Source organism: Carcharodon carcharias, chromosome 6, assembly GCF_017639515.1.
Source record: "Carcharodon carcharias isolate sCarCar2 chromosome 6, sCarCar2.pri, whole genome shotgun sequence".
Lineage (NCBI taxonomy): Eukaryota > Metazoa > Chordata > Chondrichthyes > Lamniformes > Lamnidae > Carcharodon > Carcharodon carcharias.
The window spans coordinates 3418839-3688967 of NC_054472.1; the positions used below are offsets into that span (position 1 = coordinate 3418839).

A 270129-nucleotide genomic window follows, 5' to 3' on the forward strand; every position below is an offset into this window, starting at 1 on the left:
GCACCCTCTCAAACCCCAGAAACTGTCCGAACTGCACCCTCTCCAACACCAGAAACTGTCCGAGCTGCACCCTCTCCATCCACAGAAACTGTCCGAACTGCACCCTCTCCAACCCCAGAAACTGCCCGAGCGGCACACTCTCCACCCCCAGAAACTGTCCAAGCTGCACCCTCTCCACCCCCAGAAACTACCCGAGCTGCACCCTCCCCACCCCCAGAAACTACCCGAGCTGCACCCTCTCCAACCAGAAACTATCCAAGCTGCACCCTCTCTAACCAGTAACTACCCAAGCTGCACCCTCTCCAACACCAGTTGCTACCCGAGGTGCACCCTCTCAAACCACAGTAAATACCCGAGCTGCACCCTCTCCAACCAGAAACTATCCAAGCTGCACCCTCTCCAACCAGAAACTACTCGAGCTGCACTCTCTCCAACCCAAGAAACTACTCCAGCCGCACAGTCACCATCCCCAGAAGCTACGCGAGCTGCACCCTCTCCAACCCCAGAAAATACCCGAGCTGCAACCTCTCCAACCAGAAACTATCCAAGCTGCACCCTCTCCAACCAGAAACTACCCAAGCTGCACCCTCTCCAACCCCAGAAACAACTCCAGCCGCACAGTCACCATCACCAGAAACTACACGTGCTGCCCCCTCTTCACCCAGAAACTACACGAGATGCACCCTCCCCAACCAGAAACTACCCAAGCTGCACCCTCTCCATCCCCAGAAACTACCCGAGCTGCCCCCCTTCACCCAGAAACCGTCCGGGCTCCACCCTCCCCAACCAGAAACTACCCGAGCTGCACCCTCTCCACCCCAAGAAACTACCCGAGCTGCACCCTCTCCACCCCAAGAAACTACACGAGCTGCACCCTCCCCAACCAGAAACTGCCCGAGGTGCAACCTCTCCATCCCCAGAAACTGTCCGAGCTACACCCAATCCAACTTCAGAAACTGATCGAGCTGCACCCTCTCCATTCCAAGAAACCAGCCGAGCTGCACCCTCTCCAACCCCAGAAACTACACGAGCTGCACCCTCTCCAACCCCAGAAACTGTACAAGCTGCACCCTCTCCAACACCAGAAACTGTCCGAGCTGCACCCTCTCCATCCACAGAAACTGTCCGAGCTGCACCCTCTCCAACCCCAGAAACTGCCCGAGCGGCACACTCTCCACCCCCAGAAACTGTCCAAGCTGCATGTTCTCCAACCAGAAATTACATGAGCTGCACCCTTTCCAACCAGAAACTACCCGAGCTGCACCCTATCCATTCCCTGAAACTACCCGAGCTACACCCTCTCCAACCCCAGAAACTGTCCGAACTGCATCCTCTCCAACACAAGAAACTGTCCGAGCTGCACCCTCTCCATCCACAGAAACTGTCCGAACTGCACCCTCTCCAACCCCAGAAACTGCCCGAGCGGCACACTCTCCACCCCCAGAAACTGTCCAAGCTGCACCCTCTCCACCCCCAAAAACTAACCGAGCTGCACCCTCTCCAACCAGAAACAGTCTGAGCTGCACAGTCTCCATCCCCAGAAACTACCCGAGCTGCACCATCCCCACCCCCAGAAACTACCCGAGCTGCACTCTCTCCAACCAGAAACTATCCAAGCTGCACTCTCTCGAACCAGTAACTACCCGAGCTGCACCCTCTCCAACACCAGTTGCTACCAAAGGTGCACCCTCTCCAACCCCAGTAAATACCCGAGCTGCACCATCTCCAACCAGAAACTATCCAAGCTGCACCCTCTCCAACCAGAAACTACTCGAGCTGCACCCTCTCCAACCCAAGAAACTACTCCAGCCGCACAGTCACCATCCCCAGAAACTACCCGTGCGGCCCCCTCTTCACCCAGAAACTACACGAGATGCACCCTCTCCACCCTAAGAAACTGTCCGAGCTGCACCCTCTCTACCCCCAGAAACTGTCCGAGCTGCACCCTCTCCATCCCCAGAAACTACCCGAGCTGCACCCTCTCCATCCCCAGAAACTATCCGAGCTGCACCCTCTCCATCCCCAGAAACTACCCGAGCTGCACACTCTCCATCCCCAGAAACTGTCCGAGCTGCACCCTCTCCAACCAGAAACTGTACGAGCTGCACCCTCTCCATCCCCAGTCACTACCCAAACTGCACCCTCTCCAACCCCAGAAACTATCCGATCTGCACCCTCTCCAACCCCAGAGACTACCCGAGCTGCACCCTCTCCACCCCCAGAAACTACCCGAGCTGCACCCTCTCCATCCCCGGAAACTACAGGAGCTGCACCCTCTCCATCCCCAGAAACTACCCGAGCTGCACCCTCTCCAACCTGAAACTACCCGAGCTGCACCCTCTCCATCCCCAGAAACTACCCGAGCTGCACCCTCTCCATCCCCGGAAACTACCCGAGCTGCACCCTCTCCAACCCCAGAAACTGTCCAAGCTGCACCATCTCCACCCCCAGAAACTACCCGAGCTGCCCTCTCTCCATCCCCAGAAACTACCCGAGCTGCCCTCTCTCCACTCCCAGAAACTACCCGAGCTGCACCATCTCCACCCCCAGAAACTACCCGAGCTGCACCCTCTCCATCCCCAGAAACTACCCGAGCTGCACCCTCTCCAACACCAGAAACTGTCCAAGCTGCACCCTCTCCAACACCAGAAAGTACCCGAGCTGCACCCTCTCCATCCCCAGAAACTACCCGAGCTGCACCCTCTCCATCCCCAGAAACTGTCCAAGCTGCACCTGATCCATCCCCAGAAACTACCCGTGCTGCCCCCTCTTCACCCAGAAACTACACGAGATGCACCCTCCCCAACCAGAAACTACCCAAGCTGCACCCTCTCCATCCCCAGAAACTACCCGAGCTGCCCCCCATCACCCAGAAACCGTCCGAGCTCCCCCCTACCCAACCAGAAACTACCCGAGCTGCACCCTCTCCACCCCAAGAAACTACCCGAGCTGCACCCTCTCCACCCCAAGAAACTACACGAGCTGCACCCTCCCCAACCAGAAACTGCCCGAGGTGCAACCTCTCCATCCCCAGAAACTGTCCGAACTACACCCACTCCAACTTCAGAAACTGATCGAGCTGCACCCTCTCCATTCCAAGAAACCAGCCGAGCTGCACCCTCTCCAACCCCAGAAACTACACGAGCTGCACCCTCTCCAACCCCAGAAACTGTACGAGCTGCACCCTCTCCAACTAGAAACTATCCAAGCTGCACCCACCCCAACCAGAAATTACACGAGCTGCACCCTCTCCATCCCCAGTATCTACCGAGATGCACCCTCTCCAACACCAGTTACTACTCGAGCTGCACCCTCTCCAACCCCAGAAGATACCCGAGCTGCACCCTCTCCAACATCAGAAACTACCCGAGCTGCACACTCGCCAACCCCAGAAAATACCCGAGCTGCACCCTCTACAACCAGAAACCACCCGAGCTGCACCCTCTCCAACCCCAGAAACAACTCCAGCCGCACAGTCACCATCCCCAGAAGCTACCCGAGCTGCACCCTCTCCAACAACAGAAACTACCCGAGCTGCAACCTCGACAACACCAGAAACTATTCGAGCTGCACCCTCTCCAACCCCAGAAACTGTACGAGCTGCACCCTCTCCAACTAGAAACTATCCAAGCTGCACCCACCCCAACCAGAAATTACCCGAGCTGCACCCTCTCCATCCCCAGTATCTACCCGAGCTCCACCCTCTCCAACACCAGTTACTACTCGAGCTGCACCCTCTCCAACTCCAGAAGATACCCGAGCTGCACCCTCTCCAACCCCAGAAACTACCCGAGCTGCACACTCTCCAACCCCAGAAAATACCCGAGCTGCACCCTCTACAACCAGAAACCACCCGAGCTGCACCCTCTCCAACCCCAGAAACTACTCCAGCCGCACAGTCACCATCCCCAGAAGCTACCCAAGCTGCACCCTCTCCAACCCCAGAAAATACCCGAGCTGCACCCTCTCCACCCCCAGAAACTACCCAAGCTGCACCCTCTCCAACCCCAGAAAATACCCGAGCTGCACCCTCTCCATCCCCAGAAACTATCCGAGCTACACACTCTCCATCCCCAGAAACTGCACGAGCTGCACCCTCTCCATCCCCAGAAACTGTCCAAGCTGCACCCTCTCCACCCCAGAAACTACCCGAGCTGCACCCTCGACAACACCAGAAACTACCCGAGCTGCACCCTCTCCAACCAGAAACTACCCGAGCTGCACCCTCTCCAACACAAGAAACTGTCCGAGCTGCACCCTCTCCATCCACAGAAACTGTCCGAACTGCACCCTCTCCAACCCCAGAAACTACCCGAGCTGCACCCTCTCCATCCCCAGAAACTACCCGAGCTGCACCCTCTCCAACCCCAGAAACTCCCCGAACTTCACCTTCTCCACCCCCAGAAACTACCCGAGCTGCACCCTCTCCATCCCCTGAAACTACCCGAGCTGCACCCTCTCCAACCCCAGAAACTGTCCGAGCTGCACCCTCTCCAACACCAGAAACTGTCCGAGCTGCACCCTCTCCATCCACAGAAACTGTCCGAACTGCGCCCTCTCCAACCCCAGAAACTGCCCGAGCGGCACACTCTGGACCCCCAGAAACTGTCCAAGCTGAATGTTCTCCAACCAGAAATTACATGAGCAGCACCCTTTCCAACCAGAAACTACCCGAGCTGCACCCTCTCCATCCCCTGAAACTACCCGAGCTGCACCCTCTCCAACCCCAGAAACTGTCCGAGCTGCACCCTCGCCAACCCCAGAAACTGCCCGAGCGGCACCCTCTCCACCCCCAGAAACTGTCCAAGCTGCACCCTCTCCACCCCCAGAAACTAACCGAGCTGCACCCTCTCCAACCAGAAACAGTCCGAGCTGCACAGTCTCCATCCCCAGAAACTACCCGAGCTGCACCCTCCCCACCCCCAGAAACTACCCGAGCTGCACCCTCTCCAACCAGAAACTATACAAGCTGCAACCTCTCTAACCAGTAAATACCCGAGCTGCACCCTCTCCAACACCAGTTGCTACCCGAGGTGCACCCTCTCCAACCCCAGTAAATACCCGAGCTGCACCCTCTCCAACCAGAAACTATCCAAGCTGCACCCTCTCCAACCAGAAACTACTCGAGCTGCACCCTCTCCAACCCAAGAAACTACTCCAGCCGCACAGTCACCATCCCCAGAAGCTACGCGAGCTGCACCCTCTCCAACCCCAGAAAATACCCGAGCTGCGACCTCTCCAACCAGAAACTATCCAAGCTGCACCCTCTCCAACCAGAAACTACCCGAGCTGCACCCTCTCCAACCCCAGAAACAACACCAGCTGCACAGTCACCATGCCCAGAAACTACCCGTGCTGCCCCCTCTTCACCCAGAAACTACACGAGATGCACCCTCCCCAACCAGAAACTACCCAAGCTCCACCCTCTCCATCCCCAGAAACTACCCGAGCTGCACCCTCTCCATCCCCAGAAACTACCCGAGCTGCACCCTCTCCACCCCAAGAAACTGTCCGAGCTGCACCCTCTCTACCCCCAGAAACTGTCCGAGCTGCACCCTCTCCACCCCCAGAAACTACCGAGCTGCACCCTTTCCTACCCCAGAAACTATCCGAGCTGCACCCTCTCCATCCCCAGAAACTATCCGAGCTGCACCCTCTCCAACCAGACACTAAACGAGCTGCACCATCTCCCACCCCAGAATCTGTCCGAGCTGCACCCTCTCCAACCAGAAACTGTACGAGCTGCACCCTCTCCATCCCCAGTAACTACCCAATCTGCACCCTCTCCAACCCCAGAAACAACCCGAGCTGCACCCTCTCCAACCCCAGAAACTACCCGATCTGCACCCTCTCCAGCCCCAGAAACTACCCGAGCTGCACCCTCTCCACCCCCAGAAACTACCCGAGCTGCACCCTCTCCATCCCCAGAAACTACCCGAGCTGCACCCTCTCCATCCCCAGAAACTACCCGAGCTGCACCCTCTCCAACCTGAAACTACCCGAGCTGCACCCTCTCCATCCCCAGAAACTACCCGAGCTGCACCCTCTCCAACCGGAAACTGTCCGAGCTGCACCCACTCCACCCCCAGAAACTACCCGAGCTGCACCATCTCCACCCCCAGAAAATACCCGAGCTGCACCCTCTCCACCCCCAGAAACTACACGAGCTGCACCCACTCCAACCCCAGAAACTACCCGAGCTGCATCTTCTCCATCCCCAGAAACTGTCCGAGCTGCACACTCTCCATCCCCAGAAACTACCCGAGCTGCACCCTCTCCAACCTGAAACTGTCCGAGCTGCACCCTCTCCACCCAGAAACTACCCGAGCTGCATCTTCTCCATCCCCAGAAACTGAGCTGCACCCTCTCCATCCCCAGAAACTACCCGAGCTGCACCCTCTCCAACCTGAAACTACCCGAGCTGCACCCTCTCCATCCCCAGAAACTACCCGAGCTGCACCCTCTCCAACCGGAAACTGTCCGAGCTGCACCCACTCCACCCCCAGAAACTACCCGAGCTGCACCATCTCCACCCCCAGAAAATACCCGAGCTGCACCCTCTCCACCCCCAGAAACTACACGAGCTGCACCCACTCCAACCCCAGAAACTACCCGAGCTGCATCTTCTCCATCCCCAGAAACTGTGCGAGCTGCACCCTCTCCTCCCCCAGAAACTACCCGAGCTGCACCCTCTCCAACCAGAAACTACCCGAGCTGCACCCTCTCCACCCCCAGAAACTACCCAAGCTGCACCCTCTCCAACCAGAAACTAACCGAGCTGCACCCTCTCCAACCCCAGAAACTGTCCGAGCTGCACCCTCTCCATCCCCAGAATCTGTCCGAGCTGCACCCCCTCCAACAAGAAACTGTACGATCTGCACCCTCTCCATCCCCAGAAACTACCAGATCTGCACCCTCTCCAACCCCAGAAACTTCCCGAGCTGCACCCTCTCCACCCCCGGAAACTACCCAAGCTGCACCGTCTCCACCCCCAGAAATTACCCGAGCTGCACCCTCTGCACCCCCAGAAACTACCAGAGCTGCACCCTCTCTACCCCCAGAAACGACCCGAGCTGCACCTCTCCACCCAGAAACTACCCGAGCTGCACCTCTCCACCCAGAAACTAACCCAGCTGCACCCACTCCAACCCCAGAAACAGTCCGATCTGCACCCTCTCCAACCCCAGAATCTGTCCGAGCTGCACCCTCTCCAACCAGAAACTATCCAAGCTGCACGCTCTCCAACCAGTAACTACCCGAGCTGCACCCTCTCCAACACCAGTTGCTACCCGAGCTGCACCCTCTCCAACCCCAGAAACTACCCGAGCTGCACCCTCTCCATCCCCAGAAACTACCCGAGCTGCACCCTCCCCAACCAGAAACTACCCGAGCTGCACCCTCTCCAACCCCAGAATCTGTCCGAGCTACACCCTCCCCAACTAGAAACTATCCAAGCTGCACCCTCTCCAACCAGTAACTACCGAGCTGCACCCTCTCCAACACCAGTTGCTACCCGAGCTGCACACTCTCCAACCCCAGAAACTACCCGAGCTGCACCCTCTCCATCCCCAAAAACTACCCGAGCTGCACCCTCCCCAACCAGAAACTACCCGAGCTGCACCCTCTCCATCCCCAGAAACTACCCGAGCTGCACCCTCTCCCCCGCTAGAAACTAACCGAGCTGCACCCTCTCCAAACAGAAATAGTCCGAGCTGCACAGTCTCCATCCCCAGAAACTACTCGAGCTGCACCCACCCCACCCCCAGAAACTACCCGAGCTGCACCCTCTCCAACCCCAGAAAATACCCAAGCTTCACCCTCTCCAACCAGAAACTATCCAAGCTGCACCCTCTCCACCCAGAAACTACCCGAGCTGCACCCTCTCCATCCCCAGAAACTACCCGAGCTGCACCCTCTCCATCCCCAGTAACTAACCAAGCTGCACCCTCTCCAACCAGAAACTGGCCGAGCTGCGCCCACTCCAACCCCAGTATCTTTCCGAGCTGCACCCTCTACACCCAGAAACTGTCCTAGCTGCACCCTCTACAGCCCCAGAAACTGTCCGAGCTGCACCCTCTCCATCCCCAGAAACCACCCGAGCTGCACCCTGTCCATCCCCAGAAACTGCCCGAGCTGCACCCTCTCTAACCCCAGAAACTACCCAAGCTGCACCATCTCCATCCCCAGAAACTACCCGATCTGCACCCTCTGCAACCAGAAACTATCCGAGCTGCACCCGCTCCACCCCCAGAAACTACCGAGCTGCACCCTCTCCATCCCCAGAAACTACCCGAGCTGCACCCTCTCCAACCAGAAACAGTCCGAGCTGCACAGTCTCCATCCGCAGAAACTACTCGAGCTGCACCCACCCCACCCCCAGAAACTACCCGAGCTGCACACTCTCCAACACCAGTTGCTACCCGAGCTGCACCCTCTCCAACCCCAGAAAATACCCGAGCTGCACCCTCTCCATCCCCAGAAACTACCCGAGCTGCACCCTCTCCATCCCCAGAAACTACCCGAGCTGCACCCTCTCCATCCCCAGAAACTACCTGAGCTGCACACTCTCCATCCCCAGAAACTGTCCGAGCTGCACCCTCTCCATCCCCAGAAACTACCCGAGCTGCACCCTCTCCAACCAGAAACTACCCGAGCTGCACCCTCTCCAACCCCAGAAACTACCCGAGCTGCACCCTCTCCATCCCCAGAAACTGTCCGAGCTGCACCCTCTACACCCCCAGAAACTGTCCGAGCTGCACCCTCTCCATCCCCAGAAACTGTCCGAGCTGCACCCTCTACACCCCCAGAAACTGTCCGAGCTGCACCATCTCCATCCCCAGAAACTGTCCGAGCTGCACCCTCTCCATACCCAGAAACTACCCGAGCTTCACCCTCTCCAACCCCAGAAACTGTCCGAGCTGCACCCTCTACACCCCCAGAAACTGTCCGAGCTGCACCCTTTACACCCCCAGAAACTGTCCGAGCTGCACCCTCTCCACCAGAAACTGGCTGAGCTGCACACTCTCCATCCCCAGAAACCACCCGACCTGCACCCTCTCCACCCCCAGAAACTACCCGAGCTGCACCCTCTCCATCCCCAGAAACCACCCGACCTGCACCCTGTCCATCCCCAGAAACTACACGAGCTGCACCCTCCCCATCCCCAGAAACTACCCGAGCTGCACCCTCTTCACCACCAGAAACTGCCCGAGCTGCACCCTCTCCAACCAGAAACTGTACGATCTGCACCCTCTCCAACCCCAGAAACTACCCGAGCTGCACCCTCTCCAACCAGAAACTGTACGATCTGCACCCTCTCCAACCCCAGAAACTACCCGAGCTGCACCCTCTCCACCCCCAGAAACTACCTGAGCTGCACCCTCTACACCCCCAGAAACTGTCCGAGCTGCAATCTCTCCATCCCCAGAAACTGCCCGACCTGCACCCTGTCCATCCCCAGAAGCTACCCGAGCTGCGCCCTCTCCATCCCCTGAAACTTCCCGAGCTGCACCCTCTCCAACCCCAGAAACTACCCGAGCTGCACCCTCTCCATCCCCAGAAACTACCCGAGCTGCACCCTCTCCATCCCCAGAAACTACCCGAGCTGCACCCTCTCCATCCCCAGAAACTACCCGAGCTGCACCCTCTCCATCCCCAGAAACTACCCGAGCTGCACCCTCTACACCCCCAGAAACAGCCCGAGCCCTACCCTCTGCATCCCAGTAACTGCCCGAGCTGCACCCTCTCCAACCAGAAATTCCCCTAGCTGCACCCTCTCCAATCCCAGAAACAGTACGAGCTGCACCCTCTCTAACCCTAGAATCTACCCGAGTTGCACCGTCTTGAACCCCAGAAACTGTCCGAGCTGCACCCTCTCCATCCACAGAAACTTTCCGAGCTGCACCCTCTCCATCCCCAGAAACTCTCCAAGCTGCACCCTCTCCACCCCCAGTAACTGGCCACTAAGACTTCTTCCAAATCTGCAGCTTCTACCACCAGAAGGGTAACAGCTACATGGGAACACTACCACTTGCACGTTCCCCTCCAAACCTCACATCATCCTGACGTGGAACTATATCACCGTTCCTTCAGTGTCACTAGGTCAAAATCTTGCAACTCCCTTCCTAACAACACTGTAGGTACACAGTGGGTGTATCCACATCTCATGGACTGCAATGATTCAAGAAGTTGGCATACCAGCTTCTCAAAGGCAATTAGGGATGGGCAATAAATTTTGGCCTCGCCAGCAATGTTTACAAATCTTCCTTTCAACTTTTCGCATGTTGCTACCACAATGCTGGTTAATAGCCTATCAATCAACCATCATTGTCTTGGATGTGGTAGGTTGTTCTGCAGTTGCATGCCATTCCTACCACCAAACATTCCCCATTGATCCAGATTGGAAGCTGGCACCAATATATGCTGGGTTGCCTGCACCAGTAGTTGCATTCTTTCACAGAAAACAAGTCTTGGGGTGGGATTTGAACTCAGGACCTTCAGCTCAGAGGAAGAAGTAGTATCAACTGAGCCACACCAGCTCTTACAATACTCATATCCCATGAAAGAATAATGTAAAAAAAAGCCACAAGACAGGCTACCTGTGATGTTATTTATAGCTGTTGATAAGAGTCTTATGTCATGTATAATCTATCACTTTGCCAAGATGGCACCGTGGGATTATGAGACCACAAGCTTAAATAAGCACAGCATAGGGTCATTTAGAGTTTAATTGTTTGATAAGGGAGGTGTGCAGATTGGCAGGAGCTGGTCTATTTCAGCCTGCAGGTCAGAAGCATTCTTTAAAAAGACGCTTTGCATCTGTAATGTGCTGCAATAGCTGAAGTATAATGGAAACATGACAGACGCAAGATTATGTGATGATGATGATGGATTCTCCCATTGCTTTGACGGATGAGTGTTCAGCAAGAGAAAAAATAACGGTTTACAGTCTATGTTGCCCTTCATATACAGGCTGTTTATAAAATCCTTGTGAAGTCTTAAAGTTTCGTAACTTTCGATGCACACATTATAAAAGTAAACTCTAAATGGCATATGAAAACAAGAACAGTTTTTGATGCTCATGCTGTTAATGGTGTGTTAGGTTTTATTTTTTTTAGATGCTGAAAATGATTGAAAAAGGCAGCTGTTGAAGAAAAAAATGAACTGTGTGATATGATCACCAGAACTGCAGTTTATAAGTACTTTCTAAATACTACTTTCATAAACCATTTAATAACCTTTATTTTACATCACCTCTCCTCATCCTTCCTACCAAAATGAATCATTTCATACTTCTCTGCATTAAATTTCATCTTCATGTATCTACCACTCCCATCAGCCTGTCTATGTCCTCTTGAAGTCTATCACTATTCTGATCACTGTTCACAATACTTGCAAATTTTGTGCATCAGCAAATTTTGAAATTGTGCCATGTACACCCAAATAAAAGTCAAAATCATTAACATATTCAAGAAAAGCAGTCTTAGTACCAATCCCTGGGAAACCCTGCTGTAGACCGTCCTTCAGTCCAAAGCAAGCCCTTCCCACTACGCTCTGCATCCTGTCACTCAGCCAGTTTCATATCCATGCTGCCACTCTTTTATTCCATGACTTTCAACTTTGTTGGCAAGACTATTATGTGGCACTTTATCAAATGCCTTTTTGAAATTCATGTACACCACATCAACTACATTACCCTCATCAGCCCTCTTTGTTAACTGAACAAAAAACTCAATCAAGTTAGTTAAACACAATTTGCCTTTAACAAATCCATGCAGGCTTTCTTTAATTAATTCACACTTGCCAAGTGGCTTTAACTTTGTCCTGGATTATTGTTTCTAAAAGCTTTCCCACCACAGAGGTTAAACTGACTGGTTTGTAATTCCTGGGTTTATCCTTAAACTCTTTCTTGAACAAAGGTGCAACATTTGCTCTTCTCCAAGTCTCTGGCACCATCCCAACATCTCAGGAGGATTAGAAGATTATAGCCCTGACTCCACTATTTTCTCCTTTCCTTCTCCCAGCATCCTTGGGTGCATCCTATCTGGTCCTGGTGACTGACAATAAGTACAGATAGCCTTTGTAATATCTTCACCTTAACCATTTTTAGCCCATTCAGCATTTCAACCACCTCCACTATGACTGGAGCAGCATCATTTTTCTTGGAAAAACCAGTTGCAAAGTACTCGGGTAGTACCTTTCTGCCTCCATGCATAAATCCATTTTTTGGTTCCTAATCAGCTCCATCCCTCCTCCCACTACCCTTTAATTATTTATATGCCTATAGGTGACATTAGGGTTCCTTTTTGAAAATAATTTAAGAATAACGTTCACAAAGAAAAAGTTGGCAGAATTATTTAACTGGTTTGTGCAGTGCACTCAGCACAATAGGATGACAATAATATGCTTTGATGTTACAGGCAGTGACAGACATTGACAAAATATTTCCTGATTATGATGTCATGTATTTTGCAGGCTGCCTAGCAACAAAATATTTCAGTTCAGAGTTTACTGGAGAGGAGCTTGATCAGTTTAATTTGATGGTTTGAAAATGCAGGTTCACATTACATTGTCATTGAACTGTGCCATCTTGGGATCTCAGTCACAAGAAGCTTGGTGTAGGGTTGGAGAAGATCGAGATGTGATGAGCTTTCACTCCATCGGTGATGACTGCCAGATCCCTCAGCACAGGCTGCTTTGGAAACATTGACCAGACAATTACAAATCCAGGATTTTCTTTTGAGAGGTTTCAGGTTTGTGTAGCTGACCCACTGTTTAATGCTTCTCAGAGAACAATGGTAAATGTTTGGTGAGATAGTTGATGCATTGGTTTTAATTTTCCAAAACTCCTTAGATTTGGGGAAGGTCCCATTAGATTGGAAGGTAGTAAATGTAACTCCATTATTCATAAAGGGAGGGAGACAGAAAGCTTTAAGCCAGTTAGCTTAACATCTGTCATAGGGAAAATGTTAGAAGTTATTATTAAAGAAGTTATAGCAGGGCAGTTGGATAAGCTCAAGGTCATCAGGCAGAGGCAAAATGGTTTTGTGAAAAGGAAATCGTGTTTAACCAATTTACTGGAGTTCTTTGAGGAGGTAACATGTGCTGTGGATAAAGGGGAACCAGTGGATGTACTGTACTTCAGAAGGCATTTGATAAGGTGCCACATCAAAGGTTATTGCAGAAAATAAAAACTCATGGTATGGGGGTAACATTTTGGCATGGAGAGAAGATTAGCTGGCTAACAGGAAGCAGGGAGTAGGCATAAATGGGTCTTTTTCAGGTTGGCAAGATGTAACGAGCGTTGTGCCACAGGGATCAGTGCTGGGACCTCAACTGTTTACAATTTATATAAATGACTTGGATGAAGGGATGGGTTGGTTGCCAAATTTGCTGATGACACATAGATAGAAAACTAAGCTGTGAAGAGGACATAAGGAGGCTACAAAAAGATATAGATAGATTAAGTGAGTAGGCAAAGATCAGGTAAATGGAGTATAATGTGGGAAAATGTGAAATTGTCCATTTTGGCAGGAAGAATACAAGAGAAGCTTATTATCTAAATAGTGAGAGATTGCAGAGCTCTGAGATTCAGAGGAAGCTGGGTGTCCTAGTGCATGAATCACAAAAGGTTGGTTCGTGTGCAGGTACAGGAAGTAATTAGAAAAGCTAATAGAATGTTATCATTTATTGCGAGGGGAATTGAGTACAAAAATAGGGATGATATACTTCAGTTATACTGGGCACTAGTGAGACCACATTTGAAGTACCGTGTACAGTATTGGTCACCTTATTTAAGGAAGGATGTAAATGATTTGGAAAGAGTTCATAGAAGGTTTACTGAACTAATACCTGGAATTGGAGAAAAGGTTGGACAGACTAGGCTTGTATCCACTGGAGGTTAGAAAAATCAAATGCGACTTGATTGAAACATTTAAGATCCTGAGGGGTCTTGACAGGATGGACATGGAGAGATTGTTTCCTCTTGTGGGAGAATCTAGAACTAGGGGTCACTGTTTGAAAATAAGCAGTCACCCATTTAAAACAGAGATGAGGTGAAATTTTTTTCACTCAGAGGGTCATGACTCTTTGGAACTCTCTTCCTGGAAAGGCGGTGCAAGCAGAGTCTTTGAAAATTTTTAAGGCAGAGGTGGATAGATTCTTGGTAAGCAAGGGGGTGATAGGTTATTGGGGATAGGTGGGATGCAGATTTCAGGTTACTATTAGATCAGCCATGATTGTATTAAATGGCGGAGCAGGCTCGAGAGGCTGAATGGTCCACGCCTGCTCCTTGTTTGTATGTTCGTATACGGTTAATCTTTAGCTGAGGATCAGCACCCGGAAGCTGTTGTGGAAAATTTTAATCTTTTGCTAACCATTGTCCAAAATATTACCAGCAGTACAAGTGTTAAATTATGACGCAAGATTGTATCTAATCCTAGCTTGTATTCCCTGGAACATGGAAAGTTAAGTGGTGATTTGATTGAGGTTTTTAGGATTTTGAAAGGAATTAAAAGGGTAGATCAGGGGAATCTTTTTTTCCACTGGTAGGGCTGTCTTGGAACATAACCTTAAAATCAGAACCGGGCTGTTCTGGTATGAAGTTAGAAAACACTTCTTCCTGCAAAAGTGCGGAACTCTCTCCCAAAGAAAGCTAGCTCAATTAATCATTTTAAATCTGCGACTGATAGATTTTTAAGCCAGCCAAGGGTACCATGGAGACAAGGCAGGGAAATTCAGTTAGGGTACCAAATAGCCATGATCTAATTGAATTGCACAGCAGACTTGAAGGGCTGTATGGCCTCCTCCTGTTCCCATGTTCCTTTCTATATTCTTATGTTTTGGTCCATGTAGTGAAATGCATCACAGCCACAAGAATGACTTCAGGTTCCCTTATATTAATCTTTTCCCTCCTCTCCTGAAAACATTGGATCAGCTGTGGTATAGTTCATGAGGTACCAGCAACATTCACCTCTGAACATTGACGGTAGATACTGGAAATCTATCTCACCGTATAGAGCAACACATCCAGGCTTTTGACAGTCCACCCTCAACATCTACCCACATGCATTTTCCAGCAGGAATGGCTGGATAACAATCAGCAATGGAAACCCTTGCTGATTTTTGCACTTATAATTCAGTGGAGAGCAGAGAATTATGCAGCTCACTTCAAGCTGGAACTTGCTGCAAAATCTGACTGAGTACAGTCCACTCATACACTGAGCCATCTGGAGAGAGGCAAACACAAGTATACAAAATTAACAGACAGGAAAAGGCCAGTTGGTTCATCAAGCCTGTCTCATACCAGGGTGTTTGGAGCATCACAATGAAGTCTCACTTTGAAGGCTTAAATCACCTGGTGGCAGAGCACATCAATATAACAGTGCCACACACCAAGGTGCCACACTTGGAACCCTACTTGATGATGAGTTAGTTCTCTATCTCATCCAGGTTACCAATGTAGGAGTGTCAAGTATAGGCACTGATTAAACATGGAATTGCTAGATAAAAAGAGACCAAGGTGCATGTAGTTCACTGTCTACCATCCTGGACATTGCATGACACAGCAATAGCGTGATTGTACACGCAGTTTCACAGCACTCTTTCATCCGGATGGATCTGGGGACATACATAGTCCTTTCTAGAATAGAGGAACTTGCTCAGCACAGGTGAAAGAAATCAAGCAGAATTTCAAAGCAATGAAAAAAAGCAGCTACTTTATCCATAGAAGCTTCAATCGGGCTATCTCAGCACCCTTCCTTTCCTGATGTTGGTTAACATTAGTTAAAAATTACTCTTGTATACTAACAAATACCAGCATCTTATCAGCTAGTGGTCCCTAAATTAGATGTTATCTTCCTACAACCTTGATAGTTTCTGCGTGAAAAATGAGAGAGAGTCTGTAATACTGTCTGCAGGGACCAGGCAGCTAGCTCATTAAAGTTTAGGAATGTTATATTAACCTTATTTAGCTAGAAACAATCGGTATGATTTTCATCCCCTCCTCAGTGAAACTGTGAGCCCAAGATTTACTGTCCTCCCACTGATGTACAGGTCTCTGCCAATTTCGATGAGGTCCTTAAAATGGACTGCCCAAGAGATGCCAGAAAACAGGCAGGAACCTCACTGGAGCATGCAAATCAGGATTCCTCAGATGTCAATAAGATCCTGATGCAATTGTGGAGCACGAGTGGATGGACCACGTGCTTTGCCCATTGATAATTGGCAATGAGCAGCTTAATCAGCGGGTGCTTAAAAGGACTGTTCAGCACCAAATATGACCTGTTACATTAAGAGGATTTCTAGACTGTTCAAAGAAAGCAGAAAAAATGTTTTTTTTAAATAATTTTTGTTGACTCCTTGCTGTCCTCCCCCAGTATCCAGCACTCCATGGCCAACAACTTAGCTGCACTGGCTGAGTTCCATGGTAGATCTCCCAGATATCCTGCTTCTTCCAACCAGCAAGCTGCTCCAAAAACATACAGAGTTCAACAACAAAATGTAGATGTGGTTCAACCATGAAAGTAGTTGAGCACTTCCTTTTGGCAGGTGGGATAATCACCTTGCACTTCTCTCACATGATGACACCCAGCACTACCTCTTTGTTGTCTCTGTGTTGTCAGACTGATTATTTGTTATACACTCTTGGATGAGTCAGTTAAACATTGGGAAGATCAAAACCATTGTCTTCAGCCATTGCTACAAATTCAATATCCTCACCTCTGATTCTATCCCCTCTCTGGCCAAACCAGACAGATTGCTGGGGTGACATGGGCAGAAAGCCAATGTAAGTAGATCTTGGGAAGGGGTGCAATGAGGGGGTGGGTGTGGCACTGAGTGCAACCTCTGTAATCCCAAGGATTGCAGTCCAGCGCTACAAAAACACTAATGATCAACAGAACTAGCATCCTCCTCTTTTCACTTTAGTACTATGCAACACCCTTCTTAAATGGAATGACAAATCATCATGTACAGTCTAATTCTTCCACCTGGAACATGCCTCACATGCTTTTCTTGAATGTGCCCCTTTTCAACTCCAACCTCTCAGGACAAAGGGTCTTTCCAGCATGTATCCTCTCTATTATACCAGCTGTCTGCTGACACCTCAGAGATATTCTCAAATCTTTACCTTCTCCTTGTGTTAATCTTATTCTAGGAGAAACCAGCACATAATGCAAGAGAAGCAGATCATCAGCAAGACGTACCTTTATCATCACCTGCTGAGGAGGCACTCTTCTTTAGTTGTTGGCTATGATGAGGTCAGTCAGTCTGTGCCAGGTGGAGGTGAGTGTGAGGAGTATGTTTTCCTATTAACTGATTGATGTGTTCCCCTGGCAATGGGGGACAGTCTCCTCCAAGTCAGGAACCACTTGATGTTGGGCTGCTGGTTCCTCAGCCTTGACCGCTAGCATAAATTGGGTCTTTCTCCTTCAGGGATTGTATTTCCAGTCCTTTCTGAATGTGAAAGTTGTGTAGGGCACAGCAAGCAACCACAATGCCCATTCAGCATTGTACTGCAGTTTCCTTCTTGATCTATCAAGGCACCCAAATCTTCCATTCAGGATCTCAGAAACCTCTCTGATTGGTGAATGGGCCTCATTATAGTAATCTTCAGTTGACCAGTATGCCACTCAAAGTCACGAGCTATGGTAACTAGGGGGTGTGTTATCACTCAGAATCCATGCTGACATTTGTCTTTTCCTGGATAGAGCTGGGAGGTTGCAAACACATATGACGATCTCTTAAAGTTATTTGCAACACCTCGCTGAAAATTTGTCATTAACATAAAGGATTCACTGCTCTTTCTTAGTGAGTGAGTGGAATCTCCTACTCCACTGTTCAGGAAATTCCGTGTATCTCAAGCATGAGTCTGCAGTGCTGTGTAGGTGACATTATTGTCCCATGAATTTTGGGGAAACCAGCAGGGTGTTGAACTGAATGGTACTATTATACTGCTGCCTTAAGTCAGACCAAAATGGATTAACTTGACCTAGTGAATGCAGGACTGGATGGAGCCCTGGGTTATATTGCAAAAGTATGTATTTGCAGCCCGGAATAGAGATAAAGCCATAAAGGTGAAGAGGTGTATTAATTTTGAAAGCTGCTGGGCATGCTATTAGATCATCTAACCTGGGCTGCATCTGAAATATCAGTTTTATACTGGTGGATTAGCAAAAGAGAATGCTCATAATAATATCATAAGGACACAAGAAATAGGAGCAGGAGTAGGCTATCCTGCCCTGTCATTTAATAAAATCATGCTTGATCTGACTGTGGTCCTAACTCCACTTCCCTGCCAGTCCCTCACCCTTGACTCCTTTGCTGTTAAAAATTTGTCTAACTCAGCCTTGGATATATTCTATGACCCAGCCTCCACTGCTCTCTGGGGAAGACAATTTGAAAGATTAACAACCCTCTGAGAGAAGAAATTCCTCATCTCCATCTTAAGTGGGAGACCCCTTATTTTTTAAACTGTGCCCCCAAGTTCTAGATTCCGCCATTCTCTCAGCGTCTATCATTAAGCCCCCTCAGAACCTTAAACTGTATATAATCATTTTAAAGTTGAATTTTTGAGACACATTTTTTTGGGCAAAAAGTTAAGTTGGCAATTTTTACAAGAGTAATGTTTTCAAGGGGCTTGCTTTCAACTAAAACACACGACTGACACACTTAACATGGTTCTCAAAAGGATCCAAAGGTAATGGGGAACAAAGTGCCCACACCAGCCATTTACTGTCTTTCTTTCTCTTTGCTTTTATTAAGGAGTTTTGTCACTGATGGCAAACGTTCCTGTTCTACATTATGACTTTTCTCATCACACAGTAACAGTTGATGTTTGGCTCGTAACTCCTCTAGTTGCATCTGTACATCTGTCACCTTGGCAGTCATCTCTTCTTGTCAAGGCTGAAAAATTTCTTAATTTTTTTTGTCGTCTTTTGTAAATAGTTATCCTAACATGGCTCTCAAAAGAATCCATAAGGTATGGAGGAAGTGGTGAAGTGGTGCCCTCGCCAGCCATTTATTAGCTCCCTGTTATGACATGGCAGGTGATGTGTGACAGGTGGATCAAATCCACCAGGGAAACTTGATCACACGGTCACAACAGTTTTGCAATTTGTATTTTATTTTGAGATGTGTGCCCTGAATTCAGTAGTAATAAGACTACCATGGCTTCAGATGTTTTTAGAAAACTAAATTAAACATTTGTTAACAAAAATAAAGATTTCAGGCACATACATAAGTCTACAAATTACTATTATAATAACTCCTAAAAACCCATAATTAATCTGACTCCCAGTTACACCCCCGTTATGGCAAAAATAAAAATAGATTTAAACAGACTCAGGCAAAGCACACAGTACTCTGGACGGTGAGTTTCAAATTGAGTTTTCTCAGCTTTGGTTCCTGTAGACAGCAACTTGATGCATAGAGGCTGGAGGCTTTTTACAATTATTTTAGATCTTAGAATTCCTTCTCATCCTATACATTCTTTATACATGTTTCTCCCATTTTAATGCAAATTCCATTGTTCCAATATGTTTTTGGAACTTTACCTTTCTCATAATATAAATTTTTTCATAGTATTAATTTTATCAGTAAGATTTGGGAAAAATAAACACACTGGCTTCTGGCTAGGTGTAACATCTTACCGTCTCTTTGAAATTCAAACTAACTTGATTTATCTAAAAATACAAACGTTCCTTACACCTCACATTCTAAAACTTCAGCCATGTTTACATATTTGGTATTTCAAACCTAGCTTCCCTTTTGATAACTCAAAGCCTCTCGACCAGCTGTATCCAATTCAATTAAATCCCGCCCCCCCCCCACACACACACATGCACACAGAGAAACTAATCGAAACCCCACTATTGACCCACTTTTATAATAAATCATAATAATATTATGCAAATTATTATATTTCATGACACTCCCTCCCTCTGTTTTTATTATGGACCCTCCCCCAACCACCACCACCCTCCCCAACAACCCAGGAGAGAAGGCGGCAGCAGCGGCTGGGCCTGCAGTTTCAATACTGGTCAGGGGTCACAGGAAAGGAAAGGGAGGGCCACGCCATTGAAAAATTTCACGCTGATGGCTCCCAGCCGTTGACTTAAGCCTTGGTGCTGGGGGACTGTGCTGAGCCAGCATTCGCAAGTACTGTTTTAATGAATAATGAATTGAGCTATTTGAAAAATTAAGGATTTTTTGGCCAAAAGTTGGGGGTTTACTTTTACATGAAATCGACTATTACTCGAGTATATACCGTGTGTTTCAACAAGATCATCTTTCATTCTTCGAGGACGGGATATTCCCCTCAATGGTCAGGCACAGCGGGCAGGCCTGGGAATGGCTGTGAACGGACCATCGCCCGTCATTGGGCTCCGACCACAATGTCACACTGGTGGGCCAATTGTGGCTTGCCCAGCGTGAAACGCGGCTCTGCACTGGCCAGGAAGGGACTGGCGGGGGCGGGGTGGGGGGGGGGGGGCTGGGGGGCGGGGAGAGTTGGTGAGTTAGTGAGGTGGGGGCGGGGGGGTGGGGAGGTGCTGAGGTGGTGGTGGGCGGTGGGGGTGAGGCAGGGCCCTGTCGGCCACCGGGCCCGATGGTGACCCAGCAGTCAGTTTAAGAGCAGCCCAGGCAGCCCCTGGAAGGCTGCCATGGAGGACATCCCCTGAAACTTTGCGATGGACCCGAGTGCGGCTGGACATGGCAGGTCGGGTGGGCACTCGGGCCTCCGCTTTTCTGTTGAGTGCCTCACACCGTCCTGCTGGAGGAGGGCGCTGCCAGGAGGGACACCCTTGTCCCCAGAAATGGGAGGAGGAGGCCACTACACCTAACCAAGAGGGCATGGGAGGAGGTGACAGCAATGGTGAGCAGCCGTGATATGGTGCAGCGCACATGGGCGCAGTGTTGTAAGCACTTCAAAGTCCTGTTGCATTCAGGAAGGGTGAATACTGTGTTGGTGTGGGGCAGTGTGCAGATGTGTTAGGGTCTGGCCATCCCCCTGTGGAGCTCAGGGGTGTTAGAGTCTGAGCGCCAACTGTTAATCACACCAGAGCTGGCCAAGGGGGTGAGACCTGGCTGCTTGGACTGAAGGCCTTGCTGCTCGAGGGCCATGACTCGGATGTGCCCTATCAGGTGTCCCTCAGCTGGGGTTGGCCAGGCTGCAATGGGGCTGCAGGTACAGAGTGGACTATTCAATGCTCCTCTGTTGTTTCAGGAGAAGACGGCCCACAACAAAATAGAAAGGTCACAGACCAGTGGCGGCGCCGCTAGCCTCCTAATCCTCTCGAGGTATAAGCAAGATGCCCTGGAGCTGGAGAGCCAGCATGCCCCACGTGTAACAGGGAGTGAAGAGGCGGGGGTGCCAGATGAAGGTAAGAGTGCAGTGCACAGATGGGAGACTTTCGCATTGTGCAACCATTCTAGTGTAGTCTCTTCAATTGATGTGAGCCTCGAACCTGGAGTCCCCATTGATCATTGGAAGACGAGGGCACCATGATGCAGATCTCCACCGTCTCACCAGGGTACTTGGCATGCACTGTGACAGTGTGATTATTTTAACTAATGACATGTCCTTATTCTTTCTTTTAGGTTCACCAGCAGGCGTTCGCTCTCCGGACCCTGAGAGTGCTCAGGACGCTGGCAATCAGAGGACTGCTAGGGACCAGGATGATGCTCAGTCGAAGGCTGATAATGGGCCTCTGGAGTCATCCATTAGGCGGCAGATGCTGGATGTCCAGTGAGATGTGCGGGAGGACCTGGCAGAGATCCATGAGGGTATGTGTGCTGTGGTCTCTGTTGTGGAGGAGTCCATGCGGAGCATGAGCACTGTGTTGACTGTCATGGTCGAGCACACTGCCTCCTCCACTAAGACAGTGGCAACACTCATGGAGAGGCAGCTCCAAGGACAAAATTAGGGGTCCTTGGGGTTGCGCTTGGGCCTGCAAGCCCTCACACAAGCACTGGCCTCAGGTGGTCAGTGTCAGTGTGGGAGGTCAATGAACCACCCAGTATCCCAGCTAGGTGCCTGTCCATCATTGGTGGGCAGGGAGGTCCAGATTGACCTCACGTTGACACATGAGCTGCCTATCACCTCTGCGGCTCCCCTCAGGGCGCTCTGGATGATGGCAGCAGCTCCTCCATCCCTCCACCAATGACCGTGGCATCTGATGAGGCTGCAGTGACTGGGGAGGTGCCAGCCATGGGACTGGCCAGAGCGGGGCCAGCACAGACTCCAGTGGCCAGAGGACAACCGTCAAGGCCAACAAGACAGCAGGGTCAGCAGGCTGTCTCCAATGCCATTGCCAGCGAGAGGGGCACACTGAAACGTAGCACTTGCAAATGTAAGTTAAAGGCACCCTGAGAACAAGAGGGACAGTTCACGGGGGATTTTATGTTCACCTATGTTTACTTTATCTATCCTGGTCTGGGAGTGAAGACCAGAGAAGTTGATGTAAATAGTTTGGAATTGTCAAAATAAGATAAACCTTGCTTTAGTCGCCATGACCTGAGTATGCTTCACCTTTTTATTTTATCGGTGCAGGGTACGCCAGTGTGTAATGTCAGACACAAGTGGCTCTGAACTTTATTGCACAGACACTGAGTGTTCTTTGTGTTCAAATAAAAAGATTCTTTCAGACATCTGGGATGGAGGTGGCAGCCCTGACATGCAGTAGAAGCTGATCTTTGGCAGCCTAGTTGAAGGAGCCTAGCTGGATCAAGGAGTCCCTGGTGTCCCTGCCTCCCTGGAGGTTACTGAGGTCTGCCTCCACATCCTCAGCGTGTTCCTCACCATGCTCCTCTTCTGAATCACTACTAGATTTATCATCTGTGGCCTGTGGAGCTGCGCCAAGATCCTCTTCCTCCTGTGGGTCCCCCCTTCCCAGTGCCCGATTGTGGAGAGCGCAGCATGAAATCACCATCAGTGACAGCCACTCTGGGGGGTATTGTAGTGCACCCCCTGAACAGTCAAGGCATCAGAAGTGCACCTTGAGAAGACCTATATTCCTCTCTACCACCACCCTTGTGGAGGCATGACTCGTATTGTAACACTTCTCTGCCTCTGTCCTTGGGTGGTGGAGAAGCGTCATGACCCACCACTTCAACGGATAGCCCTTGTCATCCAGCAGCCACCATCCAGTCGGGCTAGAGGACTGAAGAGCCTCAGCACCTGGGAGTGTCTCAGGACGTATGCGTCATGGGAACTGCCTGGTTACCTCGCACAGACGCAGAATCAGCATCCTGTGGTCACACACTATCTGCACGTTCATGGAGTGGAATCCCTTATCCCTTCCTGTTGACAAAGGCACCCAACTGACCCACTGGCGCCTTGATAGCTACATGTGTGCAGTCGATTGCACCCTGGATGTGGGGGAACCCAGTGATCGCAGCAAAGCCTCTGGCTCACTCAGCTTGGCTGGTCTTGTCCATATAGTAAAGAATAAAGGTCAGTACCCACCTGAATAAAGCATCTGTCACCTACTTGCTGCAACTATGGACAGCTGATTGGGAGACTCCACACAGATCCCCCACTGACCCCTGAAAAGAGCTGGAGGCACAGAAGTTGAGGGTCACTGTGACCTTCCGAGCCACTGGCATGGGGTGTCCATCCACACAGTTGGAGGTGATCTCAGGCCCAATCATCTAGCAAATGGAGGTCACGCTCTCCCTTGAGAGGCGGAGCCTCTTTTGGCATCGCACCTCGGACATATTGAGGTAGCTGCATCACTTCCTGTAAACCCTGGCAGCAGGATAGTGGCGTCTTCTGTGACCCCAACGCCTTGGACAACCTGTTGACCCTGTGCCCCTTGTGCCTGCGCCTCTCCTCCCACAGGTCCCTCCCCTGGAAGCTGCACAGGGACAGCTGGCCTTGTCTCCCTTCTGCCCCTCTCTTCCTCCCCAGAGGAGGTGTCTCCAGCGGAGACCACAATCCCCATTACCAGAGTAAGGGAAGGCTGTCTGATATCTGGAAAGGTCCACATGGTCTGAATCCTCCGAGGGCTTTGCAGACAGCAAGGAGTCCTGAAATGAAGCCTGGAAATGCTAAGAATGAAGCCCCAAACAGAGATGTACCACCAGGGGCCAAGTACCAATAAGCAACCAGCAGCAAATTATCTCCAAAACTCCTCACTACTCATACTGGCAATGCTGCTGACCCTTTTTACCCCACCCTTGGGTGAACTTTTTTGAAAATGTCGGCTGGCTGCCTGCCCATTTTGCTCATGCGACGAGCTGGAAATCACATCTCTTCCTACACCTGACCTTTCAGCATCATTCATATTTCAAACCAATGGTTGCAGGAATTAGACACCACAAAGAATTATTGTCCCCTCTAGCATCCCCACAACCACGTACAACTGCCAAATCTATTCATTGCCTCAGGAAACTGCCCATCATGTCGATCCACTTAGCATGCTATGCAATCGCAGATAATTAATAAGTCATTCTACCAACAGATTGATACCAATGACATTGAATGGAATAAACAGAAACCAAGCTTCAGGTGCATATTAATGCTTTTAGCCTCTCAGACTGTAATGTATATTCAATCAACATTAGTATATTAGTCTGCCTTTGTTTGAATGAAACTAAGCCTTAGGTAAGCATTAATACCTTTGTCCGTAATGTATATTGCTGGCTGCTTGAATGATTTATTATTCACTCAGCCCTAAAGGGCTTTTTAAATACTTTAAAGTAAATTGAAGATCAAATAGCAATACCGTAATGGTGCTTAGAAACTCTTAGAAAGGTAAAGTTTACCCAGAGTAAAGCCAGGTACAAGTGCTGAAACTGGAGGAGAAGCTCTTTCCTATGGTCAAAATAATAAGATGGTATTTACTTGTCTTCTCTCAACCTACCCTCTTCTTTCCTGCTCTGATATTGAACTGTTAGCTGTAACTCAGCTGGTTGCACTCTCACCTCTGAGCCAAAAGGTTGTGGGTTTGAGTCCACTCCAAAACCCTGGGTTCCAGCAGTACAGCACTACTTCACTAAAGGGTTGCCTAGATTATGTGCTAGAGTTAGGTTAATTGAATCATGTTAGATAAGATCTCAAGGCCATTTAGGGATGTGCAATAAATGCTGACCTTGCCAGCAATGCCCACATTCCAAGAACAAATCAAAAAATAATTAAGTGGAATCACAGAAATTATAACACAGGGAGGCCATTAGGTCCATCATGCCTGTGCCAGTGATAGCACTTCAAATGGACCTGCCTGCTGTCATCACATATCCTAGCTCTTTCCCACAATTTTTCCATAATTTCCATGGACGATGTGCACTGCTCTTTCACAGTTCACTTAGAGGTCATTAGAACCGACACTGATGGGATAAGATTTCTCTCCTTACTGCTGATTGACAGTGATGTACAGAAATGACCTTGGCAGTATCAAATCAGTTAGGAATAGGCCAACTGGACAAGATGGAGTTTAACTGAAGAGCAAAGAAGGAAAAGGAAAAAATAAAAGAGAATTGTTGGAAATACTGTCGGTGAGGCAGCAGATGTGGAGAGAGAAACAGAGTTAACATTATAGATCAGTGACCTTTCATCAGAACAACCACAACAACTTGTATTTATGTAGCATCTTTAACATAACAAAATAGCCTAAGGTGCAACACAGGAGTGTGAGAAACCAAAATTTAATATTGGGCCACATAGGGTCAAAGAATTAGGTTTTAAGGAACATCTTAAAAGAGCAGAGGTGTAGTAAGGTGGGGGGGGGAATTCCAGAGCTTAAGGCATAGAGAGCTGAGGGCACAGCCATCAATAGTGGAGCAACTATAATTGGAGATGCTCATGAAGCCATAATTAAATGAACTCAGAGATCTTGGAGGGTTCTAGGGGCTGAAGGAAATGGTTGAAGTAAGGACACAAGCAACAGAGTTTGGATGACTCAAGTTTACTGGGAACATCACTCACCTTCAGGATGAGGCGCGGAGAGATGGACCTGCGGGAGATACTCATGGAGCTTCCGAGATTCCGGGAGCGCGCTGAGTTTGAAATAAAGTGAACAGTGATGTCACAGGAAATCCATAAGTCGATTGACTTCTGAGTAGCTGCTCTTGGGGAGGGTGTGGAAATGTAAAGTTTGAAATAACCATTAAGTAGCTAAAGTGTGTTAAGGATTGGTCGAATTTACCAGTACTAGTAAGGGTTATCACAGCTGTAGGTTTATTAAGTTAAGACCAAGTGAAATAAGGTTAATATAAGTAAACCAAAGTGAAATAAAGTTAATATAAGTGAGGTAAAGTTAAGGGATGGCAGGACAGCTCAGTCGCATTGAATGCATCTCCTGTAGGATTGGGAAGTCGTGGATGCCACCTGTTATCTACATGACCACATGAGCAGCAAGTGTCACCAGTTGCAGAAACTTGAGCTCCACGTTTCAGAGCTCGAGCAGCGGCTGGAGTCACTGCGGCGCATCCGCGAGGCTGGGAGCTATGTGGTTGCATCGCAGGCTAGGAGCATGGAGGCAGAAAGGGAATGGGTGACCACCAGGCAGTCCAAGAGAACCAGGCAGGTAGTGCAGGAATCCCCTGAGGTCCCGCTTGCTAATCGGTTTTCCATTTTGGATACTGGTGAGGGCTTTGGTTCCTCAGAGGAGTGCAGTCAGAGCCAACTTTGTGGCACCACGGGCAGCTCAGCTGTATGGGAGGCAGAGAAGAGCAATCGTGATAGGGGATTCGTTAGTTAGGGAAACAGACAGACATTTCTGTGGCCATAAACATAATTCCAGGATGGTATGTTGTCTCCCTGGTGCCAGGGTCAAGAATGTTACAGAGCGGCTGCAGGACATTCTTCTTGGGGTGGGTGAACAGTCAGAGGTAGTGGTCCATGTTGGTACCAATGACCTAGGTAGGAAGGGGGAAAAAGATGTTGGAAGCAAATTTCTGGGAGCTAGGAAGGAGATTGAAAAGCGGGACCTCCAATGCAGTAATCCAGTCTCACGTGCTGCTGAGCATAGAAATAGGAGGATTAAGCGATTGAACATGTGGCTGGAGAACTGGTGTAGGAAGGAGGGCATCAGATTTCTGAGGCATTGGGACTGGTTCTGGGGCAGGTGGGACCTGTACAAGATGGATGGGCTGCATCTTAGCAGGTCAGAGACTAACATCCTCGCAGGGAGATTTGCTAGTGCTGTTGTGGAGGGTTTAAACTAGATTGGCAGGGGGATGGGAACCTGAGAGGGAGATCAGATTGGAGGAAAGCAAAGCTGGCAAAAGGAAGTAAGAAAGTAGAAAGCAAAAACAGAAGCAAAAACATTTGCAGCCATCAAATAGGATCAGAATAGAGAATGAAGTTAAAAAAGCAGAATTAAAGGCACTCTATCTGAATGCATGTAACAATCGCAAGAAAGCTGATGATTTGAATGCACAAATTGAGGTAAATGGGTATGATGTAATTGCCATTATGGCAAGATGTGGCTGTAGGGTGACCAAATTGGGAACTGAATATCCAAGGATGTGTGGCATTTAGGAAGGATGGGCAAGAAGGTAAGCGGTGGGGTAACACTCTTAATAAGGGATGACATCAGTACATTGGTAAGAGAGGATCTAGGATTGAAGGGTCAAGATGTAGAGTCAATTTGGGTGGAACTAAGAAAAAGCAAGCCACAGCAAACATTGGTGGGAGTTGTTTATTAGCCACCAAACTGTAGTGGTAATACTGGGCATGGTATAAATCAGGAAATTAGAGCTGCATGTAACATGGATAATACAGTTGTAATGGGCAACTCCAGTTTACACATAGACTGGGTTAACCAAATTGGCACTAATGCTGTGGAGAATGAATTTCTGGAGTGTCCATGAGATGGGTTTCTGGAGCAGTATGTTGAGGAGCCAACTAGGGATTGGGCTGTTTGAACTTAATGTTGTGTAATGAGAAAGGGCTAAATGATAACATTTCTTTGAAGGAGCCTTTGGGAAACAATGACCATAATATGATAGAATTTTGCATTAAGTTTGAATGCGATATAGTTCATTTTGAAACAGGGTCTTAAACATGAAGAATGGAAATTATGAAGGAGTGAGCTGGCTATGGTGGATTGGGAAAATACCCTAAAAGATTTGGCAGTAGGCAGGCAACAGCCAACTTTTAAAGAAATACTACACGGTCTGTAACAGATATACATTCCTCAAAGGCACAAACACCCAAAGTGAGAGGTAAATCAAATATGGTTAAGAAAAGAAGTTAAAGATTGCATTAGATTAAAGGGAGTGGTTTATAAGGTTGCCAGAAAAAGTGGCAAGCCTGAGGATTGGGAACAATTTAGAACCCAGCAATGGAGGACCAAAAAACTGATTAAGAAAGAGAAAAGAGAATACGAATGCAAAATAGCGAGGAATATAAAGGCGGACTGCAAAAGCTTCTTCAGGTATATGAAAAGGAAAAGATTATTAGGACGAATGTGGGCCCATTAACAGGTGGGGCAGTAGAATTCGTCATGGAGAACAGGGAAATGGCGGAGAAACTAAAGTTACTTTGAGTCTGTCTTCATGGAAGAAGACATAGAAAGCCTCCCAGAAATTCTAGGCAACCAGGGGACTTGTGAAACTGAGGAACTAAAAGAAATTAGTATTAGTAAAGAGGAGTACTTGAAAAGTTAACGGGGTTGAAGGTTGATAAATTTTATTTATTCGTTCATGGGATGTGGGCATCACTGGCTAGGCCAGTGTTTATTGCCCATCCCTAATTTCCCTTGTTCAGGGGGCATTTAAGAGTCAACCACATTGCTGTGGGTCTGGAGTCGCATGTAGGATAGAACAGGTAAGGATGGCAGATTTCCTTCTCTAAAGGACATTGGTGAACCAGATGGGTTTTTACCTTGGACCAGGTGAGCTTCATCCTAGAGTGTTGAAGGAGGTGGCTAAAGAGATAGTGAATACATTGGTGGCTATCTTGCAAAATGTTATTGATTCTGGAAAGGTTCCTGCAGACTGGAAAGTAGCAAATGTAACCTCACTATTTAAGAAGGGAGGAAAAGGGAGAATGGAGAACTACAGACCTGTTAGTTTGACGTTAGTAGGGAAAAATATTAGAATCTATTATAAAGGATGTGATAACTGAACATTTAGAAAAGAATAGTAAAATTGGTCAGAGTCAACATGGACTTATGAAAGGAAAATCGTGTTTGACAAACTTGGAGATTTTTGAGGATGTTACCTGTAGCATTGATAAAGGACAACCAGTGGATGTGGTGTACTTGGATTTTTAGACTGCTTTTGATAAGGTCCCACACAAGAGGTTAGTAAATAAAAGTAGAGCACATGGGATTGGGGGGAAAATGGGGTACTAGTGGGGTACCACAAGAATCAGTGCTATATAAATGATTGGGGTGTGGGGACCAATTGTAATATTTCCAGATTTGCTAATGACACCAAACTGGATGGGAATGTAAGTTTTGAGGAAGATGCAAGGAGGCTTCAAGAGGACTTGGACAGGCTAAGTGAATAGGCTAGAACAGGACAGGTAGAATATAATGTGAATAAGTGTGAAGCTTTCACTTTGGTAGAAAAAACAGAAAGGCAGAATATTTCTTAAATGGTGAGAGGTTGGGAAGTGCAGATGTCCAAAGGGATCAGGGTGTCCTAGTTCATGAGTCACTAAAAGCTAAGAGGCAGGTGCAGCAAGCAATCGGGAAGGCAAATGGGTATGTTGGCCTTCATCACGAGGGGATTTGAGTAGAGGAATAAGGATGTCTTGCTGCAGTTATATAGAGCCTTGGTGAGACCTCAACTGGAGTATTGTGTACAGTTTTGGTCCCCTTATCTAAGGAAGGATATACTTGCCATAGAGGGAGTGCAATAGAGATTGACCAGAAAAATCCCTGGAAAGGCGGGATTGCCTTATGAGCAGAGATTGAGAGGACTGGGTCTGTGTTCCCTAGAGTTTCAGAGAATGAGGGGTGACCTCATTGAAACTTACAAAATTCTTACAGGAATTGACAGGGTGGATGTAGGTAAGATGTTTCCCCTAGCTGATGAGTCTAAAACCAGCGGGTTTTTAGGCAGGGGGTGTCATGAAGCTATTAATGTATATATTATTGGAAATGTGTTTTTAAATAGAGAGTTAGTCTGCGGGTGTGTCTTAATTGTATTAAAACCAGCTAGTCTAGGTGCTTTGATGTATACTAGTTTTGAGGTGTAAGAGAGGTAGAGCGCATTTGCATTTTGTTGAATAGAGCATTCAAGAAGGGCAGAGGCATGTAACATCAAGCCAGCTTCACCCGAGGGAATTTCAGACCGACAGCATCGAATCTCTGTGAACTTTAATTTTTCTTTCTTTCTAGGAGTTATTTCCATCCACCCGACTCTGCAAAGACTACCTGTATGTCTCGTGTTTGTCCGTGTGTGTGTGTATCTGTGTCTGTGTGTGTGTGTGTGTGTGTTCGTCTGTATGTGTGTGTGTGTGTGTGTGTGTGTGTGTTTGTCTTTGTGTGTTTGTGTATGTCTGTGTGTGTTTGTCTGTGTCTGTGTGTGTGTGTTTGTCTGTGTGTGTGTGTGTGTTTGTCTGTGTGTGTTTGTCTGTGTGTGTGTGTGTGTGTTTGGCTGTGTGTGTATGTTTGTCTGTGTGTGTGTGTGTCTGTGTGTTTGTCTGTGTGTGTTTGTCTGTGTGTGTGTGTGTGTTTGTGTGTGTTTGTCTGTGTGTGTGTGTGTGTGTGTGTGTGTTTGTCTGTGTGTGTGTGTTTGTGTCTGTGTGTGTGTGTTTGCCTTTGTGTGTATGTGTTTGTGTGTGTGTTTGTCTTTGTCTGTGTGTGTGTTTGTCTGTGTGTGTGTATGTGTGTGTGTGTATGTGTGTTTGTCTCTGTGTGTGTGTGTGTGTGTGTGTGTGTGTGTGTGTGTGTGTGTGTGTAGTGGGGAAGTTGAAAAGCATTAGTTAGTCACACATCCAGATTATAATTGTGTGTTAACCGGTTCTTGAAACTTGTTGAAAAGGAGTTTTGTTTTATAATAAGTTAATAATTCTGAGTTTATTGAAAGAAGCCTGGTCAGAGTCTCTTTTCTTCTGGGTACGAGAAGTATAGTTAAACAATTGGCCATTTTGGTGAGAAAATTAAACAATTAAATTAATGGTATGGCCCGTGGAGTAATGGGGCTGGAACATACGCACACTCCTCCCATCCCAGTTGTAAAACTGTCCACTGCAGCTTCTGGTGCTACAGGGACTAGGGAGCTGCTGGCCATTCTCAGTGGCTAGTAGCTCTCTAAGGCAGGCTGTTCAGATGGCAAGATGGGAAACCTCACCGTCCAAAAAATCCTGGCCCGGGGTCATAACCTCAGGATAATGGTAGGCCATTTAAGACTGAGCTGAGGAGGAATTTCTTCACTCAGAGGGTGGTGAATCTTTGGAATTCTCTACCCCAGAGGGCTGTGGAAGCTCAAGTACGTTCGAGACAGAGATTGATAGATTTCTGGAGACTAATTACATCAAGAGATATTACAGATTTACAAGAATGTTGCCAGGGCTTGACAATTGCAACTATGATGAGAGATTGGATAGACTGGGGTTGTTTTTCTTAGAACAGAGGAGGCTGAGGGGTGACCTAATTGAGGTGTACAAAATTATAAGGGGCCTAGACAGGAAATACTTGTTTCCCCTAGCTGAGGGGTCAATTACCAAGGGGGTATAGATTTAAGGTGATTGGTAGAAGGATTAGAGGGGACGTGAGGGAAAATGTTTTCACCCAGAGGGCAGTGGGCATCTGGAATTTGCTGCCTAAGTTGGTGGTTGAGACTGAAACGCTCAATTCATTTAAAAGGCACCTGGATCTGCATCTGAAGCGCTGTCACCTGCAAGGCTACGGACCGGGTGCTGGGAAGTGGGATTAAAATGAGCGGCTGGTTTCTGTTACCTCTTTTTGGCTGGAGCAGACACAATGGGTTGAATAGCCTCTCTGCACCCAAACGTTTCTACAGTCCTGTGTGGAGATAGTGCAGGAAAGTGGCTTTGAGGTAGATGTTCAGCCATGGTGTAATCGAGTGGCAGAGCAGGGCCGAATGGCCTATGGATGTTCCTATGTAATAGATGTGACCAAGAGTGCACGGAATAGTCGATTCTAGAGGTAAGGGCATGGATGAGGGTTTCAGTAGCAGATGAGCTGTGGCGGAGCAGAATCAGGCAATGATACAGAAATTGAAATAGGTGCTCTTAGTGATGGCACCAAGATATTGTTGGAAGATCATTTAGGAGTCAAGTATGACATCAAAGTTACAAACAGAGTGGTATAGTCTCAAATGCTGCCAAGAAGGAAGATAGGGGCAGAAGATAGGGAATGGAGTATGTGAAGTCAATGGCTTCTGTCTTCCCGCTAATTAACTGGAGGAAATTTCTGCTCATCCAACACTAGATGTCGGACAGACATGAGCAGTCCTACCTAGCTAGATGACAGTGCAGTGCATTTGACTAACTTGGTTGAATGCTTTGATGGCATAGCATAGAGGGTGGATGAGGGCAGTGCAGTTTATGTTGTGTATATTGTAGTATAAGGGTGTTCAGCATAGCAAGGCTTAATCTGGGAGTGGGGAAGCAGTACCGCCCACAGTATGATATACAGAGTCACATAATAGTGGACTGAGTACAGTAGAGTCTAGTAGAAGCCAGCATGGAGATAGTACCGAGTTAGGGCTATACCCTGGAAGTGTATATAACTATGAGTTATTAATGTTAAACCACACAGACTTCTTCATGAGATACAGAACATGGTGGCAGCTAATGTGTGAACCCAGAACCCTGAAGCCGGTGAAGAATCCCAGAGAATGAAAAACTAAAGAAATTGAAGTCCTGACTTGACTGAAGTGCACCTGAACTGAAGACACATCTGGAAATCACCTAAAAAGTAGATCCATTGCCAAATCTGATCGAATGCAGAGCCAAAGGACCTAGCCAGGTCACAAAAGGCTGAGCAAAATTCCAAAATGACAAAAAGGCTAAAAGGCAAATAAGAATCCACTGTACAGATGAAAAGCCAAACCTGATCCGAAGGAGAGCCAATAGACCTAGTCAGATCACAAAAAGGGTAAGCAAAATTCACTAAAAGGCTGAACTAACCTTTTAAAACTCATTAGGGCACTAATTAGGCAGACCATACCGATTGTTTACCCAGCACAGCTGTGAGAACATTACAGTCAGTGCCATATCACGTGGCGGCCAAGATTGAATGATTGAAAAAAAAAGTTTTTAAATTGGCAGCTATAACCTAAAATCACCCTCCTATCGAATTTGCAAGCTTAAAAAACCAAGTCCCTGGCCTGGGTAGCTTGTTTGAAGAGTTGCTTTGGAGAATCGGGCCTGCGATTGCTGTGGGAGCCAGTGAAGGCCCGACAGGAGTGCAGGGAAGAAGTGAAAGGCTGGTTACAGCAGCACCATCTTGGAAGAAAAATGATTTAAAACTGTACTCCCTGCTATAGAAAACGGCCATGGATGGTAAATTAAAACTACCAGACCAATTTGGGCTGATGCAAGAGCCAAACCAGATGCAAAATTGGGCAGCATGGACAAGAATATTTTTAAGTTACAGGAGTACATCAGGGTTAGGTAGGAAATCAGAGGAAGTCCCACTTAATATGCTTTTATACTTATTTGCTAAAATTGTCAATTAAATAATGCTAATGAAAGTTATTGATGAAACCTCAGCCAGCTTTGATGAGATACTAAATACCTTTGACAAGTATTTTAACCTTCGCATTGTTAAGCACACAGAGCTTAAAAGGGGGGATAGAACACCCCAATAAAGCAACGAAAGGGCAAAATACAACCCCCAAGCAAACCACAAGATGGTGGCAGACCATGTCAGTGCAATGAAGTGCATAAGCTGAAGAGTTTAGTGCAGAGGAAAGATGAGGCTGAGAACCACCCAGAAGGCTTTAACATAGATCTTTTTGAAAAGGCTGGCACATTACCCAAATTGAAACAGCAGGTGGCAGTGCTGAGCCATCTGCCTCTGATCAAAGATAAAGGAGTAGAGTAGTAGCAGCATGATTACAGAACTGAAATAGTGAAGGCTTCACCAAAGGCAGATCTGGTCAACAGTGAAACCAAAATAAAGAACAATGACAAAGCTCCTCTGCAGGCGGAGAAAGAAAAGACAAAATAAGATCGGAAAATGTCCTTATCAACGCAAAATTGGAAGACTTGGAACACAAGATTCAAGCTAGGTATGTACCTTTGAAAATGCATAATAAATGAAAATCTTCAATAGACCAAACTGTTCAACATCTGACCAAACAAATTTCTGATGTGTCACACAGATACAAAGAGGCTTTGAAGGAAACAAAAAGGCTGAATGTTGTGAAGAATGGAATAAGCAAAAATCTGAATTGTGTGCAGACTCAGTACGTATCACCAGCAAAGCACAAGGTGGAAATAACATCACTGAATTCCACTGTTGGCAAATTGAAGAGAGAGCTGGAAGGACTCAACGAGGAATATGGCCAGGCACAATAGCAAATTGAAGAGAGAGTTGGAAGGACTCAACAAGAAATATGGCCAGGCACAGCAGCAGGCAGAATATATAATCAAAGAATTTGCTGCCCTGAAAGACTCTTTGAATAATCAATATGTGTGCCTGAAAAAACATGAGGGGCTAAAAAAGATTTTTTACTTCAGAAAAAGCTGCATTGGAGCTATCAGTAGCAACGAAGCAATGCACTGAAGCGCAGAGTGAAATGGCAAGAGCTGAACAAGAAAATAAACTGTTGAAAGAATAAACGATTGTCCTTCAGGGTCAAATGCAAAAGGAGTACATAACACTTCAGCGGCGTTAAGAACTGAAGACTACCTTGAACAGCAGAATGGAGGAACAGCAGAACAAAGTTAAGACTCTGTTGAATTACAAGAAAACTCAAGATGAAGCAATTGAACTTTGCAAAGAAAAGAAAATCCTGTTGAAGGACCTTCGCATGTTACCAGGATCCCTCAGGTCAAGTTTGTTCCTCTGGAAAATTATGAAGAGAAGCAAAATGAATTTAATGTCACTCTGAAAGAACTGAAGAACCAGTTGGCAGAGAAGACTTGGCAATGTTCAGTATTCCTGGAGGAAGCCAAGAGGTGCAGGAAAGAGACTGCAGAGCTGATGATGAAGGAACTAGAAGGAAAGTGCTGAATTCCTCAAAGTTACTGGGAACCATCAAACCACTGAAAAATGAAATGGTTGAAATGAAAATCAAGAACCTAGAATGGCAAGAGAGTAGAAGTTCCCACAAAAGAACATGAAGAATCTCAGAAAGAATTAGCAGAAGTACAATTCCAGAGTGTGAGCTTAAAGGATAGCACAGAAGAATTAGACTCTGCTAAGGAAAAACTGATCAGTGTAGAGAAACAACTTTCATCCCCATAAAGGAGAACTGTTGAAAACACTGGAATGTCACTCACAAGAAGTAGAACACTTGAAAGAGGACTTGACATTTGGGAACACCACCACCTGGGAGTTCCCCTCCAAGCTACACAGCATCTTGACTTGGAAATATATTGCTGTTCTTTCACTGCCGTTGGGTCAAAATTCTGGAACTCCCTGACAGCACTGTGGGTGTACCTACAACACATGGACTGCAGCGGTTCAAGAAGACAGCTCAACACCACCTTCTCAAGGGCAACTAGGGATGGGCAACAAATGCTGGCCTAGCCCACGACACCCGTATCTCATGAATGAATTTTTTAAAAGACCAAATGATAACCTTGGGGAAGCAAATTCAACAAAGAAAGGTCTTCAGTTAGATCTTGATGAGCTTCAAGTATCAGATGTCTCTATTAAGTATCATGAAAAATGCCTGCAACAGGAGAAGGAAGTGCTGATGAATCAGAAAAGTTGGCTGAGTGCGGAATTAACAACACAAACTAATGAAACTCTTGAATTTCTTGAGCAGGCTATTTTAGATCTAGTAATGTATAATGAGGTAGGATTAATAAGAGATCTCGTAGTTAAGGATCCTCTAGGGGGTAGCGATCACAACATGGTAGAATTTGAAATTCAGTTTGAGGGCGAGCAACTCGGGTCTCAAACCAGTGTCCTCAACTTAAATAAGGACAATTACAGAGGTACGAAGAAAGAGGTGTCTAAAGTGGGCTGGGAAAATAGACTAAGGGGAAGGTCAGTGGATGAGCAATGGCAGACAATTAAGTAGATATTTCATAACACTGAGAAAAAATTTATCCCAGTCAAAAAGAAGGACTCATTGAGAAGGATGAACCACCTGTGGTTAACTAAGGTGGTCGAGGAGACTATCCAATCAAAAACTAAGGCATACAAAGCAGCGAAAACTAGTGGTAGGCCGGAGGATTGGGAATTTTTTAGGAACCAGCAGTGGATGACTAAAAAGCTAATAAAAAGGGAGAAAATTGACTATGAAGATAAATTGGCAGGAAATATAAAAACACAGCAAGAGCTTCTACGAATATATAAAAAGAGAGTAGCTAAAGTGAGCATAGGACCCTTGGAGGATGCAACTGGAGAATTGATAATGGGGAACAGGGAAATGGCAGATAATTTAAACCAATATTTTGCATTGGTCTTCACAGTGGAGCACACTATAAACATCCCAAAGATATCAGATAAGCAAGGAGCTAATGGGAGGAAAGATCTTGTAACATCTCTATCACAAGGGACAAAGTATTTGACAAACTAATGGGACTAAAGGCAGACAAGTCACCAGGTCCTGATGGCCTGCATCCAAGGGTTTTAAAGTAAGTGACTGCAGAGATAGTGGAGGCATTGGTCAAAATATTCCAGAACTCACTGGATTCCAGGAGGGTCCCAGAGGATTGGAAAACCGCTAATGTGATGCCTGTGTTCAAGAAGGGAGGGAGACAAAAAGCAGGAAACTATAGGCCAGTCAGCCTAATATCTGCAGTTGGGAAAATGCTACAGTTCATTATTAAAGGAGAAATTGCAGGACATTTGGAAAAGCTTAATGCAATCAAACAGAGTCAACATGGTTTTGTGAAAGGGAAATCATGTTTGACAAATTTGCTAGAGCTCTTTGAGGATATAATAAGCAAAGTTGATAAAGGGGAACCAGCAGATGTAGTGTATTTGGATTTCCAGAAGGCATTCGATAAGGTGCCACATAAAAGGTTATTGCACAAGATAGGAGCTCACAACATTGGGGGTAATGTATTAGCATGGATTAAGATTGGTTAACACACAGATGACAGAGAGTTGGGATTAATAGGTCTTTTTCAAGTTGGAAAGATGTAACTAGTGGAGTGCCACAAGGATCAGTCCTAAGGCCTCAATTATTTACTATCTATATTAATGACTTGGAGGAGGGGGCAGAGTGTAATGTATCCAAATTTGCTGACAATACAAAAATAGGTGGGAGGACGTGTTGGGATGAGGACATAAGGAATCTGCAAGGGGATATATATACAGGTTGAGCGAGTGGGCAAAGACTTGGCAGATGGAGTTTAATGTAGGAAAGTGTGAGGTCATGAACTTTGGTAGGAAAAATCAGAAGGCAGACTATTATTTAAATGGAGAGAGACTCCAAAAAGATGCAGCACAGAGGGATCTGGGTGTTCTTGTGCATGAAACACAAAAGGTTAACATGCAGGTGCAGGAAATATTTAAGAAGGCAAATGGAATTTTGGCCTATATTGCTAGGGGGTTGGAGTTTAAAAATAGGGAAGTCTTGTTACAACTGTACAGGGTGTTGGTGAGGCCGCACCTGGAGTACTGTGCACAGTTTTGGTCCCCGTATTTAAGAAAGGATATACTGACATTGGAGGCAGTTCAAAAGAGATTCACTAGGATGATTCCTGGGATGAAGGGGTTGACTTATCAAGAACAGCTAAACAGGTTAGGCCTTTATTCATTAGAGTTTAGAAGAATGAGGGGTGATCTTATTGAAACGTACAAGATTTTGAGGGGGCTTGACAGGATAGATGTTGAAAAGATGGTTCCACTAGTGGGGGAATCTCAATCTAGGGGACATAGTTACAGAATAAGGGGGCACTCATTTAAAACTGAGATGCATAGGAATTTCTTCTCTCAGAGGGTAGTGAATGTCTGGAATTCTCTACCCCAAAGAGTTGTGGAGGTGAGATCACTGAAAGTATTTAAAGAGGAGCTGGACAGATTTTTGAAATATCGGGGAGCTGAGGGCTATGAGGAGCTGGCAGATCAGCCATGATCTTATTGAATGGTGGGGCAGACTTGAGGGGCCGAATGGCCTACTCCTGCTATTTCTTATGTTCCTACGTTCTTGATCTGAAGAACATGAAAGATGACTTGCGCAGAAAATTGTAAGAAATAGATTGAGAATCTAATGAGTGAATTGAAAGAGTTTAAGGAGCAGTCAGTGACCGTGGAAGAAGGATTCCCAAAGAAACTGAATGACCAAGTGAGGTGGTTAAGCTTGTATAAGAATTCAGCAGAAAACTCTGAAACATGAGAGTAGTTGCTGTGCTGAGTGAAAAGATTCATAAGCTTGAAAAAGAACAGGAAAATAAGAGAGTCAACAGATATTTGGGTGAAATTGTGAAACCGGGGGAAATGAAGGTTCCATCTCTGAAACATCAACTTCCAGCAAGATCATGGCGGACCCCTTGGAAAAAGAAAATCCGGCTCCACTCTATGAATGAACGGAATGAACATTCCCTCCGCAAGGAATGGGACAAACCCATGGAGTCCAAACAAAGGAGACAGGTTGGCAATAAGGAGAAACTCAACTCCAAGGAGCACAAAAAATGAATTAGACGGAGACAACCGAGTGCTTGAAATGCAAAATACTAAGATTTCAATTCCGAACCTAGAAAATCTGCCCAGAACAACTGAGCATTACACTCCTCCAAGTGTGACCAGAACAAGGTCTGGAAGAATTGTCAAGCCTCCAAACCATCTGAATTCATAAAGTCAGAGGCTTAAGGGGGAGAGAAGAGGTAGTATGGAAAGATTGTACTGTAAGAATGTTGGGTATAAGCTTGGGGTGGTGTAGTATAAGGGTGTCCGGCAGAGCAATGTGGGACTGGTAAACAGTAACTCCGACAGCATGATGTAGAGAGTCACATGATCATGGACTGAGTACAGTAGAGCCTAGCGGAAGCCAGCATGGAGATTGTACTGAGTTAGGGCTCTAGCCTGGAGATGTATATAGTTATGAGCTGTTAATAAACACTTAATGTTAAACCTCACAAACCTGTAGGCCTCTTTGTGAGACACAGAACAATTCCTTACAACACATATGGATTTTCAAAAGGCATTTGTTAATATTAGGCTTGTTAGCAAAATTGAAACCCACAGGATAAACAGGGCAGTAGTAGCATGCCCTTGACATTGAAAATTGACATTGGAATAGAAAAGCAAGAGTTGTAGTGAATGGCTGTTTTTTGACCAAGAGGGAGAGAGACAGAGGAGTTCCCCATGGTTTAGTACCAGAACCACTGCTGATTTTGATGCGCATTAATGACTTGGATTTGTTGGTACATGGCATAATGTAAACATTTGCAACGACAATGACACAATGAAAATTCATTGCTCCCCACCCTTACCACTCTCTCCCCGCCTCTTGCAACTCTCTCCCACCTCACCATTCCCCCCCCCCGCAACATCTCTCACAACATCCTCCATCCCTCCCCCACTCTGACAGCTTTCCCCCATGCTCTCACAACTTTAAACCACACCCCTGCTACCCCCACCACAGCTCTCATGTGGCCAATCCTAATTTTCCAATATCACAATTGATCCTTACTATTTTTATAAAAAATACCACTAAGTTAAACAGTATAATTTTAAAGGAGATGCTTGTGCATAAATCTTTGAAAATAGCAGAACAGGTTAACAAAACAGTTAATAAAGCAAATGGGATCCTGAGCTTTATAACCAGGCATAGACTACCAAAGCTAAGAGGTTTTGCTGGACCTATATAAAACACTAGTTCGGCCCCAACTAGAATATTGTATCCAATTCTGTGCACCTCACAGAAAGGACATGAAGACTTTGGAAGGGGTGCAGAAGAGATTTACTAGAATGGTTCCAGAGATGAGAGATTACAGTTACATGGACAGACTGGAGATGCTGGACCTCTCCTTAGAGCAGAGAAATCTAAGAGATTTGATAGGTGTGTTCAAAGACATGAATGATTTAGATAGAAGAAAAAGAAACAGTTTCCAATGACTGAAGGCATGGAGATGATGGGCCGAATGGTCTCTTTCTGTGTGGTAACCATTCTATGGTTCTATCATCACAGGGTGAAGATTTAAAATGATTGGCAAAAGATCCAGTGATGGGAGACATGAGAAAAACTTTTTATGCAATGAGTGGTTAGGATTTGGAATACATAGCTCAATTGTAGGGTGGATGTAGATATAATACTAACCTTCAAAAGGGAATTGGATACATATTTTGAAGGGGAAAAAAATTGCAGAGATATGGGGAAAGAGCAAGAGAGCGAAATTAACTGGATTGCCCAGTGCAGACACAATGGGCCAAATGGCCTTCTTCTGTCCTGTACCATTGTGAGATTCTATGTAAAGATGGGTCCAGGCTAGGTGTAGATAGTTACTGTATTGCTTGAGCTTGCTGTCTGAAAAAATGGGAGCAGTGGTTGTGATCCAAAGCTGTTCAACTCAATGCCGAGTCTAGAGGGTGTAAAGTGCCACATCGAAAGGTGAGATGCTGCTCAAATTCCCACTGAGCTTCACTGGAATAGTGCAGGAGGTCAAAGAACAGGTCAGAGTGGGACAGGGATTGGCAATTAAAGTGGCAAGAAACCAGAAGCCAAGGGTCTCGCGGTGTTCGGTACAGTGATCATCTAAACTGTGTTTGGTCTCGCCGGCACATTCTCCATAACCCTTTGAAACATGTTTTTTTCAAAATCTCCAATAATGTGCAAAGAAATGTAATTTAGTTAGAGGTACCTCAACAGATGATGCTAACTTGTGGCGGGCATTTAATCCTTTCAGGCTCAACATAACTGACCTTCCATGAGCACCGGGGGGAGCTATAGCTGCAGTATTTAGTCAGTCAACCTAGCAAAACTATTTCAGGGCACTTGAAGAATAAAAACAAAAAAACTGCGGCTGCTGGAAATCCAAAACAAAAACAGAATTACCTGGAAAAACTCAGCAGGTCTGGCAGCATCGGCGGAGAAGAAGAGAGTCGACGTTTCGAGTCCTCGTGACCCTTCGACAGAACTTGCGTTCGGACTCGAACGCAAGTTCTGTCGAAGGGTCACGAGGACTCGAAACGTCGACTCTCTTCTTCTCCGCCGATGCTGCCAGACCTGCTGAGTTTTTCCAGGTAATTCTGTCACTTGAAGAATAACTCCACTGAAATCTATGACAGCAAAGGGCTATGCAGCCGGCCTGTGTGTATTTAACCTGAGTTCACTTGTAACTTAAGGTAAACAGGAAAACCACTGCCAAATGATTTCAGGACACAGCCCTATTTTCAGAATGATTTTCCCCATCAGGTCAACTCTCTGTGGCCATTTAACTATATATAATGATTTGTATTCCTGAATTGTGCACTTCCTCAGACTTAGAACGATAGAAAAATTATGCCACAGAAAGGGCCTGTCAGCCCATCGTGTCCGCGCTGGCTGAAAAAAACCAGCTGCCCATTCTAACCCCACCAACCAGCACCCGGTCCGTAGCCTTGCAGGTTACAGTACTTCTGGTGCAGATCCAGGTCCATTTTAAGGGTGGGAGTTGAGCGTTTCAGCCTCAACCGCCAATCCGGGCAGTGAATTCCTTACACCTACCACCCTCTGGGTGAAAAGGTTTTTCCTAATATACCCTGTAATCCTTCCACAAATCGCCTTAAATCTGTGCCCCCGGTAATTGACCTCTCCACTCGGGGAAGCAAGTCTTCTCTGTCTAGTCTATCTAGAGCCCTCATAATTTTGTATTTGTCAATAAAGTCACCCCTCAGCCTTCTCTGTTCTAAGGAGAACAACCTTAGTTTACCTAATCTTTCCCCATAACTACAATTTTCCAGCCCTGGCAACTTTCTTGTAAATCTCCTCTGCAGTCTCTCCAGGCCAATGATGTTGAAAAGGTGAAATATTTCTAAAGTTGTATGGCGTAATGGATAAGCCACTTTGTGAAAAACATTCAGAGAATCAAAGTTGTTTTGTAATTTACTTGCTCTTGGGATGTGAACAACACTGGCATTTATTGTCTTTCTCTAGTTACCCTGAGGGCATTGAGAGTCAATTGCATAGGGTGGGACTGACATAGACAGGCAAGTTCCCTTTCCTGAAGGATATTAGTGAAACAGGTGAGTTTTTAGAACAAAACAGCAGCTGTCAAGGTTATAAAAAAAAGTCAAAATGCTGCGGATTCTGGAAATTTGAAATAAAAACAGAAAATGCTGGATAAATTCAGCAGGTCTGGCAGCATCTGTGGAGAGAGACACAGAGTTACCACTTCCAGTCCGTATGACTCATATTCAGAACTCTCATGGTTCTTATTTTCTCCCTGGTGCCATGAGATGAGTCAATTCAGCTTTACAGTTTACAAGGGTGGGATTTGAACTCAGAACCAGAGATCTAGATGGAGCGCCTCACTTATATAACTGTAAATAGTCCCACAGGAGTCAAAAGAGCTTGTGTGGCATAACTTTTAATTCCAAAGCCAAACTACATATTTTATTTCATGTTTTCATCACCTGGATAATTTTGTGCTGCTCACAAGGAACCTCACCCATTGGCTGCACATAATCGAAAAATTGTGGGCACTTTGCAATTAATTTATGATTTATGGGGAAAGGGAAGTCATGGTCAGAAATACTTCCTATTTAATTGTTTTTTTTTGGCAAACATAGAATGGTTATAGCACAGGAGACCACTTGGTCATACATGCTTGTGCTGGATCTCTGCAAGAGCAACTCAAAAATCCCACTCCCCACCTTTTCCCCACAGCCCTGCAAATTTTCTTTTCCTTTGAAGCCTGCCTTTTAATATTATATAATTCTATACATATTTTTTGTTTTGTTTCATTCTGGTGCTGAGTACTAGATGTGAGATTGGAGACATTAGAAAGAGTAGTCTGTATATTGGAAATAGTGTTGAGTTCTGAACCATGTAGTACCCTGCGTGTTCCTGATTGCCGATTCGCTCTGTTTCTAATGGGCACACAACGTCAAAATTGTCCCTAAGAATTTCAACCTGTGGTTCTGAAAGGGATTGGCCTGTTTTGAGTGAGAGTGGCTGATCCCCTGACTTTGCAGAAATGTTCTGCTAGGTTTTTCTGAGGTTGTGATGGGGAGGCCGATGTTTAGCCAGACTGGCTGATTTAAGGTGTTTGAAGTAACATTCTGATGCAGATCTGCCGGGTGGCTAGCGTCTGAAGGGGCAGGATGTCTCACAGAATGTGGTTTACAACGGTAACAGAAAGGGTAGATAAGAAACAAGAGTTACATCCTATAGGTACACCCTATAGACCACCAAGTGGGAACGATACAGAGGAGCAAATTTGTAGGAAAATTAAAGAGAAGTGCAAAAACTATCAACTAGTTTTAATGGAGGATTTTAGTGTTTCTAATATAGATTGGGATAGTAGGGTAAAGGCAGAGAGGGGGAAGAGATCCTGAGTGTGTTCAGAAGAGTTTTCTAGATTAGCATGTTTCTGGTCCTGGACCAATGAGGAAGGAGGTATTGCTGGATCTAGTTCAAGGGAATGAGGTGGGTCAAGTTGATCAAATGTCAGTTGGAGAACATTTAGGAAACAGTGATCATAGTATCAACAAGTTTTGGTTAGCTATGGAAAAGGACAAGGAGTAATTCAGAGTAAAAATACTTAGTTGGAGGAGGGCCAATTTCAGTGAGAACAGATCTGGCCCAGGTAAATTAGAACCAAAGAGTGGCAGGCAGAACTGTTACAGAACAACAGACTGCCTTTAAAGAGGAGATGGTTCGTGTACAGTCAAGGTACATTCCCATGAGGAGGAAAGATAGGGAGGGCAACTAAATCCAGAGTTCCCTGGGTGCCAACGCGATAGAGAGTAAAATGAAGCAGTTAAAGAGTGCATATGACAGATGTCAGATTGATAATACACGTGAGAACCAGGGTAAATATAGAAAGTTCAGAGGGGAAGTGAAAAAGGAAATAAAAGCAGCAAAGAGAGTATGGGAAGAGACTGGCAATCATGCTTCAATACAGGGGTGGTTCCAGAGCAATGTAGAATTGCAAATGTTGCACCCTTAGTCAAAAATGGGTTTAAGGATAAACCCAGCAACTACAAGCCAGTCAGTTTAAATTTGGCGGTTGGAAAGTTTTTAGAAACAATACTCTGGGTCAAAATTAACAGCCATTTGGACAAATGTGGATTAACTAAGGAAAGCCAGCATGGATTTGTTAAAGATAGATCATATTTAACAAACTTGACTGAGTTATTTGTTGAGGTACAGAGAGAGTTGATGAGGGTGTATATGGACTTCCAAAAGGCTTTTGATAAAATGCCACATAACTTGTCAGCAAAGTTGAAGCCCAAGGAATAAAAAGAACAGTGGAAGCGTGGACATAAAGTTGGCTCAGTGACAGGAAACATTATTGGTGAATTGTTGCATTGGAGCGGGTTCAGAGGAGGTTCACTAGATTGATTCCAGAGATGCAGGGCTTGTCTTAAGAGGAGAGATTGAGCAGTTTAGGCCTATGCTCGCTAGAGTTTAGAAGGATGAGAGGAGATCTAATTGAGATATATAAGATGCTAAAGGGGATAGACAAAGTAGACGTGGAGCAGCTGTTTCTCCTTGTGGGGCATTCTAGAACGAGAGGCCATAGTTTTAGGCTAAGGGGTGGTAGATTTAAATCAGAGATGAGGAGGAATTACTTTTCTCAAAGGGTCGTGAATCTGTGGAATTCACTACCTCAGTGTGCAGTGGATGCCGGGACACTGAATAAACTTAAGGAGGAGATAGACAGATTTTTAATTAGTAACGGGTTGAAAGGTTATGGGGAGAGGGTGGGAAATTGGAGTTGAGGCCGAAATGAGATCAGCCATGATCGTAATGAATGGTGGGGCAGGCTTGAGGGGCTGAATGGCCTACTCCTGCTCCTAGTTCTTATTTTCTTATGTTGCATCTCAGACTGGAGGAAGATATACAGGGAGGTTTCCCAGCGGTTGGCACTTGGACCATTACTTTTCTATATATAATATATATATTAATGACATAGGGCCATGACTTCTGAGCTCCAGGACAGCGTAACTGGGGGGTACTTCAAAGATGCATTGGGGGAACACCCTTCCTGTCGTCAGAGGTTCCCAGGTAAGGTTTACGTGACAATGGCCTGGGAAGTGCAAACTTCCCTTGAGTAATTGCCCTGCACTGGGAACCAACTGAAAATGTGATTTAAGTCACAAACCTCAGATGGTTCCAACTGTTACATCAATAGTTACCCGGAAAAAGTTAGGATTAAGACCACTTCTAATTTTTGGGTAACTACTGTGCAGGTCCACACTGACCCCCCAATAGATTACCCCCACACCCCAAACCCCCAGGGGATTCTCCCCACCTCCCCTAGCTATCCCCCACGTGGACTCCCAACTCCTAAGGGACTCCCCCATTATGGGACACTCCCCCCCCCACCGCAGAACTCACCCCTCCCAAGGAATTCCAACCCAACCATGTGCTTCCAACCCCCACCATGAAACTCTTCCCTTCATCCCCCACCATCAGGACTTCCCCAATAATGGCCCAAGTCTCGACTTTCACTGCAACTCCTCCCAAGGCCCAACTCAACTAGACACCCACTCCCCCACTCTGAGGTATGACCCAACACCCAACCCAACTTGAAACTTCCCCCCACCCCCGCCACCGCTGAGGCCTGGCCCGACCTGACCTGACCATCTACACCGAAGCCAGACCCAACCCCACCAACTGGGGCCCGACCTCTAACTGAGGCCTGACCCAACGGGACTCCCCTGAGGCCCAACTCCACCCCCACCAGGGCCCGACCTGACCCCACCACCTCTCCCCCAACTGACCCCCACCCCAGTCCCCGCACCACCCCCCCCACCACCAAGGCTCGGCCTGACCCAACCACCCCACCCCCAACAAGGTTCGACCCGACCCAGCCCCCCCACCTGAAATCTGACCCAATCTGACCCGACATGACCATCCCCCCTGCAAGGCCCGATTCTACCTCCTCCCCCAACATTGAGGCAAAACCAGCCCCCAGCCCCCCTCCCCCCCTCCAATCCCGCACCACCCCTCCAAATCCTACCTACTTACTGGATACACTTGACTTCTCCCTGGCCTGTTAAGAACCTTTAAACTTGGCTGGAACTTTAACTTACCTGGCTTACAGCAGCTAGTGCCAACAAAAAGGGGCGTGGCTTCCTTACATCCAATTGAGCTCCCTCAATATTAGACCTCAGGGACGTGCTGCACTGCCTGCACCTTGTCTGGCCTGAGTCAGAAGGTTGGGCCGGATAGGATCCAGAAAAATTTCATGTAAGAAAGTAGGAGTGGAGTGGCAATGTGGCTCTGATTGCCACTCTGCAAAAGTTCAGGCCCATAGACTTGGGTGTACATGGCACAATTTCAAAATTCGCTGAAGATACGGAAGTTGGAAGCATTGCAAACTATCAGGAGGATAGTGATAAGTTTCAGGAGGACTTACTCAAGCCGATGGAGTGGGTGGAGATGAGGCAACTGAAATTTAGCACAGGGAAGTGTGAAATGATACATTTTGGCAGGAGGAACTAGGTAAGGCAACATGAAATAAAAGATGCAAATCTAAAGGGAGTGCAGGAATTGAGAGACCTGGGAGTAGGTGTGCACAAATTGTTGAATAGGGCACATTGAGAAGGTTATTAAGGCGTATGGGATCTTGGACTTGAAAACAGAGGAATAAAATACAAAAGCAGGGAAGTTATGATGAACCTTTATAAAACAATGGTTAGACCTCAACTGGAGTATTGTCTCCAATTTTTAAAAAAACATTTTCACACAGCAAATGGTAAGGAACTGAAAATATGCTACCTGAGGGTGTATTGGAGGCAGATTGAATCATGCCTTTCAAAAGGGATTTGGATAAGTACCTGCAGAGAAAAACATGCAGGGCTATGGGGAAAGGGCAAAGGAGTGGGATTGACTAAATTGCTGTTGCAGGAACCTGGCACAGAGAAGCTGGGCTAAATGGCCTGCTCCTGTGCTGTAACCATTCTATGTTTATATTCTATGGTGTAGTAGATATAAAATAATTGCATTTCTAAAATGCCTTTGATAAGGCATTGGTAAAGTCTTAAGAATATTACAGGGTTTAATTTAGATGATATTGCACATTAGATGAGTACCAGGATCCATAAATATTAGCATCGGCGGAGAAGAAAAGAGTTGACGTTTCGAGTCCTCATGACCCTTCGACAGAACTAGTTCTGTCGAAGGGTCATGAGGACTCGAAACGTCAACTCTTTTCTTCTCCACCGATGCTGCCAGACCTGCTGAGTTTTTCCAGGTAATTCTGTTTTTGTTTTTGTTTTGGATTTCCAGCATCCACAGTTTTTTTGTTTTTATCCATAAATATTAGGCAGCCACGAATAGATCCAGTAGGAAATTTAGGAGAAACTTCGTTAGCCAGAGAGTGATGTGGAACTCATTACCATCAGGAGTAATTGAGGCAAACTGTGTAGGTGCATTTAAAAGAAAGCTAGATAAGCACATGTATCAGCATGGATCCATGGTCCAAATGGCCTGCTTCCGTGCTGCAAATATTTGGTCATACAACAATACTCATTCTTTTCTACCTATCCTTACTGTGAGACAAAATGGAAATCACCCATTTGCAGGAACATATTGACTCTTTTACAATGGTTTTCTCCCCCATAGTCAGAGCCTGACATAGGAACGTTCAATGAGTGTTCAAATGGAACGTTTCAATTCAACAATTTTAACATATAATAGCTGGACATAGACTGTGTCAAAGAGAAGTAGAGATAAAGTGACGCAGAGACAAGATGTCATTTGAATCATTAACATATTTTTAAAGTTTTGATACATAAGTGGATCAAACAGCACAGGGCCTTGGAAAACTAATTCCCCTTCCCTGTGGGAAATGTTAGTGCAAACTATGGGCAAGAGATGATGTTTTTTCCCCTTCATCTGTGTTTAACAACATGTCTATGAAGTGCAGTAATTGCATCAGTGAATGGGAAAATGGGTCAGCCTGGTGTTGTACTGAATTAAAATGCTGCATTTGCTCCACACAATGGGCATCAAGCTGAGCTGAAAGGCTGTCAAGTATTAAATTTGCTGTATGTTTTGGGTGTTACTTGCCCTGTTGTGCACACAATGCAGCAGAAGTGAAGATACTGCAGCAAGATTTGCAGCATTCCTGAATTGTCAATCATAGCCGGTTTGATAAGAGCACAAATTAATAGCTCTTGCTCAGGTGAATTTTATTTTCATTTTTGTGAGTGTGAATTGCAAGGATTTTATAAGCCACATGAACATGAGACAACCAAGTCACAAGGATACTGTATTTTGACCTCCCTCCACCCACAGTGAGGGCTTCTCAGGAGGAAGAATGTCAGTCCCTCTGTATGCAATGATCATGGTGGACAAACAGAAGATGGTGGATGAAAGGATAATGAGGCAACGTCTGGGGACTCTTACAGCATTCATGCACCCCACAAGCCACAAAGAGCCTGCGAAGAACAAGTGAGGAGCTGTTCATTGGAAGACTGTAAACCAAGATTTCTGTGCTCCTCTGGCCTCTTGCGTATCCACTAATTTAGTCGCTCCACCATGAGTGCCCGTGCTTTCAGCTGCCTGGGCCCTAATCTCTGGAATTCCCTTCCTAAACCTCTCCGTCTCCCTCTACTCCTTTAAGAAGCTCTTTTAAAACCTAGATCTTTGAGCAAGCTTTTGGTCAGCTGTCCTAATACCTCATGTGGTTCAGTATCAAATTTTGTCTGAACACTCCTGTGAAGCACCTTGGCGCGTTTTACTACATTAAAAGTGCTATATAAGTTGTTGTTGCTAATGAAGCCGTCTGGAACTGGACCAGCTACTGTACTGCATGAACACCCGCAGCCACAGTCAAACTGCCTGTATAGCTCTGTCTGCAGCTGCTGCAAAGGTTATGGATGCACTCAACCTTTATTTCAATGAGTCATTTCAGGCAGCTATGGGGTTTCTGTGTGATATCACCCTTAATACGTGTACTCTTCATAGTTATTCATTATTAAGAGACAGCAACTAGCAGAGGAGTACGCAGACACACAGGGACAAAATATCAGACAAAGAGAGATAAAGGGAAAATGTACCACTGGAACAAAGCATAGACTGTAAATATGATTTATATTGATAATGACTAGTTTCAGCTAACATGCTGCAGAATGTGATATTTATTCCACAAAACAAAACAGATTTTGCCTAATCATTGAATAACAAAGATAATTGTTACTGCTAGAGATCTGAAAGTTTAAATAACAATAAAAAGTCCAAGCAATTTTCCTGTCCTGCAGCTATTTCCAATGACACTCTGTAACTGGAAGCAATCATATGTGCAGCACAAAATCAATGGTACAGCTTGTTAAAGCACAGAGCCAGGGCAATGGATTGTACCACTAAATATGGTGTTATTAAGAGGAAAGAGAAGGAATCTATCAGTATGGAAATGTTTATTGATTGGTATTGGATGTCCTAATCGAGGAACAAGAACCCTGTGGGGCACACTTATGGGATTATCAGTGGTAGAAGTACTGGCAAAAATAGGCCTGGTATAAGCCATGAAATCCATTCCTCCCTCAAACAGATTGGTCTGAAGAGCAAGATAGATCCAGCTACATCAAGGGCAGGGTAAGCCTACATCAGCACGTCAGATTTTCACCGTGTCAGGAGACCTGCCAATTCTCGGCAAACGACTCTCTTCGAGGACAGAGGACGTGGAGTGGGCTGGTCACAGTGATGGAGATTGTGGGCTGCACAAAATGGAAAGCATGGCTTGGAAACTCTACACACCCTGAACATTGAATTGGACAAGAATATGCCTGCATGGCACTGGGAATGTTTTTTTTAATTCAATTAGGGGATGTGGGCGTCGCTGGTTCAGCCAGCATTGATTGCCCATCCCTAGTTACCCTTGAGAAGGTGGCGGTGAGCTGCCTTCCCGAGCCGCTGCAGTCCATGTGGTGTGGGTGCACCCACCGCGCTGTTAGGGAGGGGGGGGGGTTTCCAGGATTTTGACCCAGCGACAGTGAAGGAACAGCCGATATGTTCCCAAGTCAGGGTGGTCAGTGGCTTGGAGGGGAACGTGCAAGTGGTGATGTTCCCATGTGTCTGCTGCCCTTGTCCTTCTAGATGGCAGCAGTCTGGGGTTTGGAAGGTGCTGCCTCAGGAGCCTTGGTGAATTCTTCCAGTGCATCTTGTAGATGGTACACACACCGCTGTTACTGTGCGTCAGTGGTGGAGGGAGTGAATGTGTGTGGATGGGGTGCCAATCAAGCAGCTGCTTTGTCCTGGATGGTGTCGAGCTTCTCGAGTGTTGTTAGAGCTGCACTCATTCAGGCAAGTGGGGAGTATTCCATCACACTCCTGACTTGTGCCTTGTAGATGGTGGACAGACTTTAGGGAGTCAGGAGGTGAGTTACTCATTGCAGGATTCTGAGCCTCTGACCTGCCCTTGTAGTCACAGTATTTATATGGCTGATGCTGGGGACCTCTGGAAAAGGCCAGTAATTAGTGTCTGAGTCTTCTTGTAAAAAAGGGTTGAAAGTGAAAGTAGCCATTGTCAAAACAAGAGTAAGGAATTTTTGGTAAAATCTAATATATAGAAGAATTTTGATGTATTTTTAGGTAAAATATATTCTGCTCACCTCATTTCATCGTTGAGATGGCTCTCCCAACCAACTGCGACATTCTAGATTTAGAGAAGAATAAATTTAAATACTTAAATTAGGTTCCTCAGGACAGTGTGCAAAAGGATGCAACTTTTTATCTTACCAGCTTTTAGCTGAGTTAACAATAAAGTCCCACTTAATATCTAATAGTTTTTTTTGGTATGGCCTAAAGCCATAAAAGCTGTTAAATATTAAAGTATCTATACAGACTAAACAAAGCGAACAGGAAAGTACAATAAAGACTAATAGCGTAGTGTTTTGTTCGGCAATACAGGTGGTCTTGTGGGAGAAAATCAAGTACTGTCATGGACTAAGCAGGCAGAAAGTCCGATCCCAGTCCCTGGCCCACCATTAAGTGTTGGCTGGCCTATCAAAAGTAGCCCCATATCGGTCATATGGGCATGCCAGCTAGACGTTTGGGTGACTGTCAAGAACCAAGCAGCACACAAAGATTCAGCAGAGACTGACAGGATGGGTGTATGCATAAGTGGAAGTAGGCCATTCGGCCCATCAAGTCACTCCACCATTCAATGAGATCATGGCTGGTCTGATAATCCTCAATTCTACTTTCTTGCCTTTTCCCCACCACCCTTGACTCCCTTACTGATTAAAAATCTGTCTATCCCAGCCTTGAATTAGTGGGATTAACCCGCAGGACCATCCAAAAGTCTAACCACTCAATGAGACTCAACCACTAAATATCAGCCATGGCTCAGTGGGTAGCATTTTTACCTCTGAATCTGAAGGTTGTGGGTTTGAGTCCCATTCCAGGGCCACTGTCAATCCAACTCACCCTGGACAACACTGAGAAGGAACTGAGCTGTTGAAGAGTCCGTACTGAGGGAGTGTCACACTGTTGGATGGTCAGTACTAAGGGAACTTTGTAATATCAGAGGTGCTGTCTTTCAGATGAAATATTAACTAGGGCCTTCTCAGATGGATGTAAAAGATTTCATAGCACTACTTTGAAGAGCAGGGGAGTGCTCCCTGGTGTCCTAGCCAATATTGATTCCTCAACCAAAATCAGTAGAACAGATTATCTGCGTGATACAAGGACACAAGAAATAGGAGCAGGAGTAGACCATATGGCCCATCACGCCTGCTCCATCATTCAATACAATCATGGCTGATCTTGGGCTCCAACTCCATTTTCCCACTCGCTCCCCATATCCCTTAATTCCCTGAGAGATCATAAATCTGTCTATCCCAGCCTTAACTGCATTCTACAATGGAACATCCACAACCTTCTGAGGTAGAGAATTCCAAAGATTCACAACCCTTTGAGTGAAGTAGTTTCTCCTCATCTCAGACTTTTTTTTAACTCATTCATGGGATCTGGGCTTCACTGGCTGGTCCAGCATTTATTGCCCATCCCTTAATTGCCCTTGAGGAGATGCTGGTGAGCTGCCTTCTTGAACCACTGCAGTGTATGTGTTGTGGGTAAACCCACAGTGCTGTTAGGGAGTTCAGGACTTTGACCTGGTGACAGTGAAGGAACGGTGATATATTTCCAAGTCAGGGTGGTGAGTGACTTGGAGGGGAACTTCCAGGTGGTGGTGTTCCCATCCATCTGCTGCCCTTGTCCTTCTATATATTTGTGTTCATGAGTTTGAAAGATGCTGTCTAAGGAGCCTTGGTGAACTCCTGCAGTACATCTTGTACACACAGCTATTACTTACGTCAGTGGTGGAGGGAATAAATGTTTCTGGATGTGGTGCCAATCACACGGGCTGCTTTGTCCTGGATGGTGTCAAGCTTCTTGAGTGTTGTGGGAGCTGCACTCATCCAGCCAAGTGGAGTATTCCATCACACACCTGACTTGTGCCTTGTAGATGGTGGACATGCTTTGGGGAGTCAGGAGTGGAGTTACTCATCGCAGGATTCCTAGCCTCTGACTTGCTCTTGTAGCCATGGTATTTATAAGGCTAGTATAGTCCAGTTTCTGGTCAATGGTAACCCCTAGGGGTTGATAGTGGGGGATTCAGTGATGGTAATGCCACTGAACATCAAGGGTGATGGTTAGATTCTGTTGTTGGAGTTAGTCATTGTCTGGCATTTATGTGGCATGAATGTTACTTGCCACTTGTCAGCCCAAGCCTGGATATTGTCCAGGTCTTGCCACATATGGACATGGACTGCTTCAGGATCTGAAGAATCACGAATGGTGCTGAACATTGTGCAATCATCAGCAAACATCCTCATTTCTGACCTTATGATGGAAGAAAGGTCATTGATGAAGCAGCTGAAGATGGTTGGGCCTAGGACACTACCCTGAGGAACTCCTACAATGATGTCCTGGAGCTGAGATGACTGACCCCCAACGACCACAACCATCTTCCTTTGTGCTAGGTATGACTCCAACCATGTTTTAGATTCCCAGCAGAAACAATCTCAGCATCTACCCTATCAAATCCCTTCAGAATTTTGTAGGTTTCAATGAGATCGCCTCTCATTCTCCTGAATTCCAGAGAATATAAGCCCAATTTACTCAGCCTTTCATCATAGGGCAATCCCTTCATCCCAGGGACCAATTTAGTGAACGTTCACTGTACCGCCTCCAATGCAAGTATATCCTTTCTTAAATGACAAGACTAAAACAGCACACAGTATTCCAGATATGGTCTTCTCTTCTTTATTCTTGTATTCAAATCCCCTTGCAATAAAGACCAACATGCCTTCCTAATTGCTTGCTGCACCGACATGCTAACTTTCTGTGTTTTTTGTATAAGCACACCTAAGTTTTCTTGAACATCAACACACCTTTCACACCATTTTAAAAATATTCTGCTTCTCTATTATGACCAAACAAATAACTTCACACTTCCCTACATTGTACTCCATCTGCCATCTTCTTGGTCGCTCACGTTACCTGTCAAATCTCTTTGCATCCTCTCTACAGCTTACCTTTCCACTTAGCTTGGTACCATCAGCAAACTTTAATTCATTACTCTGTCTCTACATCCAAGTCATTAATATAGATTGTAAAAAGCTAAGGACCCAGCACTGATCCTTGTGGTACTCCACTATTCACTGCCTGTCAACTTGAAAAATCCTCATTTATGCCCATTCTGTGTTAGAATCATATCCCTCAAGACTAATTTTTTTTTACAAGATGTGGCATTATCTGTACATTTTGTGTGCTAACCTGGGATTTTTTTAACGAGGTCATAAGTTCACTCTAGAACTATCAACAAACAGGCCTCTTTCAAGAAATCATCTGGCCTTGATGGTTCTTGAGGAAGATTTGGTTGTTTGTTTTGAACAGCAATCATTTTAATTGATGGGGGAAAAAAACTGAAAAGGCAAAGGTTGGTAACTTGCTGGAAATCACATGGGTGAGAGAAAAAACTTGAGTTGTGAAACCTGCTGGTTTTGAGGGCAGTCTTGTTGGGGAGCAAGCTGAGGAAAGGCTCTCCTAACTGGCTCTCTACCTACCTTGCCTGCAATTGTGTGTAGCTATCAACACGTAGCCAGAGAACCCTCAGCTGATCGTAACCAGTCTGCATTTGGACCTGCAAAGCTGACACCAGTGGTGAGAACTTACAGACATCTGCAGGTACCAACAGCCTGTCTTCACACAAGAGAACTCCAGATTGACAGCGTTGAGACCCTGCGGACTTTATCCTTCATCTTATAATGCCAATCCCTCAAAGCCCATCTCTGAAGAGAGACTCTGCCTGTTCGTCCTTTGTTGGTCTGTGTGTGTGCTGGAGGAATTCTTTGGCAAGCAATAGGTAGTTAAAATTCTTAATTACAACTGTGTGTTAACCAGTACTGGCAACTTGTTAAAAAGAGGTTTTGTTTTATAATAAACAATCGTTCTGAGTTTATTGAAAGAAGTCTGGTTGAAGACTCTTTTATTCTTGGCAGCAATAGGGAAAATAGACGATTGACTATTTTGGTGAGAAAATTAAACTTTTAAATTAATGGTACGGCCTGCATAGTGAGGCTGGACCATATGTGCACTTCTACCATTCCAGTAGTAACACAGTGCTTTCTATCCATTTAACCAATCCCAACCCATGCTAATATTACCCCCAACTTCATGAGCCCTTATCTTCCTTGGCACCTTATCAAACGTCTTTTGGAAATTCAGGTATACAACATCTACTGGTTCCCTTTTATCTACTACAAGAGATATATCCTCAAAAAGCTCTCACAAATTTGTAAAACAGGATTTCCTCTTAGTAAAATCACGTTGACTTGTTTTAATCATACTATGCTTTTTTTTAAGTGCGTTGCCAAGACTCCCTTAATAATAGATTCCAGCATTTAGGTCCTAACAACTGACGTTTGGCTAATTGGCCTGTAGTTCACTGTCTTCTCTCTCCCTTCTTTCTTGAAAAGTGGTGTAACATTCCAACTTGCAATCTAATAGGGCAGTTTCCCAATCGAAGGAATTTTGAAAAATCATTGCCAGCACCCCCATTTTTTTTTCGGCTTTTCTGCAGCCAGCTCCTTTAGAATCCAGGGATGTCAGGTTTTAGTCCCTCAAGTCTAGTCAATACTTTTTTCTATTACTATGACATGGCTGCCTGTAGGAGCTTGCTGTGCGTAAATTGGCTGTCACGTTTGTCTTACTATATTTGAACCAGTCCTCCCTTGTCTGTGAAGGGCTTTGGGACGGTGGTGGTGAAAGGCGCTACAGAAATGCAACTTATTCGCTCAATGCCACAATGTACCAACTGAATCGTGTCGAGTCAATATTACATGTGATTTCTTGTAAAACTCCGGGATGATGAGGGTGGGGGGGGTAAATGGAAGAGTCTCAACGCACATTGAATTCCTTCTCCTTTCATCACCATCCACCGTGAAGAGGACACCGAAAGGTTAGTTCGATCCGCCATTACTCATGAAGGCGGCGCGCAGGCGCGTCCCAGCCCACCAACCACGCCCCCCCCCCCCCCCCCCGCCCGCCCCGGGCCGCCCGCCAACCAATCTGCGCAGGCGCACGTCCGCCGAATTTGGCGCGGAGCGGACGGCGGGCGCGCGGGACGCCGGGGATTGTAGTCCCTTGGGTTCCGGAGTCACGTGCAAGCAGCTGCCGACCTGCCAGCGGCAACTACAATCCCCAGGCTGCTTTGCGGCCGGGGGGGGGGGGGGGGGGGGGGTGTGTGTGTGTGCTGAGGTCCCGCCTCGGCCCGGGGAGTTGTCGCGAGGTTTGGCGGGCCGGCCGGGCGGGGATGTAGAGCACAATGTCGGGCTGTGACAGGGCTTCAGCCGGCGGCATGGGTGAGTGAGCAAGCGGGTGGCCGCGGGAACCACGGGACCCCGGGCACAGGCAGCTTCCCCGGGGAACGGGGCGCGGCGCGGATGTCGCCGACTAGGGAGGCATCGGCCCCGGCCGCGATTTCCGACCAGCCCCGGGAGGAGCGGAGCCCGGCCCCAGCCCCAGCCCCAGCCCCAGTCCAGCCTCGGGCCTGGGTATTCTCTCCCCCCCCCCACCCCCCCCCCCCCCCACCTTCCCCCACCAACAACCCCTCCCTGCTGTCTCCGATTGCCTTTGAATGGCCGGAGCTCCGGGCCCATTGATCAATGGACAGACCCTGGTGGGTGGGGGCGGGGGAGTGAGCGACAAGGCGGCGGCAGTGGGGTGGGGGACCGGCAGAGGGTGGGGGTCTGGGTGGGGGTGGTGGTGGTGGGGTTGTGTCTGGGTGGGGTGGGGTGAGGTGTGGGGGGGAGAGGGTATGTCTGGGTGGGGTGTGGGGGGGAGGGGATGTCTGGGTGGTGGGTGGGTGGGTGGGGGGGGGGGGAGGGGATGTCTGGGTGGGGGGGGGGGGGAGGGGATGTCTGGGTGGGGTGGGGGGGTTGGGGGCCTATTGAATAACGTGTGTTTGTGGCCGAGTCGCTTCGCCTCTCGCAGGCTCTGGGATCCGGGACCCACCCAAATCTCCAGCCAAGGTCTGAGTTTTAACAGCTCACCCTCGCCCTGGCCCAGATTCCCAGTTAAATGTTACATCCAGCTCTCTGTCTTGACACTGCAATCCAGCAGCCACTGTGCAAATGGTTCAGGAGAATATTGAGTGTGGAAGGGGGTGGCCATTTGACCCATCGTGTCTGTGCTGGCTCTTTGACGGGCTAACTCCCCACCCGCCCACATTTTCTCCCGTCCTGTATTTAGCCAGTTCCTTGAAAAAAAAAGCCTGAACCAGCTTCGGAATTTTTTATGGATGTTTGTAAAGTATTAGAGGGTTTGTTATCAATGGACTATTTTTTTCTTATGCAATAACTAACCCATGGAAAATTTGTGACTGAATTAGTCACTTAACAGTATGTCTAATGTCTTAATGGTTGGGAGGAGATATGTTATTTAGCCATGACAAAGTAGGCATATTCAGTCTTTGTTAGTTTTTGTGCTGGTGGGACTGAATAGTATTTGGTATTCTCATTGCTTGTAATTTTATCAAGGGGAAGAAATTTGGATGGATTACTATTGAATCTTTTTGTCCATTGAATCTGGAAGCGCAGAAGGAGGCCATTTGGCTCATCATGTCTCTCTCTTAGATCTTTGAAAGAGCTATGAAATTAATCTCTCTCCCCGTGCACTTTTTCCATAGCTTTACAAATGGTTTTTCAAGTGTTTATCAGATTCAGAACTTGTGGCATAAATTAAAGTCCTCACCTCTCTTCTAGTTCTTTTGCTAATTTCTTAAATTGATGTCCTCTGGTTGCAGACCCTCCTGTTGTAGAAATGGTTTCTCCTTATTTAATCTATCAAAACCCCTCATAATTTTGAGCTTTTCTATTACATTTCCCTTAATCTTTTCTAAGGAGAGCAATGCCTGCTTCTCCAATCTCTCCATCTGACTAAAGCCCTTCGTTCCTGGTACCAAGTAACTCTCTTCATCCTTTCTGGCCTTACTGTCCATTCTGAAGTATGATAACCTCAAATTGGTCCCTCGACTCCAGTTCAGGCCTAACCAGTAATTTATAAAGGTTTAGCGTAACTTCCCTTTATTTGTAAAACCAAGGATTCTGTATGCTTATTTAACTCCATCACCATGTTCTATCATCTTGAAAGATGCCATATATTGGGGAAAGTTAGATTTAATGCATTGATGATCCATATAATTGAATTCACAAAATATATTTTTAAACTCTTCCATATCCTCCCCCTCAAGTAATGTAAATGCAGGTTTCCGTGGAGGTGGAGAGCTACAGAGCTGTGAAACCTCAGCCAAACGACCCAGACAAGGCAAGCTACATGACTTCCTCCTGTTCACCTATCTCTCAAAGCAATCTCTTACCATACTAATGTAGCTACTTGTTTTTTTCCTGGCCTCTGAGTGGAGCTTTATGAATTTTTTTCATACATCAGCCTCTGCTTGAAGGAGATGCAGGTCACTTGTTTAATAATTCATTTTTTGGCCAACTTTATTTTGCAATGCCATTCCATTCTCAGCATAGGTACTTACTGATAATTGATTTCTTAAAATGCCAGAACCCTTGGCTTTAATTCAACCACATGTTGATTTAATTAAGCCTTTTTTGTATCTGGTACTAACATTCAAATATTCAAAATGATAGAATTGAAAAAGGAAGGTTTTAAAATTGACTAATTATAAATTAGTCAATGTATTTGGAATGAGGGAAAACAGTAGTTTGTTGGCAGTGCTTTTTTGTATGACATGCAATTCAATCTATGACAATTATTGAATTGATTTCAATTATTGCATTGATTTTTTTCATGGTAACTTGTACTTTGCACCCAAAAACATCAAAAAGTCTGGTAATTTAATAAGTACAAACTGTAGAATGCAGGCATTAAGATTGGGCAGTTGACTACAGTTTACAGAAGAGTATAGTGAGTGTTTTAGTGTTCAATATGGAGCTAGCCGGTGTGTAACTTCCATTCAGGTGGTTGTGGTTTTTCATTTTAGTTGAATTGAACAGGAAGTGATACCAGTTCACGTAGTTTACGGACATTAACATAACATTTGTGTAGGTTTGCAAGATCATCAGATTTGTGACCCTCACCAAATGCCAATATGTTTTGATAAAAGCAAAAAACTGCGGATGCTGGAAATCTAAAACAAAAATAGCTGGAAAAACTCAGCAGGTTAGACAGCATTTGTGGAGAGGAATACAGTTAATGTTTCAAGTCCATATGACTCTTCATCTGAACCAAGGAAATATAGAAATGAGGTGAAATATAGATTGCCAAAGACGTCTTGGACGAAAGGATAAAGGGGTGTTGACAGTGATGATATTAACTAAGGAATGCGCTAATGGTAACATTAAGGGTAGAAAGCAGGACGAGCAAGTGACAAATAACCCTAGTGGGGGTGGGGTGGGAGGACGGGATCGAAATAGGTTAAAACGTGGAGATAAAACAATGGATGGAAATACATTTAAAAATAATGGAAATAGGAAAAGAAAAATATATTTAAAAAATTATAAATTAGTGGAAAAAGGGGGATCGGAATGGGGGTGGGGACGGAGGAGAGTTCATGATCTAAAATTGTTGAACTCAATATTCAGTCCAGAAGGCTGTAAAGTGCCTAGTCGGAAGATGAGGTGCTGTTCCTCCAGTTTGCACTGAGCTTCAATAGAACATTGCAACAGGCCAAGGATGGACATGTGGGCATGAGAGCAGGGTGGTGTGTTAAAATGGCAAGCGACAGGGAGGTTTGGGTAATGCTTGTGGACAGACCAAAGGTGTTCCGCAAAGTGGTTACCTAGTCTGCGTTGCCTCCCCAATGTAGAGGAGACCGCATTGGGAGCAACAAATGCAGTAGACTAAATTGAGGGAAGTGCAAGTGAAATGCTGCTTCACTTGAAAGGAGTGTTTGGGCCCTAGGACGGTGAGGAGGGGGGAAGTAAAGGGGCAGGTGTTGCACCTTCTGCAGTTGCATGGGAAGGTGCCGTGGAAGGGGGTTGAGGTATAGGGGGTGATGGAGGAGTGAACCAGGGTGACCTGAAGGGAATGATCCCTGTGGAATGCTGTTGGGGTGGGAGGGGGGTGAAGAGAAGATGTGTTTGGTGGTGGCATCATGCTGGAGATGGCGGAGGATGACCCTTTGAATGCGGAGGCTGGTGGGATCATAAGTGAGGACAAGGGGACCATATGTTTTGGTTGGCTTAGCATTTCTCTGTGGCTATATGTATGTGAGGTATGTCAGAATGTAGCAAAATGCTTCCTGCATTTATAACACTCATAATTTAGGTTTTTTTGAGTTTGGAGGTTTCTTAGAAAATCCATGTAGGCCAGGATGAAGTACAGGAAGTAGGTGCATGAGTGATGTCTTGTGGACCAGCAGTTCAATTGCTGCACTGTCTTTGCGAAGTATTTTATTTTTCTGTTCGTCTGTTGCACCTTTTACTTTCAATTGTTGTGAGATTTAAAAGTCTCAACACTTGAATTGGCTTAAATAAGCTCTCCAAAGCTGGTTTCTCTATTTTGAGTAGCATCTAGCCTGCTGAGGTTCCTTCTCATTAACATGATTCAGTTTGGAATTCATTTCTTGCTGCAGGTTCCACTACCTGAAATGCTTGTTAAAACAAACACTTGGGCAAACAGAGCAAATAATATCTCTGTTGGGGAATGCAGCATTTGCATATTGGATATCTTGTTTGTTAGAGCAAGGACTTCCCTGGTAAGCTGATGTTAATCCAGATTCCTTGCTTCTGACTGTCAGTGATTATTGAAGTTAAAAGAAGAGCATATTTTACTGCACTTCAAGATGCAGCAGATAACAGTAAGGTGAATGACCAAAACAAAAACAGAATTACCTGGAAAAACTCAGCAGGTCTGGCAGCATCGGCGGAGAAGAAAAGAGTTGAAGTTTCAAGTCCTCATGACCCTTCGACTGAACTGAGTGAATCCAAGAAAGGGGTGAAACATAAGCTGGTTTAAGGTGTGTGAGGGGAGAGAAGTGGAGTGGGTTGGTGTGGTTGTAGGGACATACAAGCAGTGATAGGAAAGGTGAATGACCAGGTCATCTGCCTTTGGTGATGGAGAGAAACATGTTGGCCAGGACACTAGGTGAGTTACTTCCCTACTCTTGAATAACGTCTACATGTGAACAGTGGGGAGGTACCCGAGTCTAATGTTGTGCAAAGGCAGCACACTCTTGGTATTGGGGTGTATTATGGCTCATGTCCAAGAGTGGGCCTTGAGCTCGTGATCTCGTGAATTAGAAATGTTGACTGCAGTATTTGTACTGAAAGCAAAAACAAAAATACCTGGAAAACTCAGCAGTTCTGGCAGCATCTGCAGAGAGGAACCCAGTTAACGTTTCGAGTCTGAATGACTGTTCATCAGAACTAAGGAAAAATAGAAAAGAGGTGAAATATAAGCTGGTTTTAGAGTTGGGGTGGGGGCAGTGGGACAGGTAGAGATGGAGAGAGGGCCAGTGATAGGTGGAGATAGCCAAAAGATGTCATAGACAAAAGGACAAAGAGGTGTTGATGGTGGTGGTATTAGCTAAGATATGTGCTAATGTACTGAAAGCCAGTTCAGTCTTTATCCATATATGTAAACTTGGTATATAACTGACACTAGACAAGAAGTAACACATACATTGACTTGTTACTCTAGTTAAGCTAATGAGGCATTGTGTAACAGAATTGGGCAAAGTTTGATTTAACATTAAAGGCACTATATAAATGTAAATTGTGTGTTTTTGTTGGGCTAGCAGTCCACACATGAAATCAAAGCGTGACTTCGGTTTGTATTAGTTTTCATCATGAGCCACATGGGAGCCTCTTCTGTGGCAAAAAAAACTGGAATAAATGGATCTAGTACAGTAAAGTATGATCAATAGCCTCTCTGAATTGCTGCAATTAGGATTGATTATCTGGGGAAATAGTGAAAATTTCCCATTGATTGTTAGGAATTTAAAAAAAATTGCAGTCACCTTGAGTTATAAGAGCTAACGGGTTTTGGTTTATATTTTTCAATCTGGCAGAATAACCAGCATGGCAGGTGAAATGTTTTCTTTCTGTTGCTCAGTGCCAGTCTGACATACTTCCAGTTTGGTTAAAGCAAGGGTTTGAATCGGCATCGTTTGGCCATGATAACGTTCGAAGTCTGCCTAAATCAAGCACATCTTGATTCTATTTTCCATACTGCTCCATTTTGCATGAGTTGTCACAATTGTGTTGATTCTCTTATCAGCTCTAAAGCATATGACCACAAACCAGTTTGAGGCTCACTGCTGAGACTGGATTTAAATGAAAATCAACTGTGATGTGCCATTTTAGTCCAGTTAAAAATCTCTTGTATATCACAAAGTGATTGGAGGGTGAGTGTTTGTTTATCCTTTGTGCATCATATTGAATATTTGTTGAACTGGGCATTGATACAAGGGAAGGCAAATGGTGTATGAGCCTTTAATATAAAAGTGACAGGTTAAGGAACAGATTCGTCTCATGGGTGACTAGGAGCAATTTGAATTTACTTTGAAATTCTGAAAGCTTTTGGATTTCATTCCACAATGTGGAGGGGGAGGGGTAGTAAGGAGGGGATGGTTGATAGATAAGCAGATGTTTTGTATGCTTCAGTGAGTTACATTTTTGAATTTGATTTAATTTGTGTTTATTCTGATACGTGAAAGTTCCTGCTGAAATGAAGTTTGAGCAGTCTTGAGTGGCCCCTACAGAGCCTTGAGTCACAGAGATGGAGGTGGAAGGGAATTATTAACAATGTAGCACTATGTAGACTGCCACTCTCCATAAGGATGGCTGCTGTGGAGAATAATAGATTGGCGCCATACAGGACAATTGTCTGACAGATATCAGTCATTTACGATGCAGAAAGAAGCCATTTGGCCATCAAGCCTATGTTGGTTCTTTACAAAGCATACTAGTCAGTCCCTTCACCCTGCTCTACAACATAGCCCTGCGAGTTAACTTCCTTCAAGTGCCTATCCAATTTCCTTTCAAAATCATGTGTTTATAATTTTTTATGAAGTCTTGTAATCATTGAAGATGTTGCTGAGCAATTGAATTTCTGCAGGAAACAGCCAGTGACAATATAGGATGTTTCCTGTTGACGTAGAATGAATGAGCATTGTGCAGAATAATACTCAATCCTCATCTTCCAAGACCCAACATTGGAGTGTGGCATCAGTGTGACATTTGCTTCCATTCTAGCTAAGCTTATGACTGCTGAATGCAGCTCCAGTCTGCCAAACTGTGGACATTGGGTTCTGGGTTCATATGTACTAGAAACTGAGTTGGGAAACTCATTTCACTCAGTCCTTGAGCCTAATCTTGTCAATTGTGCACGTTATCATCAAGGACAGCAGTGGCCATTGAATAGCAATCAGAAGTGAGAGCCCTCGTACTCCAATCCCCACAAGGTCATTTTAAGCTGATTATTGTACCCATGACTTAACCTCAGCCGATTCAGAGCAGACAGGTTATCAAACATGGGGTATGTGATGTTGAATCTTGTTTTAAGACAGACCTGCTGATGGGAAATTTCTGACCTTAGAAGTTTCAATATTTTGATCTGTTTTAAAATTGACAAACTAGTTTCCACTGTACCAAATTCTGAGATATATAGAATGTCAATCTACTAAAGCTCCCACGAAAGCTCTTAAATAGATATAGAATTTGAATTGCATATCAAGTTTTGAAAGGGCATTTTTTATTGAGCCAATGAATTTTGTTCAAGCCACCATGTCTGTGCAGCCAGTACATACCTCCTTCACCAATGTTTGCTTATCTGTAACTTATCTTTGGACATAGATATGATGGAAAATGTTTTTATGAGCTTTTTCAGTTATCCGCTTTAGCAGAGATGAGCAAGTGTTGAGATATCTTTGGCCTTAAACGTTGGTTGGTCTGTAGAATAGGTGTTAAAGCCTTGTGAACCAATTAATCTTAACCATTAAAAAGTGGGGTCTCCATATAAAAGATAGCATCCCTGCTTACTGACTCCCTCCATGATATATTCCTGCTCACTAAATTGCACCTCAAACAATTTTACCATACTTATGCTAAATAAAACATTAATTTTTTTTTATATCTATGTTATCTAACAATTGCACAGGATGTAGGGCACTAAAAAGGCCATTTAGCCCAACAGATCAATCCCAGTATTTATGGTGCAAATGAGCCTCCTCCCACCCCCTCTTCACCTCACCCTATCAGTATATCCTTCTATTCCTTTTTCCCTCATGTTTATCAAGCTTCCCCATAAATACATCTATACTATTCATCTCAACCACTTCCTGTGGGAGCAAGTTCCACATTCTCACCACCCTCTGGGTAAAGAGGTTTTTCCTGAATTCCTTATTGGATTTATTAATGACTATCTTATTTATAATCTCTTGTTCTGGTCTCTGCACAAGTGGAAACATTTTCACAGTCAAACTGTTTCATAATTTTAAAAACCTCTACCCAGTCACTCTTTGAAAAGGCTGAAGCACTCATCTCCAGCAGACACCAAAGGCTGAGAGAGATTGATCTGAATTATGAAGAAGGACTGCAGACTTAATGGCTTTTTAGCTTTGAAAAATGATCTCGGAGATGTACAGATTATGGAAGTGGAAAAATATCAGAAGACTAGTTTAAGTTCTGAGAGTCGGTAAGGAACTGCAGGTTGAAGTTGGTAAATGGTACATTTAGCACTGATGTCCTAGGATTCTATACATACAGTGGTCAAAAGAAATTACTCTTCAGGCAGAGCTGTGGAAACTAAAACTCCTGGAATCCTATAAGAAACAGCTGGATGCTAAAATGGGAGGACTTCAGGATCTCTAGGTAGATGAATTGCAATGAGCCAAATGACCTTAATGATTATCTTCTGATCTTTTAAATTTACTACTTTTGGATAATGCATATGGTATCTGGAGTGTGTTTTCAGCTTTAAATCTTGTTTCTCTTGCTTGCAAAAGTTTTGATCTCTGGTAAGAGTTTCTTCAGTTTTCTTTTAATAAGGTTAGAAAGATGATTAACTGAAGCTGAGACATCCAGTGGTTAGTTCGTGTCATGGATTGTTTTGAGTCTTTCACTTTTGTTTGCATTGATGCCAAAGTCTAGACAGAGCTAAGAACCTCCTCTTGCTGGAGGGGTTCAACAGGGACATTACAAACATATATATAGAAATAACAGCTGAACAAGAAAGTTGTGCAATTTAACTTCTACTGTCTTCAGACAGCTGAGTGCCAACAGGCTCTTTAATCTTGATAAAAACAAAAAAACTGCGGATGCTGGAAATCCAAAACAAAAACAGAATTACCTGGAAAAACTCAGCAGGTCTGGCAGCATCGGCGGAGAAGAAAAGAGTTGACGTTTCGAGTCCTCATGACCCTTCAACAGAACTTGAGTTCTGTTGAAGGGTCATGAGGACTCGAAACGTCATCTCTTTTCTTCTCCGCCGATGCTGCCAGACCTGCTGAGTTTTTCCAGGTAATTCTGTTTTTGTCTTTAATCTTGAAGGTGGTCATTGCCATGTAAACCTGAACTTGGTTATGCAGGTATACTTTTGATGACTGGTTGGAGTTTGATGTGATGGGAAAGGTGATTAGCAATTTTTGGAAGCTATCTTTGGCAAAGGTAAGCAATTATTAAGGTAATATTTTTGGCCTCAAGTATTTGTCTGCAGAATAAGGAGCAGAAGCAGTGGCTGTGTTACTTCCTCTGCCAGCCCTGACCCCCATTCCCCTTTCTATCCCAGAGGCTGTGGTCAGTTGAAGCCTCATCATAACCACAACTGACTGGTCAACCCTAGATGTTTGCATGTTTCAATGCCTGAATATCACATTCCCCCAGGAATCCATTGAGGAAGTTGAAAGCTGATCTTAGTTGGCTGTTGTGTACTTTGAATTCTTGCATTGACTAGCTATTTAGAGCCAGGAAAATCCCTAGGACTCTAAATGTCATCCTAAAATACATTAAAATTTTCCAACTGAAAACAGAAATGTAGTTTGTTGAATTGGACAGAATCCTAATGCTATGAAATTGATGAGTGGTGCATTTATCACTGATGTCTCACTCAGTTATAGACTTGTACCGTTTATGTAGAGTTCACAATGTCCGTGTCATTTTGTTCAGTGATGGGAGTAGCAGTATGACCCACAGCTCGCTGTTCCCACTCGTGATGTCCTGTTTGAGGATCTTTGAAACAAAAACAACAGTGATGATGTGTGTAAAAAGCTTATAAGAGGCAGCCTCACTTGGAATTGTGAAAGCATCCTGCAGAGAAGGCTTCCTTTTAAGATAACTATACAGGCAACTACTTTGTAAACTAAATGTAATGGTTATTTAAAAACAATCTTCCTTCCTCCCTTGTGAGAAATGAGCATTTAGAGTTTTATGTAGAGCCTGTATCAAACTTTGTATCTGCTTGATGTTGGAGGGCATCTGACTTACTTCAATGGATGTTGGAGTTTTGAGGTCTTTTTCTGTAAATAACTTGATTTCTGTTAAGAGGGATGTGGGCATTATTCAAATTATTTATCATTTTTTCATGAAATATGTACTTTTTATTAGGTAACAACATATGGGCACTGCATGGGATTTTCTTCACTCCTGCAAATTGCTTTTCAACAAAGCTTGCAATGTTTACACTAGAATTATGTTGTGACCCTGGTGCTCTGCTAGGATTCTGGATCTCTCCCAAATTTGTTAACTTCACATTTAACATGGTGCTGTGTTTACATGTTATGTTACAACTGGCAACGAACTGTGGAGTAATCTGAATCCTGTTGGAAGTATCTTCTCATGAAACAAACCTCTGATTACATAGTGTAGATTCTTTATCAAAATACCTCTGAATTTAATAGTCAAGTGGCATTTGAATCAAAAGGCCTTTGCATTATTATCATTCCAGTCAAGTGATATAATTACATTTGGTATCAACACCACAAAGGCAGTCAAAGTTGAATTGAAAAACTGCAAATCTAACAAGTGGCATATTATAAAAACAAAAAATACCAGAGACCCCTAAAGCAGCTCCTTCAATGTCTGAGGAAATGAATTTCAGTCAAAGCAGTCTGCCTGATCTCTCTTCAAACACCAATGGACAGATTGTCTCTCCAGCAATTTGTCAATTTGATTTCCAACGTTCGCAATTTGTCTTCACAGTATTGGAGCTGATAGTTTGAACTGTAGTCTTCCGTTTCATAATCTTCTCTATGTGCCTAGTTCTTGGGATTAAGAAAACCTTTAGAAGCTATCCTAGAGTAAAGTTTGTGTTCTAGCCTATTTAATCTATGTAATTTCTATAACCTGGAGCACTACTTTGTCATAATTTGGAGCAAATAACTAGATGCTTATCCTACATCTTTATAAATCAATGTTTAAATCTTTGCTGGAGTATTTAGTATTATGAACATACGCATTAGGAGAAGTCAGCCATTCAACCCCTTGAGCCTACTCTACCTTTCAATAAGATCATGGCTGATATGATTGCAGTCTCTACACCACTTTCCTTCCTACCCACTGTACTCTTTGACTCCATGGTCAAGAATCCATCTAACTCTCCCTTAAAAATATTCAACAACTCTGCCTTCACCACTTTCTGGGAAGAGAGTTTTGTGTCTTGTTCCTAAAGAAGGAGGCCAAGATCATGACGAGGGTGCAGAGGAGACTTATTAGAATGGTACCATGGTTAAGCGACTTCAGTTAAGTAGAGACTAGAGAAGCTTTGGTTGTTCACCTTGAAGCAGTAGTTAAGGAATAATTTCATGGAGGTGTGTAAAATTTTATATAGTAATAGTGAAAAGCAGTTTCTGCTGACATGAATGTTAGCAATCAGAGGACACGGATGTATAGTAATTGACATAAAAAATCAGGGGGAAGATTAGTGTTTTTTTAACTTGACAAGTGAACCAAGAGGTGAAAAAAATGGATGCAGGGCAATAATAGCGTAGCCACCAATGCACAGTAGCAGTAGTGTGTACCATCTATAAGGTGCACTGCAGGAATATACCAAGGCTCCTTCAACAGCACCTTCTAAGGGCAAGACATCTACCATCTAGGAGGACAAGGGTAGCAGATAGGAACCGAAGAATTGGAGCAGGAGTAGGCCATATGGCCCTTCAAGCCTGCCCTGCCATTAATAAGATCATGGCTGATCTGCCCCTGGCTTCAACTCTTCTTTCATGCTAGTTCCTCAAAGCCCTCAACCTCCCCAATATTTCAAAAATCTATATATTTATCTCCTTAAATTCTTTCAATGATCTAACCATCAGAACTCTGGGAACACCACCACCTGGAAGTTCCTCTCCAAGATGCACACCATCCTGACTTGGAAGTATATCACCGTTCCTTCACTGTCACTGGGTCAAAATCCTGGAACTCCCTTGCTAACAGCACTGTGGGTGTACCCACACCACATGGACTGCAGTGATTCAAGAAGACAGCTCACCACCACCACCTCAAGGGTAACCAAGGATGGGCAATAAATGCTGGCCCAGCCAGCGAAGTGCACATCCCATGAATGAATAAAAAAAACCAGAAGCTTGTTTGAGATGTTTTTAAGCTTTTGACCATGAGGTCAATGGCGGTAAAATCAGGAGATTTGGGCATAGAAAATGGCCAATACACACATGTACATCAACATGACTGAAAGCCTTTACTGATAAGGGAAGGGATTGGAGGGAATGATTAGGAAATTAGGATAAGATGAACAAAGGGCAGAGGCTGTGATGTAAGCATGGAGGAGAATGAATTGGGTTGGCCCTCCAGAGACCAGGTTAGGAAATTTGAGCCAGCACAGGATGTCTGAGTTACAGCAGGGGTAAGCAAAGTGACCTTGTCCAGAAAGAATTCTAGATGGGACAGTGACAGGGCACAGTTTCAGCTTGGAATAGAGGTGATTGCGGCTTTAAAAGGAACATGCTGCAGGACAAGGGAGCATGCAAGGCCTAAGTTGGCTTGTTGGCTACATTGTCACGTTGTGGGTTTAAGTTCACTCCAGTGGCTTGACCGTTTTATCTAAGCTGCCAGTTCATTAGAGTAATGAGGGAGTGCTGCACTGTTGGAGAAACCACCTTTCAGAATAGGCATTAAAATGAGGTTTGTGTTAAAGCTACAATGATACTGTTGGAAGAGAAGGAGAGGAAGTTCTCCCAGTGTTCTCTCCCACATTCCTTAATGAAGGCTGGCCTGCTGAGTCGTGATCCAGGGCTTCTGTTTAGGGCCAATGTGACTTGACTTCTCTGGCTGGTTTGCTTTCTTCTGCCCCTATCTTTATTTCTTGCTTCTCCTTCTTGCCTCCCTCCACCCTCAGCCCCAAGTCCTTCACCCCTCCCTACTTCTCCTGTTTCCCTTCCACCTAATATTTAAACATGGAGCTAGTGCTGTCTAACTGTTAGAACCATGACTACAACATTTCTTCAGAGACTGATTGTGTACTGTTGGAAAATGACCAGCTAGAAGTGTAATGAGAATAGAGCTGGGTTAATTCTGGGATTAGAGCCCAATTTGTAGCAAGCAGATATTGGAAACAGCAAAGCATTCTGACATTTGGCAAAGATTTGCAAGTCCTTCAATCCATTGGGTGGGAGAGCTTCAGACACTTTCCATAGACTGATGCATGTTCTACACGCCTTGGAGTTCAGTGCTTGTATATTTGAGTCCCTGTATTTGAGGAGCACTTTCCAGGCAACAACTTGCAGAATACTAACATGTAAAATGCGGCTGGACCAAATCTTAGTCAAATTTTGGTGTAAGTATGGAGGCCTGTCTTGTGTAAATAGTTCTTGTACTGCTTCAGTTGTGATCTGCGAAGGTATCATAGGTCATGTCTGTCAGCCCAGCTTAATGATGTTTTGAGTTTTCCCATGCCCTCAAAATGTTGATACTTGGCAGATTCACTTCCTGTATCCTTATTCTAGAAATTAGGCCATGTTCTGTTAGTGATGGGAAATGTCAGTTTTGGTTTGAAGACATTATAAATGTTTTGGAGTTGGCATGTATGTAGACCATGTAATAAATGGGTTAAAGAAGTGTGTTCAGGCAGTTAGGATTTCAGCTAGTTCTTTTTGTCACATTAACTGTGAATTTACAGAAGAATCTTTTGATGCTGTCCATTTCTTGGGCATGGATATGTGGATCGCAGTTGGATATTGAAGTAGCCTGGCACAGTTGCTGTGATAGTTTGCAGCAAATCAGTCAACTTTTTAAATGCAGACTTTATTTTAAAAAAATACCTACATGGCATCCCAGTTTGCAGATCGCTTAAAGTCGCAAGAACGAAGATTGCACAAGACCAAAGCTGCTACTATAATCGTTACCTAAAAGGATGTTGAGTTCTATTTTCAACAAAAATTTCTGGGTTGGATTCAAATTGTGCGAGATGAGCTCCAATGATATAAGGTTTAGTTCAGCATTGGTAAATTGTTTGACATTATCGATGGCTGATAAATATTTTATATACAAGATGGGCAAAGAGTTGGGAGAGAGACTTTATTGAGCCACCTAGTGGCAGTAGCAAGAAATTGTGTCAGGTAGCATAGCAAAACTGGGAAATGTTGACTGCAAAGTGTGTTTAAAAATCATGACAGCAGAAAGGAATGTTTGAGGATAGGAAGATCATCTGCAAGGTTTCTAATATAGATAACGTGTGAAGTTTTGCAGTAAATCCTGTGGCATGCTAAAGTTTAAAACAAAGTAAGTGCATCAATCCTATAATTTTACCTGAAAAATACTTCGTTTAATCAATCTTGATCCGTTTCGGGCACAGTGTTGGCACTGATTGTTGCCAGCATATAGCTTGAAGTATTTTTAATCTAGCGTCACTGAAAAAGACATGTTGAAGCTTTGTGTCTTCCACTCATCGTGACAATTCGTAAGAACACCAAATGTAAAGGGAAGAACAGTTTATACTTCATGAGAAGAGAGTGCTGATTGATTGGCAAGTGGACTCTGGTAGAGGCATTGCCATGGAGAATACACCAGTTAACTGTTAACTGACAGTTAACTGCCAAGCTTTGTTTAAATTGAAACCAGTCAGGTTGACTCTAGTCGAGGCATTGCCTTGGGAATGAACCAGGGAATGGCTGCTACCTATTTTGTTGAGTTGAAAAAGGTACAATTTGTGTACGTGTTCTTTCTGTCTGGTTCATTCCTGAGGGTTCATGAATGTTGAGATGTGCAGGATATTTAGAGGGAGTCAGTCATGCTAAAGCCATTTGATGACAAGGGTTAAGCAGCTGGTGACAGATGAGCCTGGTAATAACTTTGGATTCGGATGCCTAGAAAATCAAGATGGCTGGCACAGCACGATGTGCTTTGTGCAGGTCCTTCCACCATGCTGAATGTGGATCTACATTATATACTGACGATGACAGCTGATTACGGCATTACCTGGAGACCATTATTGGAGCTCACGAATGTCCGGAACTTGCTGTCTATCGTGCTTTCATCATTCCTATTATCAGAGAGACAAATATGGAGCTGCTGCTGAAGCTGCACTCCTGCAACTAGCAGAACATTGTTTTCTTTGTCAATCGTGGCTTAGTTGATCCCACGTTCACTTCCTGAGCCAGAAGGCTGTGGATTCCGGAACATGAGTACAAAAATCCATGTTGACATTCCAGTGCTGAGTTGAGGGAGTGCTGCCCTATTGGAGGTGCTTTTTTTTGGATGGGATGTTAAATTGAGGTGGCGTTTGCCCTTTCTTGGGGGAGATCCCATAGCATATTCTGAAGAAGAGCAGAGAAGCTCTCCCTTGTGTTCTGGCCAATATTTATCCCTCAAACATCACCACATAAACAGATGATCTGGTTATCATCACATTACTGTGGTGGGAGCTTGCTGTGTGCCCATTGTTAGCCACAGTTCCTACAATACAACTGTGACTACACTTCAGAAGTACTTAACTGGCTGTGAAGTGTTTTGGGGCATCCTGTTGTCATGAAGGGTGCTGTAGAAATGCAGGTCCTTCCTTCCTTGGATATGGCATGCTTCCATGCTCCACTCATGAGAATGATGGCATTATACTGTTGGCTAGATGGAGCTCCTGATTGATAGGAGCAGGAGTAGGCCATTTGGACCTTTGAGCTTGCTGTACCATTCAGTAAGATCATGGTTGATCTGGTCTCAACTCCACTTTCCTCTCTGCCCCCATAACCCTTGACACCCTCGTCTATCAAGAATCTGTCTAACTCTGCCTTGAATAACTTCAATAACCCAGCCTCCACTGCCCTCGGGAAGAGAATTCCACATACAAATGCACCTCAGAAATAGATTCTCTTCATCTCCATTTTAAAAGGGGGTCATCTTAAATTGTTTCCCCTAGTTCTAGTCTCCCCACAATAGGAAATACCCTCCCGGTATCCACCCTCTCCAGTCTCCTCAGGATCTTATTTTTCATTAAGATGACCTCTTATTCTTCTAAACTCAAATGGATATAGGTCCAACTTGCTCAATCTTTCTTCATAAGAAAAGACCTGCATTCTAGGAATGAGTTGAGTGAACCTTCTCTGAACTGTTAATGCAATTATATCCTCTCTCAAGTAATGTTAACCACAATTATACACTGTTGTACAATTGTACCAACACTTGCCTGCTTTTATTGTAAGGGGAATGGAATATAAATGCCAGCATTTATTTGCCTTCCTAATCACTATCTGTCTAGTGAGGCCTCACATCTGTGCTCATCAGTTTAACCAATAGTTCTTGATTCTGTCCTTGGAGATGGAGGAGAAGGTTACAGTACAAAAACAGAATTACCTGGAAAAACTCAGCAGGTCTGGCAGCATCGGCGGAGAAGAAAAGAGTTGACGTTTCGAGTCCTCATGACCCTTCGACAGAACTTGCGTTCGAGTCCAAGAAAGAGTTGAAATATAAGCTGGTTTAAGGTGTGTGTGTGGGGGGCAGAGAGATAGAGAGACAAAGAGGTGGGGGGGGGGCGGTGTGGTTGTAGGGACAAACAAGCAGTGATAGAAGCAGATCATCAAAAGATGTCAACGACAATAGTACAATAGAACACATAGGTGTTAAAATTAAAGTTGGTGATATTATCTAAACGAATGTGCTAATTAAGAATGGATGGTAGGGCACTCAAGGTATAGCTCTAGTGGGTTTTTTTTTATATAATGGAAATAGGTGGGAAAAGGAAAATCTTTATAACTTATTGGAAAAAAAAAGGGAAGGGGGAAACAGAAAGGGGGTGGGGATGGGGGAGGGAGCTTACGACCTAAAGTTGTTGAATTCAATATTCAGTCCGGAAGGCTGTAAAGTCTTTACAGCCTTCCGGACTGAATATTGAATTCAACAACTTTAGGTCGTAAGCTCCCTCCCCCATCCCCACCCCCTTTCTGTTTCCCCCTTCCCTTTTTTTTTCCAATAAGTTATAAAGATTTTCCTTTTCCCACCTATTTCCATTATATAAAAAAAAAACCCACTAGAGCTATACCTTGAGTGCCCTACCATCCATTCTTAATTAGCACATTCGTTTAGATAATATCACCAACTTTAATTTTAACACCTATGTGTTCTATTGTACTATTGTCGTTGACATCTTTTGATGATCTGCTTCTATCACTGCTTGTTTGTCCCTACAACCACACCGCCCCCCCCCCCACCTCTTTGTCTCTCTATCTCTCTGCCCCCCACACACACACCTTAAACCAGCTTATATTTCAACTCTTTCTTGGACTCGAACGCAAGTTCTGTCGAAGGGTCATGAGGACTCGAAACGTCAACTCTTTTCTTCTCCGCCGATGCTGCCAGACCTGCTGAGTTTTTCCAGGTAATTCTGTTTTTGTTTTGGATTTCCAGCATCCGCAGTTTTTTTGTTTTTATCTGAGAAGGTTACAGTCTTTGTTGAGTTTGCTCTAAAGTGGCAGACTAGTGATGGAATTTGGGAAGAAAATTAACATACTGAAGTTTCTGAACCCTGAATTAACAAGATCTGCAGTGCTCAAGGGCACTGTCAGCCAGGATTCAATCCTCCTCACTGGACTCCAGGTAATGCTGAAAATCAGTAGCCTAGTTGTTAGGGTAGTCCAAAGTGAACAGGGCCCAAGAATTTTGGTATTGCTTAGTATTGTTGCTGTTGGACACTGCAGTATTTTTCCAGTTTGTCTCTATACTGTAATCTGCATGGTTTTATGTAGATAAGCTCTCAGTACTATCCCTAATCCTTGGCTTTGCAAAATACATCTAAGATTGTTGTATTTGGATAAGTGGGGTGTTTTCCTAATAAGATGGACTGAGCGTTTTGTCTTGTCCAATATTGAAAACACTGGATAAAAACAACTGCGGATGTTGGAAACCCAAAACAAAAACAGAATTACCTGGAAAAACTCAGCAGGTCTGACAGCATCGGCGGAGAAGAAAAGAGTTGACGTTTTGAAACCTCATGACCCTTCCACAGAATTGAGCGAATATAAGGACAGGGGTGAAATATAAGCTCATATTTCACCCCTGTCCTTATATTCGCTCAGTTCTGTGGAAGGGTCATGAGGACTTGAAACGTCAACTCTTCTCCGCCGATACTGCCAGACCTGCTGAGTTTTTGAAAACACTGGAAGTTGCTGGGATGCTCAATTTGGAGTCTGAAACATGGTGGTAACCTCTGCATAGGTCAGGCTTATTTAAAAAAAAACTTCTATCAGAACATCTGTATGTTGCAGTGTAATGTTTTTCCTATCAGGCATCCATCTGGTCTCTCTCTAAAGTTGCCAATTTATTGCCCATAATTGTGAAGTTTAAGAATATTCTTGTGTTGAGCTTATGACTACTGGAAGTAAAGTTCAGTCTGTGATGGATTCAAACCAGGTCCCAGGAGTAAAGCGATAGTATGCTTAATTCAATATCCCTCCTCTGCATAACTTCACATGAAACTGTTTAGGTTCTCGAATTCCAAATAATGCTGTAAGTTTAAATATTTTGAAATCTTTATAGGTTTTAGATGAGGAAGATAACTTAACTCCACTCTAAGGATTGAAAAAACTTAATTTAAAGCAAGCAATACTTTTAAGGCAATCTGGATATCTGTCAGTCTTTTAAGTAAATGGAATATGAAAAACTTACTGAAATGATATACTATTTAATTCCACAGTTTCCAGCTTCCAATAACTTCTGACTATGGTCTAAATTTACAACATTGTGTATTGCAGGTTAATTACTCAAGTTTTAAAGTTATGGATTTAAAAATTTGGCACAACAGAAGTTGTTAATATGATTCAGCCTTGCCACAGGGAGAAGTTGAGACATCCACTCAGCTGGGGGCAATCTGAATCAACACGAGAAGTAGCGGAAGATGGGGAGAGAGCAGCAGGATTAGTTTTGGATCAGTCTAAAGATGTGAAGATGCTGGGCTGATTGACCTGCCCTTTGGTTCGTTCGATCAAAATGCAGAACTAACATAGTGAGCCAAGCTCAACAGTATACTATCGTTATTGGCGCAGTATCCAAATCCTGAGTGGGAGGAACTTGCATCTCAAAATGTACATTTGATTTGTAAATGCGAGTCTGGCTAATTAATGTTCAACATCTAAGAATGCAACAACTTCTATTTTCTCCTCTCAAACACTATTCAAGTATTTAAGTTTTTCCTCACCGCTGCAGTAACCTGGCCATGTGGCGTCACGGTTTAAACCCCTGTCCCAAAACTGGCGCACACTGCTGGAAAACTAAATGGAAAGGCAATTGATTTTGGATGTGTCATGTGTCTTGTGGGTCTGTTTTAATTGGATTAAAGCCAGCTAGGCTGGGTGCATTGGGTACTAGCCTTGATATATAAGAGATAGCGTGCATTCGCATTTTTTGAATAGAGCATTCAAGAAATGGGGTGAAAACTGACACCTTTCTAGCAGCTACCAAGCAATATGTTTATATTACTAATAAAATTGGCACTATGAAAGGGATTTTATTGTTAGAGAGGTTTAGTTCAGAGGTTGTTGATACAATGAGAATTAGCATTCAGTGGGGTCTGGTAGGTATAACTTCAGTAGTTTTTGGGTGTGCAGAGCAGAGGCAGTGTGATATCACAAGGCAGCTGCAAACCTCCAACTGGCTCCACAGGAACCAAGTTTAGGAACCTCATTTTGAATTCATAAGGTGAATTCACCAGGCTTTGCCTGGTGTTCGGTTAAGTCTATCGGTTGCTGTTGCCTTAATGGAGATTCGTTTGGGAATTTGTTAAAAGTTATGATTGTAATTTGTAGCCATGTATTTTAACCTGTGTAAATTAATAAAGCGTTTCATTTAGTTTGACGTAAAGCCTCAAACTGGTGGTCTGATTCCTGAGCTTAGAGTCACATCTCAAACATAACACTTAAAATAGGTTCTGACAGTTGTTTAAAGTTTCCCTCTTTTTTTTAAAATAACTCCGCTTTACCAACTGCATCGGTCATAACAGCTGGTGGATTTAATATTGGGCTTCTCCTATCCTGTATTATTTTTGAAGAGTAACAGAAGTTTTCCTACTGCCCCAACTAAAATTCATTTTTCAACCATCACCAAAAAAAAATCTTGTCTGGTCATTTCTTCCTTCATTGTTGTGCAAATTTGTTTGTCTCCATAGCAACAGTATTGCATTTTAGCACTAATTCATTGGTTTATGTATTGAAGCATTGGAGTTGTAGTAAAACATTATATAAGTGGAATATTTTTTCTAAATTCATGGAAGTTCTGGAGGCTTCCTCTAGAAATGGAAATAATAAATTGCACAGATTCACATACTTCCCAAATAAGATTGTACTTTGGAAAAAAAAAAGTGATTGCAGTCTTCAGAGGTTTTACATGCCATACTGTTGATTAACTTTCCCCTGGTAATATGGCTTGAGGAGCACTCAAGTAGAATTGACAGCGCACTAGTTGGGTTACTATATTAAGCATTTAGTACTCGGTGCTAAAAATGAAACATGAGGCAAAATCTCTGCGAAGGTTCATTAAAACGCTGTGAGCAACTACTCTTTGACATGTAACTTCAGTAACGTCTTGCTGTGTTTATGAACAGTTGCATCTAAATCTCACTTGGTGGGGTGATGGTGGTGTAGTGGTAATGTCACCAGACTAGTAACCTAGAGGCCCGGGCTATTGAAAAGCTGATCTCAGTAATGGTAACAGTCATCGATTGTCATAAAAACCCACCTGGTTCACTATTGTCCTTTAGGAATGGAAATCTGCCGCCCTTACCTGGTCTGGCCTACCTGTGACCCCAGACCCACAGCAGTTGGCCTCAAAAGTTTAAGGGCAGTTAGGGATGGACAACAAATTCTGGCCTTGCCAGCAATACCCACATCCCATGAAAGAATAATAAGAAATCCAGAGCCCATGATATCTTTTGGGGTGAAGGACTATTTATGAATTCTGATTGAAGGGTTGGGAGATATGGTTTGGGCATCCTGATTTGTAAATATTGTAGGAGATGGCAGCAGGTAGTGGAGGAGGGGATGAACATTATTAATGTTTAACTCTTTAATTAATTCATGCTGTAACTTAGTGATTCAAATTATCATTGATTAATGCTTAGTACTTTTTTAAAAGTAGTATGATTTGGGTAATGCTTTATTTTTTAAACACTAATAGGCATTGTGGTTATATTTGAATTCTAACTTTTTGATCCTCATTTTCTTTACATGCTCTGCTGGATGCCGTGGGTTTTTACAATCCCATCCTGCTTTGAATTCCTCTCGCTGTGCCATGTGGATGTTTCATTACCATCTGAAATGCCGGATCTGTGGGTTTTCAACTTTCACCACACAGCGGTAAGTATCTGAAACTACATGCTGGTTTTTAATACTTCTGTACATGATGACCAGTGTCTAGCTTCCTTGGTACTTGTGATAAGATTACAGTTAGGAAGTTTTCTACATATGAATTGTGGATTTAAGTTGCATCTCTGTTCTGCTGTCTAGTATATTCTTTCCCGTTGTCAGTGCTATAAATTTATTGACCTTCTAGTCTAGAAACTAAATGCTGTTGGTCTGTTACAGCAACAAAAGAATCTTGAAGGATATGTGGGTTTTGCAAACCTCCCTAATCAAGTATACAGAAAGTCTGTGAAAAGGGGATTCGAATTTACATTGATGGTTGTAGGTAAGTGATTCAAAATGTATTGAATTCAGCAATTGTTGCTTTGTCAGTTGATTTGTCCTTTGTGAAAGCAAACTGATTTTAAGAAATGGCGTTGAGAATTCTTTGATATCTTAGAGGATACAGACAATTTGGAATGTGATCTTTAAACTGTGCAGACCAAAATATCCCCAGCTTATTCTCCCAGAATGAGGTAAATTGGCCAGGTTTACTTGGGGTGCTATAGTTGATTCAGGAACCTGGTTTACGGAGGAGAAAAGCCAGTCATGAGTATATTATCAGATGAGAGCACTCATTTTATTGGCAGTTGAGCCCTCAGTGGCCGGATAATCAGACAACGTTGTCACTTGCATGCTATCTGCAGGAGTGGCAACTGGCGAAAAGATGGAGAAAACTGAGCGAGGTGGGAAGAATGGCTTCCCGGGATCCATTCATTCTGTTGTGAAAAAGGGGTTTGAGTCCAGAGAAAAAGTATTTCGGACAACTGTACATGAGTGAAGTCTGAATATTTGTAATGTGAACATTTTGCCACAAGACCGTTGTCAAAAACACTGCGATTAAATCATTTCTGGTAACAGACTGTAATAAACATCCCCTGACTCTGCTAAAAGAGAAGAGTTGATTAAATCTGGCAGAATGGGTGATGCAATTTTTCAAAGCGATATTATTAAAGGCAACTTCAGAATTCCTTCAACGTTTAATGTCAAGTTTCTGATAACATATTGTGATTTTTAAACCATAAACTACATCAGGGCAAATAAATTCAGGTTATATTAGCATTGAAATTTAGTATTTATTGGCATAAAATTTGCGATAGTAATGACCGTGAAATTGTCAGCATTGCCGTCATTATTCCCCTGAAACTGGCAGCAACGTCTAGAGTCTGCATGTGTGCAGTTAAATGTGGAGATCCAGAAGTCACTGTTAATGATTCTATGCTTTTCCATAGGCTGCACTGTTGAAGTCCCCACAGACTGCCATCAATTAGTAAGCACTGAAATGATAAAAACTTGTCCTTTTACTCTTTAGTCCCAAGTTAAAAATGCTTGAAAAAGTTGCACCTTGTTGAATGAGTTGTATTTGGTATTATAATGGCATGCTAAGCTCAGAGTTACTGTTGACCAGCCCCACTGGCCCTTAGTTATTTGATATTTGTTGCGTATCAATTTCTTCATCATGACAAATTCAGATAATTTGAAATATCAAAAATATTTCTGCCACCTTAATCCCCAAACTTATTTCCCTGTCTGTAAAATTTTTAAAGGTTAAAAAAAATTCAGTGCATCCTACTTCCTGGTTTGCTGTTGTTGAGAATATTTAAGTGTGATTGGCTGTTTATCTTGCTAGGTGACATTATTATTGCTGGGTCCCTGAGATCCCCTTGATGTGCCAGATTTAAACTGATATCAGGAAAGGGGAAATGTACAGCACAGAGATCGAGAGATCTCTGAACAGCTTTCTTCAAGAATAGCAATGTGCTAACTGCAAAATCCAAGCCGCTGAATTGAGCATTTTTGAAAGGTTTACTGTGTTGAGATCACCAAACCTGCAAAGTTGGTGCATACAATCCCTTTCTAATGCTACCGAATTTTAGTTGGATTTGTGACCGTTATTTTCCTTGAAGTGCTACAGATTTCTAAAATCTCCAAGGATATTTGGGGCATTTTGCACTGCCTCGTTTTGCTGCAGTTATATTCCCCTCAACATTCTTGCTGGCCTTTGTTGTTTGCTTTGATTTCCATTAAACCAAGGCTTCTAATCTCATGAGGAAGCTGGAAAAGTAGAGAAAAGAGGCGGTTTGTTTGGAGAATAAATATTGGCTGGCATGAACTGGTTGGGCCAAGTGACCCCTTTCTGAGCTGTTCTCTGTAGCACTATTGCAAACTTAGTAAAACCATTTCCATTTAGGTGGATTTCATTTTGCACTTTTGGGTGTCAATGGAACATAAAGATCATAGATTAAATAAAACATAAAATTGAAATTAATTTTGTGGGATATAGGTTGGGATTCTATAGTTGACTGAAGCAGATCAGTATAGTGGTGTAACATTTAGACTTGTAGAGACTGAACTGGTGAATTTTCTTGTAAATGGGGTTTATTTTGTTTGACATGTTTATCTTAACCTTTGAGATGGGACAATAGCTTTACTCTGGGAATGTAACTCTAGATTAGTGCTATGTGCTTTGTGGTATACTTGCGTGCTGTACTCTATAATAGTTGCTAAGTTATTTGTGGTGGTTGGCTGTAGTGTACATCGGTCGAAGTGTCATGTTACTTACGGAAATATTCAAGAAATACAAATATATTATGAGGAAAGGTTGGACAGACTGGGCTTGTTTCCACTGGAGTTTAGCAGAGTGAGGGGTGATTTGATTGAAGTATGCAAGGCCCTGAATGGCCTTGACAAGGTGGACATGGAAAGGACGTTTCCTTTTGTGGATGAGTCCAGAACTAGGGGGCACTGTTTTAAAATTAGGGGTTTCCCTTTTAGGACAGAGATGAGGAGAAATTTATTTTGAGGGTTTTGTGACTTTGAAATTCTCTGCCTCAGAAGGTGATGGAGGGGGCGGTCATTGAATATTTTTAAGGCAGAAGTAGATAGATTCTTGTTAGGCAAGGGAATCAAAGGATATCGGGGTTAGATGGGAATGTGGAAATCGGAACAAGACCATCAGCCATGATCTTATTGAATGGTGGACAAGGAGCCGAATGGTCTACTCCTGTTCCTGTTTCTTATGTTCTTATGTCATAATTAAAAACCGTTAGGCAGGCAGTAGTTCCGAAGGTGGCAGGTATGTATCTGTGCGCATGTGTATGTGTGTGTAGATATACATATATAATTGGGGGTCATAATATAAAACATTCACTGTTCAAATAAATAATTCAGGTGAAACCTCTTCACCTGGAGAGTGGCTGAAACATGGAACTTGCTACCACATGGACTAGTTAAGGCGAATAGCTTAGATACGTTCAAGAGAAAGCATTTTTATTCATTCACTGCATGTGAGTGTTGTTGGCAAGGCCAGCATTTATTGCCATCACTAATTGTCTTTGAGAAGGATGTTCATAGGAAAGATGTTAATACTGGTTTTTTAGACAAGTTTATGCTGAAATGACATAACTTCTGCTATTTTGCAGCTACTGGTCAATGTGTGATGCAAGCAAGTTTTCGGCCAGTACCTTTCCTGTTGCTTGTAGTTGGTCAAACTCTGGTGTTAGAATTGAGCTATTTAGATGCAATTTGGTTTGGCATTGCACCGTATGTAGTTTTACTGTAATGACCTTCTGAGCAATTTACCAAGTTGGTTTATTCTGGGACAGTATAAACAAAATACATGGGCATCAGTACTGCCTCCACTGTACAAGTCTCAAACTAGTAGCTGCAGTTTAAATACATGATTAGTATGATTTGGCTAGGAAGCTGAGTAGTGGCAGACTTGATATCAAGCACAACTGCATCATTGTGTGGCTAGGAGTCAACATGTGAACTGAGCAATGGCTGTGTCTATGGTAAAGTGAAAAGATCTTAGTGAAGCAGTTTTAGTTTGCAACATTCCAATGGGCTTAACTTTGGTTTTTGCAGTTTGTGAAGGAAGACTGGGAAATGTGCATTATGAGCATTGCCTGAAATATGTTGTTTTATACAAGATCCAAGTCTATTTCTGGAATCTCTACATTTGGACAAATCGCAAATGCTTGAGGTTCGTTTTGTGAGCTGGACAGACCTTTGGCTGGAAATGCAACAGGCAGCCATGACAGTGACATGACCTGGCTGCAGACATTTGCTTACCGGCAACTGATGAAAGTCAGATAATTGAGGAAAACAAGATTGATGGGACTCCTCGAAGATATTGAGATTGTGGTAGGGGTCAATAAGGTAGTTTTTTAAAAAAAAATGCATTTGATTCCAGGTTTTACTTGAGCTATAGAGTAAAAAAGCTGTGAAAATGTAATAGGGTTACAAATCATGAAAGAATGGGCCATAGGGTAGAAGCAGATTGCTTCTTGTAGTTGAGGGATCAAGATGAAATAGATTTAGAATATAGGGGAGGGACATCTTCAGAGTTGGAAGTAAATTCCGCAGTGCCCCAGGATTAGTGGCTGAGGCAGAAACTCAGTATTCAATATTAGAGTGGATAGGGTTGGAGCAGTGTGGAAATAGAGAGGATAAATGTGATTAGAATTATTTGCGTGAAGGGGGTTGGGTGTGGGGGTCCCACTGACCTGTGGTGTAACTTGTATATTTATGGATTTCTATGGGATGATTCTTCTGAGGATGGTCTTGAGGCAGGTTGGCCACAGGAGAGTTTATTCAAATTGACCTGTCCATGGCTTTGATAGCAAATGTATTGTAGGAGAAAATTCTTCACCAGTTTTCGAGTCACTCCTTGGCGGGGCATGTTCTGAGTGCTGGTTGCTCTCTGGCACTCCATCTTGATGATTACCATTCACAGTGGGTCTTCATGATGAGTGCCGGCAACCTACTGTCAATGTTCTTGCCAAAGTAATTGCATGGAGATCAGGAACTGGAACCATGACATTTTATTTGTTCTCATTCTCCTCCACCACCACCTTTTTCTTCCACTGCTTAAAAGATCAGGGTGATGAAGTCATTGTTGTCAGAGGTCTATTCCTGCCCCAAATGATCTACTTGCAGCAGATTGCCCATTTAGCATTGCATCTTTCTGGTCTCTTGGGCTCAACTACCTACTGCATAACTCATGTTTCTATAACTTGAGTCTGAACATAATGGTTCACCACTGAACAGGCAAATCAGAGACACGGGCAAGTTGAGAAACTGAATTCAATAAATCTGCTAATTTGTGGACTGGCAGCAGAAAATTCTGCCACCCCCTGTCCAGGTGACATGTGTATGACTCCAATCCCATTCTGTGATTGACTCTTAATGCCCTAAGATTGACTAGGAATGAACAAAGCCTGCTGCCTCATGGCAGCCACTTCACACTCCAGGAACACATTTTTAAAAAAGTGTACTTGCCGAAAAGTGAGACAAGTGATAAAATATTCCATCCACTTGTGGTGACCATCTTTTAATTTTCAAATAAATTGGCATCAAAAAGGGCATGAGTCCTTTAGGAAAGAACAGTTAGTTGTTTTTATTTTTTTTTAAACGGCTTTCTTTTGAACAGCAATCAAATTTTCCCAACACAAAATGGTGCTAATATATTTTCCTTGGCACAAGTCTCTCTTTCTGGGTGGAGAAACTTCCTGCTTTTTTTTAGGTTGTAATATGTCACAATTTGATGTTGAGTAATTTTAAATGAAGGAAAACAACATTGGAATATTTCCTGGTTGAACAATAGCTGCTAACCAGTTCCTGACGAGTGGTTTATAGATTCATGTACAGGTGCAGTTTCAAAGGAACAGTTGCATTCACTTGACACACTGCCCTTTTCTCCAGTTGTTCTCCAGTTGCGTTTTGTTAACAGCTGCATGTCTATATAGCACAGCACCCAAGAAGGAAAGTGTCCAATTTTTCTATTAATGTGAGCAGCTTAAATCCACTTCTGCTCTGAATTTGTCAGATTCTGCAAGTTAATTGATCCTTATTTATAAGCTGCAATGAGGCTGAATGAAGGCTTACTCCGTGTTGATCTGCTTAATTTTGATTATAAACCACGTCTGCCAAGGCCACTCACGTTTACAACTTTCTTGAGCTGGAATAATGGGCAATTGAGTTATGGCTTCAGCAATATTCATTGTTCATCGTTGTACTGGTGCGGGAAATAGCTAAGAGGTGAGCTGGATTAGGAGGTGTGCATTTTTCTCTGCTTTGTTCAATGTTTTTTTTTTCTGGTATCAGATTCTTTCACCAAGCTTTACTGGCTGAAAATTATAGATTTGTCAGTGGAGTCACTATTTCTGCTGTGCCCATTTACTGATAGTATTTTGACTCTATCTTATTCCTGTCACAGTTGACATGCAGTCATTGGAAAATCCAGAATTTGAGCAGTAAACATATGAATTTTGACTTGTAGTTTCAAACCAAATTTATTTTCACTGACAAATGTCAGCTGTAGCTAATAGTGAGAAACACATAATCAGATAGAAAGTAGAAAAATTTTATTTAAATAGAACCTTCTATGACCTCAGAACAGCTTCAGATAATTGTGTGCCGTGTAGATACTGTTGTAATGTACATGATTGTCATGGTAATTGCCACCATTCATGTACACAAAGCTATGTATACCTCTGTCTTGCTTATCGATGTCACTCTGAGGAGTTGTATCTTGCCTTAAAGTTTTTGTGTCCAATTGATTGGTTGCGGTTTATGTTGACTTTAGAATGGGAATCTTTAGCTCTGGTAAAATGTTGAAGCTTTTCTGTAATGAAGGGAAAAGTGTTCTTCAGGATTGCAAAAATTTACTTTCACTTTGGAAAATTGAATACTGTAGGCTTGTCGGACAGAAAGGTAATGTGTAATGCCACTGCATATCACCACACAGCTTCCATTTCTCGCTCTTGGTATCTGTCACGCTGCTGAAATGAGGTTTAGTGCTGGTTTCCTCACCCAGTGGTGGTGGAGGCAAGTTAGATGGTAGTTTTGAGGTGTTATGCATGCCCCTCCACGGGGTTGCCCATTCTGCCTTCCTTTTGTCTCTGATGGGTGAATGCATGGCGAGCAAAGGGATAAACTGGGATTATAAAACTAATATGCTACAAACACGAGACATAGGAACAAGAGACTATCATTCACTCCTTCGAACCTGTACTGCCATTCCTGATCATGGCTGATCTGTACATCAACATGATTTGCCAGTCTTTGTTCTATATCCCTTGATACCCTTGTCCAGCAGAAGGCTTTGACATTATGATTGACTCCAGTATGCACAGCCTTTTGGGAAAGTGAGTTTCAGATTTTCACTACCTTTTGTGATACAGGATTTCACTCCTTCATGGCCTTGTTTTAATCTTAAGTCTGGAAAGAGACATTAAAGGGTTATTAACAAGCCCATCTGAGAAACTTTACCATGTCCCTGAGTCAGGCATTGAGAAGATATGTGACACAATTGCTACAATTATATAGGGCTTTGGTGTGACCACAGCTTGAGTATGGTGTGCAGTTTTCATCTCCGTATCAAAGGCAGGATATACTTGCATTGGAGGTGACACAGTGAAGGTTCACTAGATTGGTTCCTGGGATGGGAATGTTGTCCTATGATAGACTAAGTAAATTGGGCCTACATTCTGGAGTTTAGAAGAATGAGAGATGATCTTATTTAAACGTGTTAGATTCTGAAGGGACTTGACGGTAGACACCAATGTTGTTTCCCTTGGCTGGGGAATGGTGAACACAGGGCACAGTCTCAAGATAAGGGGTTGATCATTGTGGATTGAGATGAGGAAAAAAAATCTTCACTAAGGCTTGTGAATCTTTGGAATTGTCTGTTAGTATCTAATAAGCTGTGTTGTTGAGTGTTAAATACCCAGTAGTTTAAAGTAATAAGGTGAGTGGGTGTTGGGTATTGGTTACTTGATTATATTCAGGTGTATATAAAGAAGTCAGTAGGGACTGGGTGTCTGGTGTTTGAGTGGAGTGGAGAAGTAAGCTCTGTGGTGAGCAATAAACTGTCACTACCAAAGCATCCTAGTTCTTGTCGTCTTCACAACAACCAGGATCGGGACTTCTCTGACATTGTCTAGAGAGTTGTGGAATATCCATTATGGAGTAAATTTAAGACTGAGGACAGAGTTTTGGTGTTTCGGGGAATGAAGGGATGTGGAAAAGTGGAGTTGAAGCAGAAGATTAGTTATGGTCTTCTTGAATGGCAGTGCAGGCTTGAGGGGTTGAATGGCCTACAGTTCCTTATGATATATGGCACTGAGTAGTAATGAGCAAATCTGAGATAATTTCATTAAGAGGTGGTGAATGTTTGGAATGGGCTGCCCTCCAAATGTGATTGAGGTTGATAAATCAGTTATTTAAGAGAGAGTTGTATAGGGACATGCAGAGAAAATCAGTTGAGGAATATTGATAACCAATTAAGTATTCTGTTTTTGAACTTCGGAGTGTGATCAAAATAATCTTCCCTGGTGCTCCATATTTTGTTTTTAAGTACTACAACAAATTATTTATAGCCCCTTTAATGTTATAAAAAATCCCAGGGTGCTTTGCAGGGGTATTATAAAATGAGAAATCAGGGCAGAAGACCAAAAACTTGCTCAGAGCTTGGTTTTAAGGAGTCTTTTAAAGTAAGAGAGACAGTGGTTGTGGGAGAAGATTCAAGAGCTTTGTGCCCTAGTAGCTGAAGGCACAGCCACCACCCGGGCAGTCTAGGACTGGGAGGCAGTTTCAGACTAAGGGTTTCCCAAATAAGACTGAGATGAGGAGGAATTTCTCCTCTGAGGATCATTAATCATGAGAATTCTGCCCCCTAGAGAGCAGTGGAGCCTGGGTCATTAAATATATTCGAGGCTGATTTGGACAGATTACTAATGTACAAGAGAGCCCAGGGTTATGCAGGGTAGGCAGGAAAGTGTAGCTGAGGAAGTTGGAGTTAATTAGAGCGGCCATGATCTTATTCAGTGATGGAGTAGGCTTGAAGGGCCAAATGGCCTACCCTTTTACGTTTATTATATTCAATGACGGAGTGACTAAAATCAGGGATGCTCAAGAATTGGAGCAGCACAGATAACTCCAGGGCCATGGAGTTGGAGGAGATTTGAGCTAAGTAGGGGTGAGGTCATGGATGGATCTGAAAACCAGGACAAAAATTTTAAAATCGAGTTGTTGCGTAAATAGGAGCTAGTGTAGGTCAGCAAGCGTAGAGTAAGAGGTGAATGGGATTTGGTATGAGTTAGGACAAGGGCAGCAGAATTTAGGAAGGCCTCAGACTACAGTGAGTAGAGTTTAGGAGGCCAGTCAGAGCGCAGTGGAATAGTTGAGTCTTGAGGTGACAGGCATGGATGAAGGTTTAGCATCAGATGAACTGAGGTAGAATTGAGAGATGCCATGGAGATGAAAGTAGGTGGTCTTCATCAGGCGTGGATATGTGGTTTGAAACTCATTTCTGAATCAAATAAGACACCAGTCCGGTTCAGATTCAGGCAGAGGATGATGCAAGGAAGTCTGAGGACAATGGCTTCGGCTTTCTCCAGTATTTAATTGGAGGAAATTTCTCATCCAGTGCTAGGCCTTCGTGAATATTTTAAACGTCATGATATCCCCAGGGTTTCAGTGAGCACAATCTCATGAAATTGTGTACCATATCCAGTTCAACTCAATAGAATCAGAGGGATGGCCATTTGGTCTACAGCAACTTCTTTATCTGCTCCTGCAAGTTCACATTCAAAATTTGTACTAACAGTAGTGGGATTCAAAAACACCTACTTAAAGCAATTGGAGCTTAAATCCAGTGCTTTATAGCATTAGCAGTGCTACAGCTAATGAATTGTCAGAGGAGGTCTATAACTATTTGCCCTGTAGACATTTCCAAATTTTGATAGATCTGAAGAGAGCATTTTGATGTATTCGATGAGATAAAGTCACTGGATAAATCGGTTGGTCACTGGTTTTCATTGAGGGAGGAACAATGGGGAATAATTTCAACCAAGAAGTATATTGGCTTGTGTAGTTAATTTCAACCTATTGGAAAATGGGACAAGCTTACATTTATATAGAATCTTTCACCTCAGCTATCGCCAAGTGTTCTACATTAAATTCAAATTACTTTTGAAGTTTTATCCCTGTGTAGCATAGCAGTCAATGTGCAGATAGCAGGATCCCTTAAACAGCAATGAGATAACTAACTAAACTTGCAAAGAGCTCCACACTCTTTGAAGAGTAATCTTCAGCCAGAGTTGTTTAAGCTAGTAGATTGCACAGTTAGTTCTGAGACAGTTACAAGACGATTTTTACTGGACTTTCACCTGAAGTTTTCAAGATGATTGAGTTATCTCATTGAAGTTGTGCGCAGTTTAACATTTAGAAATGAAAACCGCTTGGAGATATATGGAGTGTGACAAAAATAGTCGTTGAACCTTTTTCACTATACTGCTCATTGTGGTTCCCTTCCCCACCATGCAAAATAAAAAGTTGCTTATAATGACTATTACTTCTGGACTGGGCTTAGTCTATGGTGGTTTCAGTAAATGAGCTTTGTGGTTTCCCCTGTTGTGTGAAATTTCCTTAAAAGGAAATATGCCAAGTTATTATTTTTCATCCAATTAAGACAGTGTTAACTCGATGAAAACCTGTTGTTTGTGGAGAAATTGGATTTCACTTAAACCAATTTTGACCCTTTGGTGATTTCTTTTTAAGAGGACAACTTTTACTGACATAGCTCACAGCTTTTTATCTAAAGTGAGGGCCAAGGTTGGCTGAAAACAAACTCTTGTTAGTGTGTTGGTATGGCCTTCATATGGATGCACATTGCAGTGGACTTGGCATTCCGAGTGTGGGAACGAGTGTGTGCATTAGCAGCGACTCTCCTGCTGAATATCCAGAAATGAGGGAAAGACCTGAAGCGAAGGGTATCAATTTTAAAAGCTGGAGGGTGAATTGGAACTGTGCCAAAAGTGAATAATCTTCATCAAAAGCTATTAGAGAGGAGCAGCTCTTCTGGAGATCTGGGGTCAGATCTAGTTGAAGTGGAAAAACTTGTTTATAGCACACTTGTTTGAAACTTTGGCATTTTGTTTTTCAAACTGCTGACTGGTGGAAGCTTGCAGTAGATAAGCATGTTTATTCTCAGCCATTTGGAAGTTTTGAATATTTTAGATCAATAAATTACATTGTCTATTTTCATTGCATTTAAAAAAACCACAAGTATGAAAGTGTTAATAGTCATAGCATTGAACTCTCAATCCAATGTCAACATATCGACTTGTGAAATTAATTCAACAGATCTAGTGATCTGTGGGCTAGCAGGACAGTTTCATTTTAAAAGCTATTAGGATTCTGCTTCCGTCATTCATGTACTGGACATCGCGCGTCCTTACAACCTTCAGCTCTTAAACTCTTCCTTAATTCCTCTGGCTGTTAAATTTCTGCTGTCCGGTTACTGACAAGTGGAAATAGTTTTTCATGATTTACTTAATCAAAACCCTTCAGTTTTGAGCACTTACTCATCTCCTCTTGCTTCTTCATTATTTTCATGAACAGGGCTTTAGTTTCTTTTGACTCTCCTCCTACCTAAAGTATTTCACATTTCTGGTGTCACATGGAAGGAAACGTCAAAATATTTGGTATAGTCGATATTTTGTAATATTATTTGCCAAACCTGCTGATCCAGGATCGTTCCTTGTTGCAACCGGTTTCTGTGGTTGAAGATGTGAGGCAATATTCTATGCTCGAAGCAGTCACTTTCTACACAATTGGACTTGATTGTCTAAAGGATGTTTGACATCTGGCTCTTGAGTAATGAAATAGCTGAGAATCAAGTCCAAGTACAGAGAAGAGCCAGGTGGCGGATTAGTGGTATTGTCACGGGGGACCCGGGTTTAAATCACACCACGGCAGATGGTGGAATTTGAATTCTATAAAAATGTGGAATTAAAAGTCTAATGATCCTGAAACCATTGACGATTGTCGTTAAAACCCATCTGGTTTTCTAATGTCCTACGGGGGAGGAAGTCTGCTGGTCTCACCTGGCCTGGCCTACATGTGATTTCAGATCTGCAGTCATGTGGTTGACTGTTAAATGCCCTTCGAAATGGAAGAGCAAGCCACTCTGTTGTATCAAACCACTAAAATGTCAACAAAAAGGAATAAAACCGGACGGACGTAGGTACACCCACAGTGCTGTTAAGAAGGAAGCTCCAGGATTTTGACCCAACGACAGTGAAGGAACGGCGATATACTTCCAAATCAGGATGGTGAGTGACTTGGAGGGGAACTTCCAGGTGGCGGTGTTCCCATCTATCTGCTGCCCTTGTCCTTCTAGATGGTAATGGTTGTGGGTTTGGAAGATGCTGTTGAAGGAGCCTTGGTGAATTCCTGCATTGCATCTTGTAGATGGGTACAGACTGCTGCTACTGTGCATCAGTGATGGAGGGAGTGAACGTTTGTGGATGGGGTGCCAATCAAGCGAGCTGCTTTGTCCTGGATGGTGTCAAGCTTCTTGAGTGTTGTGGGAGCTGCACTCATCCAGACAAGTGGAGTATTCCATCACACTCGTGACCTTGCCTTGTAAATGGTGGACAAGCTAAGGGGAGTCAGGAAGTAAGTTACTTGTTGCAGGATTCCCAGCCTCTGACCTGCTCTTGTAACCCCAGTATTTATATGGCTAGTCCAGTCCAGTTCCTGTTCAGTGGTAGCCACCACCTGGAAGTTCCACTTCAAGCCACTCACCATCCTGACTTGGAAATATATCTCCATCCTCACTGTTGCTGGGTCAAAATCCTGGAACTCCCTCCCTAACAGCACTGTGGGTGTACCTACATACACCACAGGGGCTGCAGCGGTTCAAGAAAGCAGCTCAGCACCACCTTCTCAAGGGCAACTAGGGATGGGCAATAAATGCTGGCCCAGCCAGCGACGCCCACATCCCATAAATGAATAAGAAGAACTGTGGAGGTTTACAGCACAAAAGCCATTTAGTCTGTTGGCTCCTCGCTGAAGCAATTCAAATCCTTCCGAACCCCAGCCACCCTTTTCTCTCACCTGTCTTGTATATTTTCTCTGCCTCAGATATTAAATGATAGAATGCTGCAGAATAGTAGGGGTGTGGTATGGCAAGGTGGGGGGGCAACATTGATAGTAAATTTGAACAGCAAAGATTATTCATAACAAAGCTGAAGTGCAACACTCGATGAATTGCTCAGTTGCATAAGGTAAAGTTAATGGGGTTTCTCCACAACGTTTGATATTGTGTTGTATAGTATTTTTGGAACACTAGTTTGGAGTCGTCTTCCTCCTATAGAAATTGCCTAGCCCTTCATGGATCACGTGAAGTATGTGGGGCATGGGAGATTCGGGGCAAGCTATGCAAATTACTTCTGTTTCTTTGATTGGGATTCCTTTGTCACACCATGTGAAGGATTAAAAGTGTGGTTTCAGTTCCCGTAATGAGCCCTTGCTGTCTTTATTTCTGGGTGAAGGGATTGTATGAGAGAAAAACAATCCAATGCTGGTTTGGGGCTTTAGCAAAGAAAGGAACTGATCACACGATAATGCTTGCATTCACTGTGACTTCTGCAAAGTGATGGGTATTTAGTGTTGAATCATGTTGCTGCAGGCTATGTAGCCAGTTAAAGAGAAAAAAGTCAAATATTTCCATTTAGCCTTTAAAATGCAAGTAATTTGCTTTCACTGATTTAAAGTGGAACTTTGTGTGGATAACATTAATATCTGATTGGAATGCCACATTTGTCCTTGTTTTGGAGCCCCTGAAACCATTTGATCGTGTTAGCTTTGCTGCATTTTACATCACAATCCTATGTTTGAAATTCATGTTTTTTCAAAAATGAAACCGTTTGTCCAGCAGTGAGAGAAGCAGATGACATTGTTTTAAAGCCCCTGCCTCTGCAGCGTAGCCAGTTGTTTTGCAAAAACTATAATGTAGAATTAACAGAATGAAAAACAAATGAGGTGCAAATTCAGATCATCACAATTTGTTTGAGCAGCCACCAAATGCTGAAGTGTTAAATGTTTTGACCAATGTACTACCAGCTCCCAGTAGAATTCAAATGGCTTTTAAGGCAACAATGGCAGCTTCTTAAACTGCAATGCTTAGAAATGCAATATTGACTAGAACATCGGTGGCTTGGGTCTTGTTTCATTTAAATATTCGAAAATTACTGATAATAATTGGCTATTTTGTGAAACAGCACTCCTTTTCTGGTGTAAATTTTAAGATTGTTTCCACACAAATCATTTGAATCGGCACTATAACTGTACAAGAACATTACTTCATATTTGCCCATTGAGGGCATGAGACTTTGTAGTGTTCTCTGGATGGCAGTTTGCCATTTTAAAATTTTTCCTCCTTGGTTTACATGATTTCTTATCGCGCTGTCAGTCAAACCAGGACCTTCTCACTATGTGCTGAGGTTGTATCTATCCCTGGTGTTGTGAAGGATCAGTTTGGCCACATTGCTGCAAAACGCTCCATTTTGTTGGACTGTTCTGTATCGCCTGCCCGTTGTGAAAAAACTTGTGCAGGAAGCATCTTCTTGATAGACCAGAAGTCTATCAAGTAGTGGCTCGCTGAGCAGACTAGCAAAATAACTTGGCAGAATGGCTCATTGCGAGAACTTTGAAATGAGTACAATGACGTAGCTTGGCTGATGGTGAACAGGGTCCTCCCCCTCAACCTCTGCGTGCTGTCATCGAGGCATCTGTGGTGGGAAAGAGGCTGCTGCCCACCTCTTTCCGGAATGTTCCTTTGTGAACAAACCCTGAAAAGAGCTGAAGTGGTGTTTGTCTAAGTTCACCCCGAACAGTAATGTAATGCAGGACTCTGTGCATTATGGGCTGTTCCCAGGGATACATGCCAAGATAAAGATCAGCTGCTGCTGGAGGCAACTGAGTGAAAGACGCTTTTTGGTCTGCCTGAAAACTGCTGGTGTTCTAGTGCAAAGAGCTGTCGATGACCAAGTGCGCAGACTGGCACATTCCAAGATCCAGGACTATGTGCTGAGGGATGCACTAAAGCTTGGGCCATCTGCCACAAAGGCTCAGTGGGGAACGGCCAATGTCAATGGCCCTCCCACCACAGTATACCAAAGGGTTGGAACTCATAGTAAAATCCCTTAGACTATGTGCACCAGAGAATGTTTGGCATGAAATGTAAGTGGACATTGCAAATATAACCTGTAATGACAAGTGAAGTGGTGCATTTCATGCACTGTTTTAAAAGAAGCTGATCAGCACTGCACTTAATGTAATGTACCTAAGCAAATTTTGAGTATATATTTTTGAAAAAAAAACCTGAACATTCTCAATCTGTTTAATGAGGTTATATGTAGCCATCACCTGTGGCACCAAAGGATCCAGTTGATTTAGATTACAATGTGGATTTGCCAATATGTTCAGGCTGGTGCATAAACTGTAGACTCAAATGAATATTATTGTAAACAAATTGGTTATAGTGCAGAGTAATAACTAACCTGCATCACATTCCTGAAGTTTTTAGGAGGAGAAAGGCTTCATTATTTCACATCCACAAATTTTACTGAACTTGTCATGCTTATTGGATTTCACGTTTGAGCACATCAAATTCTTTTTTAAAAAAATGAAATGTGCATGGAAATGTTAGCGACCATTTCAATTGTGTAAGCTTCAATGCCCGAACTAGATTAAAAATGCCCCAATTTGTTTTAGTGAAAGCTTGCTGTTTTTTTTTTCACCTCAATTACAACCATTTACTCTAGGGCTGATGTTATAGAATGGCACAGGACAGAAGGGAGCACATTCATGCTCATTCCTTGGTCGAGCTATCCAATCAATCATGTCAAAGGTTATTATGGAAAATAAAAGCTCACGGTGTAGGGGGTGACACATTGGCATGGATAGAAGATTGGTTAGCTAACAGGAAACAGAGAATAGACTCAAATGGGTCATTTCCTGGTTGGCCAGAAGTAATGGTGTGCCACAGGGATCAGTGCTGGGACCTCAACTTGTTGCAATTTATATCAATGACTTGGATGAAGGGACAGAAGGTATGGTTGCTAAATTTGCTGATGACACAAAGGTAGGAACTAAATTGTGGGAAGAGGACATGAGGCTGCAGAGGGTTATAGAAAGGTTAAGTGAGTGGGCTAAGATCTGGTGAATGGAGTATAATATGGGCAAATGTGAAATTGTCCATATTGACAGGAAGAATAAAAGCAAAGCATAATATCTAAAAGGTGAGAGATTGCAGAGCTCAGATTCAGAGGGATCTGTATGTCCTAGTGCATGAATCTCAAAAGGTTAGTATGCAGGTACAGCAAGTAATTAGGAAAGCTAATAGAATGTCAGTGTTTATTGCGAGGGGAATTGAATACAAAAGTACAGAGGTTATACTTCAGTTGTAAAGGGCACAAATAAAAATACCTGGAAAAACTCAGTAGGTCTCACAGCATCTGCAGAGAGGAACACAGTTAACGTTTTGAGTCTGTATGACTCTTCAACAGAACTATGGAAAAAAGAACTCATTTCTTGCTATCTTGACTCCATTCTCTCTCCCCTTGTCCAGTCCCTTCCCACTTACATCTGTGATTCCTCTGACACCCTACATCATATCAACAATTTCCAGTTCCCTGGCCCCAACCGCCTCCTCTTCACCATGGACGTCCAATTCCTCTACACCTCCCTACCCCACCGGGATGGTCTGATGGCTCCCCACTTCTTCCTCGAACAGAGGCCCGAACAATCCCCATTCACCACTACTCTCCTCCGTCTGGCTGAACTTGTTCTCTCACCGAACAATTTCTCCTTGGACTCATCTCACTTCCTCCAAATAAAAAGTGTGGCTATGGGTACCTGCATGGGCCCCAGCTATGCCTGTCTCTTTATGGGGTATGTGGAACATTCCTTGTTCCAGTCCTACTCCGGCCCACTCTCACAACTCTTTCTCCGGTACGTCGATGATTACTTCGGTGCTGCTTCATGCTCTCGTCTGGACCTGGAAAAATTTATTAATTTTGCTTCCAATTTCCACCCCTCCATCATTTTCACATGGTCCATCTCTGACACTTCCCTTCCCTTTCTTGACCTCTCTGTCTCAATTTCTGGTGATAGACTGTCCACCAATATCCATTACAAGCCTACCGACTCCCAACGCTACCTCAACTACAGCACCTTACACCCCGCTTCCTGTAAGGACGCCATCCCATTCTCTCAGTTCCTTCGCCTCCGTAGCATCTGTTCTGATGATGCCACTTTCAAAAACAGTTCCTCTGACATGTCCTCCTTCTTCCTTAACCGAGGTTTTCCACCCACAGTGGTTGACAGGGCCCTCAACAGTGTCCGGCCCATCTCCCACGCATCCGCCCTCACACCTTCTCCTCCCTCCCAGAAACATGATAGGGTGCCCCTTGTCCTCACTTATCACCCCACCAGCCTCCGCATTCAAAGGATCATCCTCCGCCATTTCCGCCAACTCCAGCATGATGCCACCACCAAACGCATCTTCCCTTCACCTCCCTGGTGGCATTCCGTAGGGATCGTTCCCTCCGGGACATCCTGGTCCACTCCTCCATCACCCCCTATACCTCAACCCCCTCCCACGGCACCTTCCCATGCAACTGCAGAAGATGCAACACCTGCCCCTTTGCTTCCCCTCTCCTCACTGTCCAAGGGCCCAAACACTCCTTTCAAGTGAAACAGCATTTCACTTGCACTTCCCTCAATTTAGTCTACTCCATTCGCTGCTCCCAATGCGGTTTCCTTTACATTGGAGAGACCAAATGCAGACTGGGTGACTGCTTTGAAGAACACCTTCGGTCTGTCCACAAGCATGACCCAGACCTCCCTGTCGCTTGCCATTTCAACACTGTACCCTGCTCTCATGCCCGCATGTCTGTCCTTGGCCTGCTGCATTGTTCCAGTGAAGCTCAACGCAAACTGGAGGAACAGCACCTCGTCTTCCGACTAGGCACTTTACAGCCTTCCGGACTGAATACTGAGTTCAACAATTTTAGATCATGAACTCTCTCCTCCATCCCCACCCCCTTTCCCATCCCCCCTTTTTCTCCAATAATTTATATATATTTTTCTTTTCCCACCTATTTCCATTATTTTTAAATGTATTTTCATCCACTGTTTTATCTCTACCTTTTAGCCTATTTCGATCCCTTCCCCCCACCCCACCCCCACTAGGGCTATCTGTACCTTGCTCGTCCTGCTTTCTACCCTTAATGCCACCTATTATCACGTTTCTTAGATAATATCACCACCTTCAACACCTCTTTGTCCTTTTGTCTATGACATCTTTTGGCTATCTCCACTTATCACTGGCCCTCTATCCAGCTCTACCTGCCCCACCCCCCCATTAAACCAGCTTATAATTCAGCTCTTTTCTATTTTTCCTTAGTTCTGTTGAAGAGTCATACGGACTCGAAACGTTAACTGTGTTCCTCTCCGCAGATGCTGTCAGACCTGCTGAGTTTTTCCAGGTATTTTTGTTTTGGATTTCCAGCATCCGCAGTTTTTTGCTTTTATCAGTTGTACAGGGCATTGGTGAGACCACATCTGGATTACTGTGTACACTATTGGTCTTTTTTTTTAAGGAAAGATGTAAATGTGTTGGAAGCAGTTAAGAGAAGCTTTACTAAACCAATACCAGGAATGGGCAGGTTGTCTTATGAGGAAAGCTTGAACAGACTCGGCTTGTATCCGCTGATTGAAACACAAGATCCTTAGGGGTCTTGACAGGGTGGATGTGGAAAGGATGTTTCCTCTTGTGGGGGAATCTAGAAGTAGGGGTCATTGTTTAAAAGTAAGGGGTCACCTATTTAAGACAGCTGAGAAGAAGTTTTTTCTGAGGGTTGAGAGTCTTTGGAACACTTCCTCAAAAGGCAGTGGAAGCAGAGTCTTTGAATATCTTGAATGTTGAGCTAGATAGATTCTTGATAAGCAAGGAGCTGAAAGGTTATCTGGGGTAGGCAGAATGTGGTGTTGAGGTTACAATCAGATCAGCCATGATCTTATTGAAAGGCAGAGCACTCACGAAGGGCCGGATGGCTTACTCCTAATTTGTATGTTCGTAACCTATTCTTTTTGGAATGTTAATATTGAATCTGCTTCCACTACCTTTTCAGGAATTGTATCTAAGATGACAACTTGCTGAGCTTTTCAAAAGAAAGTCTTGTATCTTGCCAGTCTATGCCCTCTGGTAACTGACCTTTCTGCATCAGAAGCAGTTTCTCTTTAGTTACTCTATCAAGACCTTTGTTCAGGCAGCCTGTTTCCAGCGATTCCGCTTTTATTCCGGTTCACATTCTGTTATTAGTTTTTAGTTCTGCAGAAGTTTAATGTTCCATCCTTGACATTAAGCTTATTAAACCAATGTTTGCCACAATAATGTACAAGAGAATTTGGAAGGCATCTTATTGTTTATATACTGAAGCATCATCAACTATAAGCACCACAGTACAACTTATTTGAATCATAGATTAGTTATAGCACAGGAGGAGGCCATTCTGTCTGTCCTGTTCATGCTCTCCAAGAGCAAATCAGCCACTCAAACTTCCCCATCCTTACCCTGTTGTCTGGCAATTTTCTTTGATTGTCCTTTCTAAGTTCCTGCATTCCCCTTGCCTATTCTAGTTGGGAACAGCATTCCTGATGCAACTGGAGATCTGGCTATGAACCCGTTCAGTTCAAAGGTGCCCTGTGTGGATTTGCCACTAGCTGTCCACTCTTTGCAAGCACAGTTGTATCCAGGAACCTCTTTATATCTGCCCACCTGGATAGTGGGTTGTTGTCAGAAATGGCTGCTGTGATTTTAAATGCTGTGTTGGTGGGTTTTTCAAGCCTTTGTGAATGAGAAGATCAGTGTTACTCATGACTTTCTTCATCTCCTGGTGCATGCTGGCATTGCGGCAAGTGGCAGGCAGCATAATGTGGGATGGCACAGGGAGCCACTCAGTGGCCCTAAACATCCACGATCCTGTCCTGTTGGTCACATTTAGCTGCAGGCCCACAATCTTGTGTGTAGCAGCTGCAATGTCATGAGGCACAATATTAATCTGCAGGAAAATGTCTAGGGCTACTGTTGTGGGTGTTGTGTCCTGGCTGTGCTCCCCTGCGATGTTTGTGAGTTTCTGGACCAGGTTCACAGTGGTTTTTACTTTTTGGTAAGTGTTTATGAAATGAGGCGGATGACACCTTGGTATTTTTCGCTGGGATGTTGGGTAAGCCAGTTTCTGCAGAAGGAAATGTTGAGCTCTTTCCTGGCGAAGTCATCATTCAGATGGAATGCCAACATATTTGATCATCTCTGGACTGGGGTGAAGTAGCATTCAGAAGGCCCAGATTGCTGGTTAGCGTCTTAGTGCTTCCTCTAGCATTGATGTCTGTGTCAGCAGTGCTATGTCAAATTTCTGGGACTTGATGCAGGCATATAAACCATATAGATGTCAGAAAGGCTGGTCTGAGGACCAACTCATGTTGTAGACTATTGGTGAGCATCTGTGTTCAGCTGGTCTCATCACCAAGATCAATTCGGAACTTAGAGCTGCTTGTTAGCGTGTTCAAAAGACTGGGAAGTTTTGCGGCATTGAATAATTATTGAAAGCTTCAGCTGCAGGCTTTTGAGCTGGATAGCATCACAGTTCCATCATCCTCTGGGTGCCGTCTGACTTCTCCCAAATGTCTTTTTTCTTCAGGTGGGATGATACGTTTAATATTTGCAGCTTATTTGCTTACAGGGACTGTCACAACAAAACCAGATCAGGAATACTTCACGTAGGAAATACTAGATAATTACAATCAATTATAACTTTCTTAGCATGATTCTTGATCATTGCTGTATTAATCAACCTGTCTGGATCGAACAGCTCTTGTGCTTTACATGGCTTGGTTAGCAAACAGAATCCGTTAGTAAAAGTAAGGGCACTGCTTAATTCGAGAACTGGAGAGCAACCCATAATGAAAATTTGTAAGAAACTTTGCCATTATATTTGCTGAAACGCTAGAGATAGCACATGTGGAAATTCCTTAATTTTGAAATGACCATTTTAAGTTATTTAAATTAAATCCAAATGCATATTTGTTAATGGATTTGTTTGCCTGAACTATTTTGCACTTTGCACTTAGTTTGGGGAAGATCTTTATCCCATTTTTCTGGCAGAAGAAATTCACTTGGGTGCTGAAACTAGATCTAGTTTATAAAACAATGCCAGATTCTGAATGTGCTAATCTTTCTAACAAAGCGTCCAAGTTCTTTCGAACTTTTGCGATCTGCCCTAGTTGCCAATGTGATGAACTCTACCACTAGGAAATGTTGACAACAAACGTTGCCTTTGTTTGGTGCTTTTAACATAGAAAAACTTAACAAGGCAGTTCACAGAAATTGACAAAATTCAGACAAAAATTGACACCAAGCCAAAAAGGTGACATTTGGAGGAGCAGCTAACAGCTTGGTCGGGTGGAGTTGCAGAGTGGCTGAAGAAGGGAAGTCCAGCCCTTAGGGAAGAGATGGCTGAACGTATGGCCACCACTGGTGGTCAGAGGTGAGTTGAGAAAGAGTTCTCAGGGTTGCAGGGCGGAAGAATATTGCGAAGAGAGGGCAGGGTGAGCCCATGAGAGGATTTAAAGACGAGTATGAGTATTTTGATAGTAAGGATGTGGAGAATTTGAGACTAGGGGCCAATGTAAGTCAGTGAGCACATCGGTGAGTAGGACGGTGCAGATTAGAATACAAACAAGAGTTTTGCATGACCTGAAGTTCATGGAGGATAGAGATGGGGAGCCCAGCAGAGAGTTTTCCCACTGATTCCCATTGACTCCAGTTTTGCTGGGGCATGATCTTATTGAATGGCAAAGCAGGCTCGAGGGGCTGAGTGGCCTATTCCTAATTTATATGCTCGTATACATATATTCGTAACAGTGGGGGTGAATCCTGAAGGGTCATGAGGACTCGAAACGTCAACTCTTTTCTTCTCCGCCGATGCTGCCGGACCTGCTGAGTTTTTCCAGGTAATTCTGTTTTTGTATTCGTAACAATGATAGTTTGAAGTACAGCAACATGAAATGATACAAGTAGGCTAAAGAACACTTTGAAATTTACTGAAGTCATTTATAATATAAATTAAACTTAATATCATCATTTGTAAACTATATATTCCTTGTGTTATTTAGCAATTGGTCATGTAAATTTAAAATGAAATACATTTTAAAAAATTTAATGTTTTTAACTTACATTTTTAAAACAGAAGCATTGTCTGAACTGTAGACGGACGTGTGTGCGTGTGTACACATTCATAATGTCGTGCTGTTGGACCTGTGTTAGCTATTTTGGAGGAAGTCAGTCCAAATCAGCTGGTTCAGAGTACTGACAGACCCTGGAGGATGCTGCCTGCTGGAACTGCAGCTGATCTTGGGCAATCAGTAGAGATTGAAGCTCCAGCCTTTTGGATTCAGTTCATCTTTCATCAGTTCTTGTGACCAAGTCTGTTAAAATACGTATTTTCTGCTGGTACTTAATGTAGAAAAAAGTTTCAGACTCAGCTTGAATTTGTGCAGTGCAAGCATGAGATGACCACCTTTGCAATGTATTGATTTGTTTCCCCCAGTTAAGTATCGGGAACGCTGAAGCCATCTTCACCTGCCACAACTTTCTACTCTTGCTATAGATTCCATCCTTGTCCTTCGGCCATCTGTGGTTGAACCAGTTCATGGTCCTGCCATCATATTTGAGTCCCAGCTGAGTATCCTCCCAAATCCTCTTTACAAAGACCACTTATTTCAGTATCTTTAACATTGGCCACGTCAGCTCTTCTGGTGTTGAAGCTCTTATTCAGTTGTTGCTTCCGACTTAACTTTTCCAATGTTCTCCGTCTGCAAGTTGCAATTTACGCATGCTCAGCGGCACAGAATCCGCCTTGCCCTTCACTGACTTGCATTGGCTCATAGTCCTTCATGACCTCATTTAAAATTCCTTAGCTTTGCATTTAAAATCCCTGCACAGCCACACTCTTCAATACCCCTGTAACCTCTAACAAACCACCGCCCCCAAATTCTCAGTTCCTTTGATTCCCCCTGCCCCTTCATCATCCCCCTGCCCCCACACTGCTATAGCTTACATCCCTTACATTCTTCCCTCACTCTCTTCATCTTTCTCCTTTAAAATCCATCTCTCTAATCAAGCTTTTGATCACCCCTCCTAACATCGTTGGCCAGATTTCCATTTCGCTTTGCACCACTCAAGTGCCTTTGGATGTTTGTCTGCATTTCAGGTGCTATATTAAATTAATTGATAGACAAGGGACTCGGGGGTTATGATGGGCAAGCAGGATGGTGGAGTTAAGAACAGAACCTGATATGCCATGATTTTATTAAATAGCGGAGCAGGCTCAAAGGACTGAATAGCATACTCTTGCTCCAAAGTCTTCCTTTGCGAATTTTCACTCTTAACTGAGTATCCATTTATTTGATTGTGCCTTTGGGGCATTGCCAAGCTCTTCCAGAGCATGATGCCTGTTAACGTTTCATGAAATAACCAAAAAAGCTCAGCTAACAAATGATCAGTTTCTTTGGTTAATAGACCTGCAAAGATCTACCAGGCCATGTTATTCAAGTAGCACAAGTCATAAGGGAAATTGTGGTCTGGGAGGATTTCTAAAACAGTACGATGATGTCCTACTTAAAATATTGAGTTACTGGATTTTCACCTTTCTGAACTGTGGCCTGCATGGCTTCAGTCAGGAGCGACTGTGCTTTTGATATAACTAGAAATTATAATTCCTATTTCCTTTTTACCCCAAGTGGAATCCTGCAACCAGTGTCTGGCTTTAAAGGTTTAGCCGAAAACTGGTATTGATGGGGCAAAGCAATCAAAGCCACCTCTGTGCCATGGAGTTGGTACACAGCACTAGAAGAGTGACCATCAAGAGTGACCACCACAATTGCTCCTGGCTGGGATCAGCGAAAAGAACAGACCAGGCAACAAAATGAGAATTGTCTTTGTTTATATAACTTGGCAGCACACAGAGCGGCGCATTTACTCGAGCCATTCAGTCGTGTGGCTTTTACAAATGAATTTTTGTCTGCTAATGTGTTTGCTGATTCAACAAAATATATACAGAGTTTATATTTCCTCAGATTGTTAAACACTTTGCAAAAGAGACCCAGGGAAAGTGCCAAAAATGAAATTTCAAGTGTTGAATCATTTTTGCAATTTTAATCAAGCTGTTCTTTAAGAATTCTCCAAGTGATGGGTATTTATATTGAAATATTCAGGTGGGCCAGTGGGCATTTCATTCTAAAAGCAGCCTGCATATAGCTGGTGAATGTGAGATTTACATCCTTGAAATACGCCCACAGTTCCCCTCATTTCAACACTGTTTATTGGCATGGAGCCATGATGCAAGTTTTTACAATCACTAATATCCTGAAATTTGTGCTCATATATCCCAGAACATCTCTGGGTTTACATTTTGTGGCTCAAATTTTAGGAGATATGGGCAGTTGGATACGAGAATGGAGATTACTGTTAAACTCCTTATTTTGGGTTGAGAGGAAGCATGTTCCTTGGCTTCTTGTATAATGACGTACATTGATATTTGCCTTATTTTTTTCCCTTTTCTGTGGAGAAATGCCTAGCTTCCACTCATTCCTTTTGGCAAAAGGACAAGATCACCAAGCGCCCTCGTTAATAACTGGTACATACTTTACTCTTGCTGTGCTGAGCCTGGTTGTTTTTTGCATCATTAATTGTTAAGGGACTGGTGAGTTTTTTTGGCCAGTTTCAGTTCCACAGCAATTATCCATGCAGATACCCGCTGCTTGGGCATTTGATTGCAGGTTGAATGTTTGTACAGCAGGACTAAAGACTATAAAAACAACTTGGTTGATTGCAGGAAATTCTCAAGCTGTCCTAGAACTTTATACTGTGCTGTACTTGGGCACTCAACTTTCTCTGTAGGCCTGAACTTAAATCACAAAGGAGTACAATTCCCTCTGTGCTGTCTGAAATACAACGCAAAAGTTTTTTTCCTTTAAAAAGATGGATAGGTATGTTTGGTAAATACGTCTAAACTCTTATTTGTTCATGGGGCATGGGCATCGCTGGCAAGGTCACCATTTATTGACCACCCCTCATTGCCCTTGAATTGAGAGGCTTGTTCAGTTATTTTTGAGGGCAGGTAAGAGCCAACCATGTTGCTGAGGGTCTGGAGTCACATGTAGGCCAAACTGGGTAAGGACAACAGATTTCCTTCCCTATAGGGTGAACCAGATGGGTTTTTACAGCAGTCGGTAGTTTCAAGATTGTTGTTAATGAGATTATTCCAGATTTACTAATTCAATAGAATTTAAATTCCCCCAGCTACAGTAATGGCATTTGAACTCCTGTCTCTGGAGCATTAGACTGGGCCTTTGGATTACTTATCCCGTAACCTAACCACTATTCTACCATACACTTCAATAAATCCAAGCTTGTGGTTCATTTGTAGTTTTAAACTTATTTTGCACTTGCATTTTGCTACTTGCATCCTCCTGATTCTTCCTCCTGTTCCAGGTTCCAGCATGAATGGCCAAGGCCTATAGTTAAATTTTTTAGATTGGAAAGAGCTACATGAAAATGTGGTAAAGTGGGGATGAAAGAGTCTAGGTGACGAGCTTGGGTTTTAAGAAGTCTTGACCAATCAAGGTGACAGGTTCTTGAACAGAGCTGACAGGGACTCAGCCCTGAGCCTGCAAGGATAAAATGAGGAGGAAGTCCCTATGTACAGGTATATTTTCAAGCCTAGTGGGATCAGAGAAAGTTGAAAGTTAAGAGTATCGCTCCTGTACAGAAAGACAATAGATTCAACACAGATTGGAGACTGAAGTTGAGAGGAGATTTCCTTTAGACGTCCAATAACTCCAGGTAATGGATGTACTATTTCAATTTTGGCCTTGGAGAATTTGAAGTTGTCAGATTTATTGGGTAGATGATATGGAGCTTCAGTAATTGAGGTTCCGGGGACAATCAAGGGTGTTGAAGTTTCTAAGACTTGAAGCTAGTACCATTAAAATATGCAGATATTAGACTTGCAAAAAAAATAAAAGATCTTTTTGAATAATTGGAAAAACAAGGTTTTCATTTTCCTTTCAAAGGGCTTGGAGGTGAAGATGTACTGATTCAGTCGTTGCAAGAGAAGGTGAGGTTGTATGCAATTTGAAGAACATGGAATGTAAAATAAAATGACCACTAAGATTATACACGTTAACAGATTGGCAGAGGTGATCAGTTTCAAGGTGGGGAGATCCTTTGAGGAACTCTGAGTTAAGTGTTAGAATGAGATATCAATTTTATGGAGTAATTGGAAATGACATTCTTACATTAGAAGGGAACAATATCTTTAGAGATTGGCAATGAGACTTGCAATTGCAAGACTTACATGGCTGGCAAAGGATAGTACTGTAGTGACTAGAATTTAAATTCATGACTATTAGAGATATAAATTGTGTTGGTATCGATATTTGACAGCATGGACCTCGTGGCAGTCTAATCTGCATTTATGGGGACCTTGTCTGATCCATTGGCTGCACCTTTGGTCAGCAAACATGTCCCCCTCCTTTGAAATCTCTCTGTTTTTGAACTTGCAGGCAGGTTATGGTACACCTCTATTTAACACTGATGATTAAGCTTGAGATACCTTAGTTTGAAATGAGCTTTTTGCCATGAATTTTATTTAATCACAGTTCTGCACATCTACTTCACTGAAGAATTGGCCATGAAAAAGTTGTGTAGATTTATATAAAATATTTATTCCTGCAGAAATATTTTTAAAATAACAGTGTAGCTTTAAGAGAAGTAGATAAAATTGATTTTGGGTATTTAATCTGGCCAGAAGACTATTTGAAATATGAGTAGAATTACTCGAAGTATATGGCCTTTTGCTACATTTGAGAAGTAGGATTCATCACTGTATGAAATCTCTTGCTAGCATGTCGTCTTGTGGAATATCATGCAGCAAGTGTATCCAGGGGACAAAAACACCATTTATATTTGAGGAAAGGATTAGGTTGCGTGGGTTAGCATGCTGACTGTACTTTTGGAACAGCCTGAACCCATTGCATCCAGAACCAATTTGGCTCACAGGACCCTGTATAAAATGAGTTTGAGTATAGTATATTTCCTAGTGAACATTGATCTGCAACACATCTTAAATTGTGCGCAATATGACTTAAACAGGATAATTGTGGCATTTCCATTTTTTCCAGTCATTGGTGGTGGGGGGTGGTGTGGGCCGGGGCAGTTGGAGGTTGGAACGAACTTTAAATTTTGTGGCTTCCTTTAGGGAGCTTTACTGTGCACCAAACGTCATTATAACCAACCTGGGAGTGTTAGCAAGCATTGGATACTCAAAAGAGAGAAAAGTGTTGAGTTTTTTTTTCAGGTTTAACATCTGATCCTCTCATTCACATCTTTCACATTCCTTCCAAAATTGCTTTATTTTTAGATCACGTACTGCTTGTAATAATAGTTCAGATAGAATCCTCAACTGAGAGTATATAAACAGGTTGAGTTGAACTCTGGCACTCCGTCTTTTCATGTTACATTTAAAGCGCAGTTAAGCACCGTAAGTATGACTGACCAGGAGCCTTGTTCAAACTGCTGAGTGATATAAAGAAAAAGGGTGTCAGAGCCAAAAATGTAGTTTGGTCTGCATTGGATACAACAATAAGGCGCCTCTCCAGCACAGTACAATAAATTATATGCCAGTCAATATTTGTATGGTAATGAAATTGCAGTTATATTTCTGCTAACCCCCAGTTCATTTGAATAAATAAGATTTGCAAACCTATCCAATCTAGTATAAATGATAGTAGGATGCATATACAGGGGAGTAATACAGCTTTAGAAAACATTAGAAGTGTAGGCCTGTGTATTGCCTTGTTCAAGTTAGAGCGTTCCTTTCAGTAGAGCTGTAATATGTGATTTATGTCCAAGAATTCCTGAAGATACTGCGCATTGTATTGAAGGAACCTGATGATTTCCAGAACTTGTTATACTTCATTATATCTACTCGTGCTTGCGCTCAGACACAATTATTTTATCCAGATGAGTTTTTAAAAATACATTGCTGCAGGAAAATGCTGATGCAAAGCTGCAGTTGTTAACATCTTGCCTAATCCACCTGACAGTTTAAGGTTCCGTATTTTAGCAATGCTTCAGCATTTTATTTTCACTTCAGATTTCCAGTATCTGCGTTATTTTGCTTTTGTATCAGAAATTCTGAGAAACGGGCCATAGTTCATCCATTTGTCACCATCAACATCAAAACTTCACTTCAAACCTTTCCTCATCCTTTGCAGTGTGCAAATCAGTCAGCATTTGCAAAATGGTAGCACCTCACTGCACAAATAAATTCTCATTCACTGTCTTTCATTTTGGGGATGAGACCCAAACATAATTGCCATAGCTTGGAAATGGTGCTGAAATATGGGACCTTACAAACTGCCAGTTAGATGAGACAGAAGGCTGAGAATCAGGCATTGCATTAGCAATTTACTGCAGCAATGTATTTTTAAAAAGTGATCCAGATAAAATAATTGTGTCTGGGTGTAAGCAAGAGAATTCAGATATAGCAAAGTAAAAAGTTAGGAATGTAATGAGGGCTCTTCATAATGTGCAGTATCTTCAGGAATTTATAGATATAAATTATACATATGTTCCTACTATGTTTTTAATCTTAGCAAGGCTATACTCAGGCCTACATTGTGAAGTTTTAAAAAGCTGTATTACTTTCCTCTATATGCATCACACCAACATATTTATATTAGATTATAAAGATTTGCAAGTGTTGAACTGGGATCATCAGATGTACAATTCTGATTGTCACCACACAAGTTTAGAATAGCATAAAATTTGAGTACTGTTGGAAAAGAGACATGTTGAAACTTTTCATCTTGCATGCATCAAGGCACTCTCAATACCAATATAAGAGGAAAACAACAATTATACTGTATGTGTAGAGAGTGTTGATTGGTTTGCAAGTGGCATTGCCATGGAGAATGCACCAACGATGGTGACTGACAGTTAACTGCCACGCATTGTTTGAAATTTAAACCAGCAGCTTGACCCTCATTGGTCAAGGCATTGTCCTGAGGAATGAGTCAGCGAATGGCTGTCACTTATTTTGTTTAGTTGAAGCAGGCTCAATGTGTGTACATGTTCTTCCTGTCTGCAAAGAACAGGGCCCTCTGTATTAATGTAGCTGCCGGTACACACACATGCACCACGCTGCGAGACTGACTGACAGTCTTAAATTGGTTGTCAGTGTAATTCTTAGCACATAGAGGATTATTTAGCAAATGTCCATTCGCAGAATCACATGTAATGTTGGGCGCTGTTTTGAATTTTGCAAGCATGGGCTGGTTGCATATGGTCAGTACCTTGCTTGTTGTGAGCAGCAGAAGGGACAATGCTGTTTGATCCAACCTGCCAGTCTTTGGGGCATATGGCCTACATAGCTAGCATCACACTGGCACTGTAATTTACATACCACATTACTTGTTTGTGTGATAGGCAGAACGTCTTTTTGGCTTGATGGCAGCATCCTGTTAGTAGCAGCACGAGTGGTATTCCCCTCTGCAAAGTGTCTTGATGAGTACAAGGTGAAAAGCTTTGACATTTCTTTTTTCCAGCAATACTGAAATCCTGTACACCAAATAACAACTACCATAAAATTTCTTGTACTGTGCTAGATCCTGGTTAGAAGCCAGTGCATGACTTTGTTTAATATGGCGACCTTAGGGTGCCATCATTGTCCACACGATTTTGACAGGTTGGTCAGAGTTTGGGGATGTCAAACCACAATGACCGAGATCATCAGACCGCTGTGCGCCTTTGCAGCTGGTGAGATGCACAGTCTTCCTTTGCTTGTTCTATTGTTCATGAACCCTTGGAACAAACTTTGCCTGGCATCTCCCCGATCTTGTCGCCATGGATGACCCTACCAGGAGCAAAGAGCTTCCAACAGCATCGCTCGACGGAACGTTGGGGTATCCAAGTCTCTCCTCCACATCAAGCTGGTGATCCACAGAACAGTGTGCAAGAAAGGGTTCTTACTGTAGTGCCCACTGCACATCAAATAACATGTTCAGCTTTGGTAACATTATCCTTTTATACCACTCAGCAAATTAAACAAGGTTCCTGTATAGCCATGTCTATGAAAGCCTGGCTTGCAAAGTAAAACGCTGGAGAGGGTGGTATTTTATTGTAAGTAATTCACCTGTTTATTGGATGGCTTTAGGGAAGCCCAACTGCACTACTCACGTTGCTTCAGTTATAAGGACTACCTTAACGGTCTAGAGAGGGAACTGTTGGATAGGATTTAGTCAGCAAAGTGCCACAACTCTACACACATTAAGGAATTTTCAGAGATAAATTTTTGCTCTTGATTTAAAAGGTGTGCTTTAGGCTGGAAGCAGAGTCAATTCCCTCAACACAATAAGGTGACTGAGACAAATTTGAGACTTTTTTGAGGATATAACCAGTAGGGTAGGTGAAGGAACCAGTAGATGTACACCTGGATTTCCAAAAGGCATTTGATAAGGTGCCACACAAGGTTAATAAGCAAGAAAAGGGTGCATGGAATTGGGGGTAATATATTATCATGGATAGAGAATTGGTTAACAGAAAACAGTTGGGCATAAACAGGACTTTTTGAAGTTGACAGGCAGTGACTAGTGGAGTGCTGCAAGGATCAGTGCTGGGACCTCTGTATTTACAGTCTATATTCATGACTTAGATGAAGAGACAGAATCATGTATCTAAGTTTGCTGATGATACCAAGCTAGGTGGGGAAAGTAAGCTGTGGGGAAGACCCAGAGTTTGCAAATAGATATAGACAGGTTAAGTGAGTAGGCAACAAGGTGGCAGATGGATTATAAGTAGGGAAGTGTGAAGTTATTCACTTTAGCTGAAAGAATAAAAAAGCAGAATATTTTTTAAAAAGTGAGAAACTTGTAAGTGTTGATTTTCGGAGAGACTTGGGTGTGTTCAAACAAGGGACGCAGAAGGTTAGCATGCAGGTGCAGCACGCAATCAGGAAAGAAAATGATGTTGACCTTTATTGCAAAGGGATTGGAGTACAGGAATAAAGAAGTCTTGCTACAGTTGTGTGCAGGGTTTTGGTGAGTCTGCATCTGGAGCACTGTGCCGTTTTGGTCTCGGCATTTGAGAAGGAATATACTTGCATTGGAGGCAGTACAGTGAAGGTTCACCAGATAGGACAACCCCCTCATCTCAGGGACCAATGATAGGCCAAGTAAATTGGGCCTATATTCTCTGGAGTTTAGAAAAATGAGAGGCGATCTCATTGAAACCTACAAAATTCTGAAGGGGTTTGATTGGGTAATCGCTAAGCGTCTATCCTATCAGCGGAAACAAAAAAAAACACGGGCACAGTCTCAGGATAAAGGGCCATTCATTTAGGACGGATGTTTAAAAATAAGGCGGGGTTCTCATTTAAAACAGATTAGGTAAATTTTCTTCACTTAGAGGGTCGTGCACCTTTGGAACTCTTTCCCTGAAAAGGCGGTGGAAGTAGTCTTTGAATATTTTTAAGGCAGAAGTGGATAGATTCTTGGTAACCAAAGGCGGTGATAGGTTATCAGCAGTAGATGGGATGCAGATTTCGGGTTATTATCAGATCAACCAAGATCTTATTAAATGGCAGAGCAGGCTTGAGGAACTGAATTGCCTACTCCTTGATCGTATGTGAAATTTCTTCACTCAAAGGGTTGTGAATCTTTGGAATTCTTTACCCCAGGGGATTGTGGATGCTCCCATCGTTGAATACGTTTAAGGCGAGGACAGGCAGATTTTTGGTGTCTTAGAGAATCGAGGGATATGGGGAGCAGATGGGAAAATGGAGTTAAGCCCATATCAACCATGATCATACTGAATGGCAGAGCAGGCTCGATGAGGCTTACTCCCCCTGTTTCTTGTGTTCTTTCAGTGTATTTCTCCTCAAAATGGCACAACTGCATTTTGCATTATACTTTCATAGATCACAGCAATTAAGGTATCTCCCTGTTTGAAGAAACAGTTATTTTCATGTGCAAAAACTGATGAGATCTTAAACAGCAAATACATATGCAACGAAAGACAGAATTCCTTTAAGTGATTCCTCTTTCCCTCCCCCAAACAAATTGGTTGTGCTGAACGATGTGCCGAAATGCAGCTTGGAATTCATGCTATCATACTATTGATGGTGCTTTTACTTGTGAGCAAAGCCCGAGTTTCTTGCACTGGATTTCAACTGCTTCAGTCTTTATCAATAATGAAATAGATATTACCCTCCCAGCTAGGACTTGGGTTATTTGTCACTTGCAGGAATGTGTAGCTATATAGGGGCCTCTAACAGTGGGCTTTATGGGTCCAAGAGATGAGCAGTAAAACTAATCCTCCATTTCACAAGCACATGGGAGATTCTGTGGGGTGACACTGAACCACCTTTTGTACCCTGTCAGTTGATGCAGAAAAGTTAGTGTCGGGGTTTATAGAAGAAGTTCATCTTAACCAATTTCCCCAAAAAAAAAGGTTTTCTCTCCTGCACTGGGTCCTGAGATCTTGAACAAAAGAAAGAACACCTTTGGAATCTGGTCATGCCAAAGCACCTAACACAGCTGGGCTTTTTTTTCTGTTGTATAGTCACTAACGTAATACAGTATAGTGTAATGCAACAGCCAGTTTTCACACGGCAAGGTTTCACATTCATAAGATAAATGACCAATTAAACTGTTTTTGAGTAGTTTGAGGGATAAATATTGGCCAGGAGTGCAAGTAGAACTCTCCTCTTGAAATAATGCCATGGGATCTTTTAGACCTGCATGAATAATTTAACTTTTCTGAACAATGTCACCTTCTCAGCATTGCATTCAATTGTCCGTTGATAATTATTTGTGCTTTAGGCTCTAACTTAGATGAGGGCTATTGCTGTGGGTGGAGAGGTTTCAGGCAGAGGATTGGTACATGAATATAAAGGATTGAGGAGAAATGTGAGTACTATACTTGTGCACTTGCTTACCCGCTTTTAGGCTACCCATGTGATGAACACCCTGATTTAGATGTGTATTTGGGTGCAGATACACAGGAATTTCTAGATTTCTATACGCAATGTTGTGTCCACTTTGTGTGGAGTTTGTCCAAAACGTGTTTAAAAAAAAAAGCTGCTGACATTCCAGTGGTGGAAGGATGGGATAATATTGTGAGAACAAAGATCAAACTGTTTATGTAAACTAACTTTATATTGTGTGGTTATATATAATGGCATAGCTTACAATTTGATCTGTGTGGAATAATATTGACATTGCTGGAATGAGAGCTGACACTATTTCTTAAAGTTAGAAATCCACTCTATCAATTAGTTGGTTACTTGATAGAAACGCTTCAATAATCTTTTGGTTTATTCTGTAAACACTGGGATTGATCTGATTGTAAGTATTTTTTTCACTCATTCGTAGCTTGCTTGTTCAGGTTCACCTGTAACAGTGGATGAAAATCCAATCTGCTTTGGTAATCTGTTCCAGTATTGACTCCAAACCTCCTCCTGGACAGAACTCATGGTTAGACACTGAAAAAAAAATTGAAAGAATTTTTGGAATGCATCAGGCAGCAGTGCTGTAACAGTGGTATTTGGAACCTTTTTGCCTTTTGTATGCCTTTTTAAAAAATAAAAATTGTTTTAAAGATACCTCTTTAAATTTGATGTTGTTTTGCCCTGGATTGTCTTCAGTACAGTTTTTAGTGTGTAATTTTCACATTACTGCTTTTACTCCTGGAGTATATCTACAACACAAATACTGCACACTCGAGCAGCAATACTAAATCTTAGTTTTCTGTTCTATGTTGTCTGTGGAAGTGACCCTAGTGGTGATCAGGAAATCTTGACAGTTTTGGCTGATTTTTGGAAACATCATAACCTGCAAATGTGAAAATAGACAACTCCCAAATGGTGTACTCCAGCCAAACTTTCAGGAATTGTGTAATTGTTTCATTTCCTCTGCTCTCCACCTTGCTAGGAAAACTATTAAAACATTAGAAGTTTAATCTATAACAATACCTTGTTTCAGGCAGCAGTTCATCAGCCTACCAAATCTTTATCTCCTTTCTAGTAGATATTTCTGTGAAATCTAATGATTTATTTTCTGATGCCAGAAACTTATCTAGTTTTTAAAGCGCTATAAAATTTCCTGTTCCATCACCTGCATTTTGTATTTAATTTTTGTAACTTGAATCTTATCCTGCTGGCTCTAGCATTCTCTATATATTCACACTACATAGTTCCAGCGCTCTTAATCTCTCCATTTTGTAGGTCCTCCTTTAGCTTCCTTTGGTAAAAGTTCCAGGACACACAATTGCTTTTCAGAGCTTAATCTTAAAAAAAAATTTGTGAAAGCTAAGTACTGTGGATGTTGGAAATCCAAAATAAAAACAGAAAATGCTGGAAAGAGATCAGATAGCATTTGTGGAGACAGAAACAGAATTAATGTGATTTTTATCAGAACTTGTGTATTTATGTTCTTGTTAACTTTGATTCATAAATCATCCAAATAATTAAGGGTGAAGGATGTTATTTTACAATGGGGGTGTTGCTGACAAGGCCCATCCCTAGTTGATAGCTGTCATGAAGTGGAGGACAGGAGTTTCGAATAGTACAACTGTTAATGTTGCACATCAGACTTTTTCAACACTTTGTGCGAATGGCTTGATTTCTATAAGTGACCATCTAATGAATTGAGCCCTGTAGCTGTGGCATTGACTTAAAACAGCACCAGCTAACCATGGCAAACTGTTGGAGATGTGAAAGATGCCTACTTGCGATTATGAATGTGTTCACACTGGGCTACTTTGGGCATGCTGCACTACTGTCCAGAATCAACAAAAACAGGCAAAATGCTACATATCTGTCCCAAACTTAAATATGCGCTCGAGGAACACTGCTGCTTTTGATAACTGAGCATTAGGGGATTCTTGGATTGTAAAAATAGCTTCACCCTTAAAAATACAAGCAATTTGTTTGAAGATGGCTGTCACCCAACTCTGACCACACTGGGCATCAAAGCAACAGTGACGTCTTGTGCTGTAAGAGTAATGCCAAACTTCCAGTCCACATGTTTGGGAACAATTGACTGGCTCCAGAAGTTAATTCATGCTGTTAAGTATCTTGCCTACTAACAGAGCACCAGTTGTGAACCACATTCCTTCCTGGGGCACTGATTACTAAATTAGTATTTGTATTAAAAGTTGACCTTAAAGTTGCATAATCCTTCAAATATTTTTGGGCCCATGACAAAGAACTTATTTGTATAGTACCCTTTACAACCTGAACATTCCAAAGCACTTTGCAACCAATGGAGAACTTTTTGAAGTATAATCACTGAAGGAAAACGTGCAGCCAATTTGTCCTCAGCAAACTTTTGCAACCAGCAATAAGATAAATGAAAGCAAAAAACTGTGGATGCTGGAAATCTGAAACAAAAATAAAAATAGCTGGAAAAACTCAGCAGGTCTGACAGCATCTGCGGAGAGGAACACAGTTAATGTTTCAAGTCCGTATGATTCTTTACCAGAAGACAAATGAGAGAATCTGAAGTTGAGGGATGAATATTGCTTCAGGACACCAGGAGAGTTCTCCCTGTTCTAGGATTAGTGCCATGGGATTTCTTTTGCATCCACCCAAGAGGGCGTTTGGGACCTCCAATTTGAAGTCTCAACTAGTTGTAGAATAATTCATTTCACAGGGGCGTTTTTGTTTAAAAAGTATTGTATCTATAAGCGTACTATCACAAATCGCATCAGTTCATCAAAGAGCCAGATTTGACGAGGATTTACCATGTTTGTTTCCACCTTGTTTTATCAATGACTGTGATGTTCCTTTTTTTTTTCGATCTTTGAGCAAACACTCCATGAACTCCAACTTGTGCAAAATCCAGCTGTGCGTAACTTGCTTGATCCTTGTACCGCACCTCTGTTACCCTGAGTAGAACCTTTGCTGACCTCGTTCCTGCTCAAAGGAACAACCCTCAACAACTAAACCTCTCAAGTAAATGGGAAGGCACCTTGCAGCTGTCAGTGATACACTAATTTCAAAAATAAGCTCCAGAAAGAAAACTATCAAAGCAGCTCTGTTAATTTGAGTAGGGTAAAGGGTCTGAGGTTTATGTTCCAATTATTCAGTCAATAATTGGAATGACTGCATTCAACAGGCGAGTGCAGTCATGAGTAAGTTTCTTCGCTCCTTGGAAGCTGGCAAGGCATGGGGTATGTGAATTAGCACCAGACTGAGCAGAGTAGAGCTGGTGAGATGCCCCTGATCAAACCTGAGGCTACAAGTGGATATTATGTTGGTTTAATAAAATTGTGGATCGCCTGATAGAAACTTTCTTTTTTAAAAATTGTGCCATGCATGACTTTGGGTATTATATTGAAGTAATTACATTATCACCAAGCTTCTGCAATTTAGCATTGCAACACGATGATTAATGTCAACATTTTTATTGTTTTCTCCCTTGCCTTCAAGGAAACGAAGAACATTATACTATACCTGCACTATTACAGTATTTATAAGTAAGCAAAATGAGGATTTGAGCTCTGATCCTGCCCCCCCCCCAATTAAAATGCAGCACTAAAGATAGCAGATACTGATTGTTTCAACTTCGACATTGATTCCTTGAAGTTATACATAAATGGGAAACCTTAAACAACTTCAATCTCCTAAAATCCCTGTGAAACACTCAAATTTATCAATGCCCAGATCTTCCTGAATATTGAGGTCTCTTGTGAAATGCTTAGGTGAAAAATTCAGATCGTTTGATAGTGTGATTGGCCCTGATTGTAAAACTCGGGGTAGAATTTGTATATTCTACAATGGTGAAGCTAATTTTTGTGTTACAAACCAGTTTGTAATGATCGGCTCTTCAATAATGTACTTTTGAAATAGTCACTGGTAGAATGTAGGAAATGCAACAATTAATTTCTGGACAGCAAGACCTGATAAACGGCAATTAAAACAGGAATAGCCCATTCGGCCCCTCAAGCCTGTACCGCCATTCAATGAGATCGTGGCGGATCATCGTGTATTTTGACTCCGCATTCCCATCTAACCCCGATAAACTTAGATTCTTGTTAGGCAAGGGAACCAATCTACCTCTGCCTTAAAAATATTCAATGGCCCTGCCTCCACCACCTTCTGAGGCAGAGTGTTCCAAAGCCTCTCAGCCCTCAGAAAACAATTCTCATCTCTGTCTTAAAAGGGTGACCCCTAATTTTAAAACAGTGCCCCCCTAGTTCTGGACTCACCCACTAGGGGAAACATCCTTTCAACATCCACCTTGTCAAAGCTATTCAGGATCTCATATACTTCAATCAAATCACCCTTCACTCTTCTAAACTCCAGTGGGCACAAGCCCAATCTGTCCAACCTTTCCTTATAAGACAACCCATTCATTCCAGGTATCAATCTAGTAACCCTCCTCTGAACCACCTCCAATGCATTTACATCCTTCCTTAAATAAGGAGACCAAAACTGCGCACGAGGTGTGGCCTCACCAATACCCTGTTTAACTGAAGCACAACATCCTTACTTTTATGTTCAATCCCTCTTGTAATAAAGGATAGCATTTCATTAGCTCCCTTAATTACTTGCTGTGCCTGCATACTAACTTTTTGCCACATGTACCAGAACACCTAGATCCCTCAGAATTCTCTGCACCTCAGAATTATGCAGCCGTTCTCCATTTAAGTAATACTTTTCTGTTCTTCCTGCCAAAGTGAACAACTTCACATTTTCCCCACATTAAACTCCATTTGCCAGATTTTTGCCCACTCACTCAACCTGTCTATATCCATCTGCAACTTCCTCATGCCCTCTGCACAACTTACTTTCCTACCTATCTTTGTGTCATCTGAATAGAGGGGTTATATTTGCTACTTTGCAATCTGATGGAACCTTCCCAGAATCTAGCGAATTTTGGAAAATTAACACCAGTGCATCAACTATCTCATCAGCCACCTCTTTTAAGACCCTAGGATGTAGTTCAGCGGGACCTGGAGACTTGCCAACCTGCAGCTCCATTCCATCAATTTGTTCAGTACTGTTTCCCTAGTGATTTCTCCTGATTAACTTTCTAGTTATTCTCTACTGTTCTTTATATTCTGTCCAATCATCTGTCCTGCCACTCGTCTTTGTGTGCTTTTTCCTTATTTTTGATGCTTTCCTTAACATCTTTAGTTAGCCACGGAAGGTTGGTGCTCCCCTTTGAATTTTTCTTTTATAGTAAGAATGTACTTATTCTGAATACTCCCCCTTAACTGTCTGCCACTGCTTCTCTATTGATCTTTCTTCTAGCCTAGTTTCCCAGTTCACTTCAGCTAGCTCAGCTTTCATCCCCATATAGTTGCCCTTATTTAAGTTTAAGATACTAGTCTTAGACGCACCCTTCTCCCTTTCAAACTGGATGTAAAATTCAATCACGTTGTGGTCGCTACTACCTAGGAGTGCCTTTACCCTGAGGTCATTAATTAATCCTGTCACGTTACACAATGCTCAGTCTAATATAACCTGCTCTCTGGTTGGTTTCAGAACATGCTGCTCTAAGAAACTATCTCGAAAGCATTCTAAGAACTCCTCATCCAGGCTACAGCTGCCAACCTGATTTTTCCAATTTGTGTAGATTAAAATCACCCCTGATTATTGCCATCCCTTTATCACAAGCACACAATATTTTCTCTTGAATACTTTGTCCTATGCTGGCTACTGATAGGGGACCTGCGGACCACTCCCGTTAATGACTTTTCCTCCCTTCTCTTCCTCATCTCCACCCAAACCAATTCTACATCCTCATCTCCTGAACCAAGGTCACATCTAACTATTGCACCAATGCCCTCTTTGATTAACAGTGCTACCCCAACTTTACCCAGCTTTCTATTCTCCTTGAATGTCATGTACCCTTCAATATTAAGGACCCAACCTTGGTCATGCAGCAGCCAAATCTCTGTAATTGATATATTTATTTATTTCAGTGTGGGCCATCAATTCATTTACTTTGTTATGAATGCCACATACAATCAGATAGAAAGCCTTCAGTTCAGGATAATTTGACACAACGTCATTTTTCTTCAAGGGATCTTTTATACCCACCACAGAGGACCGATTTATGCCAAGCGACAACATCTCAGTCAGTACAGCACTCCCTTATCACTGCACTGGAGCATTGGCCTAGATTATATACTCAAGACTGGAGTGGGGCTTGAACCCACAACTACTGCCTTGGAGGTGATGGTCTTAGCACTGAACCACAGCTGACACCTAATTTGTAGACTTGTGTTACAAAGCACTCTCTCTGCTGTAGATGTCATTTAAACATTGGCTTTGTTTCTTAACCTTAAATGCCATTGTTTAGGGTGATTGAGCCTTAGAGCAAGCCTAGATATCATATACGCAGCGAAGACTATTTCAGAAGTTAGGACATGTCCTTCCAAGTGTCAAAATTTGTGTTTTCTTGCACTGAGGAGATTTAAAAAAACATTAGCTCTGTGGTACTATGAAACATTAAAATTACATGGTCTGTACAGGATATTTGGCCCAGTTAGTATGTGCTAGGCTTCCTTGCATTCTATCTACCTCAGCTCAACCTTTCTACCTTTATTTTTGCTTTTCCCATCTTCAGCTTTGAACAAGCTGTGTATGTCTCATTTATGTGTGACATCATTCAGGTAGTCAACTTGCTAAACATTCGATAGTTAATCTTGAGCTGCTCAGTGGGAGGTGTGAAAGAGTGACCTGACATGGGGAAGTGATGGCATAGTGGTAATGCCCTGGGGGACATGGGTTCAAATCCCACCACAGCAGCTGGTGGAATTTAAATTCAAATAATTGAGTTGGTCAATTAAAAATCTGGAGTTGAAAGCGAGTCTCAGTAATGGTGCTATGAAACTATCATTGATTGTCATGAAAACCCATGTGATTCACTAATGCCCTTGAGGAAAGGAAATGTGCCAGCCTTACCTGGCCCCACCTGACAGTCATCAACGAAACATAACTTACAGCCTATGTCCCAGAAGAGGAAGCCTTGTCCTCTCACTGGAGAGCACCCTCCATCATGTTGTGTCACACTACCACTATGCTAAATGGGATAGATTTCGTTCAGATCTAGCAGCTCAAAACTGGGCATCCATAAGGTGCTGTGGGCCATCAGCATCTGAGTTGTATTCAACCACAATTTGTAACCTTATGGCCTGAAGTATCCTCTTCCATTACCATCAAGCCAAAGGATCACCCCTGGTCCTTTCAGTGCCAAGTGGATGATCCATTCTGACCTCCTGAGGTCACCAGCATCACAGAATTCACTAATTCAATTTACTCAATGTGACATCAAGAAAGGGCTGAAGGCAACCAATACTGCATAGGGTGTGGTCCCTGACAACATCCTGACACTAGTACTGAAGATGTGTTACAGAACTAGCTGTGCTCCTAACTAAGCTGTTCCAGTACAGCTACAACACTGGCATGGACCTGATAATCTGGAAGATTACCCAGATGTGTCCTGTCCACAAAATGCAGGACAAATCCAACCCAGCCAGTTACCACCCCATCCGCCTATTCTCCATAGTCAGAAACTGATGATAGGTGTCGCTGACAATGTTATCAAGTGGCACTTAGAGGGCATTAACCTGGTTTTGGTCTAAGCATAGACAAAAGAGCTGAACTCGGTGACAGTGACTGTCCTTGACATCAAAGCAGCATTTGATCGAGTGTGGCATCAAGGAGCCCAGGCAAAATTGAAGTCAGTGGGTATCGGTTTTGGGGATCTCTCCACTGGTTGCAGTCATACTTAGCACAAAGGAAGTTGGTTGTGATTGTTGGAAGTCAATCATCTCAGTCCTGGAACATCACTGCAGGAGTTCCTCAGGGTAGTGTTTTAGGTCCAACCATCTTCAACTGCTTCATCATAAAGTCATAAGTGTGCTGCTAATTGCAGAATGTTCAAATCGCAGCTCCTCAGACACTGAAGCAGTCCATGCCAATATACAGCGAGACCGAGACTACATTCCAGCTTAGATTGTTAAGTGGACATTTATGCCGCACAAATGCCAGGCAATGACTACTTCCAACAAGAGAGAAATAACCATCTCCTCCTGATATTCAGTGACATTACCATTACATCCCGGGGGTTACCATTGCCCAGGAACTGAACTGGACTAACCATATAAATACTGTGCTACAAGTGCAGGTCAGAAGCTGGGAATTCTGCAGCAAGTAACTCACCTGACTCCCCAAAGTCTGTCCACCTTCTACAAGGTGCAAGTCAGCAGTCTGATGGAATATTCTCCACTTGCCTGGATGAATGCAGCTCCAACAACACTCGAGGAGCTTGATACTAACCAGGATTGCAGGGTGCTTGATTGATGCCCCATCCATCACCTTAACATTCACTCCCTCCACCACCGACGCACAGTAGCAGCAGTGTGTACCATCTACAATATACACTGCAGGAACTCGCCAAGGCTCCTTAAACATACCTTCCAAACCCACTGCCTCTGCCACCTAAAAGGCAAGGGCAGCCTATGTGTGGGAACACCACCACGTGCAAGTATTCCTCCAAGCCACACGCCATCTGGTCTTGAACTATATTGCAGTTTCTTCACTGTCGTTGGGTCAAAATTCTGCAACTCCCTAACAGCACTGTGGGTGTACCTACACCACGTGGACTGCAGCAGTTTAACAAGGCAGCTCAGCACTAGGGACTCTACCACTGGACCACAAGACTGCTATGATGTGCCAGGCGGATCGAATCCACAAGGGAAACTTGGCCACGCTTTCACAGCGGTTTTGCAATTTGTATTTGAGATGTGTGCACTGAATTCAGAAGTAATGAGTCCACCAAAACCTTTAGAGATTTTTTAAAAATTAAAATATTTATTAACAAAATAAAAGATTTCAAGCAAATACATAAGGCTACAATTACTTAATACTACAAATCCTAAAACCCCTAATTAACCTGACTCCCAGTTATACACCCCCTTTAAGGCAACAGTCCAAAATAGAATTTAGATTTTAAATAAACAAGTTAACACAGTACCTACTTGACAGTGGAATTCCAAATGGCTTCTCCCTAACTTTAGTTACTGGACACAACAGACTTGTATACAAATGGCTGGAAGCTTCTTCAGGGCTATTTCACACATTCCTATTAGATCTTACATGGCTCCAACTTAGCTTTTCACTCATTCTCCTTTATATATATTACTCCGTTTAATATGCAAATTCCATTGTTCCATATGTCTTTGGAACTGTAACTTTCCAATAATATAACTTTCATGTTGTCAATATTATCAGTAACCTTTGGGAAAAATAAACACAACGCTTACCTTTGCTTATCTGGCTAGTTGTAAACTGACCTTTGAAATCCAAACAATCCCTTCACTGATCTAAAAATGCAAATTCCTTTCACACCTTACATGCTAAGACAGCATCCATGTTTACTCATTAACATTTCAAGTACATTTCTATACCTAGCTTCTTTTGATAATTTCAAGCTTGCAGTCTACCTGACTCCAAATGTAATTAAATCTCACAGAACCATCTACACTCACCAATAAACCTACTTTACAACAAACCAGAAAAATATTATAAAAATTATTATACGTTCATAGCAAAGACCTCCTGATGGGATCTTTTTATAGAAACATAGAAAATAGGAGTAGGTGTCGGTCATTTCACCCCTCGAGCCTGCTCCGCCATTCAGTTTGATCATGGCTGACCCTCTATCTTAATGCCTTGCTCTCACTCTCGATGCTCCTTGATGCCTTTAGGGTCCAGAAATCAATCTATTTCCTCCTTAAATATATTCAGCGACTTGGCCTCCACGGCCTCCGGGGTAGAGAATTCCATAGGGTCACCACCCTCCGAGTGAAGAAGTTTCTCCTCATCCAAATGGCCTGTCCCGTATCCTGAGACTGTGACTCCTTGCTCGAGACCCCCCCCGCCCCCTCCCACCAGCCAGAGGAAACATCATCCCTGTGTCCAGCCCTATTAGAATTTTATATGTTTCAAAGATATCCACCCCCTCCCACCACCACCACCCAGTGGATACAAGCCTAGTCAGCCCAATCTCTCCTCATACAACAATCCTGCCTCCCAGGCTGGTGAACCTTTGCTGCATTCACTCAGAATCACAGAAATGTTACTGTGTAGGAGGCCATTCAGCCCATCATGTCTGCACCGGCGCTCTTGATAATTTTAATTTGGTGCCAATCTCCTGCCATTACCCCGTAACCCTGCACATTGTTTCTATCTAGATAATCGTCCAGTGCTCTCTTGAATGCCTCAGTTGAACTTGCCTCCGCTACACTTCCAGGCAGTGCATTCCAAACCCTAACTACTTGTTGTGTGAAAAAGCTTTTCTCACCTCGCATTTGCTTCTTTTGCAGAACACTTTAAAACTGTGCCCTCCAATGGTTTTCGATCTGTTTACGAGCAAGAACAATTTCTCCCTATCTTCTCTCTCCCGGCCCCTCATTATTTTGAAAACTTCTAACAAGTCTCCTCTCAGCCTTCTCTCCAAGGAAAACAGTCCCAACTTCTCCACTCTTTCCTCATAACTGAAGTGTCTCATCCCTGGAATCATTCTCGTAAACCATTTCTGCAGAATGTGTTCACATTCTTCCTATCGCCTGGCGCCCCAGAACTGTACACTCCAGCTGAGGTCTAACCAGTGTCTTACATAATCTCCCTGCTCTTGTACTCTATACCCCTACTAATGAAGCCAAAAATGCTGTATGCTTTAGAAAAAGCTCTCCCTACCTGTCCTGCCACTTTAAATGACTTTTGTACATATGCATCCAAGTCTCTCTGCTCCTGCACATTCTTTAGAATAGTGTCCTTTATTTTATACTGTCTCTCCATATTCTTTGTACCAAAGTGTATCGCCTCACGTTTCTCCACATTGAACTTCATCTGCCACCTATCTGCCCACTCCACCAACGTGTCAATGTTCTTTTGAAGTTCTATGGCAGGTATATCCTTTCTTAGGTAAGGAGACCAAAATGGCGCACACCACTCCAGGTGTGGTCTCACCAACGCCCTGTACAGCTGCAGTAAGACATCCTTGCTCTTGTACTCAGTCCTCTCGCAACGAAGGCCAACATACCATTTGCCACCTGCATGTTTGCTTTCAGTGATGTCCAAGGACACTCTCATCTACCTAATTGCAAATGCTCCGTGCATTCAGATAGTGTCTTTAGACTTGCCTTTTTAACATTTTGACACATTTTTTTTGTACTTTGCCCTATTTGCTGCTAGCCCTTGTTTGCTCTGCCTTCCACTCCTGCTTTATACTTTTGTCTTTCATTCCTATTTTTGTTTCCCCCTCGTGTCTCCCTGTTCAGGTTCCCATCCACCTGCCACTCCAGTTTAAACCTTCCCCCAGAGTACTAGCAAATACCCCTACGAGGATATTGGTCACAGTCCTGCTGGGGTGCAACCGGTCCAGCTTGTACAGGTCCCATCTTCCTCAGAATCGGCCCCAATGCCTCAGGAATCCAAATCCCTCCCCCCTACACCATTTCTGCAGCCACGCATTCATCTGGTCTATTCTCCAATTCCTGATCTCACTAGACGTGGCACTGGGACTAATCCTGAGACATAAATTAAAACATTGGGGCTTTGGCAGAAGTCATATAGTTGGCTGAGCTTTCTTGTTTGCCAGGAATTTTGATCTTCACGTTAGGCAGATATTTAGGATATTGGACTATTTCTTACTGAATGTTGCCTCTGTCTTCCCAGCTCTGTTCCTAGTCTCCTGAATCAACAACAATTTGCATTGTTAAAGGCATCCCAAAGCACTTCACAGATTGAGTAAATTCAAGAGGGCATTGCATAGAAATAATTGGTTAAGTGGAGTTGAGTGGCAGAGCCAGAAACATGGTGGGAAAGATGAGTTTTGTTAGGCTTTTGAAAGGTAAGGCCCATTGCGAAGTAATGGCACTTCCCTTTCAGCCATTTGCCCCAGTGGCATAGAGATTAGGGCGGCGAATGAGTGATAATCAGTGTCATGAGATCTGAGAAGGCTTTAAACCACAACCTAGTTCAAACGATTGATTTGCTTTTAATCTATGTTTGGAGGATTTATGTTTTCAAACTGACTAGGAATTTTAATCCATTTGAAAAGTAAAGGATAGCTTTTGTTGTTCTGCTAATTATTTTGGAACAATCAGTTAAATTTTGACCATGTATTCTTTGAATGTAAACCTGGCAAAATGTAACCAGCAGCTCTAATTGAGCTCCTTTTAAGGATTAAGGGGTATGAGGATCAAGAGCCTTTAGGCAATGCAAGTAATTTGTAAACATGAGTTATCTGATACTAAACCTTTTTGAAACTGTTTCTGTTGCAGGTGAATCAGGATTAGGAAAGTCGACGCTCATCAACTCTTTGTTTCTGACAGACTTGTATTCAGCAGACTACCCAGGCCCTTCACATAGGATCAAAAAAACAGTCATGGTATGTCCTCAGCCTGCAAACTACGTGTTTGCCTGTTCATCTTCACAATTTAAAACATGTTTCAAGTAATCTTGGGTTGAAACACTTTTAGCTTTCAATTTTATTTGCAGTGACAGACAAATCTAATTTTCAGAAGGGAAGGATGGAGCATCCATCACTGTTTCAGCTTGATGGCTGGCTGCCTTTTTTGTAAACTTCAGTTTATCAGCAATTGAAGAAGCCACACAAAATCTGCAGATTAGATGACAAGCTACACCATTACAGAATTTTGGTGTTGAAAACATAAGTTTTAAAGTGCTATCTGATTATCCATTAAGGAATTATCGCTGAAGTGTTAGTATATTGTAATGCATGGTGATTAAGTGGTCAGACATCTGTTTTATATTTACTTAGGTTGTGAAGTTTATTAAACTGTTGGGCTGCTCTGACAAAATCCATTTCTGAAATTGATGCAAGACAATTCTAAATTTATCTAAATCCCATTAGGCTTTGATGTGTTAAAGACAAAATGAATGACAGGACTAGATAGTATGCTGAAGCAAAGCAGAAAATGCTGGAAATCCTCGTCAGACTGCATCCGTGGAGAGAAAGACAGATAACGTTTCAGGTCGATGACCTTTTCAGCAGGACTGGAGATGTAACTTTGTCAGCAAATACCAGGCCAGGGAAAAGGTGCAGGGAGTGGAGGTAGAGAACAAAGAGAGAGAACTGTGATCAAGTGGAGGTTAGAAGTGATTTAAATACAATGGTGTCTGTTATTTGTAAGCACATAGCCAGATGTGACTTTTATTTCAAGATTTCCAGCATCCACAGTATTTTGCTTTTGTACTCGTGTTGAAATTCCTTGCTATAGTGTAAACTTTTACCTGATTTTCTTGTTGTCCAAAACATTTCCAATGTTGTCAAAATACATGCCACTGCAGCAGTAAAGCAAGATTTCATTGTCCATCTTCCCTATTTGTTTGCCAGTGTTTCCATGGGACAAAGCTTCATGCCAGACGTTGCCTCATTCTACAGACTGCTAACACCAGTATTCTGTCTGGCATAAATCGATCTCAGCCTAGAAAAGATTAATTTTATTTGTATTGTAATTGTTTATTCAAATGCCTGTGGTATAACTGGTGGGCAGTGGAGGTTTCACTTGAGTTTAAAAATAAAATCTTTACTATAAATTGTAGGCTCAACGGATGTGGTTGTTTTAAATAAAACCTTTGAAACCTATACACCCTTTAACCAGGAACATTTACATTTGACTTGGCAATTTTGTTTCTTGGCAAGATGGTAATTTTTTTTTTAAACATGCCAAATGCATAACAGCCTTATAGATTATCTCCAATTTAGGAAAGCACTTTCATCCTAATTTCATTTTGCCTGTAGTTTTTGCACTGCAAGTGTTTGCCCTTTGTGTAGTCTTGACTTTGAAAAGAAGAGGACTTTAAAACTTTAAACTGCAGTGGGAATTGTCTACAAGCCTCCTGGATAGCAGCAATTAGTGGCAGAATTAATTAATTTAATAGAGGCTGGTTGCAAAAGTTTTAATGGGAGTCTTGAATTTTTATGCAGATTAGGAAGAGCAGAGTAGCTCAAGTCACGTAGTGAATTTCTTGAGTGCGTTCAAGATATTGTTTCAGAGAACTATATTTCAGAACCAACAAGAGGGCATACTAGATTTAGTAACGAGCATTTAGCCAGACTTAGTTAAAAATCCAACACTAAGGGAGCATGGACCAAGCAAGAGTCATTTGATCAAGCCCAATACTGAGTTTGAAAAGGAGAAACTTTAGACTTACTCGTCGGCATCCTTCCATCTGCGTATGATGATGGTCTTAAAGCAAATCAAATCTGTTGGGGTTGGGATGCCTTCATATGGTGCATTTTTGTTGATAGGTGAACAGACCAATCCAAGAGAAGCAGGTTCTGTCTCAAAAGCTGCATTTGAAGCGGTTATCTAGTGTCGTCGTGGGTTATTTTCCACGTTGCTGTCTGTTGCCAAGCTGCTATAGCCACTGATGGTGATGGTGGCACACATCTGCCCTCAGGTGATGTCGCCGTTTCTTCTATCATCAGCTAGCTAGTGCGAAAATTGTTGTTTGGGGCTTCATGTCACACTTGGAAGCATACTTGAAGCGGAGCTTCAGGTGCCCTACTGGTTGCTTGGCTCTGGCTACCTCACCAAACAAAGTCCTTTGGTATGTGACCATCTTCCATCTACTGACTATGCCCAGTGTAGTAGAAGCAGCCTCTGCTTTGAGTGCCGGACTTTGCCTTTGAGAACACTGCTGCATTCATGGTGTTTTCCTTCCACGAGTTACCCAGGATGTGCCACGAGCAGCCAAGATGAAAATAGTTGAGCTGCTTTCCTTGATAGCTGTAAGTCAACCATGTTTCACAGCTGTGCCCCAAGGTGTTGAGAACACAGGCCTCAAACCAGCATCTTGATCCTGAGAATCAGCTTGATGTTACTCCGTACACATTTTGTGAATCAGCCAAAGTTAGTAGCTGCTTTCTGCATGAGTGTATCGTGTTCTGCTTCGAGACTGATTGTCTATCACCGTGGATCCACGATAGCGAAATTTGCTAACCACTTCCAGAGGGGTGTTATTTAGTGTGATCAGGGGCGGAGATGCAACACCTTGTCCCATAACCATGGTTTTCTTAGTGCTTACAGTCAGGGCGAACAAGCTACTGGCATGGGATGGACAATCCATGAGGACCATCTCCCACTCCTCAGCGTCACTGAGAAAGGCCTTCACTAGGGTCCTGCTTAAAAAATCTCCATCTACTTGCAGACCAAGTATATGCAAAAGCACAGATGTGCAATGGATGTGATCTCCATACACCAGCTACAAGAGAACTTTAGGATGCAGGCAACACCTCTTTATCTTACTTATATAGATCTGACTAAAGTATTCAATGCTGTCAGCAGGGCAGGACTCCTCAAGATTTTGGGGGAAATTGGCCGTTCACCAAAGCTTGGCCTCATCTGTTCCTTTTGTGACAGCATGCATTGTATTTTACAGTTTGACGACTCCACTTCTGACAGTTTGAGTGAAGAATGGAGGGAAACAGGGCTACATCCCTAACCTCTGCTCTGTTTGCTTTCATCAGCTCCATGCTCATGACCATTACCCCTGCAGATATTGAAGGAGTTTACCTGCAGACTAGGTCAGAGAGTATGCTGTACAATCTATCCAGACTGAAAGTGAAGACAGAAATACAGTGCAGCTTGATCAGAGAACTCCTCTATGCTGTTCACGTTTTGCTAATTGCTCACATGGAAACTCAAGCTACCAAGACTCATTAAGTTACTAAGGTTCCAGATTTTGCTTGACTTGAGTCAGAAAGAGACTGACAAAAGAAAATTTGTCAAAATTGTTATTTGGTAAAGATACAGATGAACAGTGGCAAATGTTCAAAAAAAACAATTTGACATATTACAAGACCAATGTATACCACTTAGGGCAAAGAGCTCTAACTAAATGACACAGCCACAGTCACAGCTGATAGAAGACACGAGTAGTAGAACTGAAGGAAGAGTATAAAAAAGCACAGAGCAATCCAGATGATTGAGAGAGGTCTTAAGAACAGCAACAGAAGAAAAAAGGAAATGATATCCTTTTCTCTAGTCTCTTTCACAATCACCGGGTGTTTCAAAAGCACCTTACAGCCAGTTAAGCCCTTTTGAAGCGTAGTGACTGTTGTAATGTGGCAGCCAAGTTGTGCACAGCATGCTCCCACAAACAACAGATAATGACCAGATAATCTCTTTTTAGTGGTGTTGCTTGAGAGATAAATACTGGCCAAGACACTGGGGAGTGACTCCTCCACATCTCTTTGAAATATTGCCATGGGATCTTTTGCAGCTGCCGAAGAGGGGCAGATGGAGCCTCTGTTTAATGTCTCAGCTGAAAGATGGTACCTCTGTGCAGCGCTCCCTCAGTACTGTACTGGAGTGTCGGCCTTGATTTTTGTGCTGAAGTCTTGGAGTGTCATTTGAATCCGGAGACGTGACTCAGAGGTGAGAGAGCTACCAACCAAGCCGTGACTGACACGTCAGATGGAGAAACAGTCTCTGGATCACTGTTCTTTATGGATGCTGGCGTATAGTTTTAGGATTTCAAATGATAATTGCTCATGCATTTGGTTTCTGATGAAGTGAAATATTGTGATGGATAAAGATCCCTCTAAGAATAAACAAAACATCTCTATCTAGGGACAATTGCTGATTTCTGTGGCAGCCAGACTTGGCAGTGCCAGTCTGCAGTACTTAGCACTGAGCTGCCTTCAATCATGTTAACAACAGCCAGCTCAGCTCAAGTTGTCTTGTAAACATTTTCATTCATCAAATGAATATAACTGCTGGCAAAAACAAGGCAAGTTCAGAGTCAGCCATTGTACTGAGTATATAATTGATTAGTTTTTTTCTGCTACAGATACTTTCACGGTACCGGTCTGCATGTGACATGTTATACACAAGGCTCTTAATTACATAGATAATGTTTATGATTCCTTCCACTCTTGATAATTTAAGCAGTTTTCTCTTAATTTGTCAATGCCCTTTTGAAACTTTCTACTCCCATCTGTTACTTGCTGTGCCACCTGACTTAGTGCCATCAACAAACTTGGTTCTCTCTTCCTTCATCTGCATCATGGTGAATAGCAGAGGCTCCACTAAAAATCTCCTGGTCACAACCTGCCAATTGAATTAAATGCCTGTTATCCTTACTTTATCGTCTCCCATCCTCCCCTACCCAAACCAATTTCTAACCAATGTCAGAAGTTTACCAAATTGCTGAGAAAAAGGTCAGTGGAATGACAGATGTGTGACATAAGTGCCCAAAATAAAGCTACATGGTTGGAAGAGGGAGCAAGCCAGAGTTAACTGGAAACATGACTTTTTAACCAAATTTGTTAACCAGTTTTTCTGTTGCACTAGATTGAAAAGATACAGAGCAGCTATATTGCTGATCACTATGAATGAGGAGTAGGGCACCCTGTGACATATAATAGGAAGTTTAAGATCCACCAGTTAAGTGTGCAGTGGGTGAAAGCAAATGGGAGTGCAATATTCTACCTCAAGCCACACAATACAAGAACAGAAGCTGTAAAGTGGAGGCCTTAGCTCCCCAGATAGAATTGACAAGTTCAGTGACTAGGTTTTTTCTGATCTCGCCTTTCTCAGTAATTTTCAGTAGATTGTTTTTGTAGGTTAGTGGTTGATGTCGATGCCCAAGTAGACAGGGTAACATTGTGTCCGATGTTGACCATTTAAGATGACATGGAGTTGATAGAAACATAGAATGGTTACAGTATGGAAGGCGGTCATTTGGCCCATCATGTCCATACTAGCTCTCTACGAGGGCAGCTCATCTAGTGCCACTCCCCCTGCCTGTTAGCAGTAGCCCTGCAAATTTATCCTTCAGATAATGATCCAATTCTCTTTTGAAAGCCACAGTTGAATCTACCTCCACCACATTCTCAGGCAGTGACTTCCAGATCCTAAATACCACTCGCTGCTTAAAAAAAAATGTTTTTCCTCATGTCACTGTTGCTTCTCAATCACCTTAAATCTCTTTTCTCTGCTTCTTGATCCTTCCACACTGGGAACAGTTTCTTCCTATCTATCCTGTCTAGACCCCCCACGAGATTTTGAATACCTCTATCAAATCTCCTCTCAACCTTGTCTTCTCAAGGAAAACAGCCTCAGCTTACATAAAACCGTAAGAAACGGGAACAGGAGTAGACCATTCTGCCCCTCAAGCCTGCTTTGCCATTCGATGAGATCGTGGCTGATCATCTTGTGTTTTGATTTCCAAATTCCCATCTAACCCTGATAACTTTTGATTCTCTTGCTTAACAAAAATCTATCTACCTTTACCTGAAAAAGTATTCAGTGATCCCGCCTCCACCACCTTCTGAGGCAGAGAATTCCAAAGTCGCACAAACCTCAGCGAGTTTCTCTTCTCTGTCCCAAAAGGGTGACCTCTAATTTTAAAACTGTGCCCCCTAGTTATGGATTCACCCACAAGAGGAAACATCCTTTTGGCATCCACCTTGTCAAGGCTATTCTGGATTTTGTATACTTCAATAAAATCACCCCTCACTTTTCTAAACTCCAGTGGAAACAAGCCCAGCCTGTCCAACCTTTCCTCATAAGACAACCCACTCATTCCAGGTATCAACCTGGTAAAACTCCCTTTGAACTGCCTCCAATGCATTTACATCCTTCCTTAAATAAGGAGACCAAACTGTACACAGTGTTCGAGATGCTGTCTCACCAGTGCCTTGTATAACTGAAGCATAGCATCCTTATTTTTACGTTCAAACCACCTCGTAATAAAGGTTAGCATTCCAATCACCGCCTTAATTACTTGCTGTACCTGGATACTAACTTTTTGTGACTCATGTACTAGAAGACCTAGATCCCTCTGCACCTCAGAATTATGCAGCCGTTCTCCATTTAAGTAATACTGTTTTTTTGTTCTTCCTGCCAAAGTGAACAACTTCACAATTTCCCCACATTAAACTCCATTTGCCAGATCTTTGCCCACTCACTCCACCTGTCTATATCCATCTGCAACCTCTTCACGTCCTCTTCACAACTTAGTTTCCTACCTACCTTTGTGTCATCTGCAAATTTAGCTACCATGACTTCACTCCCATCATCTAAGCCATTGACCTAAATCGTTAAAAGTTGAGGCCCCAGCACAGACCACAAGACATAGGAGCAGAAATTAGGCCATTTGGCCCAACAGGTCTGCTCCGCCATTCAATCACAGCTGATAAGTTTCTCAACCCCATTCTCCCGCCTTCTCCCCGTAACCTTTGACCCCCTTATCAATCAAGAACCTATCTATCTCGGTCTTAAATACACTCAATGACCTGGCCTCCACAGCCTTCTGTGGCAATGAATTCCATAGATTCACCACTCTCTGGCTAAAGAAGTTTCTCCTTGTCTCTGTTCTAAAAGGTCTTCCCTATTTTCTGACGCTGTGCCCTCGGATCCTAGTCTCTCCTACTAATGGAAATATTTTCCCCACGTCCACTCTATCCAGGCCTTTCAGTATTCTGTAAGTTTCAATCAGATCCCCCCTCATCCTTCTAAACTCCATCGAGTAGACACCCAGAGTTCTCAAATGTTCCTCATATGTTAAGCTTTTCATTCCTGGGATCATTCTCATGAACCTCCTCTGGACCCTTTCCAGGGCCAGCACATCCTTCCTGAGATACGGGGCCCAAATTACTCATAATATTCTAAATGTGGTCTGACCAGAGCCTTGAAAAGCCTCAGCAGCACATCCCTGCTTTTATATTCTAGTCCTCTCGAAATAAATGCCAACATTGCATTTGCCTTCCTAACTACCGACTCAACCTGCAAGTTAACCTTAAGAGAATCCTGGACTATACTAGGTCTCCCAAGACCCTTTGCACTCCAGATTTCTGAATTCTCTCCCCATTTAGAAAATAGTCTATGCCTCTATTCTTCCTACTAAAGTGCATGACCTCACACTTACCCACATTGTATTCCATCTGCCACTTCTTTGTCCATTCTCCTAACCTGTCTAAATCCTTCTGCAGCCTCCCCGCCTCCTCAATAATACCTGTCCCTCCACCTATCTTTGTATCATCTGCAAACTTAGCCAGGATGCCCTCAGTTCCTTCATCTAGATCATTAATGTATAAAGTGAAAAGTTGTGGTCCCAACACTGACCCCTGCGGAACTCCGCTAGTCACTGGCTGCCATCCTGAGAAGGACCCCCTTATCCCCACTCTCTGCCTCCTGCCAGACAGCCAATCTTCTATCCATGCTAGTACCTTGCCTCTAACACCATGGGCTTTTATCTTACTGAGCAGCCTCCTGTGCGGCACCTTGTCAAAGGCCTTCTGGAAGTCCAATTAGGTAACATCCATTGGCTCTCCTTTGTCTAACCTACTCGTTACCTCCTCAAAGAATTCTAACAGATTTGTCAGGCATGACCTCCCCTTGATGAAACCATGCTGACTTTGCCCGATTTTACCATGCACTTCCAAGTATTCTGAAATCTCATCCTTAATAATGGACTCTAAAATCTTACCAACGACTGAGGTCAGGCTAATCGGCCTGTAATTTCCCGTCTTTTGCCTCACTCCCTTCTTAAACAGGAGGGTTACATTAGCGATTTTCCAGTCCTCTGGGACCCTCCCTGACTCCAGTGATTCCTGAAAGATCACCACTAACGCCTCCACTATCTCTTCAGCTATCTCCTTCAGAACTCTGGGGTGTAATCCATCTGGTCCAAGTGATTTATCCACCTTCAGACCTTTCAGTTTTCCTAGCACCTTCTCCTTGGTAATGGCCACCATACTCACCTCTGCCCCCTGACTCTCTTGAATTTTGGGGATGTTACTCGTGTCTTCCACTGTGAAGACTGACGCAAAGTACCTATTCAGTTCCTCCGCCATTTCTTTGTTCCCCATACTACTTCTCCAGCGTCATTTTCCAGCAGCCCAATGTCCGCTTTTGCCTCTCTCTTACCCATTATGTATCTAAAAAAACTCTTGCAATCTTCTTTTATATTACTGGCTAATTTACCTTCATATTTAATCTTCTCCCTCCTTATTTCTTTTTTAGTTGTCCTCTGTTGGACTTTGTAGGCTTCCCAATCCCCTGGTTTCCCACTGCTCTTTGCCGCATTGTATGCTTAAATGGAGACCCCTGTGGGACTCCGCTCGTCACATCCTGCTAATCAGAAAAAGACCCATTTATGCATACTCTGCTCTCTGCCAGCCAGCCAATTTTCTATCCATGCTAATCTGCTACCCACTAGACTGAGCTTTTATTTCCTGTAATAATCTTTGATGTGGCACCTTATCAAATGCCTTCTGGAAATCCAAGTACAGTATGTCTACAGGCTCCCCTTTATCCATTGCACATGTTACTCCTTCAAAAAACTCCAGTAAATTGGTTAAACGTGATTTTCCTTTCACAAAACTATGCTGACTCTTCCGAATTGCCTTGAGCTCTTCCATGTGACCAGCTATAATCTCCTTAATGATCAATTCTAATAACTTGCCCATGACAGACGTCAAGCTAACTGGCCTATAGTTTTCTGTTTTCTGCCTCCCTCCTTTCTTCAATAGAGGGGTTATATTTGCTACTTTCCAATCTGATGGAACCTTTCCAGAATCTAACAAATTTTGGAAAATTAACACCAGTGCTCAACTACCTCATTAGCCAGCGCTTTTAAGACCCTATGATGTAGTCCAACGGGACCTGGAGACTTACCAACCTGCAGCTCCATTCCATCAATTTGTTCAGTACTGTTTCCCTAGGGGGTTTCAGTTTTACCAAGCTCCTTTCTCCCATTCACCTTCTGATTTGCAGCTATTACTGGAATGTTTTTTGTATCCTCTATAGTGAACACAAGCAAAATATTTGTTCATTTCTTCCGCTATTTCCTTATCTACTATTAACTCCCCACTGTCACTCTCTGGAGCACCAACACTCACTTTATTTACTCTTTTCCTTTTTAAATACCTGTAGAAACTCGTTATCCATTTTTACATTTCCAGCTAGGTTCCCCTCATACTCTTTCTTTCTCCTGATTAACCTTTTACTCATTCTGTGCTGTTCTTTATATTCTGTCCAATCATCTGTCCTGCCACTCACCTTTGCAGAGTTGTGCGCTTTTCCCTTAAGTTTGATGCTTTCCTTAACATCTTTAGTTAGCCACGGATGGTGGGTGCTCCCCTTTGAATTTTCCTTTAAAGTAGGAATGTACTTATTCTGAATACTCTGAAATACCCCCATAAATGTCTGCCACTGCTTCTCTTTTGATCTGTCCTCTAACTTAGTATCCCAGTTCACTTCAGCTAGCTCAGCTTTCATCCCCACATAAGTTGCCCTTATTTAAATTTAAGTTACTAGTCGTCTTCCTTTCAAACTGGATGTGAAATTCAGTCATATTGTGGTTGCTGCTACCTAGGAGTGCCTTTACTCAGAGGTCATTAATTAATCCTGTCACATAACACAATACCAAGTCTAATATAACCTCTCTAAAACATGCTGCTCTAACTAAGAAACTATCTCGAAAGCATTTTTTAAAACTCCTCATCCAGGCTACTATTGCCAATCTGATTTTTCCAGTTTGTGTAGATTAAAATCACCCCTTATTTTGCCATCCCTTTATCACAAGCACACAATATTTTCTCTTGAATACTTTGTTCTACGCTGCGGCTACTGTTAGGGGACCTGCAGACCACTCCCACTAATGACTTTTCCCCCTACTATTCCTCATCTCCACCCAAACCAATTCTACACCCTGATGATCTGAACCAAGGTCATCTCGAACTATTGCACCAATACCCTCTTTGATTAACAGTGCTACCCCTCCACCTAGAATCCTATTTTTGAATGTCATGTACCCTTCAATATTAAGAACCCAATCTTCTTCATCCTGCAGCCATGCCTCCTTAATTGCTATTAGATCATATTTATTTACTTCAATGCGGGCCATCAATTCATTTACTTTATGAATACTACGAGCATTCAGATAGGGAGCCTTCAGTTTTTTCTTTTTGTTACCTTTGTAACATCTAGTTTTGACTGTTGATGTATTCTTAGGTTTTTTCCCTCTGTCTCTTCCTGCCATTCTCTGACCCTCATTTCTCATTTTACTATTTTGCTCTTCTGTCTTGACTCTACACTTTGAACTGCTTCTCCAATTTATCTATGGAACTGAAGCTCCTTACCATTCTTGTGAATCTTTTCTGTGCCCACTGTAATGCCTTCATATTCTTCCTAAAATGTGGAGTCCAGAACTAGACACAGCTGAGGTCGAACCAGTCTTTTATACAAGATTATCATGAGGACTTGGGAGACAAGACAGAGCCATTCAGTTTTGGCAAAGGAGTCAGACAATGTCTACTTTCACCAGTACTATTAATTTTCATAAAGAAAAGGTCATGAGAGACACCAGTTCTGCTCTTCCAGGACATCTTGGGGGCTAATATTGGTAGCCACAACATCTGGAACATATATGCTGATGGCACTGCTCTTTTTTTTAAATTCATTCACGGGATGTGGGCTTCACTGGCTGAGCCAGCATTTATTGCCCATCCCTAATTGCCCTTGAGCTGCCTCCTTGAGCCACTGCAGTCCATGTGGTGCAGGTACACCCACAGTGCTGTTAGGAAGTGAGTTCAAGGATTTGGAACTGGTGACAATGAAGGTACGGCGATATATTTCCAAGTGAGGATGGTGAGTGACTTGGAGGAGAATTTCCAGGTGGTGGTGTTCCCATCTATCTGCTGCCTTTGTCCTTCTAGTTGGTAGTGGTCATGGGTTTGGAAGGGCTGTTGCGAGAGCCATAGTGAATTCCTGCAGTGCATCTAGTAGGTGGTACAGACTGCTGCTACTGTGCTTTGGTGATGGAGGGAGTGAATGTTTCTGGATGTGAGCCAATCAAGCAGCTGCTTTGTCCAGGATGGTGTCAAGCTTCTTGAGTGTTGTGGGAGCTGCACTCATCCAGGCAAGTGGGGAGTATTCCATCACACTCCTGACTTGTGTCTTGTAGATGGTGGACAGACTTTAGGGAGTCAGGAGGTGAATTACTCGTCGCAGGACTCCTAGCCTCTGATCTGCTCTTATAGCTATAGTATTTATATGGCTAATCCAGTTCAGTTTCTGGTCTATGGTAACCTCCAGAATGTTGATAGTGGGGGATTCAGTGATGATAATGCCATTGAACGTCAAAGGGCGATAGTTGAATTCTCTCCTGTTGGACATGGTCATTGTCTGACACTTGTATGGCGCAAATGTTACTTGCCACTTGTCAGCCCAAGCCTGGATATCGTCCAGGTCTTGCTGCTTTTGGACATGCACTGCTTCAGTATCTGAGGAATTGCAAATAGTGCTGAAGATTTGTGTAATCATCAGCATACACTCCCACCTCTGGCCTTATGATGGAAGGAAGGTCATTGATGAAGCAGCTGAAGATGGTTGGGCTGAGGACACTACCCTGAGGAACTCCTGCAATGATTTCCTGGAGCTGAGATGATTGACCTCCAACAACCTCAACCATCTTCCTTTGTGCTAGGTATGACTCCAACCAGTGGAGAGTTTTCCCCCTAATTCCCATTGATTCCAGTTTTACTAGGGCTCCTTGATGCCACACACAGTCAAATGTTGCCTTGATGTCAAGGACAGTCACTCTCACCTCACCTCGGGAGTTCAGCTCTTTTGTCCATGTTTGAATCAAGGCTGTAATGAAGCCTTTGCTTTAATGGCAAAGACAAGCAAGAACTATCCCTTATTTGGGGCTGACAATTCAGAGTAGGCATGGCTGACCACACCAGCTAAATAAATGGACTCCCGTAGGTATTAGTTCAAGCATCACTGCACATGCCTGACCTGTCTGTAACCAAATTGTGGCTATTCATACCCACAGAAAACTTCATCATTGCTACTGGCTTTCTACTTTGGTAACCACACTCATGAACCTAATGAACCTTTGATGTCTTCAATCAAGTACCAAGATTTTGTCCTTCACCTCCCACTTGCAAAATTCTTGTGTTCCTCATGAACCATCCATAACGAGCTATAGTCCATGAGGGGTTGAAGATCTCAGCTGAAGAGCTGAGAAAGTTGAGACTGAAGCTAGGGTTGAGATGACAATTCATGATGAGAGCAGTGTGACAGATTCAGTCTATAAATGTAGTTCAATTTCTGGGATTGAAAGTGACCCTAAATGGGACTAGCAGCACTGAAATCAATACAACAAAAGCAGCAGGCCACTCTACAACTTGTTAGCTGAGTGAAGAATGGAGGGTACCTAACATCAGCCAACACTTGAAAGAGCAACTTAAAAATCTCTGCTGGAACATTGCCTGTATGGGTGTGAAAGCTGGCCCTCAAGGCTGGTGAGAAGAGGATGACAGCTTTTGAAATCTGGCTCTGCGATGGGTCCTTCGAATTGGTTGGACACTGAAGAACCAATGAATTTTTCCACAGGAAATTTGGAACCTCAGCATCTCATGGGCTTTTAGATGGAGTGAAGAAACGGAAGCTGAGAGTATGACCACTGGAAAAGGCAGGGTGAGTGTCTGGTGCTGGCGACAATAGAAGGTGAGACATCAGGAAAGAACAGGTCAGGTTGGAGTAGGACTGAATGGATGGACAAGAACAGAAACTGCATGGAGGGAAGAATGACAGCAGCACACCAAATTGCAGTGAACAGGGAGATGTCTGCAGCCCCTCATGGACTATAGCTAGTTACGGATGGTTCATGAGGAACACAATTTTGAAAGTGGGAGGTGAAGGACAAAATCTTGGTACTTGATTGAAGACCTGATTTCAGGCAACACTGCACCATAAGGGTCATACTGTTCATGAGTGTGGTTACCAGGGTAGAAAGCCAGTAGCAATGATGACGTTTTCTGTGGGTATGAATAGCCACAATTTGGTTACAGACAGGTCAGGCATGTGCAGTGATGCTTGAACCAATACCTACGGGAGTCCATTTATTAAGCTGGTGTGGTCAGCCATGCCTACTCTGAAATGTCAGCCCCATATAAGTTCAACTAAGCAGATGACCCTACACAGCAGTATTTTATTTCCATCAGAAGACCAGAATGCTAATTTGAATATTTCTGGTAAAGCTATTTTTGTGTAACTCAAAGTTTGGCAACCTTTCTCATTAAACTCTGTATTTTTCCTCAATTTATACTTGAATTACCTTCTGAATCCATTTTGGTGATTACTAATTTATATTTTGTGCCCTCAGATGTATGTGTATTTTGTGCATTCAGCATCAATAGTTGGAAGCATATTCTGTTTTTCCATGTGATAATCATCAGATGCATTTGCCAGTTAATTTATTGCAATTCATCTCATTCCCTTACAATTTGCCTCTGTTACACATTTTTTGTCATGGGCCTTACTGGTGCTAAATTCCAGGTTGTTTCAGTGATATGCTTTCTAGCAGATTGAATTGACATCAGATTAAAATGTTCCTTTAGTTTACAATATATTAAAACAATTCTTTCCATGAAGAATAGAAAACCTGTTTGCAACTGACTGATGTAAGAATGAGGCTGATTAGTAACTTTCCTGACCACCACAAATCCTGGTTCAAATTCTAGCCAGATAAATACAAAAGTTTGTCAATTTAGAAATGTGATCCGTGACCCTTGTCTGTGGAAGCATTTTATTACATCCAATATTCTTTAGGATTCAAACTCAACCTTATGAAAATCTCAGTTTATTTAGGGCTAATACATTAATGTATACTGCTATGTTTATGAAATGTAAATGGCACAAAATGTAGAAAAATATTGGGACAGAATAAATGATGATCACTTCTATAAAATTGCTATAAAGCGAGCCAGCTTACAAGGATTCAACAGGAAACTTCCAGTTGGAATTTTTGTCCAGAGGAAGTGGTATTTGTGGTGAAGACACGTGGAGAATGTTAAGCAAACATAACTTTGGCAAAAAACTTTGTTGCCTGCTGATTTTTCCATTATTGAACGGAGAAATTCTATTTAAAGATCTGTCATTTGTCAAACCAGCAAACCCACTTCCACTAGTCTCTTGTAGGTAAGAATTCAGAAATTCTAAGATGGAAGTACCATTGTTTAAATTTAGCCACAGTTTGCGCAGTGCAGGCTCTTCATGCTGGCTTTGCATCAGCAGTAGGCTATTTGGGTTGGCCTGAAAATAGCAAGATTGTGGAGATAATGTGATCCATGTGGATGTACGAATGAATGTTCAGTTTAATTCAAGTCGAAATTTTTTCACCCAGTGTGTTGGGAGTCTAACATACCATAAGACATAGGAGCAGAAATTAGGCCATTCAGCCCATCAAGTCTGCTCCACCATTCAATCATGGCTGATAAGTTTCTCAACCCCGTTCTCCCGCCTTCTCCCCGTAACCTTTGACCCCCTTACCAATCAAGAACCTATCTGTCTCAGTGTTAAATACACTCAATGACCTGGCCTCCACAGCCTTCTGTGGGCAATGAATTCCATAGATTCATCACTCTCTGGCTAAAGAAGTTTCTCTTCATCTCTGTTCTGAAAGGCCTTCCCTATACTTTGAGGCTGTGCCCTTGGGTCCTAGTCTCTCCTACTAATGGAAACATCTTCCCCACGTCCATTCTATCCAGGCCTTTCAGTATTCTGTAAGTTTCAATCAGATCCCCCCTCATCCTTCTAAACTCCATCGAGTATAGACCCAGAGTCCTCAAACGTTCCTCATATGTTAAGCTTTTCATTCCTGGAATCATTCTCGTGAACCTCCTCTGGACCCTCTCCAGGGCCAGCACATCCTTCCTGAGATACGGGGCCCAAAATTACTCATAATATTATAAATGTGGTCTGACCAGAGCCTTATGAAGCCTCAGCAGCACACCTCTGCTTTTATATTCTTGTCCTCTCGAAATAAATGCCAACATTGCATTTGCCTTCCTAACTACCGACTCAACCTGCAAGTTAACCTTAAGAGAATCCTGGACTAGGACTCCCAAGTCCCTTTGCACTCCAGATTTCTGAATTCTCTCCCCATTTAGAAAATAGTCTATGCCTCTATTCTTCCTACCAAAGTGCATGACCTCACACTTCCCCACATTGTATTCCATCTGCCACTTCTTTGTCCATTCTCCTAACCTGTCTAAATCCTTCTGCAGCCTCCCCGCCTCCTCAAATACTACCTGTCCCTCCACCTATTTTTGTATCATCTGCAAACTTAGCCAGAATGCCCTCAGTTCCTTCATCTAGATCATTAATGTATAAAGTGGAAAGTTGTGGTCCCAACACTGACTCCTGCCAAACTCCACTAGTCACTGGCTGCCATCCTGAGAAGGACCCCCTTATCCCCACTCTCTGCCTCCTGCCAGACAGCCAATCTTATTCCCATGCTAGTACCTTGTCTCTAACACCATGGGCTTTTATCTTACTGAGCAGCCTCCTGTGCGGCACCTTGTCAAAGGCCTTCTGGAAGTCCAATTAGGTAACATCCATTGGCTCTCCTTTGTCTAACCTGCTCATTACTTCCTCAAAAAATTCTAACAGATTTGTCAGGCATGACCTCCCCTTGATGAAACCATGCTGACTTTGCCCGATTTTACCATGCTCTTCCAAGTATTCTGAAATCTCATCCTTAATAATGGACTCTAAAATCTTACCAACGACTGAGGTCAGGCTAATCGGCCTGTAATTTCCCGTCTTTTGCCTCACTCCCTTCTTAAACAGGGAGGTTACATTAGTGATTTTCCAATCCTCTGGGACCCTCCCTGACTCCAGAGATTCCTGAAAGATCACCACTAACGCCTCCACTATCTCTTCAGCTATCTCCTTCAGAACTCTGGGGTGTAATCCATCTGGTCCAGGTGATTTATCCACCTTCAGACCTTTCAGTTTTCCTAGCACCTTCTCCTTGGTAATGGCCACCATACTCACCTCTGCCCCCCGACTCTCTTGAACTTTGGGAATGTTACTCGTGTCTTCCACTGTGAAGACTGACGCAAAGTAACTATTCAGTTCGTCTGCCATTTCTTTGTTCCCCACTACTGCTTCTCCAGCGTCATTTTCCAGCAGCCCAATGTCCGCTTTTGCCTCTCTCTTACCCTTTATATATCTAAAAAATCTCTTGCAATCTTCTTTTATATTACTGGCTAGTTTACCCTCATATTTAATCTTCTCCCTCCTTATTTCTTTTTTTAGTAGTCCCCTGTTGGTCTTTGTAGGCTTCCCAATCCCCTGGTTTCCCACTGCTCTTCACCGCATTGTATGCTTTCTCTTTAGCTTTTATGCTGTCCCTGACTTCCCTTGTCAGCCTTGGTTGCCTCGTCCTCTCTTTAGTGTGCTGCTTCTTCCTAGGGATGAATTTTTGCTGCCACTGTCTTTCCTGCTAGGCTCATTTCCCAGTCAATTCTGGCCAACTCCTCCCTCGTGCCTCTGTAGTTACCTTTATTCAACTGTAATACCGTTATATCTGATTCCAGTTTTTTCCTCTCAAATTGTAGGGTAAATTCTATCATTATGGTCACTTCCTCCTAAGGGTTCCTTCGCCTTAAGCTCCCTTATCAAATCTGCCTCATTACACATCACTAAATCTAGAATTGCCTGTTCCCTAGTGGACTCCACCACAAGCTGCTCCAAAAAGCCATCTCGTAGACATTCCACAAATTTCTTTTCTTGGGATCCACTACCAACCTGATTTTCCCAGTCTACCTGCATATTGAAATTCCCCATGATCACTATAACCTTGCCTTTCTTACACGCCTTTTCTATCTCCTGGTGTATCTTGTGCCCCGCATCCTGACTACTGTTCGGAGGCCTGTACACAACTCCCATTATGGTTTTTTTTACCTTTGCGGTTCTTCAACTTTACCCACACAGATTCTACATCGTCTGACCCTACATCGTTTCTTGCTATCGATTTAATTTCTGTTTTTCTATTTTTCGGCAGCTGCTAATCTGCCAGAAGTCAAATGGTTGAGATTGTAATAATTGATGCTTTGTAGCTACCTCCACATTCTCACAAGTGAATGCCTTTGTTCAGTCCTTTGGAACGCTTCATACACTAAGAAGTGAGAGTCAAAGCACTTTTGCAGTGCAGGGCCATCAAAAACCTTTTCAATGCACATAGCCATATGTCTAGAAGGAAGTTTGAATGTGCATCTGCACTTATAGTGGTATAAATTTGCAGAAATTAAAGTTGTTTTCGAATCCACCAATGCACTGCTAATGTTAAGAGTGGCCTAATCCTGGTACTGACAATCATTCACTCTAATCCAATGTACCTTATAGCTAATGTTTTGCACTGCCTTACGAAATGTAATTCCTTGAAACTGGGAATTATGCGCTTGGTATTTGATACATCATTGCATGTATGTCACACAAGTTCTGGGCCTGCCCAATGTTGCAAATTTTGAAGGAAGCCAGAGGAGCCGGTATTTGGTCACTGATTAAAGCACAGGTTATGTATTAGAGGGAAAGAAGTGGCAGATGCTTGTAGTAGTTAGCAGTTAAATGTGTCTTGCATAAGATGACCTGCAGGCATTGATTCATATAATTAAAGATTTGGAATCTGTAAAATGTTTGTCAGGACCTTAAGTGTTTGAGGATGCAAAGTGTGCTGGATGTGTATCAGAAGTTCACAGCATCTCCTAAATCTGTGGCCTCCACCATCTAGGAGGAAAAGGGCATCATCCACAAGCTCCCCTACGAGTCTCACATCTTTCCGACTTATCAGATGTTTCTTTCATCGTTTGCTGAGGCAAAATACTGAAGCTCCCTACCTAACAGTGCTGTGGGAGTAGCTCTACCATACGGACTGTAGCGGTTCAAGAAGGCAGCTCACCACCATCTTCTTAAGGGCAGCTAGAGATGGGTAAAAAATGCAAGCCTTGCAAGTGATGCCCACATCCCAAAATTGAACCAAAAAATATACACTTCATATTACCTTTATAACAGTTATGGGACACTGTAGTTTGTCAATGAGCAATGTCAATGGAGATCAGTTGGTGTCTTCAGAATTTGAGTCGTCTAGCTCCAATGAACCTTATTGAAAAGCATTGCAGAGTTGTTTTTAATAGTTTCCTTAACTATTAATGGTGCACTCTTGGTACAATGCTTGAATTACCAATCCCCACATAAATGTTCATAAGATAACGTTACGATCCCAGCTGATGTTGCAACTGGACAAGCCTGATACTAGGGTGGAACCCAGCTTAATAGATCCTAACTCTTTTTTTGTTTAGATACATAGATACGTGGAGAGTAGCATCTGAACAGAGTCACAAGAGTCAACTGATGAGCTTTCAACAAAAGAATTAAACATTTAAACCAAAAAAGATGAACTCTATTACATTACTCCTTTACCCACAACTATGCCTTTAAAGATATATACAGATTTGTAAGGATAACACCAGTTACAAAAGCTATCTTACACTCTAATGTTCACAGTAAATACAGTCCATGCAAACCAATAGGTGACCCATGGCCAGACACACCACACTCTGAAATCAAGTGACAAATGTGATTGCAGTATGGAGAGTGCAGAGGGGATTTACCAGGATGTTGCCTGGGCTGGAGAGTTTTAGTTATTAGGAGAAATTGGATAGACTGGGGTTATTTTCCCTGGAGCAGAGGAGATTGAGGAGGGACATGATTGAGGTGAATAAAATTCTGAGGGGGAAAATAGATAGGGTAGACAGGAAGGAACTTTTCCCCTTGGTGGAGAGATCAATAACCATAGAGGGCATAGATTTAAGGTAAGGGGAAGGAGGTTCATAGGAGATGTGAGGAAGAATTTTTTCACCCAGAGGGTCGTGGGAATCTGGAACTCACTGCCTGAAATGGTGATAGAGGCAGAAACCCTCATAATATTTAAGTATTTGGATGTGCACTTGCGATGCCAAGGCATACATGGCTATGGGCCTAGCGCTGGAAAACGGGATTAGAATAGCTAGGTACTTGTTTGACCGGCTCAGACTCGATGGGCTGAAGAGCCTTTTTCTGTGATGTAGACCTCTATGACTATGACAAACAGATGCTATGAATCTTTCCTCAACTCCCCCCAGACGCTTGTCCCAGCATGAGCCAACTGGTCTCGCTGAATTCCATCTTTCACATGAGTGCTTCTTCACTCACCAAGAACTTGCTTTGGAATCTTCTCCCAAACCGCTGCTTTCTATCAGGCATCTTCTACAAGGGTCCACCTCCAGGGCTTCAAACTCTCCTTCTGCTGTTCCTCACCCCTGTGTCACCACATGCATTCAAGCTTTCTTCCATGCACACACACTGACACAGCCATCAACAGCCGAACACCACTGCTTCACGTGCCCATAGCCAAGGAGTTACAGCCTTCAGCTATCTCGCTTTAAATCCATTTCCTGCAGCTTTTCTTCCTTGAAGCTTGGAGCCTTCCCCTGCTCAGTCTTAACTTAACAGGCCCTTTTCCAGGTTCCTGTCCTTCCTTTGGCTAGAAGGTCATCTTGGGACTTTCTCCTTAATTCCTGTCTCACTCCTTGGCGTTGGGATCTTTCTTCTTTAGCTTGGGACTTGCTATCTGTTTCTTTTTCATGTCCTGGCTGACCTGGCACCTCTTCTTCCAATTGAACTCAAACTGCTTTCAACTGCTCTGCCTGTGGGTGGGTGAGGCCTGCCCCTCTGGACCCTTGTTGCTAGGCAACAGCATAGTTTTTTCTACTCTTGTGCTTGCTTTAACCTCTCTTCAACAGTCCTAAAATAACTCATTAGGAATGCACCTTTTAAAGTGAAACTAAAACGCAACTTGATCTTTTCTTAACATGCAAATACAGAAATACAATTTAAACTTAAATTTTAAAGCTAAAACTCATTCCTGATACCCCGAAATACAAATATAACTCAAACTGTCTCTATTTCCTAACAATAATAAGAGCAAGATTAGGTCATTCAGCTCATCGAGCCTGCTCCACCACTCAGTAGATCATGGGCTGATCTGATTGTAGCCTTAACTCCACTTTCCTGCCTGTTCCCCATAACCCTTGACATCCTTGTTGATCAAAAATCTGTCCAGTTCAGCCTTGAATACATTCTATAACCCAGCCCCCACTGCTCTCTGTGGAAGAGAATTCCAAAGATTAAGCATCTTCAGGGAAAGAAATTTCTCCTCATCTCCATCTTAAATGGGAGACTTCCTATTTTTAAACTGCCCCCAGTTCCAGATTTACCCATAAAGGGAACATCATCTCAGCATCTACCCTGTCAAGCCCCCTCATAGGAACAAAGGACTGGCGAGCAAAAATGGGCCATTCAGCCTCATGCTTGCTCCACCATTCCATAAGATCATAGCTGATCTGATTGTGTTCTCAACTACTTTCCTGTCATAACCCTTGACTCCAAAATCTATCTAACTCAGCCTTAAATAAATTCAATGATCCAGCCTCCACTGCTTTCTGGGGAAGAGAATTCCACAGACTAATGATCCTCATCCCCATCTTAAAAATGGGACCTCTTATTCTTAAATTGTGTCCTCTAATTCTAGCCTGCCCCACAAGAGGAAACACCCTCCTGGCATTCGTCCTCTCAAGTCCCCTCTTTATGTTTCTTTTATGATCTCTTATGTTTCAATAAAATCACTTCTCATTCTTCTAAACTCCAGTAAGTATAGCCGTAACCTTGTCAACCTTTCTTCATAAGATAAACTCTTCATACCTGGAATGAGCTGAGTGAACCTTGTCTGAACTGTTTCTCAACACATTTATATCCTTTTTGAAATCGAGACTAAAACTGTACACAGGATGTGACCTCACCAAGGCCCCACGCAGCTACGGTAAAACTTCCTTACTTTTATATTCCATTCCCCTTGCAATAAATGACAACATTCCATTTGTCTTCCTAATCACTTGCTCTAACTGCATATTAACGTTGTGAATCATGTACCAAGGTACTCAGATCCCCCTCGCCCTCTGAGTTCTGCAATTTCTCTCCATTTAAATGGTATAATGTTTTTCTATTCTTCCTGCCAAAGTGGACAAATTCACATTTTCCCACATTATACTCCCATCTACCAAATTTCTGTCGACTCTTAACCTAGCTGCACCCGTTTGTAGACTCTTTACCACCTCTTGACAACTTACTTTCCTACCTATCTTGATGTTATCGGTAACTTAGCTACCACGTGTTTTTTTTTTTACCTAAGGCATAGATAAAGATTTAAATAGTTGATGTCCCAGCACTGATCACTGTCCACTAGTTACAAGCTTACCAACCTAAAAAGTAGCCATTTGTCCGTACTCTCTGCTTTGTTAGCTAACCAATCCTCCAACCGTGTCAATATGCTACCCCTGACACCATGAGCTCTTATTTTGTGTAACAACCTTTGATATGGCACCCTATTGAATGCCTTTTGGAAATCTAAGCACACCACATCTACAGGTTCCCCTTTATCAATGTTGCTTGTTATTTCCTCAATGAACTCTAATAAATTAGTTAAACACTATTTCCCTTTCACAAAGGCACATTGATTGGGCCTGATTATGATTTTCCAAGTACCCCGCTAAAACCTCCTTAATAATGGACTCTTGCAATTTCGCTATGACAGATGTCAGGCTAACTGGCCTATAGTTTCCTGCTTTCTGCCTCCCTCCTTTCTTGAATAGCGGTGTTACATTTGCTATTTTCCAATCCGCTGGGAACTTTCCAGAGTCTTTTAAATTTTAGAAGATTATAACCAATGCCTTTAATAACTGTGCAGCCACGTCTTTTCAGACCCTAGCATGCAGGCGTTTGGGCTAGGGGATGTCAGCTTTTAGTTCTAATAGTGGAAGTGACCTCTTACCTTTCCTATTTCTTATCTCCACCTAAACTGATTCCACATCTCCCTCTTTCAAGCTAAGGTCATTTTTCACCACTGTACTGATATCATCCTTAATTAACAGAGCTACCGAACACCTTTTCTAGCTTCCTGTCATGCCAAAACGTCAAATGCCCTCAATAATTTGGTCCCAGCCGTATTCACCTTTCAACTATATCGATGTAATGGCTATCAGGTCATATTTATACATATTTATTTCTATCTATGAAATCTACCTCAGAATCTTTTATGTTTCAGTAAGATCACCCCTCATTCTTCTGATCTCCAGTGAGTATAGACCCAACCTGCTCAACCTTTCCTCATGAAACAACATTTCATTCCAGCAATTAGTGTGGTGAACCTTCCCTGATCTACTTCCAATGCAAGTATATCCTTGGGGAGACCAAAACTCTGCATAGTACACAAGGTGTGGTCTCACCAATACCCTGTACAGTTGTTGTGAGACTCCGCTCTTTTTATATTCCATCCCCCTTGCAATTGAGACCAACATTCCATTTGCCTTCCTAATTACTTTCTGTACCTGAATGGTAACATTTTGCGATTCTTGTCAAGGACACCCAGATCCCTCTGTACCTCCGAGTTCCGCAGTCTCCATTTAAGTAATATTCTGCTTTTCTATTCTTCCTGCCAAAATGGACAAGTTCACTTTTTTCCCCACACTATACTCCATCTGTCAAATTTTTGCCTACTCACTTGACCTGTACATATGTATCCCTTTGTAGACTCTTTATATCCTCTCAACTTATTTTTCCACCTGTCTTTGTATTGTCAGCAAATTTGGCTACTATACAGTCAGTCCCTTCATCCAAAGAATTAACATAGATTGTAAATAATTGAGGCCCCAGCACTGATCCCTCTGGCACTCCGCAATTTACAGTTTGCCAACTGAAAATGATCCAATTTTTCTGATTCTCTGCTTCCTGTTAGTTAGCAGTCCTCTAACCATGCTTATTACCCCCAACACCATTGAGCTCTTATCTAATGCAGTAACCTGTTATGTGGCACCTTTGTGAATGTCTTTTGGAAATCCAAATATGCTACATCTACTATATAAAAACAAAAAACTGCAGATGCTGGAAATCCAAAACAAAAACAGAAACAGAAATACCTGGAAAAACTCAGTTCTGTTGAAGGGTCATGAGGACTCGAAACGTCAACTGTACTCTTCTCCGACGCTACATCTACTGATACCCCTTCATCCACCCTGGTTGCTACATCCTCAAAGATCTAATAAATTTGTCAAACACTATTTCCCTTTCACAAAATCATGTTGACTTTCTCTGATTTCTAAATGTCCTGCTACTGCCTTATTAATAATGGAAGCTAGAATTTTCCCAATGATAGATATTACGGTAACTGGCCTATAGTTTCTTGCTTTTGTTCTCCTCCCTTTCTTGAACAGAGGTGCCACATTTGCATTTTCCAATTTGCTAGGACCTTTTCAGAACCTAGGGAATTTTGGAAGATTACAGCCAATACATCCACTATCTCAGCAGCAACCTTTCAGATCCTAGGATGCAGGGCATCTGGTCCAGGGGGCTTGTTAGCTTTTAGTCCCATTAGTTTTCCTAGTACTTTTCCCCCAATGATTGAGATTGTTTTAAGTCCCTCCCTCCCTTTTGCATCTTGATTTTCTGTTATTCTTGGGATGCTTTTTGTGTTTGCTACTGCGAAGACAGGTTTAAAATACTTGTTCAAAACCTCCCATTTCCTTGTTTCGTATTATCAATTCCCCAGTCTGATGCCCGAAAGGGCCAATGCTTTCTATGGCTACACTCTTCCTTTCTAATTACTTGTAAAAGCTTTTGTTATCGGTTTTTATATTTCTTGATATTTCTCTCATACTCCCAATTTCTCTCTTTTTTTAGTCACCCTTTGCCCACTGTGATCTTTTCTTCCAATTTTATGCCATCCTTAACTTAGTTAAACATGGATAATGCATCCTTCTTGCAGAGGCTTTCTTTCTCAATGGAATATATCCTTGAAAGTTACAAAAGATCTCCTTAAGTATCTGCCACTACTTCTCTACTGTCTGCCTTTTAACCCATTTTCCCATTGCACTCTGTCTTCATACCCTTGTAATTGTATTCAAGTTCAAGACAGTAGTTTCATTTCTCACCCTCAGACTGATTTTTCATGATCACTCTTACCTAAAGGATTCTTTACTATGTGGTCATTAATTAATCCAGCCTGACAACAAATTACCATGTGGAAAATAGCCTATCCCCTGAATGGTTCCAGAGTTCCAGGCTACCATTGCCATTTTGATTTGCCCAATCTATATAGAGATTAAAATCTCCCATGATTGTTGCAGTACCTTTCTTACAAGCCCCCATTATTCCTTTTATACTCTGTCCAGTGTAACGACTGCTAGGGGGCCTTTAAACTATGCCCAATTGTGATTTCTTCACTTTGCTGTTAATTGTCTCCACCCAAATCGATTCTGCATTTTGATAGCTCACTACTGCACTGATCTATTAACAGACCTATCCCATATCCTTTTTCTTTTACCTTGTCCTTCTGAAACGTCAAATAGCGTTGAACATTCAGGTCCCAGCTGTGGTCACTTTGTAGCTATACCTCTGTAATGGCTTTCATACCATACTAATTTATTTATATTTGTGCTATCAATTTATCCATCTTGTTATGAATGCTGCATGCATTCGGATAAAGAGCCTTTAATTCTCTCTTTTTGCCATTTTTTGCAGCTCTGACCCTTTTTAAAATTCTTTCATGGGATATGGGCATCGCTGGTAAGGGCAGCATTAGTTGCCCATCCCTGATGCTTACATAAGAATATAAAAACATAAGAACTAGGAGCAGGAGTAGGCAATCAGCCCCTCGAACCTGCCTCGCCATTCATTACGATCATGGCTGATCTCATTTCGGCCTCAACTCCAATTTCCTGCCCTCTCCCCATAATCTTCCAGCCCGTTACTAATTAAAAATCTGTCTATCTCCTTAAATTTATTCAGCGTCCCAGTATCCACTGCACTCCGAGGTAGTGAATTCCACAGATTCACGACCCTTTGAGAAAAGTAATTCCTCATCATCCCTGATTTAAATCTACCACCCCTTAGCCTAAAACAATGTCCTCCACTGTGAAAACTGAGGGAAAATATTGATTACGCGCCTCTGCCATTTTTGCGTTCCCCACTATTAACGCCCCAGTCTCATCCTCCAAAGGACCAGCATTCACTTTGGCTACTCTCTTTCCTTTTATATACTTGTAGAAGCTTTTGCTATCAGTTTTTACATTTTGTGCTAGTTTTCTTTCATAATTTACCTTTGCTCTTTTTATTATTTTTTTTAGTAACCCTTTGTTGATCTTTAAAAGTTTCCCAATCTTCCAGCCTGCCACTGACCTTTGCAATTTGGTATGCCTTAGTTTTTACCTTTAAGTTATCTTTATCTTCCTTGCTTAGCCATGAATGCTTTTTCCCCCTCTAACCATCTTTCTTCCTCATTGGGATATATTTTGCTTGGGAGGAATTGAATATCTCCTTAAATATTTGCCACTGTTCATCAACTGTCCGACCTTGTAGTCTTCCTGCCCAGTCCACTAGGGCCAAATCTGCCCTCATGCCTATGTTTGTTGGACTCCAGTTTCTCGCTCTCAAACTGAACTTGAAATTCTAGCATGCTATGATTGCTCTTCCCTAGAGGATCCTTTATTATGAGATCATTAATTAATCCCATCTCATTACACAAAACCAAATCCAGAATAGCCTGGTTGGTTCCACAACATATTGCTCCAAGAAACAATCTCTAATACACTCTACGAACTCTCCCTCGAGACTACCCTTGCCAATTTGATTAGTCCAGTCTATATGCATATTAAAATCACCCAAGATTATTGCCGTGCCTTTCTTACATGCTCCCAGTATTTCATGGTTTATATTGTGCCCTACTGCTGAACTACTGTTTGGGGACCTATAGATTACTCCCACCAGGGGCTTCTTTCCATTGCTATTTCTTATTTTTACCCAGACTGACTCTACGTCTTGCTCTCCAGTGCTTATATCATTCCTCACTATAGCACTGATCTCTTCCTTTACTAACAAAGCTACACCACCTCCTTTTCCTTCCTGCCTATCCTTCCGAAACACTGAGTACCCTTGGATATTCCACTCCCAAACCTGTTCTCCCTGTAACCACGTCTCAGTAATTGCCACCAAATCATACCTATTTATCTCTAGTTGCACTGTTAACTCATTAGTTTTATTCCGAATGCTACGTGCATTCAGATACAAAGTCTTTTAAGTTTTCCCTATTCTTAATTTTCCCTACTCTTATATGATTCTTTGGTGCAATATGGCATTCATACACACTGTCCCTTTCACTTTTTGGTCAGCCTCGTCACTAACCTGCACTCTTACCCTCTCCTTAAACTTTGATTTTTTATATTCCCATGCAACTGAACCCCCACCCCCACTATTTAGTTTAAAGCCCTATCTACAGCCCTAGTTATGCGATTCACCAGGACATTGGTCCCAGCATGACTCAAGTGGAGCCCATCTGAACGGAATAGCTCCCTCTTTCCCCAGTACTGGTGCTAATGTCCCATGAATTCGAACCCATTTCCCCCACACCAATCTTTGAGCCACGCATTTACCTCTTTAATCTTATTGACCCTGTGCCAATTAGCTCGTGGCTCAGGTAGTAATCCAGAGATTATTACCTTTTTGGTTCTGCTTTTAATTTAGCCCCTAGCTGCTTGTTTTCCTTTAATAGAACCTCTTTCCTCGTTCTACCTATATCGTTGGTACCTACGTGGACCATGACAACTGGATCTTTCCCCTCCCACTCCAAGTTCCTCTGCAGCCAGATGGTATATCCCTAACCCTGGCACCAGGTAGGCAGCACAGCCTTTGGGACTCTCAATCCAGGCTACAGAGGACAGTATCTATTCCCATAACTATACCATCCTCGATAACAACTGCATTTCTCTTCTCTCCCCCCACTTGAATTGTTCCCTGTACCACGGTGCTATGGTCCGTTTGCTCATCCTCCCTACAGTCCTAGCTCTTGTCCACACAGAGCAAGAATCTCGAACCTGTTGGATAAGGGCAAGGGCTGAGGTTCCTGCAGTGCTACTTCATGGATCCCTCAACCTGTGTCACTCGTAGTCACACCCTCCTGTCCCTGACCACTGGCTAAATTTAAGGTAGTTAATCTAAGGGGCTTGACTGTCTCCTGAAACACAGCATCCAGGTAACTCTCCCCCTCCCTGATGTGTCGCAGTGTCCGAAGCTCAGACTCCAGCTCATCAACTCTGAGCCGGAGTTCCTCAAGCAACCAACATTTGCTACAGATGTGGTCACTAGGAAACACAATGGGGTCCACCCCCTCCCACATCATGCAGCTACAACACATTGCCTGGCCCTGCATCTCTATTTTAATCAATTTGTTTTTATATTTTCTACTGGTCTTTAGTTTATCAATCTGTAAAATATTTCTCCTATTTACCTTTAATCTGAAAGCAAGTTAGAATAGATATTCTGCTGCACTCGAGTATTTGTTTGCTCTGTCCCATCCTGTCATACCCTGGTTATCATTACGTATATTGCTACCCTGCATTATTATCTAGTCTTTCCACTTCAGCTTTCCAGATATCCCCTCATGATCTGTCCCCCTTGCTTTTTAGTTTAAAGCCCTCTCTCCAGCTCTGTGTTGCAAGTAACATTGCCTGGCACTTGTTTGGCACTAATGACCATTTCCAGCTAGAGACAATCTTACCATCTCCCCTTGATGTTCAATGACATTACCATCACTGAATCCTCCCCACTATCAACAACTTGGTGATTACCATTGATCAGAAACTGAGCCGGACCAGCCATATGAATACTGTAGCTACAAGACCAGGTCAGAAGCTGGGAATTCTGCGAAGAGCAAATCACCTCCTGACTCTCAAACCTGTCCACCATCTACAAGGCACAAGTCAGGAGTGTGATGGAATACTCTCCACTTGTCTGGATGAGTACAGCTCCAAAAACCCTCGAAGCTTGACACTGTCCAGGACAGCGGACTGCTTGACTGGCACCCTATCCACAAACATTCACTCCCTCCACCACCACCATCCATAAGATGCACTGCAGCAACTCACCAAAGCTCCTTAGGCAGTACTTTCCAAACCCTTTGACCTCTACCACCCAGAAGGACAAAGGCAGCAGATGCATGAACAAAACCACCTGTAAGTTCCCCTCCAAGCCACTCATCATCCCGACTTGGAACTAGATCACTGTTCCTTCACTGTGGCTGGGTAAAAATCCTGGAACCCTCTTCCTAACAGCACTGTTGGGTGTACCTACACCACATGGACTTTAGTCAAGAAGGCAGCTCACCACCACTTCTCAAGAGATGAGCAATAAATGCTAGCCTAACCAGCGACGCCTGCATCCCATGAAGAAATTTTTTACAATTATTTTTCAGGACACTGGTGTCAGTGTGGTTCAGCTCCCTGTTTCCCCAGTAATAGTGCCAGTGCCTCATATCGAAATCCATTTCTCCAACACCAGTCTTTTGAACCACGCACTCAATTCTCTGATCCTATTTACCCTATGCCATTGCCACCCTGAGGTAGCAATCCTTTGTGGTTCTGCTTTGTAATTTAACATCTAGCTCTCTCAGCAGAACCTCTGTCTTGGTTCTCTCTATGCCATTGGTACCCACATAGACCACGACAACTGGATGCTTCCCCTATCACTCCCAAGTTCCTCTCCAGCCTCAGAGATGTTCTTAATTTTGGCACTCTTGACATGGTATTTTTCTTCCTACCCTCCCTCCCCCATAATTATTCAAGATTAATGTGGGTGTCAACTGCTGCTGGATTTTATTGCAACCACTCATTTAGGAAGCAGCATTTAGCGGTACAGGACTGAGCAGAAATTGGGCTTCAGATGATAATTAGTCTTCAGTTTTGTCAAGGCAACAAAATTTGATGTCATCTGGTATTGACTATGATACTAAACAAAACTCTCCTAAACCAGCGAGGTTATCTAATGCTCCTTTAATTTATACAGCAATCTGCAGTTATCTGGCATCCCCAAAAGACTTCTGAGCATTAGCAACAAATTGAATGTTGATATTAAAGGTATCAAGAGATATTGGGGTGGTGCAGGAAAATGGTGTTAAGGTAGATTAGCCATGGTCCAGATGAATGGTGGAGCAGGCTCAAGGGGCTGAATGGCCTACTCCTCCTATATCCTATGTTCCTATCTTTAACCAAAGAAAGTGTATTAAGATGTGACAAAAGCCTGATCAAAAGCTTTGGGCTTTAGGGAAGATTTTAAAGAGGACGTGGTGGGGCAGGTAGCAGTGGTGTCATGGTTTAGGGAGGGAGCATCAGAGCTTTTTGCTGAAATGACTATAGACACAGCTCTCCAATGGTGGGGATGAAATGGACCGGAGTTTGAAGGAGCAGTTGTTGGGCTGGAGGTGGGGAAGGGCAAGGACACGAAATTTAAACATGATAGGAATTCTAAATTTGAGGCTTCATGGCACTGGGAGACTACCTGGGTGAACAAGGCAGCAATCATAGAGCATGACTTGATGTTCAACAGAGCATGAGCAGCAGTGACTTGGATGAGTTCCATTACCGAGGCTGCAAACAATTGAGTTCAACCTGAGGCTATAGTTGGCAAGTGGGATGGAAGCAGTAATAAAGGTATGGAGCTGATGGTGGGTTCTAAAGATGTTTCCCATATATAAAGCAGAGGCAGTTAAAAGGGTTTCTAGAGATAGAGGCAGAGCTGGATATAGTTGGCACACATGTGGAAACTAACATATTTGGGTCTGATGTTACCAAAGGGCAGCATGTAGATGAGGCATAGGGGGCTGAAGAAAGCTTCTGTCAGAATCTTCAAGGAATGCTGCGTTGTTGGGAAGAGAAGCCATACCTGAAAATGACCAAGCAATGAGGCTCAGTTATGAACAAGGTAAACTGATTCCTTGTTGACTATAATTCTTGAACTGCTGGAAACTTGGAGATATCCAGCGATGGAAGACATGAATAGTGAAATGTAGACAAGAGCTTCTTGAGACCGGTGGTAACTGGGTAAGGCTTATGAAGGAACAGGTTTAATGAATCAAATAGAGGAGTCTTTTTTTCCATTCTCTTGAATTTTTGTTACAGAAGCAGTGTGATTTTTTTGTTTGTTGAGATTGAGGGAGAAACATAGTTTGCCTTTTTATGTCTGGGTGCACGGGTTAATTTTTAAAAAACTTCTCACCCTATTTCTTCCCTTCCTCTTTCTCTCTCTGTTCCCTGGCCTGAAGAAAGATTTATATCCGAATATTGCACACAATCTTCAACCTGTCCTAGAAATTTTTAATGAACCTCACAAGTGGTTAGACTTTTTTCATAGCTGACATGTTTGAAGTTGAAGGTGCATTAACCAAATAATATTTTGCAGTTTCGGGAGCAGAACAACTTTACAATGCAACATCAAAGTAAGGATCTTGCAGCATAAGCTTCTTCTCAATCTGATTTGCTCCCAAAGATCATTTAAACGTTTAACCTTTTCTACAGTTTGTATGTCAACCCATTTCGACTTGTCATTCCAGCAGAAACTTAACATCTCACCCCAAAATTCCTAAATCTCTGCAAACTTGGAACGAGTTTGCAATCTTCACCCTCTTTAGAGTGGAATGGGGATGATCCTCCCCACTGTCTCCGGAGATGGTCTTGCCCTTGATGTTATTTATGTTTATCGGCAGTCACATATTTTTGAGATAATTAAGATTCTTCCTGTACATGCAAATGAAGTTGGCATTTAGTCAATATCTGCCTTTCCTGCTGTGTATGTAATTTAGAGTTTTTTTTGAAAACTGAAGCTAGGCAGGAAAGTTTCTATCATAAGTTGAACAATGTTCAGAACACTTGCAGGACTGTACTTTAAGAAATGCTGTTGAGATGCCATTTTATAACAATACAGGATTTACATACAAGCATACGAGTTAGGAGCAGGAGTAGGCCACTCCACCCTTGAGCCTACTCTGCCATTCAATGAGATCATGGCTGATCTGATTGTAACCTGCCGCTACCCCCGATAATCTTTCACCCCCTTATTTATCAAGAATCTATCTACGTCTGCCTTAAAAATATTCAAAGGCTCTGCTTCCACTGCCTTTTGAGGAAGGGAGTTCCAAGGACACCACCCTCAGAAAATTTCTCCTCATCTGTCTTAAACCCCTCATTAAACAGTGACCCCTAGTTCTAGATTCTCCCACAAGAGGGAACATCCTCTCCACATCCACCCTGTCAAGACCCTTCAGGATCTTATGTTTCAATCAAGTTACTACTTACTCTTCTAAACTCGAGCGGATACAAACCTAGCCTGTCCAACCTTTCCTCATAAGACAACCCGCCCACTCCTGGTTATTGGTCAAGTCAGCCCCCTCTGAGCTGCTAACACATTTACATCTTTCCTTAAATAAGGAGACCAGTACTGTACATGGTACTCCAAACGTGGCCTGATTTTTAGCATACACTTCATAAATTACTTGTCCTCAGTCACCAGGCATTTGTTGTACTAAGTTCTAGGTATCACATGGATATACAAACAAGCCTGTATCCACAAGCTTACCAAATCATCACTTGAATATATTGTATTAAGCAACCTCATCAGTTGCGGGTTTTTTTTCATTTTCCAGGTGTGGGGGTTGACGATTTGAAAGTTAAATACAGACTAAAGTTAGTGTTAATTTAAACCCTTGTTAATGGTTTTTTTTTACCCCTGCTGTCTCCCCACTCCTGGAATATTCTCCTGGAAATGCTGATTGTTGCTGTAGGCACCAGTTGCTGGCTGGTATCTCTCTCAAGGACTATTAGTGAATCCTGGTGGCGAACATCAGTTCTTCTAGCAGGGAGACTTGAAATCTGAATTGGATCCTGCTCACACCTGCGTCACTGAGTGGGTTACTGGCAATCCCAAATGACTCCCTGATTCAATACCCTGCTTCTATCAGCTAACCAAATAGATCAACCTGGGATATTCTGGTCTGCATGGCTGTTACATACTGCCAGAACCACTGAAGGAGCACAAATCCAGTCCAATTTTAAAATGGTCCTTTTTTTTAACTTGCAGTGTGATTTGTCTGTCTTTGTATGAAAAGATTTGGTTAATTGTTGGTCCACTTTTAAATCAGCAATTTCATGATCTGTTATTAATAATTCAATTAATGCCTCCCAAAGCACAGAATAGCCAATGAATAGGGAGAGGTTTAAATTTCGGCCATACAATTGCAGTTGATTTCTCGATACACTGATGAGCTTACATGCCAACTGGTGGCACTTCACTATTTGAGATTTTCACATGAGAAGGTTGCCAAGTCCTCTGGCTACAAAACATACCTGAAAGCTGATCAGCTAATGAAACCCAATTTTCAAAATGGCAATGGCAGCAGCGATGTGAAAGGAAGATTTTTGGGGCTCTTATGAAAGGAAATTATCACTGTATTGGTAGAATTTGTAGAAATGAGAAGACTAAATCGGGAAACTTGATTTGGGCCAAGAAATGCTAGCGTGAGATATGTTCAGGTACTTTTGTGTAAAATTAACCCTTAATAAATGTGGGGACACAAGAGCTGAATACTAGAGAGGTGAGAGTAACTTCCCTCAATGCTCAAAACAGGTTAAAAACTGACAAATGAGCCTTAGCAAGCCAAGGGTTAATGAGAGCGGAGGGAAAATCTACCAAAAGTAGCAACATATCGGCTGTGCTTGTTGCACGATCATCACAATCTCAGTCCAACTATTTTCAGGTGCTTCATCAAATATCTTCCCTCCATCTTGGGATCAAGAGGGCTTGGCCTAAATAGCCAAGTGGTTATGGTACTGGGTTTGTAACCCCAAGATCAAGAGTTCAAATCTCACAATGGCAAACTATGAAACAATGTAACTTCATCTGAAACAGATGGAAACAGGTTTGTACTCGAAAGAGTTTGGGATCAAGAGTGGGGCCATTCAACAGTTCATGGTCTCTTCCATTCACAAGTTAGCTGATAATGAAGCAGCTGTGCCTGCCTAGTGACATATTTGAATGACAAGGCAGGTTACACTCAATGTTAGACAGGGACTGTTACAAAAGAAGTGGTGGTATTAAGCAGAAGCTAAATTGGAGTATTCAAATGAATATTGTGGCTGTTAAGAGCAGAAGCTGAATACACTACCATGATAGGCTCACCTTTTTATACCTGCAAGCCTCTCCATCACCTAACAAGATTTTAGTCAGTAGTGCTACAGATGGAATGTTCACCATGTAACTCAGTGTAGCTGCACAACACAAATTGCTGTAGCTGTTTACTTAATTAATCCTTATGGTCTTTGACTCAGTATCCAGCCTTTCCAAGACCAGTGCACAGTGGCTGTATTATATGCAAACCACAGGGTTCACTGCAGCAACTTGCTAAGAGCATTGGCATAGTTCTGCCCTCCCTTTTGACTGTGGAGGCCAGGAGCGAGCCTATTTTTCATTAGGTTCTATTCTCCCTATTCATTGGGAACATTATTTTTGCCAAGTTTCCCCACCATAGCCACACACCATCCTGATTGCAGCGTGGCGCTCTCTTCCTGCATCATCACTTGGTTATATCATGGAATTTGCTACAAAACAGCATTGTGGGAGTACATACACCACATTGCAGTTCAAGAAAATTCACAACCACCTGCTGAAGACAACTAGCCTTAGGCAGTAAATGCAGTTCAGTGAGACTCATTCACATTCAGACATTAAAAATTGCAGTTTTCCAAAATTTTTAATGCTTTAAAACTTCAGTAAGGCTGGAATAAATTTACATCCTCCAGGGCATGATTCCATGTTTTAAATACAATTGGCTCTCAAGTTATTGTGAATTAACCACAAGATGGTAAGTTAATATCCTGGAACTGTTTACAGTCAACCAGTAACAAAATTAACTTTGTTCTTTAGCCACAAATTAATGAGGAGCAGTCACCCCATTTGACCTTTATTTGAAGCTGGTTTTTACAGCTTTATTTTGGAAGTTATGTATTGATGTACAGTACCACTGTGATTGGGTTTTCTCTTTACCGCCCAGCAGCAAAATTGAAATGTTTGCTTTGAAGTTTGATTTTAATATGGGACAGTTAAACAAGCAGAGATGGTCTAGCCCTGTGTGTCATAGCGTGAACCCCTTTAATGCCTTGGCCAACATGCATAACACGTCAAACTGTTGGAATAAATCCTGTGAAATAGCGATAGCAATGAGTTATGAACCTTAGCGTAATGAGAGCATTGAGTTACTGGGTCACAGAATAGTAAATCTGTTTTCAGTGGAAACGTCTTGCCTTGATGTAACATGGGAGCTTATTTTTACTTTTTGACAAATCCTCCAGTGGAAGTTTTATTACGCTATTGATCTGTCCATGAGCCTGAATTTGTCCAGTGTTTAAAATGCTTTGCTGATTTCAAGTTTCCCATAGCCTTTTACTAATGAGGCACATTGTTCTTGTGACCTAGTTTACATATCTGTGACATGATGAATCCTCAACTCTCTTGGATGAATTTGCCAAAATTTTGATGAGCCATTTCCTGATCTGTGGGTTTACTGCATAAAATGGCTGATAATCACACAAGATTTATTCTTGTGTAAATATCAGTACTTCAGTTTATTATTTGGCTTTTCACTCAAATTCATGGAGGACTGTTTCTCATCAAACTTCTAATTACTTTCATTATTAGGCAAATTGGGCACTCTAACCATGTTGTGACTTCTTGTAAAGAATATGTATATGTAGTGCTTGAATAACTATTGAGCATGGTGCAAACTTCTAGCAAACGCACAGTTGCACACAATCACATCTGGAAACACTAAGCATATACTAAGATAGTACTTTGTTTGCACTTTTCTGGTCCTGCTGGTTCAGTGACATAAATGCTAACTATTTTTCCATGTAAGAAGCGGCTGTTGAATTTATTTCCCACAGTCTGTCCCATTAACATCTCTGACCTGGACTGGGCTATTTTCTTCAGTTAATATTGACAACCCAAAAATATCTTAATGCTATTTCATTACTTTTTGCAATGCATGTGTTCTGATGGCTTGAGAAGATGCTGATGCCAGTAACTGAACAGTGATAGAGAATGGTGTGATCGGAACAATGTAAGCTTGGAATGTCAAGAATTGGACTCTGGTTTTGAGGATTCTCAAGGGAATGATGTGAAAACCAGATGATGGGATATGGTCAGGGATTGTTATGTGAATGTCAGTTGTTTATAGGAACATTCCCTGGAATGTTTCCAGTTTCTGCTTTTTGTATTTTCCCATGTATGGCCACCCTGTCGCATATAGAATATTAGAAAGCTTTAATAAAATCGGGAATATTTTATTCCATGCTTATGGGGAGATTTCAAGACTTATTTTCAACCAAAAATAAGCAGCATTCAAAATGTGCATTTAATGGCTGACGTTTTATTGGATAAAGGTTGATAAAACTAGGAAACTCTGCAGAAGTCCTTAATGCTGAGTGTTCCTGACTTAGACAAATTGCAACCTTGATAGGACAATCTGTCATTTTGATTTATTGGCAGTGAGTCATGAGGGAAATGCTTATAACTTAAAATTTGCTGTCACTTTTCTGGGGTAGGTGGGTGGCCAGCAAGATACTTTGGGGTGGGGGGGAGGATGGTGAGGGTGAAACATGAACTAGGAGCTAAACATCTTTGGTCAGATGGTGCATTCTGTGTAACTTGTCGAGTTGGATAATTAACAGTTTATCGTGGCATGAGGTGGTGTGACATGATTGGTTGTGTAGTAGAAGCCAATGTTTAAAATCACAAAAGGCACTTTGTGGATTGTCTTGTGTGGTGCACAACTTGATTTGCACATGTCATTCAAAGACTGCCTTGTGTGCAGCTAAGCACAGGCATAGATCAGCATATCATAGATTTGTCTAGATTACACAAACTGGTATGCCGTGCAGCCCACCTTTTCATTTTACCATATACATCAAACATTAAGTCAAAGTACAGCTCGTTTGGTGAAACAGATTAATATTTCAATCAGCCACCAAACTTAGATATTTGTTGCTGGACAGTATAATTCTGTCAAAGTGAAATTAATTGTGAAATATTGGTTCATGGGTTCCTGCCTCGATGCTGCATCTTCAGCTGCTCTTGGGAAGGAAGCTGGAAGAATTTCAAACCACATGGAGTGGGTGGGGGATTTGATTCGCTGTTTAATCCCAACAATTTGATTTTATCAAAATCAGGGCTTAGAAGGTCCTACATCATCCATCATGTGCAGGCTGATACTTGCTACTCGCAGTTTAATTACAATAATAAAAAAAAATGTAGACATTCAGCCTCGGCTAATCTTTGCCAAGTAGGTGGTGTTTACCTCCCTAGTGTGGCTGATCAGATGCATTAGCTGCAGTAATGCCTCTGGAAAGAAAGCGATTTGAAATAACTTGGTTTATGTGTGTTTCAGAAGACTGTTCAAATTGTGGCCTGTGATCCATTAAGTGGCCCACAGCCTCTGATTATCTGACCTCTGAAGCAGAGCTCATAGCTCTGAGCTCTGCTTCTCCACTGCACCTTTTTTTCTCTTTAGAAGGGGCTTCTACTTAGCATAAAATGGGAACTTGAAGGTTATTTTTGTCCTGGATTTGCATTCTTCTGTAAGTTAATTTTATTAGCCTTGTATTGTCTTCAATTAAATTCCCCTTGAATTGCACATTTATGTTGTGATTGTGGATCTCCATGGTCCATTGCCATTGATGAGACATTGCAATTTTTGTGATAGACAAATACAACGAGCACTTTGGAATTCCATCATGCTGATTATAAACTTCATCCTCAACATAATCAAAATCTAAAGGCATGCGCATGTCTGTGTGTGAGCTAACATGCATCAGTTCTGATTTATTGATGGCTGAGCTAATGCGAAAGGTTGATGGTGTTGAAAGGAAAGGACAGAAGCACAATTTGACTTGCAGGATGCGAATCAGATGAAGCGAATTGCACATTTCACTATTTTGTTGGCCTGCATTGAATAGGTTTAAACTGCAGCCAAACCATATCAGATGTTTCATTTCATAGGAATGGATCTGGTTATCTGGGAATGATATGTTCTGTATCACAATATTTGGCAAAAAAGGGAATTTTTCTTAACATTTTGTTAATTTATGACAGCATTTGCTTCAGACTGTCTACAAATTGTAGCTGGTCTCTTTAAATTTCAAAGAGGCCATACAGTTACCAGCAATATATTTCATTATATGCTATATTAATAACCGCTTTTTGAATCTTTCCAGTGGCTCTGAAATTCACATCTTTTGACCCTTTTTTGGGGAAAAAAAAATCTTTGTCCTATGAAAAACATTGGGCTTCTAAATTTGTAGCCAACCCTTTTCTTGAGCCATGACAAATTCTGCAAGGCCTATTTACTGAGTTACTTGTGCTGATGGTTCTCCCATAATGGCATTGTGTTGGGGATCCCAGAATAACAATGTATGTTCACGTCTGCATGCATGATGTGTGACTTGAAGATCATTGTATTCCCACTGACAGCATCTTGGTGGGAGAAATCTTAAGGGAAGTACTGTCAAAGTAACCTTAATAAGTTGCTGCATATATTGAACATAATTTGTGGTGGGCTGCAGAGGGAGAAGAGAACAGTTTTGTTATCATAACACCCATTTTAACCGCAAGGGAAAGGTTTTAGCGGAGTTGAGCAGGCCCCCTTCCTCCCCATACGGATAGAAAAGTACCGTGGATTTGCATCCTGGCAGTCATCCCAGCTGTAGCGCAGGAATGCAACATACCATTGTACTGCAAACTATTCGCAATCATGGCCTTAGACCGGAAATTTTTAGAAGAATGCTTTCTCTTTAAAACTTTGTTCACCAGTTCCATATGATAGTTTGACTTCAACAATGCGGACCTTATAATCCGTTGAGGAGAGGCAGAAGGGCGTTTGTGTAGCCATGGGGCCCAATGTGATGTTAATGATTGCACTGGGAACAATATGCTGACTGACTTGTGAGATATGGTGGTGATATATAAGGCAAGAATAATAGTAAAGCATCTGATAGCTTACTTCTGTTTGATTTCAAGTTGTTTTTGCTTGGCACATGATTTGAATCAGCCATATTTTAAATTGAGCAATGTAGGTAAAACACGTGGCATGATGTATTTCAGAGAAACTATTTAATTTAGATAATTTAACTTGTGAAGTTAGACTGTATTGGGCAGTATAAATCCAATGTGAACTGTGTGGGTGTGTGTATAAGTAGCGCAGGGTGTGATTGCTACCGAGGAATTCCTGTAAATATTAATGTAGCCAGGGACACATTTGTCTTTGTAGTTAGTCAGCAAAAACCAGAGCAGGGCGAGTGGCACTTCAGTGAGTAACGTAAAAATTTTACTGAAATGAATCAGATTTTACTTAAGCAATTTGGATCAGGATCACACGGGCAATTGACTAAAATGAAAGTAACTACAAAAACTATTCCAGTTTACAAATGAAATAACTGCTTGCAGTAAGACTTGCAGCAGATCACTGACATTGCCTGAATCACAGAAACCACGGCATATATTGTATTTGTGTCTGAACTCAGCCTAGTTATATACAGGTAACTTGTGCTCATGGGAATAATATTTAAAGTCACCCAGTGTCCAGTTGTGTGTAAGCTACAGAGTTGAATGGAAAATTGCCAGGTGGGACAAATTGGAGTGACAGCATTGCCATAATGTTCTGTCTTACCTTATGCTGCTTCTGTTTACCACTGTGACCTGCAATTGTCCACTCATTTATTGAAGACTGTACAGATGCTGTTTATCCTGACTTACCAAGAGCTCAAGTGAAAATTTGTTGTCTCAATGCCAATTTCATGATCTTCATTTCCAGAGCCCAATTTGTACTCTCCTCAAACAGTGGTCAAGCTTGATGGCCACAAAAACAAAGTACACCGCTGCTTTCTTTATTGTTTGTGTAAATTGGAAAACTACAGCCTGGTCATCAGTTTCCCTGCAACAAGAAATGTTTGCAACTATCTTCAGCCAGAAGTGCTGAGTAGATGATTCTTTTCTGCCATCCCCTAAGTCTTCAGTATTACAGATGTCAGTCTTCAATCAATTCCATTCACCTATGTGGCTTGTACACTCAACAGCAAAAGCTGTGGGGCCTTGACAATATCTTGGCTGTAATGCTGAAGGCCTGTGCTCCAGAGCTATCTGTTCCAGTATCGTTCCAACAGTGGGATCTGCCCAAAAGAACAGAAAATTGCCTGAGCATATCCTGTCCACAAAAGGCAGGATAAATCCAATCTGACAATTATAGCCCAATAAGCCTGCTACAATCTGTGGTATAATAAAGGTGAGGTAATTACCATAGTCCACGAAGGACCAGAGGCGGCATCTCCATTAGAGAGAGCCAATTGGTTATATGTAGCTTGAGGGGCACCAGCCTGAACGTGTGGGACAAGTTAAGGAGATAGGCCTTTATGAAATACCACAGTGGTATGGGGATTGAACCCACCCATTGGAGTTATCCTGCATCACACTCTAGCCTTCAAGCCAACTGAGTGAATTGACCCCCAAAAATCATGGAAGAAGTCACGAACAGTGTTACTAAGTGGCTGAGTCATCAGAAACCTGGATTATGGGGAAGATGGTGGCATAGTGGTAATGTCACTGGACTACTAATCCTGAGGCCCAGGCAAATGTCCTGAGTTGCGGGTTCGAGTCCCACATTGGAATTTGAATTCAATAAAAAAAAACCTGGAATTGAAAGCTCGTGACTATAAAGCTGTCGATTGTTGTAAAAGCCCATCTAGTTGACTAGTGCTCTGTAATGAAGAAAATTGCCATTCTTACCTGATCTGGGCCACATGTGACTCCAGACCCACAGCAATGTTGTTGACTCTTAATTGCCCTCTGAAATGGCCTAGCAAGCCAGTCGGTTCAAAGGCAGTTTAGGAAGCTGAATTGGACTAGCAATATAAATACTGTGGCCACAAGAGCAGTTCAGAGGCTAGGGATCCTGTAACTTGCTTCCTGACTCCCCAAAGACACAAGTTAGGAGTGTGATGGAATACTCCCCACACTCAAGAAGCTTGACACCGTCCAGGACAAAGCACTTGATTGGCACCACATCCACAAACATTCACTCTCCCCTCCACCGATTCACAGTAGCAGCAGTGTGTACCATCTACAAGATGCACTGCAGGAATTCAGCGAGGCTCCTTAGACAGCACTTTCCAAACCCACTACCATCTAGAAGGACAAGGGCAGTAGATAGCTGGGAACATCACCTGGAAGTTCCCCTCCAAGCCACTCACTGTCCTGATTTGGAAATATATCGCCGTTCCTCCACTGTTGCTGGGTCAAAATCCTGGAACTCCCTTCCAACAGCACATGGACTGTAGGTGTACACATGGACTGCAGCAGTTCAAGAAGGCAGCTCACCACGCCCTTCTCAAGGGCAACTAGGGATGGGCAATAAATGCTGGCCCAGCCAGCGACACCCACATCCTGTAAATGAATTTTTAAAAATACAGCCTTCACTGGTGACATCCACATCCCATGAAAGAATAAATGGAGCATTTTTTTAAAAATTTGCAAGAATTATTTGTTTCAACATCTTGGTCCAAACATGGGCATGAGCTGAATTGCAGACATAGGATTGTATCTCAATCTTAAGGCAGCACGTTTGACTGTGTGGCATCAAGAAGCCCATTGGAATTGGGCAAACTCTCTATTAGTTGGAATCCTATCTAGTGCAAAGGAAGATTGTTGTGGTTGTTCACTGGGATAAGAATATACAAGCACACAGGAAAGAGGAGCAGGAGTAGACCATATGTCCTGTGGAGCCTGCTCTGCCATTCCAAACGATCATGGCTGATCTTGGGCTTTAACTCCCTTTCTTGCCCGTGCTCTGTATCCCTTGATTCCCTGAGACTCAAAAAAGAAACCTGGCTATCCTTTGAGTGAAGTAATTTCTCATCTGTTATGAATGATCGGCACCTTATCCTGAGACCCCTGCATTTTAGATTCCCCAACCAATCTGTGTCTACCTTATCAAGCCCCTTCAGAATTTTATAGGCTTTCAATTAGACCACCTCCCATTCTTCTAAACTCCAGAGAAAAGAAACCTAATTTGCTTGGCGCCTCATCATAGGGCAACCCCCTCATCCAAGGGACTAATTTAGTGAATCTTTGCTGTACTGCCTCCAATGCAAGTGTATTTTTTCTTAAATGTGGAGTCCAAAAATGCACTACTCCAGATGTGACCTCACCAAAACCTTGTACAACTGTAGGAAGACTTCTTTATTCCTGTACTCAAGTCTCTTTGAACATCAACACTTAGAAGTTTCTCACCCTAGATAAAATATTCAGCTTTTCTAATCTTTTGACCCAAGTGGGTAACTCCATACTTCCCTACATTATACTCCCATCTGCCATCTTGTTGCCAACACGTAACCCATCTATATCTCTTTGCAGCCTCTCTGGGTCCTCCCCACGGTTTACCTTCTCACTTAGCTTTGTGTCATCAGAAAACTTAGATACATAACTCTCTCTTTTCACCTAAGTCATTAATATAGATTGTAAGTAGCTGAGGCCCCAGCACAGATCCTTGCGGTACTCCACTATTTACTACCTGCCAACTTGAAAAACTCCCAATTGTGGCCACTCTCTGCTTTGTGCCTTTTAAACAATCCTGTATCCATGCTTATATATTACTCCCAACTCCATGCACCCTTTTCTTATTGATTGCTTGTGTGGCATCTTACCAAATGCCTTTTGAAAAGCCAGGTATACTACTACATCTACCGGCTCCCCTTTACCAGTTAGACCCTCAAAAAAAAGTCCAATAAATTCGTTAAACAGAATTCCCCCTTCGTAAAACCGTGCCTACTTTTTCTAATCATAGTATGCTTTTCTAATGAGTAGTTAACACTTCCTTAATAACAAATTCCAGTATTTTCCCTACAATTGATGTTCGGCAAACTGGCCTTTCATTCTGTTTTCTCTCTCTCCCCTTTCTTGAAAAGTTGAGTAACATTTGCCAACTTCTAATCTGATGGAATTCTGAAAAATCACAGCTAGCGCATCATCTATCTGTGTAGCTATGTCCTTTAGAACTCACAAGTCAAGGCCTCAAGCCCTGGGATTTGTTGGATTTTAGTCGCTTAAGTTTCTCCAATACTTTTTATGTTATTTCCCTAATTTCCTTGTTCCTTTTAGCTTTCAGTTTGCCATCTATTTCTGGAATGCAACTTGCGCCTTCTACTGTGAAGACAGACACACATAATATTTGTTCAATACCTCTGCCGTTTCCTCATTCTCCATGATTTCTCCTATCTCTGTTTCTAATAGGCCAACATTTATTTCAGCTACTTTATTCCTTTTTGTATTCATATAAAAGCTCTTATCTGTTTTTATATTCCTGGCTAATTTTCTCTCATTCTACTTTTTCCTTTTTATCAATTTTTTGGTTGCCCTTTGCTGGTTTCTAAAACACTCCCAATCCTCGGACCTGTTTTTTTTTTACAATATTGTAAGCCTCTTTTTAATCTAATGCTGTCCCTAACTTCCTGAGTGAGCCACAGATGGGTCTTTCTTGCTGAGGTTGTCTTTCAATGGAATGTATTTTTGTAGGACATTTTGAACTGTTTCTTTAAATGTTTCCTGCTGTTCATTTACAGCCATACTTTTTAATCTATTTACCCAATTTCCTTCAGCCAGTTCTGCACTCGTACCTATGTAATTAGCTTTGATTAAGTTTAAGATTCTTGATTGTGATTGGAGTATGTCACTTTCAAATTTAACATGGAATTCAATGACATTATGATCACTATTTCCCAGTGGATCTTTTACTATGACATTACTAATTAACCCTGCTTCATTACACAATACTAGATTTAAGATAACTTGATCCCTAGTCGGTTCCACAATGTTTTGCTCCCAGAAACTTGTCACAAAAAGGTTTCACAAACTTGTCTTTTAGACCACTCTTTCAAATTTGATTGTCCCAGTCTATGTGAACATTAAAATTTCCCACAATTATTTCATTACCTTTGTTACAAGATTCAATCGTTTCTTGTTTAATGCTCTGCCCAGTGATATAACTTTTAATGCTCTGCCCAGTGACATAACTACTGTTAGGAAGTCATGTAAACTACTCCCACCAGTGTTTTCTCACACTTGCTATTTCTAATTCCTACCCGTACTGATTCTGATTCATGATTTTCTGAGGCCAGATCCTTTTTTACTAATGTCCTTGTGTCATCCTTTACTATCAAGGCTGTCTGTCCTCCTTTGCCATTCTGCCTGTCTTTCCAAAATATTGTGCGCCCTAAATGGATCTGCTCCAGATAAATTGGAATCAAAGGTTGGCAGGCAATACTGTAACTGAACAATGGACTACCTTTAAAGAAATTGTTTGGGCACAGTCAAGTTATATTCTCATTAAGGGAAAAGGTAGGGCAAATAAACCCAGAGATGTCAAAAGAGATAGAGATTAAGAAGTGTGGTTATCACAAATGTAAGATGGATAATACAACCAAAAACCAGGCTGAATATGGAAGGTTCAGAGTGGAATTGAAAGAGAAAATAAGAGAAGCAAAGAGATAGTATGAGAAGAGACTAGCAGCGAACGTAAAAGGGAACCCCAAAGTCGTCTTTGGGCATATGTGTAGTAAAAAGATGGTAAAAGGAGTGGCTAATTCAGGGGAAAAAGGGGATTTGCACATGGAGGCAGGGGGTGTAGCTGAGGTATTAAATGAATACTTTGTGTCTACCCTTGTCAAGGAAGATGAAGTTATGTGAGTCATAATGAAAGAGGAGGCAGTTTAGACACTTAGAGGGCTTAAAATTAATGATGAAGAGGTAAGGGATCGACTTCTGTACTTCAAGTTAATAAAGCACCAGGACTGGATGTGATGCATCCAGGATACTGAGGGAAGTGAGAGTGGAAATTGGAGGCACTGACCATAATTTTCCTTAGATTTGGGTGGTTTCACAAGACTGGAGAATTGTGAATGTAACATCCTTGTTCTAAAAAGGCTGTAAAGATAAGCCCAACAACTACAGGTTGGTCAGTTTAACCTTGATAAGTAAAAACTATTGGAAATACTCAAAACAAAAATAAAAATACCTGGAAAAACCCAGCAGGTCTGACAGCATCTGCGGAGAGGGACACAGTTAACGTTTCGAATCCGAATGACCCTTCAACAGAACTAAGTAAAAATAGAAAAGAGGTGAAATATAAGCTGGTTTAAGGAGGGGTGGGACATGTAGAGCTGGATAGTGGGCCAGTGATAGGTGGAGATAGCCAAAAGATGCCATAGACAAAAGGACAAAGAGGTGTTGAAGGTGGTGATATTATCTGAGGAATGTGCTAATTAAGGATAGAAAGCAAGGTACAGATAGCCCTAGTGGGGGTGGGGTGAAGGGAAGGGATTGAAATAGATGAAAAGGCAGAGATAAAACAATGGATGGAAATACATTTAAAAATAATGGAAATAGGTGGGAAAAGAAAAATCTATATAAATTATTGGGGTAAAAGGGGGGATCGGGAAGGGGGTGGGGATGGAGGAGAGAGTTCATGATCTGAAGCTGTTGAACTGAACATTCAGTCCGGAAGGCTGTAAAGTGCCTAGTCGGAAGGTGAGGTGCTGTTCCTCCAGTTTGCGTTGAGCTTCACTGGAACATTGCAGCAGGCCAAGGATGGACGTGTGGGCATGAGAGCAGGGTGGAGTGTTGAAATGGCAAGCGACAGGGAGGTCTAGGTCATGCTTGCAGACAGACCGAAGATGTTCTGCAAAGCGGTCACCCAGCCTGCGTTTGGTCTCTCCAATTTAGAGGAAACCGCATTGGGAGCAACAAATGCAGTAGACTAAATTGGGGGAAGTGCAAGTGAAATTCTGCTTCACTTGAAAGGAGTGTTTGGGCCCTTGGATGGTGAGGAGAAGTAAAGGGGCAGGTGTTGCACCTTCTGCAGTTGCATGGGAAGGTGCGGTGGGAGGGGGTTGATGTGTAGGGGGTGATGGAGGAGTAGACCAGGGTGTCCCGGCGGGAACGATCCCTGCGGAATGCTGCCGGGGGATGAAGGGAAGATGTGTTTGGTGGTGGCATCATGCTGGAGTTGGCGGAAATGGCGGAGGATGATCCTTTGAATGCGGAGGCTGGTGGGGTAATAAGTGAGGACAAGGGGCGCCCTATCACGGTTCTGGGAGGGAGAGGAAGGTGTGAGGGCGAATGCGCGGGAGATGGGCTGGACACGATTGAGGGCCCTGTCAACCACCGTGGGTGGAAAATCTCGGCTAAGGAAGAAGGAAGACATGTCAGAGGAACTGTTCTTGAAAGTGGCATCATCAGAACAGATGCAACGGAGGCGAAGGAACTGAGAGAATGGGATGGAGTCCTTACAGGAAGCGGGGTGTGAGGAGCTGTAGTCGAGGTAGCTGTGGGAGTCGGTAGGCTTGTAATGGATATTGGTGGACAGTCTATCACCAGAAATTGAAACAGAGAGGTCAAGGAAGGGAAGGGAAGTGTCAGAGATGGACCATGTGAAAATGATGGAGGGGTGGAAACTGGAAGCAAAATTAATAAATTTTTCCAGGTCCAGACAAGAGCATGAAGCAGCACTGAAGCAATACTCAACTGGGATAGCAGCATCCATGACGAGAGAAGACTTAATATCTTGAGTTGAATATGATTCTGAATGAGTTATATCCGACTCGAAATGTTATTTCAGATTTCCAGCATCTGCAGCATTTTGCTTATTTTAGAGCTTAACCTTGGTGGTGGGGAAGCTTCTAGAAATGGTAATTTGGGACAAAGTTAATAACTGCTTAGGCAATCTTGGCTAATTAAGGGAAGTAAGCATGGATTTGTTGAGACAAAGCGTGTTTTAACTAATTTGCGTGAGATTTTCTGAGGTAATAAGGTTGGTGAGGGTAATGTCTGTTGATGTGTACTTGGACATATGAACATACGAACATATGAATTCGGAGGAGGAGTAAGCCATTTGGCCCCTTAAGCCTGCTCTGCCATTCAATAAGATCCTGGTTGATCTGACAGCAGTCTCAACTCAACATTCCTACCTACCCCCGATAACCTTTGATTTCTTCATTAGTCAAGAATCTATCTACTTCTGCCTTAAAACTATTCATTCACCTGACCTCCACCGCTCTCTGGGGAAGAGTTCCAAAGACTCTCGCCCCTCAGAAAAAAATTCTCCTCATTTCTGGCTTAATTGGGAGACCCTTACTTTTAAATGTAACCCCCTAGCTTAGTGTCTTCCACAAGTGGAAGCATCCTTTCAGCATCTACCTTGTCAAGTCCCCTCAAGATCTTATGTTTCAATAAGATCACATCTCATTCTTCTAAACTCCAGTAGAAACAGACCCAGCCTGTCCAACCTTTCATAAAATACCCCTCCACCCCGCATTGTAGGTATCCATTAAGTAAGCCATCTCTGAACCATTTCTAACACGTTTATATCCTTCCTTAAATAAGGAGACCAAAACTACACATTACTCCAAATGTGGCCTCACTAATGCCCTGTAGTAAAACATCTCCACTTTCATTTTCCATTCCCTCGGAATAAACACCAATATTCCATTTGCCTTCCTCATCACTTGCTGTACCTGCATGCTAACTTTTCCTGATCCATCTACCAGGACACCCAGATCCCTCTGTACCTCAGAGTTCTGCAATCTCTCTCCATTTAAATAATATTGTGCTTTTCTATTCTTCCTGCCAAAGTAGACAAGTTCACGTTTTCCCACATTGTATTCCATCTGTCAAATTTTTGCCCCTTCGCTTAACCTGCCTATACCCTTTTGCAGATTATTTACGCTCTTTTCACAACTTTCCTACAGGTTCCCCTTTATCCATCTTGCTTTTTACTTCCTCAAAGAACTCCAGTAAATTAGTCAAACATGATTTCCTTTTACAAAACCATGTTGACTTTGCTTGATCACATTATGATTTTCTAAGTGCCCTGCTATAACCTCCTTAATAGATTCCAGCAATTTCCCTGACAGATGTTAAGATAACTGGCTGTAGTTACCTGTCTCCCTCCTTTCTTGAATAGGGGAGTCACATTTGCTAATTTCCAATCCAATGGGACCTACGTAATCTAGGGAATTTTGGAAAATTAAAACCAATGCATCTACTATCCCAGCAACTGCTGCTTTTAAAACCCTAGGATGAAGTCCATCAGGACTTGGGGACTTCTTGGTCTTTAGTTCTAATAATTGAGTACCCTTTCACTTGTGATTATAATTGTTTTTAGTTCCTCTTACCCTTTCACTTCTAGATTTACAATTATTTCTGGGATATTACTTCTATATTCTACAGTGAAGGCAAACGCAAAATATCTGTTCTTTGAGACATTTGATTAAGTGCCACACAATGGACATCTGAGCACAGTAGCTCATGGAATAAAAGGGACGGTGGCAACATGGATATGAAGTTGGCTGAGTGACAGTAGTTAACAGCTGTTTGGACTGGAGCAAGGTTTATAGTGGAGTTCCCCAGGAGTTGGTATTAGGAGCCCTGATCTTCCTGATACATATTATTGACTTAGACCTTGGTGTACAGGACACAATTTCAAAATTAGCATTTGATACAAAACTTTGTACTGTGAAGATATTGTAGAACATCAAAAATACCCAGGTTGCTGGAATGGGCAAACAAGTGGCAGATGAGCTTTTAATGCAGATTGTGAGGAATTCATTTTGGTAGGAAGAATGTGGGGAGACCATAAAAAATAAAAGGTACAATTCTAACACTGCAAGAGCAGAGGGACCTGGGGGTATATGCATAAGTCATTGAAGGTGGCAGGATGGGTTGAGAAATGGTTTATCCTGGGCTTCATCAATAGGGGCAGAGTTCAAAAACAAGGAGGTTAAGTCGACTCTATATAAAATACTGGTTCGGCCTCAGCTGGAGGATGTGTCCATTTCTGGGCACCACACTTTAGGAAGGATGTGAAAGATTTGGAGAGAGTACAGAAAAGATTCACAGGGATGTTTTCAGGAATGAGGAACTTCAATTATGTGAATAGATTGGAGAAGTTGGGATTGTTCTCCTTGGAGAAGAGAAGGTGTAGCGGTGATTTGATAGAGGTATTCAAAATGATGGGTCTGAATGGAGTAGATGGGGGAGAAACTTTCCATTGGTGGAACCAGAAGGCACTGATTTAAGGTAGTTGGCAAACAAAGTAAGGATGACATGAAAAATTTTCTTTACACAGCAAGTGGTTAGGACCTATAATGCACTACCTGAGGATGCAGTGGAGGCAGATTCAATGGAGACATTCAAGAGGAAAGTAGATTATTAACTCAAAAGAAAGAACGTGTAGGGCTATGGAGATAAAGTAGGGAATGGCACTAGGTGAATTGCTCCTTCAGAGAGCCAATATAGACATGATGGGCTGAATGACCTCCTTCTATGCTGTAGCCGTTCTATGATTCTGTGATTGGAGGTCAGCTCAGTCCCAGCATATTACTGCAGGAGTTGTTCAGGGTATATTCTAGGCCCAACCATCTTCAGCTGCTTCACCAATGGCTTTCCTTCGTCATAAGGTCAGAAGTAGGGATGTTCACTGATTGCACAGTGTTCAGTTTGATTAGCAATTCCTCAGATAATGAAGCCATCTGTTCTTACATGTAGCAAGACCTGGACAACATTCAGGTTTGGGATATTAAGTAAGTAATGTTTGCACTAAATATGCCACTCGACCGTCTTTAACAAGGAACAATCTAAACACCTCCCCCGGACATTCAATAGCGTTACCATCACAAAATCACCCATCATCAACATCCGTTGACCAAAAACTAAATGAGACAAGCCATATAAATAATGTGGCTATAGGAACAGGTCAAGACCGGATATTCTGTGGGAAATAACTCACCTCGCCAATGCCTCTCCAGCACCTTCGAGGCAAAGGTCAGAAGTGTAATTAATACTTGCTATGATGGGTGGTGTTGATCTACACTCCATTCTACCCCATCCAGGATAAAAGTGACAGTTAACCATTGGTTATCTTACCTATGCTGTCTAGATTTGTCATATTTATGCAATTTTTGACCATTTTCTACAGAAAAGTTTCTGATGTGAGTTTCTTTAAAATGTACCTTCCTTCAGTGTGTTGTCACTCTTGTGTGTTCCATGGAACTTTACCCCTTTTAAAGCTGTAACTCAGAGCAGCAGTTCTGGCATGTGTCCGAATTCATCCTGAAGACAAAAGATAATCTGACATCCCAGTAACTTCATGCTGCACCAAACATCCATTTTAACCCTGATCGCATTGTTGCCAAGTTGGGCAGGAGGATTCAACATTTGAGGGAACAGCGAGGGGCACCAGCCTTACTTAGAATCTGATGTTTGAGTCAGTCTTGGAAAAGGAAACCTATACCAAAAAGTCGCATTTGTTCTTGAGAAACGTAGCCTGTTTCTGTCAGTCAGTCAAGCTCTGAAAACAAGACACTTCCTCCTGGGACAAACAAGAACGACAAGACACTGAAGTCAGGTTAATGTTGGCAATATTTTATTTTGGATGCGCCACTTGAACTAAACAACTTCAATGATATCTCCTGCTTTGTACGTTTTACCCTCCTGTGGAATGAAGCAACTTACCAGAATTGACTTTTGCATCTAGCGTTAGCTTGGTCTGATTTTTAAATAAATGAATAGAAATCTGTAGCCAGTCCACATCATGAGGGGATGCTATTATTACATCCTCTAGCTGTGTGAGCACGTGGTTAGAACAGGGCATGGTGAGCTTATTTCCATAAAAAATAATAACACTCTGACTCCTTCAGGGAGTGACTGACTCAGTGAACCCGAGAAGGTGTATAAACAAACCTGAACTTTTAAATCAGAACTGTTGAGATCTTTATTGTGCCTTCTACTATGTAAGCAGGTATTATAATATTGTTTTCTTTTTACAGGTTGAACAGTCAAAAGTATTCGTTAAAGAAGGTGGTGTTCAGTTACTACTCACAATAGTTGACACACCAGGCTTTGGGGATGCTGTGGACAACAGTAACTGGTAAGGTTTTTTAAAAGCAAATAGTAGAGAATGAGCTTGCATTTATAGAGTTCCTTTCACATCATTTAGAGGTGCTTCACAGCTCATGAATGAACTAGGTAAGTATTTTATGTCTATCAACATGCCACAAACAGCAGTGAGAAAAATGGCTAGTTCATTTGGTTTTGATGTTGTTTAATGGATAAATGTTGGCCAGCGCACCAGAAGAATTGCCTGCTCTTTAAACAGTGCATCCACTTGAGCAGATTGGATACAACTCAGTTTAATATATCAGCTGAAATACTGTTTACTGATACAGCATTCCCTCAGTACTGCACTGAAGTTCTGGCCTGGAGTGGGCTTGAACCCATGGCCCTCTGGCTTAGGCACAAGTGCTAACATTGAAGCAGGGCACTAACACCTCATTATCGATTAAGCCATGCTCGGGATCAAATTTATACCAAAATTTTAAACTAAGGCATTGCCTGTCCCTTCAAGTGTATGTAAAGCTATTTTGAAGAAGAGCAGGAAAGTTCTTTTGGTATCCACAATTTATCTGGTCATTGTCAATTGCTTTTTGTGGGAGCTTGCTGTGTAAAAATTGGCTGCATGAAAACAGTGACTGTAATTCAAAATTACTTAATTGGCTGGAAAGTACTTTGGGACATCCTGAGGGCTTTTTCTAGAGTTGAAATGCCCATAATTTTGATTCAATTTGAACTATTGGACAGAATATGCTCATTAGCTATCTTGATCAATTCTCAATAACAACTTGCATTTAAAAAATAGCTTTAATGTTATAAAAATCCCAAGGTACTTCACATGAGTGTTATTAAACAAAACTTGATACTGAGCCACATGAGATATTAGGACAGATGATCAAAACCTTGATCCAAGAGGTGGGTTTTAAGGGATGTCTTCAAGGTCAAGGGAGAGGGGGGATGTTTAGGGAGGGAATTCCAGAGCTTAGGGACTAGACTGTTGAAGGCATAGCTGTCAGTGCTGGAGCAATTAAAATCAGGGTGCTTAAGGGGCCAGAATTGGAGGAGCACAAATGGGTGAACAGAATATACAGCAATTCACCAAGGCTCCTTAGACAGCATCTTCTAAACCCACGACCGCTATCATCTAGAAGGACAAGGGCAGCAGATAGATGGGAACACCACCACCTACAAGTTCCCCTCCAAGTCACTCACCATCCTGACTTGGAAATATATTGCCGTTCCTTCACTGTCGCTGGGTCAAAATCCTGAAACTCCCTCCCTAACAGCACTGTGGGTGTACCTACACCACAGGGGCTGCAGCGGCTCAAGGAGGCAGCTCACCACCGCCTTCTCAAGGGCAACTAGGGATGGGCAATAAATGCTGGCCCAGCCAGCAAAGCCAATATCCTATGAATGAATTAACTGCATTTTTAATAATTCAATAAAAGTTCAGAAAAATATACAATATTTTTTCCCCCTCTTCAAAATGTCTGCAAGCCCTTTGATTTTGGGATATACTTCCAAAAGCAAAATAGTGTCTGCTTAGGCTTTGGACAAAATTTTGTTTCAGTTTTGCTTGCTTAACATTTGTTTGTATGCAGACTTTTGAGTTTGCTCTGTGTGAATGTCAGGGTTGGTTGCTTTATAGTTTCCCTTTTCCAAAAAAGTTGCATATTGCTGTAACACTTTTTTATGGGGATATTTTTCTGTATTTCTAACAGCTAACAAGACAAAACAAAAATTCGAGGTTATATTTTAATTTTTTAAGAAAATTATATAAGACCCAGGAAAACGGATGCAGCTGCATTTCATAGTTTTAATATTCACCAAAATATAAACGTGTCTTTGTAACTGAAGCTGCTGGTTGTGGTTCAGTGTTTAAGACCCTGATTAACCGATTATTGCACTGCTGTTTGACTTTCTAGCTGGCAACCTGTCATTGATCATATCGACAGCAAATTTGAAGATTACCTTAATGCTGAGTCCCGCGTGAACCGGCGTCAGATGCCAGACAGCAGAGTCCATTGTTGTTTATACTTTATTGCTCCTTCAGGACATGGGTTGGTAAAAGATTTTGTACGGTTACAAATACTGGCTAACTGTTAGCTAGTGTTGAATCCATTCTAGGTTTAACTGTTTTTGCCATGAAGTCCAGTGTTTGCTGATCATCTTTACCACTCAGTAATAAAGCCTTAGAAATTGTTTAAAATGACCTGGAAATTAATGCACAGAAACAGGCCTTATGATCCAACCATGTTGCCGTTTATCCTTCCATGAACAGTATCCTAGTTCCATATACCTGGCTTGTTGCAATATCTCCATTGCCTTTCTTTCAACCACCCCTGAACTTATTCTTCAATGTTGACATGGTCTCTGCTTCAATTGCAAAGTTTGGCAGTAATTCCTCACCCTCCAAGTATTCTTTTCTGCTCTCAATCCTAAATGTTTAATGTTTAATTTTTTTTTTTAACCATTCTAGCTATTCAACTAAAAATGGTCTGTTTCTATTTGTTTTGTCAAATCCCATCAAATAATTCTACCAAAATGTACCTTAATCACCTCTGTTCCAAAGAAAAAAGGCCACAATGTTTTCAGATCTGTCTTGTGTTTTCTCATACCAGGCAGCATCCTTGTGAATCAGCACTATACCTGTTTACTGCCTCAGCATCCTTCTTAATGTTGAGATAACAACAGTACACGGGCCAACTGCGGTCTTAGTAGGTTTTATATAGGTTCAGCATTGCATTAAAACTTTTATATTCCATACCCTTTGTACACAAAATCCCATCAGCTTTTTATTGAAGACTTTATCCACTTGAAATATTGCTTTTATTGTCTTGAGCCTAAATCCCTCTGCTCTGCTATATCACCAAACCACCCCACTCGTTTTAGTTTTTTTTTGTGAAAGCATTTGTGTGAGGATGTGAAGATAATTCACAAATCCATTCTCCGTTTGATTTATTTCAGTCCTTCATTACATATGTATTTCTCTGCCTTAATAGCGTACTTGATTTACTTTTGGAGGTCCAGTGATTGGAAATCACTTTTAATTTAAAGTTGTGCAGAAGTTTTTAAACTCAAGTATTGAGTTCTTGAGAAAAGGAATTCTTGAATGTTAAGTCTGGAAATTCAGTGCTGTTCACATCTGAAAATGGCTGACTGCTTTAATTGTATTATTCACTCCTGAGATGTGGGCGCTGCTGGCTAGGCCAGCATTTATTGCCCACCCCTAATTGCCCTTGTTTAGAGGGCATTTAAGAGTCAACCACATTGCTGTGGGCCTGGAGCCACATGTAGGCCAGACCAGGTAAGGACAGCAGATTTCCTTCCTTAAAGGACAATAGGGAACCAGCTGGGCTTTTGTGACAGTTGTTTCATGATCATCATCAGATTTTTAATTCCAGGTTTTTTATTGACTTCAAATTTCACCATCTGTGGGATGGGATTTGAACCTGGGCCCCCAGAGTCTCTGGAATACTAGTCAGTGCCACCACCTCCCCTAATATTACACTAGAGTCCAAATCCAGTTCTAAAGGGACCCAACCCAGTGGGAAATTTTGATACCAAGATTGGTTTTTGGCCTTGTCCCATGCTTCCAGATTTCTGCTTCCAACCTGACTGCACTACAGTGTTGAATGGTCCTGAACCTGTGGCTATGCTACCTTTCTCCAACATTGGCTGTAGGACAGGTCTCTTGACCTACATTCCCAGACAGCTCACAGAATTGTAACTGTTTCTTGTGGCATTGGTGATTTCTTTAAATTTATCAGTGCCATAAGCATTTATTCGTAATCTCGTTGTTGGACTATATACCATCTGGGAAATGGTTGGAGTGCACAAATTTCTGTACGCCATTGGGCTTGCCAAATTGAAACCAGCTGCATAGCAGTAGATCAGAATGTTTGTACCAGGAAAATATAAAATTGCTATGGTGTAATATTGTAGACAAATTATTATTGCTTCTCATCGCCAATATAGCTGTTTCCCATCTCCTATTTGCCACTGCTATAGTGGTTGTACAACTGGAGATTTGCAGTAGATTGGAGTAGGTGTCTTCCATGCTATTTAGTGCCTTTAGTGAATGAATGGATTAATGGTTACATGAATTCAATTGCCTTAAAAGTCTGGCAGCTGTAAGATACATCTTTTTTACATATAGATGGACAGCTCTGACATTGAATTAACTATTTCTCATATCGGCTGCATCTGATATCCCCCTTGTGGTAAATGCAGCCACATGTTTCCAACAGGGGCTACTAGTTCATCAGGAATGGGAGCAACATCTTTTTTTTCCTTACCCCAGTCACTGAATTTTAATATTTAATGGGAGAATTGACCTATAGGGACCTTTACAAAAATACCAGTAGACTTGATAACTCTTGGAGATGTTCCTGAGGTCTAAGTACATCATATTCAACAATAACTTCAGCCCAATTCAATGGAATAAACCTTGGTCTGGTTCTTAATTGAATTAGATTAGGCAAGCAAAATAGGTTTTTTTCTGAAAAGGAATGATGCCAAAAATGAGTTTGTATCCATCTTCACACTTAGTGACTTGCAATAGTTTTATTTTAACATCAGCTGAGAGCAGAGGAGACTGCAGACTCCCAAACATTACCTGCTTGGGAAAAATAATGACTGTCATGACTTGTTTTTAGGAGTGCTCATTGTGAAGGCAATTGATCAATTCTGCTTCTTAGCCTTTCACATGTCGAAATCCCTCAATGTTTGACAATTGTATAGCATGAATGGAAGACATATCTGATGTTTTTTGAATTCATTATACAAACATGATGGGTGGATAATCAGTTTGCTGACTTAGATGTTACATTTCTACAGACTAAAGCCTTTGGATATTGAATTTATGAAGCGCCTACATGAAAAGGTCAATATTATTCCACTCATCGCCAAAGCAGACACCCTCACTCCAGAAGAATGCCAGCAGTTCAAGAGACAGGTGAGAAGACAATGGTTAGTGGTTTTGAGAATATTGTCTGCTCTTGTAAGGTGTGCTTGGCCATGTGGAATGAGTTTTTAATAAAACATTATCCATCATGCAGTAGATACATTGGCTAATGTAGCTTACCTTTACAAGCAGGAGACACAAAACCAATTCATCAGTGCATGTGCAGTTTAAACCAAGCAAACACAAAACACTGATGCATTTTCATTCTTTTATCACACATCCCATTATGGCCAGCTCAAATAACTTCAAGATGTAGACAACTGTCTACAAGTGCTATCTGGCTTTTGTAATGCATGAGGTTCTAGCAAATCTTTTGGATAGTTAAATCCCAATATATTCAATTCTGCAACCATAGAACTCCAGTTTAACTTGGGACAGTTTCAAGTCCCCAGTGCGTCATAGATGAACATTACAAAGCTCAAGGGGATGCTGTAAAGCAATAAGTGCAGGATTTTAACAAAGTGCTAAGAAATAGGTCTGCTTGAAATAGCCAGCACACTTGCTTTATCTTGTAGAACTGTGCAGCACAGAAGGGGGCCATTCAACTTGGTGCCTATGCTAGATCTTAGGTAGAGCTATCCAGTCCATCCCCTGTCGTCTTTTTCCATGACCCTGCAGGAATTTTTTCCCATTTCAAGTATTATCCGATTCCCTTTGAAAGTTAGCATTGAATCTGATGCTATTATCTTAAAAGGCAGCACGTTCTACATCATAGCCACTTGCACAATGAAACAGCGTTGAGTTTTCTTTACTTTTTAAATAATGCTTCAACTATTTTTACAGGTGATGAGAGAAATCCAGGAACATAAAATAAAGATCTATGAATTTCCAGAAACCGATGATGAAGAAGAAAACAAGTTGGTGAAAAAAGTTAAGGTAGTGTATCATTGGAGGCATGTGATTCCAGCAGGCTGCCCATATTAATAAAATGGTAGAGACTTCCCTAGAGAGAAACTTTAATTACAACTTTAGCAACAATTAATATTATTGGAAGCATCATTTCATATTGAAGCGAACATCTAATGAAATGTAAAACTTTATGACTTTTATACTGAGTTTTGAAAGATGGACCCACGTTTTCAATCTAACTGATGACAAGAAAAGCCTTTGTGGGTTTATTAACCTATAACTGGCTGTTTGTGATGACAAAGCAGTGTTGCAAATAACACCTCACTGGAAGGCTTTCATTCTGTAAATACAATTGCACTAATTTTGGAGCGACCTTAAATTATGGAATTAAATATTCTTTTTGACAAATATATAACTAATTTTTGCAATCCATAAATGCGCCTTAAAACTGGAATATTTTTATTGATGGGTTAAAAATGTATTGTGGTTCAGCTCGAGTGTAAATTGAACAGAACCTGGGAAGCGTGCAATGTGCTGAAAAAGCTGTAAATATTCATGTCACAGGAGACTACCACCTGGTTACACCAGATAGTGAACGTGAAGAAAAGCCAAAATAACAGTCACAATGCAACATGTAATAGCAAACCAGGTAGAGGATAGAAGGCTGATAAATGGGCCTGTGTGGTCAATCAATACAATGAAGAAATAAATAATTCATGTAATCTTTAAAATGGAGCCACAAGTGGTGTTTAAAAGCAGGAACATAAATTTGGCTGCACCTGCACCAGGCTCCAGTAAATGCATTTAAACAAGGAGAAATAAATACTGCATCAGATGTAAACTTTGGATGCATTGGGTCATTAGAATCTGATGTAAGGAGCTAAATGGCCTCTCAGCCCAGCTTTTTTGAAGTTGACAGGAGATTCTCTGCTCATTTTCTAGTGGAGATGATAATGTGTCACCTTTTATTTAAATATACCCTGAGACGTGCATTGTGCTGTCATCATGTAACAATGGGGGAGGAGATATGGTATATCTTAGTGCTGCAGACAGGCCATGTGCCAAGAACAGAAAAATCTTCGAATAAAATTGGTGGGTGGGGAATTCCTTGCCTAAAAGATTGGACTGGATGGGGAAAGAGAGAAAGCAGGCGAATGTAATGTTGGGAGGCGGCATTGCTTGAGCATCCGTTTGGCCACTGTGCACAAAGTCTGGAAAATGATACATTTTCCTGTGATCAAAAATTAATTTTTGAAGACTGCTTTTTAAAAATAACAGTGCATTGCAACACCTATGAATCAGATAACTATTTGTCAGCACTACCATTTAAGAATTGATTAAATATCAATTCTTGACTGTTTTAAAGGTGATTTTTTTTTTAAGCACGTACCCATCACGTTACATCTTCAAAGCATCATGCAAAATATTGCCAGCGGTGTAACTTAACAGACGTATGGTTATTAATCAAATATGGTTGTGTTAACTAACGAAGTAGCAGTGCACCAATGAGAAGCCAGTAATTAGATGTTTAAGCAAATGAATCCGTTCCCCTGCCCACCCCACACCCATAACTGGTATTCATTAAGCAGCAAGACCAAGCTGATTCATCAGACATTTCTGGATTTTTTTGTCTACTCACTCGTCTCTATTTTATGACCCTAGAGCAGATGCCCAAATTGTTGGTGAGATCCGGTTAGGATCTGATTCGTTTAAAGTAGACAAAGTTTGCGATTCAAAACACTTGCTCAGTGAATAAAGCCACAAGATTGAGCAGGTTTTGAGCAGACAAAAATAAACTTTACTATATAAGGTCAAAAAGATAAAACAATTTACAATATCTGCCCTATACTCTAACATTCAGGGTTAATATGAGGTACATATGAATTAACGGGCAAACTGTGGTGAAACACACCACACTGCACAGTAAAAAGCAAATACAGCCAAGACACCCAGGAATTACATACTAATATTAAAAAGAAACGGTTTCGTTGGAGAAAATCACTAAACTTAGCTGTAAAATTAATAGCCAGTTTTAAATGTCTGCAGTGATTTTTCAGGCAGGTAGGTCTGGATTCTGAATATCAAATCATAATTTTTTTTGAACTGAGTATTTCCAACATTTTCTTTTTTTTTTACATCCACTGCAGTGAATTCTGCATAGTGTAATTTTCATCGGCCTGCAGAAACAGCCTGCAATTCTTTCCCAGTATTTATCCAATTCCCATTTGAAAGATCCTATTGAATTTGCTTCCACTGCCCTTTCAGGCAGTGTATTCCAGATCATAGCTCCACAGAGAAAACCTCTCATCTGCCCTCCGTTTCTTTTGTCAATTCTCCAATTTGTTGTGTCTGGTTACAAATCCTCCTGTCGGTAGAAACAGTTTGCCCTATTCACTCTATCAAAATCACCTGTATGAAATCTCCCTTTAGTCTTCTCTGCTCTAAGGAGAAGAATCCCAGGTTCTCCATTTTCTCCACACAACTGAAGTCCTTCACCCCTGGTTCCATTCTGGTCAACCCCCCCTGGATCCTTGTCTACAAATATATGAATTAGAAGCAGGATTAGGCCATTTGGCCCCATGTGCCTGCTCCTCTATTCAATAAGCTCATGGCTAATCTGATTGTGGCGTTAACTCCACTTTTTGTCTACCCCTGATAACCTTTGACTCCCTTAGTCAAGAATGTACCTACCTCTACCTTATAAATATTCATTGACCCTACCTGCACCGCTCTCCAGGGAAGAGTGTTCAAAAGATTCACGACCCCCTGAAAGGAAAAATTTCTTCTCATCCCTGTCTTAAATGGGAGACCCCTTATTTTTAAACAGTGCCTCCTAGTTCTAGACTCTCCCACAAGAGGAAACATCATTTTAACATCCGCCCTTTCAAGTCCCCTCAGAATCTTTTGTGTTGCAAAAAGATCACCTCTCCTAAACTGCAATGGATACAGGCCTAGTCTGTTCAACCTTTCTTCATAAGATAACCACCTCCACCTCAGGCCTCAGTTAAGTGAGCCATCTCCGAACTGCTAACATGTTTATATCCTTTCTCAAATAAAGAGACCAGGACTGTACACAGTACTCCAGATGTGGCCTCAGCAATGCCCTGTGCAACTGTAGTAAAACATCCTTACTTTATATTCCATTCCCCTTGCAATAAGCACCAACATTCCATTTGCCTTCCTCATCACTTGTTGTACCTGCATACTAACTTTGTGATTCATGTACCAGGATAACCAGATCTCTCCGTACCTCAGGGTTCTGCAATCTCTCTCCATTTAAATTAATATTCTGCTTTTCTATTCTTCCTGCCAAAGTGGATAAGTTCACATTTCCCCACGTTGTTAACCTTTCCCATATCCCTAAATGATGTTGCCCAGAATTGGACCCTACTCCAGATGGGACCTAATTAGTGTTTGATAGAAGTTTAGCATAAATTCTGTACTCTTCATTGTTGTGTGTGCAGGATTCTTCTCTTTTAGAATTTTTGAGATCATGGGTCCTGACTTAGTCCCAAATAAATTATATGTGGAGGCTTAAGTGGAATTATAGATTAAGTCTTAAATTGGTTTAAATTTTTCCACCATCTTAACTGTTAATTTTTTCTTCAGTTATTTTTGTACTGATCTATGTAAATCTTTTCCAGGATCGTTTGCCTCTTGCTGTTGTAGGTAGTAATACTATCATTGAGGTGAATGGAAAACGAGTGAGAGGAAGACAGTATCCTTGGGGAGTTGCAGAGGGTAAGCCTCTTGCTTTTAGTATGTTGAAGCTTTTATCCATGATTTAAATTATTTGTAAACAGCAGTGGTATTTTTACAAATATGTTTTAAACTTTGATTTAAACGTGTGCTGTTGTATGGCATTCCCATCTGTTCACACAGACTTTTAATACAGCAAGAAAGACTTGAATTGCTTTAGCACCATCCATGAGCTCAGAACCTCTCAGTACTTTACAGGCAATCAAGTACTTTTGAAGTGTAGTCACTGTTGCAACGTAGGAAATGCAGCAGCTGTTTTGCGCACAGCAAGCTCCCACAAACAGCAGTGAGATAATGACCAGATAATCTGTTTGAGTGATGTTGGTTGAAGCATAATTTTTTTTTTAATTCTTTCATGGGATTTGGGCATTGCTAGCAAGGCCAGCGTTTGTTGCCCATCGCTAATTGTGCTTTTAATAGCTAGTTAGGCTATGTCAGTGGGCAGTTAAGAGTCGACCGCATTGCTGTGGACCTGCAGTCACATGTAGGTCAGACCAGATTTCCTTCCCTTGAGGACATTAGTGAAACAGGCTTTTACAACAATCGATAGTTTCATGGTCACCATTGTTGAGACTAGCTTTCAATTTTAGATTTTATTCATTGAATTTAAATTCCACCAGCTGCCATGGTGGAACTTGAAGCTGTGTTCCCTGGGCATTAGCCTGGGCCTCTGGATTACTAGTGATATTACCGCTACACCACTGGTTTCCCACAAATTGGCCCAGAACACCTGGGAGAGCTCCATCAGTACAACACTCAACCTAAATTGTGTGTTTAAATTTCTGGAGTGGAAGCAAGCTAACAAGTTAGCAGAAAATCAATTCTCGGAAAGCTGTGTGGTTTTTGAGTCCAGCAGGTAATACCCAGTGATGGTCCTCAGTGTGGTTCTGACCTAAGCATGATGGGCTGAAAAGCATTTGGTAAACTTGCTTAATTCTTAAAGTTGTAAATATTACTTGTATAAAATAGGACAGTTGATGAGAATGAATGATTTATATTTTGGCTATTGGCTTTTTAACATTGTTTCCACATTACACAAATTCAACACATGGTTCATGTTCAGAGGGAGACTGAGTTTTTTTTTAGAATTGTGTTGAAAAATGTAGATTTTGACATGGAATTCCTTGGCAGAACTCTTAGCTTGAGTCATGTTGTAATTAATGACTTGCATGGGCATTATAATTTACCATCAAAGCAAATTCATGTGTGTTTGAATTTTAGCATTTAAGGGATGAGGCGAAGGTCACATATCTGAACCTCAAAATGCTTGTTTATTGCTTCTGATTTTTCACATTTGGCTTTGTGTATTGCCTTGTTCAGTATAGCTTGGGTACTATCTGTTCTGCAGTGCTTGCTGTATATTGTTTTCTTTACTATTTGCACTGCTCCAAGTGATTTAGAGCATAGGAAATAAGAGTAGGCCATTCAGCCCTTCAAGCTTGCTCCACTATTTGGTAAAGTCATAGCTAATCTGATTGCGGCCCCAACTCTACTCTCCTGCCTATCTCCTATAACCTTTGATTCAAGAATATATTTAACTCAGCCTTAAAAATATTCAATGGCCCTGCCTCCACTGCTTTCTGGGAAAGGGTATTCCACAGACTAAGGACCCTCAGAGGAAAAAAGTTTCTCCATACCTCCTCCTTAAATAGGAGACCCCTTGTTTTTAAAATGTGTCCCCTAGTTCGAGCCTCTCCCATAAAGGGAAACGTCCTCTCAGCATCCATCATCTGGGCAGAATTTACCTTTCTCATGGACGAAGGAATGTCCTTATTGTTTTTTTTATAAAGCTTTCCAAGCTGCAGGTTCTGCCCTGATCAGAGGTTCAGACAAGATGGTTATTTACCTTGCCTATCATATCTCTTTGTACTTCAAACCATGACAGTGTTTTGTTAGGACTCCTTAACTGATCCTTGTACAACTTCAACCTGAAATTTAACCAGTCCAATACTCTACAGTAAAAAAACAAAACTTCACTGTATTAATTGTACCTACCCAGAGAGTGGTTCGAATGTGGAACTCGTTACCGCAAGAATTGATTGAGACAAATAACATAGATGCACTAGAGGGGAAGCTAAATAAGCACATGAGGGAGAAAGGAAAGAGGATAATTTAGGGTGAGATAAAGAGAGTAGGAGAAGGTTCATGTGAGCATGGACTGATTGAGCCAAATGGCCCGTCACTGTGCTGTTCTGGGTACACATCTAACCATATCCCAGCCTCTAACCTCTGGCAAGAGCTGCTAAATTTTTAATGGAACCCTCCTCTTCTCTTCCACTTAGTGTTAGGAATGCATTCATCTCTTCTTTGCCAGATTGTTGTGGCTTTGTTTGATGATTCAGCACTACTGTTAAATGTGTGTCATGGCATTTAAATTAAAATTTCAAGCAGCTCACCTTACTGTTAATTACAGCCTGTGCCACTTTAAGCAACCTTTGTGGACCTGCTGCTGAAGCGATACATCTGTATTTCATCTGACAGCTATTGTGAATTACCAAAACACAGCCCAGAAGTAGGGGTTTCACATTATATGCAGAGACTAAAGAAAAACCATTTGCAAGTAACTTGGGAATGGTGGCATCGTTTGTTTAAAATGCTTGAAGTGCAACACATGACCTAAACCAGCATAACTGCAACAGGAAATGCAAAAAAGCATCTCTGTGCACTAGAGTTCTTCTAACAGTTCCAAAGCCAAATGTGGGTGGGGCTGGTTTGCATTATATACAAATAAATGATGCATCTTCCCCCTGGAATTCAATCATGCAGTTTTTGGAGTTGTGAAGTGTACATGACTGAGTGTTCTAATCAGATTTAAGGTTCACTGGGGAGCAAGTTTATTTGTGACATGGCATTGTTGGATGGCCTGTTTTGACAGTTTGCTACTTGTATAATTCAGTTAGAAGTTTGTTTTCTAGTCAGAGACATTTTTTGCTTGAATTTAAAATTAATCCTGTGTTTATTGTTTAACTTCTCAGCGAATCAGATAAAATCTTTTAGGGAGTGCAAATGATCTTTTTAATCAATCCACCCAGAATCCAGTTTTAGTAATGGATTTACAGCTGCTTTGGAAATGGATTTAGAAGCATGCCTTCCTGAAAAACATAATTCTAGGGCAAGTACAAATTGAAAGTTCCAAAGATCTGCTAGAATATAAGGCAGGTGAAGAATGTACATCTTTGTGAATTTTAAACTAAAAATGGCTTGATATGGAGGGGCTGAATGTCGTGAACACAGAGCAGCATTTCCAGACAGCAACTCCAGAGGAAATGCTTTCCGGTCTTTGACTTGTGCTGCTGTCAGGAAACTGAGGGGCCTGGTTTTGGTGCAGTTGTAGCTGTACCAGTGGATAAATGAGATTGGAAGATTGTATCTTGTCCCTGTAGGTTGCTGTTGAGATCAGGAAATGACTGATAGGTTGTGTTTTCTGTTAGTGGTGGCGACACTCTGAAAGGGCTGTGGTGACCATGACCTCTATTTCAGATGGGGGCATGATTTAAACAGTGGTAATTTTATGGGTCCTGCCTATGTTGGGAAGGTGGAATAATAATTTGAAATTGACTTGCATATGAAAATCTTTTAATGTGCTAACAGCCATGTGTACTTATGTGATGTCAAATGGTGTTCCAGAAATCAAATTTAAGGTCAGCTGATCCTGGTTGAAGTCATTGCTTAAGAAAATTTGTGTATGTTTCTTTGAGTAGTCACAGCACAAAACTGCCTCTCATCTTGGCACCACATTGGTGGATAAATATTCTGTAACATATTATGCCGACTACAACAAGAAGTTTATTCTTGTAAGCCAACACAAGAATCAAGATCGCTAAAATTGGCCTCCGTGCCCTTGAAACCAGGAGAGCTGATTGGTGTCCATTGACCTCTTGAGTTTCTGTGGTGTGAAATGTTAACATTGGGTGAATCCAATATCAGCTTTGGTAATAATGCTCCCTAGCATTCAGTTACTTGCCACACACACTCTGCAGGGTCACAGAAAAATAACTGACAATTTGGCAAGGGTATTCGATGGTATCAGTTGACCCATACAACATCAAGAGTTGGACCTTTAGGAAGGGAACAATGGCAATTGGAAGATATCATTTTATACCTATCTTGCATGTCATTTTTAAAATTCTTTCATGGGATGTGAGCTTTGCTGGCAAGGCCAGCATTTGTTTATAATCCCTATTTGCCCTTAAACAGAGTGTCTAGCTAGCCCATTTCAGAGGATAGTAAAAAGTCAACCACGTTGCCCTGGGTGTGGAGTTATTCGTAGGCCAGACCAGGTAAGGACAGCAGATTTCCTTCCCTTAAGGACATTAGTGAACCAGATGGGTTTCTACAAAATCAATAGTAGTTTCATAGTCACCATTCCTGAGGCTAGATTTCAATTCCATTGTTTTAAATTAAATAGAATTTAAATTCCACCAGCTGTTGTGGTGGAGTTTGAACCCATGTCCCTTGAGTATTAGTCTGGGCCGATGGATTACTAGTCCAGTGACATTAGCACAATGCACCATCCCTATTTGAGAAATTTGAAGTTGCACAAGATGACTCTACACACCTGGATACCTCGGAGGAGGCATCTTACCACCTTGCTTTCCTGGATAGATCTGGATCTTTTTGAGCAACTGACCTTCACCCAGAATTGAAGGGTGGGAAGTGCTTCACCAGTCTCGACATGTTTTTTGTCTGCCAAATTTTATGCTTTAAAACAATACTCTTGCAAGCTGCCAAAATGAGGAATGTTAGTACTGGAGTGCATACACCATGTTGGGCAATCAATATCCATAATGAGCACTACCAGACTAGTAAGGCTCCATCTCTTCCTTCCCAATGTGTCTCAGCCTGTGTGCAGTCATTTTGATTTTCCACAAATTGTGTGGCCTCAGAGTAATGTAGGGCAAAGATTAGCATCAGTTTTGTGCTGTGGTCTGTACCCAGCAGGACAGGGTGAAATTTCTCAAGCTCATTTCATATAGAACATTTACAGTTAGCAGAAGAGAGACTTTCATTGCATCAGTGTGGCCTGGATAGTGACCCAAATGCCAGAGGTGAAAGTTGATCGATGCTGATCTATCCTACGCATTTCCCAAATTTAGTTTCCTCATTAGTGAATTACATCCTTTTGAAAACTAAACTGGTAATTAATTGTTACTAGCCTAATTTTCTCTCAGTTGTGTACCATACATGGCATTTCATATCCAAACTGGATTTAATAAACTAAAACCCTTGTCTGTGCAGGCCAGTGGTTGTTGTGTACAATGAAAATTTGCTGTACATTTATAGCTAAATCATTTGCAGCAGAGGGTAATATTTTTGTACATTGTCCTGTTGGGAAAAGGCCCAGTAGAATATCTTGGCGTGAGATTTACTCACCAGTAGAAACTGAATATTTCACATGTTAAAAACCAGTAGGTGATGACAGTACAATTAGGACAGTCAATTACTTAACACTATTACATTTCATTATGAATTATCTGTGTAAAATGTGGACAAGATGAAGGGCAGGAGATGAACTTGTCCAACTTTTAAAAACACCTCTGTGTGAAGGTTTGCCAGGAAGCAATCCTCTAAAAATTACTTATAATTTCAAGAACCCTGCTATCAATTGCAAACTATATGCATCACCATAGCAATTTTCTGTTTTTGAAGTGATCATTGGCCCACTCCCTTTAAAGTTATTGACATAAGTTTTTTTTTTCCCCCAGAATAAGTTTTACCCTTTTCTGGGATTTTTTTTTAACAGACTTGCAACAATGATTTTCACATTCTTATATAGTTTGTAACACTTCCTGTTACCAGAAGAGGAGCACAACTTCCAAGGTCAATCCCTATCGACAAGTAAATCAGCAGGTTTATAATGGGGTTTCACTGTACTGTGATCAAATTCTGTTGAGGTAATGCTATGGCAAAGCAGTGATTTACTGTCGTGACTACCTCATTATCTACCTTGTGTAGATGGCTTTTGTTTTGCCCCATACACACTGTGGGTTGTTTGGCAAAACATACCCAATGGGGACAATTTTAAACCCCGAAACAGGCAGGTTTGGGTTAGATGCAAGTTAAAACGTTAAGAATCTCAATCCTGACTCCAAGCTGTCCACTTCTGGTTTTAACGGAGGTGGGACAGTGAGGGGTGTGTGGATAACCGATACCTCCCAGAAGGCGGGTTGGCAATTTAAATATTGCCTCATTTAACCACTATTTTAATTTTAACGCTGGTCGCATTTTCCAGTCCCCAGAGTGGCTAAAGGAAGCCAAGATTGCTGGTTCCAGAAAGTAAGCGCCCTGCTTCTTACCTGCTGGATCCAGTTTACTACTTCAATCTCCCCACAATATGCACTCCTCCTGACCCTTACCATCTCCCTGGGACTTCCAGTCTCTCTTTGTGGATTTCCTGACCTCTGCAAAGCAGCCCCCGAAGCCAGCTCACTGCCCACCTTTAGTTATTATTATCCTGCCCAGTATCTCAGGTTTATTCTGTATTTGTAGATTTAACATTTTTTTCTGTTGTCCTGCACAAACAAACAGTTCATCTTTTTTTTTTTTACTTTGGGCTGTTGTTGTCACCTTCAAGTGAGAATGAGCCAAATTTGGAGGGGACCCCAGTCAGAAAAGCTAAGTAACTTCTGGCATCGTATCCCCATTAACAAGTTTCACTTTAACCACTGTGGAACTGTACCCTGACAGAAGAGTTGCCTCGAGGGAGGGAGAAGGTTGAGCAGGTGGTAAGACAAATACTAAGGAGATTTTCAAGGAGGTGATTAAATTGGCAGTTCTGTTTCTTTGGGTCATTAATGATGTGAAGCTTTTTTAAATGTCGTGTATCCATTGTTGGAGTAATTGTATTTCTTTCACTTGCTGACCTTGTGATTTTTAGCTTTGCTTCTTCTCCTCCTGTTTCTGTGAAAAATGTTTCCTGGGCCCTGTTTAGTAACTTGCATTGATATTGCTACAGTCGTTCATGTCTCTGGCAAGTTAAGTACACAACATGGGGTGCGATGTTTACTTTTATATAATTCAATCAGGTAGATAAATCAGTATTTTTAGTTTTTTTTTTCAACAAAAGTAATTTGAAGTTGTATATGTTCAGAATCTGTTCTGATTTGTTGAAAATATACTGGAAGCTTTTGGTTATTTTGTTTTTGAATTCATTCTTTATAATGATTTTTTAATGTATAACGCTGCAGACTGCAACTTTAAGACAACAATGTGACCTTGAAGTGTTTGTTAAATTTTGATGCAAGTTGAATTTGAGCAGCTATATCAGTGTTTGCTTTAACATGAGCTGAATATTGGAACAGCTGCCCTTTCTGACCACCTGCTTCCACTGAGTTAAATACCAGTGAAAGCTCCTGCAACTGCAGGCAAATGTTTATGTCATACCAAACATTGCATTTAGGCATGGGGATTATTCAAGTTACCACTGAATGTTCTGAAATGTTTCTCTCGTATGCCTGCTCACTGTAAAAAGTTGTATAAAGGCAATATGTGCCATTTGTACTGCATTTACAAACATTAGCTACAATATTGTTACATGTGGCACTTTTATTCCTACACTATACAGTGCATCTGGCTCAGTGTACAATATAAAACTCACTTCTCCAATCAATTCTCTTTTTACAGTTGAAAATAGTGAACACTGTGACTTCACAATCTTACGAAACATGCTGATCAGGTAAGGTGGATACGTTTGACTGATCCAACATATAGTGCTTAGATGACAGGTTAGCCTCATGACTGGTGTTAATAAGCTAGATCTTATTTTTCCATTTAAAAAAACTAGAATAAAACTCTTAAGCCAAGTTTGAAAATTGCCTCTTTAAATAACAGTTCAAAAGATCAGCTCATGTTAGAAGTGCAGTAGATTCTAACATTTGCACTACAATACTTCCAAACGTGCTTGGTCCCTCCTTATACCAAAAGTGTCTCAACCCCAGTCTGTCTGTGCAGTCTTGTATATTTTGCTCTCTTGCACTGCTACAGTGATTGGCATTGTGCATTGTCTTTTAGGTGCCATGAGTTCCCTTACACATGTGCAAATCAGCTGACTGAGTAGCACTTTGTAACTTGGCTTCAACATCTTAGTTGTAACAAACAGTACTGCTTTTCAAAGAATTTTTAAAAATGATTTTAAACCTCCTGCAAAGCAGGCATATCCACAGTGGGAGCAAATGATTTGTCGCTGTGAATATACCTTAAGATTTTCTACCTGTTCTTCACTGGCCTTGGTAGATATTTGAAAGTGAAAACAATGCTTTATAAATTATACTGCCCTAGGGTTTTGTTGGAACATAGAAATGTAGAAAATGAAAAAGATGATTTGGCCATCCCAAGTATTCAATGACCAATGATACAGTTCCTCAACTGATTTTCTTGCCTAACGCCTATCCAGCTTGCTTGTAAAATTGCTAGACAGTCCATTCCAAATATTCCCCACTGTGTGAACATGTGATCTCGCCATTCACCTTCCTGCTCCTGAGATCCATCCCAGTCAGCCTCATTTTCATTCTTGGAGCCATGGTAAGCTGTTTGTTAGGGTTGAGCTTGTCCAAGTTTTTATGGATCTTAAATATTTGTAAGGTTCATTTGTTATCTTCCTCTTTTTGTAAGCAAATTCTGTTTCCTTCAGACGCCTGAGCTACCAGAGGTTAAGACTGATATTGAATGCCTTTTGCATCTAATGGAGTACCAGGGTGCCCGTCCTGCAATATGACAGCCAAAAATGCACATGGTACTCCACGGGGCCAATGAGCTTTGAGTTGCCTTATTACATCCTGTAATTTATGTTCTATTACATGTGATTGATAAATGAAAACCCTATGTACCTTATCTATACTGCCACGCTATGCAAATATGTTCAATCATTACACAATATTTACAAATCCTTTATCTTGTAGACTAACACTTGAATAGTTCTAATATTTATTGTTCCCCAGTCTCATCACAATGTGCCGCAGAACCATTAATGATTACAGCATTAAAAACAAAATGCTGGAAATATTTAGGTCAGGCAGCATTTGTTGAGAGAGAAATGGAGTTAACATTCCTGGTTGAAGATCTTTCATCAGAACTGGGGAGAAAGTTAGTTGCAACAGGTTTTAAGCAAGTACAGAGGTATAGAGTGGAGGAAAGAGGGAAAGGGAGGGCCTACGATAGAGTGGAAGGCAGGAGAGATTAAATAACAAAAGAGATGACGGTGCAAGGCAGCAGGAGATGGTAATGGGGCAAGTAAAGAAGCAAAAGCTAGGTCATGGGGAGGTGGAAATGAGAAATAGTAGAATCAATGCCAACGGCTGCTGACTGAGAAAATTGGGGAAAGGATTGTGATCTGAAATTGTTAAACATGCGTTGAGCCCAGAAAGGTGTAACGTGCCAAATTGAAAGATGAGATACTGCTCTTTAATGTTGAGCTTCAATGGGACATTGCAGATCAGAGTTAAGATGGCAGGTGATTGGATGCTAGGGGTCAGGCTTGTGAATTAAATGATGTTCCACCAAGTAATAACCAATCTACATATGACCTTCCCAATGTGGAGGAGACAGCATTGTGAGCAGTGAATATAATATGCCAAATTGAAACAGGTACAAGTAAATCACTGTTTCATCTGGAAGGAGTGTTTAGGGCCTGGCAAAGTAGAAGGGGGTAACTCTTCCGGCCTGCCACCCTGTCCTTTTGTTCTTTCCTCTCTTTTACCTTCCCCTGTCTCTGTACTTGACTGAAACCTGTTACATCTATATCTTTTTTCACTTCTGATGAAAGGTCACAACCTGAAATGTAAACTGTTTCTTTCTCCACAGACATTGAGTATTTTCTGTTTTTATTTCAGATTTCCAGCATTTGCAGTTTTTCCTATTGTTTTCATGTTTACAACATGGGGGACCATTGTGTTCCTGCCATCTCTGCTGGACCAATCCAAAACTAATCGCACAGCTCTGATTTCTCCCCCACAGCCCCTTTCATATTTTTCTGCTTCGAAAACATAGCCCAGTCTTTCCTTTGAAGCAACAATGGGTTCTGGCTCAATCACTTCCTGCAGTCCATGCTTCATCAGATTTCTACATGAAGAAATTTCTACTAACCCCATTCACCTTGGACAATTTTAAATCGATGTCCCCTTGTCATCACTCAGTTCATTAAAACTGCAGTTAAAAATGCAGTTTGTGGTTTACACTTGTCAATGATTTTCATTTCTCCTCTGCCCCTGCCTATCGGCACCTGGTCAGCCAGCTCATGATTGGTTGAAAACTTCCCCCTCCCACTTTGATGCCACTCAAACATCTTGGCAATTTTGCCCCTATCTGAACTTCTAAACCTTTGATCTACAGCTTGAAAGCAAAAATCCCACCCGCAGGTACGTAGAGCACCTAAATAATCAGATCAAACACGCTTTTTAAATTTTTTGATGGAATGTGGGTGTTGCTGGCAAGACCAGCGTTTGTTGCCCTTACTACAACCGAGTGGCTATTAGGCTATTTCAGAGGACAGTTAAGAGTTAACCACATTGCTGTGGGTATGGAGTCACCTGCAGACCAGACCAGGTAGGGACAGCAGGTTTCCTCCCCTGAAGGACCTTCATGAACTAGATGGGGTATTCTGGCAATCGATAGTTTCCTGGCTTTTCCTAGCTTTCAATTCCAGCTTTTAATTGAATTAGATTCCACCAGCTGCTGTGGTGGGATTTGAACCCATGTCCACAGCACTAGCCTGGGCCTCTGGATTAATAATCGAGCAGCATTGCCACTATACTATCTCCCCATCCTTTTCATATGTCGTCAGTTGTTAATCCACTTAAGTAACTGTTGCAACTTTTCATTGCACTCGCACCTTAACCTCCCTAAACCTCTGCACCTCTTTACCTCTCTTCCCTCTCTTAAAAAGGAGCCAAATTTGTCTGGTAATGCTCCTGTGAAGTACCTTGGGATGTTTTACTTTTAAAAAGGTGCTATATAAATGCAAGCCACTGCTGTTGAACAAAATCCAGCAAGTTATTTTTTTGTCACAAACTTTGGTACCTAACAGACTTGTTGAAGATGGCCTACTTGCCCTGATGTGTTCAAACTTGGGAGTTCCTAACAATACCTTCTTTGCAATGTTCTCCAGAATGTTATCCTGAAAAAATGACTCCTTTTGGTCAGGGAGAGCACCAGTAGCAAATTCTCTGAATACAATTCTAGAAATTTCCTGATTGCCTGACATCACATCCCCATCTCTTACTGAAATACCCCATCCCCTTTGAACCTGGCAGTTCTAACTACAGCAGTTCTCACTAAAAGAACTGCAAGGGACAGCATCCCTTTAAAATGTTGCATAATTGGGAATGATGGGATGTCACTGCTTTCAAATTCCTATATGATACAAGAACGCAGTTTGGTGCTGGAATCCTGCCGTTGAGAATTGAATTGGTTCCAGTTGCAGTTAAAGCTTCATTCGTGACGAATCAAGATGATGAACGATAATGTCCGGATTTAATCATCACATGAAATGCAGCATGCTTGAGGTACCTCTCCTTTGCTGCTGTATAGCTCTCTATAAGTCACTGAGGATTTTTTCAACTGGAACACTGACAATCTGCAGGGCCTCAAAGAAATCAGCTCCTGCACTATTATAGATCAGCTTTACTAATCCAGCACTGTTGGTGGAAGTGACATTGAACTAATTTGACAAGTGGAGTCAAAAACAGGGTCATTAAGAGTATGCTGCAACAGAATATAGCTGTGCTGATGTAGCATGTTGGAGTCACCCGTGGGAGCAGTTCAGTAACATGTGCAAGTTCATGCACCCATTGAGGGCGTTGATTGCACCTGACAATCATGCATTTGGTTTAGTATCCATATTGCTAACTACTCAGTCACGTTACTGGGATGCCTAAACACTTTATTCTTCACTTTACCCTGAGGAAATGTGAAGTACCACCAATGCCTTTCCTTTGCATATTTTCGCCTCAAAAGAATTTTGTTGTTGTTCTTGGGTCACATCTAGCTCAGTGTCCTCTTGCTACCTGGTTTTGAACTGCTTTGGAGGCCTCTCTCTCAGAGGGTGAGGTTGAGTGACGAGCAGTAGGATTTCCTCCCACTCTAACTGGAAACTGAAAGTCCTCCCTACTCTGTTTCCTGAGCTCCATGTTGTATGGGTTAACTCCTGAAGTTCTCAGGGGAACTCTGCTTAAAGAGTAAATGCTGCTTCACCCAGATTTCAAGAACTAAAAGATAATGCAGCCCCTCAGGCACTTGGTTGTTATGGCTAGTGCTTCAAAGCTCCATATCGAGCAAACAAATATCCCAAATCAAGACCACAAGGTCTCTTAAACCTATGTGCTTAGTTGGCATATCAGCCACATACTGTATTCAGCTCCACTGTTTTAACAATGGTGTGCTCATAATATATGGTAGAATTAAAATGCAACCCTTTTTTCCACAAATCAAAATTAAACCAGCATTGTCATGTTGTCAGCACTCTTGACAGGCACAATCTACTCTGAACACTTGATAATCTTGAATCAAAAATGGTGTCTACCGGGGGCATGGGTTTCTAACCCTTTCCTTGAAAGATTGTGTCTAAACAATAAGCACAGTCTACGTTTATAATCATTTGCAAATGATTTGCCATCCTTTTTAGATGGGCAGTGTCACAATTGCCAAATCTCTCCCTCTATTTCACCAAACTGTCAGCTAATTGTGGATGGCATTTGGAAAGTAGTTTTTTTCTGAGGCCACCACACAGTGTAAATTGGGTGGGGGTCTGGGAAACTGAACCCACCAATGCAGTTTATTACTATCCCATACCCTTGTCATTTTTTATTTCGTGCCTGAGTAGTTTTAATTCCGTATCGATCCAAATTAATGTGAATTTAGCTGATACTGAATCAGGATGGAGAGCATGAGAGCTCCCTCGAGTGGGGTGTTTGAAGTATTGTGTAGGAAAGCAAATTGAATTGCAGAATGCAATGTGAAATCAACACAAATCGTACAATCAAATATAGCTTAAAGGAATTTAACTTCAGTTGCTTCTGTCAGTGGCCTTGCCCATAAACCTTTATTCATGACTATTTTTCAGTTGTCAGCTTTATTTGGGCTGTTGTTGGCAGCTATGTAGCTTTAAGTGTGATCACTCTTGGTCAGCTGCATCTGTTTACATTCTCTCACCAATAATTAATTTTTTGTTTCAGAACTTCAAAAGCTGTCAAGTATGTCACGTATGTCAATACATAAGATACTTGAGTAACAAAGCTTGAATTTAACATGAGATCAATTTTGGTCTATATTTGAAGAGTAATTTGCAGAACAGAGGGATTTTGATGCGTGTTCCATCTTCATCACCCTCCTTCCCCCACCCCCACCCCCCCAAAAAAAAACTGCCTCTGATATTTCATATCTGGAAATCTCTAGATTGGTGACAGTTAATTTTTTTTGCTGTTGGAAGCAAAAAAAAAGGATCTGCTTGTGTTAATGAAAGTCATAAGCTATAGGAAAACTGTGCTAAATTAAAGCTAGGGAATTGATCTTAAGTGGTACCGTTCCCATGTATTGTGTGCAATATGTATGGGAGGGGAATTCTGAAGACCTAATCTTCCACAAATCCTGGGTAAGACTAAACGCTTTACAAACATATCACTCCAACAATGATTGGAGAGCAAATTAATTTTTTGACGAAATTTTACTCGACTGTTATTCTCCTGTCTGCAAACCATCCCCCCCCACCCCCCCCCCCTGTAAACTTTAGCTATCTTTCTTGTGGCTCAATATGTGTAAGTAGTTCAAAGTGAAACCCATAGTCTCCAATATTTACTAACTGTGTATTTTTATAATGTTCACATGTAAAATCTATAACACTTGGTTCCTACATCACTGTCAAATAAAATACTCACCAGTCATATCACATTACTACTGCAATCAATTTTTAAGTAAATATCCCATGTTAAAGTGTGATATATGTATGTGGTGAAAAATCATAAAAGTTTTTAACTAATTGTATTTTAAACTAGAGGAGTGGGTGCAAATGTTGCCAGTTCATTTTTAATGAATCACAGTTGAATCTTCTATATTCAGTCAGCCAGACTGTGTTCCGCAGTTTACTGTGGTTTACAAAGTTAAGTGAAGGTTTAGTGTGATATTTTTTGTGGAGGTGGAGAGCTGGAAAGGAGTGAGCGAAATCTACTGTCACAATTTAGTCATCCAATTTTAAATCAAGATGTAATCCTCCTATTTAATATAGATTGATTAGATTCTGACCAGCTGCAGTGTATTGACCCCACTGTAGAAGAGCATGCACCATTGTCAAAGCTGCTGCAAATGATCAGATTTGGAAAATCACTAAGTGAACTGATGAATCTGCTTTTGAAAAGTTGCTGTGCAATGTGGTCTCCCAACTCTTAAACCTATTTTCCAGATTCTTGAAGGGCAGGTACTCAATGTATTCATTCTCTCCACCTTTACTTGAATTTGGCTGACAGAATTGGGAGTACAGCTTTTTTTACCACCACCCCCCCCGCCCCCCACCGTGTAAATTGAATTTGACGTTAAACCTTTTAATTGATGCTTTCACAGTTAGTGAACACAGGAAAATATAATTGGACAGTGCCCATGACAGTCTACACAGGACTAATTGTTTTAAATATTAACATTGCTGAATATTAATGTGGACTTATTTAAAACATCTTTGCTCAAGCCTTGAGGCATGATTTAAGGAATCCAAGCAACAACTATGATTGTCAGGTGAATTTCATACAGGGAATAGTTCTAAGGATAAGTCTGAACATTGATGTAATTTACTTTGGCAACGTAACAGAAATAGGGATATAGAACAAACTCTCTTCTGTTGTAAAACTGGCTTGTGTAGAAAGAATCAAACCACTGTGTACTATGATCTTGTATTCTTTATTTCACAAGTTTGAAGCAGAATCACAGAATTTTAACGTCACAGAAGGAGGCTGTTCGGCCCATCGTGTCTCCACCGGCTCTCCAAAGAGCATTATGGCCTAGTGCCATTGCCCTGCCTTTCCCCTGTACCTTTGCACATTGTTTCTATTCAAATAATCATCTAATGCCCTCTTGAATGCCTTGATTGAACCTGCCTCCACCACACATCCAGGCAATGCATTCCAGACCTGAACCATTCTTGCGAAAAAGTTTTTTCTCATGTCATATTTGCCTCTTTTGTAGATCACTTTAAATCTGTGCCCTCTTGTTCTTGATCCTTTTACAAATAGAAACAGGTAGCTTCTCCCTATCTACCCTGTCTAGCCCCTCATGATTTTGAACATCCCTGTCAAATCTCCTCTTAGCTGCCACCTCTCCAAGGAGAACAGTCCCAACCTCTCCAATCTACCTTCGTAACTGAAGTTTCTCATCCCTGGAAGCATTCTTGTAAACTTCTTCTGCACTCTACAATGTGTTCACATCCTTCCTATAATGTGGCACCCAGAACTATGTGCACTACTCCAGCTGAGGTCTAATGAGCATCTTATATAAATTCAGCATAACCTCTTTGCTCTTGTACTCTATGCCCCTATTAATAAAGAGTAGGATAGTATATGCCATCAACTGCTCTCTCCACCTGTCCTGCCACCTTCAATGACCTATGCACATTTACATCCAGGTCTTTCTGCTTCAGAATTTCACCCCTTATTTTATACTGTCTGTCCATGTTCTTCCTACTAAAATGCACCACCTCACACTTCTATACATTGAACTTCATCTGCCACCTGTCTGCCCACTCACCAACTTGTCTATGTCCTTTTGAAGTTCTACGTTGTCCTCCTCGCAGTTCACAACACTCCCAAGCATTGTATCATCCACAAACTTTGAAATTGTCCCTTGCACTCCACGATCTACATCATTAATATATATATCAGGAAAAGCAAGGGTCGCAATACCGACCCCTGGAAAACTCCACGACAAACCTTCCTCCAGCCCAAAAAATATCCATTGACCATTACTCTCTGCTTCCTATTTTTCAGCCAGTTTTGTATCCACATTGCTACTGTCCAGACTTCAATAGTTAAAGTGCTATTTGTATTCTGCTTCAGTGTTAGAAGGAAGAATAGAGTGAGTAGTTCACAGGCTGAATGCTGTGAATCAGTATAAAATCTACTTACTGGCAAGTGTAGCATAAAGAATTGTTTGTAGGATGGCTGTCAGCCAGCTGGAGCTGAGGAGCTTTCAGCCCATCTCCACAATGCAAAAGGCTTGACTGTTTAAAGTTGCTGTGAAAAGCCTGAGTTTCTTGCCAGCCCTCTGGAGGTTAGTTAGGCAGTTATCATCCTACACCTGATGTAGACCCATCTCAGTTGAAAGCTGTTAAAAGTGTGGGCTATTATAATGATGGGAACAAGCTGTTGGGAGCAAACTCTGCTGTTTTTGCTGAGTGCACATTTTGTGTGAGCCAGTTTTTATTCAAACACACTTGGAGCCTGAGGGCTTCTTCATTCTAAGATAGAAGTCATGCCCTTTTGATATGTAGAACATTATAGTTATATGTAGCACAGGCGGGGTGCGTGTGTTGGGAAGCTCCTGGAACTGTTGGGTTTCAGAAATTTAGCCAGTTTCACCACAGTTTTCAGTGATTTTTCTCAACACAATAGCTTTGAATTTGGCTCAACCTGTCAGCTGTCCTGAGATTTGCTGCTAAAATGGATGTTAAACTGAAATGTGAGTAAACAGCTCCAAATGAGGCAGACTAAATTGAAGTAGGCTCCTAATGTAAGTTGTTGTACTCCCAATACTTTATATTGAAGGCTGTGAAATGAAATATTCAGTTACCTTTTTGGCTAAATATGGCTATTATACCGACGGAACTTGGTTTGTGATGGCATTCAGAGGCACGTGGATTGTGTGCCAGATTGTGTAACCTGTTGGTTTCTCACTCTACACAGAACTCACATGCAAGATCTGAAGGATGTGACCAACAATGTTCACTACGAGAACTACAGGAGCAGAAAGTTGGCTGCAGTCACATACAATGGTGTTGATAACAATAAAAATAAAGGACAGTTGACCAAGTAAGAAACCTCTTCTATCATTTGGGCATTTAATTAACCCTTTAACTCCTTTACACAAAGTAAATGGTAGCCATCAAAACTGTTGACAGGATTTGCTGAAAATGTTCTACATGCCTCAAGGAAATTCTTTCTATTCGTTCATGGTGTCCTCAGTTAACAAACATCTGGAAACCTTATGTAGTCTGCTGTGCTTAAAATGCTTTGCTTTTGTTCCACATGTACAAGAAAAGAAAGATTTGTGATCTGCTATTGTAGCTTCCCAAAAGTTTGGCTATTCCACATTGATGGAATGGAATTATCTGTGCTAATAATTGTAGGTGCTTTAAAATGTTTTGTAAATGAAAAACAGCTTTAAAATTTCTTGGTCTTGCCTAGCTCGTATGTAAGAAGAGCTCTCAGTTATTTACTTGTGCTTGTGTTGCTCATCTGCATTTAGCCAAACTGTAGAGTTTCTTTTTAAGATGGAGCATGAGGCACTGTTGAGAGATACACAACCTTGGGCCTCGATCTCGGCTGTTTTGTTCTGCAGCAAACCTGGCAACATCGATATTGCTGTCCCAAGCCCAGAGATATTTAGCCATTTCTTGTGCCTTACCCATGTTATGCACTTGACCATGACCAAATGGATAGACAGGCAACTCCAAGATCATTGCCAATGCAGACAGGTGAGCTATGGTATTCACCAGTTGGTGAATCAGCTTGCACTGATACTTCCATTTGGTGTAGAAATACTGAGCTTTCATACTTAAACTCACTACATGTGGAAATTATGGTGGAAGCGAGCTGATTGTCTAGCTGTTGTCATTTTGACTTTGGTTTTTAATCTTTGAATTTCACTTTTTTTTAATCAGCCAATTGATAGATGTGGCTTTAAGATAGTGCATTTTGAGTGTGTTCTTGGGCTGTCATTTAAGAAATTTGTTTTCTTTTTTGTATGAGTGGTATAAAGGAAATACACATTTTAAAAAACATGGAGTTTGAAGACAGTATTTCCGAAGGTATCAGATCATCTTGAAAACTAAAAAATGATAGCAATATAGAATAATTCAAGTGTTAAATTTAATTGCTTTCAAAATTTAAAGGCTGCTTTATAGCTTTAAACTTCAAATTGAGTGCACTGATCCGAAGAAATGCTGTCTTTTGTAAAGCTGAAATAATTTTATCAAATATCAAAATTTCCAGTAATTTGGAGTGAAACGTGATTGTGATTAAAATTGCCCAGCACCAACTTTGTCAGAATATCTGTGATGTGCAAGGTAATATGTTGCAGTTAAATGTCAACTGTCAGGTAAATATGGTAAGTAGCACTCGAATTGGAAACCAGTTGTGCTTCTTAATGGGTTCAGAGTTCATTCAGAGAAATAGAGCAGACAACAGAATACTATCTCGTTTCTTATCCAGCTGATCAGTTTCATAAACAATTAGTGCAGCCAATACCTTAACTATTAAGCTATTATTCTGCCTCCACTGTCTCGCCACATAGCAGAGCATTACTTTATGCCAAGTTATTTTTCACATGATAGGTGAGCATTTTATGCAGCAGTCTCCCATAGCTGAAACCCACCGAGATTTTGTTTGAAATTCTTTAGCCGATTCAGTTAATCTTCCACACGTTTTGTATTATAAGACTGTGAAGCAGGATGGTTCAACTTGCAGTCAGGTACCTTGCATATCATGGGAAAATCTGAATGTTTGTAGAAATGAGCTGTATTCTTGGATGTTACACACTTGCGCCATTGAATGAAATTGCATAATGTCCTATTTTAAATGTTTTATTTCATCTTTATAACCTCTCCATGTAATTTAATGTAAAGCTGTGTTTTCCTCATCCTAAGTGTCTGTGTATCTGTTTTTCTTTTTAGATTTGACACAGTTGAAGGCATGTAAGTGGTTGTTTAAATTATTTGTAAGAACTTTACAACACTTTTTAGCATCAACTTGAGTTTCAGATCCGTTGGACACAAAAGTATTAAATTTCTGACATTGGGTGGGATTTCTTGTGTTATCACCACAAGGTGGTCCTAACTATATATAAAAAAAAAACACTGTTTGTTCCAAAAATATTTCCTGTTGCCAAAAACTTACCTAATCAGTAGGGAAAGAAATGAATCATTAAAATATCTGGACCTATTGTCTAAGATGAGCAAGTAAATTCAAATATTTTCCTTCAAGCTAAAGTATTATAGAATTATATAGAGATTTACTTCAGACGTTAACAAGTTGTGCAATTTGACTTTTTTAAATTCAGCAGTGTTATTTTTGGAGCAATCTTTGTTACAAACTTTCTCTGCTTGTTAAACATGAATTTTCTGGTAAACTTATGGGTAACTGGCAGAAAGGATGGAAAAGCTTCCACAGATAGATGCTTGTATGTAAGCCCTTGAACTGCTTTTTGCTTTTCTCCTCGCTCCCACAGTTCTACAAGTCCTTTTAGGAATGGAGGCTAATCCAATAGTCGTGTTTCCTGCTACATAGAGATACTGCGCTCTGAACCTTTTTTCCTTCCAATTCCCTTTTGTTCGGTGGAAGCAGTAAGGTGCAAATGGTGCTGCAGTCATTGCAGTTGATAATAATGACCTGGCTAATGATTGCATCCTTCTGATGGATATCTAGGAGAAATGGAACCGCGTGATCTTAGTCAAAGGAAATAAGATGGTGTCGTTCCCCAGCACTGCTCTACAATATTGGCTGCTGTCACCTTCAATACACTGATCTTTATACTAAATGGTTTCTGTCAGGATGACTGGGACTTTTTCTTCAGGATTCTACTGGCTGGTTTTGCGTTCCCCATTTCCTCTTTTTGTTTTCCTAGGTATCGATCACTTGGCTTTGGGAATGATGTGATTTTGTTAATTATTAGCTTTGAAAACACTTTGAGAGTAAACCTTCAGACAACATTTTTGAAAATGGAGTGTTTTTTAAATTGTATGATCAAAACAAGCAAATCTGGAGATGTTTTCATTGGGTGTCTGCCCCTCAGGAGTTCATTGCTTTACAAGACTTCCTCCTTTCACCTAATCTAATCAAAATATATATCAATCACATACTTAGGTGTAACATACTTTAGCAAGTCAAGTTCTTCACGTACTAGATTTCCTGTTGAAATAAGCATCTATATTGGATCTTGTGCCCACACTGTCATGCCCCAGTTTTCTGATATTTTTCATTCCATGCCCCATTAGTGGGAAGTTTAACCAGTAAAATCAACTGCATGTATTTCTGACTCTTAAGACCTTGCATTCCCTTGTAGTGTCTCTAGGAAGTTATCTTAAGTTTGTAACTGGAGCTTGCGGTACGGATTGTAAATAACTTACAAGGAAACCCATAGGGAAAATAAACTACTTTAAAAACTAAATTAAACAAGCCTCTGCATTCTCGCACACACACATACACGTGTAATGTGTTCACAAGAGGTAAAGCCCCTCTTCCTTTGAGCTTTTCATTTAGAAGAAGCGAGGCCAGTGGTTTCTCCAGAGATGTGAAGAAGCCATCCCTATTCCATTTCCGTAGATCTTGGATTTAAGATTGAGATGGTGTGGCAATCATTTGATGGGATTGACGTATTTATAATGGTTTGGCACATGTGAAACTATTTCCTGATTTGGTTCTTTGAAAACTCAAAATCACATCTATCCTATATTTACATCTGGTGTTCATTCATGTATTTTGTATATTATGAAACTAACTCACTAATCCTCTTCACTGACCATAGAAGTCCCCTGGCTCAGATGGAGGAAGAACGAAGGGAGCATGTGGCAAAGATGAAGAAGATGGAGATGGAAATGGAACAAGTCTTTGAAATGAAAGTCAAGGAGAAGATTCAGAAACTGAAAGATTCTGAGGCAGAGGTATTTATCACTTAATGCAAACTCATTTACAATTTGCAAACAATTTTGCATTTTTTTGATATTTTCGTCTATAGATTTCAGAATAAATACTGCTTATATCGGTTTGCTGATGTGGGATAATTTCCCTAAAGTATAGTAATTGTCAAGTTCTGAAGTGTTTTTTTGTGGGGAGGGTGCTGTTAACTGGGTGTCAAACACCCAGATCCCATCACATTGCTGGAGTGTTCCAGTCAAGTTTACTGAGTTGTCAGCACTTACTTAAATAAGTAAACAGTGCTCAGGATTTGCATGTTGCTGATGGGGCTGGCATTTATTTTCCATCCCTGGTTGCTGTGCAAAATGATGGTGGGCCACCTTGTTGAATCACTATAATCCATGCAGGTCATCTTATAGCAGTTATGACTTAGGCTACTTAAGACTCAAGCACGTTGGTGTAGAACTGGAGTCTTGTATAGACACCAGGTAAGGATGGCAGAATTTCTTCCCTAAAGGACATTAATGAACCAAAGGGGCTTTAATGCCAATCAATGATAGTTTCATGGTTACCATTACTGAGACGAGCTTTCAATTCCAGATTATTCATTGAATAGAAATTCTACCAGCTGCTGTGGTGGGATTTGAACTCGTGTCCTCAGAATATTAACATGGGCCTCTGGATTGCTAGTCCAGTGACTATTACTACACCACTGTTGTTGTGTACTGTATGTCTTGTTTAGCTTGCCATACTTTGCAAGGCAGCACATAATGGGATCGCAGAATCCATCTTGTTAGTTCGGTTGCTGAAGTAAAATAAAACAGAAGCTGCAATGCTCAATCACCTCCGCGCCTACATGTGTATTGACTCGTCTTTGAAAAGATATCAGCAGTCCCAGCATTAAAACGTAACAACTATTTCTTCCCTGCTCCTCCCCCCCCCCCCTCTCCCCCCACCCCCCCCCCCCCACCAAAATAGGTTGTGCCCTTATGTATTATTGCAGCACCACCGTAACCCATTTTTAAATTAAAACCTAATTTATAAAGTCGCAGAAAAAAAATGATCCTCTTACAAATATATTACAGGAACCTGAAAACAGGAGGAGACTGTTTAGCTCCTTGAGCCTGTTCCACCATTTGAGTAAATCATGGCTGATCCGCACCTTAACTCAATTTGCTCACCTTTGCTCCATATCCGTTACAAAACCTATCAGTCTCAGTCTCGAAAATGTTTGTTGACCACCTCTCCCTCATTAAGCACTGATGTTTTTTGGGGGTTGGTGGCAGTGGGGAGAGTTCCAGATTACACTGCCCTGCATGTGGAACAAGTGCTCTCCAATTTCACACCTACATGGCCCAGCTGTAATTTTAAAGTTATGCTTTTTTCTAGACTTAATCCACCAGAGGAAATAGTTTCTCTATCTATCCATTGAATCCCTTTTTCATTTTAAAGACCTTGATTGAATTACCCCCCAATCTTCCAAATTCAGGGGAATATGACCTAAGTTTATGTAACCTATCCTCATAATTTAGCTTTTACTGGTGAATCTATGCTGTACTCCTTCCAAGGCTGATACATGCTTCCTGACAAACTGAGCACAGTACTCCAGGTGGAATTCAACAGCATATTGTACACACAATCCTGGCTTGGAACTGTAGTACTGTTCCTTCACTGTCACTGGGTCAAAATCCTGGAACACTCTAACAGTGTTGTGGGCGTAACAACACCAGATGGACTACAGCAGTTCAAAACAACAGCTCACCACCACCACCACCACCACAACAAAGGCAGTTGCAGATTGCTGGCCTTGCCAATGATGCTCATGTTCCATGAATGATTTATGTTATAACTGTTGGGTTTTGCAGTATTGCAGTTTAAAATTTGATGAATTGAAAGGCTCAGCAGCTTTTGTGCTGTGCCAGTTACTTTAAATGTTTGCAGCCATATCAGTATGGCTTACGGGCTCACAGTTAAAAAAAACATCTTTGTTGACCTGCTTGTTTCAAAAGAAAATGTTTGAATTGAGTGGATGGCAAGGTGACAGCTTATCCTCTCTCCCTTCCTTCACCCTGTTCCCACCTGCAGTGAAATATCAAGGTTTCACCCTCACTTCAGCGGTGTATGGAATGAGTGCGGCATTTTAGTATAGCACAGGTGTGGAAGGCAGCAGAGTGTTGTACGCAGTATAGGTTTGTAAGGTATTGAGGACGGACACCAAGTCAGGGGGATGTAATTTGGGCTGCCTTGATGTAATTACTGTGTGTTTTATAGCTCCAGCGACGCCATGAACAAATGAAGAAGAATTTAGAGGCGCAGCACAAAGAACTTGAGGAAAAACGCCGCCAGTTTGAAGATGAGAAACAGAATTGGGAGGCTCAACAGCGTATTCTGGAACAGCAAAAACTAGATTCTACCAGGTACACCCCCTCCCAAAACCTTGCATGCTTGATCCACTGCACCTGCGATGGCTCACCAATTTTGGGTTTAAATAATGGTGGTGGTGTCAGTGCTTGGAACATAGATATTTACAGTACTAAAGAAGGCCACTCAGCCCATCATGTCTGTTGACTCTTCAAAACTAATCCAACTGCTCCACTTTGCTCATAGCTCTGTATTGAAATTGTTTCAACCACACCTTGAATCAAAGCTTCAACTTCCCCATGTAAAGAAATCTCTTCACCCCTTTGTGATGACTTTAGATTTATATCTCCACATCACTGACTTTCCAAAACACAGAACATCTCCCTATTCACTCTATCAGGCGCTTCATAATTTTAAAAAAGTAACTGAATCTAGCCTTAGTTCCTGTGAAAGTTCTCTCTTCATTCTCTCCTGATTACTGTAGTTTTCTTCTCTCACGTAATGCTGCTGAATATACTATACATACTATCTATTGCTTCGATATCCTGCCTATAATTAGGTATCCAAAACTACACAGAGTGCTCTAACTGTCAAACCCTGTGGCCTAATTGTGAATTGTTAATGTTTCAGTAGAGTTTAGAAGGGACATTGTTTTCTGGAATATGCAAGGTTCAATTGGCTGAGCTCAAATGTTTGATTGCAGTTCAGTGCTCTGGATTTCCATTTATAATTCTCAGATAATGAACATTTTTTAAAAGTTGACACTGGCTTTAGTTTCTGTACAACACAGCTCCTGGATTCGAGCTAATAGTCACTTTAATCAGCTGTTTGTAGGTGGGAGTTTCTAATTTGTACATCCGATCACAGACCCTTGAAAGAAGCAAATCTCCAGTGAATTCATTGGGATTTATATGGCTGACTGTAAAATTTACCCCCCAGCAAAGGGGCAGAGAGAAGCCTTCTTCAAACAAGTACTAGTTCTCGTAGTTTTTACCCTCCGTTGTACCTGAAGCAGTAGCTGGTAATGTCGGGCAATATCATGGTTCGTGTTGGGTCTTGAGCTTAAACAGCTGCCTTTGGCCATCAATGTAAGAAGAAAGGATTTGCATTTATATAGCACATTTAATGATCTCTGAGCTTCCTAAAGTGTTTCGCAGCCAATGAAATTCTTATGAAGTGTACTCAGTATGATAGTGTTGGAAACAAGCCACAGCCAATTTGCACACAGTAAGGTCCCACAAGCAATACTGTGATCAATCTGATCATCTGTTTCAATGAAGTTGGTTGAGGGATAAGTATCGGCCAGGATTACTGGGAGGAACTCCCATGCTCTCGCAGGATATTTTGCACCCACCTGTTGGAGCAAGTAAGGCTTTGCTTTATTGCCATAAGCAAAGCAGTGCAGCACCCCCCAGAACTGTTCTGGATGGTCAGCCTGGATTTTTGTGCTCAGCCCCATCCACAGTGGGGCTTGAACCCACAACCTGCTGACTCCAAGGCAGGAGTACTATCCACTGAGCTTGGCTGAGACCTGAGGCTGATCCTCACAATTCCCCTGATTTTTGGCACAGATTGCAGGTTAACAAATAGCCTGGCCCCAAGACACTGAGCCATCATTGTGCCTGTAAGCTATTCCAGTTGAGACCAGCTAACTGATCAGGAATCAAGTGTAGGTCTTTTGCATGTTCTAACTGAGTCAACAACAAGACTTACGATGTTTGGGTTTTTTTAAAGAGTTCTATTTAGTTGCATTTTCTAGACAGCCTATGTGATGAGAACTGTGCTGAGATCTAAATATTGTTTTCTTTCAAAGGACCTTGGAAAAGAACAAGAAGAAAGGGAAGATCTTTTAAAACATTTGAAGACCACCAAATTATGTACTTGCCAATTTGCCAGCCCTGGACATAATTTTTTTTCTTTATTTTGAAAGGATTCAACTTTGCACCTATTATCTCTATAATGTTAATGTATTAGCATGTGAAATGGCCAACCTAATATTATGTTTGTACATTAATTTGTATTTGTAGTCTCTGGAATAGGAAGCTAGAAAAGTCTCAAGTTATCTGGGGTAATGTATGTAGAGACACAACATCTGAATTTTTTAAAAAAACTGATGCCTCCCTTTTTATGCAGATAAATGTGTTACTGTCATGCAATCATGTTCTGGTGGTTGATTGTTTACAGAATATTGACTGTTCTTCCATAAATGTGGGAACTTTGAACGATGTTTATAAGAAACAGTGCTATAATTTGTTGCAGCTTTACTCTGCTTCAGAAATAACACAAAAACCTCATACAATGCAGCTATAGCCTAGTCTTGTCTTAACACATTTCGGTTCTGGGGGCAGCACCAGTTTCTTTTCCACCTTTCAGTGTTCTCCTGTCCCCACAACAATACAGAAATGTTATAGGGCTTGTGTGGAATCTCAGCCACTTCCATAATGTGTTCTCTTAGATTTTTGCTGTTTCCATTGAATAATTAACATTCTCTAGCGAAACATTTACCTTTTTTTGTAACTGCTTCATTTATTGTAACAATTAATTTAGATATTTCATCATATATTGCCCAGCAAAATGCTGAAAAATTTAAAAAAAAAAGCATAGCTTTTGTATGTTAGGAAGTAATGGGGGATTCAACAACATGCTTTCTCTTGCATTTTATTGTAACTGACTAAAGTACTGCATTACATGTAAGCTCTGGAGCCATTAATGCACCTTTCTCCAGCTAATTGCAGTCAAGCTTGTATCTCCTTACTCAGTGGAATTCATGGGCTCCAAGGGGTTCGGGGGGTGGGTGGGGTGGGGAGGGGGGGGTTAGGTGGAGCGGGTGGTGTTGGGAGGGAGGGACAAAGAGTCACATTTAGCTGTATACTTGTTACCCATCTCTGTATTTTTGTTTGTATTGTACAGAGTCACATAATAAAACGATGTTGTGATGACATAACTGCTTTCTGCGGCATTGTGATTTCTGTTAGCAATGTGTGGCCTGCTGCCATGTTGACAGGAGGCTAACCTGAGTTTGCAATTGACCTGAAGATTATATTTCTATAGGGGTTTGGAGATCTGCTCCAGTCTGTCACAAAGGGTGTTAGTGAGACACTAACTCGTGTAGTGCAACCTGTGGTATCTTGAGTCACGCCTAAGTAGCTTTTTGTTGTTTTCTGTGTCTGCAGTGTGCAAGAAATGAAAAATAAAGATTAACATTAATACAACATCTTTTACAACCTCGGGGAACCCCCCTCCCCCCCCCAAAGCACTTTACAGACAACCAGGTACTTTTAAGTGGATTCACCTTTTTTTAATGTAGAAAATGTGGCAGCCAATCTGTGTATAGCAAACTCCCACAAACAGCAATGCGATAATGACCGGATAATCTGTTTGTGATGTTGGTTGAGGGGTAAATATTGACCAAAACACCGGGAAGAGCTCCCCTGCTCTTTGCAGTAGTACCATGGGATTTGTTACACTCACAAGAAAGGCAGACAGGGCCTTGGATTAATGTTTCATTGAAAGATGGTGCCTGTGAGTGTAGCACCCCTCAGTACCACACTAAGCACGTCAGCCTAGGTTTTGTGCTTGAATCCGTAGTGGGACTCAAACTCTCAACTTTCTGCCTCAGATATTGCTCAGTGTGGGGAAAGAACCTTCACATAGAATTGTATCCTACTCTCTGTAAACTACTGACCACTCACCACCTCTTCCAGGTTCCCATGCTAGCTGATATTTTAAATAGCTCCCTTTCCTTAGGTACTGTTCGCCCCCTCGTTTCAAAATTTTGGTCATCAGCCATTTCCTCAAAAAAAAACCCTTACCTTTGATTTCCTCTGATCCTGTGAACTATCTTCCTTTCCTGTTGGGCCCTTGAATGTGTTGTCTCCCAAATCCTTGTCCACCCTTGCAGCTCCCTGTTCAAATCTCTCCCATCAGATTTTTATCCTTGTCACAACACTGAAACCACCCTGCTCTGTGTCTGTGGTGCATTATCCCTTCTCATTTTCCCTGTTCCCCCTGTAGCCTTTTCAGTTGATCAGGCCATCTTTCACCTCCGTTGACCACCTCAGTGGATTGCCCTCCCTTGACTCCACTCCTACCAATCAAAACAATGGCCCAAATATTCCAAGGAGCGGTAATCACTGTCGGATTGCCACTCTGCTCGAACTTTCCTGAACCACGCCAGAACCCTGCATTTCTGGCCAAGACTTGCGATCCTGGATTCTCCAGAAGTGCAGAACGTATCTGCAATAGAACTGCTTCATAGCACCGGCTCATCAGCGGAAGACAAGCCATGGTCCCTTTTAATGGCACCATTCTACTGTGTTCTGGTAATTAGAGTTTACATGTCCCAAAGTTTCTTTGAAAGAGTATAGTGAGAAGAGATGTGGGTAAAGGGGTTGGGTGGGTGAGGTTCTGTGGGTAAAGGGGTAGGGTAGGTGAGCTAAGTGGATAAGGAGGTAGGGTGGCAAATGGGGATTGTGGCGGGGTGGGGGGGGTTTAATCAGGGCTGGGGGATCATCAGGCTGGGTCAGAGGGTTAGTGAGTTGGGAATGAGAGCATGGTCAGCTGTATAGTTACCTAGACATAAGTCTAGGATTTTCGTATTAACATTTTCTGGGTAACCACCTGAGTAGTGTTCTCTCGGGTGATATTTGCACTCAGAACTTTGTCCTTTCCAAATGTTAAAACCAAAGTTAACATAACGCATGTTACCACTGTTATAATCCTGTTAGGGGCCGTTAAATGTTTGAAGAAAAAATTTGAACACTCAGCAATTAAATGACAACTCAATAACATTTTTCTTAGCAATATCTTTGTTATACATAAAGAGAAATTAAACAAAGTTAGCACTGTTAACACTATCTTAAAGAGACGTGCTATAAGCTCAGCTCTATTTTCTATTTCTGTATACCCACCCTGCCCCTCCCCAAGTTCCCTTATCTTACTAAATCTTTAAGATTCATTCACTTTTCATGGGACCAACTCAAAAGGTATTTTGCTGTTCTCTGGAATTCACTCTTCAATCATCCAGTTGTTCGCCAAGTTAAAAGACTTCATGGGGTCCTTCCATTAGCTTTTGGCTAAGTGAGCCTAACTTACCGACTTCACAACTCTGGATTCCACAGCTCAAGCCCAGGCCTCCCTTCGACTCCTGGGCAGCAGTTTAAAACATCAGAAAACACCCTTGATTTCCAATAGCCCGTTGCTATGGTTTCAAACTGCAACCAAGCTGCTTACTTCCAGGCTCCAATTGCAACAAGGTTAACTACTGCCTTTCACCGAGAGGATTACTGTAGATTTCTTCCTTTAGCTTCCAGCCAAATAAATCTTCCTGTTAAAATTCCCCAACACCAGCTTTGTCTTATACTGAATACCAGCTCCCAATCGTGAGTTGCATCATGGCCGACATTTCGTGTACTTCAGGTGCGGGTTTGGCTTTATCTCTTGACTGCTGAGGCGCTGCCAGTTAAAGACCCAAAGCCGACACAGTCACTTAGCTGTTTTTCGAAACATCAACCTGCCTTGCCTGCTTCTTGCTGTGCCCCGACAGAATTCTCAAAGATAACTCAAAGAATCTCACTTGGCTCCACCCATCTCCTTGGCAACATGACACGCACACCCTGTTCCCAGGTAGAAATGCGAAACTTTCCTTAATTCGGGGAAACCATATGACACATCTTTTACTGGAATAACTGCAGGCATCATATCTCCAGTTCTGTAGCTTAGTAAGACCAGCTGCTGTTTTATGACTCCCTCACCCTTTGACTGAGTTTATCCAAACACCCTTTTGATTGTCCTGAAGGAGGGTCATATGGACTTGAAATGTTAACTCTGTCTCTCCACAGATGCTGCCAGACCTGAGTTTTTCCAGCATTTTCTGTTTTTGTTTCACCCTTTTGATTGTAATTATCTTAGACCTGTGTGGTTTGGCCACAAGATATTTACCTAGGGTTTTCCCACTGAACTTGCATTTAAAATTCAATTTCTAAAACTAAAAAGCCATACCTCAAAGACATATGATCCATGACAGTAGGCATAATAACACCACACTGCTATTAAGAGATTTGCATCTGCTTGTAATCCTGTGCAACTTTCCCAAGTATTTCCTTCCTCTTGTCAAGAACCCAGATCAGTTGAGATATTTGACCGGATTCCTGTTGCCCATCACTGCACCCTGTCAAAAAGCTTTGTGTCTGCATTGTTTCTGATGATGGTGCAATACAGCAGGCAGCCAGCCGCGAGGAGAGTTTATAGGTAGTATAATGTAGTAATTACTAATAGATGACAATTAGAATATTATTTATGCTTGTTTTCTGTTTTGTGCTGGTAACATTTACATGTCTCTCTCGATTGTCATGTTTAAGTTTGACATCGATTTTACATGATTTCTCAAACTGCAGATTTTCACTGAGCTCCATTTCACTCTGCACTGCAAGAGGAATTCCTTTCCTAAACTTTGAAACCGCAAAGCTAAACCGAATGATCTTCTTTCAAAAGGGATGAAATGGCAGCCGTGAGCAGCGAAGCATGATTGCACCTAGTTCCTGCCTTAATTCAGCACTTCCTGTATCTACTGATAAAACAGAAAACTCCCCACCCCCACTCCCCCCACTGACACGTACACAGAGTAAACTGTAGACTCCAGACTGACAAAGCAAGCCCAATTTGTTCAAAGCTACAAGTGGCATCAAAGTTTTACAACCATTTCTGAATCTATACAAGATATTTTACAATAATTAATAAGGGAGTGTCCTGTTCTTTTCATTGGAACCTGCAGTCATAACAATTGGTTTAAGCACCTAAGTTAGCATCAATATTAAGCTGTTGATATTAATTGTGCCTTTTAATCGTATTACGTTTGCCAAAGTTGTGTAGGACAATACAATCTAAGTATTTAGAATATTACCGTTGGGAACCTGATTTGTATTATTCTATGTGCATCTAATTGTTTCTGGTTTAAGGTATTCTTTAATAACTTATTTAGTGATTCAAATACAATTGTTTCTCATGCATGAGGACTTCAGGACTGCAGCAGTGAGGGAATAAAGCAAAGTGTGTAGCATGGACTCCATGAAGCCTGCTATAGTCGGCCTTGTGTGAGTGCAGCAGAGTGAGTGAGTTGCTGGAAGCTTAGACTATGTAGACCTGGCTTACAGCTTGTCAAATTCCTCCGAATGAAGTCCTGCTGTATGGATCTGGTCACTTGTTTGAAATGTTTTTTGACTTGGATCTTGAATCTGACGCTCTTTCTCCTGCATTCTTTTACCCCTCCAAAAAAAAAGCTGTTGATGCTAAGGGCTAATTGAGAGTTTCAGAACTGAGATTTGATAGGTTATTGAGCTGAAACAAAGGCTTCATCAGAACTTGGAAACCATAAAAATGTAATAGGTTTTAAACAGGCAAAATTGGAGGGTGGGAGGGAGGGATGGAAAAAGGACAAAAGGGAATGTCTGTGATAAGTGTCCAAGACTTTTGATTAGGCACTTTTCAGCCCTGTGGACTTGACAATGAGTTCAATAATTTCAGGCTGTTTCTGCCCCCCGTTCTGTTCCCTTTTCTTTGCAAGTTTCAGTCTTGCTCTTGTTTTTCGCTATCAGATGGCAGTTGCTCTGGACGTTTTTTTTTGTTTCTTTACTGGTCCCATTACCGCTCCCCTTGGCCCTGCACCACCAACTCCTTTGCCGTTTCATCTTTTCCGCCCTCCACCTTATCACAGGTCTCCCCCTTCTGTTCATTTTCCATTCTCCCCCGTTTCAGATTTTCAGCATCCACAGTATTTTCTTTCTGATAGATTTTTGTTAGGGGAGGTTGTTAAGGATTACAAAACCAAGACTAATTAAATAGTTAAGATTCGGATAAACATCTACAAGCTCAAAGGGCTGAATGGTTGTCTTCTGTTCCTTTGAGATTATATTGTTGGCGATGGAAACTTGTGCAGTGTAAATTTTGTTAAATCTACTTGGGTTAATAGTCATAACCCCCAAATGGTTGCCACTCCCAAATATGTTTTTGAAACAGTTCTCAACGTCACATTAATTTACCCCCAAAAACACTGGCTTCGTTGCAGCTGAATAGTGCATTGTGTTAGTGTAACAATCCCAAAGTTTAGCAGGATGGCAGCTGTGGGACAGACAGCTGACACTGGCTTGCAGCTGATGGTAATTTCTAGACTGTGATGAATCAGAGTTGTGGCTTCTTTGACAATACTTACCTGGCAGTGGAAACATGTCTCTCATTTTTGCTCTGTTCTATTAAAAAAACTAGAGAATTAAGTTGTACAAAGTTTTGTAGTTGGTTTAAATGCTGATTTTTGCCACGTGTTCTCTCTCTCGCGCGCGTGCAATACAGTGAAGCCTCACGTTACAGTAGAATGGATGGAGCTGGGAGACTGACTGCAATGTATGATGACCCTCATGCCCCCAAGGCTATGCAACCTGTCCACTACCTCAGTCACGGACGCCCTTATATACCTGTGCACAAGCCATACTAATGTCACGCATCCAAGCATGGGATCGTCTGTAAATGAAGACTTGCATGTGGGATATAGCATTGGCATCCTGCCCAATTTCAGCCCAGGCAAGAGGACAAGCACACGTGGGTCACTTAAATGATGCAGCTTCCAGCTACTTGTGGTTGCTGCTGCTTTCCTGTACCTGGCGTGATCAAATCTCTATTGGGTTTTAAATATTGTCACGAGGGGACGTAAGTTCAAGGTGAGGGGCAGGAGGTTTAGGGAGGATGTGAAGAAAAGCTTTTTTACCCAGAGGGTGGTGACGGTCTGGAATGCACTGCCTGGGAGGGTGGTGGAGGCGGGTTGCCTCACATCCTTTAAAAAGTACCTGGATGAGCACTTGGCACATCATAACATTCAAGGCTACGGGCCAAGTGCTGGTAAATGGGATTAGGTAGGCAGGTCAGGTGTTTCTCGCGTGTCGGTGCAGACTCGATGGGCCTCTTCTGCACTGAGATTTTCTGTGATAGAGATAAAACCAATTAGAAAATTTACTATGAAAATCCACAATTTAAAACAATTTCCTGAAATGTCTATATTTTACAGAGAAAGGTTAGTGGAAAAATTTGTAAGGCATATTTTGAAGATTGTTTATTGAGGTGCAAACACCTGGTTGGGTTGTGCTGAGGTGGACAGGGATTTGAATGGCCCACCACATCCACCACGGGGAAACCCACCATGGCAGGGCTGGAAAATTCCAGCTAATGTTTTATTAGCCCTGACAGGAGAAGGCGGTTTGCATTTTGTATTCAGCAGGTTTTCCAGTTCATTGTAATTTCATCGGATCACTGAAACCCAGGGATTTGTTAATGTTTCCTTGTGGGGCGTTTTAATGTAAGTATTGCCTGGATTTGCAAATTATTATATTTTCCCCAAGGGGCAGATGCAGCCGTTAATGCCTCTGTCGCTGAATACCAGGCAGGAGATTACAAGGAGACTTGGGGCAGAATTTCCCCCTTGGCGTGCAGGATCGGTGGGGGTGGGCAGGAAGCTGCCCGCGATTGACAGTGCACCGCAATTTCATGCTGGTGGGCTAATTCCCCACCTAATGGCAGCGCCGAGCCCTGTCTGTGTGGGCGGGGGGAGAAGGGCGAGCAGGCCTAGTATGAGTTTCACGCATTTACGTGAGAGAGAGCGCTGAATAAACTCCGAGGCAGGGAGCTGCTTCAGGGAGATGGAGAGAGATTTTTTTTAAAAATAATAACACAAAAATGTAATGTAACATATCCCCTCATGTGACTCCGTCCCATGAGCGGGTGCATGTTTTTAATTTAAAAAATAAAGTTTTTATTTTATTTTGTGTTTGCTTTTGGAAACTTCATCCCACCTGTGGATGAGGCTTCCAAAATAACTTTCACCTGTCCGCCAACCATTAGGTTGAACGGGCAGTAAAAATTAAACTCAATTGATAATTAAAAGGCTTATTAAGGCTATTAAGTTGTCGGCGGGCACGCAGCCGACTCCGGTGCACACCCACCAACCGAACTATCGCACAACTGCAAATCAACATCATCGCGCATCATTTCACGCTCAGCTCGGTTGGGCGTGCACCCACCCGCAGAGCTAAAAATCCTGGTTTCCTTTTTGACAATTCTTTATCTGCCACGTCAGGTATTTTTGCTCTATGTTGGTTTGTATTTTTGTTCTGTTTTTTTTATGGTTTGCGTGGGAACGAGGAAAGGCAACTGAATGGCTTATATGCTGGATCTCTCGATGTTTCAGAGTTTGTCTTGGTTTATGAGACAGTGGGTTTGGCATTACTGCCAGTGTGACTTGAATTCAGTAAACACTGCTAAGGAGCACCAGAGAAATGACCATGAGCGTTTGTTGTAAAAACCCATCTGATCCTTCAAGGAACATCCTGAATCTCCTACCTGACCTGTGCTGCATGTGATCCAGTCCCACACTAAATGGATTCAATGCCTTCATGGAAGTTAGGGATGGGTAATAAATACTGGCTCGACAATGTCACTTGTACCCCCAGACCAAATAATTAAAGGTGCTTCTGTCGTGGATAAAGGAGAGTAAGATACTATTTACACTCCAGCCACACCATCGCATTAAGATGTTTTGCTTTGAATTAACACTGAAAAGTTATTGCAAAACTGGCCTGTGAATCTGAGTAAGCAGGAAGATTCCATTCCTCGAGTGCCCAACTCCAGATTTACGCAACATCAAAACTGCTTTGGACTGACACGTTGATGGAGTAAGCACGTTTGCAGCTAGTTTCAGTACCACATTGATCTGAGACTGCCTTTTCACTCAATTGGTCAAGGAATGGAGTATAATGTGGGAAATCCAAAAGAAATCCTAGAAACTTGCAGCACCGAAGGAGGTCAGTGCTGAGGGAGCGCTGCGCGGTCAGAGGGTCAGTACTGAGGGATACTGCACTGTTGGAGGGTCAGCACTGAGGGACTCCACTGCACGGTCGGAGGGTCAGCACTGAGGGGTGCTGCACTGTCGGAGGGTCAGTACTGCAGGGGTGCTGCACTGTCGGAGCGTCAGCACTGAGGGACTCCACTGCATGGTTGGGGGGTCAGCACTGAGGGGGTGCTGCACTGTCGGTCTGTGCTGGCTCTTTGAAAGAGCAGGAGCTCTACCTTTTCCCTGTTCTTTGTCTGTAACCCTGCAAGTTCCTCATCTTCAAATACTTGCCCAATTCCCTTTGAAAAATTAGTTATGGATTCAGTGTCCACTGCCTTTTCAGACAGTAAACTTAAGTACCCCATGAGCTTTTTATAACTAGCGTATCAACTTGCCCTGCTATCTTTGAGGATTAGTGCATATCGATATCAAGGTCTCTGCACATCTTAGGTTTTAAAAATGGTGCCATTTATAGTGTACTGTTTTTCCATAAAATAGCTGAGTTATAAATAATTTGGTTGATTTCAGTGTCACTGATGTTTTATCAAAGTGTGAAAAAGTGACACTGAGATTTGTGTTTATGTATGGAACACAGGGTCAAGTGTTAATGTTCTCTCCTAATCTTATTGAGCGCACTCTCCTTTCAAAGCCGAGACTAGGAACAATAGTGTAAAATGAGAAAGGAAGTGGCCAAGAACACGGAGACCTGTTGAATATCCTGTGTACTGTGGTGAACTTTGGTCTGTGGGATTTTCTGCATATTTGCATGTGAGCTCATCTGTTTCATAACCCTTATTATAACAAAGTGCAGACCCTGACTGAGCCCAGACTTGCAGATCATTTTTATGAAGTTCAAAGCTGATGAACTTTGTAGTTCAGTTGACAAAAAGCTGGAACAAGTTGTTGCCAGTTAAGTTGGTGAAAATACAGACAGCTATGCTCAGTCATCTGTTGTATGTCGGGGCTGGTTGCTACATATCTTACTGTTCTGTTTCCTAATGTCTGATGTAGCTGCCTGCATACACCACAGTTTGGTTTAACGTCTGACAAGGTCTGCACCCATTCTGCAGCTGCTGAGTATTTCTGATTCTGTTCTATTTATCTACTTCCTGCCCTATAAATTCAGTTTGTTACCTGGCTTTTTAAGAAGAATAAAGTGAGTGGCTGGAGTTAGACAAGTAATAATATTTAACACCTCCTGAATAATGATGTGAGCTAAGAAGCCCTCCTCACACAGGTTTTTGAGGTAGCAGAGTGTACACACACTCTGGGAAAGTAGTCATCACTTGCTATTGCCCCATGACCTGTCCAGATAAAGACAAATCCAATTTAACTTTTCACACCTCAGGGTATTCCAACACACTTTACAATCAGTGAAGTGCTTTTGAAGTGTTGAGCACAGCAGCCAGTATGCACACAGCAAGCTCCCACAAGCAACAATGTGATATTCACTCGATAATCTGTTTTACTGTTAGTTTAGGGATTAACAATGGCCTGGATACTGAGAAGAACTCCCCTGATCATCATCCAATAGTTCCATGCAATCTTTTACGTCCACTTAAGGGGATAGGTTTAAGATTTTAGTTAAATGACAGTGCAGCACTCCCTCAGTGCCGACCCTCTGACAGTGCAGCACTCTCTGTGCCGACCCTCCAACAGTGCAGCATCCCCTCAGTACTGACCCTCCGACAGTGCAGCGCCCCCTCTGTGCCGACCCTCCGACAGTGCAGCATTCCCTCAGTACTGACCCTCCGACAGTGCAGCACTCCCTCAGTACTGACCCTCCAACAGTGCAGCGCTCCCTCAATGCCGACCTTCTGATAGTGCAGCGCTCCCTCAGTACTGACCCTCTGACAGTGCAGCGCTCCCTCAGTGCCGACCCTCCGACAGTGCAGCACTCCCTCAGTACTGACCCTCTGAAAGTGCAGCACTCCCTCAGTGCCGACCCTCCGACAGTGCAGCACTCCCTCAGTACTGACCCTCCGACAGTGCAGCACTCCCTCAGTGCCGACCCTCTGACAGTGCGGCGCTCCCTCAGTGCCGACCCTCTGATAGTGCGGCCCTCCCTCAGTGCCGACCCTCTGACAGTGCGGCGCTGCCTCAGTGCCGACCCTGCGACAGTGCAGCACTCCCTCAGTACTGACCCTCTGACAATGCAGCACTCCCTCAGTACTGACCCTCTAACAGTGCAGCACTCCCTCAGTACTGACCCTCCGACAGTGCAGCACTCCCTCAGTACTGACCCTCTGACAGTGCGGCGCTCCCTCAGTGCTGACCCTCTGACAGTGCAGCACTCCCTCAGTACTGACCCTCCGACAGTGCAGCACTCCCTCAGTACTGACCCTCTAACAGTGCAGCACTCTTTCAGTACTTATTATCTGACTGTGCAGCACTCCCTCAGTACTGACCCTCTAACAGTGCAGCACTCTTTCAGTACTTATTATCTGACTGTGCAGCAATCCCTCAGTACTGACCCTCTGAAAGTGCAGCACTCCCTCAGTACTGACCCTCTGACAGTGCAGCGCTCCCTCAGTACTGACCCTCTGACATTGCAGCATTCCCTCAGTACTGACCCTCTAACAGTGCAGCACTCTTTCAGTACTTATTATCTGACTGTGCAGCAATCCCTCAGTACTGACCCTCTGACAGTGCAGCACTCCCTCAGTACTGACCCTCTGACAGTGCAGCACTCCCTCAGTACTGACCCTCTGACAGTGCAGCACTGGCGGGTGTTGGCTTGGATTATGTGTTTAAGTACCTGGTATCAGACTTTGAACACAAACTTCTGATTCACTGGCAAGAATGCTGTCCACTGAACCACAGCTGAAACCTTTGAGGTTCATTTCCGCCTGTGTGACCCCACATTTTTTGGACCTTGCAGCACAAGTGGCAAGTGACATTTTCCCTCCAATTACCATGTGCAGTTTCCCGCTAACAGATCAGCTGGCAGGATGTCATGCTGCACCCTGTCTAGATCCACTGGCGAAGTGGGTGTGTTGGGGGTTTGTTTAAACTCTGATCATAAGTGCATTGGTTCCAGATCCACTGAGGCTGCTCTGTTTAACAGGAACGTGGATTACATGTAAGCAGGGACACGTTATTTGTGAATATCCCCACCCTCTAAACTGAAACAATTCATCAACAACACTCGCAAAATGGGTACCAAACTCCAAACCTTTTCACTGACCCTGTGAACTAATTCAGGTCACTTCTTTTGTAAAATATTTTTATTTAACACCAGAGCAATTTAATGTCATCAACAACCTTTTAAATTAAGTCAAATATTAGTCAAATTTTATATCAAATCAAAATCACTCAAGTACCATTGATTTTAACTATATGCATTCAACACAGCCGATATGAAGTATTTTGCATGTAAGAACTATTATCAGTATTAAATGGTGAGATCATGCATGGAGCAGGTGTCCTTGATGTGCAAGTACCTGAGCCATTACATCAGTAGGTTAACCCAGAAAAAGAAAACAATCTTTGATATTGTGAGTAGAAACACAGAATGCTAGAACATTGAGGTAATGTTGAACTTCTACAGTAACATTTAAAAGCATTGGATAGAGTTTTTTGGCCATTGGACCAACATAAACTAAGGTTATCCAATAAATAAGCCACCGCTGATTGGAAATCCAAATTGACCAATTGGGTTTCCGATTAATGAACAGAAAGGAATCATAGACATCATCATTAGTGTCATGTTATTGATCTCAAAAACTGGCATGTGTGAGAGAATTTTAACCTATTGTGTCTTGGTGGATGAATGAAAAATAGTATGTGTTTCTCAATCACAGTGTTTTACTCCATTACTGAAGGGTGAGAAATGCCTACTTAATAAATATAAACAAGGGAAGTACATTTGCCTGTATTGTGTCAGGCATTTATTATTAAAATTAGTGCATGTGACTAAAACAGCTTTTTTGGGGCTGCTCAGTGATTTCTATTGAAGACACAGATAGAGAATCATTGGAAAAGATTTGGTGTTGTGACTGAAGTTACCACCATGAGTGGGGAGTTATGAAGACATGTTTTGAGTAGTGAGGATGACTTTCAGTGGATGAGGAGGTTAAGGATTAACCAGATGGAGATCTCCAGGATTGTGTTGGTTTATAGTTGGGCAAATAATTATCAAATGTTGCCACTGTTCAGTGAAATGATAATGAAGCAACAGGAGTTTAAGATAGGCACAAAAATAAAGGGTAAGTTAGAAAAACTCTTTGCACAGAGTGCGGTTGGGATTTGAATTCTGCACCAGGAACTGTTGGTGAAGCAAATCAGCAATAAAATTAAATTACAGTTGCTTGAAAGCAAGGAATATTAAAGAATAAGGCGAGTGAACAGGAGAGTGGGCTTAGACTGGGTGGCATATTAAAGGATGAGGGGAGTGAACGGGAGAGTGGGATTTGACGGTGCGATATTAAAGGGTGAGGGGGAATTAGGCTGGGTGGGATATTGAAGGATGAGGGGAGTGAACGGGAGAGGGGATTAGACTGAATGGTATACTAAACAATGCAGGGAGTCGGGGAGTGTGGGATTAGACTGGGTGCAATATTAAAGGATGTGGGGAGTGAGGGAGATAGTGGTATTAGACTGGGTGGGATATTAAAGGGTGCAGGGAGTGAATGGGAGTGTGGGATTAGACTGAGATATTTACAGGTGTGGGGAGTGAACAGGAGAGTAAGATTGGACTAGGTGGGATATTAAAGAGAGTGAGGGAGAGAATGATATTAGACTGGATTGGATATTAAAGGGCGCACAGAGGGGGAAGAGTGGAACTAGACGGACATTAAAGGGTGCAGGGAGTGAATGGGGGAGTGGGATTAGATTGGGTGGGATATTAAAGGGTGAGGGGAGAGAGTGGGATTAGACTGGGAGAGATCTAAAGGGTGAGGGGGAGAGTGCAATTAGACTGGGTGGGATATTAAAGGGTGAGGGGAACGAACTGGAGTGTGGGATTAGACTACATAGGATATTTAAGGGTGCACACTGAGGGAGGAAGAGTGGAATTAGACTGGGATATTTAAGGGCGTAGGGAGAGGGGTTAAACTGGGTGGGATATTAAAGGTTGCAGGGAGTGAACGGGAGCGTTGGATTAGACTAGGTGGGATATTAAAGGGTATGGGGAGTCAGCTGGATATTGAAGGGTTTGGGGAATGAGCAGGAGTGAGATTAGACAGAATTTTGAGGGGTGGGAGGTCGCGAGTGGGTTAGACTGGGAGGGATATTAAAGGGTGTGGTGAGTGATGGGGAGAGGGATTAAACCGGGTGGGATATTAAAGGTTGCAGAGAGTGAACGGGAGAGTTGGATTAGACTGGGTGGGATATTAAAGGGCATGTGAGAAGCAGAATGAGGGCTCACCTGGAGACAAGTGTTACCTGAACAGCCTCTTTATGACAAAATAAAGTAGATAAAGTAAATAAAATAAATCACTGTTGCAATATTGTGTAATATCTCTTGCATTAATATTGTGAAAATTGCAGTGAGATCAAACACACAGAAGTGCATATCAATGAATACATATAACCCAGCAAAGAAGAAATAAAACTCATTTTCAAGGTTTTGTTTGAGGAGAAACATTAAAACACAAAAGTACCACATCCTAAAAATAGAAAATCTTCCAATTTCATTTATTGCTTCAACTTCAGGCGATTTGGGTTACATGCTTCTGCAAAACAGTTGATTATTTTAGTTAAACTGATTCAATGTTTTACATTGAATTTAGTATTTAAATATAATGGATATAAAATATTTAAACTTACTGTTTAGTTCCAGAGACCCACAAAACATTTGCTGATAAATTAGTATCTTTATCGCAACAGTACTCCCTTAAATATGGGATTTCTAGTTATTCTTTCAGCAAAGACTAACAGAATCCAAACTTCTCACCCTAGAAAACGCTACAATATAGCTGCCCCTGTGTGAAAACAGGTTCAGAAATATAAATACAGATTTTGTCAAATGTCTGACCTCGTGACTTGTTTATAGTCATCGAATGTAGAAGTCAAATTGGGAATTGTTTATTCCTGAGGTGAGAAGGTTGGTTTACATCCGATGGACTGAATATTATTTGAGGTAAAGACACTCGACATTTCTGTGGAATCTGCCTGCTATAATTCCAGCATCTATCACTCAAGAAAACAGCCTCCTTATAATCAATCTTGTTCCAAGACAAAGTCTTTGTTTAGGATTCAAGTTTCACAACAACATTATAACTGCTTCCTCGTTGAGCCCAGGTTTATGCAGTAGCATGTTCACTGGAATTTGACTGTGTAGAAACTCTGAAACTGTTAACATTATCATCTTCGGTGGAATCAACGCTAATGTATTCTTTTAATTCACCTGGCAGCTTTTCCAGAACTTTTTCATTTAAATCTAGTGAATCTTCATTTTTAGCACAAAGAATAGCTTTTCAATAGTTTGAGATGGCCATTGCCTGACACTTGTGTGGTGCAACTGTAACTTGCCACTTGTCAGCCCAAGCCTGGATATTGTCCAGGTCTTGCTGCATTTGGACATGGACTGCTTCAGTATCTGAGGAGTTGTGAATGGTGCTGAACATTGTACAATCATCAGTGAACATTCCCACTTCTGACCTTATGATGGAAGGAAGGTCATTGATGAAGCAGCTGAAGATGGTTGGGCCGAGGACACTACCCTGAGGAACTCCTGCAGTGATGTCCTGGAGCTGAGATGACTGACCTCCAACAGCCACAATCATCTTCCTTTGTGCTAGGTATGACTCTAATCGATTCAATTACTTTGTTATTAAAGTTATGCACATTCAGATACAGAGCCTGTACTTTTGTCTTTTTGTTATCTTTGTAACATCTAGACTTGACTACTGGCATAGGTTTTATCTCCCTGTCCCTTCCTGCTATTCTATGACCCTCATTTCCCACACCACTATTATGGTCTTCTGCTTTGAATCTACCCCTTGATTTGCCACATCTATCCAAGCTTGATCTCTCACCTCACTTAGTTAGCTTAAGGCCCTCTCTACATCCCTAGTTATACGATTCACAAGAATACACGTCCCAGCACAGTTAAGGTGTAGACCGTCCCAATGGTACAGCCCCCACTTTTCCCAGTACAGGTGTCAGTGCCCCATGAACTGGAGTCCCCTTTGATAAGATCACTTCTCATTCTTCTAAACTCCAATGAGTATAGGCCCAACCTGCTCAGCCCTTCCTCATAAGACAACCCCCTTCATTCCAGGAATCAGCCTTGTGAACCTTCTCTGAACTGCTAACGCAAGTCTTAGGTAAGGAGAACAAAACTGTAAACAGGTGACCGTCAGTGATGGAGCAGAGAGAACGGAGCTGGCAAAGAACCTGGCGATTGAGAGGAGCAAGACAGTGGTCAAGGCTCTTAAAATTGATTCTCTGGGACCAGAAAGATAAGCGGAGATGGGGGGGAAATGAGGCACAACCCATGTAGGAAAGAGGTCAGTGCAGAAAACTGCAACAGGCTGTATTCTTTATTTAACCAGAAGTAGCACAGTGGAGAACATTTTACCATTTATCATGCATTGAGCTGGTCAGTTTTGCACAGGTGGGAGAGAGTGGCCTGGATTGTCAGCAGTTACTGTGTCGATGTGCTTCTTGTCTTGTGCATCTGACCCGGCAGAAGGCTGAATCATCTTGGTGTTAACGGCTGCAAATAAACATATCAGCACAGTGTGAAAACCCAAAGCCATGAGCTGGGTCAGCCAGCGCAACCATGTCACCCGTGGCTGAAATCATTCTCCCCCGGACCTCTGTCAGAGCAGCTTTAGAAGCAGATATTTAAGGATTGAGTTATCACCTGGGAGGTGTCTGTGCAGCCTGGGTCAATACTGTGCTAAATGTATTCACCGATTCTGCAGAAGCTTGGCAATGCCCCTTGCAAAATATACCAAACCTAACTCCGAGATTCACAGAATTGTTACAACACGAGAGGCCATTCGGCCCATTGTGCCTGCACCGGCTCTCCAAATGACCAAGTCGCCTAGTTTTCTCCCTGTAATCCTGCACGTTCTTCCTTTTCAGATTACAGTCTAATTCCCTTTTGAGTACTTCAATTGAACCAGCCTCCACCACACTCTCAGGCTGTACCTTCCAGACCCTAACCACTCGCTGCATGTAAAAGGTTTTCCTCTTGTCACTACAGCTTCTTTTGCCAATTACTTTAAATCTGTTCTCAATCCTTTCATGAGTAGGAACAGTTTCTCCCTATCTACTCTGTCCAGGCCCCTCAGGATTTTGAACATCTCTATCAAATCTCCTCTCAACCTTCACTTCTCCAAGGAAAACAATCCTAACTTCTTCAGTCTATCTTCATAACTGAAGTTCCTCATCCTGGAACCATTCTCGTGAATGCTTTTCTGTACTCTTTCTAAAGCCTTCACATCCCTTCTAAAGTGTGACACCCAAACTGGATGCAATACTCCAGCTGAGGCCAAACTAGTGTCTTATACAAGTTCAACATAACCTCCTCGCTCTTGTACTCTATGCCCCTATTAATAAAGCCCAGGATACTGTATGTTTTATTAACCGTTCCCTCAACCTGTCCTGTCACCTTCAATGATTTATGCACATGTGCACCCAGGCCCCTCTGCTCCTGCACCCCCTTTAGAGTTGTTCCCCTTATTTTATTGTGTCTCCATGTCTTTCCTATCGAAATGAATTCATTTCTCCACATTGAGCTTCATCTGTCACCTGTCCACCTATTCCAACAACTTGTCTATGTACCTTTGAAGTTCTACACTATCATCTTCAGTTCACAATGTTTCCAAGTTTTGTATCATCCACAAACTTTGAAATTGCTCCCTGCACACTGAGGTCTAGATCATTAATAAATATCAGGAAAAGAAAGGTCCCAACACTGACCCCTGGGAAACTCCTACAAGACTTCCTCCAGCCATTAATCACTGCTCTGTTTCCTGTCACTCAGTCAATTTCATATCCATACTGCTTTTACCCAGATGTATAATGACGTGAATAAAGCGAATTGAGAGTTAAGAGAGAATTGGCTCTTCTCCTCTTTGTACTAAGCCAACAACCATTACCGGTGACCTCTGGCAACACTATTGTCCCTTTTATTCCATGAGCTATAAATTTGCTCACAAATCTGTTGTGTGGCACTGTATCCAATGTATTTTGGAAGTCCATGTACACCACCTCAACAGTATTACCCTCATCAACCCTCTCTGTTACCTCTTCAAAAAACTCCATGTTAGGTAAAGACTATTTTTCCTTAAATCCCTGCTGGCTTTCCTTAATTAACCTGCATTTGTCCATGTGACTATTAATTTTGTCCTGAATTGTTTCTGGACTTCCCCATCACTGAAGTTAAACTGACTGGTCTGTAGTTGCTGGGTTTATCTTTAAGCCCTTTTTTGAACGAGGGTGTAATGTTTGCAATTCTCCAGTCCTCTGGCAGCACACCCGAGTCTAAGACTGGAAAATTATGGCCAGTGTCTCTGTAATTTCCACTCTCACTTCCCTCCATTTCATTGGATGCTTCTCATCTGGCCCTGTTTCCTAATCACATTAAAGTACAGGCAGCCTATCCAATGCCTCTCTCTATGAAGTTTAAATCCTGCCTATGTATTAATTGCCTCCTCTTTCACCATGATCTGGGTAGCACCTTCCTCCTCGGTAAAGACAGATGCAAAGTATTCATTTAATATCTCAGCCACGCCCCCTTCCTCCATGTGTGAATCCCCTTTTTTGGTCCCTAATCAGCCCTACTCCTCCTTTTACCACTGTTTTACTATTTATATGCCTAAAGAAGACTTTGATATTCCCTTTTATATTAACTGCCAGTCTCTTTTTATACTCTTTCTTTGCTTTTTCACATTTCCTCTGAACCTACTATATTCAGCCGGGTTCTGAATTGTATTTTCTATCTGACATCTGTCATTAGCACATTTTTTCTGCTTTATCTTAATTTTTTGCTCTTTTGTCATCCAGGGAGCTCTGGATTTTTTTACCCTACCTTTCCCTTTCGAAGGAATATACCTTGACTGTGCCTGAAGGAGAGTAAGAAGGTCGTGTTGAACTTGTATAAGACACTAGTTAGGCCTCATCTGGAGTACTGTGTCCAGTTCTGGGCACCGTACTTGAGGAAGGATGTGAAGGCGTTGGAGAGAGTACAGAGGAGATTCACAAGAATTATTCCTGGGATGAAGATCTGTAGCTATGAGGATAGATTGGAGAGATTGGGGCTGAATTCCTTGGAGAAAAGAAGAGACTTGATAGAGGTATTCAAGATCCTGAGGGGTATGGACAGGGTAAATAGTGAGAAACTGTTCCCACTCAAGAGAACATCAAGAACTAGAGGGCACAGATTCAAAATAATTGGCAAAAGGAATAAAAGTGATGTAAGGAAAATTTGTTTCACCCAGAGGGTGGTTGGAGTTTGGAACAAACTTCCTGAGAGGGTGTTGTAGGCAGGTTCGATCGAGGTATTCAAAAGGCAATTGGATTGCTCCCTGAAAAGAGAGAATGTGCAAGGTTACAGGGATAAGGCAGGGGTGTGGGATTAAGTAGAATGCTCTTTCAGAGAGCCAGTGCAGACTTGATGGGCCAAATGGCCTCTTTCTGCACTGTAAAGATTATATGAAAGATTCTATGAACTATCTCTTTTTTGAAGATTGCCCATTGTTCAGCTACAGTTTTTCCTGCCAATCTTTGGCTCCAATTGACTCGGCCCAGATCTGTTCTTGCCACATGGAAGTTGGTTTCCCCCAGTTAATTGTTCTTACACTGGGTTGTTCATTGCCCTTTGAATAGCCCGGCTAAATCTTATGATACAATGATCACCATCCCCTAGATGTTCTCCCACTGATATTTGATCCACTTGGCCCAATTCATTCCCAAGAAACAAGTCTAGCTGTGCTTCCTTTCTTATTTAACTGGACACAGACAGCTGTAGAAAATTCTCCTGAACACACTATAGGAACTCTTGCCCCTCTCTGCCGTTTACACTATCACTATCCCAATCTATAGTTGGATAATTATGATCCCCTATTATAACTATTCTATAAATCCTGCACTTCTCTGTAATTTCCTTGCAAATTTGCTCCTCCACATCTTTTCCCCTTCTTACTCGCCTATACATTACATCGAGCAATGTAACTGCACCCTTTTTTGTTCCTTAGCTCTAGTCAAATAGATTCTGTCCTTGACCCCTCTGGAACATCCTCTTTCCCAGCATTGCAATGTTCTCCTTAATCAATACCGCTACCCTTTTCTTCCTTTCCTATTTTTCCTGAACACCATGAGCAGAATTTTCCATAAATGAGACTAAGTGCGGTAGTGGGCTGTTTGGGCAGCGCTTACCCCACTGTCTGGAAGGACAGGAACTCGCACCCGATTCTGCGCTTGGAGCCTCGTTAATTATGCAAAGGCGCGTTTCGGTCCGAATCACGTGGCAGGTCAGCAGTTGACTCATGCGGCCACTGTCAGCTGGTGGGCACGAAGGTCCAGACACCGTTCCTTCACTGTCGCTGGGTCAAAATCCTGGAACACCCTCCCAAAGAGCACTATGGGTGTTCCTACGCCACATGGACTGCAGCGGTTCAAGAAGGCAACTCACTGCCACCTTCTCAAGGGCGATTAGGGATGGGCAATAAATGGTTGCCTAGCCAGTGACGCCCACATTCTGGGAATGAATGAACAGCTGCATAAATAGGCCACCACTTATCCCTGAAAACATCACAGACATTAGAATGACAGCAAGCTAGTGTTCATGGATCAAGCTTCAAGGGTTGAGTGAGCAGCTTAACATTGACAGTCGATCCCTGTCCCCACCTGTTAATTTCCATATTATGCTAACACAGAAGAGGATGAACAGGAAGCCTCCCACAATGCAGCCGCTGATTATCCCTCCTGTGTTACCATGGAACGAAGCTGTGCTAGGGCATACCGGCTTGACTGGAATGTTGGTTCCACAGAGAAGATGTTAGAACGAGTTTGAATTGACTTCAGTTGGAACATTAGTTTGTAGCTGGTTCCTGTGACACAATAATTAACAACAAAAAAAAAATTAGACAAAATGTTTTGGAGCCAATTTATCATTGATTTAGAATTTTACATCACAGAAACAGGCTGTTTGACACAACTCACGACGGTGATGTTTATGTTCTACAGGATCCTCCCTCCCAACTTCCCCGTCTAATCTTCACAACATGACCTTAGTTTTTCTCTCCTGCATGTATTTCTCTAATTCCCCTTGAATGTATGTTCAATATTCACTTCAACCCGAGGTAGCAAGTTCTACATTTTCACCACAGAATAACAACTTAAATTTTACATAGCACCTTTCATGAAATAGCACATCCCAGGGCACTTTAGAGGAGCACTGGAAAACAAGATGTCACACCAAGCCACAAAAGGAGATATTAGATCAGACGACCAAAGGATTAGACAAAGAGGTTGGTTTTAAAGGAGGAGAATGAGATGGAGAGGTTTTGGGAGGGAATGCCAAAGAATAGGGCCCAGATAGCTGAAGGTATGGCTGCTAATTATAAATGGGAATGTGCAGGAGGCCAGAAACTGACACCACCAGATATCTTGGAGGGTTGTAGGGGCTGGAGGAGGTTAGTGATAGGGAGGGTTGATGGGGCTGAAGGAGGTTACAGAGATGGGAGGGTTGTAGGGGCTGGGTAAGGTTACAGAGATAGGGAAGGTTGGAGGGGCTGAGGGAAGTTACAGAGATAGGGAAGGTTGGAGGGGCTGGGGGAGGTTACAGAGATAGGGAAGGTTGGAGGGGCTGGGGGAAGTTACAGAGATAGGGAAGGTTGGAGGGGCTGGAGGAGGTTACAGAGATAGGGAAGGTTGGAGGGGCTGGGGGAGGTTACAGAGATAGGGAAGGTTGGAGGGGCTGGGGGAAGTTACAGAGATAGGGAAGGTTGGAGGGGCTGGAGGAGGTTACAGAGATAGGGAAGGTTGGAGGGGCTGGGTAAGGTTACAGAGATAGGGAGGGTTGTAGGGGCTGGGGGATGTTACAGAGATAGGGAGGGTTGTAGGGGCTGGGGGAAGTTACAGAGATAGGGAAGGTTGGAGGGGCTGGGTAAGGTTACAGAGATAGGGAAGGTTGCAGGGGCTGGGGGAGGTTACAGAGATAGGGAAGGTTGCAGGGGCTGGGGGAGGTTACAGAGATAGGGAAGGTTGTGGGGGCTGGGGGATGTTACAGAGATAGGGAAGGTTGCAGGGGCTGGGGGAGGTTACAGAGATAGGGAAGGTTGTAGGGGCTGGGGGAGGTTACAGAGATAAGGAAGGTTGCAGGGGCTGGGGGAGGTTACAGAGGTAGGGAAGGTTGCAGGGTCTGGGGGAGGTTACAGAGATAGGGAAGGTTGTGGCGGTTGGGGGAGGTTACAGAGATAGGGAAGGTTGCAGGGGCTGGGGGAGGTTACAGAGATAAGGAAGGTTGCAGGGGCTGGGGGAGGTTACAGAGATAGGGAAGGTTGCAGGGGCTGGGGGAGGTTACAGAGATAGGGAAGGTTGCAGGGGCTGGAGGAGGTTACAGAGATAGGGAAGGTTGCAGGGGCTGGAGGAGGTTACAGAGATAGGGAAGGTTGTAGGGGCTGGGGGAGGTTACAGAGATAGGGAAGGTTGTAGGGGCTGGAGGAAGTTACAGAGATAGGGAAGGATTTGAAAACAAGTTGTGCCCTGCCTCTAGCTGATTGGCAGAGCCAATGTTGCTTGGATATTGGGGAACGAAGCTGGAATTATGAGGTTTAATCTGTCTATCAACAAAGACACTTTGACTTTAACCTTATCCAGTGAGCAGAGACCCTCTCCCACCCCTCTGCCGGACTCATGATCCTTACCAGCCCCACCTCCTCCCCCTGACTGAGATTCCCACTGTCTGGTCCAACAATGCCCTCAACAACCTTTTCCTGGGAACTTTGATGATTTGCTGGCCCCCCAAAAAAATCCCAGTTGTTGGAAATCTGACCTGGAGACAAATCCTATCCAGGTACTGCTGGAATCAGGATGAGGTTCTTCACTCACCCTGCCTGCCCCTTTCCCTTGAGTTTATGGTGGGGGTGTGGTGGGGGTGTGGCGGGGGTGGGGTTGGGGGGGAGGTTAGAAAGTTGCTAATGTAAGGTTCAGTATCTGATGGGGCACAGGACTGGGTATGTTTCTCTGTATGCTATCACATTTTAATACAATCACCCCAACACTCTGACCCTGAGCTTCCCCCGCCCCCCCCCCACCCCCTCCACCACCTCCAATCCCACGGTCTGATTCTGTCCTTTTTGAGTTGCTCTCCTTCCCACTTTTCCATCATTTCGATTTTGCTGTTTCCTCATCACAAACCCTGAGAAGCGATATGAACGGTCACAGAAATATTATCAGTGAAAGCCCTTGATTCTGTCACTGACTCAGGAATGTTAGATATGTAACTTCTAGCAGTGACAGTTTGAGAAAATCTTTACTTTCGGAGAGAACGGATTTTGTGAGGAGCTGAGCTGCTGATTCCTGTTACCCGTTGTGCTGATTGCGAGGTCAGTGTAATTTGCCCAACAGCCATTGAACAAGATACTTGTTGTCCCATTAAGTCCTGGAATGGTCACATTCTGAGAATCCATGAGGATAGCATTCGGTTCCCATGAGGTAACACCCACTGACACACAGTTATCCTAGAACACAGAACAAGATCATCAGATTATAGACAGAGTGCAGTCCAACACTGTGTACGAGAATTCCAGTCACAACACCGTGTATCACAACACCCTGTACCAAAACATTGTGTGCTGGAATGCCAAGTACCACAGCATCAGACAGTAGGACAGTCCCTTACCCTAACACCCAACAGTGTAATGCCCACTACCCTAATGGCAAAGCCTGGAAGGGCCCATTGCCTGACAACCAAAACACCCTACACTGCACGTTCTGGTATGTTTTTAACAAGCCATCCCAGGATGGAATATCAATACTGTCATAAAGAGTACTTTTTAAAGACTTTTTTTCCTTTTTCCAAACCCTCGAGACAGTCTCCTGACTGTGGCTGAGGGTCAACCAGATCTCACTTCCTCTCCAAACCACACCCGAGCCAGCTTCTGGGAGCAGTGTGTAAGTGGCCTGGTACCCACCCCCAACCCCCGCTCCATCTTTCCCTTGGCTCCAACTTCTAATGCTTCTCCACTGAGGCACTGAGTGTCTTGTGAGGTTTTTAATGCAAAGTCTGGTAATGGTGGTTGGATTTTTGGACAATGGGCACATTTTGGAAATTCCACTCTCCAACCCTTGGGAATTCAGGTGTGGTCTCACTGAGATTTCCCAACTGTTCACAAATTTGTAAACGGCAATGAATACATTTTCAAAAAGTGCAACAAATATTCTGATTAAAACCGATCCCATGGAACCTATGGAAAGTCAATGCATCGAATCTCCTGTTGACAGGTGTCATAGAGAAATAGCCATAGAGTCAAGTATTGGCTACTTTTAGGTACAGGAATCTTTTCAATTATATTTTAATATTAGATTGTGCTGATGTCTAAATGGTGTTAGAAGAGCTGAAGTACAAAAAACCAATCTTCCCTCTTTCAGGGTGTACAACTATTGGATAAATACTTCAATAAGAAAATCTTACAGGGGTATTAGGAGAGAGTGGAGGAGGGAGATAACTAGATTTTTAAAAATTCATTCATGGGATGTGGGCTTCGCTGGCTGGGCCAGCATTTATTGCCCATCTCTAGTTGCCCTTGAGAAGGTGCTGGTGAGCTGCCTTCTTGAACCACTGCAGTCCATGTGGTGTGGGTACACCCGCAGTGCTGTTAGGGAGGGAGTTCCAGGATTTTGACCCAGCGACACTGAAGGAATGGTGATATATTTCCAAGCCAGGATTGTGAGTGACTTACAGGGGAACGTCCAGGTGGTGGTGTTCCCATCTATCTGCTGCCCTTGTCCTTCTAGGTGGTAGTGGTTGTGGGTTTGGAAGGTACTGTTGAAGGAGCCTTGGTGAATTCCTGCAGTGCATCTTGTAGATGGTACACTCTTGCTGCTACTGTACGTCAGTGGTGGAGGGAGTGAATGTTTGTGAATGTGGTGCCAATCAAGCAGGCTGCTTCATCCTGAATGGTGTCAAGCTTCTTGAGTGTTGTGGGAGCTGCACTCATCCAGGCAAGTGAAGAGTATTCCATCACACTCCTGACTTGTGCCTTGTAGATGGTGGACAGGCTTTGGGGAGTCAGGAGGTGAGTTACTCATCACATAGTTCCTAGCCTCTGACCTGCTCTTGTAGCCACAGCATTTATATGGCTAGTCCAGTTCAGTTTCTGGCCAATGGTAAGCCCCCAGAACCTTGATAGTGGGGAATCGATGATGGTAATGCCATTGAATGTCAAGGGGCGATGGTTGGATTCTCTCTTGTTGGAGATGGCCATTGCCTGGCACATTTTCGGCATGAATGTGACTTGCCACTTGTCAGCCCAAGCCTGGATATTGTCCAGTTCTTGCTGCATTTGGACATGGACTGCTTCAGTATCTAAGGAGTTGCGAATGGTGCTGAACATTGTGCAATCATCAGCGAACATCCCCATTTCTGACCTTATGATGGAAGGAAGGTCATTGATGAAGCAGCTGAAGATGGTTGGGCCGAAGACACTATCCTGAGGAACTCCTGCAGTGATGTCCTGGGACTGAGATGACTGACCTCCAACAACCACAACCATCTTCCTTTGTGCTAGGTATGACTCCAACCAGTGGAGAGTTTTTCTCCAATTCCCATTAACTCCAGTTTTGCTAGGGCTCCTTGATGCCACACTCGGTCAAATGCTGCCTTGATGTGAAGGGCAGTCACTCTCACCTCACCTCGAGAGTTCAATTGTTTTGTCCGTGTTTGAACCAAGGCTGTAATGAGGTCAGGAGCTGAGTGGCCCTGGTGGAACCTAAACTGGGTGTCTGTGAGCAGGTTATTGCTAAGCAAGTGCTGCTTGATAGCACTGTTGATGACCCCTTCAATTACTTTACTGATGATGGAGAGTAGACTGATGGGGCGGTAATTGTCCGGGTTGGATTTGTCCTGCTTTTTGAGTACAGGACGTACCTGGGCAATTTTCCACATAGCCGGGTAGATGCCAGTGTTGTAGCTGTACTGGAACAGCTTGGCTAGGGGCGCGGCAAGTTCTGGAGCACAAGTCTTCAGTACTATTACCGGAATATTGTCAGGGCCCATAGCCTTTGCAGTATCCAGTGTCTTCAGCTGTTTCTCGATATCACATGGAGCGAATCGAATTGGCTGAAGACTGGCATCTGTGATGCTGGGGACCTCCGGAGGAGTCCGAGATGGATCATCCACTCGGCATTTCTGGCTGAAGATTATAGCAAATGCTTCAGCCTTATCTTTTGCACTGACGTGCTAGGCTCCTCCATCATTGAGGATGGGGATATTTGTGGAGCCTCCTCCAGTGAATTGTTTAATTTTCCGCCACCATTCATGACTGGATGTGACAGGACTGCAGAGCTTAGATCTGATCTGTTGGTTGTGGGATTGCTTAGCTCTGTCTATCACTTGCTGCTTATGCTGTTTGGCACGCAAGTAGTCCTGTGTTATAGCTTCACCAGGTTGACACCTCATTTTTAGGTATGCCTGGTGCTGCTCCTGACATGCCCTCCTGCACTCTTCATTGAACCAGGGTTGATCCCCTGGCTTGATGGTAACGGTAGAGTCGGGGATATGCCAGGTCATGAGGTTACAGATTGTGTTTGAGTACAATTCTGCTGCTGCTGATGGCCCACAGTGCCTCACAGGTTTCCCTTTGAGGAAGCCAGAACAGAAAGCATAGGCTGAAAGGCCCTTTATGTGGTACTATTTGGATTTCATGAGCCATTATTTTGAGGCTCCTGTTTACCCTGAGTAACATGTGGAGATACTATTGGATTTATTTAATTGTTAGCTCACCAATACTCACCACATCTCAAGAACAAATGTATCTTTTTTGTTGAAAATGATGAACATTTTCAGGCAATGCAAATGAAACCTTTCGGTTGAAGCGTAACAAGTTATCATCCAGCGCCATTACACTGGGCTGTCGCTTCAACAATTGCCCGGCCTGTCCAGCAATTGGTTCCTTTACCACAATGAGACCTGTCACAGCGGCCATGTAGTTATTACTCACTGCTTTGCTCATCACCGGTTTTGAAGCCATCTCCAGTAACAGAAACAATAACAACTTGTATTTATATAGAGCCCTGAATATGGTAAAACATGCCAAGGTGTTTCACAGAAACTTTCAGTGAAATTGACCCCGAGCCACGTAAAGAGATTTTGGGAGTGGTGACCAAAAACTTGGTCAAAGAGCGGCTTAAAGGAGGAGAGAGAGGTGGAGAGGTTTAGGGAGGGAATTCCAGAGCTTAGGGCCCAGGCAGCTGAAGGCACGGCTGCCATTTAAAATCAGGAATGGTCAAGAGGGCAGGATAGGTGAGGGCAAAGATCACAGAGGGTTGTGGGCTTGGAAGAGATTACAGAGATAGGGGAGGGTGAGGCCATTTGAAAACAAGGATGACAATTTTAAAATCAGAACTTTGCTTAAGCAATTGTAGGTCAGTGAGCACAGGGGTGGTGGGTGAATGGGACTGATTATGAGTTAGGACATGGACAGCAGTTTTGGATGAGCTCAAGTTTACAGAGGGTAGAATGTGGGAGAGCAGCAAGGAATGTGCTAGAATAGTCAAGTCTAGAGGTAACAAGGGCATGAATGAAGGCTTCAGCAGCAGATGAGCTGGGAAAGACAGAGAAGAATGTTAGAATTTACCAAGAAAACGAATCAGTTGATCAAAACTGGAGTTACTACAATAAAGGCACTGTTGAAACTTATTTGTCCATCACTGCTAATCGGTACAGTGTATGGACGATTATTAGACATGTGCCTATTTATATAGAGAATGTTGGCCACTTTCCAGTCCAGCAGCAACTGGTCCTTCAATGGTGGATGGTTGGGATACAAGACAGGCAGTTATCTCCTGTTCAAGACCATTGCTTCTTGAAGGGCATCAAGTAAATTCATCAACCTCTCAATGAACAGGCATCATTCTGCTACTTCCATCCTGGACTCAGGAAAGTGGAGAGTGAACTTCACCAAGCCCTTGACTGCTTCCCATGGTGATCAATGCAGAATTTGATCATTTACATGGACAGTGCATGTGACAGTGTAATATGTTTGTGCAGAATTTGTTGGTGAGACCGTTTTGGTATCTATGAGAATAGAGATGAGATGGGGTCAGGTCCTCAGCTGACAGAGACCCCCCACTGCTACCGGGTTACTGTCCCTCAACCTGTTTCCTAAAGGTCCAACTCTAAAACTTGTGGAAATCAGGGCTATTGGGAAGAAGATGAAGAACTTCTCAAACAAAACATGGCAGCAATAAAGTTACAACAAAAGTGTGCCTTTCGTTTCTGAGTGACAGATTTGAGGTTTTTTTTGTGATGAGTTTCCTTGTCTAAGAATATCCATTCACTGAAAGCAGATTTACACATATTGGTCTGAATTTGAGAATATTCCTTTTGTATGTGTATTTCACTGCCCAAATTTTCTGGAGTTTTTTGAACTCAGCACTTGTGTAATAAAAAATCTAATTTTTACCTGACTATCACTCCAAGTATCATCACCAAGTTTACCATCAAATATGTAACCCTTTGCAACATAGTGTACTCAGCTGGACTCTGTAGTGTAGATTATACTATTTCAGCTTATATGCCTTTCCTCAGCATACCTAGAACAGTTACACTGAAACAAGGCACTTAGCCCAACACATTTGCGTTGGTCTTTCTCCTTCATAAGTGCTGTATCCAAGATGCGGTGTCCCTTCCTATTCCCATATCCCTTTAAATCCCATTTTGTTGAGATCTTCTTCCATCCAATGGCAGAAAATTAGGTTTCTCACTTCATGGCTGAAGATCCTCAGCTGACACAATAGCAAGTATGCGAGGACATTCTTGAGCAATTATTCAATGTGCAGCCACAACCTGGATTCTTAGCACAGACACAGTCTGTTGATTTACATCCTTCAGATTGAAGTGACTCCTGGACACAATTACATCTGTTACAAAGGCTTATTTTACTGGTGATATTTGGAGAAGTCTTGTTTTCAGTTTGAGAAATTGAGGCAGAGGTTTGAAAAACAACTACAACTTTTCAAAAGGCCAAGACATCCGAGATTCACGTCCAATCCACATCTGGTTTCAGTTCTCAATTTATTAACCTGGCACACAGAGTTTCTAATGTAAAAGAAACAGTTGGCAGAAACTCCTCTCTAGAGATACAGTCGCTATGAAACCAACTGCACACATTGACTCATCTGGACTCTGGTGACCAGTGTTCAGTTTCCAAAATGGAACCCACCCTTGAGCATTCATTCCTATCCAACAGTCCAGAGGACGCCCATCCCAACAAATCTCCCGGACAGTATATTTTTCATTAAAATAAGAGTAACCTAACTTTCCTTTGTTTCTCTTCAAGTAAACAGACACAAAATTACCAGTGCCAGGAGAAACAAGACTGTAACCAAACCTCATACAGATCTGGTGAATCCAAATCTTCATGCTCCTCCAACATTCAAGGATGGATTTCCTCCTAGTTGCTAATTTTGCTGAGGTCATAGCCATGAATTTCACATAGGGACCACGTCTATGTTTTCACTAAAATTTGCAAAAGGTAGGAGCATCAAATTCTTAGGGACAAACCTTAGTACGAATACCAGTGAAAATACAAATGACCACAGCTTCGATAAGGAGATGGTCATATTACAAACGTACCACTGCAAGCTGGTGCAAGGATTCTTTATTCCCTGTGACTGGAAGACACAGGGAAGGTGATTCTAACCTGCCAGATGTCAATGGGGTGTAAAATGGGCAGATAATCTGATCCCCTCAGTTTATCACTGGGAGGGCTAGTCCCCCTTGAGCCAATGCTATCTTTCCTCACTCAGTCTCATGGTTAGAAACCGATCCTCTTCAGGGAGCTCCTTATACACATTCTTGTGTCTTCAGTCGCCAAATTCAGCAATTCTCCTTACCTCTCCGCTTGGTAAAAGCAAACACAAACTCCAATAACTGTGTGTTATCTTTTCCTGGCACAGTCAGGATAACTAGTTAGTCTTTGAGGCTGATCTAAAGGCTATTGGACTAATAATTCAATGTGAATGTTGTTCTGTTAAGTGTCTGGAAGGAATGATGGTCATTGACCTGAAACATTAACTCTTGCTTTCTCTCTCCACAGATGCTGCCTGACCTGCTGAGTGGTTCCAGCTTTGTCTGTCTTTATTTCAGAGTTCCAGCATCTGCAGTATTTTATTTTTGTTCTGGAAGGAATGTATTGATGTGAAGAGCTTTCCAAAGGAAACTAGATGAGTACATGAGAGAAAAGGGGATAGAAAGAAATGCTGAAAGGCTGAGAGAAGGCAGATGAAATGGGAGGAGGATTTTGAGTAGTATAAGCTACCAGCACAGGTTATTTAGGCCGATTGGCCTGTTTCTGTGCTGTATATTCCATGTAAATGAACAACAACTTGTGTTTATATAGCCAATTACATTCCCCACTCTGCCTATTTATTCACTGGAGAAGGTACAGTGCTGAACTGAATGAAATACAAACATAAGGCATTACCTGGGTCCACTGTGCGTCACCTGGAGGTGGGACTGGACTGGAGATATCCATTGCAGAGACTGTAAAACCCAGGGAAGTATTGAGGTTCCTACTGAGCTTTGCCTCACCAAGACTACTGGCAATTTCCCTCAGATCGGAGAAATGCAGATTACCTGGATAATATGAAATGAACACAAATCCCAGGTTAGTGGACCAACTTTTTCATAAACCTCTGAGCATTGTGCAAGGTTGATTCAGTACTTCATTTGAAGAATCATAATTGGCCTCCAGTGAAACAGCATTTACTCTCAGTCACCCTCTCCTTTACTATGTGGCACAGGTTGGGGAGGGGAGGGTAGAATTTCTGCAGTGTTCTCCCAAAAAACTACCCTAACTTCAGTGGAAGATCATCCAAAACCGTGTGGTAATGGCTTCAGATGCTGTTTCATAGAAAGAGGAGCGGGAATCTGGAACTTTCTCCCTCGAAAGAGTGTGGATGCTGAAGGTTAATTGAAATTTAAGACTGAGGTGGTGGATTATTGTTGGATTAAAGAATATGAGGAAAGGTGAAAAGATAGAATCGAGATACACATTGGATTGATAGGTGGAACAGATGTGAAGGGCTGAATGGCCTCCTCCTCTTCACGTTTTCAAGGCTCTTTGCCAAAGTTATGGTGGAATATTGGGAAAACCCCTGCAGAATTGCAGACGAATGAGTTGATTCCATATCCCAGTTGAGTGGTCATGTAGCAGGAAACCTTCGCAACCATTGATGTACACAGAGCACTCGAGGATCGCTGCACTAACTACAGTCACACCCTCAGAAAAGTCAGAGTGGAAGATACATCAACATGAGAAATAGGCAATTATCTGGCTCTCTTGAACACTTAGGGCAGAATTTTACAACCCCATCGTGGAGCGGGGGAGGGACAGTAAAAAGCAGCGAGCCGTTCAAAAGTCCATTGACTGGCAGGATCGGAAAATCCCGCCGGTGAGAGGGGCTGGAAAATTCTGCCCTCAGCGTATCTAGCAGGATGATACTGGGCCTCAGAGAATTAAGTTAGGGAGGATAGCAAACATAAACTTAACTTGTATCCTCTTGAATTTAGACAGACCGAGGGGAGCTGCAGAGAAACTCATTCCTCTGGGTGGGGAGGAATCCCGGACAAGGAAGAATAATCTTAAAATTTGAGCTCGCGAAGCATTTCTTCGCACAAGGGGGAGTGGAAATCTGGAAAACCCTCCCCCAAAAAGCTGTGAATGCTGAAAATGACAGAGATTAATAGATTGTAACTGGTTAAGAGTATCAGCGATATGAAGCCAAAGTGAATAAATCACTGGAACCGGCACATCTTTTAATGGTCTCATCTCATGTCTGATTGTTTCAAACCTTCAGGACCATTTGGGGGGGGGGGGTGGAAATTGATATGTTGATTAAATGTTAAAAGATTTAGAACTGAGAGCAGTAGGGTCATTTTTACACAGAGGTTGTGGTCTGTGGAATCACTACCGGAGTAAGTGATTAAAACAGAGACTATCTAAGAATGTGTTTGATAGATGGTTGGAGGAAAGGGGATAAAGGACTATAGGAACACAGTGAAAACACAAGATGAGGGTTTCATGCATGTGAAAGATAAAGGGCAGCTTGGAATAGCTGGGCCGAATGGCCTGTTTCCCCAATGTAAAAACGTATTGCTGTGGAGGGTTTGAATTCATATTTGAAGGCAACAGTTAAACGTTTAAAAAAAAATTGATCTCAGGGTGCTAGCATTTCTTGCCCATCATTAATTTGCCTTTGTGAACTGCTACAGTCAGTCCCATGTGGTGATGGTGTGAGGTAGGAAAATTTGAATGATTCTGTCATAATTGTGGCATTAGAATCACTTCAGATGGTTTGAAAAGTCATCCATATTGTGGGACTGGAGCCATGACTGAAGGACATTCGTCACCCAGTTGGGTTTTTACGACAATCCTACAGTTTGTCGTGGCCACTTTCTTTTTGCTGACACAGATATTGTCGGACTTTTTCAATTCAATTCCATAACATGCTTTCCTGGGATTTGAACTGTCGATATTTGGGTTGCTTGTCCTGGAGCTTCTCCTGGACACTAACATATCAGGTGAAAGTCTCATGCTCCAGGATTGCACAAAGTTATACCCTAATGCTGGTCTGTAGTGTTCAAAACTGCTGCTTATCTTCAGTCGAGGTAGCGTTGGTCAAGATACTTCTGCCTGATGAGAACTGCTCCAATGGGGGGTCTCCAATTTCCACTTTGACTGTAATCCCTGTAGCAAGTTTCCTGCGATGCCCTGTCTCCTGGACAATAATAGTAATGCAGATTTTACTTGGAGGCACATTTAGGAACAGCGCGAGATTCTCTACTAGGTTGGGACCATAGAATTCATCCATGGTCATTGCGGGTAGATTAAAGGAGATGTGAAGGACAGGAGATGTGTGGACCTCGATTAGAGTCGATCTTCTCACTAGGACATTAAGCATCTGGTATGTTCTGTCAAAGTAATTTGCTCCAGGGACAGGGGAGTCCAACTTGGGAATGCATTCTCCTGTGAACATAAAATGAAATGCATCAAGGGAACACAACAGACTTTATATGAATATAGAACATTGTTATATCACACCTGGAGCACTGTGAACAGTTCTGTCTACCATATTACAAAAAGGACAGAGAAACATTGGAGGAGGTACAAAAAAACTAGAATGATTTCAGAACTGAGAGGTTATACCAATCAGGAAAGTTTGGACAGCCTGGTGATCTTTTCCCTAGAAAAGAGAAATCCCACTAGAACTGACAGAGGCCTTAAAATGATGAAAGGGTTTGATAGGGCAGACATAGAGAAAATGTTTCCATTTGCAAGGAGACCAAAACTAGTGCCCAGACAGTCATTGATAAATCCAATCGGGAATTCAGGAGAAACTTCTTTACCCAGAGAGTGGGGAGAATGTGGAACTCACTCCCACAGGGAGTGGTTGAGGTGAATCGTTTACATACATTTAAATGGAAGCTGGATAAACACACGAGGGAGAGCAGAATTGGAGGATATGGTGATGGAGTGAGATGAAGAGAGGGTGGGAGAAGGCTCATGCGGAGCATTAGCACTTGGGCAGAGTGCCTTGTTTCTGTGCAGTAAATTCTATGTAACACCCAAATATCCAGTTCAGACAACACATTTCTTTCATTTCCCTCTTGCGCAGGAGTCTGTGAAATTTTACTGTGAAATTCAGGCAATTATTTTAAAGGAAAGATTCTGACATTAGTTTATCTGCATAGGTTGGACCTTTTAGTGTGAAGTCAGTGTGCTCAACATTCCATTCTGCATTGGTAGGAGGGACAAAAGTATTGTTCACATACACTTCCAGACGATGTGATGTGGAGTAATATATTGCCAAACATACAGCCTTTTTTTCAAAAAAAGGAAAGAATGATTAACTTTTGATTTTTTGTCCTTCATATCCCTGGCATCTTTCCAGTCAATAAACCCATCTACTGTTAGGATCCCAGCTGAGGTTATCACTGGACAAGTCAGATCCTTGGGTGGAACCCAGCTTGATAGATCCTAACTTTTATTTTTTGTGTAGATACGTGGAGTGGCAACTGAATAGAGTCATAGGAGTCAGCTGATGAACTTTTAACAAAAGGGTAAAACATTTATTAAACAAGAAAAGATGAACTATATTACAATACTCCTTTACCCACAACTACACCTTTACAGATTTGTAAGGATAACACAAGTTAACAAAAGCTATCTTATACTCTAATGTCCACAATAAGTACACAGGCCATGTAAACCAATAGGCACCCTACGGTCATACACACCACAGTCTGAAACCAAGTGACAGATGCCACCCCAGACAGATGCTATGGATCTTTCCTCAACTCCACCCAGATGCTTGTCAAACCGTAAGACAACCGGTCTCACTGAACTCCATCTTTCACACCAGGGTTCCCAATTTTCACTCTCGAAGAACTTCCTTTGGAATCTTCTCCCAAACTGACGCTTTCTCCCAGATGCCTTCCACAAGGGTCCACCTCCAGGGTTTCGAACTTTCCTTCCAATTGCCCTCTCGCTTGGATCACCATGTGCATTCAAGCTTCCTTCCACACACTCTGTCTCACTGACTCAGCCATGTCAACAGAACACCACTGCTTCACATGCCCATAGTAAAGAGTTACAGATCTTCAGCTGTCCCTGTGGAGCTCCTGGCCTCTCCCAAGCCTATATTGCTTTAAATCTGCTTCCTGCAGCTTTTCTTCTCTTTAAGCTTGAAGCTTGGAGCCTTCCTCTCTGCTCCTTACTGTCACTTCCACAGAACAGAACCTTTCCCAGGTTTCTGTCCTTGTCCCTTGACTAGACTGTCCTCTTGGGGCCTTTCCTGTTCCACTACCCTTTGAGGATTTTCATCTTTAGTTTCTGGAACCTGCTTCTGCAGTTTCCTCTCCTGTCCAGCCTCTCCACGCAGCTGGCTTCAACATTAGTTTGGGACTTGCTATCTGTCCCTCTGCTGTCCAGTCTCTCTGGAATCCTGGTTTCAACTGAACTTTGGTTTGGGACCAGCTATCTGTAGTGACTGTAGCTTTAAGAAAGGTAGTAATTGTAGCTTTAAAGAATGTAGTGGCTGTAGCTTTAAAACTTATTTTACTGTGTAGTATCACGTGACAGTGTGGACAAATCAGCCCTAATTGTGGGGAATCTTAGGGGAGGAGTTTCTGTCTCGTTGTGGATCTTGATGGAACCATGTAACTGCTGCTGAAGCCCTGTAAATAAAGTTCACTGTTTCTTATGAAAAACCTGAAACAAAAACAGAGAATGCTGGAAAAACTCAGCAGGTCTAATAGCATCTGTGGAGAGAGAAACAGAATTAACGTTTCAAGTCCGTATGACCCTTCATCAGAGCATTTTGCTTTTGCCTTATGAAAAACCTGTCCGAAGAATCAAGTCTGTAACACTTATCTGTCCCTCCAGCAGCTTCCAAGTGAACTGAATCTGCTTTTTTAAAAGTTTTCTCTGGGCAGAATCTTTGGGTCATGCATCCCGATGTCACCGGTGTCAGTCCGATCTTCAGTTCGGTGGGTGTACACCGGAATCAGCTACACACCCACAAAACTGTCAAAAGTCTATTAAGGCCATTTAAATATCAATTAAACTAATAAACTGAGCTGCCCATCCAACCTTCGCATTTTTCATGAAACCTCATCCATAGGTGAAGGTTTTAAAACATTAATAAAAATTTTTAATGCAATTCATAGACATGTCCCAGCTCATGTGGCACTGTCACATGAGGGGACATGTCTTTAATTTTTTTTCCTTTATTAAAATTTAAAAAAATCAATGTAATCTCCCTGAGGCAGCTCCGTGCCTCAGGGAGATTTCTGCGCTCTTTCATGCACATACATAGCGCAGGCCCCGACTCAGCCTACTACCCCCACCCGCACAGGGAGCACTCAGTGCTTCCGGGTGCATGTCACACTGGGCGGACCTTAATTCATCCATCCATGTAAAATGGCGGCGCGCAGTCGATCGTGGGCAGTGATTGGCTGCACACACCTGCCCATGCGAGCTCCCGCCCAACTCCCCCAATGGGGAGAAAATCTCTCCTGCGCGCGTGTGTGTGTGTGTGTGTGTGTCTGTGTGTGTGTGTGTATGGATGGGGTCTCCTTCTCTGGACACCTGTTGCTAGGTAATAGCATATTTTTTCCTACTCTTGGTTTGTTTTACTCCCCTTCAAGAGTCATAAAAATCTCATTAGAAATGCAGATATACAAACAGAGCTTTGGGCTGGCTGTCTACACCCAAAAATGAAACTAGATCCCAGGTTTCACCTTTTAATCCATAAAGAGAAAACAAATATAAATTGAACTTAAACTTAAAGATATACCTTATTCCTAACACATACAAATACAAATATAACTTACTTGAACTACCTTTATTTCCTAACACTACTGAAACATTAAATAAAAACAAATTATATTTATATAGCACCTTTAGTACACAAAATGTCCCAAGGTGCTTCACAGGAGCATTATCAGACAAAATGTTAGGGCAGGTGGTCAAAAGCTTGGTTAGAGAGAGAGAGAGAGGGGGGTGGAGAGGTTTAGGGAGGGAATTCCAGAGCGTAATACCCCTCCAGGCAGCTGAAGGCATGGCCGCCAATGGTGGAGCGATGGAAATTGGGGATGCTCAAGAGGCTGGAATTAGAGGAACGCAGAGACCTTGGTGGGTTGTAAGACTGGATTACGGAGATAGGGAGGTGAGAGACTACAGATATATCTGAAAACAAGAACGAGAATTTTAAAATTGAGGTGTCATCAGACTGGGTGCGAATTGAGCATTGGGATAGTTGAGATTGCAGATAACAAACACGTGGAGGAAGGTTTCAGGAGAAGATGAGCTGAGGCAGGAGATGAGCATTAATCTGGAGATGGAAATGGTTTTGGTGACAGAGTGAATATGAGGCTGGACAGAAAAAATTGCCAATGTATCAGTCAAAACCTCAAAATCAGGGTGCGAAGTTCAGAGGCAACTAGTTCCTGGCTACATTTTTTTGGATTATTATGCCAAGTATCTACTGGGGCCTTAGCATTACTGAGCACTCCCATCAGTGGACGTCACATCCCTTATTATTGGGAGCACACCTTCATTCTAACTTCTCCTACTCGATCTATCTGGAGAAATTGCAGCAACGATCCAGGGGGAAGGATGGGAAGGGGGTAAAACAGGCCTTTGATTGCACCACAAAACTAGCTGTCATTTTACACTGCCCTGATTTTCTTTCCTACCTATAAAATGAGGTCCCTGCAAAACAAGCGCTGATTCGCTATCACCCTTTTCACGCTATCACCCATTACCAATTTCATCCCCCAACCTATCAGGAATCTCACAACCGAGAACTCTTACTGTATCAGCAGAGATCCTCCTCTCTTTGTGCAGACAGAATTCCGCAGGACAAGGAATGCCAAACAATGTAGAGAATAATTCATAAAACTCATTATCCTCTTTAAAACTGCAGCTCAGTTTTTATTCTGCGAGCTTAAACTGGTCGCTCCCTTTCACAGTTACATACACATACATTTCTGCAGCCTGCAGATTTAAAAGTGACTCTATGGTAAAACTGGTCACCTGCAGAGGATCAATGTAAACCCCTTTGAAGTCACACTGAAATGAAAAGTTGGATGTTTCTGGTCAACATTAAACAAATAGCCAATCATTGACAAGTGTATATGTTGGGTGTCAGCGTGGTTCCGCTGGTTACACACCGACCTCTGAATCACAGGGTTCTCGGGTCCAATTGCTCTCCAGGGATAGAGTTTGAAAAGAAGGCTGACACCCCAGTGTCCAGGTAATGTTGCAGGGTTAGAGGGTGAGCACTGAGGGAGTGCTGCACTGTTGGAGGGTCAGTACTGAGGGAGTGCTGCACTGTCAGAGGGTCAGTACTGAGGGAGTGCTGCACTGTCAGAGGGTCAGTACTGAGGGAGTGCTGCACTGTCAGAGGATCAGTACTGAGGGAGTGCTGCACTGTCAGAGGGTCAGTACTGAGGGATTGCTGCACTGTCAGAGGATCAGTACTGAGGGAGTGCTGCACTGTCAGAGGATCAGTACTGAGGGAGTGCTGCACTGTTGGAGGGTCAGTAAAGAGGGAGTGCTGCACAGTCAGAGGATCAGTGCTGAGGGAGTGCTGCACTGTCAGAGGATCAGTACTGAGGGAGTGCTGCACTGTCAGAGGATCAGTACTGAGGGAGTGCTGCACTGTCAGAGGGTCAGTACTGAGGGAGTGCTGCACTGTCAGAGGGTCAGTACTGAGGGAGTGCTGCACTGTCAGAGGGTCAGTACTGAGGGAGTGCTGCACTGTCAGAGGGTCAGTACTGAGGGAGTGCTGCACTGTCAGAGGGTCAGTACTGAGGGAGTGCTGCACTGTCAGAGGGTCAGTACTGAGGGAGTGCTGCACTGTTAGAGGGTCAGCACTGAGGGAGTGCTGCACTGTTAGAGGGTCAGCACTGAGGGAGTGCTGCACAGTCAGAGGGTCAGTACTGAAGGAGTGCTGCACTGTTAGAGGGTCAGCACTGAGGGAGTGCTGCACTGTTAGAGGGTCAGCACTGAGGGAGTGCTGCACTGTCAGAGGGTCAGCACTGAGGAAGTGCTGCACTGTCAGAGGGTCAGTACTGAGGGAGTGCTGCACTGTCAGAGGGTCAGTACTGAGGAGTGCTGCACTGTTAGAGGGTCAGCACTGAGGAGTGCTGCACTGTCAGAGGGTCAGTACTGAGGGAGTGCTGCACTGTCAGAGGGTCAGTACTGAGGGAGTGCCGCACTGTCAGAGGGTCAGTACTGAGGGAGTGCTGCACTGTCAGAGGGTCAGTACTGAGGGAGTGCTGCACTGTCAGAGGGTCAGTACTGAGGGAGTGCTGCACTGTCAGAGGGTCAGTACTGAGGGAGTGCTGCACTGTCAGAGGGTCAGTACTGAGGGAGTGCTGCACTGTCAGAGGGTCAGTACTGAAGGAGTGCTACACTGTTAGAGGGTCAGCACTGAGGGAGTGCTGCACTGTTAGAGGGTCAGCACTGAGGGAGTGCTGCACAGTCAGAGGGTCAGTACTGAAGGAGTGCTGCACTGTTAGAGGGTCAGCACTGAGGGAGTGTTGCACTGTTAGAGGGTCAGCACTGAGGGAGTGCTGCACTGTCAGAGGGTCAGCACTGAGGAAGTGCTGCACAGTCAGAGGCTCAGTACTGAGGGAGTGCTGCACTGTCAGAGGGTCAGTACTGAGGGCGCGCTGCACCGTTAGAGGGTCAGCACTGAGGGAGTGCTGCACAGTCAGAGGGTCAGTACTGAAGGAGTGCTGCACTGTTAGAGGGTCAGCACTGAGGGAGTGCTGCACAGTCAGAGGGTCCGTACTGAAGGAGTGCTGCACTGTCAGAGGGTCAGTACTGAGGGAGTGCTGCACTGTCAGAGAGTCAGTACTGAGGGAGAGCCGCACTGTCAGAGGGTCAGTACTGAGGGAGTGCTGCACTGTCAGAGAGTCAGTACTGAGGGAGAGCCGCACTGTCAGAGGGTCAGTACTGAGGGAGTGCTGCACAGTCAGAGGGTCAGTACTGAAGGAGTGCTGCACTGTCAGAGGGTCAGTACTGAGGGAGTGCTGCACTGTCAGAGGGTCAGTACTGAGGGAGTGCTGCACTGTCAGAGGGTCAGTACTGAGGGAGTGCTGCACTGTCAGAGGGTCAGCACTGAGGGAGTGCCCCACTGTCGGAGGGTCAGTACTGAGGGAGTGCTGCACTATTCGAGGGTCAGTACTGACGACATGCTGCACTGTCAGAGGGTCAGTACTGAGGGAGTGCTGCACTGTCGGAGGGTCATTACTGAGGGAGTGCTGCACTGTCAGAGGGTCAGTACTGAGGGAGTGCTGCACTGTCAGAGGGTCAGTACTGAGGGAGTGCTGCACTGTCAGAGGGTCAGTACTGAGGGAGTGCTGCACTGTCAGAGGGTCAGTGCTGAGGGAGTGCTGCACTGTCAGAGGGTCAGTACTGAGGGAGTGCTCCAATGTCAGAGGGTCAGTACTGAGGGAGTGCTGCACTGTCAGAGGGTCAGTACTGAGGGAGTGCTGCACTGTCAGAGGGTCAGTACTGAAGGAGTGCTGCACTGTTAGAGGGTCAGCACTGAGGGAGTGCTGCACTGTTAGAGGGTCAGCACTGAGGAAGTGCTGCACAGTCAGAGGGTCAGTACTGAAGGAGTGCTGCACTGTTAGAGGGTCAGCACTGAGGGAGTGCTGCACTGTTAGAGGGTCAGCACTGAGGGAGTGCTGCACTGTCAGAGGGTCAGCACTGAGGAAGTGCTGCACAGTCAGAGGGTCAGTACTGAAGGAGTGCTGCACTGTTAGAGGGTCAGCACTGAGGGAGTGCTGCACTGTTAGAGGGTCAGCACTGAGGGAGTGCTGCACTGTCAGAGGGTCAGCACTGAGGAAGTGCTGCACAGTCAGAGGGTCAGTACTGAGGGAGTGCTGCACTGTCAGAGGGTCAGTACTGAGGGAGCGCTGCACTGTTAGAGGGTCAGCACTGAGGGAGTGCTGCACAGTCAGAGGGTCAGTACTGAAGGAGTGCTGCACTGTTAGAGGGTCAGCACTGAGGGAGTGCTGCACAGTCAGAGGGTCAGTACTGAAGGAGTGCTGCACTGTCAGAGGGTCAGTACTGAGGGTGTGCTGCACTGTCAGAGAGTCAGTACTGAGGGAGAGCCGCACTGTCAGAGGGTCAGTACTGAGGGAGTGCTGCACAGTCAGAGGGTCAGTACTGAAGGATTGCTGCACTGTCAGAGGGTCAGTACTGAGGGAGTGCTGCACTGTCAGAGGGTCAGTACTGAGGGAGTGCTGCACTGTCAGAGGGTCAGTACTGAGGGAGTGCCGCACTGTCGGAGGGTCAGTACTGAGGGAGTGCTGCACTGTCAGAGGGTCAGTACTGAGGAGTGCTGCACTAGTCGGAGAGTCAGTATTGAGGGAGTGTTGCACTGTCGAGGGTCAGTACTGAGGGAGTGCTGCTTTGTTAGAGGGTCAGTACTGAGGGAGTGCTGCACTGTCAGAGGGTCAGTACTGAGGGAGTGCTGCACTGTCAGAGGGTCAGTACTGAGGGAGTGCTGCACTGTCAGAGGGTCAGTACTGAGGGAGTGCTGCACTGTCAGAGGGTCAGTACTGAGGGAGTGCCGCACTGTCAGAGGGTCAGTACTGAGGGAGTGCTGCACTGTCAGAGGGTCAGTACTGAAGGAGTGCTGCACTGTCAGAGGGTCAGTACTGAGGGAGTGCTGCACTGTCAGAGGGTCAGCACTGAGGGAAGTGCTGCACAGTCAGAGGGTCAGTACTGAGGAGTGCTGCACTGTCAGAGGGTCAGCACTGAGGGAGTGCTGCACTGTAGAGGGTCAGTACTGAGGGAGTGCTGCACTATTCAGAGGGTCAGCACTGAGGAAGTGCTGCACTGTCAGAGAGTCAGTACTGAGGGAGTGCTGCACTGTCAGAGGGTCAGTACTGAGGGAGTGCTGCACTGTCGAGGGTCAGTACTGAGGGAGTGCTGCACTGTCAGAGGGTCAGCACTGAGGGAGTGCTGCACTGTCAGAGAGTCAGTACTGAGGGAGTGCTGCACTGTCAGAGGGTCAGTACTGAGGGAGCGCTGCACTGTCAGAGGGTCAGTACTGAGGGAGTCCTGCACTGTCATAGAGTAAGTACTGAGGGAGTGCTGCACTGTCAGAGGGTCAGCACTGAGGGAGTGCTGCACTGTCAGAGGGTCAGTACTGAAGGAGCGCTGCGCTAGTCAGAGGGTCAGTACTGAGGGAAGTGCTGCACTGTCAGAGAGTCAGTACTGAGGGAATGCTGCACTGTCAGAGGGTCAGTACTGATGGAGTGCTCCACTGTCAGAGGGTCAGTACTGAAGGAGTGCTGCACTGTCAGAGGGTCAGTACTGAGGGAGTGCTGCACTGTCAGAGGGTCAGTACTGAGGGAGTGCTGCACTGTCAGAGGGTCAGTACTGAGGGAGTGCTGCACTGTCAGAGGGTCAGTACTGAGGGAGTGCTGCACTGTCAGAGGGTCAGTACTGAGGGAGTGCTGCACTGTCAGAGGGTCAGTACTGAGGGAGTGCTGCACTGTCAGAGGGTCAGCACTGAGGGAGTGCCTGCACTGTTAGAGGGTCAGCACTGAGGGAGTGCTGCACAGTCAGAGGGTCAGTACTGAGGAGTGCTGCACTGTTAGAGGGTCAGTACTGACGGAGTGCTGCACTGTAGATGGTCAGTACTGAGGGAGTGCTGCACTGTCAGAGGGTCAGCACTGAGGAAGTGCTGCACAGTCAGAGGGTCAGTACTGAGGGAGTGCTGCACTGTCAGAGGGTCAGTACTGAGGGAGTGCTGCACTGTCAGAGGGTCAGCACTGAGGGAGTGCTGCACTGTCAGAGGGTCAGTACTGAGGGAGTGCTGCACTGTCAGAGGGTCAGTACTGAGGGAGTGCTGCACTGTCAGAGGGTCAGTACTGAGGGAGTGCTGCACTGTCAGAGGGTCAGTACTGAGGAGTGCTGCACTGTCAGAGGGTCAGTACTGAGGGAGTGCTGCACTGTCAGAGGGTCAGCACTGAGGGAGTGCTGCACTGTCAGAGGGTCAGCACTGAGGGAGTGCTGCACTGTCAGAGGGTCAGTACTGAAGGAGTGCTGCACTGTTAGAGGGTCAGCACTGAGGGAGTGCTGCACTGTTAGAGGGTCAGCACTGAGGGAGTGCTGCACTGTCAGAGGGTCAGCACTGAGGAAGTGCTGCACAGTCAGAGGGTCAGTACTGAGGGAGTGCTGCACTGTCAGAGGGTCAGTACTGAGGGAGCGCTGCACTGTTAGAGGGTCAGCACTGAGGGAGTGCTGCACAGTCAGAGGGTCAGTACTGAAGGAGTGCTGCACTGTTAGAGGGTCAGCACTGAGGGAGTGCTGCACAGTCAGAGGGTCAGTACTGAAGGAGTGCTGCACTGTCAGAGGGTCAGTACTGAGGGAGTGCTGCACTGTCAGAGAGTCAGTACTGAGGGAGAGCCGCACTGTCAGAGGGTCAGTACTGAGGGAGTGCTGCACAGTCAGAGGGTCAGTACTGAAGGAGTGCTGCACTGTCAGAGGGTCAGTACTGAGGGAGTGCTGCACTGTCAGAGGGTCAGTACTGAGGGAGTGCTGCACTGTCAGAGGGTCAGTACTGAGGGAGTGCTGCACTGTCAGAGGGTCAGTACTGAGGGAGTGCTGCACTGTCAGAGGGTCAGTACTGAGGGAGTGCTGCACTGTCAGAGGGTCAGTACTGAGGGAGTGCTGCACTGTCAGAGGGTCAGTACTGAGGGAGTGCTGCACTTTCAGAGGGTCAGTACTGAGTGAGTGCTGCACTGTCAGAGGGTCAGTACTGAGGGAGTGCTGCACTGTTAGAGTGTCAGCACTGAGGGAGTGCTGCTATGTTAGAGGGTCAGCACTGAGGGAGTGCTGCACAGTCAGAGGGTCAGTACTGAAGGAGTGCTGCACTGTTAGAGGGTCAGCACTGAGGGAGTGCTGCACTGTTAGAGGGTCAGCACTGAGGGAGTGCTGCACTGTCAGAGGGTCAGCACTGAGGAAGTGCTGCACAGTCAGAGGGTCAGCACTGAGGGAGTGCTGCAGGGTCAGAGGTTCAGTACTGAGGGAGCGCTGCACTGTTAGAGGGTCAGCACTGAGGGAGTGCTGCACATTCAGAGGGTCAGTACTGAAGGAGTGCTGCACTGTTGGAGGGTCAGCACTGAGGGAGTGCTGCACAGTCAGAGGGTCAGTACTGAAGGCGTGCTGCACTGTCAGAGGTTCAGTACTGAGGGAGTGCTGCACTGTCAGAGAGTCAGTACTGAGGGAGAGCCGCACTGTCAGAAGGTCAGTACTGAGGGAGTGCTGCACAGTCAGAGGGTCAGTACTGAAGGAGTGCTGCACTGTCAGAGGGTCAGTACTGAGGGAGTGCTGCACTGTCAGAGGGTCAGTACTGAGGGAGTGCTGCACTGTCAGAGGGTCAGTACTGAGGGAGTGCTGCACTGTCAGAGGGTCAGTACTGAGGGAGTGCTGCACTGTCAGAGGGTCAGTACTGAGGGAGTGCTGCACTGTCAGAGGGTCAGTACTGAGGGAGTGCTGCACTGTCAGAGGGTCAGTACTGAGGGAGTGCTGCACTGTCAGAGGGTCAGTACTGAGGGAGTGCTGCACTGTCAGAGGGTCAGTACTGAGGAGTGCTGCACTATTCGAGGGTCAGTACTGAGGAAATGCTGCACTGTCGGAGGGTCAGTACTGAGGGAGTGCTGCACTGTCAGAGGGTCAGTACTGAGGGAGTGCTGCACTGTCGAGGGTCAGTACTGAGGGAGTGCTGCACTGTCAGAGGGTCAGTACTGAGGGAGTGCTGCACTGTCAGAGGGTCAGTACTGAGGAAGTGCTGCACTGTCAGAGGGTCAGTACTGAGGGAGTGCTGCACTGTCAGAGGGTCAGTACTGAGGGAGTGCTGCACTGTTAGAGGGTCAGTACTGAGGGAGTGCTGCACTGTCAGAGGGTCAGTACTGAGGGAGTGCTGCACTGTCAGAGGGTCAGTACTGAGGGAGTGCTGCACTGTCAGAGGGTCAGTACTGAGGGAGTGCTGCACTGTCAGAGGGTCAGTACTGAGGGAGTGCTGCACTGTCAGAGGGTCAGAACTGAGCGGGTGCAACTCTGTCAGAGGGTCAGTACTGAGGGAGTGCTGCACTGTCAGAGGGTCAGTACTGAGGGAGTGCTGCACTGTCAGAGGGTCAGTACTGAGGAGTGCTGCACTGTTAGAGGGTCAGTACTGAGGGAGTGCTGCACTGTCGGAGGGTCAGTACTGAGGGAGTGCTGCACTGTCAGAGGGTCAGTACTGAGGGAGTGCTGCACTGTCGAGGGTCAGTACTGAGGGAGTGCTGCACTGTCAGAGGGTCAGTACTGAGGGAGTGCTGCACTGTCAGAGGGTCAGTACTGAGGGAGTGCTGCACTGTCAGAGGGTCAGCACTGAGGGAGTGCCTCAATGTCAGAGGGTCAGTACTGAGGGAGTGCTGCACTGTCAGAGGGTCAGTACTGAGGGAGTGCTGCACTGTCAGAGGGTCAGTACTGAGGGAGTGCTGCACTGTCAGAGGGTCAGTACTGAGGGAGTGCTGCACTGTAGGAGGGTCAGTACTGAGGGAGTGCTGCACTGTTAGAGGGTCAGTACTGAGGGAGTGCTGCACTGTCAGAGGGTCAGTACTGAGGGAGCGCTGCACTGTCAGAGGGTCAGTACTGAGGGAGTGCTGCACTGTCAGAGGGTCAGTACTGAGGATTGCTGCACTGTCAGAGGGTCAGTACTGAGGAGTGCTGCACTGTCAGAGGGTCAGTACTGAGGGAGTGCTGCACTGTTAGAGGGTCAGTACTGAGGGAGTGCTGCACTGTCAGAGGGTCAGTACTGAGGGAGTGCTGCACTGTCAGAGGGTCAGTACTGAGGGAGTGCTGCACTGTCAGAGGGTCAGTACTGAGGGAGTGCTGCACTGTCAGAGGGTCAGTACTGAGGGAGTGCTGCACTGTCAGAGGGTCAGTACTGAGGGAGTGCTGCACTGTCAGAGTGTCAGTACTGAGGGAGTGCTGCACTGTCAGAGGGTCAGTACTGAGGGAGTGCTGCACTGTCAGAGGGTCAGTACTGAGGGAGTGCTGCACTGTTAGAGGGTCAGTACTGAGGGAGTGCTGCACTGTCAGAGGGTCAGTACTGAGGGAGTGCTGCACTGTCAGAGGGTCAGCACTGAGGGAGTGCTGCACTGTCAGAGGGTCAGCACTGAGGGAGTGCTGCACTGTCAGAGGGTCAGTACTGAAGGAGTGCTGCACTGTAAGAGGGTCAGCACTGAGGGAGTGCTGCACTGTCAGAGGGTCAGTACTGAGGGAGTGCTGCACTGTCAGAGGGTAAGTACTGAGGGAGGGCTGCACTGTCAGATGGTCAGTACTGAGGGAGTGCTGCACTGTCAGAGAGTCAGTACTGAGGAGTGCATCACTGTCAGAGGGTCAGTACTGAGGGAGTGCTGCACTGTCAGAGGGTCAGTACTGAGGGAGTGCTGCACTGTCAGAGGGTCAGTACTGAGGGAGTGCTGCACTGTCAGAGGGTCAGCACTGAGGAAGTGCTGCACAGTCAGAGGGTCAGTACTGAGGGAGTGCTGCACTGTCAGAGGGTCAGTACTGAGGGAGCGCTGCACTGTTAGAGGGTCAGCACTGAGGGAGTGCTGCACAGTCAGAGGGTCAGTACTGAAGGAGTGCTGCACTGTTAGAGGGTCAGCACTGAGGGAGTGCTGCACAGTCAGAGGGTCAGTACTGAAGGAGTGCTGCACTGTCAGAGGGTCAGTACTGAGGGAGTGCTGCACTGTCAGAGGGTCAGTACTGAAGGAGTGCTGCACTGTCAGAGGGTCAGTACTGAGGGAGTGCTGCACTGTTCGAGGGTCAGTACTGAGGGAGTGCTGCACTGTCAGAGGGTCAGCACTGAGGGAGTGCCCCATTGTCGGAGGGTCAGTACTGAGGGAGTGCTGCACTGTCAGAGGGTCAGTACTGAGGAGTGCTGCACTATTCGAGGGTCAGTACTGAGGAAATGCTGCACTGTCGGAGGGTCAGTACTGAGGGAGTGCTGCACTGTTAGAGGGTCAGTACTGAGGGAGTGCTGCACTGTCGGAGGGTCATTAATGAGGGAGTGCTGCACTGTCAGAGGGTCAGTACTGAGGGAGTGCTGCCATGTCAGAGGGTCAGTACTGAGGGAGTGCTGCACTGTCAGAGGGTCAGTACTGAGGGAGTGCTGCACTGTCAGAGGGTCAGTATTGAGGGAGTGCTGCACTGTCAGAGGGTCAGTACTGAGGGAGTGCTGCACTGTCAGAGGGTCAGTACTGAGGGAGTGCTGCACTTTCAGAGGGTCAGTACTGAGGGAGTGCTGCACTGTCAAAGGGTCAGTACTGAGGGATTGCTGCAATGTTAGAGGGTCAGCACTGAGGGAGTGCTGCACAGTCAGAGGGTCAGTACTGAAGGAGTGCTGCACTGTTAGAGGGTCAGCACTGAGGGAGTGCTGCACTGTTAGAGGGTCAGCACTGAGGGAGTGCTTCAATGTCAGAGTGTCAGCACTGAGGAAGTGCTGCACAGTCAGAGGGTCAGCACTGAGGGAGTGCTGCACTGTCAGAGGTTCAGTACTGAGGGAGCGCTGCACCGTTAGAGGGTCAGCACTGAGGGAGTGCTGCACAGTCAGAGGGTCAGTACTTAAGGAGTGCTGCACTGTTAGAGGGTCAGCACTGAGGGAGTGCTGCACAGTCAGAGGGTCAGTACTGAAGGCGTGCTGCACTGTCAGAGGGTCAGTACTGAGGGAGTGCTGCACTGTCAGAGAGTCAGTACTGAGGGAGAGCCGCACTGTCAGAGGGTCAGTACTGAGGGAGTGCTGCACTGTCAGAGGGTCAGTACTGAGGGAGTGCTGCACTGTCAGAGGGTCAGTACTGAGGGAGTGCTGCACTGTCAGAGGGTCAGTACTGAGGGAATGCTGCACTGTCGGAGCATCAACTATTGAGGGAGTGCTGCACTGTCAGAGGGTCAGCACTGAGGGAGTGCTGCACTGTCAGAGGTCAGCCGTCAAGGTCGTGGGTGCTGTGTCAGAGGGTCAGTACTGAGGGAGTGCTGCACTGTCAGAGGGTCAGTACTGAGGAGTGCTGCACTGTCAGAAGGTCAGTACTGAGGAGTGCTGCACTGTCAGAGGGTCAGTACTGAGGGAGTGCTGCACTGTCAGAGGGTCAGTACTGAGGGAGTGCTGCACTGTCAGAGGGTCAGTACTGAGGGAGTGCTGCACTGTCAGAGGGTCAGTACTGAGGGAGTGCTGCATGCACTGTCAGAGGGTCAGTACTGAGGGAGTGCTGCACTGTCAGAGGGTCAGTACTGAGGGAGTGCTGCACTGTCAGAGGGTCAGTACTGAGGGAGTGCTGCACTGTCAGAGGGTCAGTACAGAGGGATGGCTGCACTGTCAGAGGGTCAGTACTGAGGGAGTGCTGCACTGTCAGAGAACAGCACCGAGGGAGTGCTGCACTGTCAGAGGGTCAGTACTGAGGGAGTGCTGCACTGTCAGAGGGTCAGTACTGAAGCATTGCCGCAGTGTAAGAGGGTCAGTACTGAGGGAGTGCTGCACTGTCAGAGGGTCAGTACTGAGGGAGTGCTGCACTGTCAGAGGGTCAGTACTGAGGAGTGCTGCACTGTCAGAGGGTCAGTACTGAGGAGGAGTGCTGCACTGTCAGAGGGTCAGTACTGAGGGAGTGCTGCACTGTCAGAGGGTCAGTACTGAGGGAGTGCTGCACTGTCAGAGGGTCAGTACTGAGGGAGTGCTGCACTGTCAGAGGGTCAGTACTGAGGGAGTGCTGCACTGTCAGAGGGTCAGTACTGAAGGAGTGCTGCACTGTCAGAGGGTCAGTACTGAGGGAGTGCTGCACTGTCAGAGGGTCAGTACTGAGGGAGAGCTGCACTGTCAGAGGGTCAGTACTGAGGGAGTGCTGCACTGTCAGAGGGTCAGTACTGAGGGAGTGCTGCACTGTCAGAGGGTCAGTACTGAGGGAGTGCTGCACTGTCAGAGGGTCAGTACTGAGGGAGTGCTGCACTGTCAGGGTCAGTACTGAGGGAGTGCTGCACTGTCAGAGGGTCAGTACTGAGGGAGTGCTGCACTGTCAGAGGGTCAGTACTGAGGGAGTGCTGCACTGTCAGAGGGTCAGTACTGAGGAACTGCTGCACTGTCAGAGGTCAGTACTGAGGGAGTGCTGCACTGTCAGAGGGTCAGTACTGAGGGAGTGCTGCACTGTCAGAGGGTCAGTACTGAGGGAGTGCTGCACTGTCAGAGGGTCAGTACTGAGGGAGTGCTGCACTGTCAGAGGGTCAGTACTGAGGGAGTGCTGCACTGTCAGAGGGTCAGTACTGAGGGAGTGCTGCACTGTCAGAGGGTCAGTACTGAGGGAGTGCTGCACTGTCAGAGGGTCAGTACTGAGGAGAGTGCTGCACTGTCAGAGGGTCAGTACTGAGGGAGTGCTGCACTGTCAGAGGGTCAGTACTGAGGGAGTGCTGCACTGTCAGAGGGTCAGTACTGAGGAGTGCTGCACTGTCAGAGGGTCAGTACTGAGGGAGTGCTGCACTGTCAGAGGGTCAGTACTGAGGGAGTGCTGCACTGTCAGAGGGTCAGTACTGAGGGAGTGCTGCACTGTCAGAGGGTCAGTACTGAGGGAGTGCTGCACTGTCAGAGGGTCAGTACTGAGGAGTGCTGCACTGTCAGAGGGTCAGTACTGAGGGAGTGCTGCACTGTCAGAGGGTCAGTACTGAGGGAGTGCTGCACTGTCAGAGGGTCAGTACTGAGGAGTGCTGCACTGTCAGAGGGTCAGTACTGAGGGAGTGCTGCACTGTCAGAGGGTCAGTACTGAGGGAGTGCTGCACTGTCAGAGGGTCAGTACTGAGGGAGTGCTGCACTGTCAGAGGGTCAGTACTGAGGGAGTGCTGCACTGTCAGAGGGTCAGTACTGAGGGAGTGCTGCACTGTCAGAGGTCAGTACTGAGGGAGTGCTGCACTGTCAGAGGGTCAGTACTGAGGGAGTGCTGCACTGTCAGAGGGTCAGTACTGAGGGAGTGCTGCACTGTCAGAGGGTCAGTACTGAGGGAGTGCTGCACTGTCAGAGGGTCAGTACTGAGGGAGTGCTGCACTGTCAGAGGGTCAGTACTGAGGGAGTGCTGCACTGTCAGAGGGTCAGTACTGAGGGAGTGCTGCACTGTCAGAGGGTCAGTACTGAGGGAGTGCTGCACTGTCAGAGGTCAGTACTGAGGGAGTGCTGCACTGTCAGAGGGTCAGTACTGAGGGAGTGCTGCACTGTCAGAGGGTCAGTACTGAGGAGTGCTGCACTGTCAGAGGGTCAGTACTGAGGGAGTGCTGCACTGTCAGAGGGTCAGTACTGAGGGAGTGCTGCACTGTCAGAGGGTCAGTACTGAGGGAGTGCTGCACTGTCAGAGGTCAGTACTGAGGGAGTGCTGCACTGTCAGAGGGTCAGTACTGAGGGAGTGCTGCACTGTCAGAGGGTCAGTACTGAGGGAGTGCTGCACTGTCAGAGGGTCAGTACTGAGGGAGTGCTGCACTGTCAGAGGGTCAGTACTGAGGGAGTGCTGCACTGTCAGAGGGTCAGTACTGAGGGAGTGCTGCACTGTCAGAGGGTCAGTACTGAGGGAGTGCTGCACTGTCAGAGGGTCAGTACTGAGGGAGTGCTGCACTGTCAGAGGGTCAGTACTGAGGGAGTGCTGCACTGTCAGAGGGTCAGTACTGAGGGAGTGCTGCACTGTCAGAGGGTCAGTACTGAGGGAGTGCTGCACTGTCGGAGGGTCAGTACTGAGGGAGTGCTGCACTGTCAGAGGGTCAGTATTGAGGGAGTGCTGCACTGTCAGAGGGTCAGTACTGAGGGAGTGCTGCACTGTCAGAGGGTCAGTACTGAGGGAGTGCTGCACTGTCAGAGGGTCAGTACTGAGGAGTGCTGCACTGTCAGAGGGTCAGTACTGAGGGAGTGCTGCACTGTCAGAGGGTCAGTACTGAGGGAGTGCTGCACTGTCAGAGGGTCAGTACTGAGGGAGTGCTGCACTGTCAGAGGGTCAGTACTGAGGGAGTGCTGCACTGTCAGAGGGTCAGTACTGAGGGAGTGCTGCACTGTCAAAGTGTCAGTACTGAGGGAGTGCTGCACGGTCAGAGGGTCAGTGCTGAGGGAGTGCTGCACTGTCAAAGGGTCCGTACTGAGGGGATGCTGCACTGTCAGAGGTTCAGTACTGAGGGAGCATTGCACTGTCAGAGGGTCAGTACTGAGGGAGTGCTGCACTGTCAGAGGGTCAGTACTGAGGGAGTGCTGCACTGTCAGAGGGTCAGTACTGAGGGAGTGCTGCACTGTCAGAGGGTCAGTACTGAGGGAGTGCTGCACTGTCAGAGGGTCAGTACTGAGGGAGTGCTGCACTGTCAGAGGGTCAGTACTGAGGGAGTGCTGCACTGTCAGAGGGTCAGTACTGAGGGAGTGCTGCACTGTCAGAGGGTCAGTACTGAGGGAGTGCTGCACTGTCAGAGGGTCAGTACTGAGGGAGTGCTGCACTGTCAGAGGGTCAGTACTGAGGGAGTGCTGCACTGTCAGAGGGTCAGTACTGAGGGAGTGCTGCACTGTCAGAGGGTCAGTACTGAGGGAGTGCTGCACTGTCAGAGGGTCAGTACTGAGGGAGTGCTGCACTGTCAGAGGGTCAGTACTGAGGGAGTGCTGCACTGTCAGAGTGCCAGTATTGAGGGAGTGCTGCACGGTCAGAGGGTCAGTACTGGGAGAGTGCTGCACTGTCGAAGGGTCAGTACTGAGGGAGTGCTGCACTGTCAGAGGGTCAGTACTGAGGGAGTGCTGCACTGTCAGAGGGTCAGTACTGAGGGAGTGCTGCACTGTCAGAGGGTCAGTACTGAGGGAGTGCTGCACTGTCAGAGGGTCAGTACTGAGGGAGTGCTGCACTGTCAGAGGGTCAGTACTGAGGGAGTGCTGCACTGTCAGAGGGTCAGTACTGAGGGAGTGCTGCACTGTCAGAGGGTCAGTACTGAGGGGTGCTGCACTGTCAGAGGGTCAGTACTGAGGGAGTGCTGCACTGTCAGAGGGTCAGTACTGAGGGAGTGCTGCACTGTCAGAGGGTCAGTACTGAGGGAGTGCTGCACTGTCAGAGGGTCAGTACTGAGGAGAGTGCTGCACTGTCAGAGGGTCAGTACTGAGGGAGTGCTGCACTGTCAGAGGGTCAGTACTGAGGGAGTGCTGCACTGTCAGAGGGTCAGTACTGAGGGAGTGCTGCACTGTCAGAGGGTCAGTACTGAGGGAGTGCTGCACTGTCAGAGGGTCAGTACTGAGGGAGTGCTGCACTGTCAGAGGGTCAGTACTGAGGGAGTGCTGCACTGTCAGAGGGTCAGTACTGAGGGAGTGCTGCACTGTCAGAGGGTCAGTACTGAGGGAGTGCTGCACTGTACTTCAGAGGGTCAGTACTGAGGGAGTGCTGCACTGTCAGAGGGTCAGTACTGAGGGAGTGCTGCACTGTCAGAGGGTCAGTACTGAGGGAGTGCTGCACTGTCAGAGGGTCAGTACTGAGGGAGTGCTGCACTGTCAGAGGGTCAGTACTGAGGGAGTGCTGCACTGTCAGAGGGTCAGTACTGAGGGAGTGCTGCACTGTCAGAGGGTCAGTACTGAGGGAGTGCTGCACTGTCAGAGGGTCAGTACTGAGGGAGTGCTGCACTGTCAGAGGGTCAGTACTGAGGGAGTGCTGCACTGTCAGAGGGTCAGTACTGAGGGAGTGCTGCACTGTCAGAGGGTCAGTACTGAGGGAGTGCTGCACTGTCAGAGGGTCAGTACTGAGGGAGTGCTGCACTGTCAGAGGTCAGTACTGAGGGAGTGCTGCACTGTCAGAGGGTCAGTACTGAGGAGTGCTGCACTGTCAGAGGTCAGTACTGAGGAGTGCTGCACTGTCGGAGGGTCAGTACTGAGGGAGTGCTGCTGCACTGTCAGAGGGTGAGTTCTGAGGGAATGCTGCACTGTCGGGTCAGTACTGAGGGAGTGCTGCACTGTCAAAGGGTCAGTACTGAGACAGTGCTGCACTGTCGGAGGGTCAGTACTGAGGGAGTGCTGCACTGTCGGAGGGTCAGTACTGAGGGAGTGTTGCACTGTCGGAGGGTCAGTACTGAGGGAGTGCTGCACTGTCAGAGAGTCAGTACTGAGGGAGTGCTGCACTGTCGAGGGTCAGTACTGAGGGAGTGCTGCACTGTCGGAGGGTCAGTACTGAGGGAGTGTTGCACTGTCGGAGGGTCTGTACTGAGGGTCAGTACTGAGGGAGTGCTGCACTGTCATGAGGTCAGTCCTGAGGGACGGCCGCACTGTCAGAGTTTCAGTACTGAGGGAGTGCTGCACTGTCAGAGGGTCAGTACTGAGGGAGTGCTGCACTGTCAGAGGGTCAGTACTGAGGGAGTGCTGCACTGTCAGAGGGTCAGTACTGAGGGAGTGCTGCACTGTCAGAGGGTCAGTACTGAAGGAGTGCTGCACTGTCAGAGGGTCAGTACTGAGGGAGTGCTGCACTGTCGGAGGGTCAGTACTGAGGGAGTGCTGCACTGTCAGAGGGTCAGTAGTGAGGGAGTGCTGCACTGTCAGAGGGTCAGTACTGAGGGAGTGCTGCACTGTCAGAGGGTCAGTACTGAGGGAGTGCTGCACTGTCAGAGGGTCAGTACTGAGGGAGTGCTGCACTGTCAGAGGGTCAGTACTGAGGGAGTGCTGCACTGTCAGAGGGTCAGTACTGAGGGAGTGCTGCACTGTCAGAGGGTCAGTACTGAGGGAGTGCTGCACTGTCAGAGGGTCAGTACTGAGGGAGTGCTGCACTGTCAGAGGGTCAGTTCTGGGGGAGTGCTGCACTGTCAGAGGGTCAGTACAGAGGCAGCGCTGCACTGTCAGAAGGTCAGTACTGAGGGAGTGCTGCACTGTCAGAGGGTCAGTACTGAGGGAGCGCTGCACTGTCAGAGGGTCAGTACTGAAGGAGTGCTGCACTGTCAGAGGGTCAGTACTGAGGGAGTGCTGCACTGTCAGAGGGTCAGTACTGAGGGAGTGCTGCACTGTCAGAGGGTCAGTACTGAGGGAGTGCTGCACTGTCAGAGGGTCAGTACTGAGGGAGTGCTGCACTGTCGGAGGGTCAGTACTGAGGGAGTGCTGCACTGTCAGAGGGTCAGTACTGAGGGAGTGCTGCACTGTCAGAGGGTCAGTACTGAGGGAGTGCTGCACTCTCAGAGGGTCAGTACTGAGGGAGTGCTGCACTGTCAGAGGGTCAGTACTGGGGGAGTTCTGCACTGTCAGAGGGTCAGTACTGAGGGAGTGCTGCACTTTCGTAGTGTCAGTACTGAGTGTGTGCTGCATTATCTGGGAGTCAGTACTGAGGGAGTGCTGCATTATCCGGGGGTCAGTACTGAGGGAGTGCTGCACTGTCAGAGGGTCAGTACTGAGGGAGTGCTGCACTGTCAGAGGGTCAGTACTGAGGGAGTGCTGGACTCTCGGAGGGTCAGTACTGAGGGAGTGCTACACTGTCAGAGGGTCAGTACTGAGGGAGTGCTGCACTGTCAGAGGGTCATTAGTGAGGAAGTGCTGCACTGTGAGAGGGTCAGTACTGAGGGAGTGCTGCACTCTCGGAGGGTCAGTACTGAAGGAGAGTGCTGCACTGTCAGAGGGTCAGTACTGAGGGAGTGCTGCACTGTCAGAGGGTCAGTACTGAGGGAGCGCTGCACTGTCAGAGGGTCAGTACTGAGGGAGTGCTGCACTGTCAGAGGGTCAGTACTGAGGAGTGCTGCACTGTCAGAGAGTCAGTACTGTGGAGTGCTGCACTGTCGAGGGTCAGTACTGAGGGAGTGCTGCACTGTCAGAGGGTCAGTACTGAGGGAGTGCTGCACTGTCAGAGGGTCAGTACTGAAGGAGTGCTGCACTGTCAGAGAGTCTGTACTGAGGGAGTGCTGCACTGTCAGAGGTCAGTACTGAGGGAGTGCTGCACTGTCAGAGGGTCAGTATTGAAGGAGTGCTGCACTGTCAGAGGGTCAGTACTGAGGGAGTGCTGCACTGTCAGAGGGTCAGTACTGAGGGAGTGCTGCACTGTCAGAGGGTCAGTACTGAGGGAGTGCTGCACTGTCAGAGGGTCAGTACTGAGGGAGTGCTGCACTGTCAGAGGGTCAGTACTGAGGGAGTGCTGCACTGTCAGAGGGTCAGTACTGAGGGAGTGCTGCACTGTCAGAGGGTCAGTACTGAGGGAGTGCTGCACTGTCAGAGGGTCAGTACTGAGGGAGTGCTGCACTGTCAGAGGGTCAGTACTGAGGAGTGCTGCCCTGTCAGAGGGTCAGTACTGAGGGAGTGCTGCACTGTCAGAGGGTCAGTACTGAGGGAGTGCTGCACTGTCAGAGGGTCAGTACTGAGGGAGTGCTGCACTGTCAGAGGGTCAGTACTGAGGGAGTGCTGCACTGTCAGAGGGTCAGTACTGAGGGAGTGCTGCACTGTCAGAGGGTCAGTACTGAGGGAGTGCTGCACTGTCAGAGGGTCAGTACTGAGGGAGTGCTGCAAAGTCGAAGGTCAGTACTGAGGGTGTGCTGCACAGTCAGAGGGTCAGTACAGAAGGAGTGCTGCACTGTCAGAGAGTCAGTACTGAGGGAGTGCTGCACTGTCGGCGGGTCAGTACTGAGGGAGTGCTGCACTGTCAGAGGGTCAGTACTGAGGGGTGCTGCAATGTCACAGGGTCAGAACTGAGGGAGTCCTGCACTGTCAGAGAGTCAGTACTGAGGGAGTGCTGCACTGTCAGAGGGTCAGTACTGAGGGAGTGCTGCACTGTCGGAGCGTCAGTACTGAGGGAGTGCTGCACTGTCAGAGGGTCAGTACTGAGGAGCGCTGCACTGTCAGAGGGTCAGTAGAGGGAGTGCTGCACTGTCAAAGGGTCAGTACTGAGGGAGTGCTGCACTGTCGGAGGGTCAGTACTGAGGGTGCTGCACTGTCGAGGGTCAGTACTGAGGGAGTGCTGCACTGTCAGAGGGTCAGTACTGAGGGAGTGCTGCACTGTCAGAGGGTCAGTACTGAGGGAGTGCTGCACTGTCAGAGGGTCAGTACTGAGGGAGTGCTGCACTGTCAGAGGGTCAGTACTGAGGGAGTGCTGCACTGTCAGAGGGTCAGTACTGAGGGAGTGCTGCACTGTCAGAGGGTCAGTACTGAGGGAGTGCTGCACTGTCAGAGGGTCAGTACTGAGGGAGTGCTGCACTGTCAGAGGGTCAGTACTGAGGGAGTGCTGCACTGTCAGGAGTCAGTACTGAGGGAGTGCTGCACTGTCAGAGGGTCAGTACTGAGGGAGTGCTGCACTGTCAGAGGGTCAGTACTGAGGGAGTGCTGCACTGTCAGAGGGTCAGTACTGAGGGAGTGCTGCACTGTCAGAGGGTCAGTACTGAGGGAGTGCTGCAATGTCAGAGGGTCAGTACTGAAGGAGTGCTGCCTGTCAGAGTGTCAGTACTGAGGGAGTGCTGCACTGTCAGAGGGTCAGTACTGAGGAAGTGCTGCACTGTCAGAGGGTCAGTACTGAGGGAGTGCTGCACTGTCAGAGGGTCAGTACTGAGGGAGTGCTGCACTGTCAGAGGGTCAGTACTGAGGGAGTGCTGCACTGTCAGAGGGTCAGTACTGAGGGAGTGCTGCACTGTCAGAGGGTCAGTACTGAGGGAGTGCTGCACTGTCAGAGGGTCAGAGCTGAGGGAGTGCTGCACTGTCAGAGGGTCAGTACTGAGGGAGTGCTGCACTGTCAGAGGGTCAGTACTGAGGGAGTGCTGCACTGTCAGGGTCAGTACTGAGGGAGTGCTGCACTGTCAGAGGGTCAGTACTGAGGGAGTGCTGCACTGTCAGAGGGTCAGTACAGAGTTGAGCTCACTTACTCTCACTAGATCTGGAGTACTGTCATACTCTGGACTACATCTGGGTCATAGTCAGATCACAGTCAGAGGGAACTTCCACACTCAGAGGGTGAGGTCAGTGCACTGTCAGAGGGTCAGTACTCTGTGCTGCTTGGTGTAGACACTTTGAGTGATGTGAGTGTCACTCACTGTCAGAGTGCTGCACTGTCAGATTCAACTCAAGGGAGCTTCCAACAAGAGTAGTGCTCAATGATGAGCTCGAGGGTCAGTACTGAGGGAGTGCTGCACTGTCAGAGGGTCAGTACTGAGGGAGTGCTGCATCAGAGGGTCAGGCAGAGGGAGTTGCTGTCAGAGGGTCAGTACTGAGGGAGTGCTGCACTGTCAGAGGGTCAGACATGAGGGAGTGCTGCACTGTCAGAGGTCAGTACTGAGGGAGTGCTGCACTGTCGGAGTACTGAGGGAGTCTGCACTTGTCAGAGGTACTGAGGGAGAGCTGCACTGTCACTGAGGGAGTGCTGGGCACTGCACTGTCAAGGGTCAGTACTGAGGGAGTGCTGCACTGTCAGAGGGTCAGTACTGAGGGAGTGCTGCACTGTCAGAGGTGGGAGTGAGTGCACTGTGGGAGAGGGAGGTGCTGAGGGATCTGCAGGAGTCTGAGTGAAGTATAGTGGGAGCGCTGCACGTCATTGAGTACAGGACTCATTCTGGAGAGTCTGCACTGTCAGAGTCAGTGAAAACTAGGATGCGTGCACTCACTGAGGAGTCAGGGACTGTGCAGAGAGTCTAGAGTAGACTGAGGAGTGGTCACTGCACAGGGACAGCCTGGAACCTGCACTGTCAAGGGTCAGTACTGAGGGAGTGCTGCCTGTCAGCGAGGGAGTAGCTGATGCTGCACTCGGAGGGTCAGTACTGAGGGAGTGCTGCACTGTCAGATGGTCAGTACTGAGGGAGTGCTACGCTGACAGAGGGTCAGTACTGTGGGAGTGCTGCAGTGTTGGAGGTTCAGTACTGAGGGATTTCTGCACTGTCAGACGGTCAGTACTGAGGGAGTGCTGCACTGTCAGAGGGTCAGTACTGAGGAGTGCTGCACTGTCAGAGGGTCAGTACTGAGGGAGTGCTGCACTGTCAGGGTCAGTACTGAGGGAGTGCTGCACTGTCAGAGGGTCAGTACTGAGGGAGTGCTGCACTGTCAGAGGGTCAGTACTGAGGGAGTGCTGCACTGTCAGAGGGTCAGTACTGAGGAGAGTGCTGCACTGTCAGAGGGTCAGTACTGAGGAGTGCTGCACTGTCAGAGGGTCAGTACTGAGGGAGTGCTGCACTGTCAGAGGTCAGTACTGAGGGAGTGCTGCACTGTCAGAGGGTCAGTACTGAGGGAGTGCTGCACTGTCAGAGGGTCAGTACTGAGGGAGTGCTGCACTGTCAGAGGGTCAGTACTGAGGGAGTGCTGCACTGTCAGAGGGTCAGTACTGAGGGAGTGCTGCACTGTCAGAGGGTCAGTACTGAGGAGTGCTGCACTGTCAGAGGGTCAGTACTGAGGGAGTGCTGCACTGTCAGAGGGTCAGTACTGAGGGAGTGCTGCACTGTCAGAGGGTCAGTACTGAGGGAGTGCTGCACTGTCAGAGGGTCAGTACTGAGGGAGTGCTGCACTGTCAGAGGGTCAGTACTGAGGGAGTGCTGCACTGTCAGAGGGTCAGTACTGAGGGAGTGCTGCACTGTCAGAGGGTCAGTACTGAGGGAGTGCTGCACTGTCAGAGGGTCAGTACTGAGGGAGTGCTGCACTGTCAGAGGGTCAGTACTGAGGGAGTGCTGCACTGTCAGAGGGTCAGTACTGAGGGAGTGCTGCACTGTCAGAGGGTCAGTACTGAGGGAGTGCTGCACTGTCAGAGGGTCAGTACTGAGGGAGTGCTGCACTGTCAGAGGGTCAGTCTGAGGGAGTGCTGCACTGTCAGAGGGTCAGTACTGAGGGAGTGCTGCACTGTCAGAGGGTCAGTACTGAGGGAGTGCTGCACTGTCAGAGGGTCAGTACTGAGGGAGTGCTGCACTGTCAGAGGGTCAGTACTGAGGAGTGCTGCACTGTCAGAGGTCAGTACTGAGGGAGTGCTGCACTGTCAGAGGGTCAGTACTGAGGGAGTGCTGCACTGTCAGAGGGTCAGTACTGAGGGAGTGCTGCACTGTCAGAGGGTCAGTACTGAGGGAGTGCTGCACTGTCAGAGGGTCAGTACTGAGGGAGTGCTGCACTGTCAGAGGGTCAGTACTGAGGGAGTGCTGCACTGTCGGAGGTCAGTACTGAGGGAGTGCTGCACTGTCAGAGGGTCAGTACTGTGGAGTGATGCACTGTCAGAGGGTCAGTACTGAGGGAGTGCTGCACTATCATAGGGTCAGTACTGAGGGAGTGCTGCACTGTCAGAGGGTCAGTACTGAGGGAGTGCTGCACTGTCAGAGGGCAGTACTGAGGGAGTGCTGCACTGTCAGAGGGTCAGTACTGAGGGAGTGCTGCAGTGTCAGAGGGTCAGTACTGAGGGAGTGCTGCACTGTCAGAGGGTCAGTACTGAGGGAGTGCTGCACTGTCAGAGGGTCAGTACTGAGGGAGTGCTGCACTGTCAGAGGGTCAGTACTGAGGAGTGCTGCACTGTCAGAGGGTCAGTACTGAGGGAGTGCTGCACTGTCAGAGGGTCAGTACTGAGGGAGTGCTGCACTGTCAGAGAGGTCAGTCTACTGAGGGAGTGCTGCACTGTCAGAGGGTCAGTACTGAGGGAGTGCTGCACTGTCAGAGGGTCAGTACTGAGGGAGTGCTGCACTGTCAGAGGGTCAGTACTGAGGGAGTGCTGCACTGTCAGAGGGTCAGTACTGAGGGAGTGCTGCACTGTCAGAGGTCAGTACTGAGGGAGTGCTGCACTGTCAGAGGGTCAGTACTGAGGGAGTGCTGCACTGTAGGGTCAGTACTGACGGAGTGCTGCACTGTCAGAGGATCAGTACTGAGGGAGTTCTGCACTGTCAGAGGGTCAGTACTGAGGGAGTGCTGCACTGTCAGAGGGTCAGTACTGAGGGAGTGCTGCACTGTCAGAGGGTCAGTACTGAGGATGAGTGCTGCTGTCAGAGGGTCAGTACTGAGGGAGTGCTGCACTGTCAGAGGGTCAGTACTGAGGGAGTGCTGCACTGTCAGAGGGTCAGTACTGAGGGAGTGCTGCACTGTCAGAGGGTCAGTACTGAGGGAGTGCTGCACTGTCAGAGGGTCAGTACTGAGGGAGTGCTGCACTGTCAGAGGGTCAGTACTGAGGGAGTGCTGCACTGTCAGAGGGTCAGTACTGAGGAGTGCTGCACTGTCAGAGGGTCAGTACTGAGGGAGTGCTGCACTGTCAGAGGGTCAGTACTGAGGGAGTGCTGCACTGTCAGAGGGTCAGTACTGAGGAGTGCTGCACTGTCAGAGGGTCAGTACTGAGGGAGTGCTGCACTGTCAGAGGGTCAGTACTGAGGGAGTGCTGCACTGTCAGAGGGTCAGTACTGAGGGAGTGCTGCACTGTCAGAGGGTCAGTACTGAGGGAGTGCTGCACTGTCAGAGGGTCAGTACTGAGGGAGTGCTGCACTGTCAGAGGGTCAGTACTGAGGGAGTGCTGCACTGTCAGAGGGTCAGTACTGAGGAGTGCTGCACTGTCAGAGGGTCAGTACTGAGGGAGTGCTGCACTGTCAGAGGGTCAGTACTGAGGGAGTGCTGCACTGTCAGAGGGTCAGTACTGAGGGAGTGCTGCACTGTCAGAGGGTCAGTACTGAGGGAGTGCTGCACTGTCAGAGGGTCAGTACTGAGGGAGTGCTGCACTGTCAGAGGGTCAGTACTGAGGGAGTGCTGCACTGTCAGAGGGTCAGTACTGAGGGAGTGCTGCACTGTCAGAGGGTCAGTACTGAGGGAGTGCTGCACTGTCAGAGGGTCAGTACTGAGGGAGTGCTGCACTGTCAGAGGGTCAGTACTGAGGGAGTGCTGCACTGTCAGAGGGTCAGTACTGAGGGAGTGCTGCACTGTCAGAGGGTCAGTACTGAGGGAGTGCTGCACTGTCAGAGAGGTCAGTACTGAGGGAGTGCTGCTGTCAAGGGTCAGTACTGAGGGAGTGCTGCACTGTCAGAGGGTCAGTACTGAGGGAGTGCTGCACTGTCAGAGGGTCAGTACTGAGGGAGTGCTGCACTGTCCGAGGGTCAGTACTGAGGGAGTGCTGCACTGTCAGAGGGTCAGTACTGAGGGAGTGCTGCACTGTCAGAGGGTCAGTACTGAGGGAGTGCTGCACTGTCAGAGGGTCAGTACTGAGGGAGTGCTGCACTGTCAGAGGTCAGTACTGAGGGAGAGCTGCATTGTCAGAGGGTCAGTACTGAGGGCGTGCTGCACTGTCAGAGGGTCAGTGCTGAGGGAGTGCTGCACTGTCAGAGGGTCAGTACTGAGGGAGTGCTGCACTGTCAGAGGGTCAGTACTGAGGGAGTGCTGCAGTGTCAGAGGGTCAGATACTGAGGAGTGCTGCACTCAGCAGGGTCAAGTACTGAGGGAGTGCTGCACTGTCGGATAGAGTACTGAGGGAGTGCTGCACTGTCAGAGGGTCAGTACTGAGGGAGTGCTGCACTGTCAGAGGGTCAGTACTGAGGGAGTGCTGCACTGTCAGAGGGTCAGTACTGAGGGAGTGCTGCACTGTCAGAGGGTCAGTACTGAGGGAGTGCTGCACTGTCAGAGGGTCAGTACTGAGGGAGTGCTGCACTGTCAGAGGGTCAGTACTGAGGGAGTGCTGCACTGTCAGAGGGTCAGTACTGAGGAGTGCTGCACTGTCAGAGGGTCAGTACTGAGGGAGTGCTGCACTGTCAGAGGGTCAGTACTGAGGGAGTGCTGCACTGTCAGAGGTCAGTACTGAGGGAGTGCTGCACTGTCAGAGGGTCAGTACTGAGGAGTGCTGCACTGTCAGAGGGTCAGTTGAGGGAGTGCTGCACTGTCAGAGGGTCAGTATTGAGGGAGTGCTGCACTGTCAGAGGGTCAGTACTGAGGGAGTGCTGCACTGTCAGAGGGTCAGTACTGAGGGAGTGCTGCACTGTCAGAGGGTCAGTACTGAGGGAGTGCTGCACTGTCAGAGGGTCAGTACTGAGGGAGTGCTGCACTGTCAGAGGGTCAGTACTGAGGGAGTGCTGCACTGTCAGAGGGTCAGTACTGAGGGAGTGCTGCACTGTCAGAGGGTCAGTACTGAGGGAGTGCTGCACTGTCAGAGGGTCAGTACTGAGGGAGTGCTGCACTGTCAGAGGGTCAGTACTGAGGGAGTGCTGCACTGTCAGAGGGTCAGTACTGAGGGAGTGCTGCACTGTCAGAGGGTCAGTACTGAGGGAGTGCTGCACTGACAGAGCGTCAAACTGAGGGAGGGTTGCACTGGCGGAGGGTCAGTAGTGAGTGAGTGCTGCACTTTCAGAGGGTCAGAACTGAGGGAGTGCTGCACTGTCGGGTCAGTACTGAGGGAGTGCTGCACTGTCAGAGGGTCAGTACTGAGGGAGTGCTTCACTGTCAGAGGGTCAGGACTGAGGGAGTGCTGCACTGTCAGAGGGTCAGTACTGAGAGAGCGCTGCACTGTCAGAGGGTCAGTACTGAGGGAGTGCTGCACTGTCAGAGGGTCAGTACTGAGGGAGTGCTGCACTGTCAGAGGGTCAGTACTGCGGGAGTGCTGCACTGTCAGAGGGTCAGTACTGAGGGAGTGCTGCACTGTCAGAGGTCAGTACTGAGGGAGTGCTGCACTGTCAGAGGGTCAGTACTGAGGGAAGCTGCATGTCAGAGGGTCAG

General features: G+C 43.9%; 2 protein-coding genes and 1 long non-coding RNA gene across 5 annotated transcripts; 1 reads left to right on the forward strand and 2 right to left on the reverse strand.

The window, feature by feature from the left end:
* Positions 1 to 12567: 12567 nt before the first annotated feature.
* LOC121278671 lies at positions 12568 to 55634 on the reverse strand. Its single transcript, XR_005943257.1, has 3 exons — positions 55497 to 55634; positions 50763 to 50806; positions 12568 to 12691 (listed from the first exon to the last, which is right to left on the reverse strand). It is a non-coding gene; the product is annotated as an uncharacterized LOC121278671 (long non-coding RNA).
* A 272-nt stretch (positions 55635 to 55906) lies between these two features.
* LOC121279035 (septin-7) lies at positions 55907 to 208629 on the forward strand. 3 transcript variants are annotated; one of them, XM_041189801.1, is made up of 15 exons: positions 55907 to 56018; positions 77406 to 77407; positions 77636 to 77738; positions 122742 to 122848; positions 173123 to 173223; positions 175112 to 175246; positions 178026 to 178143; positions 178936 to 179028; positions 182646 to 182742; positions 190384 to 190435; positions 199632 to 199757; positions 201620 to 201640; positions 203470 to 203605; positions 205851 to 205996; positions 207754 to 208629. In XM_041189801.1, the coding sequence occupies exons 1-15, from the start codon at positions 55982 to 55984 to the stop codon at positions 207791 to 207793; spliced, it is 1314 nt and encodes a 437-aa protein (XP_041045735.1). In that variant the 5' UTR covers positions 55907 to 55981; the 3' UTR covers positions 207794 to 208629. The 3 variants fall into 3 exon arrangements, with proteins under 3 accessions (XP_041045735.1, XP_041045736.1, XP_041045737.1); XM_041189802.1 differs by lacking the exon at positions 201620 to 201640; XM_041189803.1 differs by lacking the exons at positions 55907 to 56018; positions 77406 to 77407 and adding an exon at positions 103448 to 103491.
* Positions 208630 to 224256: 15627 nt separating this feature from the next.
* Positions 224257 to 242346, reverse strand: pkhd1l1.2 (PKHD1 like 1, tandem duplicate 2). The gene is made up of 8 exons (XM_041190217.1): positions 242317 to 242346; positions 241685 to 241815; positions 240624 to 240967; positions 240374 to 240505; positions 238419 to 238570; positions 231299 to 231452; positions 228731 to 228818; positions 224257 to 224473 (listed from the first exon to the last, which is right to left on the reverse strand). The coding sequence occupies exons 1-8, from the start codon at positions 242344 to 242346 to the stop codon at positions 224467 to 224469; spliced, it is 1038 nt and encodes a 345-aa protein (XP_041046151.1). The 3' UTR covers positions 224257 to 224466.
* Between the last annotated feature and the right edge of the window lie 27783 nt (positions 242347 to 270129).

What these genes read in the sequence shown, in the direction of transcription:
- pkhd1l1.2 (XM_041190217.1), bottom strand. Translation starts at nt 242,346, where the DNA reads ATGGAGTTCAGTGAGACCGGTTGTCTTACG. An exon ending in GCAGTTCTCATCAGGCAGAA is followed by an intron (nt 240,506 to 240,623) that starts GTATCTTGACCA and finishes CTGATATGTTAG; the next exon opens with TGTCCAGGAGAAGCTCCAGG. An exon ending in CCTCGCAATCAGCACAACGG is followed by an intron (nt 228,819 to 231,298) that starts GTAACAGGAATC and finishes ATTGTGTCACAG; the next exon opens with GAACCAGCTACAAACTAATG.
- LOC121279035 (XM_041189801.1), top strand. Translation starts at nt 55,982, where the DNA reads ATGTCGGGCTGTGACAGGGCTTCAGCCGGCGGCATGG. An exon ending in GCTGTGGACAACAGTAACTG is followed by an intron (nt 173,224 to 175,111) that starts GTAAGGTTTTTT and finishes TTGACTTTCTAG; the next exon opens with CTGGCAACCTGTCATTGATC. An exon ending in TCCTTGGGGAGTTGCAGAGG is followed by an intron (nt 182,743 to 190,383) that starts GTAAGCCTCTTG and finishes CTCTTTTTACAG; the next exon opens with TTGAAAATAGTGAACACTGT.